Consider the following 225672-nt stretch of genomic DNA (forward strand, 5'->3'; position numbering starts at 1 on the left):
TTTCATCACTGTGAATATTTCTTGCCACTCCCTTCTGGCCTGCAAAGTTTCTTTTGAGAAATCAGCTGACAGCCTTATGGGAACTCCCTTGTAGGTAACTAGCTGCTTTTCCCTTGCTGCTTTTAAGATTCTCTCTTTGTCTTGAACCTTTTGTATTTTGATGATGGTGTGTCTTGGTGTGGACCTCTTGGGGTTCATCTTGTTTGGGACTCTGTGCTTCCTGGACTGGTATGTCTGTTTCCTTCACCAAATTAGGAAAGTTTTCTGCCATTATTGTTTCAAAGAGGTTTTCAATTTCTTCTCTCTCTTCTCCTTCCGGCACCCCCAAGATGCGAATGTTGGTACGCTTGAAGTTGTCCCACAGGCTCCTTACACTATCCTCATTTTTTTGGATTCCTTTTTCTCTTTGCTGTTCTGATTGGGCATTTTTTGCTTCCTTATATTCCAAATCAATGGTTTGCTTCTTGGATTTACATACTCTACTATTGAATCTTTGTAAATTATTCTTTATTTCAGTTAAAGCCTCCTTCGTTTCTAACTGTGCCTCCATCATTTCTGACTGGTCCTTTTTTATGCTCTTGAGGCCCTCACTAAGTTCACTGAGCATCCTTATAAGCAGTATTTTGAACTCAGCATCTGTTAGGTTGCTTATTTCCATTTCGCTTAGTTCTTTTCTTGAGGTTTTGTTCTGTTCTTTCCTTTGGGACCTGTTTCTTTGTCTCCTCATTTTGGCTGCCTCCCTGTGTTTGTTTCTGTGTATTATTTAATGAGAGGTATGGAGCTAGCTGAGACCAAATACTGCTTGTTTGAATGAATTTAGGAACACCTGAAGCAGAATCTAAGACAGGCCAAAGCTATGGTGAAGCAACTGGCAACAGCTTGGGTGGGCCTGAAAGTTGGGTGGGGCGGAGCCTCAGGGAATCACCAGGGTGGAGCTACCAGTGTGAGCCAGGTTGCTGGAGTCCCAGATATGGCGACTGTCTGCCGCCCCAGGGAAGGGCTCACCAAAGGAACAAAGGCCTCTGACAGCACGTTTGTCCGGAGAAAGCCCCCTCTCCAGCTCTCGCTCCAATGCCAAACAGCTCAGTTCTTCCCTGGATGTCTCTGGCGCCCCTCGAGCTGCCTCCCCTCTAAGTTTAGAGGGAGTGAGTCTGATAAGTCTGTGTGCGGGCCCTTTAAGAGGAGTTGCCTGGGGCTCTAGCCGCGTCAGCTTCCCTGAGCCTCAGTTCCCACTGGTTTTTCCAGCCAGGGACTTCTCTTCCTGGCACTGGAACCCTGATCGGGGTGCCTGGTGTGGGACAGGGACCCCTCAGTCCTCAGGGAGGACCTTCCTAGCTGATGTATCCTCCTGATTTTTATCCGCCACACGTGAGTGTGGGCCCAGCCCGTCCCCTCCACCCCTCCTACCAGTCTGGATGTGGCTGCTGCTTTAATTCCGTAGTTGTAGGACTTCCATTCAGCTCGATGTCAGGCAGTTTTGAATAATGGTTGTTCTGTAGTTTAGTTGTAACTTTGATGTGGTTGTGTGAGGACACGATACCACGTTTACCTACGTCGCCATCTTGACCGGAAGTTCTTCAAGAGGGGAGGTATTTGATTGGTGGTTTCAATTTCTCCTTGGGCCGTCCATGTCCCCAGTCATGTGACTCCCCCATCAAGTGACTCCCGGTCATGTGACTCCTCAGAGCCCTCTGACCTTTTGTGTTAGATAGGGGCATCACTTTCTGTCTGGCTGCTTCCTGCTAGGAAGGGGCATCATGGGTCAGGGAGGTTGATGGCCATCGGCTCAGTTGGGAGTGGCATGTAGGGGTGAAGCAACATCTGGTTCACAGCCACTCGAGAAACTTCACGGATGCAGTTCTACAAAAATCTGAGGAAAAGAGGAGCAAACATCAGTAACAGGCAGATAACTAGGAGAGGCCCCAGGATAAGAGCTATCCATGTAAACTCTGGGGACTGCCAGCATCCTGAGAAAGGGTTATCTATAGTCTGTCTCCTGTGGAGTTCATCCTGTAGGCGATCTAAGATGTTGATACTTTCTTCTACTAGGCTGATCTCATTGATGTAGTAACAGCATTGTTCTTGATGGGAGAGGCAGGTTCCGCCTTTGTCAGCTGTCAGTAGGTCCAGTGCCTGTCGGTTTTGGAGTGCCACCTGGGCAATGGAGGAGATCTGGCACTGGAGAGAGACTAGGGAGGTGGCTGATGCCTCAACAGCTATGTGGAATTTTTCTTACAGCTGGGTGGCGGTGGCTATGCTGTGGCCTGTGACACCACTTGCCATGCCTGCAGCAATGAGGGAGGAGGCTAGAGAGAGACCCAGTAGGACCAGGAAGAAAACCACTCTTTTTTCCGGGTGGGCTGGTGAAGACAGCAAGAAAAGGAGCTCTGCTTAGCCATACATCATAAGCTGGTGACCAGAGTGACTGGTAGGCAGGGAAAAGGGGATGAGACATGTATGGATTTGGTTAGAGTTTCATTGCACCAAAAGAATCCTCCAGGTGGTGCATTAAATAAGGCAGTGATAGTGGAGATGCGAGGGAAATTAGATGAGGAGGTAGAAGAGCCTACGTAACAGAGAAGTTTTGGGTGAGGAATTCCTAGAATAGGGGTACCTCTGTCAGTGGAGGAAAGGGTGGGCTGGCTATTATCAGGGTGGGGGTGTTCCAGACTTGAGGGTTGACAACGTCTGGGGAGATAGGGGGTTTGAGAGAAGGAGGGTGGTTGGTGGTGGTGGGAGAGTTTTCAGTGAAGAGGGGTAAGAGAAGATGAGAGGAAGCCGTCCGGAGTGATGTCATTTGGATAGTAGCCCCAAGACTTTGTAATATGTCTCAGCCCAGGAGGGGCACGGGGCAAGGGGCCATAACTAGGAAGGAGTGTGAAAAGGAGTATCCGTCTAACTGCATGACAGAGGTTGTGTGCAAAGGGGACAGGAGAGTGTCCCATCAATTCCCACAGCCGACACCTGAGAAGGGACTAGAGGCCCGGAGTGAGATGGCAGAACAGAGAAGGCAGCCCCCGTGTCCACCAGGAATGAGATGGACTTACCCGCTATCTGCAGCTTTACCCTGGGCTCGGCAGGGGTGATTGGGGTCCTCGAGTCCGGGTTGCGTCAGTCGTCCATGAGGCCGAGGAGGCGCCGAGGATGAGCCCGTCACCTGGAGAGGGCAATCGCTCTGCCAGTGACCAGGCTGTTTACAGTCTGGGCATGGTTTTGTAGGTGGCCATGGACATGGGCATTGACGGGTTCAATGGCCTTCGTTGCCACATTTGAAGCAGGCCCCTGGTGGGGTTCCCTCTGGCGGCCCAGAGATGTTATGTCCCTTAGGTGGGGTACCCCCTGTACCCTGCCCGTGCTGGGCTGCCAGCCTCAGGGCTGCCACTGGAGCCTGGGTTTGGGGGTTCACCTTCTGCTGCATTCAGGCCTGAGAGTGGCCTCAGCCTTGTCCTCCGGGCACCAAAGACTTCGAATGCCCTGTTCAACAGGTCTCGGGTAGGGCTCTGAGGGCCTCTTCTGCCTTTTTAAGTTTCTTTCTAATATCTGGAACTGACTGGGAGATAAAATGAGCAGCTAAGACTGTAGCCCCCGCTACTGAGGCAGGGTCCAGGCGGGTGTGGAGAGCCACAGTCTCAGTCAGGTGGTTTAGGTACAGAGCTGGACTCTCATCAGGTTCCTGAGTGACTTCTCTTAGTCTGTCGTAGTTAACTGCCTTTCGGGCTGCATTCTGCACGCCTGCCAAGAGGCATCGGACCATCCGGTCTCGCCTCCGTCTACTGTCCTGCCCTGCTTGATGAGTCCAATTGCGTTCTGCCTCGAGGACTGCCTGAGTCCCAGTGGGCATCTGGTCATCTATAAGATGCACCAGGCCAGCATGGGCTCGTACCGCTGTTCAGATCTGATCACGTTCATTGGGGATGAGGGTAGAGGACATAATGACAGAGATCATGCCAGGTAAGGTCATAGCCTGAGTGAGATATCTGAACTCTTTGATAAAGGCTGTGAGATTGGTAGAATAAGATCCTAAACGCTTTTCAATAGTGGATAAATCTGAGAGAGAAAAGGGGACATGGACCCGCACAAGTCCCTCTGCTCCCGCTACCCCACAGAGAGGGCAGAGGAGGTTGGCTCCTTTCCGTGGGTCATGATGTGACTGCATGTGGGTGCTGACAGGGTCGAGATAAAGGGCGGAGGAGGGTTAGAGGCGGATGGGTCAGGGTGGAGGAGAGTTAAGAGGGGGTCAGGCCGAATGAGAGGCAGGGACAGTTGGGGGGGGGGCAGCAAACGAGGAGAGGTCAGGAGCAGAGGGTCAGGAGGGGCTGTCTTTGGCTAGGAGGACCTGTGCCATGGAACAGGAGGCACAGAGGTTAGGACAGGATAGCAAATACCTAAAAGCCTGAATATATAGGATTTCCAACCATTTACCATTTCTTTGGCAAAAGTTTCCTAAGTCAGTGAGTATGGTAAATTCGAAAGTCCCTTCAGGAGGCCATCTGGACTGGTTGTCCAGTGGGTATTGTGGCCAGGCCACAGTGGAGAATAGTTTCTTCTTCTTTAGAGAGAGATCTATTTTTGAGAGGTTTAGTATGAGACACCCTAGAGGTGTTTTTGGATCCGGTCGAGATTCCTGATTGCCCATGGTCGGCCCCAGCCCCGGAGTGATCAGAGATGAGAATTGACTTCCGGCAACTCAATCTCTGGTCACCGGAGGCTCGGATAGAGTGGGGCAGGGGGGGCGGCCGGGATGTCTCTGAGGAACCCCACGCACTCAGAATGGATAGGGGGTCCCTGATGCAGCTCCGATTAGGGACAGGGAGCCTGGGAGGTGGAGGGAACTGAGGAGCGGCCAGAGGCAGGGGGACTCACCACACTGTGCACCGAACGGGGTGGAAGGTCAGTGGTCCCTGGTCTTTCTCAGGAGGGAGGGAGAGGAGCAGCCTGGGCAGGCTCAAGCTCCTCGATCTGGGGTTTGGGCACCAGATGTAAGGTATCTCGCCGAGGAAGAAAGAGAAACGGAGCTGCAAAAGCGGGCATAAAGTTTTACTGCAGCGTTCCCGAACGAGGTAGAGGTTCGCTGGTCCACGTGGCGGGGCCCGGGAAGGTGCGCTGTTACCGCTGCCCAGGAAAGTGTTATAGGGGAGGTGGAGGAACAAAGAGGGGAGGTACTTGATTCTGCATAGCGAAGAGGGGAGGTATTTGATTGGGGTTTCAATTTCTCTTTGGGCCATCCATTTCCCCGGTCATGTGACTCCCTAGTCATGTGACTCCCCAGAGCCCGCCAACCTTACAATTACTAAATTTAACTGTCTGATTATGACACTAAATAAATGTGAATGTGTCTTTTAAAAAAACAGATTGTACCCAGCGGTGTGGCTCAGTGGTTGAACGTCAGCCCATGCACCAAGAGATCGCTGGTTCGATTCCGGTCAGGGCACATGCCCAGGGTGTGGGCCCAATCCCCAGTGGGGGCATGTGGGGACGGCCAGTCAATGTTCTCTCTCAGTGTTTCTCTCTCTCTCTCCCCCTCCCTCTTCAGTCCTCTCTCTCTAAAATCAATAAAGAAAAAAATAATAATAATAAAAATCAATTTAAAAACAAACAAAACAGTTGCCCTGACTGGTTTGGCTCAGCGGTTATATCGTCGGACCGCGGACAAATGAGTCTCAGGTTCAATTCCCAGAGCCTGTTGCTAGCAAACCCTCTAATCATAAGGTTAGTGCCCCTTGTTCTGATTTTCTGCTCACCAAGCAATCTTCTGATAATCTTATTCCATCTGGTCTCCTCACAGGGAGGGAGTGCTCTGGCCATGCCTATCTTTCCTGCCTGTGCTGTGACCTTGACGCAGGCCTTCACTGGGACTCTGGACACGAGCAATAAAAAGCCATTCTGAGCCCTGACTGGTTTGGCTCAGCGGTTGGAGTGTTGGCCCACAGACCAGAGAGTTTCAGGTTCAGCTCCTGCTAAGGGCATGTACCTCGGTTGCAGTTTGTCCCCGGCCCTGGTTGGGGTCGTGTGGGTGCCAGCCAGTCGATGTGTCCCTTTCACGTCGATGTTTCTTTCTCTCTTCCTCCCTCTCCCTCTCGCTCTATCTGAAGATAAATGCAAAAAGCCATTCTGAAATAGGTTAGACAAAAGAAGAATTCATTGAAAGGCTACAAAGGTGTGTCACACATTTAAACCCTGGAAGGGTCAGAGGAGCAGCTGGGACTTAGGAAAACTCCAACCAAGGACTTGAAAACCACCAGAATGCTCACCATCTTGTTCTCTTTTTTGGTCTGTGTATCCATTTCATTCTCTTATTCTATACATGCACCCGAAACAGGTCAACTCTGCCCACTCTGAAATTCAAAACTCCTGGGAAAGGTGCTGCTGATTGGTTGGCCATTTGGATCAGGTTCCATTCCAGTTCAGTCGACTGTGGCCGGAATGACCCCACACGGTTGGAGCCTTTTGTAAAAGAGGAAGGTCACTGATCCCAGAAGAAGGTGCAGATGCTGGGCAAATACACAGCAGGCATCCTCCCCACACCAACCCACTGCAGGCTCAGACCAGCACAGGGGTCATCTGGGTCCTGCAGGGCAAGCTGCAGCTAAGTAACATCGGGTTAGGTGAAAGGACAAGTAAGTTTCAGGAGAAATCTCAAGAAGTTGGCTGCCTGGCCCAGTAAAGGATTCTGCTGAGTGAAAAGTCTATGTATGAAATTTTTTTTCACCAATATATTTGAACACTTGCAATAAATTAACAGCTACATAAAAGACTTTAATTTGATTTATATAAGTTATTTTTCTTCCTTTTACTAGGGCATGTTTTAGACTTTTATTTGGGGCCACAGGGTGAGACAGCGGGGGGATTTGGGCAAGCAGAGAATGCAGTTGAGTCTAAGATTATACGCTCACCCCACGACCAGGTGTTAGGGCAAGGAAAGCAACGTGATTCAGAAAGACTGCTGGCCTAGAAGATGGCGAACCAGCACCCTAAAGAACCATCTCAAGAACATACAAGATTCAGGCTTCTCTTATATCAAGAAAAGGGAGAGGTGGAAAGCACAAGAGGTTGACTATCACAGATATCTGGGTGCCATTAGGGGTCCAAGAAAGCTTTGTTTTTATTTTCTTGACTCTAGTTGATATGAGTCTAATCAAGAGGTTAAACAATACATACTTTCCTTATCTCCTCAGGAGGTGCTGGTTTTGTAAAACTCAAGCTGCAAGAAGAATTCCTCTAACACTGCATGTAAGACTAAGCAGAAGCTATTGACTCAAAGGCCAGGGGAGCAAAGGAGTCTTGAACAACTGGAGTCAGAGGCTGAGTGTTTCACTCTGCTGCAAGAGAAGCCAGCTAGACCCTCCACTGCCAACCTCTATGGCCTAGGTCTTCGTTTTCTTTCTTTTTTTTTTTTTGTATGTGCCCCTAGCAGGAACCAAACCCAAAACTTTCTGGTCCGCAGGTCGATGCTCCAACCACTGAGCCAAATCAGCCAGGGCTAGGTCTTCGTTTTCTAAGCCCCTAGGCGGTCCATATTCCTGCCATTCCTCACCTCTGTCCATGTGGTGATAAGCATGGAGACAAGAAGAAAGACTACTCTTGAATACTGGCCCCTGAATCCTTCTAATGATGTGAAACCTTTCTCCAGGTTTCAACCTCTCTGCCAACATCATACCAAAGAAGAGCAGAACCAATATCTACAAGTGCACATACTGAACAGCTGAGCCGAACTCCAGGCAAATGGGAAGAGAAGTTTCCATGCTCACAAGGAGGCATGCTTGAAATTTGTTCAACCCCACATTCTCTTCCTTCTCCTCTAAATTGTAGCGGTTAAATAGATTTTTAAAGAAATTTCCCTATATTCTCTGTGAAAGTACAAACTGCAAAATCAGAGACTGATGCAAATTATGAAAATTAGGAACAAATAGACAAAGGCGGCACAGGACAGATGGTGCATTAAGTTTTATTTGATGGAAATTGCATATCTGCAAAAGCTGGTATGCAAATTGACACCAATACCACCCCAGTGCCTTAGAGTAAATGAGACAAAAAAATGAGATGCAGGAAGAAAAATTAAAAGAATCCTGTGAGCCCTGGCTGGTTTGGCTCAGCGGTTGGAGCGTCGGCCCACGGACTGGAGAGTCCCGGGTTCAGTTCACACTAAGGGCAGTTGCCTCGGTTGTAGTTTGTCCCCGCCATGGTTGGAGTCGTGCAGGTGGCAACCAGTCGATGTGTCTCTCTCACGTCAACGTTTCTCTCTCTCTCTTCCTCCCTCTCTCCCTCTTTTTTTTTTTTTTTTTTTATCCTCATCCGAGGACATTTTTCCATTTTCTGTACAGACAGAGTGGGAGGGAGAGAGAGGAAGAGAGAGAGAGGGAAACATCGACGTGAAAGGGACACATCGAGTGGCTACCACCCGCACGACCAACCAGGGCCGGGGACAAACTGCAACCGAGGTACGTGCCCTTAGCGGGTACCGAACCCGGGTCTCTCTGGACCGCAGGCCGACGCTCTAACCGCTGTGCCAAACTGGCCAGGGCTCTCCCTCTTGCTATCTGAAGATAAATGCAAAAATGTCCTTGGGTGAGGAAATACATAATAAATAAATAAATAAATAAATAAATAAATAAATAAATAAATAAATAAATAAATAAATCAATCCTGTGAATCATTGGTGGTAGCTCAACAGCTCATTCCAAAAACAAAAAACAAAAAAAAAAAACTGAGTGCTGCACCAATCTTCCACAAGATGGCGCGCTTGCTTTTCTAAAATATTTTATCTTCCATGAGCACCACCCATGATCTTTAACAGGAAAAAAAAAAAAAGCAAAACAAAAACCAGGCAAATATACAGAAAAGTCGCAGAACATTTAAAAAATAACTTTCTTGTTGGGGTGGGAGACTTTGGCTTGACATCCTGAGCTACTCATCAACTCATAGGAAAGTGAACACAGAGCATTAGCACATTTACCATGAAAACGATCAAGTTGTATTTGGCTGCATTCAATGAGAAGGGAAAGGAATCTTTGGACTCTCCAGACAACACACTGTAATTGGAGTAGGTTATTACTTCAGCAGCATCAGTATCAAACTTTATCAAAACCTGTCATTCTATGCTCTCTGCTAGGTTCTTGTCTTCCTTCTCCGACAGTCTTCCTTCCAAGGGGATAAAACAGGAGAATATATTTTGCTGTAACATATAACACCTGATTTCACATATCATTTAGACATTCAACATTGGGACAAAAAAGTATTAATAACTCCTTTATGGTTTGCAAAACGTTATACAAGCTCTCCCCAACCACAAAATTCTGTGATACAAAGAGAATTAAAGAAATGTCATTTCAAATAATAAAAATTTGGAACTAACTTGAATGTCCCGTGGAAATGGATAAGTACATTGTGCTATGGTTGTACAATGGAATGCTAGGCAGCTGCTAAAGTGATGAAAAAATCAAATCAAGTTCCAGGTGTTGCTGGTTGCCAGACTGCTGTCTTAGTCCCACTCCCTCCTGTGCAGACCTGCCCGGTTCCCCTTTGCTGTTAGGCTGTGCAGGGGTGGAGGAGCAGAGGGCATGCTGTCCTGTCAATGTCCCCAGTCAGAGCCTCAACCCAGCAGCCGTCGGTACCAGTCTCCAGTTTGTTGTTGTTAATGTTTGGCACTGCCAGAGCCAACTCATTGTCCTCCTGCAAACCCGCACCAACTGGCAGCACCCTCCCTGAGCAGGACAGGCCTCTCCTCTGAGCTTGTAGATTCTGACACGCCCACTCCTCCTGTGCCCCTGGCAGGTACTTTCTCTTCATCACCTCGGTGTCCCTTTTGCCCTTTCAGTTCTCTAATGCCTGCTTAACCAACTCCATGTATTAAACTTTCTCTGTGAAGCACTTACGTAGACCCTGACTAATACAATGACCAGATGCCAGGAACTATAGGTACACAATATAGATGAAGAGATGATAGACAGCTAGACAGATGCACACACACACTCATTAGAGTATATGTACACATACACATGTATGTATAGGTGCATATGCACATACAAGTACATATATACACTTTTGTACATATATATACATACCTTGCATATAAAATTTCAGCTAATTCTCGCAACAAATGCTGTTATACAGAAGAAGACACTGAGTGTCTGGGAGCTTAGATAATAAATTCCACAATATTACATAGCTGATAAGTGATGAAGCTGAGATTTGAGTTCAAATACCACTGGGCACCACAATGTGTCTTTTTCCCACTGTGCCCAAAGTCCCCAGTAGTGTTCTACATCATAGTCCAATCCCTAGGCTAGCCCACAAATGTTTTCACTCCATAATATAAGTAAACTATAACTGTTCTAACACTACTAGAGAATATAACCACCATATATAAGACTGCTTCTGTGACTGAAGTTACAGGGAGTTTGAGAAAACTATAGGAAACGCATGGACATTCCTAACTCCAGGTACTTGCCATCCATTTAATCAGCTAATACGATTTAGGGCCTTGTCTGTGCCTGCCAGTGCGTTGGGCTCAGAGTGGTCAGCAAAGGAAACCTAGCCCCTCCCTCAAAAATTTTACAATCCAGGGAGAGTGACCATTTTGAATTAAATAATCGTAGGTAGGAGAGGCACCTGAGTGTTTTATGCAGGGATTGTAGACAGGCTGCATGGCTGTAGGGCAGTTCCCAATGCTAAACTACACTCCCCCAACACACACACACTTAAGAGCTTAACCTCTGCCCCTCTCCTGTCTGGGATGGCAAGTCCACTCTGCTTTGTTGTCCAGGAACTTGTCAGTCCTCAGTGCAAAGGGATCAGAGGGAGACATCACAGCAGTAGAGCAGTTGTGTAATGTTTCCTAAAAACCTGCTCTCCTCCTGTCAGGAGTCAATCAATGTTTCCATGGCAGCAGCCAAGCCCAGACACTCCCTGTAGTCTAAATGCAACCAGTAACACATGCGTGGATGGATCAATAGACAAGTGGCCAGTATGCTTTCTGGGGACAGACTTCTAGATGCGCAAACACAAACCTAACCAAACCAGAAACTCCTGCTGTAATCAAGGTCAGGAATCTCTGTCACCCTACCACACAGCTAAATATCTGAACTCCCTTTTGGGATGCATTTTATTAGTCAAGAAATAGGTCAGCCCTGGTCAGTTTGGCTCAGCAGTTAGAGCATCGGCCTGCAGACCAGAGAGACATGGGTTTGGTTCCCACTAAGGGCACATACTTTGATTGCAGTTTGTCCCTTGCCCCGGTTGAGGTTGTGCAGGTGGCAACCAGTCGATATGTCTCTCTCACATTGATGTTTCTCTTTCTCTTACTCCCTCTCTCCCTCCCGCTCTGTCTGAAGATAAATGCAAAAATGTCCTCGGGTGAGGATAAAAAAAAGAAAAAGAAATAAATAGTTCAACAGTTAACTATGCAGCAAAGGAAAAGAAAGAGACCTTTGAGCAGACAAGGTCACTGTGGATGTTAAAATTAGTGGGAGCAACTTTAGAGAAACAGGGTATTTGCATAGCCTCAGAGTACCTTCCTCCCAAAAACCTACTACTTACTCTAATGGTTTGAACAGATGTCCACAATTCCTTGACAACCCTCCCTCCACTTTAATTGAACTCTTTTCCTTTGTGTGTGGCTGGACTTGATGACTGTCTCCTAAGGAATAGTGTAGGGAAAGGGAAACTGTGACTGCACAGTGGAGACAACCCTTCACCGAGTGATCAAGGCTGGTATGTCACCATGCACAGTGGAGGCAACCCTTCACCGAGTGATCAAGGCTGGTATGTCACCATGCACAGTCACCATGCACAGGGGAGAAAACCCTTCCACGGAGTAATCACAAGGCTGATATGTCACCAAGAGATCAAGGCTGGTATGTCACCACGCAGTGGAGACAACCCCTTCACCGAGTGATCAAGGCTGGTATGTCACCATGCACAGTGGAGACAACCCTTCACCGAGTGATCAAGGCTGGTATGTCACCATGCACAGTGGAGACAACCCCTTCACTTAGTGATCAAGGCTATGTCACCCATAAGAAGGTGTGTTGTATCATGTCCACCCCGGCAGGACATGGAGGGGGGGCATTTTCTCTCTGGGTTTCTTTTCCCAAATTCATACCCCAGTCTACTCATGGGAAAACAGCAGACAAATGCAAATGGAGAGACATTCCACAAAATACCTGAGCAGTACTTTCCTAGAGTATATTCCCATGAAAAGCAAGTAAAGACTAAGAAAGAACCAAAGATTGGAGGAGACTAAGATGTAAAGAGTAGCCCGGCTGATGTGGCCCAGTGGTTGAGCATTGACCCCTGCACCAAGAGGTCACCAGTTCGATTCCAGGTCGGGGCACATGCCCAGGTTGTGGGCCTGATCCCCAGTGGAGGGTGTGCAGGAGGCGGCCAATCAATGTTCTTTCTCATCGATGTTTCTGTGCCTCTCTCCTTCTCCCTTCCTCTCTAACATCAATAAAGAAAAACAAAACAGTAAATGCCACCCTGGCCTGTGTTGCTTAGTGGTTAGAACATTGGCCCATGAACCAAAGGGTCTCAGGTCCAACTCACAATCTAGGGCATGTACTTGGGTTGCAGGTTCAATCTCCAGCTCCGGTCTGGGCATGTTCAGGAGACAACCAATCAATGTGTCTCTCTCACATCTATGTTTCTCTCTCTTTCGCTCTCTCTCTCTCTCTCTCTGCCCCCTCCCCCTCCCTTCCTTCCTTCCTTTCACTCTCTCTTAAAAAAAAAAAAATTAAAAAATTAAATGGAAAAAAACATCCCCAGGTGAGGATTAACAACAACAAAAAGAGTAAATGCCATGTGAGATCCTGGAACAGAAAAGTACATTACTGGAAAAAGCAGGTACATATCAGTCTGCAGTTCCGTTAAAAGTACTGTACCAATGTTAACTTCTTAGTTTTGCTAATATACCACAGTAACATAAGATGCTGACATTAGAGGAAACTGGGTGAAAGCCACACAGGAAATCTATGTATTATCTTAATAACTCTTCTGCAAATTTGAAATTATTTCAAAGTAAAACAATTTTAAAAGAAAAGGGGACAAAGCCACCGTAAACCGGGACCCGACTGCGTGCATGCGGCATCTGTGCTGTTTACAGCACGAGGAACGTTCCTTTATGTCAGCAGAGCCCCTGTGGAGGAGAGGTCAGACCTGTAAGATTTGGTCCCAACTCTTCAGCCGCCAGAACACAGGATTCAGGGAAGGCTCTTCTGGGTCCAGATGAGCCAAGTCTGAAGGAGGGGTGGGAATAGCAGGGCGAGGGAACACTGTGGGCAAAGCAGCACAGCCAGGACCTGGGGAACCCTGTGCTGAGGTTCAAGAAGAAAGGAAGCCATGAGGGTTGGGGGAGATGAGTGAGGGACAAACCTAGAACAAGTCTGAGGAGATGGGGCTGGGGAGACAGGCAGCAAGGCTGCAGGGCCTTTGAAGCTGGGGCTGCATTCAAATCATTCAAGTGTGTCCAGCAGGTTTGATTTCCTAGGAGCTCACTCTGACCTTGGTGTGGAGTCAAAGAGAACACCAGAAAGAACAAATCGGGCCCTGGCCGGTTTGGCTCAGCGGTTGGAGCGTTGGCCTGCAGACCAGAGACCCGGGTTTGGTTCCTGCTAAGGGCATGTACCTCGGTTGCAGTTTGTCACTGGCCCTGGTTGGGGTTGTATGGGTGGCAACCAGTCGATGTGTCTCTCTCATATCAATGTTTCTCTCTCTTCCTCCTCTCTCCCTCCCACTCTATCTGAAGATAAATGCAAAAATGTCCTTGGGTGAGGATTAAAAAAAAAAGAAAGAACAAATCAGCATCTGAGCCAAGATTTTTTCTCTGTTGCCCCTGCTTAGAACAGTGCCTGGCACAAAGAAGGTCATCCATGTGTGTTTGCTAGGGGAGTGACTGAGGAAGAAAGGGATTTGTAGGCCTTTTGGAGGAGAGCACTCAGTGTGGAGAGAGCAGCAGGAATCCGGTGAGGAAGAACAGGACTCACAGGACAGGCTCTGGGCCATTAGCCTCAGTGACGCCTCTACTTCTCCATGCAGTTCTCCATTTCCCTCTTCCCTCACCTGCCCACATTCCTGCCCCCCTTCTACGCTCCTCTCCCTCCTCTGAGCCCATCCTTAAAGAAAGGAGACTTGGAACTTTCCCTGGCTCATTTGTTCCTAAAGCAAGACACAGCCCTCTGAGGTTCTTGAAGATCATTTTTATTGTCAGTAGAAATGAATAACATGATTTTGTGTGTGTGTGTGTGTGTGTGTGTGTGTGTGTGTGTTTCAGTCTATCCCACCCACAATTCTGACATATTCAAATACTCATGTGCCCTGCCTGGGAATCAAACCCGGACCTCTCATTCTGTAGGATGACACTCAATCCACTGAGTCACACTGGCCAGGCTGCACTTATTTTTAAATTTATCTTTATTGTTGAAAGTATTACAAATGTCCCCATTTTTTCCCCATTGACTTCCTCCTCCCCATTCCTGCCTCCCACCACCACCACATTACTGTCTATGTCCATTGGATATACATATATGCAGATAAGTTCTTTGGCTTATCTCTTCCTACCCTGTCTCTGTGCTTTTAATGATATTAATTACTACCAGGCATTGTCTTCTCAAAAATGATTATAAAAGTGTCACGTTTTGCCCTGGCCGGTTTGGCTCAGCGGTTAGAGCGTCGGCCTGCGGTCCAGAGAGACCCGGGTTCGATTCCCGCTAAGGGCATGTACCTCGGTTGCAGTTTGTCCCTGGCCCTGGTTGGTTGTGCGGGTGGCAGCCACTTGATGTGTCCCTTTCACATCGATGTTTCTCTCTCTCTCTCTCTCCCTCCTGCTCTACCTGAACAAAGAATGAAAAAGTGTCCTCGGGTGAGGATAAAAAAAAAAAAAAAGTGTCACGTTTTTGTAGAACTGTGGAAAATACAACAGCAACTGCTGCTGCTAACATTTTGCTCCCAATTTTCCCCCATGCATCTTCATATAAAAAACAAAATGTAGTCCGGCCAGGGTGGCTCAGTGGTTGTGTCAACCCATGCACCATGAGGTCACTGGTTCGATTCCCGGTCAAGGCACATGCCCAGGTTGTGGGCCAAATCCCCAGTGGGGGGCGTGATGGAGGCAGCCAATCGATGTTCTCTCTCATCGATGTTTCTATCTCTCTTTCCCTCTCACTTTCTCTCTCTCTAAAATTACTAAAGGAAAAAAAAAAATAAAAATTAAAAAGGAAAAATAAAATGTAGCATTAAATTCTGTTTATACATTTTTACTGTAATTGCTGATCTAGTTGGTTGTAACATTCTCATCTCTTATGTGTTTTCCTTTTTTTTTTTTTATCCTCACCCGAGGACATTTTACCACTTTTTTTTTGTTCAGATAGAGTGGGAGGGAGGGAGGGAGAGAGAGAGAGAGAGAGAGAGAGAGAGAAACATCAACGTGGAAGGGACACATGGAGTGGCTGCCACCCGCACAACTAACCAGGGCCGGGGACAAACTGCAACGGAGGTACGCGCCCTTAGCGGGAACCGAACCCAGGTCTCTCTGGACCACAGGCTGACGCTCTAACTGCTGAGCCAAACCAGCCAGGGCTCTTATGTGTTTATGTGTTTTCTGTTTTCAATCCTATTTTGTTGCTTTTTCCCTTTCATTTCCTACTTTCCATTGGACTGAAGAAGTTTTCTCTATTTTCTTGACTGCTACATGGTTTCCATAAAGCCTATTTAATGGTTTCATAGCTGCCTCTAGTTGCCCTTATTTTACCCCAGCTCTCAGTTCAGAATGAGAACTTAAAATGGCATTTTGAAGTTTCTGGCTGGTGGTAACAGTGGGGACACCACAGATCTAGTCACCAGGCCAGCAGGCAGCTTGGTTTACTTCCAGTTCAGAGAGCTTCTGTGTGTCCTCCAGTCTCTGCTAAAAGCCATATTCGAGGGGTTGAACAGTACAATTTTTTTCTGTTTCATTTGTTGGAGCCTGGGTTGGATGGAGGTTTGAGCCTCAATTTGTCTGTCAGCTTTTTTTTTTTTTTTTTTTAACATGTACTATTGCTATGTTTTTTGGAGCCGAGTGGGTGCATCCAAGTTGATCTGAAAGCTCTATGGCTTCATTATAACCTCCACTGCCATACAGTCATCCCTTGTTTATCACGGTTAATCAGTTCCAGACTAACTCTACTGCGATTAATGAATTTCCGTGAAGTAGGATTCTTTATTTCTAAATCAAATATTTTCACAGTTAGAGCATAGAAAACCTGTTTACAACCTTCTAAATACGTTTTTTTAACATTATTCGAGCCCTCTACACATGAAATAACACCCTTTAGTCACCATTACACTCGTATTACCCAATATATTAGACAAAATAAGAGTAAATAAGACATATTAGACATTACAAATATACTATTATTATTGTACATTTAATTACACACATACACAGTTCTTACACACAACCACTAACCTATGAAAATAGTGCAACTTGTTCGATGATGAAGATGAAGATGGAGAGATGTACTGCAGAGCAAAGGAGCAAGGTCACTGCTCCTCTGCAGGCACGACCTCAGTAGGAGAGTCTTCAGGTGGTGCGGTATCTTCAGCAGGTGCGTCGTCGCCTTCTGCTGAAGGAGCACTGGGAGCAGGCAGTGGGTGTCTGGGTGCGCGGCTGAAGAACATCGTGATAGGCAGTTGCTGGCGCTGTCTTTTCATATGTGTGAGGAGGCTTTTGTGGGGTTCTATCGCTCCATCAAGTGCATTCCAGAACCGCGATGCACACATCATTTGTGGGTCCCATTCGCCAATCATGTCCTGTACTACCTTCATAGTTCTCATGACTTGCAAGAGACACTCAAGTGTAAGGCTAACTTCCTCCTCCTGACCCCCAGGAACCTCTGGCTGCTCTTCCTCCTCCTCACTCGCAGACTCACTCATCTCCACCAGATCCTCATCAGTTAAGGACACCTGTTCTGGATGAAACTCGCCCTCCTCCAGGATCTTCTGGAACGTGCTGTTCACGTAGTCCTCTGCTGCAGGCTGGTCAGCAGAGGCAGCTTCTCCATGGAGAATGACACTCTTCAGATGATACCTCTTCTGGAACTTCTCGAACTGACCCTTGCTCGCCGTGAAATCCACGAACATTGCAGAAGAAGGTCCTGGTTGAGGTCTGTCCCCCGTAAAGTGCTGGTAGAGCTGCCTCGCCTTCTCCCGGATGACCAGGGAATCCAACGGAATGTTTTTCTTGCGCTGTCGCTGATCCAAACGGCTAGGGCAGACTCCGTTTTTGCTATGAACTTATTACGACTTGTCACGATGCGCTTTGCTTCCTTGTTGAAAGATACAGTAGCTGTTGAATAGATGTTCTTTTCATCTTTATGGATGGAGCGAAAGGTAGACTCATTCAAGTCGTAATGGCGGGCAACCTCCATGATTTTCTTGCCATCTTTGATCATATCCAAGAGTTTCACCTTCTCCTGGATGGTAAGCATCTTCCCGTTAGTTTCATCGTCAGAAGGCTTAGAAGCAGCAGCACGTTTAGGAGCCATTGTGGGGCTTAGATAAAAGTTCTCAGAAATCGCAAACACAAGGGCAAAGATGCTTCCGATGCGTAGCGATGTAGAAGCGTGTATGAGAGAAACAGACTTGCATGAGGCTGAGCCAATCAGTGGCCAGGATAGGATAGCCAACCAGTGAACAGCACGTTCTGATTAGCTTGGTTTCACCACACCCAATTTTTTTGAAAAATGTTATTGCCCACACGGTTGCACCTGGCATTGAAGGATTTGCGGGGGTGCTCGAATACATAGGCCTACAGTCCATATGTACAGTAATTTTATTTTCAATTGTAATTCAGGGGTGCATAATTCACTCAGACAACTGAGTGTGTACTGTATCATTTTCACTGTCTTGATCAACTTTTTAATGAATATATTTGAAAAAAAACCACAATACAGTGAAGCCGTGAAAGTCGAAGCATGAAGTGGCGAGGAATGACTGTACTCCAGCTCAGGCCAACATCACAATAAGCCTTTGTTGTCTTAAGCCATGCAGTTTGTGGTACTTTGTTATGGCAGCTCTAGGAAACTAATAGATGTGATCAAGAAAGACTTCTGGAGGACATGGAATTTGTGCTGAGCTGTAGAGATGGCAGGAGGGGGAAAGGCTTTGAGTTATGGTCTTCTATGACAGCAATCCACATTTCACGTGAAAGCCTAACTCTCTTAAGCAGGATCTCTCAAAAACAAGCTGAATTTGATTCACTTTAATGCCTCAAAGCTACTGTTAACTTTGACACCAACATGACTTTCAAGTTATAAACTCTGGAAGAACAAAATATTTTACACACACTTTAGTATTTATAACACTAGAAGTATTATTTGCTTTTATAACCTTTATATCATACTATAAAAGGGGAAAGTGTGTTTCATAGACACCTTGTAATCCACCCCTCTATTCTTTTTTTTTTTTTTTTTTTGACAGAGAGAGAAAGGGAGGAAAGAGAGATAAAAACATAGATGAGAGAGAACATCAATTGGCTTCCCGCATGCCCCCCACTGGTGATCGGGCCCACAACCTGGGTATGTGCCCTGACTGGGCATCGAACTGGTGACCTCTTGGTGCATGGGTCAGTGCTCAACCACTGAACTACACTGGCCGGGAAGCCCCTCTATCCTTTTAATATTGGTTCTGTTAAAGGTGTTTTTACAAAAGATAAATTTATATGTTAACTAATATGTAACCTGTGGATAAGCTGCATATTTGTGTAAGAGTTCCAGGAACCAGCTTTTGGGGAGGGAGGCTGACTCCAGCCACCAGACGTTCTGGCTCTGGGAGACTTGCTGATGACTCTCAACCACAAAAACCTGACCTTTGCTGCCCTGGCTGGGTAATTCGGTTGGAGTGTCATCCCACGCACCAAGGGTTTGTGGGTTCAATTCTCAGTCAGGGCACATACCAGGTTGTGGATTCCATCCCCAGTCAGGGTCCATATGGGAGGTAGCCAATGTTTTTCTCATATTGATGTTTCTCTCTTTCTCCCTTCCTCTTTTTAAAATCAATTAAAAAAAATATCCTCAAGCCCTGGCCAATTGGGCTCACTAGTTAGTGTCGGCCCATGGACCAAGGGGTCACGGGCTCAATTCCTGGTCAGGGGCACATGCCCTGGTTGTAGGTTGGATCCCTAACCCTGACTGGGACTATACAGGAAGCAACCAATCGTTGTGTTTCTCTCATATGGATATTTCTCTCTTTCCCCCTCCCTCTCTTCCACTCTATCTGAGAATTAATGGAAAAATATCCTCAGGTGAGGATTAACAAACAAACAAAAAATACCCTTGGGTAAGAATAAAAAAAAAAAAAGTAAAAGAAAACAGACCTATGCTTGACCAATTGCCAGATAATCATTGGAATGGACTATGCTGACTTAACATTGAGAACTTTCAAACCCTCTCCCCCTGATTTCTTTGTTCTGCTTTCCCTCTCCCTCCTAATAAAAAATCCCTTCACTGAGATGTCAAGACAGGCTTTGGGAGGAGAGTCCCCCACATTCTCAGTTTGCAGACACTGGAATAAACCATTTTCCTTTTCCCCAGCACCTGTGAGGTGGCAAGCAACTGAATCTACTTTCAGTTATAGTTTTATTGAGCAGCGCTAACTAAAATCTCAGTCTAACCAAAAGAGATGTGACAGTATCAGAAAATGCAGTTCAGAATTACTTGTATTATGACATCTTCACAGTGCTGTTTTTAGGTTCTATTATGATTTCAAGCATCATTTAACAGAATACTCCAGTTGTAACTAAATTCTGGAAACATCAGTAGTCCCCTGGGGGTCAGGGAGAAGAAGGCTGCTGCTCCTGTTCTCACAACTCAGTCTTCAGTTTGTGTTTCACATCAAAATAGGCTCTCCAGGCTTCCATCCTAATCACAGACCCCTGGTTCCACCCTCCAACAGTGGAGGGGTTAGGCCCCAAAAGCAGAACAAATGATTTCAAAGTTCAGGGTTTTGTTTTGTTTTTGTTAATCCTCATCAAAGGATATTTTTCCATTAATTTTTACATAGAGTGGGAGGAAGAGAGAGGGGGTGAGAGAGAGAGACATCATGGTGTCCACTGGTTGCCTGCCCCACACCGGGGGCCCACGACAGGGACCTCACCTACCACCCAGGTGGGCCCTCGACCAGCATCCGAGCGGCGACCCTTCCCCGGGCCCACGGCGACGGCCGGGCCGGCCGCAGGCCTCCGCGGCGGGCGCGTTCCGGGTTCTCCATCGGGGGACACAGCCACCTCCCCGGAGGCTCTCGCACACGCACTGGGCGAGCACGGCCCGCCCGTGGGAAATGGGCCCCAGCACAGCAGCTTGTACCGAGGAGGTCCACCAGCAGCCCCGAGCCCGGGGGAGCTTTTCGCCCCCGCGCTTCCGGCAGCTCCCTCCCTCCTTCCCTTCCGCCCCGCCCGCCCCGCCGCGCCGCCTCCGGCCGCCCCTCCCCCCGGCGCCACCCGCCGAGGCCCCGTCCCCAGCGCGGCCCCCCTCCGGGCCACGGCAGCCCCGCCCAAGGGGAGGCGACGGCCGGCGCGGGGGCGGGGCCGCGGGCGAGCCGCCGTCGAGCCCGGCGCCGCCTCCCGGACCCGGCGCTGCTCTAGCCGCCGAGCTGCCGCCGCCCCGGAACATGGCGCCGGGCGGGTGCTGGCGCGGCTGCCAGCGCGCCGTGGGCTGGGTGCCGGTGCTGTTCATCGCCTTCGTGGCGGCCTGGTCCTACTACGCGTACGTGGTGGAGCTGTGCGTGTGTGAGTACCGGCGGCCGGCCCGCGCCCGGCCGGGAGCGGCTGCGGAAGTGCGCGGCCGCGGGGGCGGCGTGCGTCCCGGGCGGCGAGGGGCGGCCTCGGGCGGCGGCCGCAGACCCGCCTCCGCCGGGAGAAGTTCGCGCTTTCAGGTCCGACCCGGGACCCGCCCTCGGGCCGCCCTGACACAAAGGAGGGAGACGACGATGGGCTCCGCGGTGCTCTGCCGGCGGCTCCCGGCCGTCCTGCCGCGCACACGCCGCCGTGGCCCTCGTCGGCGCCCGGTTCGCGGGAGGGCCGCCGGCGGCAGGGCGCCGGGGCGGGCAGGCTGTCCGCTCTGGGGTCCTGGCCGGGTGATTGAGCACCTCGAGGGAACAGTCCTGGGGCGCCGTGCGCTGCTTCAGGGGCACCCCGGCCTGTGGGCCGCTCCGTGCCCCCCTGCGCGCGCTCTTCGTGGGAGCGTGGGGCCACGCGGAAGGGGTGTTTCCCCAGCGGCCCGTGGCATCCCTCGCCGTGGGTCCGCACTGCCGTTCCCAGAAGGACCGATTATACGCTTGGAAAAGCCACGCGAGACGGATGGGGACTGTGGGAGTGGGAGCGGCCGCCGCGGCTTCCCGGTCGCTGCTGTTTCTGCAGCGCTCCAGTGCGTGCTGGCGGGAGCCCAGCCTGCGCGCGGAAGGCCGTGCTTTGGCCCGGAGAGTTTGAGGACCGGGCTTTAAATGAAAATATCCACCTTTAAGCAAGTTATTTTGTACTAGACAGTATTTAATTCCGAGGAAAACTACCCCTGCAGACAGGCCCGGAATAAATTAGTTGTGGAATACATTTCCAAATAATAGTAATCTGTTGAATATTGGTGTTTAGTCCCATCCTTTTGGATACCAGGTTTGCCAACAATGATGTTTGAATTAATTAAAATGAGCTAGAGTTAGGTATTTCTTGAGGCTACTTCCAGAAGGTGATAGTGATTGTAGGATTCCCATCAGCTTATGATGATACTTTATTTTATTTACTCTTAAAGGGCATTTATTACAAAAGTTGTACCTATCTTATTTAATTCAGTCAGAAGATTATCCCCACCCTATTTTAATTCCACAGTGGTTTTGAAGTAAAGCTTCTGAAGGAACACTAAAAATGTGTATTTATGTTGAAATTGCACATGTAATCTATCCAAAGATGACATCAAACATAAAGAAAGGAAATTGAACATGAATTGAGAAGTGCTGTGTGCTAGTGGGGATGGAGGAGGCATTTCATTATTCTCCCCGCAATATGCCACAGATGTTAAGAAATGGGACTGTGGTTAAATCACAGTTGTTGAGTGGCAGTTTATTAGAAAGTGACCCACATTTTTCTATTCCACATATAACTTTTAGTGAGCCATGAAGATATTTTAAAATACTGATGGTGAGAGGTCTTACATAGACCCTGCATTTAATACTTCTAAGTTACCGAGTTGAAGTAGGGAGCATTTGGGAGGTCTGCAGCATCACTGGACTAAGAGAGTTGAGCATAAAAGCTCTTTAAGTCTCATGTCAAAACTTTTCTTTCAACTACTTATGTATATTTATGTTTTCATAAGCACGGACCCTCCCACTGAAATGCATCAATATATAACTTTATAGGAACTTTAAATTGAGAGAAGTGTGTGTTTTACTTAATGTGCTGTTTTAATCATTTTTATAAAATTTACACAGCTTCTGGTATTCTTTATCAAACTAGATGGGAGATGATGATAGTAATTGTCTTGACATGTGTTAATTTATTTAATATTTATAATAACCACCATAAAGGAGGTCCTGGCCTGGTAGCTCACTTGATTAGAGCATCTTCCCAGTATGCCAAGGTTGCAGGTTCGATCCCTGGTCAGGGCACATACCAGAAGCATCCAGTGAATGTACAAATAAGTGGAACAACAAATCGATGTTTCTCTCTCTCCCTTCCTTTCTGTCTGTAAAATCAATTTTAAAAGTAATAATAATCTTCATGAAGTTAAATAATTTGTCCAGGGTCATACAACTAGTACATGGCATAATCAGAATTGGAACTCAAATAGTTTTGCTCTAGAGCCCATTCTTTTAAATAAATTAACTACTGTGAGGCTGTGGCTGGTTAGCTTAGTTGGTTAGAGCATCCCCCATGTGCCCAAGGTTGTGGGTTCAGTCTCTGGTCAGGGTACATACAGTGAGTCAACCAGTGAGTGAATAAATAAGTGGTACAAAAAATTGATGTTTTACTCTCCACCCACACCCTTCCTCTCTCCCTAAAATCAATTTAAAAAAAAAATTTAACTACTATGCAAGACTTAGTCTACTTGTTTTTCCAGACCTGGATACTCAGGGCAGATTTCAGTATTATTTATGATCTGTTTGTATAAAGCAGAGATTTTCAACTAGTGTGCCGCACACTGGTGTGCTGCAAGAATTGTTAAAACATGCAGTATTTGACTATTTAGTCACGGGCATCGACCTCTTTTCCCTTAGATAAAAAAATATCAACAGCCAACAATAATAGCCATCTGGTGTGAATGAATCAAAATTATACCTATTTTTTTGTCAGATGGGCAAAAAGTATAATATTTTTTGGTGTGCCACAGAATTGTAATAATTTATCTGTGCCGTGAGATGAAAAAGGTTGACAGTCACCGGTATAAGGTAATTTTTTTCCTAAAAGGTGGCAGCAGAAGGTTCCTAAATATCTCAGATAATAAAAATGCCTACAGTAGGACATTTGAACAGATAAATTGTTTCTGAGAGGCCCCCATTCCATCCCAGCTTCTCACACATACACACACACACCATATATGTATATTTATTTTCAGGAACTCCTATTACTGGAAGAAGTAAGATTGAGGACAAAATTGAGTAAGAAGTAATGCATCTAAGATGGGCATCTCACAGGGGTAATAAGCAGATTAGTAATACTGGTTTTTGATTTTGAAGGAAACTGAAATTCTTTGATTTTCCCCAAGGCTAACATTTAAACATACAAATTTAGTCATGGGTGGATTGACCAACTTTTCCCCAGATTACTAGAGTTCTATCAGAACATCTTGTTCAGGTCATTTGTAGCCTCTCATTTGGCATGTAGAGAATCTAAAAGAGTTTAAAGAGATTTTAGAGATTATTTTATTTAATCCCTTTATTTTACTTCAAAGAAAACTGTTGTTTGGAAGAGCTATGTGGTTTGTTCAGGGATTGAATGCCTTTTATATTTTTCAGAGAAATATATATAGATTAGATCTGTAACCTCTGAGTCTATATGTCTGATACTTCTTGTGTTTCCTTCATAATTTCTTTAAATTTAGAACGAGACAAGATAAACAGTTTAAACATCAACATTGCGCATACTGTCTTTTTTTATTTTTTATTCCTCACCCAAGAACATTTTTGCATTTATCTTCAGATAGAGCAGGAGGGAGAGAGGGAGGAAGAGAGAGAGAGAAACATTGATGTGAGAGAGACACGTCGACTGGTCGCTACCCACATGACCCCGACAGGTGCCGGGGAAGAACTGCAGCCAAGGTGCATGCCCTTGGCAGGAACCGAACCACCCAGACTCCCTGGTCCACAGGCTGACGCTTTAACCACCGAGCCAAACCGGCCAAGGCAAGCACACTGTCTTGACAGAGTTGACTCCAGCATGTATTATTGATTTCAAAAGAACTAGCTTTTGATTTGATTTTCTCTGTTGTTTTTCTGGTTTTGGTTTTATCAATTTCTAATGTGATATTTATTATTCCCTTTTTTCTTTTACTTAGGGATTAATTTGCTTTTTTCCCCTAGTTTTCTAATGTGGAAACTGAAGTTATTGAGTCCTTCTCTTTAGTCTTATAAACTTATCCCTAAATACTACTTTATGTGCATCACACCAATTTTGTTATGTTGTGCTCAATTCAAATTAATTTCCAGTTTCACTTCTGATTTCATCTTTGACCCATGGGTTATTTTAGAAGTATGCTGTGTAGTTTGGAGTTATTTGGGGATTTTCCTGGTATCTTTTTGTTACCGATTTCAAATTTGATTCCATGTGGTCAGAAAACATGCATTGTGTGACTTGAGTCTGGGCCACATTATTGCCCAGAATGTGGTCTGTCATAGAAGTATTTCATGTGTATTAGAGAAAAACATATTCTATTTTCAGAAGTATATTTTACTTTTTATTGTTTGGTAGAGTATCCGATTATATCATCATGTTCCCTAAATGTCAAGGAAAGTTGGTAATGTTCAAATCTTCTGTGTTCTTGTTGATTTTCTGTTGTGTCAATTATTTATTGAGAGAGGTATGGCTATAATTGTGGATTTGCCTATTTCTACTAGTTCTATCAGTTTTCGCTTCATGTATTTTGCAGCATTGTAATTAGGTTCATAAAATGTTTAGGATGTTGTGTCCTCTTGATGAGTTGACCCTTTATCATTGTGAAATGACCTTCTTATTTCTGGTGATATTGTTTACTTTGAAATCTACTTTGGCAAATATTAAGATGGCCACTGATTTTTCTTTTAATTAGTATTAGATGCTATGTCTTTCTCCTTTTACTTGAACCTGTTTATATTTTTATATTTAAAATGAATTTTTATAAGCAGCATTTAATTAGGTCTTGTTTTTAATCCAATCTGAAAATCTCTGCCTTTAAAAAAATTGACATGTAATATATTAGTTTCATTTCTACAACATAATATTCATATGCATCTGTATTGAAAAAATGATCACCACAATATATCTGGTTAACATTCATTACCACAAATAGTTACAAATTTTTTTCCTTGTGGAGAGAACTTCTAAGATTTACTCTCTTAGCAAGTTTAAATATACAGTATAGTATTATTAACTATAATTGCCAATCTCTCCCGTTTTAATTGCGGTGGTTTTTTTTGTTTGTTTTTTTATCCTCACCTGAGGACATTTTTTCTATTATTTTTTGTTGTTGTTCAGATAGAGTGGAGAGGGAGAGAGAGAGAGAGAGAGGAGAAACATCGACGTGAAAGGGACACATCGAGTGGTTGCCACCCGCACGACCCAACCAGGGCCGGGGACAAACTGCAACCAAGGTACGTGCCCTTAGCGGAACTGAACCCAGGTCTCTCTGGACCGCAGGCCGACGCTCTAACCGCTGAGCCAAACCGGCCAGGGCTAATTGCGGTGTTTTGATCATTTACATTTAATGTGATTATTGATATGGTTAAGTTTAAGCCTTATCATTTGCTATTTTTTTCTTCTTCAGATAGAGCAGGAGGGAGAGAGGGAGGAAGAAAGAGAGAAACATCAATGTGAGAGAGACACATCAAATGGTTGCCACCCACATGACCCCAACCAGGACCAGGGACAAACTGCATCCAAGGTACGTGCCCTTAGTAGGAACCGAACCCAGGACTTTCCAGTCCGCAGGCCGACGCCAAACCAGCCAGGGCTCATTTGTTTTTTTTTATCCTTACCCAAGGACATTTTTCCATTTTTCCATATTTTGTTCAGAGTGGGAGGGAGAGAGAGGGAGAGAGAGAGAGAGAGAGAAACATCGATGCGAAAGGAACACATCGAGTGGCCGCCACCCGCACGACCAACCAGGGCCGGGGACAAACTGCAACCGAGGTACACGCCCTTAGCGGGAACCGAACCCAGGTCTCTCTGGACTGCAGGCTGACGCTCTGACCACTGAGCCAAACTGGCCAGGGCTCATTTGCTATTTTTTAATCTATCCTACCTGTTCTTTGTTCCCTTTTCCTCCTTCTGATTTCTTTTGAATTAATCAACTTTTGAATGTTTAAAAATTTTTAAATTATTTTTATGATGATTTCCTCTAATTTGTTGGCTTATTAGCTGTAACTCTGTTATTTCAGTGATTGTTTTAGGAGTTACAGCGTACGTCTTTTAACTTACCATGACCTACCTTCAAGTGATATAAAAGCATTCCTTGATTTCTTTCCTCCTAGCCTTTATGCTATTGTTGTCATGCATTTTATATGTTGTAAATCTCACCCTAAGAGAACAAATGTTATATTTTTACTCACAAGTTACCATTTCTAGTACTCTTAGTCCTTTTTATTTACATATTTATTTGACAGAGAGATAGAGAGAAAAACATTGATTTATTGTTCTACTTACTTATATGTTCATGGGTTGATTTTGTATGTGCCCTGACCAGGAAACGAACCTGCAACCTTGGCAAACTGGGACAATACTCTAAAACTGAGCTACCTGACCAGGGCTCTTCATTATTTTATTTATTTTATGTTTATATGTTTTTATTGATATTTTTAGAGGAAGGGGGAGAGAGATAGAGACATCGATGTGAGAGAGAAACATCAATCCGCTGCCTTCTGCATGCCCCCTACTGGGGATCAAGCCCACAACCTGGGCATGTGCCCTGACTGGAAATCCATCTAGGACCTCTCAGTCCATGGGACAACGCTCAATCCACTGAGCCACACCAGCTGGGCAACAATGCAGTGATTTTTAGTAAACTTACCAAGTTGTGCAATTATCATGACCATCCGTTTTTTTAGAACATGTCACCTTAATCAGATCTCTCATGTCCATGTAGGGTTATTCCCATTTACATTGCCAACTCCAGGCAACCACCAATCTATATTCTGTCTCTGCCTGCCTTTTTTGGACATCTCATGTCAATGGAGTTATACAATTAAGTGGTCCTTGTGGCTGCTTATACTGTTCTTGAGGCTCATCTGTGTTGTAGCATGTATTAGTATTTCTCCTCTATTCTCTACTTCACATTCTAATTTGAATTTTTCTGTTTTTACAGTTTTATTTAACAATGTATTCTAGTAAGCCTCCACAAACCACTTAGTATTTTATATCATTTAAGTATTTTAAAAATCTTGCCTCCAAGATGTATAGTATGAGTGTGTCCTATTTATCTTTGTATCCACTAAGAGTCTAGCTACTAGTAGACTTTCAGTTAATATGTGTTGAATTGAATACAGTCATGCCCTTATAATCTCGCTTGAGTCATGTTTGAAAATATTAGAAAAAACATCCACAATAAAATACTAATTAAATTATAATTAGCCCCCTGGCAGTTTGCTCAGTGGTTAGAGCGTCGGCCCATAGACCAACGAGTTATGGTTGCAGTTCATCCCCAGCCCTGGTCCCGATTTGTGGGAGGCAACCAGTCTATGTTTCCCTCTCACATCGATATTTCTCTCTCCCTCTCTCTTCCTCCCACTCTATCTGAAGATAAGTAGGGGGAAAAAATTATAATTAGCAAACATATATTTCAACAGTCTTTGGGGTTAAAAGACTATATGATAATTGTTTATTGGTTCTGTAGTCTTTTATTGGATTATGAAATAATGATTCTTTGAAATTATGCTGATATTAAAAAATAAATGGCTTTCTAAATCTCAACCTACTGATTGATGTAATTATAGGAAAAATTAAAACATGATTTAGAATGTTTTAAAACCTTTTTACTACTTTTGTTACTTCCTGTTTTCACAGCTGGAGTACAGTAATTTTCTACATAACTTGCTTTTTGAAAGCTGTGGTACCCTGTCTCCTTCTGTTTTTAAGGAACAAATTTTTTTCTTATGACTGCTGGTGATTTAATCTGTCATGTTGATACCAGAAAGTAAACTGGTGGGAGAGAGCTCTATAAATATATGCCCAAAAAACCCAAACCCAAATGAACAGAAATACCTTTATATTTTTTTCTGTATAAATTTCTTCTCTGGGCCTGTACTACTCTCTTGTAAGACAAGAAATATGGAAGGCAAAGGTGCTGGATGACTGAGAACCAGGTCTGACTACATGGAAGAAGAGCGTTGTTCTTTCTCTTCTGGCCACTTGCACTTTGTAGCAAAGAAGCATAGCATGTGCAATTCCATACTCTGATATCTGTCTACTTGACATTTCTGCTTTGATATCTCAGACTTAACATGTCCAAAATAAAACTTGAGTTGTTGGTTTTTTCCTCTCTGTCCTGAACCTAGTCCTCCTATCCCACATTAGTAAATGAATTTGATCATTCCAGTTTCTTGGTTGAAAAATCACTCCACATCCAGTTGATCAGCAAATTCTGTCATCAAAAGTACCCAAATCTGGCTGTTTGTCACCACTACTGCTGCAGCTATATTCATTCACTCCTCCATGATCTCTGTCTTGTGTACTAGATTGAAAAACATGGCCACAATAATTTGCACCCTCTCCCATCAAGAGGTGGTGTCCATTTACCCACCCAGTGAATCTGGACTGGCCTTGTACTTGCTTTGACCAGTAGAATGTGGTGGAAGTGATGTGTGAGATCTGGAATCTAGGCCTCAAGACAGCATGTATCTTTACCTTGGCTCCTTTGGAATGTTCTGGTCACCATGTAAGGGAGTCCAGGCTAGCCCATATGGAGAGAGTGGTCCAGCCAGGATGAGCTAAGCACCAAAGCTCCTGATATGAATGAAGCCATCTTAGACATTCCCGCCCCAATCAAGCTGCCAGTTGACCGAAGCTAGTAGAAAAACAGTTGAGCTGATTATGATCCATACTGCTGACCCACACAATTGTAGGCAGTAATAAATGGTGGTTGTTTAACGTCACTGAGTTTTGTGGGGTTTGGTTATGCAACATTATCGCCTGTTTCATTGTGGTGCCCTTATATCTTGCCTCTCTCCTTACTCCATCCCCATCCCTACCCTGTGCCCTTCTATTCTCCATGAAGCAGCTAGAATGATCCCTTTAAAATTGATACTAGATTTGTCACTCCTCTTCTGAAACGTTGGCTAGCTTCCTGTCTTGTTCAGTGGAACACCTAAAGTCCTTACTTACCATGGTTTCTTCCCCTCATTACTTCTCTGCATAATTTCCTTTCCACTCTTACTTATTTTATGGCTGCCATGCTGGTCTTCTTGCTATACTTCAGTACTTGTTAAATGAGCTTAGTAAATTATTTAACCTCTCTGAACTTATTCCCATGTTATGAAATTAGATAACACTTGTTTTACAAAATAATGTAAAATTCTTTGCAGAGTAGATTGGGGTGGGAAGAAGATTTAAATAGCCACTAGCATACTTTCTCTTGCCTTCCCTTTTTCAACAGGTTTTTGTGTGTGTGTGTTTTTTCATTCTTAGACTTGTGTGGTTCCCTTCCCCACTACCCCCATACACTCTTTAGTAAGTGAAAGAGTGCCTTCTCACACAGTTTTAAAATGTATATATTCTAAAAAAAACACACAAAAGAAATAAAAACATATATATACACATATATGTTGTTTTTTAAATTATTAGAAAGTCATATTGCAGAAACATGTGCCTGTTTTTCTGTGAGCTGCTGTAGTGTCAGAGTATGTTGTCTAAGGGGGTGGAGCCCACCACATGGGACTTTAAGATTAATACCTGACATTATTCTTTTTTTTTTTTTTTTATCCTCACCTGAGGACATTTTTTTCCATTTTTTGTTCAGATAGAGTGGGAGGGAGAGAGAGAGAGAGAGAGAAACATCGTCATGAAAGGGACACATTGAGTGGCTGCCACCGGCACAACCCAACCAGGGCCGGGGACAAACTGCAACCCAGGTACGTGCTCTTAGCGGAAACCGAACCCGGGTCTCTCTGGACTGCAGGCCGACGCTCTAACCGCTGAGCCAAACCGGCCAGGGCATATTCTTGTTAGCATATAAGCTACACAGATTTTGTTACTGCTGAAATATGCAGTACATCTTCTTTTTTTTTTTTTTATCCTCACCCGAGGACATTTTTCCATTTTTTTGTTCAGGTAGAGTGGGAGGGAGAGAGAGGAACAGAGAGAGAGAGAGAAACATCGATGTGAAAGGGACACATCGAGTGGCTGCCACCCGCACAACCGACCAGGGCCGGGGACAAACTGCAACCGAGGTACGCGCCCTTAGCGGGAACCGAACCCGGGTCTCTCAGGACCGCAGGCCGACGCTCTAACCGCTGAGCCAAACTGGCCAGGGCACAGTACATCTTCTTGAGCAGATGGCACATACACTTAAGCAACAGAAACAATAGGTCACAGATAATGGTGATTATGGCTTTATAGAGTATAGATCTCTCTAAGATAGAGATCCATAAGTCTTGAAGATAAAAGATTTTTTAAATTCTGTTTTAAAAACATTTCTGTTTTCTATGTTCTTTCAACTCCTCCCAATGCTTTGTTATGCTTTGTTGTACTGTGTGAACCTTGGCCTACCCAGTTGGAATCACAGGAGTAACTTTTATTAACATACTAAGTGAACACATGGAAAGACAAACATGCACTTAGTAAATATGAAAGTATATTATCTTCACCTGAAGGAACTACCAGTGCACCAAAATGTTAATAGTGTACGTCACTGCTATGAAATTATACTGATATTTTTTCCTCTTGATACTCTGGTTCCCATTTTTCTATGGATAACTGGTATACTTTTTATAAGTATGAAAAAGGAGGAGTGGGGGTAACCAATCTCATGTACACATATACAGTAGCCTCCTAACAATATGTTCTTCCCACTCCACCCTCCAGAAAGCCATAGTGGATTTTTTAAAACCCATCAGGGCCCTGGCCGGTTTGGCTCAGCGGTTAGAGCGTCGGCCTGCGGTCCGGAGAGACCCGGGTTCAGTTCTCGCTAAGGGCACGTACCTCGGTTGCAGTTTGTCCCCGGCCCTGGTTGGTCGTGCGGGTGGCAGCCACTCAATGTGTCCCTTCACGTCGATGTTTCTGTCTCTCTCTCCCTTCCTTCCTCTCTTCCTCCCTCCCACTGTATATGTACAAAAAGTGGAAAAATATCCTCGGGTGAGGATAAAAAAATTAAAAATAATAATAATAATAAAACCCATCAGGGTTATTACTCTCCTGCTCAGCATTCTCCAATGGCTTTCAGCTTTGTTCATAATGAAATCGAGTAAGTCAAGAGTTCTCTGTACAGTCTGTAAGGCTGTAAGTGCTCGGCCTCCACTATTGCTGACTTGTCTTCCTTTGCTGCTTCTGCTTCAGCACACAGGCCCCTTCGCTTTTCATGTCAGGCTGTGCATCGTCCCACCTGAGGACCATTGTGCTTTCTGCTTCTCCTTCATCCATTTCCACAAGGCTAGCTAGCTAGCTCTCTCGCTTCATCCAGATTTCTGTCGGGGTGTTCTCCCAGCAGAGAAGCTTTCCTACTACCCTATCTCGTGAGTACTTCCTCTTTCACTTTCTCCTCACCTTGCTTTGTTTTTCTTCATAACACTTACTATGACTTGACATAGTTATTTGTGCTTTTCTCCTGAGTACTATGTTCACTGCTTTATATCCAGAACCTAAAACAAGTCCTGCATAATATGTACTCAGATATTTGTTGAATGAGTGGATTAATTTTATGCTGCCAGTTCCCATGCTAGTGGAAGAGGGAGAATTGGGATGTATTCACATAGTAGTAACCCATAATTTCAAATACAGATACTGCCCTGACCTTAAAAACATCTCTGTTAATTCAGTCATTCATCAAACGCTGAGTGCTTATGGTGTCCCAGGTACTGTATTTAACACTGGAATTCAAACATATGTAAATGTACATGGTCAAATGCATTTGGACTTTATATATCTTTAATATCATAGTGCTCATTTGCATATTACAAGTTTTAGGAAGCCCTGCTATAACTAAATATGTGACTTTGTTTAACAGTATTTTTCTAAATATTTTTGACATCGAATTCTTTTTTTTTTTTTTTTTTTTTTTAATAAAACATCTATTTATCTCCTATTAGATCTAGACAATGTTGACCAATAATGGTGATGGGGATAGAGGGGCAGGGCATAACAGAAAAGGATCAAAGCAACTGTGTCTCTGAAAAAAGTGGTATTATCAGTAACTAGGAGGGGTAATAACTTCTTTTGTTATTAAATTCATCATATTAATACATTTAGGAAGAAACACATTTCTATAGATGCCAAAAGACATTTGAAAAGGCCAACCATCCATTCCTGATTTTTTTTTTTTTAATTTAATAGGAATACATGGATATTTGTCAAAACAAATTGTGCACACAGGAACTACTTGATCAGTTTCTACTAAAAGTAGCAATAAAGTAAGACACTTGTAACTATGGCTATTGCTGTGATACACTGTATTGACAAAATTAATCGCCACATTCATTTAAGAAAAAATAGAAGCATAAAACATTGGAAAGAAGAGGAAAAGCTGTTTTTGTGTGCAGATGATGTGATAGTGTGTGTTGAAAAGCCGAGAGAATCAGCCCTGGCTGAGTAGCTCATTTAGAGCATCATCCTGATACGCCAAGGTTGTGGGTTCCATCCCTGGTCAAGGCACAGACAAGAATCAACCAATGGTCCACCGATGTGGCTCAGACTAGAGAGGTCCCAGTTCAATTCCAGGTCAGGCCACAAGCCCTGGTTGTGGGCTGGGTCCCCAGTGTGGAGCGTGCAGGAGGCAGTAATCACATCTATGTTTCTATTTCTCCCTTCCTTTCTCTCTAAAAATTCAATAAAGACATTTTTAAAAAATCAACCAATGAATGCCTGTAAGTGGAACAACAAATGGATTTTTTTCTCTCTATAAAATCAATCAATAAAAAAAAGAAAGAAAGCTAAGCGAATCAATAACAGAACATCTCTACAAAAGATTAAGTGAAATAGCAGGATATAAAATTAGCAAACATAAACCAATACCTTCTATGTATACGTACATAATGAAAGAAATGGATAATTGAAAATATGGTGGAAGAGGAGCCTCCATTTCCAATAACATCAAAAAGATAAAATATTTAAGAAATATGCCAACACTATAAGAAAAAAATTCCTGTAAAAGAGAAATAGACAAACAAATGGAAAGACATTTCCTATTTTATGTTTATGGATAGAATAATAACATTACAAAGATTTCATGTATTTCCAACTTGATGTAAAGGGAATTCCAGTTCTAATACAGTTTTTTTCTTGTTCTGTCACTACACAAGTTGATTCTAAAGGTTATTTGGAAAAATAAACAAGAACAACCAGGAAATTCCTGTAAAATAAGAGTGATAAAGAGTCCAAACCCCACCAGATTTTAAACCACGAAGCCTCTCTAATTAAAACTGTGAGGCAGGGGGCTGTGTGAGGATTCTCTCTGCTTTCTGTTCAGTCTTGCTATAAATTTAAAACTTTTCTGAAAAATAAGGTCTGTTATAAAACAATTGCATGCTATGATGTATGGACAGACATTGGCCAATGGAACAGAATAAAGTGTCCAGAAATTATAGAAATTTAAAATCTGATCAAAGTAGCATCTCAAACCATAGAGGTATAGAGATGGGACAACTGGATAGATGTTTGGTAAGAGGTAAAAATCGGCCACAAACCCTACACTGTAATACAAGATAAACTAAAAATAAATAAAATCTTATTTTTTCTTCTATTTTAAACTATATATAGTAAAATAATTTCAGCCCTGGCCGGTTTGGCTCAGCGGTTGGAGCGTCGGCCTGCGGTCTGGAGAGACCCGGGTTCGGTTCCCGCTAAGGGCACGTACCTTGGTTGCAGTTTGTCCCCGGCCCTGGTCGGTTGTGCGGGTGGCAGCCACTCGATGTGTCCCTTTCACATCGATGTTTCTCTCTCTCTCTCTCTCTGTTCCTCTCTCCCTCCCACTCTACCTGAACAAAAAAATGGAAAAATGTCCTTGGGTGAGGATAAAAAATAAAATAACTTCAGACTTGTGAAAAAAAGTACAAAAAATTTTCATATATCCTTCACTCAGATTCCCTAGATGTTATTTGCCACATGTGCTTTGTCATTCATTCATTCTCCCTTTGAAACACTTGCAGGTAAGTTGCAGATATAATGCCCCTTTATCTATAAAATACCTCAGTGTTGCCCTGGCCGGTTTGGCTCAGCGATTAGAGCGTTTGCCTGTGGTCCAGAGAGACCCAGGTTCGGTTCCAGCTAAGGGGACATACCTCAGTTGCAGTTTGTCCCCATCCCTGGTTGGGTTGTGCAGGTGGCAACCACTCGATGTGTTCCTTTCACGTCGATGTTTCTCTCTCTCTCCCTCCCACTCTCTCTGAACAAAAATGAAAAAATGTCCTCGGGTAAGGAAAAAAAGATACCTCAGTGTTATTTCCTAAGAATAAGAATGTCTTAGTCTGTTGCTAGGGACGAACCGCAACTGAGGTACGTGCCCTTAGCGGGAACTGAACCCGAGACTCTGGTCCACGGTCCAGTGCTCTAACTGCTGAGCCAAACGGGCCAGGGCTATTATTATTATTAATATTGATTTTTAGAGAGAGGAAGGGAGAGAGAGATGGCAACATCAATGAGAGAGAACATCAATTGGCTGCCTCCTGCATGCCCCCCATTCGGTTTTGGCCTACAACCTGGGCATGTGCCCTGACCAGGAATCGAACCTGCAACCTCTTGGTGCATGGGTTGATGCTCAACCAGTGAGCCACACCAGCCAGACTTGAGAGAATTATTACTGTGCTGGTTGCCAAATGGTGATTTTTCTAATTCAATGATTTCTTCTGTATTTAATATTAGAATTCTGTAAGGAAGAGGTTTCCCTCCTTCCCATTTTTTCTTTTTAGTTATTCGTTTATATCCTCGTGCTCTCATAGATTATTATTTTATGGATTGTAATCTTATCATTTAATTTGTTGCTCATATTATCCCAGATTTGGCCAGTAGGATCTGTTTCAATTTGGTTCCTCTGTCCTTTTGATATGTTCCCATCATTTGTTTCTTCCTTACTTTCTAGTACCATGTGATTTTTCAGGCTTATCTGGAATCTGCCAGTTCACAGTGGACCAAACCTGAATTTTAAAACATTCAGTTACTTTAAGAAAACATGAGTGGATGATCTTATAATCAAGGAGTAGAAAGCCCAATTAAAAAAAATGGATAAGTGACATAAACAGATAGTTCAGAGTAAAAAAAGTGAAAATGGTTCATAAACTTATGAAAAGATGCTTACTCTCACTTCTAAGAGAAATGCAAAGTAAACTTACCCTGCAGTACCAAAAGTTTTGAAGACACTTTTTGGGTAGATTGTAGAGAAACAGGCAAGCTCATGCATTGCTCTAGGACTGTAAAATGGTTCAACCCCTATAATAGGGATTTGAGGGATAAGTGGACAGATTTACTTTGGTACGGTAATCCTGCTATTAGGAATCTACACTGAAAATAAACTTCCACAAATAACACATGCATAAAATTATTCATTGCCACTTTGTTGTAGCAGAAGATTGGAGACAACCCAAATGTCTGTTAATAGAGACCCGATCATATTGCTGGCACCCCACACACAATGGAGTACTATGCATTGTTTTACAGACAAGCCATGATTGTGGCCATGTACTCATGTGTAGTGATGAAAAGAGCAAGGCGTGGAATGGTTTATAAATGGAGACATTGGAAGGTTAGACAAATGGAGGTTAGATAAAAGTAGGTTTTATATAAAGATACTATAGCTACACACAGGAAATAATTATTTCAAGTGATTTTTGAACATAGTACTAGTGGGATATAGTTTAAAGCCTGCACAAAATAAAATTTAAAAGCTGTAAAGAAATCTTAAACTAGTATACAGTTTTTAAACTCTTTTATGTATATTTCAGTATAAACCAAGTAAGTAAATTAATTAGGAACTAAGATTTTCATTGTAAAAGCAAAGAGATACAAAATACGATGCCAAAGAAATTAAGGAAAAACTCTGTAGAGGTATGTCATTGACTAATTAAGTAACTATGAGTGCCAGAGTCCTATTCATTCTCTAGGTTGCATTAAGGAAAGAGCCAAAGAAACGTCACACTATAAACATATGGATACACTTAAAATGAACAAAGATCTGGAAAAAATGCAGTGTTAATGATAAAAAAGAATTTTAATTTTAGCATTGTAATGTTTTTAGGGTTTTTTGAGTGTGCAATTCTGAAGTTGCATTAGTGTTTACATTCTTATAATTAAACTTTATTTTTATGAAGGCGATATTAAGATGAATAATCAACCTGTGATAAAATTTATGTACAAAATGTTTAAAGTATATTTATTTACTGTTTTTTCTTCTCTTCTAGTTACTCTTTCTGAAAATGGAGAAAATGGTAAGATACTTTTAGTCTCAATTTAAGTAGGCTACTTATGGTATCATAATTGCAACCCATGTATTTTGTATTTAGTGATGACTATTTGTGTTTTTATTTTCAAAAAGACAATATATATATATGTTTTTTTTTTAAGTTTAACTGAAATGAGAGGTAATACTGGGTTTATTTCTATACATTCAGTATATTCTCATTTGCATTATTTATAAATTATTTTGTAAGGCACCTAGTACCCAAGCTTCTTTGATATATTTAAATACGTATTTCTTCCTTGTATGTTCTTCAGAACTCTCTAGTAATAGTTAATATAGTTCTATATTAACTATAGTCCTAAAATAGTTAATATAGGGTAGAGGAAGGGATTTTATTTTCTCTTGTTTATGCATTTGTTAAAAAGTAGCATTTTACTACTCACAGACATTTAGCTAAGTAGCCATATTGTAAAATTGTAAGTTGTATTACTAGTTCGTTTTGAAAGAAAATTAAAGTTTTTATAATGACTAAAGACAGTACCTAGAGGGAAACATATTTGCTCAGAATTCACTAAGATAAAATTTTAGGTCTATTGAGATCAAATTTCAAAAATCCAGAGGATTTCTAGAACAGTTGAACAGTTAGAAATTAATATTTATTATTACTGGAAATAATTAGGCATTAATTATGTAAATCTCAGATTGCCTTTGCATCTGGTTTCTCACTAACAGAACAGACATAGACTCAATATTGGTAGGCATGTTTTCTTCCTTTAAATCAAAACTGTTTCCCATATGTTGAATGTGCATATACAGAAAGCAGAGAATTTCTGAAGTTCTTACAAAAGAACTTTTAACTTGTGTCATTATTTCTTGGGGCTCTTTTCCCCATGCCTTCCAAAGAGTGTTTTGATGACGTTTTTTTTTGTTTACTTATTGGTTTGACTTTAATTCAGTTATAGTTGATAACTGACTTTTTGTTTTATAGGTTCATTTTTTTCTTTCAGCTTTGTTTTAATTTGCTTAGTTAACATTTACTTTATGTATTTCTCTTAGCATATATTCAAACTTATTTAGAAGTTATATTTGCTATTATTCTCTACATCATAATTTTGATACAGGAGGGACAAGTCCCTAGTAGTGACTCAAGCCCTGAGCCAAGAGGGTTTTAGGCTTCAAGCAGGAAAGAATTCAAGACTAGAACCACACAAGAGATTAAAGTGAAAAAGGTTTTATTGAGCAGAGGGGACAAGCAAGAAAAACCACTCCATAGAGAGTGGACTCTCTTCACCGAAGAAGGAAGATAGACCCCAACCATCTCTAGAGGTTGAGCTTATATCTGTTTGTAGTTTCTGTGGAAAATTGTTGGTATGGGGAAAGTGGGAAAGGTTGAGATTAACTCTGACTGTTACAAGGTATATTTGTGGCCTTGTGTTTTTCCTTTATGATATGATAAGGCATGGATGAGTAGCTTAATACATCTTTGTCCAGATGATCTTCTGGCATCTCTGGTCAGCTGAGCTCCATGTCAGGTAGCATGGAGCAGGCCCCTGGCTTAACTTTGACTTTAGTTCATTTGTATGGTTCTCATGCCCCTCTCCTACAGTAATTTGATGAGGATAATAATAATCTGTTAAGTACTTACTATATTCCTGGCATTATGCTGAGATTTATTTTTCCTGTTTTGTAACTCAGGGTTACAATTTTTTAAAGCAAAAGCCATTTTGTTTCTGTTCTTATGGAGAGCAGAAATATTCTAAAAATGTGTTAAATGTTTTAAAAATATTTTTAGAGTATATTGTTTTATATTCTAACCTTAGTTGTAACTAAATGATCAAGAAGTTTAAAGTAAGTCTAGGTTACCATTTATTTCAAGGCTATAAGATAGTATATAGATAAGGATCGACAAGCTTGACTGAATATCAGGCCAGGCAAACATATACATAAATGAAGTAAGATAGGTGAAGATGACAGTGGTGTAACAGTAGGAGACTGAGGTCCAGAATGCTTTTCCAAAGGAAAAACAAATAAAGGAATGATATTCAATCTACTGGGTAGACCATGGGGTTCAACCTGGAGGAAGTGTAAATGATACAAAATGCTGATTTTGAGAAACTAGGATTTTCAGTGAGGATCACAATCAGTTTTAGTGGAAGTGAAAAGAAAGCAAATTTGAACATAAGAGGAGGTTGTAGATAGGATTTATCTTGGCATCAGATGTTGGCTTTGAAGTAAGCTGTGTAGACCAGTCTGAAATAGGTTCTTGTTAAGTTGCAGGAAATGAATTTCTGGGACTCCTGCATAGGATTTTAACAATAATGGCAAGATTCATGGAAGGGTGGGCCAGGTATAAATGCCCCTGAAACCAGACAACAAATGGCCGCAGGCTGCTCGTCACTACTTGAGCCAATGAAGTAGAGAGACGAGGCTGAATTGTGTATGAGCATTTACTCCAGTACTGCCAGCCAGCAGTATGGGAGAGCAGTGGGTCATCCTGCAAAAACCTGCTCTGCACTCCCTCCAGCCGGGCAGGTTGCTTATGTTGAGTATTACATGGGGAAGGAGGCAGAAGGGAACATCAGTGGGTAAAATGGTTGGGGAAGTAGGCAAAGGAAATAGCAATGGGTAAAACAGTTACAGATCACAGGCGTGGGGAAGTAATGGGAGCTGGGGATTGTGAGCTGTCTCCAGTGCACCATCTTCAAGACTCCAAGGTTGTTAGTCTTTCATGATGGTGGGGAGGGGGACAGTTCTCTGGTGAGGAGAATGGACAGCATTCCTGAGGTAAACTCCTGGGCTGTACAGCTCCCAGCCAGGTCAGAATGGGCTTTCTTTAATCAGAAAAAAGCAGTCACAATTAAGAGAACAAAGATATTCAACATTTCTTACAACTGACTAGCACCTTACTATGATCAATTCTCCATGATTCTCTCCTGCACCTTTCTAAGGAGCTGCCACACTGCCTCATCCTTGACCAGATGGCTCAGCTTGGTCTTGCTTTGGAAGAAGTCTAGCCTCTGGTGCTGCAAGCTTGCATTTGTCCCCACCAAACCCAGGAGGGGGCCAGGACCCAAAGCTGCCATGCCTTTAGCTAGCATCGCAGCTCCAGGAATCCAGCACATGTCTGTTCCTTCCCACCCACGATTGGCACTGTGCTTTTCAGCCCGCAGTGCTGCTGACGAGACAGGTGAAGGACCTTTGTTAGGTTTTGACTATATTTCCTTAGGTTTGGGAAGGGGTAAGCTTTCTTTCAATATCCAGTCTCTTCTTGGATCTTTCTGGGGCTACGTTGGTGCCTTCCCTATCCATTCCTTTTTCTATATTTTTCTCCTCCCATTTATGGTCACCGTTTTTGCCCCCACTATGCCTGCAGTCACAGTGAAAGGGCACCCCTGCTCCCTCTTAGCTTCTACTTCACATGCCTCAACCGAGGAATTCCCCCTTTACTGTTTAAACCACCCCCGACCCCCATCCAGGCAAAGAACTGACAGAATTCATGGGCTGTTCCCCTGAGGAGATTGGAAAGCCAGTCTTTCCTGCCTGTTTGGTAATTAACACCCCCCCTTTGGGGGAGGCTGTGACTGTCCCCTGGGGTGTCTGTGAAGCTGTAGCTTACAGACTCAATCAGGTTTAGCTAGTTTTGCTTCCTTCTCTTTTGATAATACTTAACTAGCTACCTAAGCTAACACTAAGATGATGGTGTAAGAAGTGGAGGAAAATATAACTTGAGATATGACATAGTGAAAGAACCTTGGATTTTTATCTAGAAGATATGGGTTTGAATTCTGGGTTTCTCATTTACCAGCTAAGTGAATTGGGTAAGATATTAAATTCCCTGAGCCTGTTTTTACATTTGTAAACTAAAAGAATACCTTACCAGACAGTTGTGAAGGTTATATCCAAATAAGGTCTACCTCATATATCTTCTCTTAGTCTTTCAGTGGGCTGAGGTGGTGATTTCAATAACTATAGTCGGATATAGTTCCACACTAGGAAGTCCCAGAGTTTTAGAATGCATTTAATAGTCATGTAGATGGAGTTACTTCCCAGGAATTTCACTACTAGAGGATGGGGTGGGGTGGGAGACTGAGCAACACATATTACACTGCCCACTGGGATGTGCTGGAAGCAAGAGAGCCTAGAATAGCTGGCATTTGCATTAATCCAAGTGAGACAAGCAATAATTGTGAACTGTTGCACTGGCAGTGAAAATGAGGAGTTTACTTTGAAAGAGATTTTAGGAGCTGGAATTTATTTTACTGATTAGCTGTGTGATGGAGTCATTGAGCCCTGGCTTCCTGTGTGCTTTCTTCCTGTCTCTTGGTCCAGGTGTGGACCAGGATAATTGTAAAACAAAATGTTGGGGTCAAAGCAGTTGTCAATTTTTTATTGCTATTTTATTTAAAAAGAACCATTTTTCAAACCAAAAACAAGGAAAAATAACCTAAGACCAAAGGAAGAGCAGTGTTTTGAACTGAATATGTTAGCATTATAAAAACGTTGTTCATAATGTTTCTCATTTCACTGCAGATCAGTGAAAACTTTTATCAGTCCTTCACCTTGGGAACTGACATGGGAAATGTACAAAAAGAACCAGCTTTTGAAAATAAATGAAGATGCCTGGATAGTAATAATAGCCCATATTTATTGAGGATTTACTATGTGCCACGCATTGTCCTAAGTGTTTTGTATTTATTAGCTCATCACTGTTAAGCAATTAACTTTAATAAATCAAGTTAAGTGGTTTAATTGAAGCCTGAGCAAATTATTCGGGGCGTAGAGTATTAGGGGGTAATCATTTCTGAAGGTAATGGAGAAGGCTTTTGTGGAAGAAGGGGTATTTGATCTGAACTTCAGAATGAGTAGAATTTCAAACTTTTATCCTTGTCTGTGCTTTGTGTTTTTTAGTGGGTTTGTGGTGTTGAGTTTCAAACTCAGAATTTAAGACCTGGTTGATAGCTCTTGCTTCTTGTAGAAACCAGTCTCACTTCCTCCAAATAGAAAAACTACAGAATCCAACAGAAAGCTTTAAGTTATATCAGTGAGCTAATATTTGGAGATAAAGATGTTGGAGTCTTACACTAATCCACTTGGGAAACAGTTATGGCAGAAATTCAAAGTGGCTAAAAATTTTTGGTTGTTATCAGAGAAATGTGTGGATAATCTTTCTCCATTGCTAGTGGGATGAGTGGGGTTCTTGGGGTACCACCGAAATAAGCATTTCTGGAGGCCACCACGGGAGGATAAGATGTGGTACAAAGCTTTATTTTCATGGAATTACATCCCTATGTTTGCTAAGTCCCATTTCCCTTAATCCAGTTCTGGAAGATGTGCAGCTGGGGATTTGGTAGAGCTAGAAGCAAAGCCAGTGTCCAGAATTTCCATTCTATGTTGGAACTGAGTCCAGTACAGCATCAAGCTAGTTGCAGTCCATTAGTCCATTGTGTGGGGTCCACATAGCCGTGAGTCGTCTGGGCAAATGCAGGAGCCTGAGAGCCCCGCAAGCCAGGAGTCAAGAGAGCAAGAGAACAGGACTTACAAATGACCAAGAGACATATAAATAAATGCTCAACATCATTAATCATCAGAGAGATACAACTTAAAACAACGATGAGGTCTCACTTCACACCTGCCAGAATGGCTGCCATCAACAAATCATCAGACAAGTGTTGGGGCGGGTGTGGAGAAAAGGGGACTCTAGTACACTGCTGGTGGGAATGCAGACTGTGCAGCCACTATGGAAAACACTATGGTGTTTCCTCAAAAAATTAAAAATTGAACTGCCATTTGACCCAGCGATCCCACTTCTAGGACTATATCCTAAGAAGCCTGAAACACCAATCAGAAAGAATATATGTACCCCCATGTTCATAGCAGCACTATTTACAACTGCTAAGATCTGGAAACAGCCCAAGTGTCCATCAGTAGATGAGTGGAGAAAAAAGCAGTGGTACATATATACAATGGAATACTATGTAGCTGTAAGAAAGAAAGATCTCTTATCCTTTGAGATAACATAGAAGGACCTTGAGAGTATTATGCTAAGCTAAATAAGCCAGTCAGAGAAAGACAACTACCACATGATCTCATTTATTTGTGGAATATAAGAATAAGGTGGGCTGATGAACGAAATAGACCCAGAGACATAGAAAGGATTATGGTTCAGACTGGCAAACCTCAGAGTAGAGGGGCAGGGGGATGGATGAGATGAACCAAAGAACTTGTATGCATAACCAGTGGACATAGACAACAATGCTAGGGGGGTGGTGGTTGGGGAAGGATGGGGAGGAGGGAGTCTAAGGGGAGAAAAGGAGAAACATCTGTAACAAAAATAAGTTAATAAAAATCAGAGGGGAAGAAAAAGAGCAAGAGAGCAAAAGCACAAGAGAGTGAGGGAACTCCTTTGTTTAGGAGATTAAATATCTCAAATGTTTCCTCACTTGCAGTGGCCATGCCTACTCTGGCCAATGACCTGTTTCCAGGTGTGACTGACAGGCAAGTACCTTCCCTGTGTCGCCCAGACTTGCCTGGGCATGCATCTGTTCTTCCCCTATCCAGTCCCTTCCCCAGCAGTCTTCGGGGAGTGGACCGGTGGCTTCCTGGAGAGTGTTAACTGAAGCTTCCTGGCAAAGGTGCACAATTGGCATGCCTATAATATTTGACCTTTCCTTTGCTCCTTTCCAGTTATTCATAACTAGGTTCGTTACAATATCAGTTACCTTTTGTTGAAAGGAGAGTGAAATTTATGATTCCTTTTCTGAACAATCCAGGAATTGAGTTTTCTAATGTACTGATTATTTGCTGTGATAGGGACTTCCTTTATTTATTTTCAGTTCATATTTCATTGGATTTAATATTCATAGTAATAGAATCTGCTTTAAGTCATTTAAAGTCTAACTTTTAGGAAAATGCAACCTGTGAAAGAAGTGTTTCAACTTAAATCTTCATCAACTCAATAAAATAAAATCTCATCTCATACTAATCTTATAGTACCTATAAACCAGGATGTTAACCCTTAGATACAGAATGCTCGCTCCTTCATATCTGTAATGTTACATCGTGTAGATACAGGACTTATATACTTGATGTCTTTAGTATGTTTTAATTATTTTTTATTAGATTAACCTCTGCCCCTAAATATTGTTTTAATGTAATGCTTTTTCCTGTTTTCACCAGGATTCAATGACATGTTATTTGTTTTTATTTACCAGGAAAGGCCGTTGTTTACCTTGTGGCATTTCATCTGTTCTTTGTTATGTTTGTATGGTCCTATTGGATGACAATTTTCACCTCTCCCGCTTCCCCCTCCAAAGAGGTAAATTTAGTGTTGGTAAATTGCCAAATGCTGTAACTAATTATGTAATTATTTACTTTTGTTAAAACTTTATTATATAATGCATTTGTTCTATTTCCATTCATGAAAGTGTTTTGTAATTCTGCACTGTGGCTGTGATTCATCAGCCTATTCACAGATGATAACCCCACTGACACAGCACAATTAACGATTAATGATGTGTTAAAGTTTAGCTGTACTAACATTCTTCTGCCATGTTATATTTTCTTAAAGACACACTTTATATTAGAGGATATAATGAAGTTAGAAAAGTAGGGTTTATTTTTAGAAATTTTTTTTTTTTTTTTTTTGGTTAATCCTCACCCGAGGATATTTTTCTGTTGATTTTTAGAGAGAGCGGAAGGGATGGAGGGAGGGAGAGAAGCATTGATATGAGAGAGACACATTGATTGGTTTCCTCCTGCATGACACTGACCTGGGCCAGGGATAGAACCTGAAACCCAGGTACATGCCCTTGACCAGGAATTACACCCATGACCCTTCCGTCTGAGGGCCAATAGTCTAACCACTGAGCCAAACCAGCCAGGGCAATTTTTAGAACCCTTTTAACATTTATATTTTCTCAGGCCTAAATGAATATGCTGCATCTAAAGACAGTGATTTGATACTGGGATACACTGTTTAGGCTGTTGCTTGCTACACCTTCACCTGGTTAGTGTTTCTTCTAGTTGAAGGTTCTACCTGGAAAATAATGTGAGTGAGTGTTTTCATGGAGTAAGTTTCAAGACCAGTGTGTCTCTCTTGCCTTGACATCGCCTGAATTTGCCTTTACCTAGAATTTAGTATAGCTAGATGTTTAAGAATAGAGTCCTTAGAGTTAGGATCGTCTGACTTTGGTTTTTCTGCTATAACACATTACTTAATGAATCTGAGCCTTAGTTTCTCAGTGGAAAATGAAGTTAATTATAGTGCCTGTCTCTGTAGGATGTTTTTGTGAGAATTAAGTGAGATTCACTTACATAAAGTTTTTTTTTTTAAATTATTTTAATTCATTTTTTAAATCTTTATTGTTGAATGTATTACAGATGTTCCTAATTTTTTCCCCATTGACCCCCCTCCTCCCCACTCCCGACCCCCCTCCTGCCTTTTCCCACACTGTTGTCTGTGTCCATTGGTTATGCATATATGCATATAAGTTCTTTGGTTTATTTCTTCCCACCCCCCAAGCCCCCCTTCCCTTTGAGGTTTGTCAGTCTAGCAACCAATTTGTTCTTCTTAATCCCTTCACCTTTTTCACCCATTCCCCCAACCCCCCTCCCATCTGGCAACCAACAAAATGTTCTCTGTATCTATGAGAATGTTTCTGTTCTGCCTGTTCATTTTGTTTCTAGATTCCATTGTCGGTAGATGTGTATTCATTGCCATTTTGTTTGTTCATATATTTTATCTTTTTCTTCAAAAAGACCCTTCAACATTTCATATAATAACGATTTGGTGGTGACGATCTCCTTTAACTTTTTCTTGTCTGGGAAACTCTTTATATGACCATTGATTCTAAATGACAGCTTTGCAGGATAGAGTAATCTTGGTTGTAGGTTCTTGCTTTTCATCACTCTGAATATTTCTTGCCACTCCCTTCTGGCCTGCAAAGTATCTTTTGAGAAATCAGCTGACAGTCTCTTGTACGTAACTAACTGCTTTTCTCTTGCTGCTTTTAAGATTATCTCTTTGTCTTGAACCTTTTGCATTTTGATGATGATGTGTCTTGATGTGGGCCTCTTGGGGATCATTTTGTTTGGGACTCTCTGTGCTTCCTGGACCTGTATGTCTGTTTCCTTCCCCAAGTTAGGGAAGTTTTCTGCCATTATTGTTTCAAATAGGTTTTCGATTTCTTGTTCTCTCTCTTCTTCTGTCACCCCCAAAATGCGAATGTTGGCACGTTTGAAGTTGTCCCAGAGGCTCCTTTCGCTCTCCTCATTTTTTTGGATTCCTTTTCTTTTTGCTGTTCTGATTGGGTGTTTTTTTGCTTCCTTATATTCCAAATTGATGGTTTGCTTCTTGGATTTACGTACTCTACTATTGAATCTGTGTAAATTATTTTTTATTTCAGTTAGTGCCTCCTTCATTTCTGACTGGTCCTTTTTTTTTTTTGTATCCTCACCTGAGGACATTTTTTTCATTTTTTCTTCAGATAGAATGAGAGGGAGAGAGAGGAAGAGAGAGAGAAGAGAGAAACATCGACGTGAAAGGGACACATCGAGTGGCTGCCACCCACACGACCAACCAGGGCCCAGGACAAACTGGAACCAAGGTATGCGCCCCTAGCAAGAACCGAACCCGGGTCTCTCTGGACTGCAAGCCAATGCTCCAACCGCTGAACCAAACCAGCCAGGGCTGACTGGTCCTTTTTTTAGGCTCTTGAGGCCCTCACTAAGTTCCCTGAGGTTCTCACTAAGTTAATTGAGCATCCTTATAAGCAGTATTTTGAACTCAGCATCTGTTAGGTTGCTTATCTCCATTTCACTTAGTTCTTTTCCTGGGGTTTTGTTCTGTTCATGCGTTTGGAACATGTTTCTTTGTCTCCTCATTTTGGTCCCCTCCCTGTGTTTGTTTCTATGTTACTTAACGAGAGGTATGGGGCTAGCTGAGACCAGATGCTGCTTGTTTGAAAGAATTTAGGAAAAACCTGAAACAGGATCCAAGACAGACCAATCCTGTGGTTAAGCCACTGGCAACAGTTTGGGTGGGCCTGAAAGTTGGGTGGGGCGGGGCGGGGCCTTAGGAAGTCACCAGGGCGGGGCTACCAGTGTGAGCCAGATTGCTGGAGTCCCAGATATGGCGACTGTCTGCCACCCCAGGGAAGGGCTCACCAAAGGAACAAAGGCCTCTGACAGCATGTCTGTCCCAGAGAAAGCCCCCTCTCCAGCTCTTGCTCCAGTGCCAAACAGCTCAGTTCTTCCCTGTATGTCTCTGGGGCTCCTCGAGCTGCCTCCCCTCCAAGCTTAGAGGAAGTGAGTTCGGTAAGTCCGTGGGCGGGCCCTTTAAGGAGATGCCTGAGGCTCCAGCCGCCTTAGCCTCCCTGAGCCTCAGTTCCCACTGGTTTTTCTAGCCAGAAGTTATGGGGATTCTCTTCCTGGCACTGGAACCCTGAGCTGGGTGCCTGGTGTGGACGGGGACCCCTCAGTCCTCAGGAAGGACCTTCCCAGTGGAGGTGTCCCCCTGATTTGTATCTACCACACGTGGATGTGGGACCAGCCTGTCTCCCTCCGCCCCTCCTACCAGTCTGGATGTAGCTGCTGCTTTAATTACGTAGTTGTAGGACTTCCATTCAGCTTGATTGCAGGCGGTTTTGAATGACGGTTGTTCTGTAGTTTAGTTGTAACTTTGATGTGGTTGTGGGAGGACGCGATACCGCGTTTACCTACCCGCCATCCTGACCGGAAGTCCCTCTATGTAAAGCTTTTATTATATTACCTGCTACATGGTTAGCACTCAGATATTAGCTGATGATGATAATGTAATTATTTCTCTTCATTATAAATTCATTAAAAATTATAGACCAGATGTTTAAAATTAACAACTTTCATTTAACTTTTTGTAGAATAACATATAGGCAGTAAAGTATATGTATCATAAGTGTACACTTGATGAATTTTCACAAACTGAGTGCTCTTGAGTGACCATCACCCAGGTAAGAGGTGGAACGTTAGCACCTTCCTATAGCCTCACATTCCGTTGCACGAAGCCACTCCAGTAGCACCAATTTTGCCTGGTTTTATACTTCATATAAATGGAGTCATACAGGACATATATTCGTGTTTGTGGCTTCTTTCATTAACATCTTATTACTAAAATTTGTTCATGCTGTATACAGATGTGGGTCTTTCGTTCTCATTATTCAGTATTTAGTTGTGGTCTATAGCATCGTTTATATACCTGGTCAGCTGTTGATGAGCATGGACATTTGGGTAGCTTTCAGGGTAAGGTTACTACACATAAGGCTGCTGTGAACATTCTAGCGCGTGGACAAATGCACATACACACATGCGTATGTGCGTGCATATGTAGTTCTTTTGGGTGGATGCCAAAGAGTAGAATAGCTGGATCATAAGCTGTATATACATTCAGCATTAATAGATAATGCCAAACTTTTTTGCCCATTTTTCTTATTGTGTGCTTTTGTTTTAAGGTGTATTATAAACATTAATAAAACAATGTTTCTTCACATATATTCTTGAGACATTTGGTAATAGTTAACCCTTAAAGTTATACCATCCATATCTTAATCTCTAAATTGAAAAGGAACCTGATTTTATCTAATCTATCACTAATTGTGATGGCTTTTGAAAACACAACATGCAGCCCTGGTCGGTTTGGCTCAGCAGTTGGAGCATCGGCCTGCGGACCAGAGAGTCCTGGGTTTGGTTCCTGCTAGGGGCACTTACCAAAAAAAAAAAGAAAATACAACCTGCATGAGCGTTTAGTTCTCATCACAGGAAACAAAAAATAGAATAAGAAAAGCACTTAGTAATACTTTTTGTTGTTGTTGTTGTTGTTATCCTCACCCGAGGACATTTTTCCATTTTTTGTTCAGATAGAGTGGGAGGGAGAGAGAGAGAGAAACATTGACGTCAGAGGGACACATTGAGTGGCTGCCACCCACACAGCCAACCAGGGCCGGGCACAAACTGCAACCAAGTCACGCGCCCTTAGCGGGAACCGAACCCAGATCTCTCTGGACCGCAGGCCAACGCTCCAACTGCTGAACCAAACTGGCCAGGGCTACACTTGGTAATACTTTTAACAAGCAGTATAGTATAGAGGTTAAGAAGTCAAATTAGCTCCAGACTGCGGGTTCAACTCTTATCTGTACCACGGAACAGTTGTGTGATGGCGGAGACTTTGCTTAGCTGTCTTCAGCTCAGACCTCTTCACTGTTGAATGAGTATGACAGTAGTACATAACTATGGGATTGTTGGAAGGGTTGAATCAGTTAATATATGTGATTAATAAATGTGTAGTATGTAATTAATACGATATGTACAGTGCTTCAAAGAATGCCTAGCACAATAAGTGTCATCTAAATGTCTTTGTCTTTTGTGGTGGCTGTTTTTGGCACATTGCACCCATTTCGCCTTCTGCCCAAGGCTTAAGCCTTTACATCCACTGCTTCTCTCTTTCAATACGTTTAGCTGCCTGTCTATTTATGCATCCGATGGCCCTACTCCACACATCCTGCCTTCCTTGTCGTGGCTCTAGTGTCGTAATCATGTGTTTTACTTGTGTGTATCACCCTATTAAACTTTCAGCTTTTTGAGGGCAAGGATCATTTCTGTCATATTCTCCGCTGTTTTCCTCTCTCCACTTTTTACCACATAGTGGGTGTTCAGTAATTACTGAGTGAGTGAATTATTAAATCATTAAGGATCAGCTAAGCTAAACTGCCTTGACAGCTGAGGACAGGAATTTAAGGTTCTCTTTCTAAATAAGAGTACAGTGTGCTGACTTAGATATTCTCTATAAGTAATTACAAAGTTGTGTGATAAATACTAATGTAACTGTGTTCAAAGGACTTTGTAAGCTCAGAGGTTAGAGCAATAATTGGGGATCTGAATCTAAAGGAATTGATTGGGTCTAAAAGCAAAAACTATTTTTAGGAAAGTTATAAGTATGGGTATTTTTTTCAGTCTTTCAGTAAGCAAGTACTAACTGTTTACTGTTTGTCAGAGTGGTAGGCTATGGGAATAAAAAAAAGACAGATAGGGTCTTTATATTTAAAGGGAAAGACAGGTGATAAGTAAACAAATAATTATAATTTGTGATAAATTTGAGAAAAGGAACATGATATGATTGAGCATAGTAGTAAAAGCCATTAGGAAAAAAAGCTCCTTTGGATAGAATGGTTAAAGAAGTCTTCTCTGAAGAAGTGGCACTTAAGCAGAGACCTTTATGAGTATCTTTTTCACTAAAGTATAAGCCTTTTTTTTTTTTTAATCCTCACCCAAGGACATTCTTCCTATTTTTTGTTCAGATAGAGTGGGAGGGAGAGCGAGGAATAGAGAGAGAGAGAGAGAAACATTGACGTGAAAGGGACACATCAAGTGGTTGCCACCCGCACAGCCCAACCAGGGCCAGGGACAAACCGCAACCAAGGTACATGCCCTTAGCGGGAACTGAATCTGGGTCTCTCTGGACACAGGCCATGCTCTAACCGCTGAGCCAAACCTGCCAGGGCAAGTATAAGCTTTTTGAAGGAAGATTCTTTGTTGTTTATTTTACTGTGTCCTCATTACTTAGAATCATACCTAGTGTATAATGGACAGATTGCTAAGTACTTGAATGGATGAATGAATCAATGAATGAATGGTGAGGAGGAAGCAGCATATGAAGAGCTGATAGGTGCCCTGGCCGGTGTTGCTCAGTGGTTAGAGCATTGACCTGCATACCGAAGGGTCTCAAGTAGATTCCCAGTCAAGGTCATGTTACCTGGGTTGTAGGTTTGATCCCCGCCCCACTCCAGGCACATGTGGGCGGCAACCAATCGATGAGTCTCTCTCACATTGGTGTTTCTCTCTTTCTCTTTTCCTCCCTCTCTCCCTTCAACTCAACGGAAAAAATATCCTGGGGCGAGAATTAACCAAAAATAAATAAATAAATAAACTGGCAGGCATATTCCATCACTAAATGTTAGTTTTCTAAAAAGAAAATATGTTCCTATCACTTCTCTGGCAACCTTTCAGAGGTTGTCAAGTCAGCTACAAAATGAAGGTCCTGCTCATTTACATGGAACACAAGATGCTCCATGAACAAAAATCTTACCAAGTTCATCTCCATTGTTTCTTCCTGAAACTCTGCTCAAGTAATGTATTCCCCTGAACACACAGTTTTCACGTCTTTGTTTTCTCATACCCTGTTCTTTTTGCCAAGATCCTCTCTCTCTTCGTGAGAGATTCCTGTGTATGTTTTAAAAGTCAGCTTTAGATACCACTTTTTCCAGGGACTTTCATTGATAGCTCCCACCCAAAGAGGAGTTTTTTCTTACCTTGTGAAGTTACTGTTGTATTTGTTATGCTGATTTGTCATTTGCAATTTTTTTGTTTACGTGGCTAACATTTCTACTAAACTTTATGAATGTACTTTTGAAGGCAAGGTGTATATTTTTAGTCTTTGAATCCCTGATAACTGGGACAATGCCATGCTCTTAATTAGTATTTAATGTATATTTAAATTACATACTGAACTTAAAATGACATTTCATAGTTTGAAGTATGTTTGGTAGTTTTTAATGGAAAATAGACTTCAAGTAATCATTTAAAAACTCTAATCTGTTTTAAATTCTGTTTCATTCCATTCCTCATCTAAAATTTGGGCATCTTTTGAGTTTTTCATTTGGTTTCAGGTTTTCATAATTTATAACCTTGGTTCTTAAGGAAAAGTAATGATGTCGAGGCCTGGAATTCTACAGTAGGCTGCAAATAGGACAGCCCAGGGATATTTATTCAGATTTTACAAGGAAACTAAAATTTGGTTAGAACATCTCCTATCCAGATATATATTTAATATCATGTTACCGGTATTGGGGTTCTTGGGTTCTCTAAGATAGAAATCAAGAGAAAACCCAAGAGAAATTTCCAGGCAGATTTTTTTCCCAATCCACTCAAGGACATTTGTTTTCATTTCTCTTCAAATAGAGTGAGAGGAAAGGAGGGAGAGAGAGAAACATTGATGTGAGAGGGACACATCTACTGGTTGCCTCCTATAGGACCCTGACCAGGGCCGAGGATGAACCGCAACCAAGGTAGGTGCCCTTGACTGGAATCGCACCTGCGACTCTTTGGTCCACAGGCCACTAACCGCTAAGCCAAACCGGCCAGGGCTCCAGACAGATTTTTTTAAATAATTTTTTTATTTTTAGGTTATAGTGGATGTACGCTATCATATTAGTTTAAGGTGTACAGCCCCAGGATTAGACATTTATATAACTTATGAAATGATTACCCTGATAAATCTAGTACCCACCTGGCACCATGCATAGTTATTAGAATATTATTGACTATCTTCCCTATGCTGTACTTGACATACCCGTGACTGTTCTGTAACTACCAATGTGTACTTCTTAATTCCTTCACGTTTTCACCCAGTCCCCCAACCAGCATCAAACTGGCCAGGGCTCTTTTGCTGCTTTTAAGGTTCTTTCTTTGTATTTAACCTTTGGCATTTTAATTATGATGTGTCTTGGTGTGGGCCTCTTTGGGTTCATCTTGTTTGAGAGACATTCGGAAAGTCTGAAGCATGAGCCAAGATAGGATGTCTTTATGAAAAAGCCACTGGAAATGGCTTGGGTGGGCCCACAATTTAGGTTGGGCAGAGCCTCAGGGAATCAGCAGGGAGGGGCCAACACTGTCAGCCAGGTTGATGGAGACTAAGGTATGGTACCCACCTGCTGGCTCTGTTGGGGAGGGCTCAGCAAAGGAAGGGATGGCCTCTGCTGGCACTGCTGCCTGGGAAAAAGCTGCTCCTCCAGTCCTCACCCTGAAGCCACACTACTTAGTCCCTCCCTGTATGTTCCCATATGGCTCCTTTCAAGCTGCTGCCCCAGCTTTGGAGCCCAAAAAGAGTGAGTTTTTCAGCATGTTGTGCACGGATCCTCTAAGAAGAGCACTGGCTGGGACACCAGGAGCCCTCTGTCTCAGCCACAATCCCCACTGGTTTTCACAGCCCAAAGTTATGAGGACTGCTCTTCTTGGCACTGGAACCCTGTTTTAGGGGGCATAGTGTGGGGCTGGAACCCCTTACTCCTCAGGAGGGATCTCCACAGCCCAGATATCCTTTCCGATTTTTCTTATTTTAAATGGTTTTTTTTAGAGAGAAAACATTGATTGGCTGCCTCCTGCACCCCCCATCCCCATTCCGGGATCGAGCCCACAACCCAGACATGTGCCCTGACTGAGAACCACACCAGGACCGCTCAGTCCATGGACCGATGCTCAATCCATTGAGCCACACTGGCCAGGCTCCTTTCCGATTTTTAACAAACTGGGACCATTCTGTTCCTATCTTCACCTTTTTTATCAGTCTTGTAGTGGCTTCTTCATCATATTCTTAGTTGTAAGACTCTGGCAGTTCTGAATGATAGTTCTATATTTTAGTTTAGTTGTAACTTTGATGTGGTTGTGGGAGGAGGCAAGTACAGCATTTACCTACTCTGCCATCTTGACCAGAAGCCCTTCAGACAGATTTTGTTAAGCGTATGCTTGAGCACAAGGGAGGCAATACAGGAAAGGAAGGTCCTTCGAACTGGCTCTGCTTCGCTGTTTTTATGAGCTGGGGACAGAGTGTGGGCTGGTGTAAAAAGACAGCCTTTTTGAAAAAGGTGGGCTTGCAAAACTCCATTTCAGGGTCTGTCTACTTCCTCCTGTCAGGTTGCTTGACAACTGTCTTCACCCCTGGGCTATGACGGCCAAGATGTCGGACTGTTCGTTTCTGCCTCCCTAGGAAGGTCACATGGCAGTCAAACCTTATCAACTGTGTATGTGGGTCAGTAGTTTAAGCATGTGCAGTTAGAAGGGATATAAAATCAGCTAGCTCTGCATTTTGGAGTAGGGAGTAGAGGGGTGGTGACATGTCTGCTGTCTGGATTTTCTCTGGCCACCTAATGTCTTTGGGGCCCAGGCCCAGGTCTCTCTACTGTCTCAGTCATACGATAAGATTTTGATTCTCTACTTATGAATGTTTCAGAGACATGGCCTTTCAGGGAAGAACTTCCTAACACGTTAGAATTCTTTTTTTTTAAAAAAGAACGGACCGTCTTGCAAAGTAGGTAAATATTTCTGTACATGAAGGTTTCAGGAGGTGGGTGGATCTTGGAAATGTGGCCTGAAGATCCCTCCCTGCCTGAGATCAGTGACCTGAGTCTCACTGTAAGATCACAGGAATCTTTCCTACTTCTTTCTGTCCTGTTTGTTTGTCTGTGTTACTTCTTGTTTTTTATAAGTAATTTGGGATTTCTTGTACCATCAAGATTGGATTGTGGGAGCCAAGCCAAGTCATCTAAATAGACTCTTCCTCTTTCTACACTGTAGGGTTTTGGTCAGGTTATAGTAACAGTCTATTAAAAAAAAAAAAACTAAAAAAAAAAACAAGATGTATTTTATATCAGCAGTACCAAGGGAAACATGCTAGAATACAACTCAAAAGACTTGTATTTAGTATCAGCTCTGCCAATAATTATATAGTCTAAGACAGTTCCCTGAGCTGCTTGGGCTCAGCTTCCTCAGCCACAGCTCCCTCTTCTAGGCCAGAGTATAACTTCATGTGTAACAGAGGACGTTCCACTGGCAGGCTGCACTGTCACTCACAGTGAAGCCTCCGGAGTATGGGGAGTTTTGGTATTTGAGTTAATAGGCAGACCAAACTATGTAAATATGAAAGGATAAAATTCCAGTCATGATTCCTTAGGCCTTTATGAGCAAAACTGTGTAAGTAAATAAAAATTGAGGAACAGTATTTTTTTGTTGTTGTTGTTGTTATTAATTTTAGAGAGAGGAAATGAGAGGGAGAGATAGAAACATCGATGAGAGAGAACATGGATTGGCCGCCTCCTGCACGCCCCCCACTGGGGATGGGGCCCACAACCTGGGCATGTGCCCGGACTGGGAATCGAACTGGCAACCTCTTGGTCCATGGGTCGATGCTCCCTCCACCACTGGGCCACACCAGCCAGGCAGGAACAGTACTAAAATATAAAACGTGATTTAGAGCAAGTTTCAAGCCATTTTGAATTTTAAAAACCTGTGAAATAAAGACTGATAGATACATAAAGCTCCTGGTTATATGGAATAGAAGCATAAATGGGCCCATTGAGATGCTGGATGGCATCAAAAGAAGAGCAGCAAGGTCTTTTGTAGGGAAAATACTCTTTAAGAGATGAGCTAGTGGCAGATTACAACATGGGAATAAAAATTTAGGAAATGAATACTAGAAACATCTCCATAAAGGAGTCTGCTTGAGAAAAGGAGACTGTGGTTGGCTTGACCGTCCTTAATAATTCTGGAGAAAATACTCCTATTGGTTAGCCTTCTAAACACTAAAACAAAGTAGTAAAAGAATGACTTTTTGCCCTGGCCAGTTTGGCTCAGCATGGACCAAAGAGTCACAGATTTGATTCCGGTCAAGGGCATGTACTTCAGTCGTGGTTCTGTTCCTGGCCCTGGTTGGGGTCATGCGGGAGGCAACCAGTCGATGTGTCTCTCTCACATCAATGTTTCTCTCTTTCTATGTCTCTCTCCCTCCTACTCTATCTGAAGATAAATAGAAAAATATCCTCAGGTGAGGATTTAAAAAAAAAAAAAGAATGAATTGTTAACCTCATTGAGATATTTGGCCAGAAAATAGTAGGACCCCAAGGTTTGTGATTTAGCCTTTTACGCAAAGCAAATGAATCTTGGACATTTTTCTAAAAATGAAAAATCTCAATTTTCAAACACCAGAATTTTTACTAGTAACTACCTTTATTTATTTATTTATTTTTAATCCTCACCTGAGGATATTTTTCCATTTATCTTCAGAAAGAGTGTGGGGGGGCAGAGAGAGAGAGAGAAACAAACATCGACGTGAGAGGGACACATCGACTAGTTGCCTTCTGCACGAGCCCAACCAGGGCCGGGGACAAACCGCAACCAAGGTACGTGCCCTTGGCTGGAATGGAACCCACGACTCAATGGTCTGCAGGCCATCGCTCTAACTGCTGAGTCAAACTGACCAGGGCAGCACCTGCCTTTTTTAAAAAAAATTTTTTTCAGAAAGGGCTTCTGTCATGAGTGTCACACGTAGAGCAGCCTTATTGCTCTACATGTGGAATCGACATCAAGAGATTCCAGAAGCATAATTTTCTGGTACTTGGGCAGCTGCTGATCATAGGTCCTGGCGCCCACACACACAAAAAAATTTTTTTTCTTCATTGATTTTAGAGAGAGGAAGGGAGAGGGAGAGAGAGATAGAAACATCAATGAGTGAGAACATCTATTAGCCGCCTCCTGCATGTCCCCCACTGGGGATCGGGCTCACAACCTGGGCATGTGCTCTGACCAGGAATCGAACAGGTGACCTTCTGGTGCATGGGTTAGTGCTCAACCACTGAGGCACACTGACCGGGCAGTACCTTTCTTTTTGATGGAGAATTTAATTTTCTCTCTAAAAAACAAAGACGTAAAAATATTCAGTTCAGCCCTGGCTGGTTTGGCTCAGCGGTTAGAGCATTGGCCTGCAGTCCAGAGAGACCCAGGTTCAGTTCCTGCTAAGGGTGCGTGCCTCGGTTGCAGTTTGTCCCCAGCCCTGGTTGGGCATGTGGGTGGCAGCCACTCAATGTGTCCCTTTCACGTTAATGTTTCTTTCTCTCTCTCTCTCTCTCTCTCTCTCTCTATCTATCTATCTATCTCTCTCTCCCACTCTAAACAAAATATCAAAAAATGTCCTTGTGTGAGGATTAAAAAAAAAAAAGAAATTTGAAGACAAATTTTGTCTTCATAGAAGAACATTTTATGGTATTTTTTTTCTGTTCTGGGTAAAACTTTGTTTTTCTGTGCATGACAGTTAATAATCATGGGATTAAAAAGATTTAATAGTTATTTCTACTTTTATAGTTCTACTTGTCCAGTTCTGAAAGGGAACGTTATGAAAAAGAATTCAGCCAAGAACGACAACAAGAAATTTTGAGAAGAACAGCAAGGGACTTACCGATCTACACCACATCAGGCTCAAGAAGTAAGAAAACAAGTCTTAAGCTTTTCTATTCAAATAATTTTTTTTTGGTAGGGGCCCTAATGGGAACTGAACCCCGGACTCTCTGGTCCGCAGGCCGATGCTCCAACTGCTGAGCCAAACCGGCCAGGGCTACTCAAAGAATTTTTAAAATATGGTCATTCCTGCCAAGATATATTTGCATGATTTGACTGTTAAATGAATATTGTGATTGCACAAATAACATGGGCAAGAACAAGAAAGTATCTTATGTGGTATTTCAGATAAGATATGTACATATATTGATACAGATTTTTTTTTTAATGTTTTTAATTGATTTTTTTTTTTACAGAGAGAGGAGAGGGGACAGAGAGAGAGAGGAACATCTATGTGAGAGAGAGACATTGATCGGCTGCCTCCTGTACACCCTGCACAGGGGATCGAGCCCACAACCGTGGCATATGCCCTGACTGGAAATTGATCTGGGACCTCTCAATCTATGGGGCAACACTCAATCCACTGAGCCACACTGGCTAGGCTGATAGAGACTTTTTTTTTATTGTTGAAAGTATTACAGATGTCCCCATTTTCCCCCATTAACCCCCTCCTCCTCCCTGCTCCTGCCCCCTCCTGCTTCCTCCAACCTAATTTCTGTGTCCATTGGTTGTATTTTTGTTTTAATGTTTCTATTTGTTTTTTTTTGATCCTCATTCGAGGATGTTTTCTCATTGTTTTCCAGAAAGAATGGGAGGTAGGGGGAGAGAGGGGGGGGGACATCAATACACAAGAGACACATTGACTGGTTGCCTCCTGCACAACCCTGACCAGGGCCGGGGACCGAATCGCAACCCAGGTACATGCCCCAGACCGGAATGAAACCCGTGACACTTTGGTCCACGGGCCAATGTTCTAACTGCTGAGCCAAACCATTCAGGGCTGATACTAATTTTTGTAATAGGCTCACTTTAATATGAGTCTCTTCTCTGTATATTCTTTTTTTTTCCAACTTCACCTTTACGGCTAAAAGTTTCAGTTATTATTATTATTAGTAAACTATCATTTAGAAATTCTGGTTTAAATTAAAATATTATGTATCATTACTGAATAATTTTTTTTTAAATTAAGAATGTGCTAAATTAGAAGGGAGAGAAGTAAAAGACACAGGGGAAAACGTGTTCAGGGTTATAAAACATATGTAGAGAGCCAGAGTTTGGACTCGGCTTGTGTGGTTCCCGAGCTGCTGGTGGCCCACTGCCCACTGCCTCCACTGAGAGATGCGGCTGCAGCAGCCTCCTGTTCTCCAGGACAAAGACTTGCGCCGGTGAAGCCAGGAGTGGCCGAACTGTACATTTAAATACAGGAAATTGTTTTAAATTATGTATTATGTAACTCATTGATTCATTTAAATACCAGATCATAGTAATAGCTAGCAATTATTCTAAGTGTGTTGCACCTATGAACTCATTTAAACTTCATAACAATCCTGTGAGGGTGATACTATCGTCTCCACTTTACAGATTAGGACATTGAGACACAGAGGGCTTGAATATCTTTTTCAAGGTCAGACAGATATATGTGAAAAAACGGGTTTAAATCTGAGTACTCTGGCTTCAGAACCCACGATTCTTCTCAACTCCAAGGGGAAATAACAGGACTTTCCCTTTGTATAGTTACGTAGAGATTGTGAGTTAAGAACGTATAAAGTTTGCACAGATTTTTAAAGGGGATATTTGACCAAGTATTTATGCATTTAATGCTTTCCTTCTTATATAACTTAGTATATTACTGTATGGAATGAAAATACGGATTTCAGATCAAACCCTAGCTTTTCTATTATTAGTACAATGAGAGTCACTTATACTTTCTGGGCCCTTATTACCTTATTTTAAAATGAGGATAATATCTACATCTCTTTGTTAGTGGAAATATTAAATGAGATATATAAATGAGATAGACACTTAGTATAGATCTTTGTACATAGTAAATTTTCAGTATATGATGGCTAATTTAAAATAATAAAAAATTTTGCCCTGGCCGGTTTGGCTCAGCGGTTAGAGTGTTGGCCTGCGGTCCGGAGAGACCCGGGTTCGGTTCCCGCTAAGGGCGCGTACCTCAGTTGCAGTTTGTCCTCGGCCCTGGTTGGTCGTGCGGGTGGCAGCCACTCGATGTGTCCCTTTCACATCGATGTTTCTCTCTCTCTCTCTCTTCCTCTCTCTCCCTCCCACTCTATCTGTACAAAAAATGGAAAAATGTCCTCGGGTGAGGATAAAAAATAAAATAAAATAAAATAATAAAAATTTTTATTGCTTTTTAGAGAGAGGAAGTGAGAGGGAGAGAGAAACAGCAATGTGAGAACAAAGCATAGACCAGCTGCCTCCTGCAGGTACCTACCGGGGATCGAGCCCACAGCCTGGGCACGTGCCCTGACCAGAGGTCAAACCAGCGCCCTTTCAGTGCTCGGACACGGCCCAGCCAGCTGAGCCACACTGCCAAGGCAGTCTCTTCTTATATTTAAGTATGAAAGGTCTGCTTAACAATCATTGTTAGTAGATTTAGTTCTGCAGATTAGGTGTTTTTAACCCAAAGTCCAAGATTTCAGAGAATTTATGAAGTCTTGAGATTATACACACAATTTCAAGTAGCTTATTCATAGCAAGATTATCTGATTTTCAGAGCAGTACATGTGCCCCAGAGAGTTGAGAGCCACAGTGTAAAATCTGTACTCCTTTTTTTAAAAAAAAAATTTTGATTTTCCACAGTGTAAAATCTGTACTCCTTTTTTAAAAAAAAAATTTTGATTTTTAGAGAGAGAGGAAGGGAGAAGGAGAGAGAGAAACATCTATGAGAGAGAAAAGCATGCCTCCTTGTGTGCCCCTACAAGGGGTCGAGCCCCAATCCAGGCATGAGCTCTGACTGGGAATCCAACCCACGACCTTTTGGTGCATGGGATGACACCCAGCCAACTGAGCCACACCTGCCAGGGCTAAAATCTTTACTCTTTTTTTTGAAATATGTTTTTGATATTTTAGAGAGGGAGGGAGAGAGAGAAAGAGAGAGAGAGAGAGAGAGAAACATCGATATGAGACAGAAATATCAATGGGCTGTGTCCTGCCCTCCCCACACTAGGGATAGAGCTCACACCTGGGCATGTGCCCTGACTGGGAATCGAACCCGGACCTTTCAGTCCATGGGACGATGCTCAATCCACTGAGCCACACCAGCTAGGCTAAAATCTTTACTCTTAAAGAAGCTTTACTAATTTCCATTATTTATAATGGCTATTCTCTAATCTGAACAGTACCCTTTATTTATTGACTACTACACCAGGATCAGGCCAAGTACTTTATTGGTGATTGTTTAATCCTCAGAACAACTCTGAGATGGGTTCTGCACTTGTCCCCATTTTAAATATGTTTTTATTGATTTTAGAGAGAAAAGAAGGGAGAGGGAGAGAGAAAAACATCATTCAGCTGCCTCCTGCATGCTCCCCCACTGGGGATCGAGCCCGAAACCTGGGCATGTGCCCTGACTGGGAATCGAACATGTGACCTTTTAGTGCTTGAGTCAGTGGCCAGGTCTGGGACTTGTTGTGCCTTATCTTTTGGCTGCTCTGGGGAACCATTTTATACTGCATTTCTACTGCTTAGAATCCCAAATGCTGGGGCTTTTTCTTTTCTTACTAAAGAAGCAATACCCATTTATCTTGAAGGAACAGAGTTACAGAATAGGTGTTACAGAAAGCCGACCTTCCTTAGACCAGAGATCATTGAAAGTAGTGGAGCTGCCCTGGCCAGTTTGGCTCAGCGGTTAGAGCGTCAGCCCGCAGACCGGAGAGTCCCGGGTTTGGTATCCACTAAGGGCACGTACCTCGGTTGCAGTTTGTCCCCGGCCCTGGTTGGGGTCATGTGGGTGGCAGCCAGTCGATGTGTCTCTCACATTGATGTTTCTCTCTCTCTCTCTTCCCCCCTCTCTCTCTTCTGCTCTATCTGAAGATAAAAGCAAAGATGTCCTCGGGTGAGGATAAAAAACAAAAAAAAATAAAGTAGTGGAGCTGCCTTTACAGAGGGGAGTTAGGGGGTTGGGCACCAGAGTGGGGACTTCTCACTGAATTCCTCTTTGTGCTCTTTCCAGCCATGTGGACATACTATTATCTATTTGGGAAACAAACGAGTCTTTCTAACCCTTCTTCCCTCCAGTCTCAATCCAGCCAGCAGTTATCTCTAGCTTTGTCCCACACGGTTCCTTGTGCTGGCTCTGCTAACACATTGTGCCCTTCCCCACCATTTTTTTTCTTTCTCTCTGCCTGGAATGATTATTTTCTCCTCTCTAAATTCAGTTTAAAGTTTTAATTCACTGTCCACCTCTTTTCAGCTTCTATTCACTTTAACAAGGAGTGATTTAGAGTCTTCTTAGAACATCTCAATTTTTTACACGTAGACTATAAGTCCTGTTTTATTTATTAATGTCCCTCCCACCTTACTGACTTGATCTGAGCCTCTGGCAGCCAAGGGTCTACCACACTGTCTCATGCAGTGTTTCGGGAAATGTCTGTGTGGTGAATCTGGTCCTGGCTATTCTCCCCATGGCTGTTTGTACACTTTTTATTTTACTTATTTTGTTTGTTTGTTTGCATACCATTTATTTCCCTGGTTTTCTTTCCCTAATTTTTCTCATCATAGAGTCTGATTTTATCTTTTATTAGAAATAATAATTTTATTATAACTGCTTTATTGAGAATCTGATATGTTCTAGAAGGTTTTATTTTAATCTGCAAAATAGTTCATTACACTTGGTATTATTTACATTTTCAGAAGAGGAAACTGAAGCTCTTAGAATGTGAGTTACTGGCCCAAGGTCACCAGCTAGTCAGTGGGAGAACTAGTATCAAACCTGATGACAGAGTTATTACTTGTCAATTTCCCCAAAGTTATTTATACAAGAAATGAAAGTAAATTTTATAGTAAAATTAACTAAACTTGTACATCCTTCAACACCTTTTAATTCTTAAATATAGCCATCAGATATTGTGAAAGATGTCAGTTGATTAAACCTGACCGTGCGCACCACTGCTCAGCATGTGACATGTAAGTGTTACCCACATTTGCTTTTCTTTAACCCCAGTATTGGAGATTGGTGACAGGAGAACAGAAGGGGAAGGAGCATTTTATAAAATGCTTTATACTTTAGCAAAAACATTGCCTCCTTTCCCATTATTTGCTACAAATGTGGGTTAGCATAAATATTTCCATAAGCTAGAATATACTTTGGAGTAATTTTTAATAACAGTTCCTGTACTGGTTGATAAAATTTTCTTTCTTTTTAATCCTCACCTGAGGCTATATGTTTTTAGAGAGAGGAAGGAGAGAAATATCTATCAGTTGCCTCCCATATGTACCTCAACTGGGGATTGAACCCACAACCTAAGTATGTGCCCTGACCAGGAATCGAACCCACAACTTTTTGGTGTATGGGATGATATTTCAACCAACTGAGCCACCGAACCAGGGCTAATGGAGTTTTATTTAAATATATTTTCTATGTTTATGCTTAATATAATATTGATGAGCAAGTAAGTAATAACTTCCTTAAGAATAACTTTATTTCCTGGATTAAAATGGTAATTTTCTTGTTTCTTACTATAAATGTTGATATTAAAACCTAACAAACCACACACAAAAATATTTTTTCAATTTTCATCTGTAACATTATTCCCAGAAAAACTTGAAAGATTTAATTCCTTGTGTACTCAGGAAGAGGTGATGTGTGGAAGGGAAGATCCCCAGTTTGGGAATCCCAGTTAACTCTTGAGCTTGATTAGACAAGCGGTTTAACCTTCCGGGTTTTACTTTACTCGTGTATTATGCTATTTGAGATTATCTGTGGTCTGACTCTACAAATATATACATTCCATATACTGGCAGGGAGGCAAATTTGGTTTTTTTCCCCTGATTATAAAAGTATAGTAGTGCTTATTCATGGTATAGAATTTTATAAAATGTGTGGAAAAATAACCATGTTTAAGTCCATCAGTGTTAATATTTTAACATAGTTGCTTCTAAGGTTTTATTTTTATGACTTGCACAGATTTAAAAGAGGGGTTGTCTGTCTTTCACTCCGTTCCCCGTAGCTGATGGTTGCTGGACTGCCAGCGGGCCAAGTGCCCTTGCCCCGCGGCTGCGTGTGAGCACGTCTCCGTGTGGGCCAAGGCGGAATACCCTTGCCTCGCCTACAGACGTGTGGTGCGAGTACGGAGTTTCTCTAAAGTTTGCTGGGTTGGTTTTTCTCTAAGATGTATTTGTAAAGGGAAAATTTTAAGGAAAAAAATTATCAGCAATTAGAATTATGCTTATTTGTTTTTTAGGTGTATTCTTAAGATGGATCATCACTGTCCTTGGTATGTATAAAAATATAAGAAGTCACATATAGGGGTGGAGAGGTGGGAAGGAGAGAAAATTTTTAAGGTCAGTTTAATTATACACAGCAAGATTGATCTTATTAGATACAGATGTCGATATGTATGTATATATGTACATGTTTATGTTAAATGTTTTTCTTTAAAAATATATTTTGATATTATTAATCTAAATAATTATATATTAAGAATTAACATTAAAATTCCAAATTTCTTGCAGAATTTTTTAAAACTACATATTAACAATTCAGATATTGCTCCCTACTTCCCAAATGACCCATTTCCAAGTAATAAGTTTTTCGAAATGTTTTATTTATTATTATTGTTATTATGTTAAAAAGAACATACAGTTTACCATCTTAACTATTTCTGAGTTCAGTTTAGTAGTGTTAAGGATGTTCACATTGTGCAACCAGTCTTCAGAACTTTTTCATCTTGCAAAACTGAAACTCTATACCCATTAAACAACTTCTCATTTCCCTTCCCCAAGCCCTTGGCAAACATTCTAGCTTTTGTTTCTCTGAGTTTGATTTGTCTTATTTTTACAGTGTGACTTTCTTTGTTCTTCTAGGGTGAATAACTGTGTGGGATTTTCTAATTACAAATTCTTCCTGCTGTTTTTATTGTATTCCCTGTTATATTGCCTTTTTGTGTCTACAACAGTTTTACAGTACTTTATAAAATTTTGGACGGTAAGTCTTTTTTTATCTTAAAACACATATTTAAGACTTTTTAAGATGCTCTCTTCATAAAGAATTTATTCTTTATTACAAGTAGAGATGCTTTGTTTTAATTTTACTGGTTAGATTTTACAAAGGATCAGAGAGCAAACAAGGATAATGTTTACCCTTATTTACATGTTTATTTGTAAGTAAATGAATATTAAACAGGATATAACGAGCTTGTTTTTTTAAATATGTTTTTATTGAAACTTTAGAGAGAGGTAGAAACATCAATGAGAGAGAACATCGATTGGCTGCCTCCTGCATGCCCCCTACTGGGGATTGAACCCGCAACCTGGACATATGCCCTGATCAAGAATTGAACGGGGACCTCTCAGTCCACTGAGCCACACCGATCGGGCAGTATAATGAGTTTCTTTTTAGTGATCCAAACTGTTTTCAGCCACACTCTAATAATAGACATACCAATTTTAGGGAAGTAATTGCTTTTATTTGAGTTAATGAAACTTATTGCAGTTTCACAGTAATGAAAGTGATATTTCTAGGCCTAGGTAATCACTAATGTCTTTCCTGTCTCTATAGACATTAATCCTGTTTCTGTATGAGTTGCAAATGTTTTTTTCATATTTTCATTTTATATCTTATAACCCTGTTTATCAAATCAAAGTTTTATACTTTAAAGCAATACTTTTTCTACTTCTGATTGTATGGTTTTTTGAAATGTATTGATTTTTTTTTCTTTTTTCTTTTTTTTAGAAGAAGGGAGAGGGAGAGAAAGAGAAACATTTATGAAAGAACATTGATTGGCTGCCTTCTGCTGCCCTCTACTGGGGGTCAAGCCCACAACCCAGGCATATGCCCTAACTGGGAATTGAACAGGTGACCTCTTGGTGCATGGGAAGATGTTCAATCCACTGAGCCACACTAGCTGGGCTGGTATTTTAAATTTAAAAGCAATACTTTTTATGTTTGATTTCTGGCTTTAGTTTGTTTGCTATAAATTTATGCAAATATTTACCTATGTTTTCTATTGGAATTTCTGTTGTTTCTGTTTTCACATTTAAACCTTTGATTTCGAAGGGGGGATTATTGTGGTTAAAAAGTACTTTTCTGTTTACTCTTCCTAAAAACCCTATGAAGGTGTTTTATTTTTATTTATTTATTTTTTTATCCTCACCTGAGGACATTTTTCCATTTTTTTGTTCAGATAGAGTGGGAGGGAGAGAGCGAGAGAGAGAAACATCGATGTGAAAGGGACACATCGAGTGGCTGCCACCTGCACAAACCAACCAGGGCCGAGGACAAACTGCAACTGAGGTACATGCCCTTAGCGGGAACCGAACCCGGGTCTCTCCAGACCGCAGGCCGATGCTCTAACCGCTGAGCCAAACCAACCAGGGCAAAACCCAATGAAGGTGTTTTAAAGTGTAGGTTTTATTGTTATTCAGGTAATAGTGAAGCCAACAGATGAGGAAATAATTACCATTGAAGAGATATTTGTCACTCACAGTTCCCAACTGAGGAGACATGCCTTACCATGCTTTGCCACATGGAGGAGCACTGGGGTCATCCAGAAAGCAGAAGGGGCAAGCCCAGAGCCTTTAATGTGGTTTCTGTATGAAAGGCAAGGCCAGGCAGCGTAAGCAGATTTAGGATTAGCTAGTTTGAATAATTCGGTAGTCTCTGGGCATACAGGCTGTTCCTGGTTGTCTGGTACTTAACTCTGGAATGATTAGGGCAGTGGAATATTGCCTCCTGGAGTGTAAGAATCAGGCAGAGGGTTTGGTTTGGAATTTGGGCTCTGAATTGGTAATAGTTTGTATATGAGAAATATACATTCCTTGCTGTCTCTTAAGAATTGGGTAGCCCTGGAAGGGGCAGTCTCTTCCGAGTCATCAAGGCCCCAGAACACATCAAGAACACAGAAAATAAGAAAGTATAGTTATTCCAATTTTTAGAGTTGGAAAATGAGGATGGAGAAGTTGAGTAACTATCTAAGGTCACATATTAAATAGTGTCAGAAGCCAGAATTTTAACTGAGATCTGTCTATTCCAACATTCAGATACTCACCACTATGATTTGCTTAGTTATAGTTGGGAAGAACATAATTAAAGCCTCAAGCCATAAAACACAATTATGTTTTCAGGAAATATCTAATCCATTTTGGAAGGAGTTTATTTAAAACATCATTAGTTCCTGGCTGGTGTGGCTCAGTGGATTGACAGTCATCTCTTGGACTGGGAGGTCCTGGGTTGGGGCGTATGCCCAGGTTTCAGGATCAATCCCAGTGGGGGGGGTACAGGAGGCAGCCAGTAGATGTTTGTCTCTCACATCAATGTTTCTATCTCATTCTTCCTTCTCTTCTCTCTAAAAAAATCAATAAAAACATATTTTTAAAAAAACATCATTATATCTATCTATATCTATATATATATACACACACACACACATATATACATATAAATTTTTTTTTTTTAATCCTCACCTGAGGATATTTTTACATTTATCTCCAGACAGAGTGAGAGGGGGAGAGAGAGAGAAACATCGATGTGAGAGAGACACATTGACTGGTTGCCACCTGCATAACCCCAACCTGGGCCAGGGACGAACCACAACTGAGGTACATGCCATTGGCCGGAATTGATCCTGGGACTCTCTGGTCCTCAGGCTGACACTCTAACTGCTGAGCCAAACCGGCCAAGGCAACATCATTAGATTTTTAAAGTTTGGGTATTTAAAACCAGGGGATGCTGGCATTGCCTTTGTGCATGTTAGAAAAGAGCACCCCATTTCTGTGTGGTCTTAGCCTAATGAATTTTGGCCTCTATTGTTGCCTGACCTTGGTATCTTTGTTCAGTTTACAACCTACTTAACCACACCCAGTGGCCCTATTTAAAGGAAGAGGATTCAGTGCCAGATGAATGAAATTCAAATGATAGAATTTCACATTTCTTTATTAGAAACTTCACTGTTTGCATGTAATGACTTATTAATTAAAGAATCACTATTTATTAACTTTTTTAGATTAATCATGGTAAGGAAAGATTAGTAAACTTCAATCTACCTTTTCCTTCACTTATTCAACAAATATTTATTCAGCATCTGTAGTGTGCCAGTCATTATTCTAGGTACTTGGGATATATCAGTGAACAAAACAAAGACTTGTGTTTTTGAAATTTACTTTCGAGAAGAGGGAGTCAAACAATAAGCATAATAAATAAATAAATTATGTTATATATTTGAAAGTAAATGCTGTGAAAGAAAACAAAGCTAGTGTAAGGGGTTTGGTAAGTGTGAGAGAGCAGATTAGGCGCAGCTGCAGCACTGAACAGTGGGCAGGTAGGCCTCACTAAGAAGCTGTGAGCAAAGACAGAAGTTAGTGGGTAGCTGAAAAAACATTTATGCACCTAGCACAGGAACACCTAAATAGATAAAGCAAATATTAACAGGCTTAAATGGAGAGATAGCCCTAGGTAGTGTGGCTTAGTTGGTTGGGCATCATCCCATGCACCAAAGGGTCACTGGTTCGATTCCTGGTTGGCATATACTCGGATTGCTGGCTCGATCCCCAGTAGGGGGGCATGCAGGATACAGCCAATCAATGTTTCTCTCACATTGATATTTCTCTCTCTCTTCTCCCTTCCTCTCTCTCTAAAAAATCAGTAAAAAACCACATTAAAAAGAATAAATAAATAAAAAGGAGTTATAGACAGCAATACAATAATAGTAGGGTACTTTAATACCCCATTTTCATCAGTGGATATAGGTCATCCAAACAAAAAAAATCAATAAAGAAACATCTGCCTCAAATGACACATTAGTCCAAATGTACTTAACAGACATGTACTGAACACCACATCAGAAAGCCACAAAATACACATTCTTCTTAAGCACACATGGAACATTCTTATTTCAGGATAGATATCTGGTTAGTCTACTAAATAAGTCTCAGTAAATTTAAGAAGACTTAAGTCTCAATAAATTTAATAAGATTTAAATCATGCAAAGCATTTTTTCCAACCACAGTGGTAAGAAACTAGAAGTCATTTACTAGAAAAAAAAAACAGAAAAATTCACAAATGTGGACATAACATGGTAGTAAACAACCAATGGCATTAAGAACATATCAAAAAATATCTTGGGACAAATGAAAATGGAAGTACAAACACCAAAACTTATGGAACTCAGCAAAAGCAGTTCATAGAGGGAAGTTCTTAGCAGTAAATGCCTATGTTAAGAAATAAGAAAGATCTCAAGCAACCCAACTTCATACCTCAAAGAACTAGAAAAAGAACATGAAGCCTAAAGTCAGCCGGAGGAAGGAAATAACAAAGATCAGAGCAGAAATAAAGGAAATAGGCTTAAAAAGACAACAGAAAAGCCCTGCGGTGTGGCTCAGTGGTTGAGCATCCACCCTTGCACTAAGAGGTTTGATTGCCAGTCAGGGCACATGCCCAGGTTTTGGGCCCGATCCCCAGTGGGGGGCATGCAAGAGGTGGCCAATCGATGTTCTCTCTTGTCGATGTTTATATCTCTCTCCCTTCCTCTCTCTCTAAAGTCAATAAAGAAAGGGGAAAAAAAGATAATAGAAAAGATAAGTGATCAAGAACTGTTTTTTTTGTAAAGAGAAACAAAATAGACAAACCTTTAGACTCACCAAGAATAAAAGGGAGGACTCAAATAAATAAAATAAAAAATGAAAGAGGAGCACTGGCTGATTTGGCTCAGCAGTTAGTGTCGGCCTGCATATCGAAGGGTCGTGGGTTTGATTCTGATCAAGAGCACATACCTGGGTTGCAGGTTCGATCCTCAGCAGGAATCAACCAGTGGATGTGTCTCACATCAGTCTCTCTCTCCACCCCCTCCCCCTCTCCCCTCTCTCTCTCCCTTAATGAAAAAATATCCTCAGGTGAGGATTAACAAAAAAAGAAAGAAAGAAACTATTATGAACAATTATATGCCAAGAATTAGACAACCTAACCAAAAAAAAAATATATATATATATATATGTATATGTATATATATATAAAAGAAACTATTATGAAGAATTATATGCCAAGAATTAGACAGCCTAGAAAAATAGATAAATTCTTAGAAATGCACAGCCTTCCAACATTGAATCATGATGAAATAGAAAATCAGAACAGACTAGTTACTAGTAAGGTGATTAAAATGGTCACCAAAAACCTCCCAACACTAAAATCCAGGACTAGATGGCTTCAGCCAGTGGTCCTTCTCAAACTTTGCCAATAAATGAAATAAGAGGAAACAGTTCCAAACTCACTTTATGAGGCCAGCATTACCCTAACAGAAACCAGACAAGGTCATTACAAGAAAATAAGATTACATGCTAAAATCCTTGGTGAACATAGATACAAAAATCCTGAACAGAATAATTGCAAACTGAATAAAAGACTCATACACCATGATCAAGTGGGATTTATTCCAGGGATGCAAGGATGTTTCACCATCTACAAGTTGATCATTATGATACACAACATTAACAAAATGAAGGATAAAAATCATATGTTCATCTCAGTAGATTCAGAAAAAGCATTTGACAAAATTCAACATCTGTGTATAAAACTCTCAAAAAAGTGGGTATAGAGGGAACATATCACACCATAATAAAAGCCATATATGTCAAGTGCATGGCTAACATCCTCACCTGTTAAAAGCTGAGAGCTTTTTCTCTAAGAACAAGACAAGGATGCTCACTCTTTTATTCAACGTAATATTGGAAGTCCTAGCCAGATCTGTTAGGCAAGATAAAGAAATAAAGACATTGATATTAGAAAGGAAAAAGTAAAACTATCTATTTGCAGATGACATGGTATTATATATAGAAAGCACTAAAGACTCTACCAAAAAACTTAAAATTAACAAATTCAGTAAAGTTGTAGGATACAAAAATCAATACAGAAAAAGCAGTTGTTTTAAAAAAAATGTTGTTATGGATTTTTTAGAGAGGAAGGAAGGGAGAGAGAGAGAGAGAAACATCTATCGGCTGCCTCCTGCACACCCCCTACTGGGGATCAAGCCAGCAACCCAGATGTGTGCCCTGACCAGGAATGGAACCAGGACCTCTCAGTCCATGGGACGATGCTCAGTCCACTGAGCCACACCGACTGGGCTCAGTTGCATTTCTGTATATTAATAAATGATCAGAAAGAGAACTTAAGAAAACATTCCCATTTACAATTGTATCACAAAGAATAAAATACCTAGGAATAAATTTAACCAAGGAGGTAAAAGACCTGTTACTCTGAAAACTATGAAACATTGATGACAGCATTTGAAGAAGACACAAATAAATGGAAAGATAGTGAGTGCTCATGGATAGGAAGAATTAATATTGTTAATATGTTCATACTACCAAACATAATCTACAGATTCAGTCCCTCTCAGAGTGCCAATGGCATTTTCCACAGAAATAACCCCGAAATTTGTGTGGGGTGGGGGTTGGGGACAGTAGAAGGAGACTTGCCTTGGGGTGGTGAATACAATACAACATACAGTATTATAGGATTGTACACCTGAAATATATAATTTTATTAACCACTGTCACCCCCAATGAATTCAATAAAAAAGAAAACAAAATAGAGCTACCATACAGCCCAGCAATTCCACTTCTGGAAATATAGTCAAAGGAAACAAAATAGCATCTCAGAGAGGTATCTGTACCTCCACGTTCACAACAGCATTATTTACAACAGCCCAAACATGGAAACAACCCCAGTGTCTGTCAACAGATGAATGGATAAATAAGGTGTAGTATCTGTTTACAGTGGAATATTAATTCAGCCATAAAAAGGGCAATCCTGCCATTTGGGACAACATGGATGGACCTTGAAGTTATTTGTGTAAGTGAAATAAGTAAAGAAAAAGACAAATGCTGTATGATCTCACATGTAAATATTAAAACAGCTCATAGATTGGTGGCTGTCAGATGTAGGGGTTGGGGAATGGGTGAAATGGGTGAAGGTAGTAAAAGTAAAATCCTGGAGATAAAATGTACACCATTGTTACTACAGTTAATAAGGATGTTTGAAAGCTGCTAACATTAGATCTTAAAAGTGCTCATCACAAGAAAAATAATTGTGATCACGTGAGGTGACAGATGTTAACTATACTTTCTGTGGTGATCATTTCACAGTATATACAAAATCAAATCGTTATGTCGTGCATCTGACACCAATAAAATGTTATGTCAGTTATATCTCAACTAAGGAAAAGAAAAGTGATCAGACCTAAGTAAGAAGGTGATGTTTGAGCAAAGACTTGAAGGGAGTTTAGGGATATCTGAAAGAACATTTCAGATAGAGGAAAAGATCCAAAATTAGGAGTGTCCCTGCCAGGTTTGAGCAGCAGTAAGGAGGCTGGAGGGGATGAGCAAGAGTGAGACTAATGGGAAGTCCTGGATGGGCCCCCAAAATAAAGAGCCTTGGAAAGTGTTTTGAGAATTGTAGCTTCTACTCAGTGAAATGGGAACAGAGCAGTGAGGTGATCTGACTTGTAAAGGATCACTCTGCTATGCGGACACTAGACCAGATGAGCAAGTGACAGCCTCCTAAAAGGCTATTGGAGGTGATAAAAAATAGATCTGGATTTTATAAACTACTAATCAGAAGTTTCTTTAAAAGCTATTTGTTAAGTTTTTAAAATTTTATTCTACCCGAGATACAAATCTCTTTTAAAAACTGAGTGGAAAAGTGTGTAAAGTGTACCTGAAGTGTGATTGAAGAGATAAATGTTCTTGTGTGTTTTGTGGCTTTTGAGATGTTGATGACTTTAGAGAGCATCATCTTAGTGTTCCTCAAAACAAAAGATTTATAAAATTAATATTCAGGAAAATTTTATATAAAAATTGGTTTCTTAACATTGTCTCTATTTGTACAAGCTTTGCCACAGGAATTCTACAGAGAGTTGTCCAGAGGTAAAATACATTACTGCCATGACATTTTTGTCATCTCTTTTATGATGTCTATAGTGAATATATATAATATATGTATATTATATATATGTAACACTCATTTGCTTCACAAGATGGGGAGATAGGAGAATCACTTGATGTTTTTATTTTTGTAGCTAATTTGAGAGAGAGAGAGATAGACATCAATTTGTTTCACTTATTTATGCATTCATTGGTTCTTGTATGTGTTCTGACTGGGGATTGAATGCGTATCAGTACAATACTCTAACCAACTGAGCTACCTGGCCAGGGCCACTTGATGTATTTAAAAGGTATTGTGGCCCTGACTGGTTTGGCTCAGCAGTTAGAGCACCCATGGACCAAAGGGTCCCAGCTTCGATTCCAAGAGGTCAAAGGCACATACCTGGATTGCAGGTTCAATCCTGGGCCCCAGTCAGGGTTGTGCAGGGGCAGCCAATCGATGTGTCTCTCTCCCAAAGATGTTTCTCTCTCTCCCCCCATCACCCTCCCTCCCTTCCCCCTCTCTTCCTTCCACTCTATCTACATGTTAATGGGAAAATATCCTGGGGTGAGGATTAGCAAGAGAAAAGATTGTGGTTGCCCTGGTTTGTGTGACTTAGTTGGTTGGAGTGTTGTCCCCTACACCAAAAGGTGGGGAGTTCTGTTCCCAGTGGGGCACATTCGGGAGGCAACCTATTCATGTTTCTCTCTTCCCCCTCCCCCCTCCCTCTTTCTAAAATCAGTAAAAATAAAAGGATAAAAAGGTATTATTGTTACTCTAGGAGAGAAGAGAAAAAGATGAATAACAGAATTATATAGTGCTTAAAACCTTCCTTTTTTAGCCTGTAAGCTTTTTATCAAGCAGGACCACTTATGTTTTAGTAGCTTCCCTGATTTCCCTATATGGATTCATTTTAAGAGCTAACACTTTTAAAAGCTTTATTCTTTGCCCAGTCGGTGTGGCTCAGTGGATTGAGCGTGTCATCCCATGGACTGAGAGGTCCCAGTTTGATTCCTGATCAGGGCATGTGCCCCAGTTTTGGGCTCGATACCCTGTAGGGGGCGCGCAGGAGGCAGCTGATCAATGTTTCTCTCACACATCAATGTTTCTCTCCCTTACTCTGTCTCTAAAAAATCAATAAAAACATTTTTTTAAAAAGAACCTATTTTAAAAGCTTTCTTCTCCTACCAATAGATACTAATTTCTTCTAGGTTAAGACTTTGCATCTATTAAAATGAATATAGCCATAAGAATGGGTAATTGAGGTACATATATTCTTTCCGATTGGTGTTTCAGGCTTCTTAGAGTATATTCCTAGAAGTGGGATCACTGGGTCAAATGGCAGTTCGATTTTTAATTTTTTGAGGAAACACCATAGTGTTTTCCATAGTGGCTGTACCAGTCTGCATTCCCACCAGCAGTGTACTAGAGTCCCCTTTTCTCCACACCCTCGCCAACACTTGTTTGATGATTTGTTGATGGTGGCCATTCTGACAGGTGTGAGGTGATACCTCATTGTTGTTTTAATTTGCATCTCTCTGGTGATTAGTGACAGTGAACATTTTTTTCATATGTCTTTTGGCCATTTGTATGTCCTGTTTGGAGAGGTGTCTAGCTCCTCTGTCCATTTTTTAGTTGGATTCTTTGTCTTCCTTTTGTTAAGTTGTATGAGTACTCTATATATTTTGGAAATTAGCCGCTTATCTGATGTATCATTGGCAGTTATGCTCTCCTATAGTGTGGGTTGCCTTTCCATTTTGATGTTTGTATATTTTGCTGTGCAGAAGCTTTTTAATTTGATCCCTATGTACATAGCAGCACTATTTACAATTGCTAAGATCTGGAAACAGCCCAAGTGTCTATCAATAGATGAGTGGATAAAAAAACTGTGGTGCATGTACACAATGGAGTACTATGCAGCTGTAAGAAAGAAAGATCTTTTACCCTTTGAGAAAACGTAGAGGGACCTTAAGAGTATTATGCTTAGTGAAATAAGCTAGTCAGAGAAAGACAACTATCACATGATCTTATTTATTTGTGGAATATAAGAATAAGGTGGGCTGATGAATGAAATAGACCCAGAGACATGGAAGTGGGGTACAGACTGACAAACCTCAGAAGAGGTGGATATGGGGGAGGGAAGAGATAAACCACAGAACTTACACGCATGTATGTGTAAACAAGGACATAGACAATAATACTGGGGGGTGGTGTGGGTTTGGGAGGAGGATGTCAATGGGGAAAAAAAGGAGAAATGTCTGTAACAAAAATAAAAAAAGAAAAGAATGGGTAATTGAGAAACTGTATTTACTCATACCTTGTGTTAAATTCATTTAGCAAAATTGCTATTTACTCGAAAAGGTACTTTAGGAATTGAGCAAGGATTTAAAAGGTAGGAATGGAAGCAGCTGAGAGGATGGGCATATTTGTAGTGTTGTTCCAGGAATAGAAATTAGAGAAATACAAAATCTGTCAAAAATAATTTCTGGTAAGCAGCATGTGTAATTAAAACAAACATATACTGTAGCACTGATGGGGAAATGCTCCTATATCCTGGATGTTGAGGGTGAAAGTTTATACATAATGCTGAAAGTACAAAAGAAAAATGTTGGGTAAAGAGTCCATCTTTTGCCCGGCCAGTGTGGCTCTGTGGTTGAGTGTCGACCCACGCACCAAGAGGTCACAGGTTCAGTTCCCAGTCAGGGCACATGCCCAGGTTGTGGGCCCAATTCCCAGTAGGGGGCACGCAGGAGGCAGCCAATTGATGTTCTCTCTCATTGATGTTTCTGTCTCTTCCTCTCTCTCTAAAAAGCAATAAAGAAAAATTTTATTACTGAAAGTATTGCTAAAATTTGTAAATGTTTAATAGCTTTTTTTTTAAATATGTTTTTATTTATTTTTTTAGAGAGAGAAGAAAGAAAAGGAGAGTTAGAAACATTGATCAGCTGCCTCCTGCGCATCTCCTACTGGGGATCAAGCCTGCAACCCTAGCCTGTGTCCTAACCAGGAATTGAACCAGTGACCTCTTGGGGCATGGGTCAGTGCTCAATCCACTAATCTATACTGACTGGGCTAAGAGAAAATTTTTTTTTATCTTAGCCCAGCCAGTATAGATTAGTTTTTTGTTCAGGTACAGTGGGAGGGGGAGAGAGAGAGAGAGAGAGAGAGAGAGAGAGAGAGAGAGAGAGAGAGAGAGAGAGAGAAACATCGATGTGAAAGGGACACATCGAGTGGCTGCCACCCACACGACCAACCAGGGCTGGGGACAAAATGCAACCGAGGCACGCATCCTTAGCGGGAACCGAACCCGGGTCTCTCGGAACTGCAGGCCGATGCTCTAACCGCTGAGCCAAACTGGCCAGGGCTAAGAGCAATTTTTAAATTTGCTCTGATTATATGTAAGCATGCTCCTTTGATGATACCAATTTTCTGTTTCCAAAAATGTTTTTGGACACAATATCTAATTTATTTTATTACTCGTCATATCTGGCAAATTTTTGGTGGATTCAACAATCTTTAGGAAAACCAAATAATAAAGAGTACATTCTAGAGGCTGACTGTCTTCAAAATTAACACTTCTTTTTCTTTCCTCAGAACGAACTCACAGATACACGTGCCAAATTCCACGTGCTTTTTCTTTTTTTTGTATCTACAATGTTCTTCGTCAGCGTCCTGTCACTGTTTAGCTATCACTGCTGGCTAGTTGGGAAAAATAAAACAACAATAGGTAAGTAGATCAAAATAATTTATATTTGCACTGGCCAGTTTGGCTCAGTGGTTAGAGCGTCAATCGGCCACCAAAGAGTCTAGGACACATACCTGGGTTGCAGGTTTGATTCCTCGGCCCTGTTGGGGTTGTGCGGAAGGCAACTAGTCGATGTGTCTCTCACATAGGTGTTTCTCTCCCTCTCTCCTTCTCTCCCTCCCTTCCACTCTTATCTAAAAAAAGTCATACAGTGATACCTCGGTTCTCGAACATAATTCGTTCCAGGAGGACGGTCGAGAACCAAATTGTTCGAGAACCGAAGCAATGAAACCCAATAGGAAATAATGGAAACTGGATTAATTCGTTCCAAGCCCCAGAAAATGCCTATTTACTGGCCTAATTTGTATATAATATGTAGAAAAACATAAGTCTCAACAAGAAATAAAAGTGTACAGTATGTCTAAGGGTTAAATTCAGTGTAAAGCGTGACTCTCTCCACAAAGCGTGACTCTCTCTCTGCACTCACACTGATGACGCGAGCAAGGCGCGCTGGGCCGAATGAACGCCATTCGGCTCAACTCGGCTCATCTCGGAAGTTCGAGTTCCAAATATTTGTTCGGATTCCAAGACAAAAGTTTCTCGAATCTCCTGGTCGAATACCGATTTGGTCGAAAGTCAAGGCGTTCGAGAACTGTGGTATCACTGTATTTAGTTAGGAAAATGACTACAAATGAATATGAAATCTAGAGAATGACATTAGATGATTAAAAAAGATGTAAAATAATTGTATGTGAAAATTCACTGTGATTGGACAGGAACAATGGTATATGTACATGTGAAGGTTCATTATTTTAAAGGTTGAAGAGGTAAGATGGAGTTTTTTATGTTTTTTAGTTGTGTATTGTATATAAAAGTAGAAAACCATATTTTATAATTGTTAAAGCCGTTTCCTGCATTTACAGTGTCTTCAAAAATTTATGAATGATGAATAGTAGATTTTCATGTTAATAAGGCAGTTTATTCTCAGATTGCTACACAATTTTCAAAATCCTTAATCACTTATTGTTTAGCTAAAACATAAGTTCTTTACTTTTTCCCCACAGTATTTCATGATTAAGGCTAAGCAGTAGTGTTTTTGACATGGTGAATTATTTCCATCTTTGTGTCAGTTGTTGAACCTAATGTATTGTATCACTAATATCAGCATTGCTCTTTTTTTTTTTTTTTTTATCCTCACCTGAGGACATTTTTTTCATTTTTTGTTCAGATAGAGTGGGGGAGAGAGAGAGAGAGAGAAACATCAACGTGAAAGGGACACATCGAGTGGCCACCTCTTGCATGACCCAACCAGGGTCGGGGACAAACTGCAACCAAGGTACGTACCCTTAGCGGGAACCCAACCCGGGTCTCTCTGGACCACGGGCCGACACACTAACCGCTGAGCCAAATCTGCCAGAGCAACATTGCTCATTTTTAAAAGTGAAACTATAGGGGAAGAATTCAGTAAGGTATTCAAATAATTGGACAAACATTTCAAAAATGAGGTGAGCGTTGGCATGTAAGCAGCACCACTGTGCTATAATTGAAATATTTAATTGTACCAAAATATAAAATAGGGATTTATTGCAATATTTCATAAGAAAGTTAAAGCCTTCCCTGCCGTGTGTCTGCTAGGTATATTAGAACAGATTTTAATAGAGAATGATGAAGGCATTTTAGGGAGACTTTTAGATACTTTGTTTTGGGTCATTTTAAACTTGTGTCCACCTGAGCCATGTAAGGAATGATGGGCTTCCAGAATGAAGGGCTCTGCGCGTTCCGCCTCAGCTCCCTCTTCACTGGTGGTCTCCTCAGCTGTGTTGTGCCTTCATCCCTTTTTTGTGTAAATTAACTCCTTTATATCCATTAATTGATGTATCCTCTTCATAGAATCTCCTGCCATTTTAATCAGAGATGACAAAGTGCAGCCTGCAGCCCAGCCAGTGTGGCTCAGTAGATTGAGCATCGTCCTATGGACTGAGAGGTCACTGGTTTTGTTCCTGGTCAGGACACATGCCCAGGTTGTGGGCTCCATCCCCGGTAGGGGGCGTGCAGGAGGCAGCCAATTGATATTTCTCCCTCACATGGATGTTTCTCTCTCTCCCTTCCTCTCTAAAAAATCAATAAAACAGCCCTGCCGGTTTGGCTCAGCGGTTAGAGCGTCAGCTTGCGGTCCAGAGAGACCCGGGTTTGGTTCCCCCTAAGGGCACATACCTCGGTTGCAGTTTGTCCCTGGCCCTGGTTGGGTCATGCGGGTGGCAGCCACTCAGTGTGTCCCTTTCATGTCGATGTTTCTCTCTCTCTCTCTTCCTCCTGCTCTATCTGAACAAAAAAAATGAAAAAATGTCCTCGGGTGAGGATTAAAAAAAAACAAAAAACCATCAATAAAATATATTTTTAAAAAATGTTTTAAAAAGGTGCAGCCTATATGCAAAGTCTAGCCCTTAAGATCTCCCACAATAGCTAAAAACACTTAGAGATTTTACACAGAAAAGTAGATTTTTTCTTTTCAAAACTGATGCATCTGGTATTGTGGGCCCCTTTTTCTACCTGGCCTCATTTAGTCAGAGCTAAGTAGTAACTGACTGCTTGAAGTGGGGTGTGAACACTAGTGTCCCCCAGTTCCCACCCATCCCAGGTTGTTCATTTCCCACCCAACCTGTCTGGGTATTTGAGAGGCCACTGTTTCCTAGGAAACTTATTGTTCCCTTTAAACAATCTTTTCCAAACTTATTTTTGGCCAGTGATTATAGTAAGAAATGCATCATTTTCTGTAATCTATGTGAGTAAAATAAGCAAAAATTTCACAAAATATTATTCAGCTCTACGCTGTGCAGTGTATGCTAATATTTTCTGTTCTAGTTCCTTAAATAATTCCGTGGTTACAAACCATTGAATTAATTTTACAGCCTATTTAGGTATTTTATCCTGAACTTTGAAAAAACATTACCCTAGCACAGTACTCCCTTCCAGCCTCACCATCCACTCCCCTGGGCATTGGCTGGTTCTCCACTGCTTCTTCAAAATTGTCTTTCTATCCTTAGAAGATATCTTAGTCTGTCCTTTGGGGTATCACCTTTACCCTTCTTCATAACTGTCATCTACATACCTTGAGATTATTTCTCCACCTTAAGAGTTTCTGTAGTCAAACTACTATCATCCCAAACAGGCAGGCTAGTCCCTTTGATTGTGGTAGCCAGTCATTCCCATAACTAAACACTGAACCTTTATGTCACTTGGAACTGAAGAGCCCTTTAAATATTCAACTTAAATTTCCATTCTTTGGCCATAGTCTTTGTCGTTCTAGCTCTCCCTTTGTTGGACTCCCAGTTTCTCGTTTAGATGGCTGAGTCCTCTGTTTCCCAGCACTTTTCTTCCATGTGCTTCTGTCCCTTCTGTTTCACTTTCACTTCCCACTCTTTTCTGTTCTAAATCCTATAGTAAATGATTTTCTTCTTTTTTTTGTTGTTTAATCCTCACCCGAGGATATTTTTTTCCCTTGAAGTGGAAAAAGGGGGAGGGGTACATCAATGTGAGAAAGACACATTGATTGGTTTTCTCCCACATGTGCCCAACCTGGATGGGGATTGAACCTGCCACCCTCAAACCACTGAGCCACACCAGCCAGGGCGTCTTGAACAATTCTTGACTGCATCCTCACTTTACACCTGTCCCTAGGCTTTCTCCCATAATGCATTTGCTAATCCAGGAACTGGATTACTCCAGTTGTCCGTTTTATTTACGTGTGAATCAGAGTTGTAGAAATATGAAGGCAGTCTCACTCCCATGGAGATGGTTACAACTGCAGATTCACAGTCTCAGCCCTCACCTAGGCCCTCGCCTCTGTTTGGGAGCAATGTGTATTTCTGATGGGATTAGTCACCTTGTATCACCTACAACAGTTATTCCAGATTTCCACCATTCTCCCTCATTTTCTTACCCATTTGTGAGTCCTTCATAGAAGAAGTATAAGTTGTCATAAGTAAATCCTTATCTTCCCACCCTTATAACCTCACACAAACATTTCTACTCTCAAACCATTGCTGCTGCCTTCCTCTAACGTCTGGACAAGATATGTCTTTTCTGGTACCTAAAGCTAATGTTTAGAACGCTTCGAGAAGCCATCCCATTTCTTCTAGAGATTTTTCCATCCATTTTCCCATGACTTTTTTATATTACGTACCAACCTTTTCTAATCAGTCTCTCCCTGGCTTCTTATAGTTAGCTTATAAAACATACTAAAATGCAGTCTTTTTTAAATTTAAAAATAATAAATTTATTTGTTGAAACTTATGTCTTTCTCTAACCCTCACTCTATATCACTTTGCAACCAAGTATAAAAGAATGGCCTTTGGCCCTGGCCAGTGTGGCTCATTTGGTTGAGCGGCCTTCCATGCACTGAGAAGTCACAGGTTCAATTCCTACTCAGGACACATGCCCATATTAGGCAGCCAATTGATGTTTCTCCCTATTTCTTCCTCTCTCTCGAAAATCAATAAAAACCTGCTTTTTTAAAAAAGAAAAGAATGGTCTTTAATCACTATCTGTTTTCTCACCTGTTATTCCTTCCTTAGATCATTCTCAAGTATCACCTCCATATTTCACCTCCCTCCACTTCCACTCTCAACGCACAATCTCTATCACACTGTAATTTTGTTAGGCTTTGGATTCTTTGGTAAGAGTTTCATCTCATTTATCTTTGGATCCTAAACACTTGGTAATGTGCCATCAAGCACATGGTCAAAAGTTTATAAATAACGAATGAGCAAAGCTGAAAAAGTAAAAATATTTTTTTTAAAAAAGGGAGCATTTACCCTGGCCGATTTGGTTCAGCGGTTAGAGCGTCGGCCCGCGGACCAGAGAGTCCCTGGTTCGGTTCCTGCTAAGGGCACGTACCTTGGTTGTGGTTTGTCCCTGGCCCTGGTTGGGGTCGTATGGGTGGCAGCCACTCGATGTGTTTCTGTCACATCAATGTTTCTCTCTCTCTTCCTCCCACCCGCTCTATCTAAAGATAATTGCAAAAAAATGTCCTCGGGTAAGGATTAAAAAAAAAGGGAGCATTTTGAGATCTTGGTTCTTGCATATCACCAGTTTGGTTTAAATAAACTCTTATTAAAAAATTAAAAAGTAGCCCAGCCGCTGTGGCTTGGTGGTTAAGTGTCGACCCATGTACCAAGAGGTCATCGGTTCAATTCCTGGTCAGTGCATGTGCCCAGGTTGTGGGCCAAATCCCCAGTGGGGGGCATGCAGGAGGCAGCCAATTGACATTCACTCTCATCGATGTTTCTCTCTCTCTCTCCCTTCGTCTGTCTCTAAAATCAATCGATAAATAAAAAATTTTAAATAAATAGTCCAGCTGGTGTGGTTCGTTGGATTGAGCATCGTCCCTTGGATTGAGAGGTCCCAGTTTGATTTCCAGTCAGGGCACATGACTGGGTTTTGGGCTCAATCCCCGGTAGATGGCGTGCAGGAGGCAGCTGATCAATGTTTCTCTCTCACATGAATGTTTCTATCTCTCTCTCCCTCTCTCTAAAAAATCAATAAAAACATATTTTAAAAAATAGATAGAAAAAATAAAAGTAAGATATGTTAAACACTAATAGATTTTCAGTAAAATTTATTATTTGACGTTTTTATTTTATAAGGGTGATGAAATATTCAGATGTGATATTTTTCTGAAATACATTTCAGAAATTTATCTTTTAATTGTTATAAATATATTATTTATTTTAATTAGCTTTTTAAAGATTTTTAAATAATTTTTTTCTTCATTAAATTTTATTGATTTTTTGCCCTGGCCAGTTTGGCTCGGCGGTTAGAGCGTCGGCCTGCGGTCCGGAGAGACCCGGGTTCGGTTCCCGCTAAGGGCACGTACTTCAGTTGCAGTTTGTCCCCGGCCCTGGTTGGTCGTGCGGGTGGCAGCCACTCGATGTGTCCCTTCACGTCGATGTTTCTCACTCTCTCTCCCTTCCTCTCTCTCCCTCCCATTCTATCTGTACAAAAAATGGAAAAATATCCTCGGGGGAGGATTTAAAAAAAAAAAAAAAATTTTATTGATTTTTAGAGAGCGGAAGGGAGAAAAACATCAATGTGAGAGAGAAACATTGATGAGTTGCCTCCCCCACACAGCCCAACCCAGCATCGAACCCACCAGCTTTTGGTGCACGGGTCGATGCTCCAACCAGCTGAGCCACACCAGCCAGGGCTATTTATGGCTTTTTATATCAAAAATATAAAACAAGAAAATTGGTACTTTCATTCTTTTTATAATTTTAAATAGATTAACTCATTTTTTTATGTATATCTATAACAGAATCATTTCGTGCACCCACATTTTCATATGGACCTGATGGAAATGGTTTCTCTCTTGGATTCAGTAAAAATTGGAGACAAGTCTTTGGTGATGAAAAGAAATACTGGCTGCTTCCAATATTTTCAAGGTAATTTATAAAATGCAGGTCTCAGAAATTATGGAAATTATAGTTAAATGTCTTAAGATTCAAAGACTATAGTATATAATGACATTCTTAGACTTAAGAATGAAAACCCAGAATAACTTGATTATATACAATATTTTCCTTTTTTTTTTTTTTTTTTTTTTTTTTGACAGAGGGTAATGGAGAGTTTGGGCATATATTTGAATGGAAAGTTGAAAAAAATTCATAAAAAATAAGAATTCCTCTTTATTTCTTCAAGATGAAAATAAGTTGTTTGAAGTAGAGAATCATAGGAATTTATACTTATTAGCTATATCTTCAAAAATCCCACCACATATTTTATATTCTGTTTTATCTTAAAGAAGACCTAATACATAGTGTAATTTTTACTCAACTGTAAATGAGAATATGTGCTTGAGATGTTAGTTTCCTTTTCCAAATTCACAGCCATCCTAGGCTACCTATATGTAAAAGTAATTATAGAAGAGGAAAAAATATTTGATGTTCAAGTGACATATTTGTGAGTGTTGTAGGGGTTTTTTCCTTTAACTAAATTGCCTATTTCTGTGTGAAAATGTCTATTTTGCCTTCATTTTTGAAAGACATTTTTGCTTGGTATAGAATTCTACATGTTGTTTCACTATCTTTGGCTGGCTGTTTTTCTTATAAGTTTACAGTCACTGTTCTCTTTTTCACTGTATCTGTAACATGTCTTTTTTCTCCCACTGCTTTTAAGATTTTCTGTTTGTAACTAGTTTCATGAAATTTGATTTTGTTGTGCCTTGGTATAGTTTTCTTTGTGTTCTTCTGTTTAGAATTGGTTGAGCTTCCCGGATCTTTGATTTTATGACTTTCATCAGATTTGGAAATTATTTCAGTTGTTTTTTCTTCAACTCTTTCTTCTGTCATCCTCCTCTCATTACTGCAGGGACTCCAATTACATGTATCCACTCGAAGTTCTAACGACAGCTTACTGATGCACTGTCCATTTTTTTAACTTTATTGTTGAAAATATTACAGATGTCCCCCCTTTTTTTCCCTCATTGAGCCCTCCTCCACAATCCCATCCCCCTCCAGCCTTTCCCACACTATTATCTGTGTCATTGGTTATGCATATATGTATATAAATTCTTTTGATTTATCTCATCCTGCCCTCCCTCCCCCCTTCCCTATGAGGTTTATCAAACAACCAATTTGTGCTTAATTCCTTCATCTTTTTCACCCATACCCTCAGCCCCTCCCATCTAGCAAACAACACAAAGTTCTCTGTATCTGTGAGTCTGTTTCTGTTCTGCTTGCTCATTTTGTTTGTAAATTCAGTTGTTAATAGATATGTATTTATTTTCATTTTATTGTTCATATTTTTGTTGTTCTCCTTTAAGAAGTCCCTTTAACATTCCATATCATACTGGTTTGGTGGTGATGAACTCCGTTCGTTTTTTCTTGTCTGGGAAACTCTTTATATGTCCATTAATTCTAAATGATAGTTTTGCAAGATAGAGTAGGTCCTTGCTTTTCTTCATTTTATATATTTCTTGCCACTCCCTTCTGGCCTGCAAAGACTCTTTTGAGAAATTGGCTGACAATTATGGGAGCTACTATGTTGGTAACGAACTGCTTTTCTTTTCTCTGGCTGCTTTTGAGATTCTCTCTTTGTCTTTAACCTTTTGCATTTTGATGATGATGTGTCTTGGTGTGGACTTCTTTGGGTTCGTCTTGTTTGGGACTCTCTCTGCTTCCTGGACTTGTATGACTATTTCCTTCACCAAGATAGGGAAGTTTCTGCCATTATTTTTCCAAATAGGGTTTCAATTTCTTGCGCTCTCTCTTTTCCTTCTGGCACCCCCATGATGCAAATGTTGGCATGCTTGAAGTTGTCCCAGGGGCTCCTTACACTGTCCTCATTTTGGGGGGATTTCTGTTTTTTTGTTTTGTTTTGTTTTGCTATTCTGATTGAGTGCTTTTTGCTTCCTTGTATTCTAAATCGATGGTTTGCCCCTTGGCTTTACCTGCTCTACTATTGATTCTCTGTAAGTTATTCTTTATTTCAATTAGTGCATCCTTCATTTCTCAGTGGTCCTTTTTTATGTTATTGATGTTCTCACTAAGTTCTTTGGAGTTCTCCTTAAGTGTCTTGAAGTTCTCACTAAGTTCCCTGAGCAACCTTATAACCAGTGTTCTGAACTCTGCATCTGATTGATTGCGTGTCTCCATTTTGTTTAGTTCTTTTCCCAGAGTTTTGTTCTTTTCTTTCATTTGGAACATGTTTGTCCCCTCATTTTTGCTGCTTCACTGTGATTGTTTCTATATATTAGGTAGAGTTGCTGTGTCTCCTAGGCTTCGTAGGGTGGCCTATTGTAGTAGGTGTCCTGTAGGATTCAGTGACACAGCCTCCCTGGTCTCCCAGCTGGGCCCTCGAGGTGCACCCCTAGTGTGGACTGTCCACCCTCTGTTGTAATTGAGTTTTGATTGCTGTTGGCACATCAATGGGAGGGATTTACTCAGGCTGATCAGCTGTAAGGACTGGCTGTGCCCACTGACCACAGGCCTCTGACTCCTTTGGAGGATCAGCTATGCTGGGGCCCAACACACAGAGCAACACTTACTTCAGCAGGGCTCTGATACCCACTAACTCCACTCATTGAGTGTGTCACTTACGGAGGTGGTTGTGTGGTGGTGTTTCATTGTGGTCTGAAGCTGTCCCCTGGGTGTGCTGGCTCTGGGGCAAGATTAGCAACTGCCTGTGTTCTACCTGGGGCCACCAGGCATAAGCTACAAAGCAAACTGCCGGTGACTGCTTCTTGTGCTGGGCTTAGAGGTACCCAGGAAAAGCCAAGTTGTGAACCAAGCCTGGCGGCTTCTAGTGCCAGTCCTGGGGCCACTCAACGAGAGGTATTAGGCTCGCTGAGACCAGGAGCTGCTTGTTTGAGAGATTTTAGGAAAACCTGAAGCAAGATCCAAGACAGGCCATTCCTGTGGTAAAGCCTTTGGAATCAGCTTGAGTGGGCCCAAGTGTAGGGTGGGTCAGGTTGTCAGGGAATCACCAGGCCGGGGCAAACAGTGTGAGCCAGGTTGCTGGAGTCCCAGATATGGCTGCTGTCTGCTGCCCCAGGGAAGGGCTCACCAAAAGAACAATGGTTTGCCACAGCAAGTCCGTCCAGGAGAAAGCTGCCCCTCCAGCTCTCGCCCCAATGCCAAACAATTCAGTTCTTCATCATATGTCTCTGGTGCCTTTCAAGCTGCCCCCCTAACCCTGGAGCCCAGGAGTGAGTCCAAATAGGTCTGTGGTCGGGCCCTTTAAGAGCAACTACCTGGGACTCTAGTAGCCCCAGCCTCCCTCAGCCTCAGTTCCTGCTGGTTTTTACAGCTAGAAGTTATGGAGACTTCTCTTCCTGGCACTGGAACCCTGAGTTTGAGCCTAGTGTGAGACAGGGACCCCTCACTCCTCAGGGAGGACCTTCAAAGCCAAGGTGTCCCTCCTGTTTTTTATCCACCACACATGGGTGTAGGACCAGCCTGTCCACCTCCACCCCTCCTACCAGTCTCCACGTGGCTTTTGTTTAATTCCGTAGTTGTAGGACTTCCATTCAGCTCTATTTCAGGCAGTTCTGAATGATGGTTGTTCTGTAGTTTAGTTGTAACTTTGTTGTGGTTGTGGGAGGAGGTGATACCGCATTGACCTACAACTCCATCTTGACTGGAAATCTCCCATTTTGTTTTTGTTTAGTCTTTTTTCTGTGTGTCATTCTATTATTGCTACATCTTCAAGAGCCACTCTCTTCTTTATTGCAAGGTTTTTCCACTCTGGTTGTAACACAGACTTATTTTTAAATGTTATTTTCTCTGAACAGAGATTTCAGTACTAAGATTTTTTTCTTCACTTTAAAAATGTGGTTTCACCTGCCTAATGGGGCTAAGTGGATGAGCATTGACCCATGCATGAAGAGGTTCCTGGTTCAATTTCTGGTCAGGGGACATGACTGGGTTGTGGGCCAGATGCCCATTGGGGGCATGCCGGAGGCGGCCAATCGATGTTCTCTCTCATCGATGTTTCTATCTTTCTCTCCCTCTCCCATCCTTTCTCTAAAATCAGTAAAGAAAAAAAAAAATTTAATGTGGTTCTATGGCCCTGCCTAGTAGCTCAGTTGGTTAGAGCATCATCCTAATACGTATACCTAAGGTTATAGGTTTGATCCCCAGTCAAGGCACATATAAGAATCAACCAACGAATGCATAAATAAGTGGAACAATATATTGCTGTTTCTCTCTCCACCCACTCCTCTAAAAAAATTTTTTTTTACAATATTTATTAATTTATTTTTGTTATAGGTGTTTCTTCTTTTCTTCCCATTAAAACCATCATTCCAATTCCACCTACCCCTTCCCCCCAGCATTGTTGTCTAAGTCCATTGGTTATGCATACATGCATATAAGTTCTTTTTGCTTTTTTGGTTTTGTTGATTTAGAAAGAGGGAGGATGGGAGAGGAAGAGAGAGATAGAAACATCGATGAGAGAGAACATCAATTGGCCGCCTCCTGCATACCCCTTACTGGGTGTTTGGCCCACAACCTGGGCATGTACCCTGACCAGGAATCGAACTAGAGACCTCTTGGTGCATAGGTTGATGCTCCACCACTGAGCCACACCGGCCAGGCATCATATAAGTTCTTTGGTTTATCTCATTCATGCCCCCTGTTTCCTTCCTCTGAGATGTGTCAGTCTGAACCGTACTCTTTTTGTGTCTCTGGGTCTATTTTGTTCATCAGCTTATTTTGTTCATTATACTTCACAAATAAGTGAGATCATGTGGTATTTGTCTTTCTCTGATTGGCTTATTTTACTTAGCATAATGTTCTCCAGGTCCCACCATGTCATCTCAAAGGATAAAAGATCTCTCTTTCTTACAGCTGCATAGTATTCCATTGTTTATATATACCACGGCTTTTTTATCCACTCATCCTTTGATGGATACTTGGGCTGTTTCTAGATATTAGCAATTGTAAATAGTACTGCTGTGAACACAGGGGCACATATATCTTTCTGATTGGTGTTTCAGGCTTCTTTGGATATATTCTTAGAAGTAGGATCATTGGATAAAATGGCAGATCAATTTTTAATTTTTTGAGGAAACACCATATTGTTTTTTACAGTGGCTGCACCTGTCTGCATTCCCACCAGCAGTGTATTAGACTCCCGTTTTCTCCACACCCCCGCCAGCACTTGGTGTTTGATGATTTCTTAATGGCAGGCATTCTGACAGGTGTGAGGTGATACCTCATTGTTGTTTTAATTTGCATCTCTCTGATGATGAGTGACATTGAACATTTCTTCATATGTCTATTGGCCATTTGTATGTCCTTTTGGAGAGGTGTCTATTTAGCTCCTCTGCTCATTTTTTTTTTTTTATTCTCACCTGAAGACATTTTTACATTTTTTGTTCCGATAGAGTGGGAGGGAGAGAGAGGGACAGAGAGAGAGAGAGAGAGAGAGAGAGTCATCAACGTGAAAGAGACACATCGAGTGGCTGCCACCCGCACGACCAACCTGGGCCGGGGACAAACTGCAACCGAGGTACGTGCCCTTAGCGGGAACCAAACCTGGGTCTCTGGACCACAGGCCGACGCTCTAACTGCTGAGCCAAACCGGCCAGGGCTCCTCTGCTCATTTTTTAATAGAATTCTTTGTCTTCCTTTTGTTGTGTCATATGAGCATTCTATGCATGTTGGAAATTAGCCCCTTATCTGATGCATCATTGGCAGTTTGCTCTCCCATAGAGTGGGTTGCCTTTCCATTTTGATGGTTGTTTCTTTTGCTGTGCAGAAGCTTTTTAGTTTGATGTAGTCTCATGTGTTCATTTTCTCCTTTGTTTCTGACTTAGGTGATGTATCAGTAAAAATTCTGCTGCGTATGATGTCCAAAATTTTGTTGCCTACATTTTTTTCTAGGATTTTTATGTATTCATGAGTCACACTTACGTGTTTTATCCATTTTGAGTTTATTCTTGTGTATGGTGTAAGTTGGTGGTCTAGTTTCATTTTTTTGCATGTAGCTGTCCAGTTTTTCCAACACCATTTTTTAAAGAGGCTGTCTTTGCTCCATTGTATGCTCTTGCCACCTTTGTTGAATGTTAATTGAGCATAATGTTTTGGGTCCATTTCTGAGTAATCTGTTCTATTCCATTGATCTGTGTGCCTGTTTTTGTGCCAGTACCAGGCTGTTTGGATTATAGTAGCTTTGTAGTATAACCTGGTATCCAGTATTGTGATCCCGCTTACTTTGTTCTCCTTTTTCAAGATTGCTGTGGCTTTTTGGGGTCTTTTTTGGTTCCATGTGAACTTTTGAAGTATTTGCTCTAGTTCTGTGAAGTACATCGTTGGTATTTTGATGGGGATTGCATTGAATCTATAGATTGCTTTGGGTAATATAGACATTTTAATGATGTTAATTATTCCAATCCATGAACAAGGTATGTGCTTCCACTTTTTTATATCTTCCTCTATTTCTTTTTTCAATATCCTGTATTTTTCTGCAAATAGGTCCTTTACTTCTTTGGTTAAGTTTGTTCTTAGGTACCTTAATTTTTTTGCTGCGATGGAAATTTTTTTAGTTTCTCTTTCTGTGAATTCATCATTGGTGTATAAGAATGCTGTTGATTTCTTGAGATTAATTTTGTATCCTGCTACTTCGCTAAATTCATTTATTAAGTCTAGTAGATTTTTAATGGAGTCTTTAGGGTTTTCTGCGTATAGTATCATGTCATCTGCAAATGACAGTTTCACTTCCTCCTTTCCAGTTTGGATCCCTTTTATTTTTTCTTCATGTTTGATTGCTGTGGCAATAAATAAGTGTTAAATCAGAATGGCAAAACTGGGCATCTGTCTTATTCCTGTTCTTAAGGAAAATGCTGTTAGTGTTTGTCCATTGAGTATGATGTTGGCTGTAGGTCTTTCATATATGGCCTTGATTATGTCGAGATATGATCCCTCTATTCCCAAATTGCTGAGTGTTTTTATCAGAAGTGGGTGCTGGAGCCCTGGCTGGTTTGGCTCGGCGGTTGTAGCATCAGCCTGCGGACCAGAGAGGCCTGGGTTCGGTTCCCGCTAGGGGCATGTACCAAAAAAAATGACATGCTGGATTATGTCAAATGCATTTTCAGCATCTATTGATATAATCATATTATTTTTATCTTTCATTTTGTTTATATGGTGTATCACATTTATTGATTTGTGAATATTGTACCAGCCTTGTATCCCTGGGATGAATCCCATTTAGTCATGGTGAATAATTTTCTTGATGTATTGCTGGATCTTATTTGCTAGAATTTTTATTCAGGATTTTGGGATCGATGTTCATCGGGGATTTTGGCCTGTAGTAATGTCTTTTTCTGGTTTTGGAATTAGAATTATGCTGGCCTCATAAAACGAGTTTGGAAGTCTTCCTTCTTCTTGAATTTTTGAAAATAGTTTGAGGAGAATGAGTGTTAGTTCTTCTTTGAATGCTCGCTAAAACTCCCTCATGAAGCCATCCGGGCCAGAGTTTTTGTTTGCTGGGAATCTTAACTACATCTTCAATTTCCGTCGTTGTTAATGGTCTGTTCAAGTTTTCTATCTCTTCTCGGGTCAGTTTTGGGAGACTATGGGTTCCTAGAAATTTGTCCATTTTGCTTCGATTGTGGAATTTGTTGCTGTATAATTTGTTAACAATTTCTTGCATTTATGTGGTGTCAGTTATTTCTCCTCTTTCATTTCTGATTTTGTGTATTTGGGTTCTCTCTCTTTCTTTCTTGGTGAGTCTACCTAAGGGTCCATCAATTTTGTTTATGTTTTCAAAAAACCAGCTCTTTGCCCTGGCCGGTTTGGCTCAGCGGTTAGAACGTCGGCCTGTGGTCCCAAGAGACCCGGGTTCGGTTCCCGCTAAGGGCACGTACCTCGGTTGCAGTTTGTCCCCGGCCCTGGTTGGTCGTGCAGGTGGCAGCCACTCGATGTGTCCCTTCACGTCGATGTTTCTCTCTCTCTCTCTTCCTCTCTCTCCCTCCCTCTCTATCTGAACAAAAAATGTCCTCGGGTGAGGATAAAAAAAAAAAAAAAAACCAGCTCTTTGTTTCATTGATTCTTTGAATTGGTTTTTTTTTAATCTCCATGTCATTTATTTCTGCTCTGATCTTTACTATTTCCTTTCTTCTACTTGCTCTGGGATTTTCTTTTTGTTTACTTTCTAGTTCTTTAAGTTGTGAGGTTAAGCAGTCAATTAGAAATTTTTCTTGTTTCTTGAGATGGGCCTGTAGTGCTATGAACTTCCCTCTCAGAACTGCTTTTGCTGCATCCCATAGATTTTGTGTTGTTGTGTGTTCATTTTGATTGGTTTCCAGGAAGTTTTTCATTTCTTCCTTGATCTCCATGTTAACCCATTCATTGTTCAATAACATGCTATTTAGCCTTCATGTTTTCAAATGTCTTTGCATGTTCGTGTTGCAGTTGGTTTTTAGTTTCATGCCATTGTGATCTGAGAAGATGCTTGATATGATTTCAGTCTTCTTGAACTTGTAGAGACTTAGTTTGTGCCCTAACATGTGGTCTATTTTTGAGAATGTCCCATGTGCACTTGAGAAGAACGTGAATTCTGCAGTTTTGCGATGTAATTCTCTGTAGATATACGTATATGAAACCTATTTGATCTAGCGCTTCATTTAGAGTCTGTGTTTCCTTGTTAGTTTTTTGTCTAGAGGATCTATCCAGTGATGTCATCGGGGTGTTGAAGTCCCCTGCTATGATTGTATTTCTGTCGATTTCTCCTTCGAAGTCCTCCAGAAGATTTTTAATATATGTTGGTGGTCCTGTATTGGGTTCATATATGTTTACCAATATTATATCTTCCTGTTGGATAGATCCTTTCAATATTATGTAGTGGCCTTCTTTTTTCTTTAGTTATGACCTTCATTTTGAAATCTAATTTAGCAGATATGAGTATTGCTACCCCAACTTTTTTTCCTTTCCTTTTGCTTTAGAGATTTTTTTCCATCCCTTCACTTTCAATCTATGTGAGTCTTTTGTTGTGAGGTGGGTCTCTTGTAAACAACATATATGTGAGTCATGCTTTCTTATCCAGTCAGCCACTCTGTCTTTTTATCGGAACATTCAAGCCATTTACATTTATTGATATGTACTTATTTATTGCCATTTTTGTTCAGTGTGGTTCTGTTTTTATTCCTATTTTTTCTATTAATTATAGTAGTTCTTTTAACATTTCTTGCAGTGCTGGTTTGGTGCTGATATATTCCCTTAGCCTTTTTTTTTTTTTTTTTTGTCTGAGAAGCTCTTTATTTGACCTTCTGTTTCGTTTTGTTTTTTTTTATCCTCACCCGAGGATATTTTTTCCATTTTTTGTACAGATAGAGTGGGAGGGAGAGAGAGGAAGGGAGAGAGAGTGAGAAACATCGATGTGAAGGGACACATCGAGTGGCTGCCACCCGCACGACCAACCAGGGCCGGGAACAAACTGCAACCGAAGTACATGCCCTTAGCGGGAACGGAACCCGGGTCTCTCCGGACCGCAGGCCGACGCTCTAACCACTGAGCCAAACTGGCCAGGGCTGACTTTCTGTTTTGAATGATAGCCTTGCTGCGTAGAGTAGTCTTGGATTCAGATCCTTGTTTGTCATGACCTTGATGACTTCATGCTGTTCCCTTCTGGCCTGTAGTGTTTCTGTTGAGAATTCAGCGTTATGGGGGTTCCTTTGTAGGTAACCTGTTGCTTATCTCTGGCTGCCTTTAGGATTCTCTCTTTGTCTTTAAATTTTGGCATTTTAATTACTATGTGTCTTGGTGTGGGCCTGTTTGAGTTCTTTTTACTTGGGGCTCTCTGTGCTTCTTGAACTTGAATGCTTTTTACCTTCACCAAGTTAGGGAGTTTTCTGTCACTATTTCTTCAAATATATTCTCTAACTCTTACTCATTTTCTTCTTTATTTAGAACTCCTATGATGCATATGTTGTTACTTGTTTTTGTTGTTCTACAGTTCTCTTAAGCTGTCTTCCTGTTTTTTAATTGTTTTTTCTCCTTGGTTTTCTGATTGGGTGATTTTTTTCACCCTGTCATCTAATGCACTCATCTCCTCAGCTTCCTCTACTCTGCTGGTTATTCCTTCCAATGTGTTCTTTATTTCTGCTATGTCATTCTTCATTTTCAGTTGGTTGGTTTTCAGTGGTTCTATGTATTTACTCATGCTTTTGAGCTTTCTCATTATAATCGCTCTGAACTCTACCTCTGATTACTTGATTAACTGTATTTCATTTATCTTTTCTTCTGTCGAGTGGTCTTGTTCTTTCATTCAGAATTTGTTTCTTTGTTTCATTATTTTGGCTGTCTCAGTTGGTTTTGGAGCCTGCCAAATTTTCCCTGTGGTGTTGGTGTTCCCTCTGTTGGGTTTGGATGAGTTTGGGAGGACCCACGTTAAATACCACTGCCAAGTCTTACTTTCCTGGGTAGATTTGCAAGCCAAGGAAGGGTTCAGTTATCCTCTAGGTTTTTTACTGGAGCTTAGTGGACTCGGTTACTTGATGAGCCTTGGGTTGTAGCCTGAGGTGAATGAAAAAAAAATTCCTCAGGTGTTCAAGATAAAAGGATTTTCTAAGGGTGGGGCAGATGCTTGCTGGCTGTTAATGAGCCTCAGTTTGCATTTCTCTGGCCTGGCCTGGTGGTGTTAAGTTTCTGAGGGAGGGGCTGTTGCTTCTCTCATGGGCTCTGGGAAGGGGCTCTTTGAGTAGATGGCTACTGTCCTGTGAGGGAGTGATTCAGCACAAAACTCCCATTCCCCTCTCAGCTCTCCAATCTTTGAAGTCTCCACACAGTTCTTTCCAGTCTGCCCTTCCTCTGCCAGAGCCCAAGGTGAGTGACTGCATCTAATTTAGTGCTGCGTCCCAGCCCTGTGTGCTGTGGAGTAGGGAGCTGCTTATAGCTAAAACAGCTGCTTTCCATGGGCTCCCTGCCCTCCCTCTCGTGCCTCTGCAGTTCCTGCCAGGCTCGATGTAGTGTTCTTTTTCTGTCCCTGGTTATACAGGTCCTCTCCAGCTCCTTTTTTGTTGCTTTTTTCTGACGATTTTTCTTTAGTTTAGATGTAATTTTATTTTGTTCCTGGGAGATGGTCTGAGTAGCTTCCATTCACTGTGCTGCCATTTTCCAGAATTAAAAAATTTTGTATTCACCCCAGGACATTTTTGCATGTATCTTCAGATAGAGCGGGAGGGAAAGAGGGAGGAAGAGAGAGAGAAAAACATTGATGTGAGAGTTACACATCGAGTGGCTGCCACCTACACGACCGCAACCGGGGGTCAGGGACAAACTGCAGCCGATGTACATGCCCTTAGTGGGAATCAAATCTGGGGCTCTCTGGTCTGCCAGCTGATGGTGTAACCACTGAGCCAAACTGGCCAGGGCAAAAAAGAAATTTTTAATGTGGTTCTATTATCTTCTGGCTTGTGACAAAAAATGAGCCCCCCATTCTTATCTTTATTGTACTGTTAGTAAATTGTCCTCTGTTTTGAAGATTTTAGCTTTATGGCTGGTTTTAGGCCTTTTGATGATAACCTTCTTTGGGATGGTTTTCTTTGTGTTTGTCCTGTCTGGAATTTATTAGGCATCTTAAATATAACTTTACAGTTTTCATCACATTTGAATAATTTTCATTATCTATTTTAGTTGTGTTTGCTGCCTGCTCCTCCTTTTCCATGCCTTTTACCGATACCGATAACTGATAAATAGACGTACTTCAATTTTCTGATTGTGACTCATGGGCCATTGCTATTCTGTCCTTCCTTCTCTTTCCCTCCCCCATCTTTTTTCTTTGCTTTATTTTGGATAGTTCCTATTGCTGTGTTTATAATCTTCAGTCATGTTCACTCTACTGTTAAGCTAATCCAGTGAATTTTTCATCTCAGATATTATATTTTTCAGTTCTAGAAGTTCAGTTTGGTTCCTTTTTATATCTTACATTTGTCTTATTCTATTTACTTTTTCTTGTTAATTCAGAGGTATTTATAATCACTGTTTCAAAGTCCTTGTTTCAAATTCTTTTTTTTTTTTTTTATCCTCACCTGAGGACATTTTTCCATTTTTTGCACAGACACAGTGGGAGGGAGAGAGAGGAAGAGAGAGAGAGGGAAACATCGATGTGAAAGGGACACATCGAGCGGCTGCCACCAGCATGACCAACCAGGGCCGGGGACAAACTGCAACCGAGGTACATGCCCTTAGCGGGAACTGAACCCGGGCCTCTCCGGACCGCAGGCCGACACGCTCTAACCGCTGAGCCAAACCGGCCAGGGCCTAATTCTTTTCTATCAACATTTTTTTCTTAATTGTGTATCAGATTTTCCTGCTACTTTTCACACTAGTATTTTTTCTTATTGGGCGGTGGACATTTTGAATTCTGAGTGTTTAGATTTTGTCTTCCTTAAAAGAATGTCAAATTCTGTTGTGGCAGACATTTTTTGTTTTTTAGCTTTTGCATATCTCCCTCTTCCTCAGCTGTGTCTTGTTGATTCAAGCTGCCTTAACTTCTAGAAATTTCTATCTCTGTCGCTTCAGTTCAGTGAGACCACCTTGCTCTGTGTCCCCTCTTGGCCTGGCAAAGTCTGAAACTCACTTGGTCGGTTCTCTTCTGTCACAGACCACAGTTCTGTGCTGCTTTGAAAAATGTATTGTATACTCTTGTTTTCTGGTTATTTAAAACTAAGGGTCAGATTTCGTAGTTCATCCTTCTTGGCTGGAAGTGAAAGTTCTTGTTGTATAAAAGTTGATGTTTTTATGGTATGAAAGTAAGCAGACCTATACCTTTTAGATTGTAAATGTTTTGAGGGCAGAGATTTCTTTCTTTCTTGTTAACTGCCAGATTCTTAGCACTTAAAATAGTACCTGGAATATCATAGGCATTCAGTAAATAATTGTTTAATAAATGTTGTGAAGTGTATATGTGTGAAACTTACATCTTGAATTTCAGTTTGAGCCTTTATGATATCTTAAATGACTGTGAGGGTCAGGTCAGTTACCCAGATATTTGAATACTTATGTTTGAAGTGTCCTCATCTTCACAGGCATCATAATCTTAGAGTCATGGAACGTAATTTTTTTTTTATTATAGTTGGCATACAATATTATAGAAGATGCTGTTTTTAAATATATGTACATTGTAAAAGAAAATGCTTTTTTTCCTCCCATGGAAGCTATTCACCCTCTTAATTAGAAATGTACGGAAATTTTCTCTGACATGACATTTTGATAATTTCCTTATACCATGTCTCTAAAAAATGGGAGTTAAATTTGACGTTTATTTAACTTAATATGATTTAAATTATTACTGACATTTTTTATTATGCAGTTTGGGTGATGGTTGCAGTTTTCCAACTCGCCTTGTGGGAATGGATCCAGAACAAGCTTCTGTAACAAACCAAAGTGAATATGCCAGAAGGTGTGCTTCTCATCATTACGTTTTTCAGTATTCATTATAAAAAAACTGTATGTATGTGATACGTACATATCTTGTCAATATGTACAGTCCTAATTTAGTAAGCCAGTATGCATAGCAAAAGAGAAATTCTGTTTACATTATTTTTAATGCCCTGGCCAGTTTTGCTCAGTGGTTAGAACTTTAGTGTGTGGACCAATGAGTTGCGGATTCGATTCTGGTCAAGGGGCGTGTACCTCGGTTGTGATTCGCCCCGGCCCAGGTCAGGGTTGTGTGGGAGACAACCAATCGATGTGCCTCTTTCATATCAGTGTTTTCTTTCTTTCATCGCTTGCTCTCTCTCTCTCTCTCTCTTTCTCTCTCTCAGTCTGTCCCTCCCTCCCTCCCACTCTATCAGAAGATAAACAGAAAAATATCTTTGGGTGAAGATTTTAAAAAACATTATTTTTAATATATTTTTAAAAATTATTGTTGTTATATTTTTAATTGTCACCTGCAGATTTATTATTGATTTTAGAGAGGAGGGAGAGGAGAGAGGGAAAGAGAGAGACAAAAATATCAGTGTGAGAGAGAGACAGATTGGTTGCCTCCCATACACGCCCTGATGGGATCGAACTTACAACCTGAGTATGTACACAGACCAGGAATTGAACCTGAGACTTTTCGGTGAATGGGACAACACTCTAACCAACTGAGCCACACCAGCCAGGGCTAAATTTTTTTAAACCGAAGGTTAATAATATATGTCTACTTATATATTATATTGTGATAAAATATATATGTACAGATAATAAGCATATATACTTAATATGCTTAGGATAACCATACTTTTTATCATCCAAACCAGAGCCCTTTTCAGAGTAGGAATGAGAATGCTTGCTCTTACTGGTTGAACCAGAACAATCACATGAAACTGGAAATGTCTGGGCAAATTAGGAAGGAAGGCTGCCGTAAATACATTGCATTTTCCTAGAAACAGACACTTTCAAATTTGATTAAATTGGTATATATACTTTTTTTTCCCAAAGAAATTAGTCGTTCTATTCACCATTTTATTTTGACAGATTTTAACTGTAGTGTGAAAATAATACTGAGAATTCCAAAATACAAATACAGAATTTTCTCTCATTTGTTCATCTTTTAGAGGATATTTTCTCAATATTTGCATGGCAAGCAATCTGATTCACACATTCAGAGTAGTTCATTTTAAATGAGATTTTAAAGAAGATGGAGATACTTCTGGCCCTGATGGGTAGCTCAATTTTTTTTTTTTTTTTTATCCTCACCTGAGGATATTTTTCCATTTTTTGTACAGATAGAGTGGGAGGGAGAGAGAGGAAGGAGAGAGAGAGAAACATCGACGTGAAGGGACACATCGAGTGGCCGCCACCCGCACGACCAACCAGGGCCGGGGACAAACTGCAACCGAAGTACGTGCCCTTAGCGGGAACCGAACCCGGGTCTCTCCGGACCGCAGGCCAACGCTCTAACCGCTGAGCCAAACTGGCCAGGGCTGGGTAGCTCAATTTTTTAGAGCGTCATCATGATAGCCAGAATTGTGGGTTCCATCTCTAGTCTGGGCACATACAAGAAACAGCCAATGAATGCATAAATAAGTGGAACTGTTAACAAATCAATATTTATCTCTCTCTCCGTCTTTGCATTCCTCTCTCTCCCTAAAATCAGGTATTTATTTATTTATTTATTTATTTATTTATTTATTTATTTATTTATTTTTAATCCTCACCTGAGGACATTTTCCCATTTTTTATTCAGATAGAGTGGGAGGGGGGGGGGAGAGAGAGAGAGAGAGAGAGAGAGAGAGAGAGAGAGAGAGAGAGAGAGATGTGACAGGGACACATCGAATGGCTGCCTCCCAAATGACCCAACCAGGGCCGGGGACAAACTGCAACCGAGGTACATGCCCTTAGCGGGAACCGAACCCAGGTCTCTCTGTACCGCAGGCCAACGCTCTAACCGTTGAGCCAAACCGGCCAGGGCTCCCTTCCTCTCTCTTTAAAAATCAACAGAGAGCCCTGGCCGGTTTGGCTCAGCGGTTAGAGCATCGGCCTGCGGTCCGGAGAGACCTCGGTTCGGTTCCCGCTAAGGGCACGTACTTCGGTTGCAGTTTGTCCCCAGCCCTGGTTGGTCGTGCCGTGGCAGCCACTCGATGTGTCCCTTTCACATCGATGTTTCTCTCTCTCTGTCTCTTCCTCTCTCTCCCTCCCACTCTATCTGTACAAAAAATGGAAAAATGTCCTCGGGTGAGGATAAAAAAAAAAAATAAATAAATAAAATCAGTTTTTTAGAAAAAGATAGGTACTTCTGTCAAAGTGAAACAGTTGGAACTTACTACAGAAATTAATTGTGGGGGAGAAGGGATTTTTAATTATAAGTTTGCATATCAATATCAGAAGCATGTAGGGCTTAGAATCGAAGGTCTTAGCTAAGACCTTAGAGCTCCAACATTTATTGTGGATCTACACAAATCAAACTATCTGAGCCTCAGTTTCCAGCTGTAGACCTACCTCCAAAGTTTTCTGCAAAGGTTGAAATAATGTGTATACAGCACCTGGCATAGGTGTCTGGCCCATAGTAGGTACACAACAAACAGCAGTTCCCTTTCCCTCCCCGTTTCGCACCGGTTTCCTCCCTCCATGATCTGTTAGCTAGAAAAATGAGTTTGCGCTAAATCACTTAATCATTTTTTCCCCTTAGATCTAAACTGCAGAGGTAGAAAGCAGAAAACTTGAGAAATGACAGGTAATTTTTTTGTCCTGGCCACAGACATAGATCCTCACCTGTCCTTACGCTACCTTATGGCCCTTGATTAACACACGTTAAAGATGTTTCAGGCTGGCCTCTGAAGCTTTTTCTTTTGCTTAATTAGTTTTATTAGCAGTGCTGGAATATAGATTCTTCAGTCTAGAGAAGCCATTTAATAAGGGGTTGGGGCATATATTTCTTTTGAAGATAGAGTTTTTTCAGAGTGCTGAGATCTTATTATTTACCCTTACATGTTTAGGAGAAGAAATACTAATTTGCTGCTTATTAATTAAGTATTCTTAATTGAGCACTAAACTGTTTACTAAATTATTTGCTCTTCTTTTCAGTATTGGCTCAAATCAACCCTTTCCTATCAAACCACTTAGTGAATCAAAAAACCGATTGCTGGACAGTGACTCTCAATGGCCAGAGAATGGATCTGAAGAAGGCACTGTCAGATCAGGTAATACTTGTCATCTGAAAACATTGCTTCATCTGGTTAAAATAAAACTCACCAGATTGGATTAATGTATAAAAATCAAAATAATGTGTATTTTAAAATACTAAAATATGTGAAACTTTAAAGTAAATGTCAGCCCTGGCCAGTTTGGCTCAGTGGTTAGAACGTCGGCCTACGGTCCAGAGAGACCCAGGTTCGGTTCCCACTAAAGGCATGTACCTCGGTTGCAGTTTGTCCCCAGCCCTGGTTGGGTCGTGCGGGTGGCAGCGACTCGATGTGTCCCTTTCACATCAATGTTTCTCTCTCTCTCTCCCTCCTACTCTATCTGAACAAAAATATGGAAAAATGTCCTCGGATGAGGATTAAAAAAAATAAAATAAAATGTCATACATAGATATGAGGGGTTAGTGTTTACTGGTAGAGTTTATGGAGAAAGGGATTGAGTGAGGAAGTGTAATGGCTGCTGCTGTATCTTGTTCTCTTCATAGAAAGGTTCTTTTTGGTGGTTACCGAGCCATGTATTTCTGTACCTCAGACAGAGAAAGTTCTTTAGGTATAATATTCTGAATAAAACTTAAACAAGGTGAGTTTTGGTCAAGATGTAAACGTGGTACTCAGAATCTCCCACAAACACATTAAAATTACAATGAAAATACAAAATAACCATCATTCAGAATGCCTGAAATCCAGCTGAACAGAAGTCCTACAACTAAAGATATACAGAAGAAGCTACATCAAGACTGATAGGCAGGGTGGGAACACGGAATGGGCTGGTCCCACACCCACAGGTGGCAGTTAAAAATTGGGAAGGATAATTCGGCTGCAGAGGTCCCACCTAAGGAACAATGATGGTTCCAGCCCCACATCAGAACCCCCAGCCCAGGGTTCCAGTGCCAGGAAGAGTACTCCCCATAACTTCTAGCTGTGAAAACCAGTGGGAATTATGGGTAAGTAGGTAAGTGAGGCTGAGGGCTCCTGGTGTCCCAGGCATTCCTTTTAAAGGGCCCATGCACAGACTTACTCTTACTCACTCCCTCTGAGCTCCAGTGCTGGGGTAGCAGCTCGAAAGGAGACATATAAGAAGGGACTGAATTGTCTAGCACCCAGTGAATAGCACCATGCCACCTCTTATTACAACTCAACCATCTCTACAAGTGACATACTCAAGGGGTAGAGTTGGCAGGCACCAAAGCCCCACTGAAGCAAGTCCTGCTCTATGAGATCAGCCCTCTACTCAGCAGCTTTTCCAATGGTGTCGAAGCCAGTCCTCTCAGCTGATCAGCCTGGAGGTCAGTCCCTCCCAGTGACTTACCAACAGTAATCAAGAATCAACTACAAAAGGACAGTGTGCACAGCACTCCAATACTGGAGTGCCCAGCTCAGGTGACTGGGGAGGCTGTGCCAGCGGCCTTCAGGACACCTACTACATAAGGCCACTCTACCAACTCTGGGAGATGTAGCAGCTCTACCTAACACACAGAAACAAGCACAGGGAAGTGGCCAAAATGAGGAGACAAACAGGTCCCAAATGAAAAAGTAGGAGCAGTCTCTAGAAAAATAACTAAATGAAATGGAGGCAATCTACCAGCTATAGAGTTTAAAATAATGATTATAAGAGTATTTAAGGAACTGAGCAGCGAGAATTTTAACAGCATAAAAAAGAAAATGGAAATTATAAAAAACCAGTCAGGAATGAAGAATACAGTAGCTGAAATGAAAAATAATTTACAGGAGAGTAGATGAAGCAGAGGATCAAATCAGCGATTTGGAAGATAAGGAAGTAGAAAATTGCTTTCAGAACTATAGAAAGGAAGAAGAGTGCAAAAAGAGAATAGTTTAGCCCTGGCCAGTTTGGCTCAGCGGTTAGAGCGTCGGCCTGTGGTCCAGAGAGACCTGGGTTCGGTTTCCGCTAAGAGCACGTACCTCGGTTGTGGTTTGTCCCCGGCCCTGGTTGGGTTGTGCGGGTGGCAACCACTCGATGTGTCCCTTTCAAGTCAATGTTTCTCTCTCTCTCTCTCTCTCTCTCTCTCTCTCTCTCTCTCTCTCTCTCTTTTCCTTTCTCTCCCTCCCACTCTATCTGAACAAAAAAATGGAAAAATGTCCTCGGGTAAGGATAAAAAAAAAATGTAGTTTAAGGAGCCTCTGGGACAACTTCAAGCATACCAACATGCCATCATGGTGGTGCCAGAAGGAGAAGAGAGCAAGGAACTGAACATCTATTTGAGCCCAGCTGGTATGGCTCAGTGGATTGAGCGTCCTCCCATTGATTGCGAGGTCCCGGTTTGATTCCCAGTCAGGGCACCGGCCCGAGTTGTGGGCTCAATACTGGGGGCATGCAGGAGAAGCCAATCGATGTTTCTCTCCCTCTCTCCCTTCCTTTCTCTCTAAAAAAAATATATATATTTGAAAAAATAATGCCCTGACCAGTTTGGCTCAGTGGTTGTAGCATCAGCCTTTGGACTGGAGAGTCCTGGGCTCGGTTCCCACTAGGGGCACGTACCAAAAAGAATAAAGGAAAAAAAAAAGGAAAAAATGATAAACCCGGCCGGTGTGACTCAGTGGAGAGAGCATCCTCCCATGGACTGAGATGTCCCAGTTTCATTTCCAATCAGGGCACATGCCTGGGTTTTGGGCTCCATCCCCAGTGGGGGAGGCGTGCAGGAGGCAGCTGATTGATATATCTCTCTCACATCGATGTTTCTGTCTCACTCTAAAATACAAAACAAAACAATGAAAACATTTTTTTTTTTTTTTATCCTCACCCGAGGATATTTTTCCATTTTTTGTACAGATAGAGTGGGAGGGAGAGAGAGGAAGGGAGAGAGAGAGAGAAACATCGACGTGAAGGGGCACATCGAGTGGCTGCCACCCGCATGACCAACCAGGGCCGGGGACAAACTGCAACCGAAGTACGTGCCCTTAGCGGGAACCGAACCCGGGTCTCTCCAGACCGCAGGCCAATGCTCTAACCGCTGAGCCAAACTGGCCAGGGCTGAAAACATATTTTTAAAAAATAATAAATTACAAAAGAAATAATGATGGAAAACTTTCCTAACATGGTGAAGGAAATAGACATACAAGTCCAGGAAGTGCAGAGAGTCCCAAACAAGATGAATCTAAAGAGGCCCACACCAAGACACGTTATAATTAAAATGCCAAAGGTTAAAGACAAAGAGAAAATGTTTTTGTTGTCGTTTTAGTCCTCACTAAAGGATATTTTTTTTCATTTATTTAAAAAAAAATTTTTTTTTATCCTCGCCCGAGGACATTTTTTTCCATTTTTTTTGTTCAGATAGAGTGGGAGGGAGAGAGAGGAAGAGCGAGAGAGAGAGAAACATCGATGTGAAAGGGGCACATCGAGTGGCTGCCACCCACACGACCAACCAGGGCTGGGGACAAACTGCAACCGAGGTACGTGCACTTAGCGGGAACCGAAACCGGGTCTCTCTGGACCGCAGGCCGACACTCTAACCGCTGAGCCAAACCGGCCAGGGCTTTTCATTTATTTTTAGACAGGGAGGGAGGGATGGAAGAAGGGGAGAGAGAAAGAGAGTAAAACATCAATTGGTTACCTCCCACATGGCCCCAACCCGGGCCAGGGGTCGAACCTGCAACCCAGGTATGTGCCCTTGACTAGAAATTGAACCCGAGATCCTTTCATCTGCTGACCAGTCCTCTGACTGCTGAGCCGAACCGGCCAGGGCATATTTTAACCTTTTCATGATGACTTAATCACTTCATCAATTATGGGTACATTATAGAATAGTTGATAAGATAGACATGGGCTGTTGAATCAGGCTTGGGTCTGAAATGTATGTAGTCTGGCCATTTACGAGTGTTACAGCCTAAAAAACTGTGGTAGTTTTTAATAATAATAGTAATAACATTGTCATCATATTCACTGTAGAAAAATAATTTTTACATTCATATCAATTTGTACTAACTCCAGAAAATACCCTGATACTTCAGAACTTGTCAGATTTTTGTCTTCTTGGATTTTCACAGCATTTGAATTATTCTCTAAAATTTGTATCATTGGGATCATTAGATCCCTTGTATAAGATAAAGGGAAAGGTTCATATTGTAAACTTCTTAGTTATTGCTGCTGAAGATCTTTAAGCCAATGGCCATTTTCACAAAAATAAGCATGAAACCAGACTTAGCTCTTAGCAGTGCTTGACTTCTCTGTTCCACCAGAAGACAAATGGTTAGTACCATATGCCTCTTTAGTACTTAAGAGTTGCTTTTTTTTTAAATCCTCACCCGAGGACATTTTTCCATTTTTTTTTAGTTCAGATAGAGTGGGAGGGAGAGAGAGGAAGAGAGAGAGAGAAACATCAACGTGAAAGGTACACATCGAGTGGTTGCCACCCACACGACCCAACCAGGGCCGGGGACAAACTGCAACCGAGATACGTGTTCTTTACGGGAACCGAACCCAGGTCACTCTAACTGCTGAGCCAAACCGGCCAGGGGAAGTTGCTTTTACTTTCAATATCAATTTTGCTATTTAGCCAGCAACTTAATCTTTTTTTTTTTTTTTTTGGTCATGTCATATGTAATTATGTGCTTACAGGGACAAATAACCATGTTACAGTGACAGTAGAAAATTGAGTACCACTTGTTCATAACTAACCAATTGAATAAGAACAAGGTAAGACCATTAAAAGGTAATTTCCTTGAATAAATGCAGTTTACTTGCATATTTCATGGGTCTCAAAACAATTTGAAATTCAGTTTTTTACTCTTTCAGTTATATCAGCAAAATTTGGTAGTGCAGGAAGGATTGGAAGATACCTGCCTAAATCCCATTTTCCTTACAATCCTAGCACAACTTTCATGAATATATTGGTAGATTAATGAAGAAACTAGTAACGATTGTTTAGCATTGGTTCATAGACAGCTGACCTTTTTAGTAAATAGTACTCTATTAATTAGTTTAAGGGAAAAGGTGACTTTTGCCCACCATTGAAGAAATTTGATTCAGAGAAGAGTGACTAACATTAAAAGCTGAAAAAAAGACTTAAGAGGTTCATTGATGCTACTTACTTTGTAAAAGAAGAGTAATTTACTACAGGCGAGTACATGGATGAGCTAGCCTTTACTGCGTGTCCAGAGACAGAGCCAGGAAAGACATTCCAGGTGGATCAGCAGTATGAGCAGTGAGAGTAAAGGCTGACCTTAAGCTGAACTGCAGGGATGTAGTCAAGTCTCTCCTGATGCTAACGTCAAGGATACAGCTGTGTGCAGTCAATCAGGAGCTGAGCTCAGTGCTCAGTAGCATCTTGTGAAGGTGTTCAATTTTTTTTTTTTTTTTTTATCCTCACATGAGGACATTTTTCCATTTTTTGTACAGATAGAGTGGGAGGGAGAGGAAGAGAGAGAGAAAAACATCAACGTGAAAGGGACACACCGAATGGCCGCCACCCGCACAACCAACCAGGTCTGGGGACAAACTGCAACCAAAGTACGTGCCCTTAGCGGGAACCGAACCCGGTCTCTCCAGACCGCAGGCCGACGCTCTAACTGCTGAGCCAAACCGGCCAGGGCAAGGTGTTCAATGTTCGTTAAACTTACCTAAGAGTGTTACCTACTGCTACGTAACAGATGCCCACAAGCTTGGTTTTTTTATTTTTGTTTTTTTTTCCTCACCCGAGGACATTTTTGCATCTATCTTCAGATAGAGAAGGAGAGAGAGAGGGAGGAAGAGAGAAACATTGATGTGAGAGAGACACATCAAGTGGCTGCCACACAACTCCAACTGGGGCCGGGGACAAACCACAACTGAGGTACGTGCCCTTGGAGAGAACCAAACCCGGGACTCTCTGGTCCACGGGCCGACACTCTAACCGCTGAGCCAAACTGGTCAGGGCAGTTTTTTATTTTTTTAATGTTTTGATTGATTGATTGATTGGTTTTAGAGAGAGGGAGAGAGAGAGAGATAGAAACATCGATGAGAGAGGACATCGATTGGCTGCCTCCTGCATGCCTTCCATTGGAGATCTGGCCCACAACCTGGGCATGTCCCCTGACAGGGAATTGAACCAGCAACCTCTTGGTGCATGGGTTAACGCTCAACCACTGAGCCACACTGGCCGGGCTTATTTTATATTTTAAAATATATTTGTATTGATTTTTAGAGCGAGAGATAAAAACATCAATCGGCTGCCTCCTGCACGCCCCCTACTGGGAGTTAAGCCCACAACCCAAGCATGCATTCTGACTGGGAATCAAACCAGCAACCTCCTGGTGCATGGGGCAGTGTCTAACCAAGCCACACCAGCGGGGCATGAACTCATTTTTTCAAAAAGGTTGTCATCTGCAGTGTTAGGGAAGCCTGTGCTTGATTCCTTGCATGGCATATGTCGTGAACATTCAGTTCTATGCCAAGGACCTAGACCCCGGTCCAGAGTTACACCGGAGCCTGAGACCCAATAGGATCAGAACACAGGCACTCAGGCTGGACTCTGAAGACGAGCAGCAGGAGTGCATGTGGTGGTCACAGTCCTAGTCAGTGCCACTGAGAACTGGTACAGCAGTTGGGCCTCAATCCTCGCTTGATTTCTTCTTACTACTGGCTGCTGCCTGTGGTGGTTGAGAATCCCCAGCTGAAGTTCCTAGAACTGTCACTGTTAATCTTCCCTATGCCCCACAACAGTCTTAGAAAGGTGTGGATAAGATGTCTCTTCAGCTTATGTTCAAGTTAACAGTAAGGGAGTACCCTGAGAATCTGCCTGCTTTAAAATGCTTTCTTGATGCTTCAGGAGAAGATCATTATTATTATTACAGTATAACAGTATTAAAATATTTCTTTTCTATCTTGTTATAGTAGTAGCTTTATACCTAAGCCCACAAAACCACTTAATAAATCGTTTTCAGAAATATAAAATCAAGTGTTTACCAATAAATCATTTTTTTCTGGTTTTATAGGTTTATGAAAACATATTATGGACTGATATTTTCAGTATTATTTGCAAGAAAATTATCAATGGGATGAAATAAGTGAAGTATAACAGAAGATATATTTTTTCAATAAGGAAGCCTTTGTACAGATCGCTGGATCCACAGAAGCGCTACTACAGAGCAGGAAGATGCCTTAATCTTAAATAAATCCAGCATTGACTCACAGCTACAAAAGTGACTTAATTTTACTTTGCAGATAACACTTACCTGTTATGAGATGCTGTAATATGTCAGATCACATGTTAACACGGCATATGTATTTTTTTGATACCTGAGTTATATTACCAGAGTTGTTTCTTAGTGTCCATATGAATTTTTACTGCAGAAACAGAAGCTAAAAACTTAAGTACTTCTAGGGCAGTATGGTGGTTAAAACTGAATAACAATATCCAGATCACTGGCCTGTAGTAGGTAAGGAAAATAAGAAAACTGCTTTTTAAAAATTGGGTGTTTGATAATTTATAATTACTGTTTTATACATTTTCAACATTTTTAATAAAGATTTTCTATTGTTGGCTATATAATAACACTCAGAAAGATTAAGATATCTAAATATAATGATGTAAAACATGGAGCACATTTGTGTAATGCATTGAAGGCTTAGTTCTAAGCATTAATGCAACAATGTTGCATTAATAGTGTGCCCAAGGCTTAAAGGAAACTTAAGAAATACTTTTCTTTCTCTGATTTAAAATTACCTTTTTGTTGAATTTTTATTAGTATACATGCAGGAAAACACAAAGGTACATGTGCTATTGAAATATTGGACAAAGTAGGAATAGGTAGAAGTGGCTTGAAGAAAAGTAAAGAGGAAAATAGGCAGGCTGTTGTAAGCTGTTAAAAAAATTTTCAGTCCTAAGGTATGTAGAATGCAACATGCTATTAGGTTGACTTTCAAATTTCAATTTAGGTAATGATGAAAAATTATTCTGACACTTTTTATAGTAACCCTATAACAGCTTAAACAGTGACTTAAAATGCAATTTGAGTTATGGTGAAACTGTTTAGCATAAGACTGCTCTCAGGAAAGAAAGTTTTTTGTGTGTGTGATACCTGCCCCTAGCAGGAACCAAACCCGGGACTCTCTGGTCTGCAGGCCGATGCTCAACCGCCGAGCCAAACTGGCCAGGGCTCAGGAAAGAAATTTTAACCTGATTTCCACTCTTAAGTGCAAAATACGAAATCTGTCCTAACAGCAACATCTTTCTGCCTAGACTCATAACCTATTTTCTTTTTGAAAAATCCAGTCTAAGTGGCAAGAATTGTTGCATTAATTATAAAGAAAAATATAGTATCTTATAAAGGAGAAAGAGTGTAGGATAACCACTGTTAATGCTTGTTTATACTGTTCATTCAGATATACATACACAAACCAAAATAATTGATTGCTTCTAGTAGTGGATAGATAAATCTTAACTGGAATCTATAATTATCTAGGGTTATAGTTTTTTTTTATCTGTAACATAGGTTTGAAAGGAGGGGGTGTTTCCAATGAGTTGGACTGGATGACCTCTAACATTCTTCCATTTCGGATTTTTGCAAAATAAACTTACTTTTCATTCATCCAACAGATACTTTTGCAATACCTTCTATACCTCAAACACTATACAAAGGATAGGGCTATAATTTCCTAATGTTACATACATATTAGTTTTTTCACATAAGTTTTATAGTCAACTGTTTGAGGTTTACAGTTTATAGGATTTGTCTAATTCCATTGGCTAATGCTAGTATTAGATTTTCAAAGGAAGTAACTTTTCCACTTTTGAACTGAAGGAATGCATTAGCTTTGAAAATATAATTTGGAATACTATAATATGGATTCTTCTACCTTTATTTCAACTCTGTAGCCTTAATAATCTTGGGTCTAGAAAACTAAGTAAGAGTCAAGTGAGTGATAATCAGTTATCAACCAAAATCATCCTTGGTTTTGGCAATTTATATATCCTAAGAAAATAGTAAATGATTTAAACTTAATACTTTCAAAAGTGATCTGGCACTGTTTACTAGTGTTTCTACATTTAGATCAAAGGATTTGCATGCACCTGATTAACAACTGAGGAAAGAATTTTCCCCTTTAACGTATTCAGGCACTTTTGTGGTGTAATCTTTCTCAGTTCTTTTAAGTTCTGTTATATAACATCATCTTTAATAGCGTAATAAACACTTTTTCAGAAATTTTCAGTTAAGACCTTTTAATTACCTTTGGTTTAATTCATGACCAACATTTTGCCACATTCTGAATAACATTTGGCTGAGTTTTTTCATACACATTAACAACCCTTCAGCAAGGACCTGTTGGTGTGGGAATCAGGGAATGGCTGCCTCTTTGGTATTTCATCTGGTATTGATTAGTGCTGTCACTCTTTGGGGAGAAAGGTCAGAATGAAGCCTTGTGAAAATTTATTAGTACTGTCTTTGGTCCTTCAAGCACTTGATTAAATGTGATGACATTTAAGGAAAAAGTAGACACAAGACTTGGTTTTACCTGGGTACAAACTTACTTGAATATTTAGTCCCCGAGGCATCTGACCAGTATCATTTTGCCAAACCAAAGAGCAGCTGCAGTAGAGTAGTTAATAAGCAGGGATATGTTTACAGAGTTTAATTTCATCTTTCCATATGGATAATTTTTTTAAAATACTTTTACATATTTAATGGTTGTTAATTCTGTATGCCATAAGTTAATTTGACTGTAAGATTAGTTTAAATCAAATATGCAATGTTTACTTGAATTTTATTTCTGTTAGCAGATTTTGACTTTGTTTACAGGAGTGTTTAAATTGAAGATTATCAGATGTAATTTCCATTCAGTAAACATTAAAGTAAATGTATATTAAGGGCTGGGTGTTAGGATTTGCATATTTGAGGCACTGAATAGACAGTGATAAATATGTTTAACTTACATTTTGTTCTGAGACTAACACTGTTATCAATGGAAAATATTTTTAATCCGTTACTAAGAAATTAATCATATTTTTGCATTTCAGCCAACATAAAGACCATATGTAATAATATGTAAGATACAGCTAATACTGTAAACCCGAAATCTCTGTGTTTCATATAATCTGAACTATATTTTCCAATTTAATTTTAAGATGAAGTATAGATTCAGAAAGGTCCATATTTTTCTAACGAGTTCGCTTTGAATTATTTTGTTGGGTTGCATAAAGAAGCAAGGATTTGTATTTATTTTGCAAGCTTGAGAAAGCTATTAGTCAAGTTTATTATATTTGTACATGATTGCAGGTGAGTCTATGTCCATTTAAAAGGTGGACATTATTTTAAAGTGATCTTTTAATGTTTTTATTTAAACAGATTTGAAATACAGTTTAGTTTAGTTGTCTTTACTTACCGAGTCCAAGAAGCCTTGCATTTGTTTCTCATGAGTATAACCCTGGACCATGACCTAATGTTAATTCTTTGCTTTGTCTTTTGGATAGTCTTACCACGTTAACATGATGGCTGAACATTTTAAACTTTTCTCAAAAATCATAACTTTATTAATAAAAAATAAAGTTCTGTATTTGAAAAGTTTGTTGTTATTATAAAGTGGCATTTACCAAATGAGAGAATAACTATTATTTTGGTAAAAAATCTGGTAAAATAGTGTTTATTAGAAAAAAGAGATTTAGCTCATAATTTGGGGTAACCACCTCTGAGACAGTTACTATTTGAATGTAACAGTATTGTAAGTTTACCTAGGCCAGAGGTATAGATTGCTTTATTCTAAAAGGTTTTAACTTAGCTTACTGAACATAATTTTCAATTCATAAGTAACTTTTGGGTCATAAGTACTTTAGAAACACTAGAAGTTGTTGAATTGTGGTTGTCAGAATGCTGAGTAGATTTTACTTTGTGTAGAATTCTTTTGTGGCATCTGTGTTCCAGTTCCCTTTCAAAGGGGCAGTTAATAGTTGGGGCTGCTGAATGGAACAAGAAGAATCTGAGACAGAACTGATTCTCAGGAATGGGCAGAGGTCAGTAGACATGAAGCAACCTTTGGCCAGGGGATGGAGGGAATGTGTGCTAATTAGCACTGTTTGGGGTAGGAAGGAGGATTAACAACTAAATGGCCAAAATGGACAATCTGACTCTTGAAAGAGGAGAACTAATGACATTACCTTGGCCTTTTCTCCTTTCTCATAAGCTAGTTTTTTGTTTGTTTGTTTGTTTGTTTTAGACCTCACCTGAGGATATTTTTTCCTATTTATCTTCAGATAGAGAGAAAGGGGGAGAGAGAGAAACATCCATGTGAGAGGGACGCATCGACTGGTTGCCTTCCGCACGACCATGACCAGGGCCGAACTGCAACTGAGGTATGTGCCCTTGGACAGAATCGAACACGTGACTCTGGTCCGCTGGCTGACACTCTACTGCTGAGCCAAACCGGCCAGGGCTAAGCTAGTTTTTTGGAACCACTCTGGGAAAGTTGAGTGATGTTGGCCTCTTACACTTTTTTTGCTCACTCGTGTGTTCCAGAATCTAGAGAGATGAGAACTGACATTTAGTTTCTTCTGTGTAACAGCCTTTTTTTTTTTTAGAAGTGAGCTTAACAATCCTGTGCGTTACTGTCATTGTCTTTAACTCTTCAGTGCCTTCCATTAATAAAGAGGGTTGCCGTGCTGTTTCTGCTCCTTAATTCAGGTCATCTTGTTTTTCAACCAACAATGTGTCTTCCCCACCCATTTTCCTCGTAATGTAATTCTTTTAATCCAGGCTTTCTAACTCCACTATCATTCTTCCATAACACTGTCCATGGCCTCTAAATCAAGTTAACGTTTCTGTGCTGCCTGGCCATGTATTGGTTATAAATACTTGCAAGTCAACTCACTAGATGATAAATTCTTTTTTATCCTCACCTGAGGCTTTTTTTTCTTTAAGTTCAAATAGAGCGGGAAGGAAAGAGGGAGGAAGAGAGAGAGAGAGAAACATTGACATGAGAGAGACACATTGAGGGCACCCACACAACCCCAACCAGGGCCAGCAACAAACTGCAACCGAGGTATGTGCCCTTAGTGGGAACCGAACCTGGGACTCTGGTCTGCAGGCCGACACTAAACTCTGAGCCAAACTGGCCAGGACTAGATGATAAATTCTTGAGGACGTTTTCTTTATACTGACTACCCACAAAATGAACCCAAATTCAGAAAGGAATTGTAGTGAATTTAATGTCCATTACATTTGTTAACTGTTGTGCTGCCTAAGTTCTCAAGAAAATAGCACCAGAACCAGTAAAATTATCCTAACCTCGAAAAATATTAGTCAATCTTTCACACAATTTAGTGGAAGTATAAATTTAGGGTGCAGTATTTTTGGAGAGCAGTTTGACAAAGCAGGTTTTCAAATGCCCATATTCTTTGACCTGTCAGGTTCTACTTTTTGGAGTTATAGATTTGCTTATACATCATGAGCAATAATTATAAGGATATCTGTTTGAAGCAACAAGAGACTAGAAACAAATGTCCACATACATTGACAGGTATGCAGAATATCGGATAGGAGACACAATGAACTATTGAGGTTGCCTCCAGAGGAAAATGAGGAGTCAGAGATAGGTTCCAGTTCACTGTGTGCCCTTTTATGATATTTTCATTTACATACCATGTGCATATATTACTTGTAAAAAAACAAAAACGGTGTCTTAGATGGTCGATAGCTCGGGGAAATGAGGTTATTTGACATGATGCTGGACCAATATGCTAGCCATTTGGAGAAAGGTGAAGATGTTTCTACTGTTCACCTCTCACAGGTACTGAAGAAAAAGATGGCTAAAGGATTTTATAATGGGAGAGGGAAGGTATTTCTAAGCATGCATATTGCTCTTGATCATAAAAACGTGAGTACATGAAAATTTAAAAAGAAAACTAGCACTAGTAGGAAAAAATGGAGATAAGACAAGAAATTCACAAAAGATGCCCTGGCCCATGTGGCTTGGTTGGGCGGCAGCCCATACACTGAAAGATTGTCAGTTCAATTCCTGATCGGGGCACATGCCGTGGTTTCAGGCCCGAGCCCCAGTAGAGGCTATGTGGAAGGCAGCTGGTCGATGTTTCACTCTCACATCAATGTTTCCCTCCCTCCCTCTCTAGAAATAAAAATTTTAAAATTAAAAATAAGGAAAAGGATTGATTGGTTACAGCATGGAAAAAGATGCTCAGCTTCATTAAAAATGCAAGTGAGCCCAGCCAGTGTAGCTCAGAGGATTGAGCATCGTCCCTTGGACTGAGAGGTCCCGGTTCCATGCCGGGTCAGGGCACGTGTCCGGGTTGCAGGCTTAATCCCCCGGAGGGGGTGTGCAGGAAGCCTCCAATTAATGTTTCTCACATGGATGTTTCCATTTCTCTCCCCCTTCCTTTCTCTAAAAAAACAATAAAAACATTTTTTAAAATGCAAGTGAAGTCAGCAATAAGATGATTTTGCCTAAGATAGTGTTGCTGAGGATGTAGGCAAAGAAGCATTTTTGATGGGGAGTATAAAATGGCTTAACTGTAAAAAAAAAAAAAGTATGTTGGCAATATGTGTCTAAGTTTCATTGCATAATCTCTCTATGGTTCATTCTTAAGTATGAACTCTTAAGAATTTATGCTGAGATATATGTATAGGTGTGAGATAATAGAAAAAATATGTATTGGTCTCTGCCCCAGTTCCTGGCATAGAGCTCCTGAAACCCTTGTAATATCCTAAGAGCACTCGAAGCATCTTTTGTTCTAATGAGGTGATTGAGTGGACTCCTGGATGGGGGCTGGTCACCAGAAAGACTAGAAAAAGAATCTTGGAATTTCCAGCCCTACCCGTCAGAAAGCCTCGGTAAAATCCCAATCATAGAGGGTTGGGAGAACTTCCAGGCTGGTACCCTAACTTCATGGGGACTAAAGTGCATGTGCTTAGGACCCTCCCAGACCTCACTCTATGCATCTCTTCATCTGGCTGTTCATCTGTGTCCTTTATCATAATTCTTCAATAAAGCGCTGTAGCCCTGGCCAGTTTGGCTCAGCGGTTAGAGCGTTGGCCTGCGGTCCAGAGAGACCCGGGTTCGATTCCCACTAAGGGCACGTACCTCGGTTGCAATTTGTCCCTGGCCCTGGTTGGTCGTGTGGGTGGCAGCCACTCGATGTGTCCCTTTCACGTCAATGTTTCTCTCTCTCTTCCTCTCCCTCCCTCCCAACTCTATCTGAACAAAAAAATGAAAAAATGTCCTCGGGTGAGGATAAAAAAATAAAATAAAGTGCTGAAGTGTTCCCGAGTTCTGTGAGCTGAACTTGGGGAACCTTTGATTTGTAGCCAAGTTGAACAGCAGTTGTGGGTAACCTGGGGACCTACTACTTGCAAGGGACATCTGAAGCAGGCTGGCTAACAGTTTTGTGGGACTGAGTCCTTAACCTGTGGGATCTGATCTATGTCCAGGTAGATAGCGTCAGAATTAAATTCTAGGACACTCAGCTGGTGTTGCAAAGCATTGCTGGGGTGGGGGGGTCATCTGGTGACCCTAAATGTTTTGTGAGTAGTAAAGGAGATACTGGAAACACAGAAGTGAGGAACTGGGTTCTTCCCTACATAGGAAGAAAAATAGCTTTCCTACACAAGATAAAATATATTTTAAAATAAATAAAAGCAGTAAATAAGGAAAACCAATGTCCAGTAGAAAATTGGCTAAATTATGTTACTGTGTGAGACTACAATGAAGCCATTTAAAGACTTTGTATTTTTATATTCATAAAAATTGAAGAAACTCCATAGGAAAGATCTTAAAGACCTTAAAGAAAAAAATTGCAGAAATCTGTATATAGAGTATGATCCCACTGAGTCTATGTCCGTACCTAGGTGGACTCATGTTCACGTTCGTTTCCAGAGTTTGGAGTAAGGTGGGGAGAAGGTAGTGAAAAAAGTTTTCTATACATTTTGAGTACTTATTAAACACATAGTTAAGATTTGTGGATTATACAGCAATTCAAATCCAAGTCACTGATATTACTTGGGAACGTAATTTTGGAGCTCCTTAAATGTTTCCTCACTGGTAAAATTGTCCCAAGTGCTAGTTACTCGACTCCTGTGTTGCCGGTACCTCTCATGGCCTCCAGGTTCTTGACACGTGCAGGAAAAAGTTCAAGACAGATTGCAGGTGAAAGTGAGAGTAAATTTATTGAAGCTTGGGACAGTGAAGCAAAGGAAGGGCCCCTGGAGACAGGACCAGGAGGTAAGCCTGCTGCTGCTGCCCATTGCTCCCTTGATCTCCTCCCAGCCCTTAGAGCTTAGAAGCAAAATACTTGCCTGAGGAAAGTAGGGCACACCCTGGTCCTAAAGGTTTTATGTTTTCTAGAGGTGGGAATTTTAAAGGTGGTCCCAGGGGAGGATCTCAACACTATTCATTAGACTTCTGACTGTGTCATTTAGTGTGCTGACGTATTACAATAAGAGTATAATGAAATTTGGGGTCATTTTTTGGTTAATTTTACCTCTATCTTGGATTAGTCTGGCTCAAATTTTTATTTTTTTGACCTCCCTAAGGTGATTTAAACCACCTACCTGCTCTTAGTTATTTTGGGTTTTGGAGGGGTAGGTTTAAACCACCTGCTCTTAGCTGTCTTTGGTTAGGGAGGATAGAATTTTGTGATTTACCAGCTGGCTGTTAATTGTTCAGCAATTCCAGCTATTCGTCTGTTTCTTCATTCCACTTTCCAGGCAATTGTCCTCCTTTCTTACTTGCCTCAACAGGATTACTGTGTCTGGTGATACGTATAAAGTACTTGAAAGGTTATTTGAAAGCAAACATCTACAACTGATGAATTGTGCAAATTTTATCCCAATAAAGTTTTTAAAAAATACCTTCATGTGGCAGTTTTGATTAAAAAAATTTTTTACTTCAATTAAATATCCACTGTGGTGGCAAATCCCAGAAGAAAATGCTATTTTTAGCAATATGTTTGACAAAGCTTATTGTTTGCATTTACGTTTAGGTAACTATTCTTGAGAGAAGGTAAGCAAATTCACCTCCATCGACTGTCACATACACAGACCTCAAACCATAGTTTGCAGTTTTATCGCAGGTTCACCCAAAATACATCTTACATCACCGACCCCAGTGGAGAAACAAACACAACAGCAAGGACGCTGGAGATTGAAGCGCCCATGTTCCCAACGCTCTGCTCACGACTCCGGTCCAAGGGTCACATTCTTTTTCGATCGAATTTATTGGGGAGGCACTGGTTAATAAAATTGCACAGGTTTCAGGTATACAATTCCACAACACATTATCCGTATGTTGGGCGGTGTTTACCACCCCCAGCCGAGTGTCCTCGTAGGTCCCATTCCTCTGGTGGTGCCGGTTCCCGGGGAGGCGGCGGCAGCCCGGGCTAGGACCACTTCTTGGTGACGTCGAGGTGGCCGAGCTGGTCGGCCAGCAGCCGGTGCTGCGGGAACCTGGCCTCGCGGGCGGCCTTGATGGCCTGGAAGGCGGCCGCCCTGCGCGCCGCGGCGTGGCCGAACTCCTGCGCGGCGCTGAGCCAGGGCGCGCTCAGCCAGTAGTGGTTCTCCGCCTCCGTCTCCAGGCGGCGGACCACGCTGCGCTTGGCGTGGAAGGACACGGTGCGCGGCCGCCGGTGCTTCCCGATCCACTGCCGGCCGGGGATGCGGTTGCGGCGCAGGAGCGCGGTCAGGAACATGGCGCCCGCTGCGGACAGAGACCGGGGCGCCAGGAGGGTCGTCTCCGGGGAAGCGGGCACCTACCCAGGGTCCCCCAGTGGCCACGGGCCACAGCGCACTCACCAGTCCCGCGCCTCGGGAACGCGGCTCCCTCCGCAGGCCGCCGGACACGCCGCCGGAAGTGCGTGCGTCCCCGGGCAGGCCGCCTTCTCGCGAGACGGCTCGTGCGAGACTTCGGCTCCCGCGAGACAGAGTTCGCGCGCCGGCCGCCGGAGATTCAAACGCGCGGAGGGCGCCATGGACCCGATCCGGAGCGTCTTTGCGAAGCTGCGGTCTCTGGCGGTGACCGTGGACGGCGAGACGGCGCGGCTGCAGCGGGCGCTCGCGGGGGAAGAAAGCGGTGAGGGGCGGGCGGCGGCGGCGAGAGGGCGCTCGTCCCAGCGCCGCGTGTCGCGGGTGGGAATGCGGGTGGGAATGCGGGCGCCTCCCTGACTCCCCCGCCGCCCCCGGGAAGGGAAAGCGCTGTTCCTGCGCAGCCGGAGTGCCGAGCTCAGGCCCCGCGCCTGGTGCACTCGGCGTGTTTGCCGGTCGCAGGGAACTGTGCTTATCAGTGATGACACAGTGGGGACAGCGTCGGCTCCCTTCGCAGGCAGCTGTTCAGCTTGTCCTCCACCTGTGTGGCGACCTTTTCTCACCCAGGTGGTCCACGGTTGCAGTAAACGTCTACTTTTCCCAACAAACCCGGTTCCCAACACAAACACCAGGACTCAGTACTGCTTCCCTCCCCCCCTTTTTTTGCAAAGTAAAGCTAAATTCTTCAGCACTAACCTTCCTAGGAGGGATTTTTAATTTATTTAAACATTTTTTAAAATTGATTTTAGAGAGAGAGAGACAGAAACGCCCATGAGAGGGACCATCAATTGGCAGCCTCCTGCATGCCCTCCCCTGGGGATCAGGTCCACAACCTGGGCATGTGCCCTGACCACAATGAACCGGTGACCTCTTGGTGCCTGGGTCAACACTGAGCCACACCGTTCAGCCACAGGGGCCAGGCAGTATGAGGGATTTTTTAAAGTTGAAAAAGTGTTCAGACTTCATAAATGTCATAATTGTAATGTACCTTAAAATATTGCACCCTGTGCCTGGCCGGTGTGGCTCGGTGGTTGAGTGTCGACCCATGCATCAAGAGGTTGCTGGTTCGATTCCCCGTCAGGACACAGGCCCAGGTTGTGGGCCTGATCCCCAGTGGGTGGCATTGCAGGAGGCGGCCAGTCGATGTTTTTGTCTCTCCTTTTCCCTTCCTCTCTAAAATCAATAAAGAAAAAAAAATTTCACTGTGTAGATAGAGAGTCCTTTTACTTCAGTTATTTTATGAATGGTTATGCAGCCATGACTAGAAACTTTCTGTGTAATGTGCATGGCGAGATTTTGAGATATGGAGAAATAGAAAAAATAAATATCCTGTAACTGCACCATCAGAAGAAATCACTCAGTGTTTTAGTAGCTTTTCTACTGTTCTTATTTTTAGAATTGCTTTGTTTTTCTTTGATTTTTTAAAAACATGTTTTTATTGATTTTTTTAGAGAGCGAGTAAGGGAGAGAGAGATAGAAACACCAGTGTGAGAAACATCAGTCTGCTGCCTCCTGCATGTCCCCCTCAGGATCAAGCCTGTAACCTGGGCATGTGCCCTGACCTGGAATTAAACTGGGACCTCTCAGTTCATGGGACGATGCTCAATCTACTGAGCAACACTGGCCGGGCTGTTTTTGATTTTGTTTACATAGTTGAGATAATGCTATAAGACAGAAAGTTGTACTAGCATTTTTAAAAAATTTATTGATTGATTTTAGAGACAGAGAGAAACATTATCTGCTGTTCCACTTACTTCTGCATGCATTAGTTGATTCTTGTATGTGCCCTGATGGGGGACTGAACCTGAAACCTTGGTATATTGGGAGGACACTAACTAATTTAGCTAACCGGGCCAGAGTCTAATTTTTCATTCTTGATATGTAGCTGAATTTCTTTCCACAAAGCTTGTACAAATTTACCTTCTTACTAACATATTACCTGTGTGCACAAATTCTGCGTTTTCATTTGGTTTTATAAGAAAAGATAATTTTCTTTTTTTTAATCCTCACCTGAAGACATTTTTCCATTTTTGTTGAGGTAGAGTGGGAGGGAGAGGGAAAAGGAGAGAAACATCAACGTAAAAGAGACACATCGAGTGGCTGCCTCCTGCACGACCCCAACCAGGCCTGGGGACGAATCGCACCCAAGGTACATGTCCTTGACCATAATCAAACCCGCGAGTCATTCATTGGTCCTTGGGTAGACACTCTAACCCCTGAGCCAAACTGGTCAGGGCAAGAATAATTTTTTAAATCCAGTTCTGTATGTATTACAGAAGATAGGGAATTGTGAACCTCAGGTAAAAAATGTTTACCTTTTATGATAACAGCCATGAGTTGATAAGTTGATTGACCTTTAAACAGTTTTTATTGAAATGTAATTCACATATCATAAAATTGGCCCTTTAAAGGATGCAGTTCAGTGGCTTTTAGTATATTCACAGAGTTGTACAACCATCATTACAATAAGTTTAGATTTTCATCATCCCCAAAAGAAACCCCTGTGATTGTTAGCAGCCCAACCTCCACCTACCAACTAGCCTAATGCAAACACTAATCTACCTTCTTTCTCTAGATAGCCTATTCTGGACATTTTCATATAAGTGAAATCATACACTGTGTGATCTTTCGTGGTGACTTATTTCACTTAGCATCATGTTGCAAGAGTCATTCATGTCTGTGTGTATCAGTAATCCATTTTAAGTACAAGTTTTTCTGTGAATGTAATGTTTTCAGTTCTCTTTGGTATATATTTGGAAGTGAATTGCTAGGTAAGCCTGTGTCTGACTTTTTCCCAAAAGTAGATGTCCCATTGTATAGTTCCACCAGCATTGAATGGAATTTGCAATTTCTTCACATCCTCATCAACATTTTAAATGGTCTTTTTTGTTGTTGATAATCTTCACCCAAGGATATTTTTCCATTGAATTTTCGAGAAGAGTGGAAGGAGGGAGGGAAAAAGACAGACAGACACACATTGATGTGAGAGAGACACGTCAGTTGTTTGCCTTCCGCACAACCCTGTCCAGGGCTGGGGATGGAACCAGCAACCCAGGTATATACCCTTGACCTGAATCAAACTCGAGACCCTTCAGTCTAAGAGTTGACCCTTTAACTGCTGAGCCAAACTGCCCAGAGCATTATCTGTGTTTTTTGTTTGTTTGTTTTTTCTTTATTGATCTGGAAAGAGGAAGGGGGAGAGAGAGAGAAACATCAATGAGAGAGAACATTGGCTGCCTCCTGCATGCCCCCCACTGGGGATTGGACCCATAACCTGGGCATGTGCCCTGTCCAGAAATCAAACTGGTGACCTCTTGGTGCATCGGTCAACACTCAGTCACTGAGCCACACTGGCTGGGCTAGGGCTGTCTTTTGTTGTCGACATCCTCGTGTGTATAAAGTAGAAAATCACTGTGGTGTAGATTTGCATTTCCTAATGAAAATTGATTGACTTTTAACAGGTGGAAGAAGACCTTCAAAGGAGACATGTTTCAGAAAAGAGAAATATAATTAGTTTCTTATTGTTAATTCTCACCTGAGGATATTTTTTCCGTTGAATTTTTTTAGAGAAGGTGGAAGGGAGGGAGAAAGGAGGAGAGAGGGGAAAAGAGGAACATTGATGTGAGAGAGACATATCAATTGATTGCCTTCCTCATTGGTGGAAGATCAGAGATTGAACCTGCAACCCAGTACATGCTCTTGACCGGGAATTGAACCTGTGACCCTTCGGTTAGAGGGCTGACTCTATCCACTGAGCCACACCAGCCAGGACGAGAAATAGAATTCTTTTCAAAACTGCTTTTATTTATTTTGTTTGTTTTTTGTTAATCCTCACTGATAATATTTTTCTGTTGGTTTTTAGAGAGAGTGGGGGTGGTGGGAAGAGACACATCAATTGGTTGCCTCCCAAATGACCCTGCGCCAGGGATTGAACCTGCAACCCAGGTACATCCCCTTGACCAGAATCAGCCTTCGACCCTTCTGTTCAAAGGCAGACACTCTGACCGCTGAGCCAAACCGACCAGGGTGCTTTTATTTTATATGTATGACCACCTGATCAATGAGAAACGTGCCATACAGTGGGGAAAGGGTGTCTTTTCAGTAATGGTGCCAGGTTAATTGTACACTCATGGAAAAGAACAGGTCTTGATCCTTACCTCATTCCATACACAAAGTCAGTTCCAGGTGGACTTTATCTCTGAATGCAAAGGGAAGCAATGAAGCGTTTAAAATGTTGGAAGAAGATTTTAAAAATAGAAATCAGAAAGTGCTCACCATAAAGGAAAGATTTGCTCAGTTGGACCATGTTCCCACTTCCTCCTCTTCCTTCCTCTCTCCCTCATCTGGTATTTAATTTGTATACTTAGGACTTCATTACTCTTCTGTATGTATGTTACAGTAATAATAATTTTAAAGAAAGGCCTTAACACTTTCTTTGTGATTAATAGAATATAAATTATAAATAAATATCTACAAGGATTTTATAATTCTAAAAAAATATACTAAATTAAATTTCTTGTGTTTTTCCTTTCTTTTCCTTATTGCATTTTTTCCTTTTGACATTCATATTGAAGACTTTGAGGATTATGCAATGAGAATTTTACATGACCTTCATTCAGAAGCTCGGACTCTAAAGGTATCACTCCTACAAATTAACTTGTCATTTTTATGTGGTAATTTTAAAAATCTAAATAAATGTAGTCAAAAGCTAGAGAAACTATAATGTACTTTCTTTCCTCCTAAAAGGGTGATATCAGTATTCTTCTTGATAAAGCAAGTTTGGAAAGTCAAGAAAGCATTGGTTTCATAAAGGCAACAAAAGTACTGATGAAAAAAAACTCAGAGGATATCATAAAAATAAGAGAGTTTTTCCAGAAGTATGGATATAATCCATGTGCCAAGAAAAATCCAGGTGTGAATAACTTGCATTTTCTAGCATTTGTTTCAGTGTTGGGGATAAAAGGCAGCGTCAATAAGTAAGAGTATTTTTGGCTGTGCCATGGTTTCTAGCTCTGGTAAAACTAGACCATATGCGACCATTGTCTGGCCGTTTGTCCAGCAGCCTCTGCTGGGTGCAGACAGTTCTTGCTGTCCTTTCCCACATGCTGGACAAGAACTGACAGTGCTTGATGAAGGGACAGGACAAGGCGTGTAGGTGGTGCTTCAGCCTCGTTGGTTTCTGGTTGGCTCTGCTAATAACTGAGAGACCGGCCTTCAGGCATGTTGTTTTATTTCTCTTACTCTTAAGTTCCTCTTCTGTACAATGAGAAACATTTGCCTATATAGTGATGAAATCCTTTTCAGGTATAAAATTATAACGAAGAGTAGTATAGCATAGTAATTTTAAATTCAGAGCCAAACTGCTGGAGTTCAAATCTGTGATTCCATCACATACCAGATGCACTGTCTTTGACTAGCTGCTTAACCTTGTACCTAAAAAATCAATAGAAATATACTTTTAAAAAACAGAACTCATTTGTAAGTGGAGGTGTTTAATGGTCTCTACCCCTCAGATTGTATTAGGATTAAATAAGATAAAATTTACTTAGAACAGTACCTGGCATGTTAATTGCCAGATGTTAACTATTGTTATTGTTGTGCACATGCCTTTGGTTGACCAATTTAAGTGAACTTCAGTGTCTTCATTTCCATCATTGTACATGAATAGAATATTAAGTTCAACAGATATGTAGTGAAGATGTGTATGGAAGGTATATTAAACAGTCCACATGGTATAATGGTAACAATTCAGTTGACTTTGGTGTGCACAAGCCATAGGTTCAGATACTGGCTCTGCATCTGCACACACTACCACATGCGTGACTGGACAGTTTCTCTGCATTGCTCTCCCACTTGTGAAGTGGGGATTATCGGGGTGGTGATTTTGTTTTACTAATTTTGTCAATGACAGCCTTGCAGTAAGTGCAACAAGAGGTTTTTGGTAGTTGTAACATTTCTCAGATTTGATATAAAGCACAGTGTCAAAACAGCTCAGTGCCCAGCTGTGTGGCTCACTGGATTGAGCGTTGTCCCATGGACTGAGCTCCCAGTTCGATTCCCGGTCTGGGCACATGCTCAGGTTGCAGGCTCAATCCCCAGTGGGGGCTTGCAGGAGGCAGCCAATCTGTGTGTCTCTCTCTCATCGATGTTTCTCTTTCTATTCCTTTTTCCCAAAAAAAATCAATAGAAATATATATTAGAACTCAGTGAATCAGCAGCCAGCTCTACCAAGGGCCAAAAGCCATGCAATCAAAGTTTATTATAATTTTTATTTTTGATGGTGCACCCTGCAGATTTAATGTGTCCTGGTTTATGCACAGAAATAGTACCCTATCCTGGTTTCTTTCCAGTTGCTGATCAAAACAAGGATGATTATACCTTCAAAGAAAAAGTGTGCACCTCTGTACTCCGTCCAAACTGTTGGATCTCTTAGCTGGTCAAGTAAATATACAGATTAAATTTATCGCTTTTCTCTTCCCTTGGACCCAGATGAGTCTGACAAGGCTCTCCACCAGTATCTGACAGACCCAATTTCAAGCATAGACATTCCTTTAAAAGATGGAATAAATAGCCCTGGCCGGTTTGGCTCAGTGGTTAGAGCGTCAGCCTGCGGTCCTGAGAGACCCGGGTTCGGTTCCCGCTAAGGGCATGTACCTCGGTTGCAGTTTGTCCCCAGCCCTGGTAGGTTGTGCGGGTGGCAGCCACTCGATGTGTCCCTTTCACGTCGATGTTTCTCTCTCTCTCTCTCTGTTCCTCTCTCTCCCTCCCACTCTACCTGAACAAAAAATGGGAAAATGTCCTCGGGTGAGGATAAAAAAAAAAAAAAAAAGATGGAATAAATAGAAACAGAAAAGGACTTGGCATCAAAGGTGCTGTCCTGGATCTTTTAGCAACCTCAGTTCCACACCAAATTCATTCACCAGTGGTGTACCAGGAAATGACAAAGGACTGAGGGTAAAAGTAGATTTGTTATTCAGTTGTTCAGTCTGACGTGCACAGTGTAGTGGTTAAGCATTGGGGTGTAGAGCCAGATACAACCCTAATGAAGGTTGAGGAATTGTGTATCTTTCTAATGTTGTCCTGTTATTTCTCTCACTAGGCTTTTGATACTTGTGTTCTAGGCTGACAGGATAAAAATTTATTTTTGCATAACAGTCTTTCCTTTTAAGACATCTGTAATTAAATATCTAAACTAATATTTTTATACTTAATGTTGAATCTAGATTGTAGTTAATTCCAGACTGTAATTACTGTCATTAAATGAATTAGTTTTATAATATATTAAGAACAACTAGTAGATTACATCAGCTGGGGAAGTAAGGAAATTTGACTTATGTTTATGGATATTAATTTTTCGTCTTTTAATATGTTGTTAATTAATTTTTAAGAGGGAGAGAGAAACACTGACAAGAGAGAACATCGATTGGCTGCCCCCTGCACGTCCCCCACCAGGGGTTTTGCTCACAACCTGGGCACGTGCCCTGACCAGGAATTAAACTGGCAACCTCTTGGTGCATGGGTTGACACTCAGCCACTGAGCCACACCAGCCAGGCAGTGAAATAAAATTTTAGAGACTGAGAACAGAATCAGGACTTTTGCTCTTTTGGGACATTTCAGATGAAACTGTTTTATGTAGTTTCAGTCCTTGAGATTTTCTTATTTGATGTTTGAATACAATATGACCTTTTTTCCTCCCAGTGGATGAGCAAGAAGTTGTTGATTCTAAACCAGAGTCCACTAAAGATGAAATGCTTCAAAAGCCTGATGTGAAGAATGGCATGTCTGACCCTGCTGCTCTGAGCAGCTCTGCTTCTGAGAAGATGCCATGTAGTCCACAACTTTCAGACTTTGGGCTTGAGCGGTACTTGATATATCAAGTTCCACCAATCCCTCCACAGGCAATAAACCAAAAGAAAGAGCCAGAAACATTAACTCCAACTTCCAAACAATCACTAGTTCAAGTATTAAAAACTCCAAAATGTGCACTGAATATGGATGACTTTGAGTGTGTGACTCCTAAATTAGAGCACTTCGGTATCTCTGAATACACGATGTGTTTGAATGAGGATTACACAATGGGACTTAAAAATAGGAAGAACAAAAGGTAAGCAGCTTTCTTAAAGGTCACATTTTATCTAACTTTCTATATCTTTTGTATTTATTGATTTTTCCCAGAAGAAATAAGATGTTGCAGACTACGAGGTTTTCAGAATCTTATTTCAAACTTCCCTGAAGCATCAATTCTTCAGTAAAGTGTGGGGTATTTTTCCAGGTTCAGTGCTATAAAAGGAGTGACACAGGCCTGGAAAAATAAAAAGGTATTTGGTAAGATAGAGAAGCAGGGATAAAATGAGTAATAATTGTGAGAATTAGGAAGGAAATGGGGTCTGGAGTCAATTCCAGTTTCTGGTTGCGCGGGGCGGCCTGCGTAAGAACTGAGGAGGACGGCAGCTTGCAGGCACAGGTGGCTCGTCCCGTGTGGAGCGTGTGGTGCTTATAGTGGTGCTCTTAAATTTGAGTATCTTAATATGAATTTGAAATCCAGTGATTAATTTAATGCTAAGGAGATTGGGAGTGTGAAAATGGTAATTAAAGAGTTACATTAAAAATGAAAGTACCATGGCCCTGGCTGGTTTAACTCAGCGGTTAGGGCATCAGCCCACGGTCCAGAGAGTCCCGGGTTCATTTCCCGATAAGGGCATATACCTCGGTTGCCGTTTATTCCCAGCCCTGGTTGGGGTCCTGCGGGAGGTGGCCACTCGATGTGTCCCTTTCATGTCGATGTTTTTCTCTCCTCTCTTCCTCCCACTCTGTGTGAACAAAAGTGGGAATATGTCCTCGAGTAAGGATTTAAAAAAAAAAAAAACTATGATTATTAAAGGATGAAAATGAACATTCAACTCAAGGAGTCAGGGAAAAAAACCCATGATAACTGGAGAAAAAAAGAAGGGAATCAACACTAAAGCTGAAGTAAAATGTTATTACAAAAGATTTTTAGCCCTGGCCGGTCTGGCTCAGCAGTTAGAGTGTGTCGGCCCGCGGACTAATGAGACCTGGGTTCGATTCCGGCCAAGGGCACATACCTCAGTTGTGGTTTGTCCCCGGTAGCATGGAGGTAGCCAGTCGATGTGACACATCAATATTTCTGTCTTTCTCTCTCCCTCCCTCCCACTCTGTCTAAAGATAAACGGAAAAATATCCTCGGGTTAGGATTAAAAAAATAAAAAAGATTTTTAGAAGGGTAGAATTTATAAATTTAAGAACTGATTCTTAAACATAAATGCAACTGACACATTTAGGAACTAAAGGCTATTTTTTTTAAGCTATTAAAAAAATTAAAAGGTAGCCCTGGCCGGTTTAGCTCAGTGGTTAGAGTGTTGACCTGCAGATCAGAGAGTCCCGGGTTCGATTCCCGCTAAAGGCACCTACCTCGGTTGCAGTTTGTCCCCAGCTCCGGTTGGAGTCGTATGGGTGGCAGCCAATCGATGTGTCTCTCTCATATCAATGTTTCTCTCCCTCCCTCTCTCCCTCCTGCTCTATCTAAAGATAAATGCAAGTGTCCTCGGGTGAGGATAAAAAATAATAATAGTAATAAAAGGTATAGTATTGGGTAATTGGAGAAGTTCAGATACATGAAAAATAACCATTTAAAATAATATGCTTTCCTATATTTTATTAATAACTAGTAGGTAAGTATAGTGGGAAAAACCCATGCAAATTTGCAACCAAAAATTAAAATACCCATGCCATTTGTAGGTGAAAGGCCCATATGATTAAAACTTTAGCCCTGGCCGGTTTGGCTCAGCGGTTAGAGTGTCGGCCTGCGGTCCTGAGAGACCCGGGTTCGGTTCCCGCTAGGGGCACGTACCTCGGTTGCGGTTTGTCCCCGGCCCTGGTCGGTTGTGCGGGTGGCAGCCACTCGATGTGTTCCTTTTGCATCGATGTTTCTCTCTCTCTCTCTGTTCCTCTCTCTCCCTCCCACTCTACCTGAACAAAAAATGGAAAAATGTCCTCTGGTGAGGATAAAAAAAAAACAAAACAAAACTTAAAAGCATTTCTGAGTTATCTAAAGGGAAAATAAGGATGAACAGAGATATTTTATTCCTGAATCAAATGACAATATTATTATGTTTAATCATATCAAATTAATTTATTGGTGTCATGCAATTACAATAGAGTCTCCATAGGATGATTTTTAAGGTGGAGAAAAAGGGATATTTGACAAAAGGATTCTAAAATTTATTTGGAAGAATGAACAGGATGGTTAAGAAAATAATGAAAACACAATGAGGGGACTTGATTTAGTAGATGTTAAAGATGTAAAGCTATAGTGAGCACAACAGGACAAAACTCACAGAGTGGACTGGACTGGAACAAAGTTACGTAAAACAGAGTAATTTATATAGTAAATTGTATTTATTGTGGCTTTCCTTTATGTCAGAGATTCTTAATCTACTTCTAAGTCAAAACTATCGATACAAAACAGTTAACTTTTTTTGAACCACGTTTATACATTTTTAAAAAATAACTCTTTTAGCTCTGGCCGGTTTGGCTCAGCAGTTAGAGCATCCGCCCATGGACCAATGAATCATGGGTTTGATTCTGGTCAAAGGCATGTACCTCTGTTGCAGGTCGACCCTGGCCCTGGTTGGAGTCATGTAGGAGGCAACTGGTCTATGTCTCTCACATCAATGTTTCTCTCTCTCTTTCCCTTCCACTCTAATGATAAATGGAAAAATAGCCTCAGGTGAGGATAAATAAATAAACAATTATTTTAGAGAAAGAGAAACACTGATCACCCCAACCAGAGATCAAACTCACAACCTGGGTATGTGCCTTGACTGGGAATCAAACCCACGACCTTTTGGTGTACAGGACACTTGAACCAACTGAGTCATACTGGCCAAGGCCTTTTTGTTTGTTTTGTTTTAATATGTTTTTACTGATTTTTTTAGAGAGAGAGAGGAAGGGAGAGAGATTGAAACATCAATGTGAGCCCTGGCTGGTTTGGCTCAGCAGTTAGAGCATCGGCCTGTGGTCCAGAGAGACCTGGGTTCAGTTTCCGCTAAGGACACATACCTCAGTTGCTGTTTGTCCCCGGCCCTGGTTGGGTCGTGTGGATGGCGACCACTTGATGTGTCCCTTTCAGGTCAATGTTTCTCTCTCTCTCCTTCCTACTCTATCTGAACAAAATAGCAGATTTTTTTTCAATAAATACCCCTTTCTGTTAAAAAAAAGAGAGAGAAAGAAACATCAGTGTGAGAGAGAAACAGGTCAGCTGCCTCCTGCACGGCCCCCCCTACCTGGGATCGAGCCTGAAACCCAGGCATGTGCCCTGACTGGGAATGTAACTGGGACCTCTCAGTCCATGGGATGACCCTCAATCTACTGAGCCACACTGGCCGGGCTTAGGGTTTTTTTTTAATCCTCACTGGATATTTTTTCCTTTTTTTTTTTTTAGAGTGGAAGGCAGGGGGAGAGAAACATCAATGTGAGAGACGCATCAGTTGGTTTCCTCCCGCATGTGCCCCAACTAGATTGGAGGATTGGACCTGCAAACCCAGTTACATGCCCTTGACTAGGAATCGAACCTAAGACCCTTCTGTGCACAGGCTGACTCTCACCACGGAGCCGTGCCAGCCAGGGCTAAAAAATTGTCCCATGGGCCTTCTGTTCCATAAAATAGAACTAAACATCCAGACTTGACGATTTATAGAAAGATTACATTTTTCCAGAGGTTTAATATTAATTTTTTTTACCTTGTAATTTCTTTATTAATCATGCCAGTGCGGAAGCTGTAGAAACAGAACCAGAGTCCAGTAATAGCGCCACCATTGGCCTCACAAACCAGCAATTGGAAAAAAATGGTAAGTGTAAAAGTCAAGTTACTTCTCAGCTAGCCCCTTCCAGATGATCTTTGTACAAGAATGACTCATTATACATATTCTTTTTTTTATCCTCACCTGAGGACAGTTTTCCATTTTTTGTTCAGATAGAGTGGGAAGGAGAGAGAGGAAGAGAGAGAGAGAAACATTGATGTGAAAGGAACACATCAAGAGGCTGCCTCCCACACGACCCAACCAGGGCTGGGGACAAACTGCAACCGAAGTACATGCCCTTAGCGGAAACCGAACCCGGGTCTCTCTGGACCACAGTCCGACACTCTAACCGCTGAGTTAAACCGGCCAGGGCACCATACATATTCTAATAGCCTTCTACATCTTCTCAGTTGGTGACATCAAGTTCTACACAAGTCCCATTTCATTCACTAATGTTTGATGTAGAGCCAATAGCACCTTTTGTAGTTGAGCTTCAGCCTATTGATTGAGTTCTGCATTATCTTTCTTAAACTATACCTAGAAACACATCAGCTACCATTCTTTTGTTTTTTTAGTGTACAAAAACTTAAAATTTTCATGTAGTTTTTTTCATATTTATCCCAGCAAACATTAAAACACTGATTTTCTTGACAATATAAAATAAAATAAAAATCCTAGAGTTTTACGATGTCTTTGAATAATTATAAATGATCTATACCAAATGTATTAGCAAATCTTCTATTTTTTTAATTTAAATAAATTTTTTTATTCCACACTGGAGGATATTTTTCTATTTATCATCAGATAGAGGGAGAGAGAGAGAGACAGAGAGAAACATTGATGTGATAGAACCACACTGACTGGTTGCCTCCCGCATGACTTGACCAGGGCCAGGGATGAACTGCAACCGAGGTACGTGCCCTTGACAAGAATCGAACCCAAGACTCATTGGTCAGTGGCTGACACTCTAACCACTGAGCCAGACCGGCCAGAGCATTGGCAAATCTTTTAAAGTAACTTGTCTTTCTTTATCAGGTCTTTCCAAAGTTTTGGACATTATTTTCAAAAATATCTCTTTGTACTAATTTCACTGACTTGTTATTAAATTAACAAGTACTTTTGGCATAAACAGGTGTAAAAAAAAGCCACTCAGTAAGTTTAGAGCTCAACTTACCGGAAAAAACATGACTATTAAAGAGTAGCCTATTTTTTAAAAAAAGGAGAGAGCCCTGGCTGGTTTGGCTGAGCCATTAGAGCGTCGGTCTGCAGACCAGAGTCCTGGGTTTGATTCCGGCCAAGGGCATATACCTCAGTTGTGGTTGATCCCCAACCTTGGTTGGGGTCTTGTGGGTGGCAACCACTCAATGTGTCTCTCACATAGATGTTTCTCTCTGTCTCTCTCTCTCCCTTCCTCCCTCCCACTCTGTCTAAAGATAAATGTAAAAATATCCTAGGGTGAAGATTTTTTTAAAAAGGAGAGAGATTGGACCACCACTTCCCACTATACTCAGAAATCACTTCCCTGTGGACCACAATAAGGAAGACAATCTTTTATGATTTCCTGACTGAAATCCTTCAGCATGCCGTTGGCAATATCTTTTATGGAAAGCATCGAAAGCTTATGTTTATCCATTAGTAATTTGGTTAAGTGGAGGCTTGTTAAGAGTTTCTATTGTATTTTTGTTTGACCCTATTTCTATGCCACAAAAGTTATTATTAAATTTTTTATAGTCTGTACAGTCAGTCCTCATTTATCACCATGAATTAGTTCCAGACTCTACCACGATAAAAGAATTTCCACAAAGTAGGATTCTGTATACAGTAGTCCCTGCCACTTCAACCTTCGCGGCTTCACTCTGTCGTGATGTTTTCAAATACTATACTGTTCTGCAATGTACTATACTATACTATACACTATACTATACTATACTATACTATACTATACTATACTACACTATACTACACTACACTACACTATACTATACGCTATACTATACTATACACTATACTATACTATACTATACTACACTACACTATACTACACTCTACTACACTACACTATACTATACTATACTACACTATACTGGAAAAAAGCGCAATAGATTGAAGCCACAAAAGTCGAAGTGCGAAGTGGCGAGGGACGACTGTCCTTATTAAAATTTAGTAATTTTTTCACCGTTTTTTTGTGTTTGCCATTGCTTCTTATAGTTCAGTCATTCCTTCTGGGTTTAGTTTCTAGTTAAAGTACAGCCTTTAGCTGTTCTCTCAGAGATGTTACTTCTATACTGTGTGAAGTAATCTTTAGTTTGGTGTGACTGAGAATGTTTATTTACACTCATTTTTGAATGATAATTTAGCTTGATATAGGAGATTAGATTGACATCTGTCTTTCTTCAGTATTTTAAAGAAATTATTCCATTATGACTTGATATCTGATGAACAGAGGTCTATTGACCTGATTAGCTTTTCTTTGTAGAATATCTGTCTTTCCTTTTGGTAGCCTATATGATTTTTATTTCATCTTTTATATTCTTCATTTCTCTATAGTATGTTTGTTTTCATTTATTATGTTGAGAATTTGGTATGATTTTTTTTTTCTTCCTTTTTTTTTAGAGAGGAAGGGAGAGAGAGAGAGAGAAAGAGAAACATCGACTGGCCACCTCCTGCATGCCCCCACTGGGGATCGGGCCCACAACCTGGGAATGTGCCCTGACTGGGAATCAAACGGGCAACCTGATTTTGTTTTTTTTTATCCTCACCCGAGGACATTTTTCCGTTTTTTGTTCAGATAGAGTGGGAGGCAGAGACAGGAAGAGAGAGAGAGAGAAACATCAACATGAAAGGGACACAACGAATAGCTGCCACCCGCATGACCAACCAGGGCCGGGGTCAAACTGCAACCGAGGTACATGCCCTCAGCGGGAACCAAACCCGGGTTTCTCTCAACCGCAGGCCAACGCTCTAACCACTGAGCAAAACGGGCCAGGGCAAAACAGGCAACCTCTTGGTGCATGGGTCAACGTTCAACCACTGAGCCACAACAACTGGGCAGTATAATGTTTTAAATAAGGACTCATCATCTAATCTGGAAAATACTCTGACATTATCTCTATTTTTGTTTTTTAATTAGCAATAATCATACCTCGGATAAACCTCATTGGCTACAATACTGACATTGTGCAAAGCTCTAACATTATCTCTTCAATAATATTACTTTTGGCCCTGGCCAGTTTGGCTCAGCGGTTGGAGCGTGGACCAATGAGTTGTGGGTTCGATTCTGGTCAAGGGCACATACCTCGGTTGCGATTCGTCCCCAGTCCTGGTTGGGGTAGTGCAGGAGGCAGCCACTCGATGTCTCCCTTTCATGTCAGTAATTCTCTCTGTCTCTCTCCCTCCCGCTCTGTCTGAACAAGAATGGAAAAATGTCCTCTGGTGAGGATAAAAATATATATATTACTTTTGCCCTAATTCCTCAAATTTTTTTCCTGAAATCCTTGTAAGATATATTTTAGAAATTTACCCTTTGACCTTCCCAGTTTAACTTCCATTTGATAGCTTCCTTCCCTTTCTCTGTGCTTCTTTGTGCTTTAGAGCTTCCTTTTCATTGCTATTTTCTCTTACACCAAGTCTAATTTATTATGTTAATGTATCACTTGAATTTTTACTACAATGTCTTCATTTTTTGTTTTGTAAGTATTCTTTTTTTCCTTCTGTATCATTCTTTCCCTTTTGATTTCTGTGCCTATTTAGGGGGTTAATATTCAGGATATGTAAAGAACTCCTACAGCCTGGCCAGTGTGGCTCAGTTGGTTGAGCATCATCCCATGTACCAGAACGTCACTGATTCAGCTTCAGGTCAGGGCATTTGCTTGGGTTGCAGGCTTAATCCCCAGTAGGGGGCGTACACGAGGCAACTAATTAATATATCACTTTCACACCAATGTTTCTCTCTCCCTCTTTCTCTAAAAATCAGTTTTTTAAAAATCTTAAAAAATAAAGTTATACCATCCTGGCTGGATTGGCTCAGCAGTTAGAACGTCAGCCTGCAGACCAAAGAGTCGCGGGTTCAGTGTCTGCTAAAGGCATATACCTTGGTTGCAATTTGTCTCTGGCCCCGATTGGGGTCGTGTGGGTGGCAACCAGTTGATGTGTCTCTCTCACGTCGATGTTTCTCTCTTTCTTCCTCCTTCTCTCCCTCCTGTTCTATCTGAAGATGAATGCAAAGATGTCCTCGGTTGACGATAAAAAAATTAAAAGTTGCCCTGGCCAGTTTGGCTCAGCGGTTAGAGTGTCGGCCTGCGGTCCCGAGAGACCCGGGTTCGGTTCCCGCTAAGGGCATGTACTTCGGTTGCAGTTTGTCCCCGGCCCTGGTTGGTCGTGCGGGTGGCAGCCACTCGATGTGTCCCTTCACGTCGATGTTTCTCACTCTCTCTCCCTTCTTCTCTCTCCCTCCCATTCTATCTGTACAAAAAATGGAAAAATATCCTCGGGTGAGGATAAAAAAAAAAAAAACAATTAAAAGTTATACCTAAAGCTAAATCCCCAGCCCCACTCTATTATCTTTCTTCCTTTCCTCCCCAAAGTAATGATTAATTAAAGCATAACTTAATTGTGTTCTAAAATTTCACATAAGTGGCAACACCCAATTTGTATTCTTTTCCCATTTGCTTTTCTCACTTCACGGTATGTTTTTTTTTTTTTCCTTCATTGATGTAAGAGAAGAGGAAGGGATAGAGAGAGAGAGAAACATCTATGAGAGAGAAAATCAATTGGCCGCCTCCTGCATGCCCTCCGCTGGGGATCAGGCCCGTGCCCTGACTGTAAATCAAACCAGCAACCTCTTTGTGCATGGGTCAACCCTCAACCACTGAGCCACGCTCGCTGGACCTCGGTATGTTTATTTATTTATTTTTCTTTTTTTCTTTTTCATCTTTATTGAATGTATTACAGATGTTCCTCATTTTTTCCCCCATTGACCCCCTCCTTCCCACTCCCGCCCCCCTCCTGCCTTTTCCCAAGAGTTGTCTGTGTCCCAGTTGTCTGTGTCCATTGGTTATGCGTATAGTTCTTTGATTTATTTCTTCCCACCCCCAACCCCCTTCTCTTTGAGGTTTGTCAGTCTAGCACCTAAATTGTTCTTAATCCCCTCACCTTTTTCACCCATTCCCCCAACCCCGCTCCCATCTGGCAACCAACAAAATGTTCTCTGTATCTATGAGAATGTATCTGTTCTGCCTGTTCATTTTGTTTGTAGATTCCATTGTCGATAGCTATGTATTTATTGCCATTTTGTTTGTTCATATATTTTATCTTTTTCTTGAAAAAGACCCCTCGACATTTCATATAACAGTTTGGTGGTGATGAACTCCTTTAACTTTTTCTTGTCTGGGAAATTCTTTATATGGCCATCGATTCTAAATGACAGCTTTGCAGGATAGAGTAATCTTGGTTGCAGGTTCTTGCTTTTCATCTGTGAATATTTCTTGCCACTCCCTTCTGGCCTGCAAAGTTTCTTTTGAGAAATCAGCTGACAGCCTTATGGGAACTCCCTTGTAGGTAACTAACTGCTTTTCTCTTGCTGCTTTTTTGAGTTTCTCTCTTTGTCTTGAACCTTTTGCATTTTGATGATGATGTGTCTTGGTGTGGGCCTCTTGGGGTTCATCTTGTTTGGGACTCTCTCTGCTTCCTGGACTTGTATGTCTGTTTCCTTCCCCAAGTTAGGGAAGTTTCCTGCCATTATTGTTTCAAATAGGTTTTCGATTTCTTGTTCTCGCTCTTCTCCTTCTGGCACCCCCAAGATGCGAATGTTGGCATGCTTGAAGTTGTCCCAGAGGCTCCTTCCACTATCCTCATTTTTTTGGATTCTTTTTTCTTTTTGCTGTTCTGATTGGGCGTTTTTTGCTTCCTTATATTCCAAATCGATGGTTTGCTTCTTGGATTTACGTACTCTACTATTGAATCTGTGTAAATTATTCTTTATTTCAGTTAGTGCCTTCTTCATTTCTGACATGTCCTTTTTTATGCTCTTGAGGCCCTCACTAAGTTCACTGAGCATCCTTATAAGCAGTATTTTGAACTCAGCATCTGTTAGGTTGCTTATCTCCATTTCACTTAGTTCTTTTCCTGGAGATTTTTTTCTGTTCTTTCATTTGGGACCTGTATCTTTGTTTCCTCATTTTGGCTGCCTCCCTGTGTTTGTTTCTATGTATTACTTAACGAGAGGGATGGGGCTGGCTGAGACCAGATGCTGCTTGTTTGAAAGAATTCAGGAATTGCCCTGGCCAGTTTGGCTCAGCGGTTGGAGCGTCGGCCTGCGGTCCAGAGAGACCCGGGTTCGGTTCTCACTAAGTACCTCAGTTTTGGTTTGTCCCAGGACCTGGTTGGGTTGTGTGGGTGGCAACCTCTCCATGTGTCCCTTTCACATCGATGTTTCTCCCGCTCTATCTGAACAAAAAATGGAAAAAAAAAAAAAAGAATTCAGGAAAACCTGAAGCAGGAGCCAAGACAGGCCAATCCTATGGTAGAGCAACTGGCAACAGCTTGGGTGGACCTGAAAGTCAGGTGGGGCGGGGCCTCAGGGAATCACCAGTGCAGGACAACCAGTGTGAGCCAGGTTGCTGGAGTCCCAGGTATGGCGGCTGTCTGCCGCCCCAAGGAAGGGCTCATCAAAGGAACAAAGGCCTCTGACAGCATGTCTGTCCACGAGAAAGACTCCTCTCCAACCCTTGCTCTAATGCCAAACAGCTCAGTTCTTCCCTGTATGTCTCTGGGGCCCCTCGAGCTGCCTCCCCTCCAAGCTTAGAGGGAGTGAGTCCGGTAAGTCTGTGCGCAGGCGCCTTAAGAGGATCTGCCTGGGGCTCCAGCCGCCTCAGCCTTCCTGAGCCTCAGTTCCTGCTGGTTTTTCCAGCCAGAAGTTATGGGGATTCTCTTCCTGGCACTGGGACCCTGAGCGGGGTGCCTGGTGTGGGACAGGGACCCCTCAGTCCTCAGAGAGGACCTTCCCAGCTGAGGTATCCTGATTTTTATCCGACACACGTGGGTGTGGGACCAGCCCGTCTGCCTCCGCCCCTCCTGCCAGTCTCCATGTGGCTGCTGCTTTAATTCCGTAGTTGTAGGACTTCCATTCAGCTTGATTTCAGGCGGTTTTGAATGATGGTTGTTCTGTAGTTTAATTGTAACTTTGATGTGGTTGTTGTTTTTTAATCCTCACCTGAGGGTACTTCTCCTTTTATCATCAGATAGAGTGAGAGGAAGAGAGAGAGGGAGGGAAAGAGAGAAACATGGACTTGGTTGCCTCCAGCAGGACCCAACCAGGGCTGGGCCAAACTGCAACCAAGGTACATGCCCTTGACCAGAATCGAACCCGTGACTCTCTGGTCCATAGGCCAATGCTCTAACCACTGAGCCAAACCGGCCAGGGCTCTACATTGCTTTTTAATTATTATAAGTTTAGAGTTTGCTTTAATAGTTTGGACAACAAGTGACTCCTGGCCCTCATCCTCCTTTTTATTTTTCAGAAATTTGATTTTCTCCATAAAGATCTTAAACAGTTGTTAATAGATTTATATGTGGGTATCTTGCTCTAATTTTGTTGCTATTGTGAAAAATATCTTACTTCAAATTATATTTTTGTTTCTTGCACCTATGCTAGCACTATTCATTTTTGTGTATGGCATTTGTACCTTGCTGGATTTCTATTAGTGCTAATATTAATTAGATATATCAAGATGACCGTTTTGATTTTTCCTGCCCAACTAAGCACACATTAGTTATAATTTAAGTTATTAAAAATGGCCTGGCCAGTGTGGCTCAGCACTTCAGCATCAACCCATGCACCAAGAGGTCACTGGTTCAATTCCTGGTCAGGGCACATGCCCATGTTGTGGGCCAGATCCCCAGTTGGGGGCATGCAGGAGGTGGCCAGTCAGTGTTCTCTCTCATTGATCTCATTGGTGTGTCTCTCTCCCTCCCTAAAAATCAATAAAGAAAAAAAAATTTTTTTTTAGGTTATTAAAAAAATTTTTTTTAAGTTATTAAAGAAAGAATATACAAATGATATTGACAAGGATTGTAAATTAAGAGTTGAAATCTGTATTTCGACTTTATTTTTAAATATTTATTTTAATGTGATTGTATATGTCTTTCAGATGCTGAATATACAAAGTCTCCCTTGGCACCTACATTCTGTACTCCTGGTTTGAAAATTCCTTCCACAAAGAACAGAACAGCTTTGGTAAATTTTCATAAAATTGAAAACTAATTTTGTTACTAATGATTCAGATACAACTATTTCCAAACTCATACAGTTTGTTTAAAAACTTAGAATAATTCGATCTTTAGTTGTATATTTACCATGTACTTCTGGAGGGTAATTTAGTATATATCAAGAGCTTTAAATTTTTTTATACCTTTTTATCATGTCTCAGAATTTATTCTAAGGCTTACTGGGACAAATTTATTACAGCAAGGATGTTATTTTGAAGAGCAAAACATGGAAACAATGTTAATGTCAAATGGTAGAGGAGAAGATAATAAGGTATGTCTATGAGGTTCAGTGTTACATAATTATCATGTTTTATATAACTGTCATGTTTTTGTAAAACATAACTTACAAAAAAACATTTTTAAGAAATATATAACAATAAGGAAAACAACATGCATGTGTATGTGCACATCCACACACACAGTTGTCCTCTCTTAGCCATGGTTTCACCTTTTTTGGTTTCAGTTACCTGTGATCAACAGCAGTCTGAAAATATTAAATGGAAAATTCCAGAAGTAAACAAGTCATAAGTTTTCAGTTATGCTCCTTTAAGTAGAGTGATAAAGTCATCCTTCCATAAAATCCCATCTAAGACATGAGTCATCCCTTTGTCTGCTGTGTCCACACTGTAGACACTACCCTCATATTAGTCACTTAGTAGTTGTCTCAGTTATCACATCAGCTGTCAAGGTGTCACAGTACTTGTGTTCAAGTCACAGAATTTGTATTACCATATATTGTTATAATTGCTCTGTTTTTTTATTAGTTACTGTTGATCTCTTATTGTGCCTCACTTACGAATTAAACTTTATTATAGGTATGTATGTATAAGAAAAAACATAGTACAAAAGGGTTTAGTACTATCTAGGGTTTCAGGCATTCACTGGGGGTCTTGGTACGTATCTCCTGTGGATAAGTGGGGACTACTATATTTTATTTTATTTATTTAATATATTTTTATTGATTTTATTTTATTTTATTATTTTTTGTTTTTTTAAATGTGTTTTATTGGTTTTTTTAAAGTGAGAAAAAGGGAGAGGGAGATAGAAACATCATTGAGAAAGAATAGCATCAACCTCTATCAACTGCCTCCTGCATGTGCCCTACCAGGGATCCAGCCTGCAACCCGGGCATGTGCTTTGACTAGAACTTGAACCAATAACCTCTTGGTGCATGGGTCAATGTACTGATCCACACCAACGGGGCTATTTTTATTGATTTTCTTTTTAGAGAGAGAAAGGGAAAGAGATAAAAATATCAATGTGATAGACAAACATCAATCTGCTGCCTCCTGCACACTCCCCACTAGGGATGGAGCCCACAACCCAGGCATGTGCCGTGACCAGGAATGTAACTGGGACCTCTCAGTCCTTGGGATGACGCTCAATCCACTAAGCCTCGCTGACTGGGTGGGACTACTATATTTTAAGGAAAAAGAAGTAATAGAAACACACCAAAATGTGGCTATTTATGGGTGATTTTTATGCCTTTTTTTTTTATTTTTGAATTTTTCCCAGTGAACAAATTTACTATTAACATCCCCTTTTAAAGTTGGTATGACTACTTAAGACAACCCATATGGTAAACCAGGCTGTCCAGAACTGTCTACAGTGATAGAAATGTACTGTGTTCTGTGCTGTCGGGTATGGTAGCTCCTAGTCACAGCCAGCTGCTGAGCATATAAAGTGTGGCCAGTGCATCTACAGAACTAGTTTTTATATTATGGTTTTATTCAGTTCAAACAGCCCCAGGTGGTTGTGCCCCTGTGTTGGGCACGGTAGCTGTAGAGAAACAAAATGCTGGGCCTTCCTCAGATCTGCTTGTTTCCTCTGGTACCTGGCGCACTTGTCTGTGCTCTGCCTCTCCTCTGCTCATTGTTGTTGCCCAGGACGAAGGTGGAGGTGAACTGTCTAAATCAGGGGTTCGGTCCATTTTTTCATACTAAGCTCTAACTCAGCCTTTATTGGTAATGAAGATGGTACTTTGTCCTCCATATGCCATTTCTTTGTTGATTTTATTTAGTACTCGATCAGGGAAGAGGGAGGGAGGGGGTCATTTCTGGCCTATTTAGAGACCCCAACAGAACTAACAATTTTTATTTACTACATTTTATATCACCATAATTTAATGATTTATTTTTATTCGTTAGGTATTATCAGAGTATCCATTATCAAAAACAAATAGTTCGTCAAATGATTTAGAAATGGAAGATTGTACATCGTTAGTTTTGAATTCAGACAAGTGCTTTGAGAATTGTGCAGCTCCCTCTTCCCCTGTGATTTCTTCTCACGAGAATCTTCTCAGAACACCTACACCTCCAAAAGTAACTGCAATTCCAGAAGACGTTCTCCAGGTTACTTTTTTCCCTCTGATACATTTTTTCAAAATTAGGCTATTATATAATCTGTGATGTGAACTATTATTTATCATTGGTCTCTGTGCTGGTTTGGGTATTGAGAAAAGCTAAATTCTGGGCTGCTGGGTCTACTGCCTGGTTAAGGTTCTTCTGAGTTGAGCAAAAGCTACTGACATCATCATACTTTTATACCCTTGGGCATTTTCTCTTTAACTTTAAGTTCAGCAGTGTACTCTTTTTTTTATTTTTTATTTTTAAATTTATTTTTATTGTTGAATGTATTACAGATGTCCCTGCTTTTCCCCCTCCTTGACCCCCTCCTCTCCACTCTCAACCCCTCCTGATTTCCTGGAAATTATTCTTTATTTCAGTTAGTGCATCCTTCATTTTTGACTGGTCCTTTATTATTCTCTTGAGGTCCTCACTAAGTGCCTTGATGTTCTCACGAAGTTCCTTGAAATTCTCACTAAGTTCATAGAGCGTCCTTCTAAGCAGTGTTTTCAACTCTGCATCTGATTAGTTGCTTATCTCCATTTCGTTTAGTTCTTTTCCTATAGTTTTGTTCTGTTCTTTCATTTGGGACATGTTTCTTTGTCTCCTCATTTTGGCTGCTTCCCTGTGTTTGTTTCTATGTATTAGGTAGAGTTGCTATGTCTCCTAAGCTTTGTAGGGTGGCCTATTATTGTAGGTGTCCTGTAGGGTCCAGTGGCACAGTCTCCTTGATCGCCCCAGCTGGGCCCTCGAGGTGTACCCCTAAGTGTGGACTGTACACCCTTCTGTTGTAATTGAGTCTTGATTGCTGTTGGCACATCAATGGGAGGGATTTACCTAGGCTGATCAGTTGCAAGGACTGGCTGTGCTCACAGACCACAGACCTCTGACTACCTTGGAAGATCAGCTGTGCAGGGCCCACCACACAGAGCAAGACTTAACTTCAGCAGGGCTCTGGTACCCACGGAGTCCACTGAGTGTGTCCCTTGTGGAGGTGGTTGGGTGGTGGTGGTTCGATGTGGTCTGAAACTGTCCACTGGGTGTGCTGGCTCTGGGGCAAGGTCAGCCACTGCCTGTGTTCTACCTGGGGCCACCAGGCATAAGCTACAAAGTGGTTTGCCAAAGCCTGCTTCTAGTGCTGGGCTTGGAGGTGCCCAGGAAAAGGCAAGTTGTGAACCAAGGCTGGTTGCTCCTAGTGTTAGCCTGGGTCCACTTAACGAGAGGTATGGGGCTCACTGAGACCAGATGCTGCTTGTTTGAGAGAATTTAGGAAAATCTGATGCAGGAACCAAAACAGACCAATCCTGTGGTAAAGCCACTGGGAACAGCTTGGGTGGGCCCTAAAGTTGGGTGGGGCAGGGCCTCAGGGAGTCAGCAGGGCGGGGCTACCAGTGTGAGCCAGGTTGCTGGAGTCCCAGGTATGGCGGCTGTCTGCCGCCCCAGGGAAGGGCTCACCAAAGGAACAAAGGCCTCTGACAGCACGTTTGTCCAGGAGAAAGCCCCCTCTCCAGCCCTCGCCCCAGTGCCAAACAACTCACTTCTTCCCTGTATGTCTCTGGTGCCTTTCAAACTGCCTCTCCTGCACTGGAGCTCAGAGGGAACGGGTCCGACTAACTCCTGTGGGTGCCCTTTAAGGATCTGCCTGGGGCTCCAGCAGCCTCAGCCTCCCTGAGCCTCAGTTCCCGCTGGTTTCACAGCCAGAAGTGATGGGGATTCTCTTCCTGGCACTGGAACCCTGAGCTGGGCGCCTGGTGTGGGACGGGGATCCCTCAGTCTTCAGGGAGGACCTTCCCAGCCAGTGTCCCTCCTGATTTTTAGCTGCTACACGTGGGTGTGGGACCAGCCAGTTGGCCTCCGCCCCTCCTACCAGTCTGGATGTGGCTGCTGCCTTAATTCCGTAGTTGTAGGACTTCCATTCAGCTCTGTGTCAGGTGGTTCTGAATGATGGTGGTTCTATAGTTTAATTGTAAATTTGATGTGGTCGTGGGAGGAGGCGACACCACATTTACCTACGCTGCCATCCTGACCGGAAGTCAGCCATGTACTCTTATAATATTTTCTAATAGTTGTTCAACTGTGATGGCCATGTTGACCACTGTTCCCATGAGAGGTGTTGCTGGCCATGTCAGGAATGTCATTTATCCTATAGTTCTTCAGAGGCAGGTAACGTGAATAACTTACATCAGTATATCTTTATTTATATATATATATATATATATATCAAAATCTTACCTGCATCTTATCTGAGGGAATTTTATGTGGCTTCCTAGAATTGTTTCCCCAAGAATTTTTCATTCTAACCCAGTGGTAACACTAGCTACCGTTGCTCAGTTTAAAGCATCCTTGACCATGCAGGTAGTATTTTTTTTTTTTAATCTTCAGATAGAACGGGAGGGAGGGAAGGAAGGAAGGAGAGACAGAGAGAGAGAGAGAAGAAGGAAGGAAGAAAGAGATGTGAGTGGAACACATTGATTGACCGCTTCCTGCATGACCCTGACCAGGGCCGGGGACAAACTGCAACCAAGGTACCTGCCCTTGACCAGAATTGAACCCGTGATTCATTGGTCTGCAGGCTGACGCTCTGACTGCTGAGCCAACATGCAGGTGGTATTCATATTCAATCACCAGTGTAGTCTGAAGGCAAGCCGTTGTTGCCAATTATCTCAGGATATAAAATTTTCTATTTATTTTTTTATCAGTGTTTTTTACATTTCAGATGTCTTGGACCTCAGTTTGAGAAACACTGATTAAAATAGAATATTGCCCTGGCCGGTTTGGCTCAGTGGTTAGAGTGTCGGCCTGCGGTCCGGAGAGACCCAGGTTCGTCTCCCACTAAGGGCACGTACCTCGGTTGCAGTTTGTCCCCAGCTCTGGTTGGGTCCTGCGGGTGGCAACCTCTCGATGTGTCCCTTTCACGTCGATGTTTCTGTCTCTCTTCCTCTCTCTCCCTCCCACTCTGTCTGAACAAAAAAGGGAAAAATGTCCTCGGGTGAGGATAAAAATATATATATATATTAGAATCTCCAGTTCTTTAGTACACCATCATTTACTACTAGTCACCTGATTTATAACAACTGCCAAATCTACTCAATAACCACCAGTCTGATATCAAGCACCCAGCCAGTAGGAGTTGTAGTGTTTGACAATTATAATAACCATTCTAGCAACCTTCCCAGCTTATGGAGAGCTATGAGAATGCTACAGCTACTTGGGAAAATATGTAAACGCCATTAGAACTCATCCTAAGATATCAGTAAAGGGTTCATTATCCTCTTTTCTCTGTCTTTTCTGTTTTGTCCGTGTATTATAATAAATTGAGAGAGGAAGGAGAGCAGTTTCTGTCTATAAGCATTTTAGAGAGTTCCACTTTCCTTTTTATTTCTATATTAAAAGAGGAAAACCTTGTATTTAATGTGTCACTTCTCTATGTCTGAAAACAATCATAGCTGATATTTCAGACTACTTATAATCTATATAACTGAGGACCTTCTGAGTATTTATTTAGCCTCTTTCCTATATATATTTCCCCTAACATTTTTGTAAAGGCTTAATTTGTTACAGGGACATACTGCTGCTTGTTTCCATTATCCTTAGTGTACATTTTAGAAGGCTTTAGGAAGCAAGCCTCTACACCCAAGTTAAAGTTCTAACGTTGCCATCACTTCTGTTGAGCATCCATCTGTGCTGCTGAAAAATTAGTGCTGTTTTAAGCAACCCATGCTTTCAAATTTTCCTTGGGTTTCTTGAATGTTTTATAACACCTCCAAATTTATGTTGTTCATATGACTTAATAAAAAGGAATTTGCTTATTTTTAGGTTTTATTAAAATATAACCCAAACCTAGCAGCTACTCCGGTAGCAGTTCGGGCATGCCACCCAGCAGAGCATCCGTTACCAGACGCACAGGCCCGCATGTCTGAGATGTCGGCAACAGCAACACTGGTGAAAGTGAGTAGTTACCATTCTAAAGGAAGTACATGTGTCGTTTGAGGAGGACATTTGAAAACTAACACTTGAATGGTAGTAAAAAATATTTAATTGACATTTAGTAGCTTGGGTTAGCAGCTTAAATCTCTCGAGATAGAACTTACGATCCCTAAATCTGACTTCCACAGTAGCAAGTTTGATAATATCATTGGAAATTTACTCCCAACTAGTTTATTTTTTTATCCTCACCCGAGGATATTTTTATATTTATCTTCAGATAGAGCAAGAGGGAGAGGGGGAGGAAGAGAGAGAGAGAGAGACATATTAATTGGCTGCCACCCGCATGACCCTGACCTGGGCCAGGGACGAGCTGCAACCGAGGTACGTGCCCTTGGCCAGAATCGAACCCAGGACTCTTTGGGCATTGGGCCACGCTATAACCACTGAGCCAAACCGGCCAGGGCCCCAACTATGTTAAAATATATATAACCACAATGTTGTATCATTTGTTTTGCTGATTGTTATTAATTATACCTAGCTGATATTTCTTATTTATATCTTTTTACAGAAATTCTAGTGGGTTCATCTGAACAGAATGAGATGGAAGCAAAACTGGATTTTGTTTTTCACATTCCTATGTCTTTGTCTTTCTAAAAACCAACCCATATCAAAGATGAGCATGGACACTAATGTCACAATTTGCTTATTAAGTTTTGATTTAGTTTATAAGTTTTTTTTCCTTTATTGATTTTAGAGAGAGAGGAAGTGAGAGAGAGAGAAACATCGATGTTAGCGGGACATATTGATTGGTTGCTTCCTCCACGGCCCTAATCAGATGAACTACAACTGAGGTATGTGCCATTGACCGGAATTGAACCTGTGACTCATTGGTCTGCAGGCTGACGCTCTAACCGCAGAGCCAAACTGGCCAGGGTGCTCAGTTACTGTTTTTAAATAGCATAACTATTTCACTGATCTCAAATTTACCGTACCTTATCTAGTCATAGATTAAGTAATAGTAGGAAGCAGGATCAACCTTTTTTTCTTTATTGATTTTAGAGAGAGAAGAAAGGAAAGGGAGAGACAGAAACATCAGTGAGAACCTCCTGCACATCCCCCACTGGGGATTTGGCCCACAATTCGGGCATGTGCCCTGACTGGGAATTGAACCAGCAACCTCTTAGTGCATGGGTCAACGCTCAATCACTGAGCCACACCAGCCAGGCAGGATGTTATTTAAAAAATTAAATGTTACTGGTCTCTGAGCTGGATAGTTACTGCTGTCTGCAGGAGGGGGCATCTTTCTTAATCCCAGCTCTGCCCTCCTCCTGTCTCCTCCATGACTGTCCCAAAGTTTCTCATACCTTATTTCACATTGCTCTTTTAAAACACAGTTGTTTACAAACAACTGCTTAATTTAGGAAAAGAATTTACAGGCCAGGATAACTACACTGTATTAGATTTCAGATGTTGGAATCGGACTTCCCTGCTGTAAGAATGTGTTTTTTTTCTTTTTTGCTCCCAACTTTTTACTTGGTGTAAGTTTTCATTCTCTCAACTCAGGTCTTTCCAGCATATGGCTGCTGACCTCTCCGTTCCCCTCAGTGGCTGCCCACAGAGCCTGAGGCCTTACTCTCTCTCTGGAAGATTCTGATGACCCTTCCTGGGCCAGGCGCCCTTCTCTGGACTGTCAGCTGTGATCACAGGACCGGCAGAATGGGTCTAGAGGTTTCTGATAGCTTCACACTACCTTGCCCATCAAGCTTGAGATCCTTCCAATTAAGTATGACTGGACAGTAATTTTATCTAATTAAGTTCATAAAAGTACTTTGGCAAACATTTCAGCTTATGGCCAGTGAGAAAATAAGGACCTAGTGTATTGTGAAGATCAGCCCAGAATCTGAGAAGGTACGATTGACAAGTATGACAGGAGCTTCACAGGCTGCCCTGTGGGGAATCGGAGCCTTGAAAGTGAAATGTCAAGTCTTGCTATCTTCATTTTGTCAGATAATTCATTAACAGAAAACGTGATTTATTGTGTTCTAGGAATTACTGTGTAGTTGTAATTTTTGTTAATATGTAAAATAAATTATTTTCAAGATACTTAGTTTTATTTCAAGGTAAAGCGCTAGTCACCTTATATATGTGATGACTCCCACATTTCTGCCAGCCTTGCATTAACCACTAGCACAGCTCGTGGACAGAATGCACAAGACGGGTGGACTGCTGAGGAGGAAGAGAGGTGGTGTCCAGTGTACTAGGACTGAAGCCTGGAAATTTTTTTTTAAATGATGGTTGTATTTTATTTTGTTACAGTGATCTCTGATTACTGATCATGAGCTTCAGAGTATGTATTTATTTTTCTTCATTGATTTTTTTTTTTTTTTAGGGAGAGAGAGAGAGAGATAGAAACATCGAAAAGAGAGAACATCAATTGGCCGCCTCCTGCATGCCCCGGACTGGGGATTCAGCCCACAACCTGGGCATGTGCCCTGACCAGGAACTGAACCAAACCGGCGACCTCTTGGTGCATGGGTCGACGCCCAACCACTGAGCCACACTGGCCACGCTGAAGCCTGGGACTTGTACATTAGAGGATTGAGAAGAGGCCATTAGCAGGAAGGATTTCACAGGGAGTGACTGATCCTGTCAGCAGTGCTGAGAGTTCAAGTGAAAAGGAGACAAATTGCCCATTAGACTGGGTGCAGAATGGATGACGTTGTCAGCACTGATGAATTTGATGGCATGCTGGGGACTGAAGAGGAAACAGGGTGAGGCAGCAAAGCGGTGGCCTGGTGAAAAGTGGTGCAGCATTAAGGGGCATACAGAGAAAAACAAGGTGTTTTAAGATGTAAATAATGATTCATTAAGCATTTCTCATGCCTGTTGGGTGTCTCCACTTGTTTTGTAATGGCCTCTCAAATTCAATTTGTCTGTTTCTCTTTCCCTGACCACTTTTCTCCTGTGATCCTAGTTTCTGTTCCTTAGAACTATGAGTCCAGCTTACTAAGCTTCAGATTTGAGGGTCTTTCAAGCATGTCTGTTGAAAATCCTGTCTTCCATTGCTGTGAAAATGAAACTCAAGACCCTTGATACAGCCCTTGACCTTGTAGTTCACCCTGGGTCACTTCTCCCTCCTGGAAGTGTGCTGCCTGCCCAAATGCTCTCCCTGCCCGCTAGGCTTAACTAACTCCCTCTCCTCTTTATGCTATAGATACTTGACATTTTCACCTGCCCACTATTACTGCTTCTTTATTTTTACTTTTTAACCCTCAACCAAGGATATTTTTCCATTGATTTTGGGGGTGGGGGGAATAGAGTGGGAGAGGAGAGAAACATTGATGTGAGAGAGACAGATTGGTTGCCTCCCACATGTCCCCAACCAGGGCCAGGGATGGAACCTGCAACCCAGGTACGTCCCCTTGACTGGGAATCAAACCCAAGACATTTCTCGTCCACAGGCGAGTGCTCTGACCACTGAGCAATACTGACGAGGGCTATTAATTGCCTTTTTTTTTTTATCCTCACTCGAGGACATTTTTCCATTTTTTGTTCAGATAGAATGGGAGGGAGAGAAAGGAACAGAAAGAGAGAGCGAAACATCGACATGAAAGGGACACATCGAGTGGCTGCCACCCACACGACCAACCAGGGCCGGGGACAAATTGCAACCGAGGTACGTGCCCTTAGCGGGAACCAAACCCAGGATCTCTGGACCGCAGGCCGACGCTCTAACCACTGAGCAAAACCGGCCAGGACTATTATTGCCTCTTTAAAGGAAAACAATATTCTGATTTTTGTTGAAGAACTCAACCAGCCCAGCTCCAAACTCAACCAGCTAGCTTTCCAGTCCCTGACAGCACCAGTCAGTGATAGGCATGGGCCACTGTCAGGTTGTGAGAGCCAGTTCTGGACTTTGGGGACTCTGGGAAAGGGCAGCACTTTTCTGGATATGCAGACATCCTGGGAGCTGCTGGCCGCTGTCGTCATACCAAAGGGAGAGCCCGAGAATGGATGGAGCCAGCGCAGAATCCCAGGCAGAATGTACTTGGGAGCTGAGGTCTGAGAGCTTTGAGCCCAGAGTGTTCCAGCTGGGCCTGACACCAGAACTCTACCCCTGTGCTTCAGCTAGCTGGAGTGCTTGTTACCGGTACACCTTGGAGACACTGTGGGTTCAGTTACAGATCACCCTAATAAAGCAAGATGTAATCTTGTCCATGGAGGACCTTGCCTCCAATTTGTAAATAAAGTGACATCTGTGAAGCTCACTGAATGTGTGCCTGGATCTGAAATCGTGGCTTGTCAGCTTCAGGCCTCAGATTAAATGTTATTTATCAAAGACACCTGTTTTCCAAGGCTAAAAGATGGCCTCCCTCCCCCATAGTTCCTTCTCAGCACCCTATTCTCATCTTTTCATAATCCGTGGTAGAAATTGATTTTGTTTTTCCAGTTTTTTTTTAACCCTATGTTTTCCATTGCTTTTTAGAGAGTGGGAGGGAGGGGGGGAGTGGGAAACATCGATTGGTTGCCTCCCGCATGCACTCCTACTGGGATTGGGAATTGAACCTGCAACCCAGGTATGTGCCATTGACTAGAAAACCACAACCCTTTGGGACACCAGCTGATGCTCTAACCGCTGAGCCACACCAGCCAGGACTAAAACTTTTTCAATTATAGTTTTTATTCAGTGTTATTTTGTGTTAGTTTCAGGTGTATGTAGTAAGATATTTGAGCCTGGCCAGTGTGGCTCAGCGGTTGAGCATCAACCCATCCACCAAGAGGCCACCAGTTAGAGTCCTAGTCAGGGCACATGCCCAGGTTGTGGGCTGGATCACCAGTGGGGGTCATGCAAGAGGTGGCCAGTTGATGTTCTCTTTCATCGATGTTTCTCTCTCCCCCTTCCTCTCTAAAATCAATACAGAAAAAAAAAGTGAGTATTTGAGTGCATGTCTGTCTAATATTTGTCTCCCCTGCTGGACCATACATTCAGTGAGGGCAAGGACCTTGTTTTATTCATTACGCTAGTACCTAGCAATTTTAAGTATTTACTGAATTAGTGATAACAGTCAACAGTTATGCTGGGTATGGCCCTAAATAGTAACCTATTTAATTCTTAGATTAACTGAAGTAGGTGCTGTCCTGTTTTTCAGATGAGGAAATTGTGGCTTTAATGACTGCCTTCCTTTTCCATGTCCCGTTCATTGTCTACCCCAAATCTTGTTGATGGCCTCCAGCGTCTCTGGGATGTGTCCTCTCTTCTTTATCCTGAATTCAGCCAAAAAGTACAAAAGTATTACATTGATGGTGCAAACTCTGTCACTCCACTTGTACACCTCTGTTCAGGCTACACCCTTTAACAGAAGAGGAACTCCAACCCTTAGGAGCTGGACAAGTTCAAGTGCCATCTGCAGTAGCAACTTCTTTCTCGTCACTTTTTTTTTTCCCCCTTTATTTTAAGGCGGGGAAGGCATCGATGAGAGAGAACATCAATTGGCCGCCTCCTGCATGTCCCCCACTGGGGGATTTGGCCCATCACTTGGGCATGTGCCCTGACCAGGATCAAACTGGCAACCTCTTGGTGCATGGGTCGATGTTTAACCACTGAGCCACACCGGCCGGGCTCTTGTCACTTTTATCCCCTTTCATTACAAGACTGTAAGACTTTGAGGAAGGATCTGTACCTGTGTCATATTTATGTTTCTCCAGGCCCACAGAATCTGGTATGTAATAAATGCTTTATTCCCTAGCAAAGTGCTGCAACGTATGAGGTAATCAGGAACACTACAAATTCTGATAATTTCCAATAATTACTCTAGAATTTATACAATTTTGAAAATGCCTTAGGTTTACTTTGTTCATAATTTAAATTGCTTTAATTTCATCAATCCTATCTGAAAATTTCTTAGGAAATGGTTATGACTGGGCTGACCAGCCTGGGTAGGGTAGGAAATTCTGAACCAAAGGCACAAGTGAGCGGGCTGCAGATGCCTTACTTTCTTTTCTAAGAGCTATTCATTGACCATTGACTACCTACCAGGCACTCCTCAGCACCATCCCATGGGTTCCCCCAGTGCTGAGGTGGGCATGTAGTAACACCCCACGTAATAATGCAGCCCAACCCAGGCTGATGGTTTCTACTTACTGAAAGTTTTTAATATTTAGTATTAAAGTTGCCATTTAGGTTTTAACTTATTCCTCCTAGGAATTATGGGCCAAGGAGAGTCCATGACTTTGTCTTCATAGAATAGCTGCCTAGCTTCCTAACAGAATAAACATTATTCCTTCAAGCTTGTTCCACTGCAGACTCAAAGAAATTACAGCTATTGGCAAAACTACCTATATCTAAGCAATAAAATACGAGCGCACAGACCTCATTTGACTGCTCCAACGGGGAACCATATTTCTTTGAGAGACATTCTGGTTTGTATAGAAACTGAAACAGGTCCACAACTCCAGGTGACTGTCCCTTGGTCAAAATTTAGTATGCGGAGGATAACTTCCCTGCAGGAGCAGTATCAATCACTACAGTGTGTGGAAACCAGGGTGCAGTGAGTTGAGGATCAAAGAAACTGAAAGAACACTATTTTTGGAAACGGTTTCAACTAACTCATTGTTAGCTGCCTAAGTTCATCCACCCCCACCTATGACCTGTTAGTAAAAGCAGGTCTCACTTTCATCTGCAGGTGGAAACTGGTCATTGTAGCTCAATTAAGGTAAATGAAGATTTTAACCTTAGCCTAACAGTTTAATAGCGCTCTCTTCCCTCACACCTGTGTTTCACAGGCACCCGCGCGCACACACACAAATTAACATCTGAAACATCACCCGAGCCAGTGCTTACTCTGTATAAAATCCGTTATAATTGTAAGACTTAAGTATAAACTTAACATTAAGACACCCTATGGAGGATCTGGTCGATAACTGAAAATACCAAGTTCATGTACACACTGAGAAAACAAGGTATTGTAGACAACTGATGTGCTAGAACGCAACACTCCAAAGGGAAAAGAAATTCCAAAATACCTTAGGAGCAAGTAAAGCAGCCAGGAGACTAAAGCACTGAGCATGGTGCACTCATGGTGACCATTTCCTACTTTATATTTGAGGAAATAGTTCAGCTCAAAGCCATGCTTACCAAAGCCAGAGATAAATAAGGACTAAGTATAAGTCTTTCAATTCTTCGCATAGTCAATATGTTCACTAGGTACTTTTGGTAGAAGATTGGAAATATTTTTTAAAATATGTTTTTATTGATTTTTTGAGAAACATCCATCCACTGCCTCCTGCACACCCCCTACTGGGGACCAAGCCCACAGCCAGGGCATGGGCCCTGACCAGGAATGGAACTTGAACCTCTCAGTCCATGGAACAATGCTCAAATCTACTGAGCCACACCAGCTGAGTGAAGACTGAAACCTTTATTTATTTTTTATTTTATTTTTTTTGTTCAGGTAGAACGGGAGGGAGAGAGAGGAACAGAGAGAGAGAGAGAGAAACATCGATGTGAAAGGGACACATCGAGTGGCTGCCACCTGCAGGACCAACCAGGGCCGGGGACAAACTGCAACCGAGGTACGCGCCCTTAGCGGGAACCGAACCAGGGTCTCTCAGGACCGCAGGCTGAGGCTCTAACCGCTGAGCCAAACCGGCCAGGGCAAGACTGAAACCTTTAAAGGAGAAATTCCTTATTAAAACCAAGGAAATAACCCACATTAGTCTTAAGTTAGTTAGTGCGAGTAACTGAGAATTACAGGAGAGCCCTTACTGTAGGAGTTTACACCATTATGAAAATCTGGCCTGCAAAGTTCTTTCCGTTCCCGCCTTGATCTGCACAGTAAATCCGTTTCTTCCCCACAAACAGGGAGGCAGACAATCACAGCTCCTCTTCTCCAAAAAACGAGGTTTAAATTAACTCAAAGTATTTAAATCTATCAAGTCTGAATGAATAAAGGAATCAGGGTTTGGGATAAATTAGCGTAGAAGAGACACTAGGTCTAATCCAGGCTTACCCCTGCCACCTGTTGACTTACTTTGCAACAGGGACACCAATTCCACAGAAGGACGAGATTTTAAAGGCTGCCCTTTGTCCAGCATATCCATCCTGTTTCTGCTCCCTGCCTGTCCGTTACTTTCTCAGCTACTGAATTGACTGTTCCAGTGCCCGTGTTCAAGACACCGTTAGTTTACTTAATGATGCCACAGTCACATAACTTTATTACAGTACATTGTTAGAAAGGTTATAAATTAAATTTGATCACAGTTATGAATGTACAGGAAAAGACAGTATACATAGAGTTCAGTAATATCCTCTATTTCAAGTACCCACTGGGAGCCTTGCAAAGCGTCCCCAACACAGAAAGGGGACAACTGTATTCACTTACTAGCACTTAACAGGATGTGTGAATACTCACTTGCCCAACTTGACTTCATTGCTGGCTCTTCTCCCTGGGCCTTGATTCCTCTTCCATCTCTCCCTCCCTCCCTCCATTTTCAGATGATCTTCAAGGTAAACCTTTCCACCCTTACCCTAAGTACTAACCCTTTATACTGCTGTTTCCTCTATACTGCTTCCTGTCCTCCCCATCTTTAAAACATAAAGAACCCTCACTGTGGGAGCACCCATCCTCCTTTTCTCTAACTTTTTGAAGAGCTGTATTTTGATTGTACCGTGATTCAGGCAGGCCAGTTTTTTCTATCACAAGTTCTACAAGTTGCCTCAGCTAAAACTTCCAAAATGCTTCTGCCACCACGCTCAGTCACACAGGTCCTTTCTCCAACTCCACACCATTGTCTAGGCCAGACTCATGGCTCTCTTGTTCCGCCCTACTTGGCGCTGAACACACTACCCTCCACTACCCAGTACAAATCCCAAATACTCAAACCCAGTTCCCATGCCTCCATTAACTTTCACACTCAGGTTGATTGCACACGTATATTTAACAAGTTTTACATAGACTGCTAAGAGCACTTCATATTTTACAGGACTTGAAACATGGACTTTCTATTAATCTTCATACCATAGCAGAGCCAAACCTAACTCCTAAATAAATGCATTACAATTTGTTTAGAGTTTAAAGGCTTAATGGCAATAATGGGGTAGGGGGGAGAGCATAAAAATCTTTTACATAACTGAATGAAAAATAAACGAAGAAATAGTAAATAAAATTTAATATGGCCTCATGCGCCCCGAAGGAGGTGGTGCCCGATTCGGAGGGGTGATTGCTATGTCCAGATAATCTCCTATCTGAAACTTCTGCGACTGCAGGGTCATGGAATCATCAGTCCCCTTTCTCCCGGACATGGTGCTGCCAATCTCCTTGACCCTACAGGAAGGAAACTGACTGTTAATGCATCACGAATCCTGCAGCTCCACCCAGACTGCACAGTAAACATGGAACTGGATCTGCTGCTCCATTACCTTGCAGCACAGTAAACCAGGTATTATGATAATTCAAATCTGTATTCCCCCCACTAAAGGGGTTACCCCTTATCAGTTAAAACATATCAAAACCAAAAGGACATTATAGGAACTAACAAGTTACCTACCGATAGCCAGGTCTTTTAATATCCGTAAAAACAATTGCAAAATTGAAGTGTGTGCCCTTCTTTCTAGCTTCTGGGTAGACTTCTTTTACTAAACTAGTCAGTTCTTTCAAGGTTGCATCCATCCTGAATTAAAAATAAATAAATAAATAAATAAAAATATTTGATTAATTAGCAATAATATAACAAGGGTATGGACATACAAAGAGTTAATTACATGTGTCTGAATTATGGTATGTCAGAAACTGTCAATTTTATACTTCAGTTAATTTTAAACATCTAATAATACTATTTGCCACCCCAAAAAACTTCCCTTACCAGCCTCAATGTTTGAAATTGATTAATTAAAGGAAGATTGTTAGTGCTGACAGAGACTTCAGAATTATATACGCGATCTTTTGTTGCTATGTAACACCTTTTTGGCTTAGTGATTTACCTCTTTAAAGGTAACTACTTCAAATTAATCCAAACATTTAAAAGAATCATGTTTTATTATTTCTAAGACACATCCTTCCCCACATTTAGCATCTCTGGAATTGGAATGCACCTTGGAATGAACATGACAGGGAAGCATTTCCATAAAGATGTGCAGTATCTTTCCTAAGAAGGAATCTCAGGGTAAGTTCTACAACAGGAAATTCAACAGAAAATGAAACATGAAAATTTCTCGACAAAGCAAAGGCTCCTTTCACAATGTATATTTTTGCCCTGCACATATTTATCTGAAACTCAGAACTTAATGTCTTTTGAGTTACATGGCACAATCTGGAAAAATCTTTTAAAATATAAGCATCTTGGAAACAGTAACAAATCAGTATAAATTTTTATAATTGTTCTCTTTAATGACAACTGGGAAAATGAAACAGATGACCTGGAACTTTTGGAAACAACATTGCCTGCAGGGCCTATAAGATGACACAGGATACCAGGCCCAATGTAGAATAAGAATTTAAAAATACATTATCAAGCAGGGAGTCAAATGCCCAAGAGGTCACTTAGTTTCAACTTTGCACCCTATTTACAAATCTCCACACTACATCATACTCAAGTAAACCATGGCTTTATCCACATGGAGAGTGAAAACATCCAGGATGACTACATCATCTTCCATTCCGAACTGCGGCCAAATCTTTCTCATATGCCCGTAACAGAACAAAACAGTATTCCCTGCAAGACATGCCCCTCCCTCTCAGATTACCATAAAAATACCATTAACCACTTAGTTGCCCAGGTAATAAACTTAAGCACTGTTCAATTCTTCCCACCTCTATCCTGTTGTTTCTACCTCCTACAAATAGGTCAAATCTATTTTTTTCCTCCATGCCCATCATTACTGCTTTCAGGATATCACCCCCCTCCATGGTTTGCAGGTTGCCAAGAAAGTATGAACAACACTTTGCATACACAAAAAGACAAGCAAGATCAGCTTCAATAAGAGTGCATTTGGGCCCCCACTGCCAACAGGTCTCACCTTGCAGCCGATGCAGAGAGGTGTTCTGCATGCATGCCTCTTGTGCTGCTGGTGGAAGATCCTGGATATAGCAGTGGGGTTGGTCAGGTGCCATACGAGGCTTAAGCAGAACAAAGAACACATCAAGCCCAGAACAGGAAAAGAGACTCCCAAAGAGATATGCCCAGCACAGGCTGTGAGGGTTTTACATCTCCTTGCAAGGAGATATTCTGAGCCCAAAGCCACTCTTCTACAGCCTCAGCAAAGAGTGAGAAGCTGGGCAAGATTGCCTTTCCCAACTTGATAATGTTCATTATTTAAAAGAGAGAAAGCCATATGCAAGAATGCAATAAATTATATCCCAAACCTAACTAGCCAGAATAGCCAGTGGATTAACATCACTACGGGCATCTTTTTATGCAGACATACAATGCTACAGAAAAGGATTTCTTTTATTCTTTTTTGTTGTTGTTAACCCTCACCAGAGGATGTTTTTCCATTGATTTTTAGATAGAGTAGGAGTGAGGGAGGGAGAGAAACATCGATGTGAGAGAGACAGACACATCATTGAACCTGCAACCCAGGTGTGCCCTTGACTGAAAAATCGAACCCATGACCCTTCAGTTTGCAGGCCAACGTTCCAACCGCTGAGCCAAACCGGCCAGGGCCAGAAAAGTAATTTCTTAATATTATCAAGCATATTATATATGCTGAGACTATAATACAAATATAGGACTCTTCAAATATTTTATTTTTAAACAAATTAAGTTTTCTTTAACTTGAAATTAATAGAAGAAAACAACTGAAGTCAAATAGGAGAAATTGTAAAACTTCAGAGAAAGTTCTGTTACTCTTCCTCTCACCTTATACTTTTGAAGCTTATTTTTACTTTGTCAGCGTTCATATTCTATCTGCAACCCTGGTTATTTTAACTTTGTCCCCAGTGATCTCCCATGTTGGCATGAAGTCTGAGGCCAGAGTGATTTTTTTTTCTTTAGAAGAGTGGGGCGGGGGGACAAAGATGTGAGAGAAACACATCTATTGGTTGCCTCCCTGCATGACCCCAACCAGGGCCCAGGATCAAACCTGCAACCCAGGTACATGCCCTTGACTGGGAATTGAACCCAAGACCCTTTGGTCTGAAGGCCTATGCTCTAACTGCTGAGTCAAATCAGCCAGGATCAGAGTGATTTTTTTTTCTAGCTGTCTTGGAGGTATCTGATGCTGTTTATTATAATCAGTTACTCTCTAGTACACAGCATATACTTAAGTGTACCAGAAAGGATTGTGTCTTCTTTTCTAAGAACATTTTTCTTATTGTTCTTATCTTGCTCATAAAGAAGTTGAGGGATCTGGTTCACACCTTTTATGAGTTCTAATAGTGTGAGTCCTCCACAAGCTTCCCCAGACCAATAGCTGGAGTGCCAAGTGTTGCTTTCTGACCACTAGTCTAAAGCTTGAGTACAAAAGAAAAGAAAAAAAAAGAACAAGCGAAAAAAGACAAAGATACAAAAAACTATTAAAAATAAAAACCACAATTTAAAAACAATAACAAAATAAAGCTTGAATACAGGAGTGAAAAATGCAAGAGCCCCCTTGGAGCTGAAGTCTATGCTGGCTGACTGTGATGGTCACTTTTATGTCAATCTGGTGAAGGTGAAGCTCCGTTATTCAATCAAACACTAATGATGGTGTTGTATAAGGTAGAGACAGTCCCAGACATCCCAGACATGATCACAAGAGTAAACAACCAGCCCAGCCAGTGTGGCTAGGTGGTTGAATGTTGACCCATACAGCAAGAGGTTGTTGGTTCGATTCCCGGTCAGGGCACATGCCCAGGTTGAGGGTCTAATCCCCAGTGGGGGGCATGCAGGAGGGGGCCAATCGATGTTCTCTCTTGTTGATCTCTCTCTCTCCCTCTCCCTTTCCCTTTCTCTCTTAAATCAATTTTTAAAAAGAGGGTAAACAACCAATATTTTATTTTGTAGATGGGCTTAAAGCGCATCATTACACTTTAAAGAGATTATTCCAGATAATCTGAGTACACCTGACTCAATCAGTTGGAAGGGCCTTATCAGGCTGGGATCACAACTTTAGCTCATGTTTGAAAGTTCCAGCTGGCCCTTCCTGATAGCCTGCCCAAAGGCTTAGGGATTTGGATGTCTAGGCACCACAACTGTGTAAGCTAATTTGCAGTAAGTCTCTTTATAACTCCTACTGGTTCTGTTTTCCTGGCTGAACCCAATACAATGACGTATCTCATTCACTTCCAGTGACCTGTTTGATGACCTCCCAAGTATAAGAGAGATGTCACTCCTGTGGTGTCTAGCTTGTTCCCCCAACTCCATGGAGTGCCTTGGGTCCCTCTGGGTTTCCACTCCTTTTCTTTAACTTGTCTTAGTGCTGCCTACAATACAGCTCTTCAGTCCACTCCTAGAAGTTGAGAATTCCCAAGCTTTGCTTCTGGGAGTGAGGGCAAGCTCTGCTACCCCAATACCAACCATCCAGTCTTTCAGAATGTCTTCTCTGGGCACCATTTTGAGGCACAGAATAAGGTTGTCTTTCCTTGTTTGGTTACATTTTATGAACAGGACAGTTTAGGACAGGATTTTCTTGTAATCCTTTTTCTTGATTGGGAGTAGACCTCTGTTAAACAATTTCACCCTTAATTTCACTTAGTATTTATCTGCTCTAGTAAGCTCACTAGATTGAGCTTACTACATGTAGACCGAGTTTCCTTACTTACTACACTTTCTTTAATTTATACCCTCAAGGTCAAAGCACAGTACCTGGCAAATAGAAAATCTTATTTGTTGGAGGAAATATCCACTTTAATCTCTGAACAGAGGTTTTCATCAACCCATTAGTAACAGTGCTTCCCTAAAATAAGTTAAATTAACCTTCCTAGAACTTTATTCTGGAATGATACTGAATTGCAATACTACAAAAATTGAACCACCACCTTGAAAAAAGACAAATAAGGCCCCAATCTTCAAAGAACTGAGTTCTAGTACACAGGGCTTACAGTTGGGGAATGTAAAATACTATGCCAAAAAGTTTGACCGTTCCTCAAAATGTTAAATACAGAATGATTATATGATTCAGCAATCCCATTTCTGGGTATATACCTAAAAAAGCTGAAAGCAGGGGCTCAAGCAGAAAGACTTGTCATACCCGTTTATAGCAGCAGCATTCACAGTAGCTGAAAGGTAGAAACAACTTCAAAATGCCCATCAATAGATAAACAAAATGTGGTATATCCGTACCATCATGAAATATTACTCAGAAATAAAAAGGAATGAAGTTCTGTTATATTCTACAACATGAATAAACGCTGAAAACAATACGGTAAGTGAAATAAGCCAGACACAAAAGGACAAATATTGTAAAGTCCATTTATCTGAAATGCCTGGAATAGGCAAGTTGATATACATACAGTAAACTAGTGTCTACCAGGGACTGGGGGAAGGGAGGGTAGGAAGGTATTGTTTACTGGGTCCAAAATTCCTGATGGAGGGAATGAGAAAGTTTTGGAAATGTAATGATAATGGTTGCATAATGTGACTTTGTACCCTTAAAAACAGTTAAAGTGGCAAATGTTAGCACAACACAGGAATTCTATATAATCATACACCTTTTAATGTTACTAAAAAGCCATTATGACGTCAAATCAAGGAATTCCACCGTCCGCAGCATGTGACGTTGCTAGTCAGACTTGGAGGAGGTGAGGTCCAGAGAAACATTCAGGGGCGCGCCTTCACCGAACACACGTCCGAGCAGAAATCACTCGGGGTCTTGGTGGTGTTTTGGATGCTACCGCAGCCGAGATTCAACAGCACGCGGCCAGTGCTCTTGAGGAGAGCAGACGTCCCCGCACAGCACTGCTCCCGGGAGCCTGTTACCCCGTCACCCCGGCACCAGGAGCCCCTCCACGGCGCCTACCGCGTGCTAACGGTCTACAAACCATCTTGCTACCGAACAACCACACTGCTTGACAAGGCAACGGGCTCCCGGCGAAACGCAGACGCGCTCCAAGGCCGGCCAGTCCTCTCACCCAGCAACTGCAGCCCGCAGTGCGAGGCGGGCGCCCGCGGCCCAACCCGCCGCCGCCCCGCCGCCCGCTCACCAGGTGTAGATCTGCAGCTCGCTGGACGGCACGTTCCCGCGGGAGAACTCGTCCATGCGGTGGTGGCGCCCGTTGTTGGTGGTGAAGACGCGCAGCAGCAGCGGGCACGTCTGCGGGTAGAAGGAAAGGCGAGGGCTGAAGTAGTCGGGCCCGCGCGGGGTTCCTGCCTCCCGCGGGCCCGCTCGGCGCCCCGCCAGCCTTCCGCCACCTCGGCCCGACCCCTCACCTTCTCCCGGTCGATTGGTTTCTCCGGCTCCTTCTTAATTTCCTCCTGGGTGACGCGCGACTCCACCGCCATCTTCCTCCACTGGCCCGGGAGAGGCTCGCTCTGACCTCCAACCCCGGCAGCGAGCATGCGAACGAAGCGTCTCGCGAGACGCTCGAGGCTTTAGAGCGAGCGGGGCAAGGGGCTGGGTGGGGAGGGGCGGGGCTTCCTTGGCGCTGGCTGGCTTCGTGGCGCGATGCGCAAGCGCGGGCCCGCCGCGCCTGCGCGCTGCGTCGTCTTGAAGGAAGCGGATCCTGGCGTCCTCGCAGCGGGACCTGTGAGGGACGACGGCGGATCATAACGGCTAAGGTATTTATGCATTTCCTGAAATGTTCATAGGCCAAGTAAGCTCGCAGGGGCGTTTTCACACGAAATAATGAAAACCTTAACGCAAAACGCTTAAGGACAATACAGGAGATACTGTTGAATACGCAAAAACATGCCTGTATTAGCAAAGTATGGAACTCTTCTGTTTGGTGGAGGATGGATAGCATGTTGAGAAATGGCCCGAACGAGGACAGGGGGTCACGACCAGGGAGGCGTTCAAAGCTGAGGGAACGGTGAGTAATCTGTACTGAAGGAAGAAAAGGCTTCCCACCCCATCGACTTGAGCGCGAAACGCAAAACTAGGACTTTATGGAAATAACACAGACCGTCTTCATGATCAGTGAATGGATAGGGATACGTGACATAAAAACCACTAACCAGAAAGATTAACATATTTGACTACATTGAAGTTGTTAAAAAAACAAAAAACAAAAAACCTGATCTTCAAAATTATAAAGATAGAAAAACATAAACCATCGAGTGGAAGGCGGTATCATGGATGCATAGGACTAACAGTAGTGTCCAGGATATGTAAGAACTAAAGCAAAAGACGGACATCCCAACAGAAAAGTAGGTAAAACTATTGAACTGCTTTTTAATTTTTACTAATTACAAGAGAAAGTTTATTTAGAAAGTTACAGAGGTGGTAGAAGTGAGCCAGCTGGGCTTTGTAGGCTCAGGGAACAACTTATAGAAGCTAAAGAAGGGCCCTTGGAGCTGAAGGAGAGAGAAAGGTGAAGGTGAAGGTAACGCACCTAGGGGTGAGCAGAGGGGGAAGGGAAAGGCTCTAGCGTGCTCCCGGGGAGAACAGGCCCTGAAAGGTTGCTTTTAAACTGGAGAGATCCACATGGCCAATAAATATATAAGGTGTTCAAGCTCATTGCTAATAAGGAAATGCATTAACACCGCAGTGTTTGGCTTTCGTTGATTGGTTTTAAACAAACTACACGCAGTAACTGGGCAAAAATTAGAAATTCTAACAGTTATTGGTAGAATAATGGGAATATTCTAATGGGGTGGTAAGAATGTCAACTGGTATGCCACTTTGGAAAGTAGTTTAGGATTATTTAATAAAGTCAAAGATACACTTTAACAACAATTTCACTCCTTGGTATTTACCCCAGAGAAAATCTTGCTCATCTGTATCCAGAGACATTACAAGAATGTTCTTAGTATTGTTTATCAGAACAACAAGCTGGAACAACCAAGTGTCTGTCAACATTACAGTAGTTCAAAGAACTGTGTCCATACAGCAACAAAACTATCAAACAGCAATGAAAAATGGAACATTATTATACAGCAACAACAATGAACAAACTACAGCTACATGAAGCTACAACTATGTGAAACAACATGACTTGCACAAGCATAATGGTGGGTGTAACAATCCAAAGACCAAAGAGTGTATACTAGTCCTGGCGGTTTGGCTCAGCCATTAGAATGTTGGCCTGAGGACCGAAGGGTTATGGGTTCAATTCCCTGTCAAGGGCATGTGATAGAGGTTCTATCCCTGGCCCCATTCAGGATCATGAGGGTGGCAGCCAATCGATGTGCCTCACATCAATGTTTCTCTCTCTCTCTCTCTCTCTCACACACACACACACACACTCCCACTCTCTAAAAAAAAAGGGAAAAATATCCTCGGGTGAGAATTAACAACAACCAAAAAAAAAGATTGCCTGTGGATAGCTGGTTCTGTGAAAACTTTGTGAAAAAAAATAGCATTGCTGTCATAACCACTTAATTGTAAGTCTTTGTCAAATCCTTATCATGCACATTCAAATAAAGATGTACTAATCTTCAATCACTGCAAAGAGTTAAAAGGGCTTCTGTTGTGAGCGGCACACTCTATAGAGCAGTTTGATTGCTCTACGTGTGGAATCGACATCAACAGATTTCAGGAGCATACTTTTTTGGTACTTCGGCAGCAGGTGATCATTGGTCTTGGTGCCCGAAAAAAAAAAATTCACTGCAAAGAGCTGTTATGGGAATTGGTTAAGTATTTAATCATCAAGTCTGTGTGGGGTACTTTTTTGGGAGACTTGGGGGTGGTTCTTCTGGCCCCGATTCTAAGGTTGCACATGAAGAAAGATCTCCAATAATTTTATTAGTTCTTTGGGTTTAGGAAGTGTATGTCAATAGATGTCTTTGTGGTATTCATGTCCACCATGGCATGAAAGAATGTAAGGCCCTGCTTTATATATACCTGACACTAAATATGTAAGTGATTAACATTTTACAGTGCTTAGAAACAATCTCAGTGACATATTCTCAGATTTACATAGTAATAATAATGAATTAATATTTATTGATTGGTGTTTGGTTATCTTTCCATTGCTGCATAACAAACACCTGAAAACAGAGAAGCTTAAAACTTTTATTTCGGCTGGGCTCAACTCTGCAGTTCTTCTAGCCTGCTGGCTTACCTTCTGCATCTGTAGTTATCTAGAAGTTCAGTTTGGGGTTTGAGAGTTAAATGGTCTAAGATAACTTCACCTGCCTATCTAGTGATGTTGCTGGCTCTTGACTGGGTGATGTGTCTTTAACAGGCTAACCCAGGCTTCTTCAAATTGTCTCAGAATTCCAATAGAGTGAGAGAAGAAACTGCAAGGTGTCTTAAGGACATGGCTCATTAGCTATACAACTTCACTTTTGCCACTTTTGATTGGTCAAAACAAGTCAGAAGGCTATGCCAAGAATCAAGAAAGTGAAGATATAGGCTTCAGTTTTGGTGAGAGTTTAAGGCACACTACAAAAGGCATGCACATGGATGGGAGAAATTTGTGGCCTTTTTTCTTCAATCTACATGCCAGGCACTTTACTACATTATGTCATTTAATTTTCACAAGTATCCTGAGATGTGTATGTTATGTGACCTGTTACACAAATGAGAAAATGGAAACACAGAGATGTTATGACATTTCTAACTAGGGAAATGTTTGTTAAAAGTTCTTAATAAGGCCCTGGCTGGTTTGGCTCAGAGGTTAGAGCATTGGCCCACAGACCAGAGAGTCCTGGGTTTGATTCCAGCCAAGGGCACATACCTCTGTTGCAGTTCGTCCCTGACCCCGGTTGGGGTCTTATGGGTGGCAACCTGTCAATGTGACTCTCTCACATTGATGTTTTTCTCTCTCTTCCTCCCTCCCGCTCTATCTGAAGATAAATGGAAAAATATCCTCGGGTAAGGATTTAAAAAAAAAAGAGTTCTTGCCCTGGCCGGTTTGGCTCAGCGGTTAGAGCGTCGGCCTGTGATCCAGAGAGGCCTGGGTTCGGTTCCTGCTAAGGGCCCGTATCTCGGTTGCAGTTTGTCCCCGGCCCTGGTTGGTTGTGCGGGTGGTAGCCACTCGATGTGTCCCTTTCACATCGATGTTTCTCTCTCTCTCTTTCTCTCTCTCTCTCCCTCTCCCTCTCCCCCTCCCCCTCTCTCTCCCTCCCACTCTATCTGAACAAAAAATGGAAAAATGTCTTCGGGTGAGGATAAAAAAAAAAAAGTTCTTAATAAGCTCTGGCCAGTTTGGCTCAGCAGTTTGAACGTTGACCCGCGGACCAAGGAGTCGTGGGTTTGATTCCAGTCAAGGGCACATACCTGGGTTGTGGTTTGGTCCCTGGTCATGTAGGAGGCAGTCAGTGTGTCCCTCTCACATCAGTGTTTTTTTCTAACTCTCACTTTCTATTCCCACTCTGAAAGTGAATGGAAAAATATTCTCGGGTGAGGATTTTTTTTTTCCTTTATTGATTTTAGAGAGAGAGGAAGGAAGAGGGAGAGACAGAAACATCAATGAGAGAGAACATTTATCTGCATATCCCCCACTGGGGATTGGGCCCATAACCTGGGCATGTGCCCTGACCAGGAATCGAACTGATGACCTCTTGGTGCATGGGTTGACGCTCAACCACTGAGCGGCACTGGCCGAACTCGGAAGAGGATTAAAAAAAAAAAAAAGCTTAATAAGCAAAACTATGCTAATAGACTATTAAATTTAAAAAGAAGGATAAAATGGCCCTGGCCAGTTTGGCTCAGAGGTTAGAGTGACGGCCTCCGGTCCAGAGAGACCAGGGTTCAGTTCCCGCTAAGGGCGCGTACCTTGGTTGCAGTTTGTCCCCGGCCCTGGTTGGTCGTGCAGCCACTCAATGTGTCTCTTTTACGTTGATGTTTCTCTCTCTCTCTCCTCCTCTTCCTCCCACTCTATCTGAACAAAAAATGGAAAAATGTCCTCGGGTGAGGATAAAAAAAAAAGAAGGATAAAATGTAAAATTATTGAATTATGGGATCAAAATATGCACACAATGTTCTCTCTGGCAGTACATGTACTAAAATTGGAATGATACAAAGATCAGCATGGCCCCTGTGCAAGGATGACATGCAAATTTATGAAATGTTCCATATTTTTAAAAAAGATGTACACACATACACAAGAACATCCTGGAAGGAAATATTCAAGTATATTAACAAATTCCTCTGTTGGAATATGTTGGATCATTGTGATTTACATCTCTTTTGTATTTTCTACAGTTTTCATTATTATGTGTTTATTTTTAGAAATTAAAAAGTAAAAGTAATGTTTAAAAAGTAAATTTCTAGGGTGTTGTCCCAATACGCCAAGGTTGCAGGTTCAAGCCCCTGTCAGGGTACATACAAGAATCAACTAATGATTGCATGAATAAGTGGAACAGTAAATCGCTGTTTCTCTCAAAAAAATTAGCCCTGATCAGTTTGGCTCAGCAGTTATAGTGTCAGACCAAAGGGTCTTGGGTTCGATTCCCAGTCAAGGGCATGTACCTGGGTTGCAGGTTTAATTCCCACCCTAGTCAGAGTTGTGCAGGAGGCAACCTATCAATGTGTCTCTCTCACATTGATGTTTATCTCCCTTCCTCCCTCCCTCCCTCCCTCTCTTCTAGAAATCCCTTCCTATCTAGAAATCAATGGAAAAATATCCTTGGGTTAGGATTAACAAAAAAGGGGAAAAATTAGCCCTGGCCGGTTTGGCTCAGCGGTTAGAGCGTTGGCCTGCGGTCCTGAGAGACCCGGGTTCGGTTCCCGCTAAGGGCATGTACCTCGGTTGCAGTTTGTCCCCAGCCCTGGTCGGTCGTGCGGGTGGCAGCCACTCGATGTGTTCCTTTCACGTCAATGTTTCTCTCTGTCTCTGTTCCTCTCTCTCCCTCCCACTCTACCTGAACAAAAAATGGAAAAATGTCCTCAGGTGAGGATAAAAAAAAAGGGAGGGTTGGAAAATTAAAAAGTAAATCTCTACGGGCAGGGGTGGGGGGGTAAGGGGTGTGGTTCAAGATGCTGGTGGAGTAGGTGGTTCTTTTTTTTTGGTATGTGCCCCTAGCGGGAATTGAACCCGGGACTCTCTGGTCTGCAGGCCAACGCTCCAACCACTGAGCCAAACTGGCCAGGGTGAGTAGGTGGTTCTTTCTCACACATCCTAAAACAAACTGGAAATAAAACTAAATTGGGGAATATTTACTCTAAATTACCAACTGAAGACTAACTGAAGATAAGACCTTTTTTCCATTTTTTTGTTCAAATAGAGTGGGAGGGAGAGAGAGACAGAGAGAAACATCGACGTGAAAGGAATACCACCCGCATGACCCAACCAGGGCCAGGGACAAACTGCAACTAAGGTACGCACCCTTAGCGGGAACCGAACCCGGGTCTCTCTGGACCGCAGGCCGATGCTCTAACTGCTGAGCCAAACTGGCCAGGGCAAGACTTTTTTAAATCTTCACTCGAGGATATGTTTCATTGATTTTAGGGGAAGGGAGAGAGAGAGAGAAACACCAATGTATGAGAAAAATATCGACTGGTTGCCTCCCACAGGTACCCCCACTGGGGACTGAACCTGCAACCTAAGTTTATGCCCTGACCAGGAATTGAACCAGCAACACTTCAGTCCAGGGGATGCTTAGGTGCGTAGGAGGATGCTCCAACCAACTGAGTAACCCCAGCCGAGCTGAAGATGAGACTTTTAAACTAGAAAGGGCATAAAACACCCAGAGAGGTGTAGGAAGGGCAGGATAGTGAGGGTGCTGGCCCTGCCCCCAAGGGCGGCAGGCTGAGGGTGCAGAGGGAACAGTGGGATAGCTCAGCTAGTGGGGAGATGTGGATGTTCCCCTGAGATTAGTGAGGCCTGGACCCCAGGCTGGGCTCCCCAACCCAGAGCTGAGAGCCAGGAACAGCTACCCACGTAGCATCTAGTGACAAAAGGTGGCAAGGATTCTATCCACCAGGGAAAGATGGAGCTTAGCAGAGAAAAGCCACTTTGTTTTTTGAAGGCCAGAGCACAGGATTTCTGTTCACACCCTCTCACCCTGGGCTTTGACAAAGGAAAGGAGATGCAAGCTGGAGTCAACCAAGGAAGGTCTGAGTTGGGAGCGCTGGGGAGAGATGGTAAAGCAGCTGCCGAATGCCTGTGCAAGGTTATCCCTCCATGCCACAGCAGTCATTTTTCATGAGGAGCAAGCCCCTCCCAGCAGCAGCATCCCGGGGAAAGGCAATTACCCCACTCTCTGGTTACAGCTTGCCCTATCCTCTGGAATCCCACTCTCCCCACCCTACATCTTGGCCCCTACTTAGGAGGCAGCAGCAGAGGCCAAGCCTACAGGTCTGGGCAGTCTCAGGCATCAGTAACTGTCTTTGGGACAGGTCCACCCACCCACCCCCACTTTCCTGGAAACCTGACTAGCACTTACCCTCATGGGAGAGCTGATAGAAACTCCTGGCTTCCAAGCAGATCCCATCAGCTTTCCTATGAGGGGCTCCGCCCTGCCAAGGTCAGGGAAATATTCTGGAACAGACTCAGAGGTGTGGCTTGGAAAGAGGAACACACCCACCATCTTCCTTGAAGTCTGAATGGTACCTCCCCCTCACAGGAGATCCAGAGATCCCATCCTTGTCATTCTACCAAAGCCCTTTCTGAAACAGCCTTTTCATCCACTAAGTATGACAGCAGACCCTCAGGGGCTGGGGAGGTGGATCCCAAGGTGCCTTGAGACATTTACTGACCTACACTTGGGCCCCATGCTGCTAAAATGCCAGTCTTAGAGTAAAGTTTGGCCCCTCCCATGCATAGCTAAGCCCAGCAGAGGCAGCCAAAAACTGGATAGCTTGAAGCTTTGAGCAGGTTGCTGAGAGCCAAATGTGGACAGCTTTGGACATTGGCAAGCACGAGAGTACCTCCTGGGAGGCCTGAAAGTGGCATATAAAACAGCTTCAGACAACAAAAGAGCAGGATCCAAAGGGAGATCCAGCAGATGACATCCTATTGTACATAGAAAACTCTAAAGACTCCACCAGAAAACTAGATCTAATAAATGAATTCAGCAAAGTAGCAGGATACAAAAGTAATATCCAGAAATTGGTGACATTTTTATATACCAATAACAAAGTCTCAGAAAGAGAAACTTAAGAAAACATAACTATTTACTATTGCAACAACAACAACAACAACAAAAATAAGGTACCTAGGAATAAACTTAACCAAGGAGGGACAAGACCTGTATTTGGAAAACTATAGGACACTGAAGAAAGAAATAGAGTAAGAGGCTAACAAGTGGAAGCATACACCATGTTCATGAATTGGAAGAATTAGCATCATTAGATTGTTCATACTACCCAAAGGGATCTGTAGATTCAATGCAATTCCTATTAAAATGCCAATGGCATATTTCACAGATCTAGAACAAATATTCCAAAAATTTATAGAGAACCAAGAAAGACCCCCAAATAGCATCAGCAATCTTGAGAAAGAACAAAGTTGGAGAGATTACATTACTGGATATTAAACTATAGTACAAACCCACTGTAATCAAAACAGCCTGGTACTGGCACAAGAACGGTCAAACAGATCAATAGAACAGAACACAGAGCCCAGACATTAACCCACAAGTTTATGGTGAATTAATATTTGACAAAAGAGACTGGCCAGTGTGGCTCAGTGATTGAGCATCAACCCACGCACCAATAGGTCACTGGTTCAATTCCTGCTAGCACATGCCCAGGTTGTGGGCCTGATCCCCAGTGGGGAGCATGCAGGAGGTGGTCAATCCATGTTCTCTCTCTTCGATGTTTCTATCTTTCCTCTCTTCCTCTCTCTAATATCAATAAAGAAAAGAAATTTGACAAGCCCTGGCCAGTTTGCTCAGTGGTTAGAGTGTCAGCCTGCGGACCAATGAGTTGCGGGTTTAATTCCGTTCAAGGGCACCTACCTCAGTTGCAGTTCATCCCTGGCCCTGGTCGGGGTCGTGTGGGAGGCAACCTGTCATGGCTCTGTCACATTGATCTATCTATCTCTCTCTCTCTCTCTCTCTCTCTCTCTCTCTCTCTCTCCCCCCCCCTCCCTCTCCCTTCCCTTCCCTCCCACTCTATCTGAAGATAAATAGAAAAATATCCTCCAGTAAGGATTAAAAAAAAAAAAGAGCCCTGGCTGGTTTTATTCAGCGGTTAGAGCATCAGCCAGCAGACCAATAAGACCTGGGTTCAGTTCCGGCCAAGGGCATGCACTTTGGTTGTGGTTCATCCCCTGCCCTGGTTGGGGTCGCATAGGAGGCAACCAATTCATGTGTCTCTCACATCGATGTTTCTCTCTCTCTTCCTCTCTCCCTCCCTCCTAATCTATCTAAAGATGAATGGAAAAATGTCCTTGGGTGAGGATTAAAAAAAAAATTGACAAAAGAGTCGAGCATACAATAGAGTAAGAACAGTTTCTTCAATAAATGATGTTGGTAAATTGGACAGGTACATGCAAAAAAATGCAACTAGACCTCCAACTTGTGCCATATACGAGAAACTGAAAATGTATGAAAAACTTAAATGTAAGTTGTGAAACCATAAAATTCCTAAAAGAAAGCAAACGCAGTAAATCTTAAGCACAAGTACCCATCTACTACCATACAGTTATTGCAATATTATTGACTATATTCCGTATGCTGTACTTTATATCCCCATGACTATTCTATAACTACCAATTTGTACCTCTTAATCCCTTTACCTTGTTTTCACTGGTGCCCGCCCCCTGGCCCCACCCTCCCATCTGGCAACAGTCAAAATATTTTCTGTATCTATGAATCTGTTTCTGTTCTGCTTGTTCATTTATTTGGTTTTTAATTCTACATATAAGTGAATTCGTATGGCATTTGTCTTTCTCTGTCTGACTTAGTTCACTCAGCACATTCCCTCTAGGCTAGGCTCATCCATGTTGCAGATGACAAGGTTTCATTCTTTTTTATGGCTAAGTCACATTTCATTGTATATATGTACCACTTCTTTATCCATTCATCTATTGGTGGACACTTATGTTGCTTCCATATCTTGGCTATTGTAAATAATACTACATTGAACATGTGGATACATCTTTTCAATTTAGTGTTTTGTGTTTCTTTGGGTAAATACCCAGACGTGAAATTGCTGGATCCTTCTTTGTTTCTTGTTATAGCCTTTGTTTTAAAGTCTATTTTGTCTGGTGTAAGTATTGCTACTCCATCTTTTTTTTTTTTTTTTAATTTTCATGTTCATAAATATATTTTTCTGTCTCTTTACTTTCACTCTGTGTGTGTCTTTTGATCTGAAGGAGTCTCTTGTAGACAGCATATGCAAAGGTCTTGTTTTCTTATCTCTTCAGCCACTGTATATCTTATGATTGGAGCATTTAATCCATCCACATTTAAAGTAATTATTGAGGAAAGGCAGGAGGGGCGTGGGAGCAGGGAGGAGAGGGTTAGTAGGGAGAAAAAGAGGGACATTTGTAATACATTCAACAATAAAGATGTTAAAAAATAAAATAATTGTTGATAAGTATTTATTGCCATTTTATTATTCATATTTTTATTTCTGCTCCTTCCTTAAGAAGACCCTTTAACATTTCTTGTAATCCTGGTTTGTTGATAATGAACTCCTTTAGCTTTTTCTTGATTCAGAAATTCTTTATCTGTCCTTCAATTCTAAATGATAGCTTTGCTGAGTAGAATAATCTTGGTTATAGATCCTTACTTTTCATCACTTTGAATATTTTGTGCCATTTTTTTCTGGCCTGCAAAGTTTCTGTTGAGAAATCAGCTGACAGTTTTATGGGAGCTCCCCTGTAGTAAATAACTGCTTGTCTTTGCTGCTTTTAAGATTATTTGTCTTGCCTGGCTAGTGTGGCTCAGTGGTTGAGTATCAACCCATGCACCAAGAGTTCACCAGTTTGATTCCTGGTCAGGGCACATGCTCAGGTTGTGGGTCTGATCCCCAGTGAGGGTTGTGCAGGAAGCGGCCAATTGATGTTCTCTCTCTTCGATGTCTCCATCTCTCTCCCTCTCCCTCTAAAGTCAATAAAGAAATTTTTTTAGAAGAGTATTTAAAAAGAAAAGATTGCCCTGGCCAGTTTGGCTCGCGGTTAGAGTGTCGGCCTGCAGTCCAGAGAGACCCGGGTTCGGTTCCTGCTAAGGGCACTACCTCGGTTGCAGTTTGTCCCCGGCTCTGGTTGGTCGTGTGGGTGGCAGCCACTCGATGTGTCCCTTTCACATCGATGTTTCTCTCTCTCTCTCTTCCTCTCTCGCCCTCCCACTCTCTCTGAACAAAAAATGTAAAAATGTCCTCAGGTGAGGATAAAAAAAAAAGAAAGAAAGAAAAGATTATTTGTCTTTAACCTTTGGCATTTTAATTATGATGTGTCTTGGTGTGGGACCTCTTTGGATTCATCTTGTTTGGGACTCTCTGTGCTTCCTGGACTTATGTGTATCCTTCACCAGGTTAGGGAAGTTTTCCATGATTATTTTTTCAATTTCTTGCTCTCTGTCTTCTTCTGACACTCCCATGAAGCAGGTGTTGGTACACTTGAAGTTGTCCCAGAAGCTCCTTAAACTATCCTCATTTTTCTTAATTCTTTTATATTTTTGCTGTTCCCTTTTTTAAAAAAATTTTTAATTCTCACCCAAGGATATGTTTTTATTGATTTGAGAGAGAAAGAGAGAGAGAGAAAGAGAAACATCAATCCATTGCCTCCTATATATGCCTCAACTGGGGATTGAACCCTCAACCTGGGTATATGCCCTGGCCAGGAATCGAACCTGCAACCTTTCAGTGCATAGGATGATGTTCCAACCATTCAAACCACCTGGCTAGGGCTTTGCTTTTCTGATTGGCTGTTTTTTCTTTTTTATCTTTCAAATCACTGATTTGATCCTCTGCTTCATCTACTCTCCTGTTGTTTCCCTATAATATATTCTTCATTTTGGTCATTGTATTCTTAATTTTAACTGGCACTGTTTTAAGTTTTCTATCTTCATTTTTGTGTTTCCCATCTCTTTGTTAAAGTTCTTGCTAAGTTCATCTACTCCCTCTCTATGTTCATTGGACATCCTTATAACCAGTGTTTTGAACTCTACATCTGGTAGCTTGCTTGTCTCTATTTTGTTTATTTCTTTTTCTTGAATTTGGTCCTCTTCTTTCATTTGAGGCCTGTTTCTTTGTCTCATTTTGACTGCCTCCCTGTGTTTGTTTTTATGCATTAGGCAGAGCTGCTATGTCTCCTGGTCTTGGTAGGGTGGCCTCATATGGTAGGTATCTGGAAGGACCCAGTGGCACAGCTTTCTGAGTCACCAGATTTGGGTGCTCAGGTGTGCCCCCATGTGGGCTGTGTGCACCCTCTATTGTAGTTGAGCCTTGATTGTTGTTGGCACATCAATGGGAAGCATTTACCCCAGGCCAGTAGGATGCGAGAACTTCCCATGATCACAGTGAAGAATTTGCTGTGCAGGGATCTACCCCACAGAGTAGGGCTTGCTTCAACAGGGTTGTGATATCTGATGAATCTTCCCCTTGAGTGTGTTGATCCTGGAGGTGGTTGAGTGATACTCCAGCATGGTCTAGATCCTCCAGGGAGATGCAGGCCAAGGTCAGCCACCACCTGTATTCTTTCCAGGGATACCAACAGGAGCTACAGTCTGAACTGCAAATGGCTGCTACTTGTGCTGGGCTCAGAGGTGCCCAGGAGAAGCCAAGCTTCAAACCAAGGCCAGTTGCCACTAGGGCCTCGCCTCGGGCCAGTTAGTGAGAGATACGGGGCACACTGAGGCCAGATACTGTTTGTTTGGGGTCTGTGAACCTTTGAGACTTTAAAGTCTGCAGCGTGAGCCCTGGCTGGTTTGGCTCAGCAGTTGAGCGTTGGCCCGTGGACCAGAGAGTCCCAGGCTCAGTTCCTGTGAAGTGCACATACCTCAGTTGCGGTTTGTCTTCAGCCCAGTTGGGGTCCTGTGGGTGGCAACCACTCAATGTGTGTCTCTCTCTCGTGGATATTTCTCTCTTCCTCTCCTTCCCCCTCCCCCTTTCCCTCTACCTTCTTCCCCCTGTATCTGAAGATAAATGCAAAAATGTCCTCAGACGAGGATAAAAAAAAATGTCCTCAGGTGAGGATTAAAATAAAAAGTCTGCAGCTTAAGCCAAGATAGTCTGTTTGTATGGAAAAGCCACTGGAAATGGGTTGGGTGGGCCTGCAAATTGGGTGTGGTGGGGTCTCAGGGAATCACCAGGGCAAGGCCAAAGGTGTTAACCAGATTGATGGAGACTCAGGTATGGTGCCCGCCTGGGTGCTCTGTGGGGGGAGGGCTCAGCAAAGGAACAATGGCCTCTGCCAGCACTTCTGTCTGGGAGAAAGCTGCCCCTCCAGCCCTCACCCTGAAGTCAGACAATTCAGTCCCTCCCTGTATATCCCATATTGGTACCTTTTGAGTTGCTGCCCCAGCACTGGAGCTCAGAGGGAGTGAGTCCGAGTAAGTCTGTGTGCCGGCCTTTTGAGAGGAACGCCCAGGACCAGCCAATGTGGCTCAGTGGTTGAGCATCAACCCAAGCCCCAAGGGGTCGCCGGTTCAATTCCCAGTCAGGACACATGCTCAGGTTGTGGGCCAAATCCCCAGTGAGGGGCATTCAGGAGGTGGCCAATCAGAGTCCTCTCTCATTGATGTTTCTCTCTCTCCCTGTCCCTTCCTCCCTCTCTCCAAAGTAAAGAAAAGAAGAGGAACACCTGGGACTCCAGAAGCCCTCTGTCTCCCTCAGCCTAAATCTCCACTTGTTTTTACAGCCAGAAGATATGGAGACATCTCTTCCAGTACTGGAACCCTAGGCTGAGTGTTCTGATGTAGGGCCGAGACCTATTGCTCCTTAGGAGGAACTCTGCATCCAAGATATCTCTCCTGATTTTCAACCATCACACTTTAGAACTGTCCCCTGTCCCTGCCCCTACCGTCTCAAGGCAGCAGCTTCTATATATCCTTGGTTATAGGACTTCTGTTCAGGTAGATTTCAGGTGGTCTTAATGATGGTGGTTCTGTAGTTTAATTGTTATTTAGATGTGGTTGTGGGATAATTTGAGTACTGCATTTACCTATTCTGCCATCTTGTCTGGAATCCCCAAATGTGCTTTTACTTCTTGGCTACTGTAAGACATGTTGCTGTTAACATAGGTATACAAATATATCTTTGGGATCCTGCTTTCAGTTTTTTTTACATATATACCTAGAAGTTGAATTGCTGGGTCTTAAGGTAATTCTGTTTTTAATTTTTTTGACAAATCACCACACTGTTTTCCATAGTGTCTGCACCATTTTACATTCCCAGCAATGGTGTACAAGGGTTTGAATTTCTCCAGATCTATGCCAACACCTGTTATTTTTTGTTGACTTTTTTTTTTTTTTTGGTGTGTGTTTGTTTTGGAAATGGTTGGATTTTGTATCTTCGTGTGTGTGTGTGTGTTAATACATACATATTAATTGAACATTACTACTTTACCAAGTAATTCTGGGCATTATTATTATTTACCTTTTGATCCCCCTTTACCCATTTCTTACCTCTGGCAACAACCAATCTAGATTGTTCTCTGTTTCTATGAGCTTGTTTTTTTTTTTTTTTAATTCCTTAGATTCCACATATAAGAGGGATCATATAATATTTTGTCATTTTCTGTATGTCTTATTTCAATTAGCACTGCCTTCAAGGTCCCATTCATGTTATTGAAAATAGGAAAATTTTATTAATTTTTAATAGCTGAGTAATATTTCATTATATTTATATTCTACACTTTCTTTATATGCTCATCCACTGATGGACATGTAGGTTGCTTTCATAACTTCACTATTGTAAATAATGCTGCAAAGAACATGAAGGTACAGATATCTTTTCAAATTAGTGGTTTTGTTTTCTTTGTATAAATACCCAGAAGAGTATTTATATAAATACTCTTATGATATGATAACTTTATTCTTAGTTTTTTGAGGACTTTCCCTACCATTTTCCTTGGTGGCTGTGCAAATTCAAATTCTAACCAATAGTGCACAAGGCTTACCTTATCACCACAACCTCTCCAACACTTGTTATTTCATATCTTTTTAATAGCCATTCTGACACATGTGAGGTGATATCATTGTGGTTTAATTTGCATTTCCCTTATAACTAGTGATGTTGAGTATTATTTTATGTACCTGTTCGTCATCTGTATATCTTTGGAAAAGTACCTATTCAGATATTCAGCCCATTTTTTAGTTTGTTTGGATTTTTTGCTATTGAGTTGTATGAATTTTTTTATATATTTTGGTCAAATATCAGTGTTTTCTGAGTTCTTTCTGTCCCTATTGTAAGGCCATATTCTCAGACACATCCACATCCCTCCCATGCTGCCATTTGCAGGACTGCATGAGACTGTCCTTAGGCCTTCTTCTCAGGAGCCTTATCTAGCCAGGCTACTCACTATCTCTGGTGCCTTGCAGGGCTCAGGACTCCTTAGAGGGCCTTTGGTCTCCTTGAGCTGTGGATTACCTCACTCTTTTCCAAACTGAGCCAGGTTGGTTTTCAGAGATACCATCAAACTATCTAACTCTATGGCTCTCATCTCTGTCTCCCTGAAGTTCTTCATCCTTCCCAGTGACCTTGAGGCTCCTCTTGAGTAGAACAGCATGCTCTTATACCATCATGAAATTTTCCTGAGTCAATTGTTTATGGTATAAATTTTGAGTGTTTGGCATTCAAACTAGGTTTTGGTAACTCAAAAAGTTTTTTCTCTCAAAGCTTCTGTTTCTGTCATGAGCATCACAAATCTATTTTTATGATTCATTTTTCACTCTATGTTGTGGCCCTCTCAAAGGCAGTAAGCATGCCTCATGGCCCAGATTTAATGTTGGAAAGAATGTGGGATAAAAAAAGGGATTGATAAGAATGAGTTTACATGTCAAAATGCTATCCTGTGTATACACACACACAACAAACACACATCTTCACAGTAACTTGGGGTTGTAGCATAGCAATTCCATTTCTAGGAATTTCTCCTGTAGATATGTTTTACAGAATTTTTAAAAATAGCAAAAAACAGAAACCACCTTAATTTCCATTAATAGGGACTGGTTAAAAATGTTATACCCATAAAATGGAATTTTGTACAGTTGTTAAAAAGAATGAGATAACTTTAACTGCAGTAGAAAAGTATTCATACATTGCTAAGTCAAAAGAGAAAGTTGCAAACAGGAATGTCTAAAAATTTATGAGACCAGAAAATTCCTATGAAAAATACACAAGAAAGAGGAATTGAGAGAGGAGGGATGTGTGCTTGACTCTCCTCTGTATTATTTGAGTTTCTTTTTATAATGGACATATAAGAACTTTATAATACCTTTAACTGAATTACAAGTTACATTTATGAGCTGATTTTATTATGTACCAAAAATACTAACTTACCTGCATTTCAGTTATCTCTAATTTTTAAAAAACATTTAAAACTATATTGAATAAATAAGTGCTCTTTTACCTATTTAATACTTAAATAGTGGTTTTTAGGAAGTTTTTATTATAGGCTCAACTGGTGTGGCTCAGTGGTTGATCGTCGACCCATGCTTCAAGAGGTCATCGATTCCACACCTGGTCAGGGCATATGCCCAGGTTGTAGGCCCAGTCCGCAGTGGGGGACAGGCAGGAGGCAGCCAGTTGATGTTCTCCCTCATCAATGTTTCTCTCTCTCTCTCTCTCCCTCTTACTTCCTCTCTCTCTAAAATCAAAAAAGAAAAAAATTATTTTTTGAAATGCCCAGCTGGTGTGGCTCAGTGTTGCCCCAGGGACTTAGAGGTCCAGATTTAATTCCGGGTCAGGGCACATGCCTGGGGTTTTGGACTTGATCCCTAGTGAGGGGTGTGCAGGAGGCAGCTGATCAATGTTTATCACATTGATGTTTCTACCTCTCTCTCCCTTAGTCTCTCTCAAAAAAACAAATCAAGAAAAACATACTTATGCCCTAGCCGGTTTGGTTCAGCAGTTAGAGCGTCGGCCCGCAGACCAATGAGTTGTGGGTTTGATTCCAGTCAAGGGCACATACCTCAGTTTTAGTTCATCCCTGGCCCTGGTCAGGGTTGTGTAGGAGGCAACCAGTCAGTGTGTCTCTGTCTCCCTCCCTCCCACTCTATCTGATGATAAATGGGAAAATATCCTCAGGTGAGGATAAAAAAATAATATAATAAAAACATTGTTTTTCTTTTAAAAAAGAAAGTTTTCATTATGGAAGTGTTTCCTGTATATGCAAAAGTAGAGAGAATAGTACTACAACCCTCCAGAATCATATCCAACTCAACAGTGATCAACTGGGAATACATCTTACTCTGTGTGGGCCCTAGTCTTCCATCCCAGATGGTTTTGAAGCAAATCTGAGAAATAATATCATTTAGTCCATATATTTTTTTCATTATTCCTAAAAGATAAGTTTTGTTTTGTTTTTTAATATAACCACAGCCCTGGCTGGGTAGCTCAGTTGATTAGAGTGTCGTCCTGATTTGCCAAGGTTATAGGTTCAATCTCTGGTCAGGACACATATAAGAAGCAACCAATGAATACACAAATAAGTGAAACAACAAATCTCTCTCTCTCTCTAAAAAATCAATTGAAGAAATTTAAAATATAACCACAATATCATTATTATACCTACCTATTTAAAATCATTAATGTCTTAATGTTATCAAATGGGTAGTCGGTGTTCAAATTTCCAACTGTATCATAAAACATTCATTTTTTTGTTCATCTGTTTTTTGTTTTTGTTTTTTGACTAATCAGGATCTATCGGTCTCCTGGTTAGTATGTATCTTAATTAGTTTTTTTTTTTTTAATAAAATTTTTTTTATTATTCCTCACCGAAGGATATTTTTACATTGATTTTTAGATAAAGTGGAAGGGAGGGGGAGGTAATGAGGTAAGGAGAGAGAGAGAAACATTGATGTGAAAGAGACATGTTGAGGGGATTTCAAAATGGCAATGGGGTGAATGGAAGCTACACAGACCATCTCCCAGGACCAAACTGGAATTACAACTAAAATAAAGACAAATCATTGGGAAAAAGCAACAGAAAAAAAGCTTGTGAAGACCATATAACCAGGGACACTGAATCTATCCTGGCAGGATTGTGGAGGCAGGAGAGGGGGGCTGGGAGTCCACGGAGAGCAGCGGTCTTAGCTGTGAGCAGTGCCCTCATGGTTAAACTGCCAAGACCGCTCCACAGCGCAGAGCTGGGACAGGTGCTAAAATAGCCACAGCCCTTTACTTTGGGCTCCAGCAAAGGGAGGGCAGTTTGGACTGGAACTGTGTAGGGACAATCGGGATTTGAGGGCGCTCAGACCTTTTGCTGATTTGCGGCCATGCAGAACGGTGGCCATCGTCTTCCCAGGACTCTGTGGAAAGGTGGTGGCCCCTCCCTCGGATTCAACCCTATCCGGTGGGCCATTGAAATGCAAATTGAGGCTCATTAACAATCAGCATCTGCCCCACCCTCAGGAAATCCCCTTACGCTGACCACCTAAGGGAGGTTTTCATTCAGCTGAGAACCCAAGGCTCTTCAATAACCATGACTAATAGCCACCAGACAAAAAGCTAGAGGATAACTGAACCATTCCTGGGCTTGCAACTCTACCCAGGGAAGTACGACTTGACAGTGGTGTTTAATGTGGGTCCTCCGATGCTCATCTAAATCCAGTAGAGGGAGCCACAAACAGCAGAACACCAACACCCACAGGGAAAATTTGGCAGGCTCCAAAACCCACTGAGATAGCCAAAATGGTGAAACAAAGAAATCCCAAGTGAAAGAACACAAGACCTCTACCAAAGATGAGATAAATGAAATGCAGTTAAGCATGTTAACAGACCTAGAACTCAGAGACATGATCTTGAGGAAGCTCAACAGCATCAGTAAGGACATCAACACAATGAGTGAAGACATAGAAACATTGAAAATCAACCAATTGAAAATTAAAAACCACCAAGAAGAAATGAAGAATGGCATAGCAGAAGTAAAGAACACATTGGAAGGACTAAACAGCAGAGTAGAGGTAGCTGAGGACTGGATCAGTGAATTAAAAGGTGTGGTAGAAAAAAATCAATCAGAAAACCAAAAGGAAAAAAAATTACAAAACAGGAAGACAGCCCTGGCCGGTTTGGCTCAGCGGTTAGAGCATCAGCCTGCGGTCCAGAGAGACCCAGGTTTGGTTCCCACTAGGGGCACGTACCTTGGTTGACGTTTTGTCTCTGGCCCTGGTTGGTAGTGCAGGTGGCAGCCACTCAATGTGTCCCTTTCACATCGATGTTTCTCTCTCTCTCTTCCTCTCTCTCCCTCCCACTCTGTCTGAACAAAAAAATGGAAAAATGTCCTCGGGTGAGGATTAAAAACAAACAAACAAAACCAGGAAGATAGCTTAAGAGGACTGTGGGACAACTGGAAACGTAATAATATTCACATCATAGGAGTCCCCGAAGAAGAAGAAAAGGAGCAAGGGTTAGAGAATATATTTGAAGAAATATTGACAGAAAACTTCCCTAATTTGGTGAAGGAAGAAGGCATTCAAGTTCAAGAAGCACAGAGAGCCCCAAGTAAGAAGAACCCAAACAGGCCCACTCCAAGATACATAGTAATTAAAATGCCAAAAATTAGAGACAAAGAGAGAATCCTACAGGAGCAAGAGATAAGCAACTGGTTACCTACAAAGGAACCCCCATAAGGCTATCAGCTGACTTCTCAACAAAAACACTACAGGCCAGAAGGGAATGGAATGAAGTAATCAAGGTCATGAAAAACAAGGATCTGAATCCAAGACTACCCAGCAAGGCTATCATTCAAAATAGAAAGTCAAATGAAGAGCTTCCCAGACAAAAAAAAAAGACTAAGAGAATACATTAGCACCAAACCATCACTGCAAAAAATGTCAAAAGGACTGCTGTAATTAGCAGGAGAAGTAGGAAGAAAAATAGAACCACATTAAATAAAAATGGTAATAAATAAGTACATATCATTAATCACCTTAAATGTAAATGGATTGAATGTTTCGATAAAAAGACACAGACTAGCTGATTCGATAAGAAAGCATGACTCATGTATATGTTGTTTACAAGAGACCCACCTCACAACAAAAGACTCACATAGGTTGAAAGTGAAGGGATGGAAAAAAATCTTCCAAGCAAACAAAGGAAAAAAAAGCTGGGGTAGCAGTACTCATATCTGATAAAAATAGATTTCAAAATGAAGGCCATAAGTAGAGATAAAGAAGGCCACTACATAGTATTGAAGGGATCTATCCAACAAGAAGGTATAACATTGGTAAACATATATGTACTCAATATAGGAGCAACAACATATATTAAAAATCTTCTGGAGGACGTCAAAGGAGAAATCAACAACAATACAATCATAGCAGGGGACTCCAACACCCTGCTGACATCCCTGGATAGATTCTCTAGACAAAAAATTAGTAAAGAAACAAAGGCTCTAAATGAAGCACTGACCAAATGGATTTAATAGATATCTACAGAGAATTACACCCCAAAACTGCAGAATTCACATTCTTCTCAAGTGCACTTGGGACATTCTCAAAGATAGACCACATGTTAGGACACAAACTAAGTCTCTACAAGTTCAAGAAGATTGAAATCATATCATACATCTTCTCAGATCACAGTGGCATGAAACTAGAAATCAATTGCAACAAGAACATGCAAAGACATTTGAAAACATGGAGGCTAATTAGCATGTTATTAAACAATGAATGGGTTATCAAGGAGATCAAGGAAGAAATTAAAAACTTCCTGGAAACCAATGAAAATGAACACACAACAACACAAAATCTATGGGATGCAGCAAAAGTAGTTCTGAGAGGGAAGTTCAAAGCACTACAGGCCTACCTCAAGAAACAAGAAAAATTTCTATTTGACTGTCAACCTCACAACTTAAAGAACTAGAAAGCAAACAAAAAGAAAACTCAAGAGCAACTAGAAGGAAGGAAATAGTAAAGATCAGAGCAGAAACAAGTGACATAGAGACCAAAAAAAACAATTCAAAGGATCAAGGAAACAAAGAGCTGGTTTTTTCAAAAAAGATAAACAAGATTGATGGACCCTTAGCTAAACTCATTAAGAAACAGAGAGAGAACCCAAATACACAAAATTACAAATGAAAGAGAAGTAACAACTGACACCACAGAAATACAAAGGATTGTTAACAAATACTATGAACAATTATATAGCAACAAATCTGACAATCTAAGCGAAATGGACAAATTTCTAGAAACACATAGTTTCCCAAAACTGGACGGGGAAGAGATAGAAAACTTGAACAGACCGCCCTGGCCGGTTTGGCTCAGCGGTTAGAGCATCAGCCTGCGGTCTGGAGAGACCCAGGTTCGGTTCCCACTAAGGGCACGTACCTTGGTTGCAGTTTGTCCCCAGCCCTGGTTGGGTCATGTGGGTGGCGACCACTCGATGTGTCGCTTTCACGTCGATGTTTCTCTCTCTCTCTCTCTCTCCCCCCCCCCCTCTATCTGAACAAAATATCAAAAAATGTCCTGGGGTGAGGATAAAAAACAAAAACAAAAAAAAAAACTTGAACAGACCAATAACAAGTAAGGAAATTGAAGAGGTAATAAAGACTCTCTCAGCAAACAAAAGCCAAGGCCTGGATGGCTTCACGGGGAAGTTTTACCCAACATTCAAAGAAGAACTAACACCCATTCTCCTCAAACTATTTCAGAAAATTCAAGAAGAAGGAAGACTTCCAAATTCATTTTATGAGGCCAGCATAATTCTAATTCCAAAACCAGAAAAATACACTACAAATGAAGAAAACTACAGACCAATATCCCTGGTGAACATAGATGCCAAATTCCTGAACAAAATATTAGCAAATCAGATCCAGCAATACATCAAGAAAAGTATTCACCATGACCAAGTGGGATTTATCCCAGGGATGCAAGGCTGGTACAATATTCGCACATCAATAAATGTGATATACTACATAAACAATGAAGAATAAAAACCACATGATCATATCAGTAGATGCTGAAAAAGCATTCGACAAAATCCAACACCCATTTCTCATGAAAACGCTCAGCAATGTGGGAATAGAGGGATCATATCTTGACATAATAAAGGCCATATATGAAAGACCTATAGCCAACATACTCAATGGGCGAAAACTAAAAGTATTTTCCTTAAGAACAGGAACAAGACAGGGATGCCCACTTTCACCACTCTTATTTAACATGGTACTGGAAGTCTTAGCTGTTTAGAAATAGTAAAGTATTAAGAGTGTCCCCTTGTCCAGCCGGTGTAGCTCAGTGGTTGAGCATCAACCCATGCACCAAGAAGTTGCCAGTTTGATTCCCGATCAGGGCACATGTCCAGGTTGTGGGCCCGATCCCCAATGGAGGGCATGCAAGAGGTGGCCAATTGATGTTCTCTCTCATCGGTGTTTCTATCTCTCCCTCTCTCTCTCTAAAATCAATAAATTTTTTAAAAAGTGTCCCCTCCACTAAACGCATTATCACATCCAGTGTGTTTGTGAACATTGTAGGCATCTCACCTGGATTGCTGCAAGAGCCTCTTGGCACATCACAGGGCCTTCCACAGCCTCTCCAGTCTCATCCACAGGCAGCTGGGACCCCTTGGTTCCTTTCTCACCCTCCAGTGACACCCCATCAGACATAGAGTGTTGCCTCACCTGCCTCTCTTCCACTCCTCTGTTCTTCCTGGCCAGGAGCCTCTTGCTCTTCCTGCGCACACTGGGCAGGTATTCTTCTCAGATATTCACAGGACTCATCCTCTCCTTTCATTTATGTTTCTTCCTTCAAGTATTATCTCCTCGGAAAAACCTTTCCCAGCCTGCTGAGCTAAACCCCAATGCCCTTATCGGGCCACTTGCTCCCTGGCCTGCTTCATTCTGGTCCCAGCCTTTACCTCTTCCGGGTTTCACTGCTCGCCTAGTGCGAGGCGAGGGCCCTGTCTGCCCCTCCTACCCCACATGAGCACAGCCTCCTGGATCAGTGATAGTGTCCTGACACGTAAATGAATGGAGACAGGAACACATTTCTAGTCACAGATAGCGTCACTGGTAACATTGCTTTTTCTCCCTTGTACCATTTTCATTTTCTGAAATGTTTTACAATGGACATACAATACCACTACAATAAAATGATTAAAGAAAGCTTGTTTAGAACAAAGCGTGGCTTAGTTTCCTAAGGCTGCAGTAACAAAGCACCATCATCACAGTCTGCGTGACTTTAACAGCAGAAATGTCTTGTCTCCTAGTCCTGTGGGCTGGAAGTCTGAGATGAAGGTGTCCATGGGGTGGTTCCTTCCGAGGTGATAAGGAGAATCTTGCCAAGCTTGTGGTGGTTTCTGGCAATCTTTGATGTTCCTTTCTTGTAACAGCATCACCCCAATCTCTGTCTTCCTGTTCACATGACATTCTCCGTATGTGCGTGTCTATGTCCAGACTTCCTCTTTTGTAGGGAACATCAGTCATGTTGGATTAGGGCCCACCCTAATGGTCTCATTGTAACTACCCACTCTGGAAAGACCCTGTTCTCTCTTTTGTTTTCATTCTCACCTGAGGATAAGTTTTTATTTATTTTTAATATGCTTTTATTGATTTTTTAGGGAGAGAGAAATAGGAACATCGATGTGAGAGAGAAACATCAATAAGCCACTTCCTGCATGCCCACCACTGGGGATCAAACTCACAACCTGGACCTGTGCCCTGACCGGGAATTGAATGAGGACCTCTCAGTTCATGGGACGATGCTTAGTCCACTGAGCCACACTGGCCGGACTTAATTGATTTTTAAAGAGAAAACATTGATGTGAGAAAGAAACATTGATGGGTTGCTTCCCATACGCACTCTGACCAAGGATCGAACCCACAACCTAGATATGTGCCCTGACGGGAAATCAAACCTGCAACCTTTTTTTTTTTTTTTTTTTTAATCCTCACCTGAGGACATTTTTCAATATTTTGTTCAGAGAGAGTGGGAGGGAGAAAGAGAGAGAGAGAAACATTGACGTGAAAGGTACACATCAAGTGACTGCCACCCACACAACCCAACCAGGGCTGAGGACAAACTGCAACCGAGGTACGTGCCCTTAGTGGGAACCGAACCCGGTCTCTCTGGACCGCAGGCTGACGCTCTAACCGCTGAGCCAAACCGGCCAGGGCCAAACCTGCAACCTTTTGGTATACAGGATGACACTCCAACCGACTGAGCCACCCAGCCAGGGCAAGACCCTGTTTTCTTATTTAGTGACATTCTGAGGTGCTAGGGGTTCAGTCTCCAATAGATCTTTTTGGAGAGATAAAGTAACCCATAACAAAAGCATTTTTTTTAATGAAGAAAAAATTATGGATTTCAGAAATATAAATGTCAGAAGTTTGTGGGATTTTAACCCCCCTCTCCTGTGATGATGTCCCACAAACAGAGTCTACCTCAGCCACCACCTCCCAGTACTGCAGGAGGAGGGTCTCTCTTTGGAAGTGTTCTTGGCTTCACTAAGTGCTGTTGGGGCATCTTTTTTTATGTCCTGTTGTTAAATGAAATGCAACCTCCCCCTGGGCAGAGTGGAAGGAATAATTTTTCATCGGAAAAGCTAGAATTTCGCTGGCAATCATGCAGTGATCAACAAGGCTTAGTCCCTGTCACACCGTTCTCTCTCACGCTTTTCATGCTTGCTTTGTGCTGAGCTAATTCCACGTCGTGGGTTCCTGCGAGGTGTACCTTGGGCTTCACCAGATTCCACACTGGGAGAAGAGGGGGTCTCCTAGTCCTCTGCCCAGCACTGTTGACCACACTGCCTGCCAGATGGCTCAGTGCTGCCTATCATCATTGGGGCCCTCTGCCCATTGTCTGCAACTCTGATCTACAGGCAAAGCCTGCCCAGGAGAGGGGTGGGGGACACAAAACAGAATGAAAAGGGAGAGAAGCCAAGCATGGGGTGGGTGCCAGTGCCTGCTGGGGAGCTTTGCAGAGTGAGCGAGGCTTGCTGGGAGGGACCCAGAGATGTGGGTGGGAAATTCTGGGCACAGACTGAGGTGCAGGTACCTGCTCACACACTCCCCTCACTCCTGGCAGTCCTCTTTCCAGACTTCTCAGTGGTGTTCATCGTTCACTGATGGCAGTTTCTGCAGCAGCAGCAGCACTGCTCATCACAACCGCATTTCCTCTGAGCAGGTGGCACACTCAGCACTCTGCATAAGTGAGTTCACGACATGTGTGTCAACACCTTACAAAGTACATGCCACTGTTTCACGGGAGGACGCAGAGAGCAGGGCCTGGCAGTGTGTCCAGGACACACCTCCTGTCGGAATCCTTGCAGACACTGCCAGGCAAGCCGTGCTCAGCAGCTTGGAGGATGGTCCAGCGCGGGCTCCCACCCAGCCCTGAAGCAGTCTCTCCCCCGGCACCAGGGCTCTCCCCGCCAGGCCGCAGGTGGGACCCTGAGCAAGAAAAGTCTTGCCCACCTGAAGGTGTGTGCATCAGACTCTTGCCAGAGCCCTAGGGGCTGCCTTGGAACACACTTTTTTCTTATGCCTGTAGAAGACACTTTCATTTCTAGAAAATATACTCTGGATGTTACTGAACTCCAGTTCGTGTGCCCAATACTTCAGAAAGCCAAAACTCAAAACAGAGTTTGGAGTAAGGAAAGGTTTATCAATCAAGAAGTTACCAACCAAGAAGATGGGAGACTTAGTGGTGCCTCAAACCCATCTTGCTCGCTGGACCGGGCCAAGGGTTTACAGGGTTTAGGGGACACTGTGGAAGCGCTGGGGGACAGGCTCTAACTGGAGGACCTTGGAACTTGGCCACGTATGGTAAAGGGGCGTCAGTACCAGATCTTTCTGGACAACAGACCCTTGGCTTCTGCAAGGGTTCTGGCATTCAAGTTCCGGTCATGTCCTTGTGCTTTGGTTCCGTAGGGTGCGGGTGAGACTGGTTCCCTGTGCAGCAGGAGGTCAAAAGTTCTCTCCAAAGCACACTCTTCTGCAGCGTGACTTGTGGTTTTGGTCCATTGTCTGAAAAGCAACTCAGTATTTCCTCAAACAAGACAGGACCATTTAGAGCTGGTTCTGGCCCTGGCCAATTTGGCTCAGCGGTTAGAGCGTCGGCCTGCGGTCTGGAGAGACCCAGGTTCGGTTCCCGCTAAGGGCACGTACCTCGGTTGCGGATTGTCCCCGGCCCTGGTTGGTCGTGCGGGTGGCAGCCACTCTATGTGTTCCTTTCACATCGATGTTTCTCTCTCTCTCTCTGTTCCTCTCTCTCCCTCCCACTCTACCTGAACAAAAAAAAAGGAAAAATGTCCTCGGGTAAGGATTAAAAAAAAAAAAAATAGAGCTGGTTCTGTGGATACATACACACTCAAATGTCTCTCAGGAAATCACCCATGCCTGCGCATTAACATTGTCTGTCTTAGAGAAAACAGGGTCTGGGCACAGATCTACTTTTTTGGGTCACCACCCAGGCCTCAGATCTGCATGGGGCCATGTAATACTCCAGGCACCCTTGGGTTTTGATGTCAGACAAACTGGAGCTGGAGGTAGCCCCTCACTCCCCCAAGCCCCTTAGCCCCTGCAGCCTAATGGCTACAGCCCAACTTGGGGCCTCAGAACCACCCTCACAGGTTACAGCATTGAGATGCAAAGTGTCTGACCTCTAGTTAGTGCCCAGTGGACAGAGGCTCTTCCAGCCTGGAAGAGGGCCTGACAAATTCAGCTTTTCCATTCACAGTGATTATGCTTGTGTACTGAGCACACATGGTGTTCATTTATACCCAAATGAGAAAGCCTGGATTTAAAAAAAAAAACTACCAACTGCCATGGACACTGTGGCTCAGTCAGTTGGAGCATCATCCCATGTACCTAAGGGTTGTGGGTTCAATTTCTGGTCAGGGCACATCCCAGATTTCAAGTTCGATCCCCAGTCACGGCACATATGGGAGGCAACTGATCTATGTTTCTCTCTTTCATCAGCCCCCCCCTCCTTTTCCTCTCTCTAAAAATTAATGGCCGTGTCCTCAGTTGAGAATTTTTAAAAAGAAAAGAAAAAACTGCCAAATGTCATCTTTTTCTAAGACCTCATGTATAGAATGAAGTGATTACTAGTTGGACTAGTAATCCAATTAGTGATGATGTTGCCTTAATTTTGTTCTTATTAAAATAGCACATATTGCAGAAAAAAAATATCAGGGTGAGAGGAGAAAAACATTTTTTTAATGTTTTTTGTTTGTTTTTATTCCTCACCTGAGGATATTTTTTTACTTATTATCAGATAGAGTGGGAGGGAGGCAGAGAGGCAGAGAAAAACATCGATGTGATAGAGCCATATCAACTGGTTGTCTCCTGCATGAGCTGATTAGGGCCAGGGACAAACCATATCCACAACCGAGGGGCGTGTCCTTGACCAGGATCGAACCTGTGACTTATTCGTCTGCGGGTCGATGCTCTAACTGCTGAGGCAAACTGGCCAGGGAAAGAGAACATTTTTAAATGATCTATAACCCTATCAGCAGTGATCACCACTGAATTTGGATGTTTTTCATTCATTTTATGTGGCTACATATAAATATATGTAATGTCACTATAACATCTGTTTGGTAATCTCCTTTCTAAAAACTTTCATTAGCCCAGCTGGTGTGGCTCAGTGGTTGGGCGTCGACCCATGCACCAAAAGGTCACTAGTTCAATTCCCAGTGAGGGCACATGTCCAGGTTGTGGGCCCAATCCCCAGTAGGGGCATATAGGAGGCAGCCAATCAATGTTCTCTTTCATTGATGTTTCTATCTCTCCCTCTCCCTTCCTCTTCTCTCTAAAATCAATAAAGAAAAAAATTTTTTTAACTTTTCATCATATATAACACACTACAGAAAAATGCACAAATCTAGTAACCTCCTTTGTGCTGTATGTAACAAGTGACCTAATGTAACATCAAGTCTTCTATAGTGTAATTCATAATTCTGCAGTGTCCCACTTGTGAATATAACTCTGCTCTGGGACAGCCTGAGCTCACATACCATTCACGTGGATTTCTGATGGGCTCTTATTTCAGGTCCTGCATATTCTTCCAGGCCATCTGTGGAAACTTGAGCTATAGAACCACCTGTATCAGCATTTTGAGACTGACAAAAATCCTTGAGTTCCCACCTCAGTCTTCCTGAATAAGTTTCAGGATTTGGGGACCCAGGTATCTTCATTTAAAATAATTCCATCTGCCCTGGGCGATTTGGCTCAGCGGTTATAGCATCGGTCCACGGTCCAGAGAGACCCGGGTTTGGTTCCCACTAAGGGCACGTACCTTGATTGCAGTTTGTCCCCGGCTCCAGTTGGAGTTGTGCAGGAGGCAACCACTCACTGTGTCCCTTTCACGTTGATGTTTCTCCCTCCCACTCTATCTGAACAAAAATGGAAAAATGTCCTCAGTGAGGATAAAATAAATAAAATAAAATAATCCCATCTGGTCTTTTATCATTTTAATGTAAGCATTCCTCCCTGGGAGTCATTGTTAGGTGTGACAGGATCCTCACTGACAGGGACATTGTTGGGTCTCTGCTTCCTGGGAGGTCATGTGGGGATGAGATGCCTTAGGGGAGAAAGGCCAGGCTGTCACCTCCTCAGTGAGGATTGCTGGGCAAGCCACTTTCACCTCGAAGAGCCCTCATTGTCTCACTTCAGAGTGATGGTGGAAATGACAATCTCATGGTGCTGCTGCAGGGTCACCTGAGACGATGTCTGTGGGTGTCTTTGCACATCAGAACCTGCTCTAACGTACAGTTGTTATTATCATCATCATCATCATCCATTGCTCAACTCTTTCCCCTCTCAGCCACAGCATCCTAGTTAATGGTTACTTCCACACCTATATGGATGACAAAGGGGCCACTTACTAAACCTGACAAGCTCAGAGGAGGCCTGCATAGCAGCCTTACAAACTCAGAGACCTAGAGTAACCACACAGAATGTTCTGAAATGAAAACTTTCTAACTAAAAGCAGTTCATGGAGGTTAGTCATGTCCTAGGGTGGTATTTTTCCCTAACAAAGGTCAATCTTCACCTGCGTCTGCATCTAAGATCACATACCCATTAACACTTCTGTGGAATATCAAAGTCACTTTGTTTATTCCCCACCCTTCAAAGCACAACCATTGCAAAAGAGCAGAAACCACATGTTGTTATCATGTTAGTTGTTAACATCCTATACCCAAGAATGTAAAAAACATGTCTATTCATTTTCTTTTTTATCCAATCCCAAAGATCCCCCCACTGTTTTCTCCAGCCTCCCTAATCTGTCACCAATGAATTTCATTTAGCCCCCTTACATCTCCCCCTTTGATTCTGATATATAAAATAAATGATGAAACTGCCACTTTCCAGAGTACTTGCTCAGTCTCTTGAGATTTTGCTTCCTGACAGGTATCATTAGTTTGGCTCAAATAAACGCATAAAAATTCATAGAGTTTTGGACGATGTTTACATTGGCACCCATGATGTCCAACATAGTAGCCACTGACCACATGGATGGATGGATGGATGGATGGATGGATGGATGGATGGATGGATGATAAATTAATGTAGCAAAATATTAATGGTAGGACCAAGGTCTGGGGTTGTTTTTTGTTTTTATTTATTTCAGAGAGGAGAAAGGAGAGGGAGAGAGAGAAACATTGATGTAAGAGAGAAACATTAATAGGCCACCTCTTACACGCCCCACCACTGGGGATTGAGCCCACAACCCGGGCATGTACCCTGACTGGGAATTGAACCTGAGACCTCTTGGAGCATGGGTCGATGCTCAACCACTGAGCCACACAGGCAGGCAAGGTATGGTTTTAAAGTGACGTACATAAACCAGCAGCATCAGCACCACATAGAGACTTTTTAGAAATGCATATTTTCAGGCCACCTCTGCCAGACACCTAGAATCAGAAAGTATGAGAGTGAAGCCTATCCACACGTGTTTGAACAAGCCCTAGAGGGGATTCTCATGCAGAAATTTGGAGCCATTGATGGAGATTGTGGTATATGGGTGTTCATTTTACAATTCTCTCAGGTTTTCTGTACGTTTGAACATTTTCGTAATAAAATGTTGCAGCGGAGAGGAGAATGTATAAGTCCAGGAGTGGTTAACAAGCATTACTAGTGCTGGTCCTCCTACTATCCATGTGTCTATCAACAACCTAGCCTTTTCTAGTAAGAATACTAGCTGTTGGAAAGGGGTTTTTATTGATAAAAGTAGTGGTTTGTTATTTAGCATGATAAATGCCTCAAATGGGCTCCTGTTGGTAAAATTAAAGGTACTCAAGTATGGATTGGTAAAAACAGTTTAGACCAGCGGTTCTCAACCTGTGGGTCGCGACCCCTTTGGGAGTCGAACGACCCTTTTACAGGGGTCGCCTAAGACATAGCAGTAGCAAAATTACAGTTATGAAGTAGCAACGAAAATAATTTTATGGTTGGGGATAGCCACAACATGAGGAACTGTGTTAAAGGGTTGCGGCATTAGGAAAGTTGAGAACCACTGATTTAGACAGTTTCCACCCTTGCAAGAGCAAGGTATAAAAATTTGGAGAACTCTAGCCTATGACCTTAGGGTTGGACCTGAGGTTTGATGGTCTCTCAGCCCCTCCTGGCCTTGGCATCTCAGGAATGTTGCATCCATGGTGTCTGGGCAGAGAGGTGGAACTTCTTTGAGCATCCAGAATGGTTGTATGAACTGTTTTGTGCTTGCTCTGTAATAAATGTCTAATAAATGCCTGTGTGTATTTGAGTTTAGTTTGGGGTTCACTTCCATTATAGCCCAGTGGTGAGACGTGGGAAGGTAGCTAACCCTAATCAGTTTCAAATTCTGTGGCAGCTACCATTACCTACCCACGTCAGCTGAAGATGTGCATGATCAAATTAAGGTCACTTACACAGTTGGAGACCGAGTATTGAATATCTAGCTTGTTCAGGGAGATTCATGAGGTTGCCTCCCCAGAAGTCCAGCTGTTTGCCACCAGGACTTTACAATCCCTCCATTATTCAGTGCAGAATGCATAGCTTCTGGACCTCCTTTGGTTTCTGGCTAGAACTCCTTCCGCCTTTATTTGTTAGACTTCTTTTTCCCAAAATTTGAAAATATGTACTGACTGAAAAATATTGACTAACTACTCCAGAAAGTTTATTCCATATGGAAGGGAATCTAATGATGTGATGCATTTAATTGTACACTAACCCTTTCACCAGGCTGCCTTTGTGGAGGGAATACTAGTCCAGGAGACTCAGAGATCCCCACAAAAGAATGTGGATAGAACTCAAGGGGCTTGTGAACTTGGATAGGGAAAGTTACCCCTTTACTTTCTCTAACTGCTAACTGACATGATCATTTCCTTTCATTTTGAACATAGATAGCATCCTGGTAACATAGCAGAACCTATGACTTTGTGTCCAATAGAAATCACATATATTTCCATATCACTCTACAATTGTAGATATTCTTTCAGAAAAAAAAAAATTCCTGTATTGATTTTAGAGAGAGAGGAAGTGGGAGAGAGAGAGAGAGATAGAAACATTGACGAGAGAGAACATTGATTGGCCACCTCCTGCATGCTCCCCACTGGGGATTGGGCCCACAACTTGGGCATGTGCCCTGACCGGGAATCGAACCAGCAACTTTTTAGTGCATGGGTTGATGCTCAACCACTGAGCCACACTGTCCAGACTGTAGTTATTCTTGAAATGGCATTCATGGTTGCCCTACTTCAAAACTGGAGATCCCAGTTTGATTCCTGGTCAGGGCACATGCCCAGATTGCGAGCTTGATGCCCAGTAGGGGGTGTGCAGGAGATAACTGATTGATGTTTCTCTCTCACATCGATGTTTCTATCTCTCTAAAAAAACCAATTACAAAAAAAAAAAAAAAAAGGTTCATGGCTTGAAAATTATTTAAAATTCCTGTTTAGTCAGAGTGAGAGATGTTCCACTGAAATGTATTTCTGAAACTTAGGAGGATTGGGAACCCCACTCCCAGTGGCTGTGCCAGTCAGACTTCAGCAGTTGGTCTGAACTCAGAGCACTTGCTGAGGAAGCAAGCGATGCACGGGGAGGCATCGAGCTGCTAGGCCTTCTCCTGTCTCTTCCCTCCAGTTCCATGTCCTTCCATCTGGGCCTGGGAATTGGCTGGTACTTTGTTGTTACAGTGACAGCCTTTGCTGTTATAAACAATAATCTTCAAATTCCTCACTTTGGTGGGAGCCACAGTGTTTCCAGTGGATTTATTGCAACTGTATCACATAGTTTTTAGTGAAACTCAGCCTTGACCCATTGTATAGAAATGTAGGATAAAGCATTCCTGCTCTGCTGGCTGTTGACCCAGCTGGTAGCTGTTCTGAACACAGATGCACTGTAGTGAGTTTTATAAAAAGAAGGAGGGGGAGGAAGAGAAGGAGGAGAGAGGAGAGAACCCTTTTAACTTTATTGAAAATGTTACTGGAAAGGGGACCTGGCCCTGGGCGGGTCTGCCTAGGGCCAGCCAGTAGTGTGTGGGTTCTTGACTCTGTGCAGGAAAAGTGCACAATACGAGTCCGGGTGAATTTTAGAGGACATTTATTAAAGCTGGGGACAGTGACGCAAAGAAGGGCTTTGTCTCACTAAGAAGTCAGAGAAAAACAGGCCTTGGGGATAGGTTCAGGGGGTTTGTCTGGGATGAACTGCTGCTGCCCTTTGCTGCCCTGGTTGCAAGCCTCCTAGAGTCCCTTAGAGTTTAGGAGATGCATGCGGGGGGGGGCGGGGGGGGGGGGGGGCTGGTGAGCTGGTGAGCTCCTAGAAGAGGATTTGGGATCTTTCTTTGAGAGTTTTATTTATTTATTTATTTCATTTTTAATCCTCACTCAATGATATTTTTTTCCAATGATTTTTAGATAGAGTAGGAGGGAGGAAGGGAGAGAGAGAAAGAAACATAGGTGTTCATTGATTGCCTGCCACATGACCCTGACCAGGGCCAGGAATGGAACTTGCAACCCAGGTACGTGACCTTGACTGGGAATTGAGCCCAGGACGCTTTAGTGTATGGGCCAATGCTCTAACCACTGAGCATCAGCAAGGGTTTTGAGAGTTTTTTAAAGTTTGGGTGTTGCCTGGTCAGTGTGGCTCAGTGGTTGAGCATAGACCCATGCACCAAGAGGTCGTTGATTTGGTTCCCAGTTAGGACACATGCCCAGGTTGTGGGCCAAACTCCCAGTGGGGGGCATGCAGAAGGCAGCCAATCGATGTTCTCTCTCATTCGTGTTTCTGTCTTTCTCTCTCCCTCTCCCTTCCTCTCTAAAAATCTATAAAGAAAAAAAAATTTTTTTTAAAAACCCACTCCTGCCTTTTATTTTTTTTTATTATTATTTTTTTTAATCCTCACCTGAGGACATTTTTCCATTTTTCGTTCGGATAGAGTGGGAGGGAAAGAGAGAAAGAGAGAGAGAGAGAAACATCGACGTGAAAGGGACACATCGAGTGGCTGCCACCCGCACGACCGACCAGGGCCGGGGACAAACTGCAACCAAGGTACGTGCCCTTAGCGGGAACCGAACCCGGGTCTCTCTGGACCGCAGGCCAACACTCCAACCTCTGAGCCAAACCGGCCAGGGCCACTGCTGCCTTTAAAAAAAATAATAATAAAGCCCTGGCCGGTTTGGCTCAGTGGTTAGAGCGTCAGCCCACGGAACAGAGAGACCCGAGTTCGGTTCCCACTAAGGGCATGTACCTTGGTTGCAGTTTGTCCCCGGCTCTGGTTGGGGTCTTGTGGGTGGCAGACACTCGATGTGTCTCTCTCACATCGATGTTTCTCTCTCACTCTTCCTCCCTCTCTCCTTCCCTCTCTATCTGAAGATAAATGCAAAAGTGTCCTCAGATGAAGATTAAATAAATAAATAAAGTTTGAGTATTGCCTGGTTGGTGTGGCTCAATGGATTGAGCATCATCCCATGAACTGAGAGGTCCCAGTTCAATTCTCAGTCAGAGCACATGCCTGGGTTGTAGGCTCGATCCCCAGTAGGGGGTGTGCAGGAGACAGCTGATTGATGTTTCTCTCACATCAGTGTTTCCATCTCTCTCTCCCTTCCTCTTTCTCTAAAACAAAAACAATGAATAAAGCACCCTGGACCATTTGGCTCAGCGATTAGAGCGTCAGCCCATGGACCAATGAGTGGTGGGTTTGATTCCAGTCAAGGGCACGTACCTCAGTTGCCGTTCGTCCCCCAGCCAGTCGATGTGTCCCTCTCACGTTGAAGTTTCTCTCTCTCTCCCTCCCTCTTCCTCCCTCTCACTCTATCTGAAGATAAATAGAAAAATATCCTCGGGTGAGGATTAAAAACTAACAACCACAACAACAACAACAAAAAGAATCTCCATACCTCATGCCTTCTGTTACCAAAATCATATCATTTCTTTCCAACTTAATTAGAATTTCTAACTTTTAGAAACCTCAATTTTCAATGAAACCAAAAAAGTAAGTAACCAGTTTCCCTAGATTGACTATTATGAACATATTTCATAACCTTTGGAAATATGATTTCCTCTGTTGGCAAACACACCTTTAAGAAACACACCTCAGCCCTGGCTAGTTTGGCTCAGCGGTTGGAGTGTCAACCCACAGACCAAAGGGATGAGGTTTGAAACCTATAGTGTACCTCAGTTGCAGGTTTGATCCCTGGCCCTGGTGGGGGTTATGTGGGAGACAACCAATTGATGTGTCTCTCTCACGTCGATGTCTGTCTGTCTCTCTCTCTCTCTCTCTCCCCCTCCCTACCTTTCACTGTATCTGAAAATCAATGGAAAAATATCTTTGGGTGAGGAGTAACCAAAAAAAAAAAGGAAACACACCTAACCAAGCACTAGCAGTTTGTTCACAGCCCACAGGTGCTCTACAGCCTCTGCAACAAGAGCCCAGGCAGGTGAACCCAAGGCCTGTCTAGCAGTCAGTGTTCCAGTATTTTATGTTACTTCAAAATATCTAGATATTCACTCACTCTTATCAAATTTACTAATTCAGAAAGGAATAGCTGAAATGAGTTAAGTTGATTTGTTTAGATGGCTAAGGTTTTTTCTCCTTTCAATAAGGATTACCTCCCAGAAACTTGCATTTTATTTATTTATTTATTTTTTGGTACATGCCCCTAGCAGGAACCAAACCCGGGACTCTCTGGTCCACAGGCTGATGCTCCAACCGCTGAGCCAAACCGGCCAGGGCTGAAACTTGCATTTTAAAAGATGGCCCAGATAAGATCTGGTGGCTTTAACTTGTTTCTGGAGCCACATCTCTGGTCCTGTGAAGACTGCCTTGTAAAACAAGGAGAGTACTTTGTTATTTATTCATAAATTTATTTATTTAAATACCTCAACAAATGGGTGACAAATCCATTCATCCATTTTGAAATGTTTCTTCCCATTTGGGTGAGTCATTCCAGTTTGCAGGCAGCAAGCACATAGGTTAGGGTCACCTCTGAGAGCCATAAAGGCTTGGAAGGATATTTGGCACCTTTGTCTACTTCCCTTGGGAATGGTAAAACAGGTCTAGCTATAGCATTAGCTATATAACTTTCATTTGCTTCCCTGGTGGCAGCTTTAGAATGTTCTGGAATTTTTTTTTAATCCTCACCTGGGGATATTTTTCTATTTATCTTCAGACAGAGTGGGAGGGAGAAAAAGAAACATCCATGTGAGAGGGACACATTGACTGGTTGCCTCCCACACAACCCTGACTAGGGCCAGGGACAAACCACAACAAAGGTACGTGCCCTTGACCAGAATCAAACCCGGGACTCTGTGGTCTGCGGGTCAACGCTCTACCGCTGAGTCAAACCAGCCTGGGCCAATTATTTTTTGTGTGACATCTAATAATTCTGCAACCTATTTTCCATTCTTTTTTTTCTTAATGTGTTTTTATTTATTTATTTTTTGAGAGAGAGGAAGGGAGAAGGAGAGAGAGATAGAAACATTGATGAGAGAGAACATTGATTGGCCACTTCCTGCATGCCCTCCACTATGGATCAAGCTTGCAACCCAGGCAAGTGCCCTGACCAGGAATCGAACCAATGACCTCTCAGTCCATAGGACAATGTTCAATCCACTGAGCTATACAGGCTGGGCCTTATTTTCCATTCTTTATGGGCTGCTTTAGAAGATTAAGAAGTCTTGCCTAGCTGGTGTCTTGTTACATACCCAGGTTGTGGGCCCAATCCCCAGTGTGTGTGGGAGAGGCATGCAGGAAGTGGCCAATTGATGCTCTCTCTCATCAGTGTTTCTCTCTTCCTCTCCTTTCCTCTCTCTCTCTAAAATCAATAAAGAAAAAAAAAAATTAAAACAAAGAAAGAAAGAAAATTAAGAAGCCTCACTAGCTTCCACCACATTCTAAAGCTGTGAGCTACACCAAAGGCTTAGTTACTATTAGTGTAAATACTGGCTGTTTGATCTTTGGCCAATTGACAAGCCCAAATTACAATAATTAGGTTTGTTGGGCAGATTTTATTCAGGTAAATAAGAGCCTTTAATTATATCCCTTTATAGCTCGCTGTTTTAATATGTATATTGTGTCCTTTAGGGAGTTCAGTAATTTCTAGAGCATAAAACTAAATCACCCACATTTAAGATTAGAGTAGAATATCTAGGGAATTTAACTTCATTTCAATCAGCTTTTAGTCTCCAAGACAATACGTGGGACTTCTCCCTGGGCATTACTGTCTGAGTAAACTTGTAATCTACCCAGGAATGCTGAAAAAGACAATACATAAATCTTACTGAAAAATACTGGCAGTCACAGGAATGGCTGATAATAAGGTGTGTGGATTTGGAACCACAAATGTCGGGGAATAACTAGTTTCTTTATAACTCCAAGATTCTGTAAAATCTCCATCTTTTTTCATTTGGTTTCTTTACTGGAAGAATTACAGGTCTCATACATGGAATTATAAGCTCCCCCTTTTTATGGTAATTTTAATTTCTTCTAAACTATTAATAAGGAGAAGGAAAAACATCTCATAGTCCTCAGAGCAACCCTAGGCTTGTTTCTGGTTTTTTGTTTTTCTAAATCCCATTTCCAGTTTCCTATTATCCTTAAAGCGGAGAGGCTGCTGTACAGAAGTTGTCTTATGAACTTTTGTACTTCTGTTGCTTTTGTTCCCAGAAACCATTCGGTATATTAATTGGAATAGGCTGGAGTAGCCAAGATTACATGTTCTAACAGTTAAATTTCTTGGTGAACCCATCAGGGTCCCAGATAAAATCCGGGACAATTGCTGCTTCCTCTCTGGCTGAGACTGAAACTGGACAATGAATGGGTCTGGGCTGCCTGTCACTACTTGAGCCAATTAAGCAGAGACAAGGTTGGATTGTATATATTTATTCCGATATTGCCAGCAGTATGGGAGAGCAGGGGTCATCCCATAAGATCCGCTCTGGACTCCCTCCATAGCCAGTCGCTTGTATGGGGTAGCTATGTGGAGAAGGACAGGTAGGCAAAAAGGAGTAACAATGGGTAAAACCATTGCAGATTCCAGGCCTAGGGAAGTGATGGGGGCTGGGGCAAGAAGGGTGCTCTCCAGGGCAGTCTCCAGGGCTCCAAGCTTGCAGTCTTCTCTTGTGCTCAGATAAGGAGAATGGACAGATTCCCGACCTAAACTCCGTGGTGTACAGCTCCCAGCCAGGTCAGAATCGGCTTTCTATAATCAGAACAAAGCAATCATGATGAAGAAAGCAAGGATATTTAACATTGGTTTTCTTTTTCTTTTCTTATTTTTTTTGAGAGAGAGATTGCCTCCTGCATGACCCTGACTAGGGCCAGGACCAAACTGTAACCAAGGTATGTGCCCTTGACTAGAATCGAACCCGAGACTCTCTGGTCCGCAGGCAGATGCTCTAACTGCTGAGCCAAACTGGCCAGGGTAACATTTCTTATAACTATGGCTAGTACTCCACTATAATTAGTTCTCTATTATTCTCTCACGCCCCTTTCAAGATGAGCTTTTCTCCAAAGGGGGCTGTTAGAATTCCTATTCTCCTTTCCCCTGAGTAGGTAGGGGCAGGAGTGTGGGAGACGGAAGGGGAGGGAGGAGGAGGGGAGGGCCCGTCTGCACCAGGAAGCTCAGGATGCAGTGGAGGAGGACAGAGGGGGAGGAATGGGTGTGGGCATTTATTAGCTTCAGAGGAGTTCAGAGAGTCTCTAAAATGTCTTCTTTCTTTAAGAATTTATCTGTGCTTCTCCTAATAAGCTTCTAATTTCCAAACCAAGAGATGCTTTCCATTCCTTTATTCAGCTTGATTTTAGAGCTGGCATTTTTCTAATTTTTGCATGCAAAAAAATTAGGCACCAAGCAAACTGCATTTTGGCCACTTAAAGTTGATATCATTTCTAGTTAAATCTTCCCATTTCTGCAAATCACTTCCAAGTACAGGCTTCCTATCAGGAGTATTAATGAGGGCTGGGGTCTGGGGGTCCCCAGCCTTGATGGCACAATTTCCCATGTCAATTTTTGTTTTTGTTTTATATCTGCAGAGTGAGCAAATTTTCTAGAGATGTTATGTAGTGGGTCAAAGTGTGATGCTTATGGGTTGAAATTCACAAGGCTCTCACCCCTCAAGTCATATTCAACCCCCTTATGTGCCTCAGTTTCTCTCCTGGCATCTAAAACAACCAAAAGGGCTCGGGGTGCAGGTTGAACAAACCTTATGGACGGTCCCCCAAGTGAGCCAGTCAGTGAACTACAGCTGAGCTGGAAATCGTTACGGGGCTCCTGCTCGTCATGAGGAAGGACCTCTGACACCTCCACAAAGATTCTGAGCCGCCTAGAACACCCGAGATTCGATATTCGGGCTGGAAGGAGAGCTTGCCCCTTATTTTCAGAGTTGAATGAGTTCAGCTCTCATTTATACAGCGAAGGTTTTTTGCTCAGATTCTCAGAAAGCAATTCGAATTGAAAAGCCAAAATCAAAACCAGCCACCCATTTTTCCTCCTGTCTCACCTTCGCCTGGGTTCTGTGACCCATTAACCTTGAGGATTTAAAATACAGCTCAACAGAATTTTCACTGATACATCACCTAAGGCAACAGAAATAAAGGAGAAAATGAACACATGGGACTACATCAAACTAAAAAGCTTCTGCACAGCAAAAGAAACAATCATCAAAATGGAAAGGCAACCCACTGTATGGGAGAACATCATTGCCAATGATGTATCAGATAAGGGGTTAATTTTCAATATATATAGAGTGCTCATACAACTCCATAAAAGGAAGACAAAGAACCCAATTAAAAAATGGGCAGAGGAGCTGAATAGACACCTCTCCAAACAGGACATACAAATGGCCAAAAGACATATGAAGAAATAAATGCTCAACATCACTAATCATCAGAGAGATGCAAATTAAAACAACAATGAGGTATCACCTCACACCTGTCAGAATGGCCGCCATCAACAAATCATCAAACAAGTGTTGGCGAGGGTGTGGAGAAAAGGGGACTCTAATACACTGCTGGTGGGAATGCAGACTGGTGCAGCCGCTATGGAAAACAATATGGATGGTGCTACCTCAAAAAATTAAAAGTTGAACTTCCATTTGACCCAGTGATCCCACTGCTGGGAATATACCCTAAGAAGCCTGAAACACCAATCAGGAAGAATATATGTACCCCCATGTTCATAGCAGCACTATTTACAATAGCTAAGATCTGGAAACAGCCCAAGTGTCCACCAGTAGACGAATGGATAAAAAAGCTGTGGTACATATACACAATGGAGTACTATGCAGTGGTAAGAAAGAAAGATCTCTCATCCTTTGAGACGACATGGAGGGACCTGGAGAGTATTATCCTGAGTGAAAGAAGCCAAGCAGAAAAAGACAAATACCACATGATCTCACTTATATACGGAATATAATGAACATAACAGTCTGAGGAATACAGTAGACCCAGAAACATGGAAGTAGGGCACAGACTGACATCCCTCAGAAAAGGGGGTGGGGGGTGGGGGGGTGGGGGGGTGGGAAGAGATAAACCACAGAACTTATATGCATGTATGCATGACCAATGGACATGGACAACTAAGCCGGGGATGGGGCGGAGGTGGGGTGGGGTGGGGTGGGGGGTGCCAATGGGGTAAAAAGGTAAAATATCTGTAACAAAAATAAATAAATAAATAATTCATAAAAAAAAGAAAGAAAGAAAGAAAACAGTCCCATTTACCATTGCAACAAAAAAATTAAGATACCTAGGAATAAACTTAACCAAAGAAATGAAGGACCTATTTGCAGAAAACTACAGGACATTGAAAATAAATAGAGGAAGATATAAAAAAGTGGAAGCACATACCTTGTTCACGGATTGGAAGAATTAACATCATTAAAATGTCCATTCTGCCCAAAGCAATCAATAGATTCAATGCAATCTCCATCAAAATACCAACATTTTCACAGAACTAGAACAAATACTTCAAAAGTTCATATTGAACCAAAAAAGACCCCGAATAGCTACAGCAATCTTGAAAAAGAAGGAAAGTAGGTGAGATAACATTACCAGATTTCAGGTTATACTACAAAGCGACTGTAATCAAAACAGCCTGGCACTGGCACAAGAACAGGCATATAGACCAGTGGAACAGAACAGAAAACCCAGAAATGGACGCAAGGCAATATACTCAATTAATATTTGACAAAGGTGGCAAGAGCATACAGTGAAGTAAAGACAGCCTCTTTAATAAATGGTGTTGGGAAAATTGGACAGCTACATGCAGAAAAATGAAACTAGACCATCAACTTACACCCTACACAAGAATAAACCCAAAATCGATAAAAGACTTAAATGTGACTCGTAAATCCATAAAAATCCTAGAAGAAACTGTTGGCAACAAAATTTCAAACATCATATGCAGCAGAATTTTCACTCTCACATCACCTAAGGCAATAGAAACAAGGGAGAAAATGAACACATGGGACTACATGAAACTCAAAAGCTTCTGCACAGGAAAAGATACAATCATTAAAATGGAAAGGCTACCCACTGTATGGGAGAGCATAATTGCCAAATGATATATCAGATAAGGGGTCAATTTCCAATATATAGAGAGTGCTCATACAACTCAACAAAAGGAAGACAAATAACCCAATTTAAAAATGAGAAGAGGAACTAAATAGACACCTCTCCAGACACCTCTCCAAACAAGACATACAAATGGCTAAGAGACATATGAAGAAATGTTCAACATCACTAATTATCAGAGAGATTCAAATTAAAACAATAATGAGGTATCACCTCACACATGTCAGATTGGCCGCCATCAACAAATCATCAAACAACAAGTGCTGGTGAGGGTGTGGAGAAAAGGGGACTCTAGTACACTGCTGGTAGGAATGCAGACTGGTGCAGCCACTATAAAAAACAATATGGTGTTATCTCAAAAAATTAAAAATTGAACTTCCATTTGACCCAGTGATCCCACTTTTAGGAATATACCCTAAGAAGCCTGAAACACCAGTCAGGAAAAATATATGTACCCCTATGTTTGTAGCAGCACTATTTACAATAGCTAAGATCTGGAAACAGCCCAAATGTCCATCAGTAGACGAATAGATAAAAAACCAGTGGTACATATACACAATGGAATCCTATGCAGCTGTAAGAAAGAAAGATCTCTTATCCTTTGAAACGACATGGAGGGACCTGGAAAGTGTCATCCTAAGTGAAACAAGCCAATCAGAAAAAGACAAGTATCATGATCTCACTTATTTGTGGAATATAATGAACATAACAGTCTGAGGAATGGCATAGCCCCACAGATGTGGAAGTGGGGTACAGACTGACTATCCCCAGAAGAGGGGGTGGGGTGAAGATAAACCAAAGAACTTATATGCATGTATGCATGAACAACGAACATAGAAAAAGAGCTGGGGAGAGGGCAGGGAGGGAGAGGGAGGGGGGAATCAGTGGGGGGAAAAAGAGAAATATCTGTAACAAAAATAAACAAATTAATTTAAATAATAAAAATGAAAATAAAATACAGCTCAAATAAAGTCAGACCCTCTACCACAAGCAAGGGAAGGTCTTGGATCTAAGACAACTCACTCAAGTTCACCTAGTGGGCAGGGAGCCGGCGGGTTCAATGGGCCCTTTGCTGGATCCTAGCACTGGTTCTGGTCCACAGGTTGGTCCTGGGTGAACTGCTTTGGAATCCTGCCACCCTAGCCAAGTAAATGTCAACATAAACATTCAAACCTGTGAAGAATTTTTGTGAATTTATTTGAGCCGAAACTATTGACAGTTGTCAGGAAGCAAAATCTCAAATCTCAACGGTTTGAGATTTTGCTCTAGAGAATGGCAGTTTTGCACCTTATTTTATACATTACAATCAAAAGAGTAGATGTAAATGAGATCCATTGGTGATTGATCAGGGAGGCAGAAGAAAGAAAAGAGGGGAAACCTCTGAGATTGGATGAAAAGTAAATTGACAGACACATACATCTTTTCTTTATTTTTTAAAACTTATCTTTATTGTTGAATGTATTACAGATGCCCCCCCCCCTTTTCCCCTATTGACCCCCTCCTGCCTTCCCCACACTATTGTCTGTGTCCATTGGTTACGCATATATGCACACACGTTCTTTGGTTTATCTCTTCCTCCCTTGCCACCACCCCCCCTTCCCTTTCAGGTTTCCTCAGTCTAACAACCATTTGTACTTCTCAATCCCTTCACCTTTTTAAAAAAAATTTTTTTTCTTTATTGATTTTAGAGAGAGAGGAAAGGTGAGAGAGAGGTAGAAACATCGATTGGCCGCCTCCTGCATGCCCCCCACGGGAGATCGGGCCCACAACCCCAGCCTGTGCCCTGACCGCAGGGATCAAACCAGGACCTCTTGGTGCAGCAGTTGACACTCAACCAGTGAGCCTCACTGGCTGGCCTGGGCAATCCCTTCACCTTTTCCCCCCCTCCCCCCAAACCCCACCCATCTGGCAACACTTATCTGTATTTATGAGCCTGTTTCTCTTCTGCTTCTTCATTTTGTTTGTAGATTCAATTGTTGATAAATATGTATTTATTGCTTTTTATTGTTCATATATTTGTTTTCTTTTTCTTCAAGAAGACCCTTTAACATTTCATATAATACTGGCCGGTTTGGCTCAGCGGTTAGAGTGTCAGCCCATGGACCAGAGAGTCCTGGGTTTGGTTCCTGCTAAGGGCACGTACCTCAGTTGCAGTTTGTCCCCAGCCCTGGTTGGGGTTGGGGTTGTGTGGGTGGCAACCAGTTGATGTCTCTCTCTCACATCAATGTTTCTCTCTCTTTCTTCCTTCCTCTCTCCCTCCCACTCTATCTGAAGATAAATGCAAAAATTTCCTTGGGTGAGGATAAAAAAATATATACTAGTCTGGTGGTGATGAACTTACCTTTTTCTTGGCTGGGAAAATGTTTGTATGTCCATCAATTCTAAATTATAGCTTTGCCGGATAGAGTAATCTTGGTTGTAGGTTCTTGCTTTTCTTGCCACTCCCTTCTGGCCTGCAAAGTTTCTCTTTGAGAAATCAGCTGACATTGGTATGGGAGCGCCCTTGTAGGTAACTAACTGCTTTTCTCTTGTTGCTTTTAAGATTCTCTTTGTGGCCCTGGCTAGTTTGGCTCAGTGGTTGGAGTGTCGGCCCACAGACCAGAGAGTCATGGGCTCGGTTCCCGCTAAGGGCATGTAACTCCATTGCAGTTTGTCTCCGGCCCTGGTTGGGGTCGTGTGGGTGGCAATCACTCAATGTGTCTCTCTCACATTAATGTTTCTCTCTCTCTCTTCCTCCCTCTCTCCCACTAAAAATATATATATATATATATATATATATTTTTTTTTTTTTTTTTTTTTTTTTTTTTTTTTTTTTTCTTTGTGCCTGGCCACTGTGGCTCAGTGGTTGAGCATCAACCCGTGCACCAGAGGTCACCGGTTTGATTCCCGGTCAGGGCACACGCCCAGGTTGTGGACAAATCCTCAGTTGGGGGACATGCAGGAGGTGGCCAGTTAATGTTCTCTCTCATTGATGTTTCTACCTCTCTCTCCTTCTCACTTCCTCTTTGTCTCAAATCAATAAAGAAAAAAAAAGATTCTCTTTGTCTTTAACCTTTTGCATTTTAATGATGATGTGTCTTGGTGTGGACCTTTTTGGGTTCATCTTGTCAGGGACTCTCTGTGCTTCCTGGGCTGTATGTGTGTTTCCTTCACCAAGTAGGGAAGATGTCTGTCATTATTTTTTCAAATCGGTTTTTAATTTCTTGTTCTCTCTTCTTCTCCTAGCACCTTCGTGATGTGAATGTTGGTACACTTGAAGTTGTCCCAGAGGCTCCTTAAACTATCCTCATTTTTTTGTAGTCATTTTTCTTTTTGCTGTTCTGATTGGGTGTTTTTAGCTTCCTTATATTCCAAATCAATGGTTTGTTTCTTGTTCTTACCTACTGTACTATTGATTCCCTGTAAGTTATCTTTTATTTCATTTAGTGCCTCCTTCATTTCTGACTGCCCCTTTTTTATGCTCTTGAGGTCCTCCCTAAGTTCATTGAGCATCCTTTTTTTTTTTATCCTCACCCGAGGACATTTTTCCATTTTTCGTTCAGGTAGAGTGGGAGGGAGAGAGAGAGAAAGAAACATCGACGTGAAAGGGACACATCGAGTGGCCGCCACCCACACAATCAACCAGGGCCAGGGACAAACCGCAACCGAGGTACACGCCCTTAGCAGGAACCGAACCCAGGTCTCTCTGGACCGCAGGCCAATGCTCTAACCGCTGAGCCAAACTGGCCAGGGCTCATTGAGCATCCTTATAACCAGTGTTTTGAGCTCTGCATCTGTTAGATTGCTTATCTCCATTTTGTTTAGTTCTTTTCCTGGAGTTTTGTTCTGTTCTTTCATTTGGGACATGTTTCTGTGTCTCCTCATTTTGGCTTCCTCCCAGTTTTTGTTTCTATGCATTATGTAGAGTTTCTATGTCTCCTAGGCCTTGTAGGATGGCCTATTGTTTTAGGTGTCCTGAAGGGTCCAGTGGCACAGCCTCTCTAATCACCCCAGCTATGCCCTCGAGGTGCACCCGTTTAGTGGACACCCTTCTGTTGTAATTGAGTCCTGATTGCTGTTGGCACATCAATGGGAGGGATTTGCTCAGGCTGATCAGCTGCAAGGACTGGCTGTGCCCACTGACCACTGGCCTCTGACCACCTTGGAGGATCAGCTGTGCAGAGCCCACCACACAGAGCAAGACTTACTTCATCAGGGCTCTGGTACCCACTGAGTCCACTCCTTGAATGTGTCGTTGTGGTGGTGGTTGGTGTTGGAAATACTCTCTGGTGGTATCGTTGAGAAGGAAACAGAAACATGAAAATGGCTCAGCAAGGCAAACTTTACTTCTGCAGAAGGGTGTGTGACCAAACAAAAGGAAGCACGCCACTGAGCCGGAAGTCCACTCTGTTTTTATCCCTGATGTGTTACTGCACCTGACTCCGATTGGTTGGAGCTTGGTTTCACAGTCTGGCATGACTGACCCATTCAAGTGGAGTGGTGTGGTTGGGAAGACGTTGGTATTTGTGGTTTTTCAGAGTAGTGGGATTGAAAATCTCCCAAAATGATGATTTACTTTGGAATGGAGTAGTTTCAGTCACACCTAACTATTTGGTAGAAAAGATTACATATTTTTTACAGTTGGGTCGTGATGCTTCGCCTTGGTCTGAAGCTGTCCTGTCCACTGGCAGTGCTGGCTCTGGGGCAAGGTCAGCCTCTGCCTGTGTTCTACCTGGGGCCACCAGGCATAAGCTGCAAAGTGATCTGCAGATGGCTGCTTCTTGTGGTTGGCTTGGTGAAGCCCAGCTGTGAACCAAGGCTGGCTGCTTCTAGTGTCAGGCATGGGGCCACTTAGCAAGAAGGGCTCACTGAGGCCAGATGCTACTTGTTTGAGAGAATTTAGGAAAATCTGAAGCAGGATCCAAGACAAGTCAATCCTATGGTAAAGCCACTGGGAACAGCTTGGGTGGGCCCGAAAGTTGGCAGAGGGATGCAGAGGAGGTTTTGGCGCTGACACCCAAGGTAAAGAAAGCTCACAGAGCCGACATCAGGAGGGACCAGCAGCAGCAGCAGCAGACTTATTCCGTCCCTCTGACAGCTCTTACAGACTCGTGCAGCGGGATGACCTACACGGGGCGCCAGTCGATGTGTCTCTCACATTGATGCTTCCTTCTCTCTCTTCCTCTCTCTCTCCCTCCCACTGTATCTGCAGATAAATGCAAAAATGTCCTCAGTTAAGTATAAAAACAAAACAAAAATTTTTTTTAAAAAGAGGAGCTGCCTGGGCTCCAGCAGCCTCAGCCTTTCTCAACCTCAGTTCCTGCTGGTTTTCCAGCCAGAAGTGATGGGGATTCGCTTCCTGGCACTGGAACCCTGAGCTGGGCACCTAGTGTGGGATGGGGACCCCTCACTCCTCAGGGAGGACCCTCACAGCCGGTGTCCCTCTTGATTTTTATCCACCACATGTGGGTGTGGGACCAGCTCGTCTGCTTCTGACCTCCTACCAGTCTCCATGTGGCTGCTTTAATTTTGTAGTTGTAGGACTTCCGTTCAGCTCAATGTAAGGCAGTTCTGAATGATGGTTGTTCTGTAGTTGTGATTTGGATGTGGTTGTGGGAGGAGGCGATACTGAGTTTACCTACTTACCATCTTGACCAGAAGTCCACATATGTCTTTATGTAGGTGGGGGCAGGATAGTTAACAGTCAGCAATTAACTTTATAACAATGAGGGGATTTGTGGTCTCTGCAGAATGGTGCCTGTGCTTTGAAGGGTCCAGAAAAAGGAAAATTACGTAGACATTCTAAAGATATCTTATCATAGATGCAAAAAGACAATAGGCTCAGTTAGGGTAAAGATTCACCTTTGTGCCCTCGCCGGTTTGGCCTAGCAGATGGGCAGCAAACGTGAAATGTGTTTCTAGCTGAGCAGACGACGACTTGTTTTTTCACACAGATGAAACCCCAGACATCAGGGTTTTGCCAGTTGTGCTTTTTTGTGTGAAATGTACATGGAATGACTTCACTGCAATGGACATGCAGCCCTGCCTGAGAACTTCAGGGCTGAGTCCCCTGTACTGTCATCTGTCCTCAGTCTATCCTGGTCTGTCCTTGGTTGGCCCACTTGGCTCTTGAGACAATGCCCATCAGATAGGAGAACGGTTTCTTGGAAGTGAGAGAGCAGATCCCTGCGAGCACTCCTCATGGTGTGGGAGTGGCTTCTCTCAGGAAGATATTGAAGTCACATGACCATCTCTTCACTCAAATTTTTTTTTATCCTCACTTGACATTTTTCCATTCTTTGTTCAGATACAGTGGGAGGGAGAGAGAGAGAGAGAGAAACATCGATGTGAAAGGGACACATCGAGTGGCTGCCACCCGCAGGACCCAACCAGGGCCGGGAACAAACTGCAACCGAGGTACATGCCCTTAGCGGGAACCAAACCCGGGACTCTCTGGTCTTCGGGCTGATGCTCTAACCACTGAGCCAAACCGGCCAGGGCTTCACTCATAGTCTTGATTTCCTGACATTCTGAGGGCTGTTCAGTGACAGATTCCTCTGGGTGTGTGAACTGACCAAACAGGGTGTGGCCTCAGGATGTGCTGTGGGGAGTTGCCCAACTGAGTGGCTCTCCTTCTTGATTCCAGTGGGGATGAGGCCCTCCTGTGAGTGCCTGTGTCAGTGTGCATGTGTGTGCACATGTGTGTGTGTGTTGTTTGTAAGTTTGTTTTTGTGAAAGAGGAGAGGGCTGACTTGGACCGGTTCAGCTGAGTACGCAGTGAATGTAAAGCAGCCTCCAGAAGCAGCGACATGGTCCCGAGTGTCAGGGGAAGACCAAGGCCGCAGTCCTCCTCTGCATTGCTTCCTTTTTTCTTTCTTTTTTGGTGCTAGAACTATTTTAATATAATTATACATATTGCCAGATTCAGGAAGAAAAGGTTTATGCATGTGTAACTTTTCCAGTTAACATCTGCAAGCATAAACAACAATGATCTCAGTTTATAAATTCATCAGGGTCAGAGCACTTGACCAATGTCTCTTACTGCTCTGTTTACCAACAGTAAATTGCAGGTGGATTAGTGTCATTTGGTTTCTCTTCTCTCATTCTCCTTGTCCAGAGACATTTTGTTGTAAAGTTTCAGTGCAGCTCTCCTCCAGCCAAAGGTAATCTTTTTAGTTAAGTACTTAGTTGCTCTGAATTTTGCCTTTTAATTATAACCTATTTAATCACAGAAGGACCTCTGCAGAGGTGGAGTTCAAGATTGCATACAATAACAGGAGATCAGTTTTGAAGTCTAGCACAGATTAAAAACCACAGATGTGCCATTTATATAAGACACACACTGATTGTCTCCTAAACTACATATCGACTCCTTATGAACATTATTTTTTAAATAAAGTAGTGCATCTGGGAAAATCAGTCACACAATTCACACAGCCCTGAAAAGGTTTTCAGTGCCAACAACACTTGGTCATGAAACGTGAGTGAGCTTGAGACACTGTCCATTCCTAAGATTCAACCAAGGATTGGCTAAAACATTGGAAAACCTCACAATTTAGTTTTGTTTCTTTTTGGTGGTGTTTGGTTGCACATGGTTAGAATGCTTTTGGTCATTTTGAGAATCAGGAAAACCACTAATCTAAAACTATGACAGGATCTTAAGTAGATTGGTTTGTCCATTTCAGGTTGCTGGTTGGTGGGCCCCTCTAAGGACCTTCATTTTTCCTTCTATCACTCCTGAAACATTGATCAGAAGATAAGTCTGAGCATCATCCCATCTAACTCTTTTAACCAATGCTTGGCTAAAACTGGAGTGTCCAGCCCAGTATATTTAAAAATCACCCAAAAAAAGAGGTCTATAGGTCTTCACAAAACCTGGAATTTCCACGAGGATGTCTGATCTTTATAATCCAAGCAGTCAGCATTGAAGTTAAGCTTCCAGGAGGCAGTTTGGTCCTTATAATCCAAGCAGTCAGTGGTTCAGTTAAAACCCAAACTTGAAGCTCCATATCCCTGGGTGGAAAGAGAAGCTGGGACTGACTGAGAGGGCTGGTAACTGCACTGGTACCCATAGGGCTGAGTGTGGCCCTGGTCCGGGAAGCTGCTGATGCACAGGGGTCAAATAAGATCCGCAGTCCAGTCGGCCTGCGGTCCGGAGAGACCTGGGCTCGGTTCTCGCTAGGGGCGCGTACCTTGGTTGCAGTTTGTCCCCGGCCCTGGTAGGTCGTGTGGGTGGCAGCCACTTGATGTGTCCCTTTCACGTCGATGTTTCTCTCTCTCTATCTTCCTCTCACTCTACCTGAACAAAAAAGTGGAAGAATGTCCTCAGGTAAGGATTAAAAAAAAAAAGATCCGCAGTCCATGCCCCCAAAGTAGGAAGTTGAGCCAGCATATCCTTGACTCTAACTTGAAGCCTGAGTATAGGTCACGGGATAGGCCCTCTGCATGCAGGAAGAGGAGGTGGACAGGGATCTGACCGTGGGGGGATGGAAGCTGGGCTCCAGATAGACACAGGAGCACTGCTGCTGGAAATGGCTGGGACCGAGGTGCTGGAGCGGGGAGTGAATTTGGCCACTTGTTCCACTCTCTGAACTCACTTCTCGAGCTGGAGATGTCTTCTTTTTGGCAGGTCTCACTTTGTTTTGACCTCCATTCTGTTGTTATGCTGCTGTTGGCAGCACTTCCAGGGAGAGGGAGGTACAAATGGATTAGCAGTGAGGGCGGGAAGAAAGGAGGGTCTCACCTCACTGCTGTCAACAGTGCTGACAGGGCTGTGTGAGCCTCGTTCAAGCCTCGCTCCTAGAACGGACGGCTCGAAGGAAGAGACCGCAATGCGCCTAGCCACTGCGGCTCAGTGGTGGAGCGTCATCCCAATACACCAAGATCACAGGTTCTATCCCCAGGCACAGCACATCCAAGAACCAACCAATGCATGTAGAACAAATCATTGCTTCTCTCTCTCTGTCTCTCTCTCAAATCAATAAAAAAGAAAAGAAAAGAAAGTGATCACAAGATGTGACAGAAGACTGAAACCGACTGCTTTCTAAGATTATGCTTTCAGGTGCCCAGGAATGCTGTAGTGTGCTGTATTTCTATTTATTTCCCATAAGATTTTATCCTTAATACTTTCCCCATTCTTTGCTCTGAATGCTCCCATTGGTCTAATGTTAAAACAGCTCCTCATTCTGCCACCACCTCCATGAAGCCTCCCCTGATCCTGGACAGCCAGCATATGATCTCTGGAGGCAGCTCAGTGTACTAGAAAGACCCAGCCTTTGGAGCCAACATATCTGGTTAGGTGTGAGATCATGACCAAGTTTCTTAAAGCATTTCAGAGTCCTGGTTTTCCCATTAATAAAGCAGGGATTCATATCTGTCTTGTAGTGTCATGAGGATCAAATGCAATCATGAATGTGAAGTTCCTGGTAAGCAGTTGGTATTTGTTGAATAAATAAGCCTTCTATCCAAGGAAACATTTTGAAGAGCTGGGCTTACCCAACATCAAAAGAATGAACTGAACATCTGCAAGGGAGGATAAAGCCAGTCATCTTTCTGTGCGTTCTGTCTAGTGAAACAAATTAATGCCAAATACACTTCTACAGAAGGTAACCATAGCTGTACATTCTTAGGACTTGGAACAGAAAATCAAAAGAGGAATTTATGCTCTGGCTGGTCTGACCCAGCAGTTAGAGCATCAGCACATTGACCAAAGGGTCTCTGGTTCGATTCCTGATCAAGGGCACATACCTGGGTTGCAGGTTCAATCCCAACCCTAGTCGGGGTCGAATGGGAGGCAACCAATCACTGTGTCTTTCTCACATCGATGTTTCTCTCTCTTTCTTTCTCTCGCCCTTCCACTCTAGCTAAGAATCAATGGAAAAATACCCTTTGGTGAGGATTGACAATATTTATGATGATTCCTACGTAAGGCATTGTTATGACCAGCATCCTATGAATGTTGAATTGCTTTTTATAAAAGTATTTAGCTATATTAAATTACATATGCTGTACATGTTTAAAACACTAAAAAGAGTATGGGGACTTGGTGTGGAATTTCCCTAGCCTTCGAAAGGAATGCCATGGCCAGACATCATGACTGCCAACTGCAGGTTAATGCGCAGCCTCTTTAAGGCCTGACAAGTATTTGGTTTGGTGAGGTAGAGCCATGTGTTGTGGAGGATCTCTGAAATTCAGGGCTTGGGTTCAGGGATAATCCTAGTTTTCCTTTAATGCTGTTACACAAAGAGAAGAAACAGGATTTTCAGGTTAGAAAATAGGAAACAAAGCTCTTTCTAAGTTAATGGTGGAGCGTGGAGGAGCTGCCGCGGTCGAAGCAGTAAACCAGCACCTCTGCTTGTTTGCTTTGCCCTTAGTTTCACACTTCAAGCCCACCTACCAAGGACCCTGAATCTGTCCACTCCCAGCGAAGCAAGATCTTCCGGATGGGTCCCCTTGATCTGGGCTGACTTTGTGCCTCCCAACAACCTTGGCATGATGCCTTATCTTAAGCAACCACCTTACGCAGTCAATGGGTTGAGTCTGACCACTTCGGACATGGACTTGCTGCCCCCCTCGGTGGGCTACCTGGGGCCCTGGGCTTCTAGTCCCGCAGCCAGCTCCCGGAAACATTGGGAGAGGACGACGTTCCCCTCCGGGCACAGCTAGAGGTGCTGGAAGCCCTGTTTGCTAAGACCCAGACATCTTCATGAGGGAGGAGGTGACACTGCAAATCAACTTGCCTGAGTCCAGGGTGTAGGTATGGTTTAAGAATTGGAGATGGTTTAAGAGCTGGAGATGTCTTCTTTAATAATCTTAGAAAGCAGTCGGTTTCAGTCTTCTGTCACATCTTGTGATCACTTTCTTTTCTTTTCTTTTTTATTGATTTGAGAGAGAGACAGAGAGAGAGAAGCAATGATTTGTTCTACATGCATTGGTTGGTTCTTGGATGTGCTGTGCCTGGGGATAGAACCTGTGATCTTGGTGTATTGGGATGACGCTCCACCACTGAGCCGCAGTGGCTAGGCGCATTGCGGTCTCTTCCTTCGAGCCGTCCGTTCTAGGAGCGAGGCTTGAACGAGGCTCACACAGCCCTGTCAGCACTGTTGACAGCAGTGAGGTGAGACCCTCCTTTCTTCCTGCCCTCACTGCTAATTCATTTGTACCTCCCTCTCCCTGGAAACTCAACTTCCCGGGGACAAGACTCACGCCTGGGCAGGTTCTGGCCAGTGGAAGACCCTGGGCAGCAGAGTTGTGTGTGGGTGTCAGTGCCAGCAGAGCGTCTGCCTGAGCCTAAGTCCCAGCTCAGGTGAGTGGGAGGCACTAACTATCTGGCAGAGGGAGGTCCAGGGCGGTTGTTGGAAAGTAGCCCACTTACATCTGCACGACCGAAGTCCTATTTGTCTGAGCTTTTGTTCGGAGTCTGGCAGCAGTCTTGACCTCAGGCCTTCTTCCCACACCTGCACCTGCCATCTCACTCCATCTAGGTGCAGGCCAGCCTCCACGCTGGCTCCATACTGGAGAGAAAGGGCCACTCAGGCCTCTCTCCCTAGGGTCGCACAGGCCAGGGTGCATGAAGGCTCAGTCCCAGGACAGAGGCAGAAGCAAGCCTGGGAGCAAGGGGGATAAGTGGGGATGGTGAAAGGGAGCTGCCAGGTAAGTGTTGAGAGCCTTCTGGAGAGAAAAACAGTGGGGCACCTGGTGTTGTTGGACCCAGAGGTGGACAAGAACTGGGGTTTCACTGACTGGGCCTCCATCTTTCTCCCTGTAAGCCTGACTGGCCTCCACACATCAGCCTCCTAAGCTACTGGGAGTCATGAACTAGCTAGTCAGCCTGAATTTGATTTCCAGGTTTGTGTTGTTTAACCAGCAAAGTGTTTTCACAAATATGACTTTGCTAACTTGTATGCAAGGCATGCTTTCCTTCCCAGGCCCTGGTGATCTTTACTTCTTACAGGGTCCAGATACAGGTTCATCTTACTCACTTCGTTGGTCCTCATAGGCATTTGCACATCCTGGACTTTATGGTAATATTGGAGGGTGGGCCACAAAAGCAGGGGTCATTGACGTCTCCCTCTTTTCCGGCCCTCATCTAACCCAGTGCCCTACTCTGTTGAGCCTGCTTTCTAACAGCTGTTATCCATCCAGTTTTTCCACACTTGTGGCTCTGTGGCTGCGGTTCAAGAGTAAATGTTGGTACCCTGTGCCCTGGCTGGTGTGGCTCAGTTGGTTGGAGCATCGTCTGTACACCAAAAGGTGGTGAGTTCGATTCCCGGTCAGGACACATACCAGGTTGTGGGTTTAATCCTTGGTCAGGGTGAGTGTGGGAAGCAACTAATCGATGTTTCTCTCTCCTATCAATGTTATTTTCTCTCTCTCTCCCTAAAATGAAAAAAAAGAAACAACTAATAAAGAAAAGAAAATTAAACTCCACTTAAAAAAAAAAACAGAGTGAGTGTTTGCAAACTTTCCCTATAAAGAGCCAGAGAGCAAACATTTAGGCTCTGTAGGCCATGCAGACTGTCTCAGCCACTTAGCTCTGAGATAGGGCAAGGCCATCCTCAATGTGGCCAGAGAAGGAGGGAGCTGTGTTCCAATAAAGCTTTATTCATAGAAACTGATATGTAGATGCATATGACTCTCATGAGTCATAATATACTATTCTTTTACTGATTTTCCCCCCAACCATTTAAAAATGTAAACATCATTTGTAGTTCACAGACCATGTAAAAACAGGTGGTGGGCTAGATGTGGCTCATGGGCCATGGTTTGCTGACTCCTTGCTATTGGTTGAGTTATGTTCATGTGCTGGAATCTTTTTTTTTTAACTTAACTTCATTGTGAAACGTATTACGGATGTTCCCATTTTGGCCCCCACTGACTCTCTCCTCCCTGCCCCCACCCCTTTCCTGCCTTCCCCACACTATTGTCTGTGTCCATTGTTTATGCATAGAAGTTCTTTGGTGTATCCCTTCCCCCACCCTCCCCCCTTCTCTTTGAGGTTCATCAGTCTAACAACCAATTTGTACTTCTTAATTCCTTCATCTTTATCACCCATTCGCCCAGCCCCTGCCCATCTGGCAACCAACAAAAAGTTCTCTGTATCTATGAGTCTGTTTCTGTTCTGCTTGCTCATTTTGTTTGTAGATTCAATTGTTGATAGATATGTATTTATTTCCATTTTATTGTTCTTTTCCTTCAAGAAGACCCTTCAACATTTCATATAATACTGGTGATGAACTCCATTAGCTATTTCTTATCTAGGAAACTCTGTATATGTCCATTGATTCTAAATGACAGCTTTGCAGGATAGTTTAATCTTGGTTATAGGTCCATATACTGGAATCTTAACCCCTAGCACCTCAGAATGTGACCTGACTTGGAGATGGGATCTCTGCAGAGGGAATCAAGTTGAAATGAGGTCATCAGGTTGGGTCCTAACCCGATATGATTATGTTTCCTTATAAAAAGGGGACATTGAACAACGGCGTGGACAGAAGAAGATGGTGCAAAGACACAGGGGGAAGACGGTCACCAAGAAATCAAGGAATACCTGAGGCTACCAGAAGCGAGGACAAAAGCCTGGAACAGAATCTCCCTTAGGTCCTTCAGAGGGAACCAACCCTGCTGACCTTGATCTTGGATCTCTACCTCCAGAACTGTAAGACAGCAGATCTCTGCTTGTGGTGCTTTGTCAGATGGCCCCAGCAAACTAACCCTCCCTGCCCTGATGAAGCTTCGTCACCTCGTCGGCTTGAGGGCCTATCAACTGACTCCTTACACCACTGTCTCCGGCCCTTTCCCACCAGCCTGCATCCACTCCCCACAGAGGGGCCAGAGTGCTCCTTTTAAAATGAGGTCCCTTCCAAGCTTAGACCTTCTCAGTGACTTCCCACTGAGCTCAGTGCTAAGTCCCAGCACTCCTCCCTCGAGCCTTGCTGCCACCTGCAGTGCCCAGGGCTGGACCGTGACTGTTGCCTTCACAGGCCCTTCATACATAAAAATTAACATATTTATGACTGTGTATGAAGGCAAATATAATTCAGGCTGGGTTAAATATGTATTCCTTGTTATTACATTTACCTTTTTTCCCTGATTTTAAACGAAGGTACAATTACTCTGTTTTTGTGGGTCCTATTTCAAGATGAGACTGGAGGGGACAAGAGAAGGACTTACGTCAGCAGTGAGTCCTTCGCCAATACAAGTAAACATACAACCCAGGTTAAACAGTGCTGCTGGCTCCGCTAAAGCGGTCTGGGGATAAGTCCCCACCTCTCCTCCAACCTGATAATGGCCCAGGTCGTTTGTAACAATGCCACCAAGAAGGCGGTTGTTCAGTTAAAAAAATGGGGGTCAGTCCAGCAAGGGTAAACAGGCTCCAACCTTTACACTCCTACCCCGTACTGCCACCTGGGCCACGCTGCCTGGCTCCCATCCCCTGCCCGTCAGCACTCAGTGCCGTTCTCAGCAGAAGGCCAGTCCTGGCCGCCTCTTGTGCCCAGGGTTACAGGAGTGAGATTTGTGTCACTTAATACTGTTTCAAATTACACATTTGTTTCTATAATGATATGATTGACATCACCTCTTCCTCCAGGCTATACGTTATATGATGATGGGTCCTGTCTGAGTTTGCTCACCACTACAATCCCCCTGCCTAGCACTGTGCCTGGAACTCAAGATGCATGTAGTGAATGGATGAATAAAAAATATTTATAATTTCTGAAATTCTACCTGAAGAGGTTCAGTCTTTTGAATCTTTTTTTTTTAATCTTTATTGTTGAATGTAAAATGTATTACAGATGTTCCACATTTTTCCTCCATTGACCCCCTCCTCCCCAATTCCGCTCCCCTCCCGCCTTTTCCCACACTATTGTCTGTGTCCATTGGTTATGCATATAAGTTCTTTGGTTTATTTCTTCCCACCCCCCCAACCCGTTTCCCTTTGAGGTTTGTCAGTCTAGCAATGAATTTGTACTTCTTGGGTTGTTGGGTTTTTTTTTATCCTCACCCGAGGACATTTTTCCATTTTTTTGTTCAGGTAGAGTGGGAGGGAGAGAGAGGAACAGAGAGAGAGAGAGAAACATCGATGTGAAAGGAACACATCGAGTGGCTGCCACCCGCACAACCGACCAGGCCTGGGGACAAACTGCAACCGAGGTACACGCCCTTAGCAGGAACCAAACCCGGGTCTCTCAGGACCGCAGGCCGATGCTCTAACCGCTGAACCAAACTGGCCAGGGCTGAATTTGTACTTCTTAATCCCTTCACCTTTTTCACCTATTCCCCCAAGCCCCCTCCCATCTGGCAACCAACAAAATGTTCTCTGTATCTATGAGAATGTTTCTGTTCTACCTGTTCACTTTGTTTGTAGATTCCATTGTTGATAGATATGTATTCATTGCCATTTTGTTTGTTCATATATTTCATCTTTTCAAAAAGACCCTTCATCATTTCATATAAAAACGGTTTGGTGGTGATGAACTCCTTTAACTTTTTCTTGTCTGGGAAAGTCTTTATATGGCCATCGATTCTAAATGACAGCTTTGCAGGATAGAGTACTCTTGGTTGTAGGTTCTTGCTTTTCATCCTTTGTAGGTAACTAGCTACCTTTCTCTTGCTGCTTTTAAGATTCTCTCTTTGTCTTGAACCTTTTGCATTTTGACGATGATGTATCTTGGTGTGGGCCTCTTGGGGTTCATCTTGTTTGGGACTCACTGTGCTTCCTGGACTTGTATGTCTGTTTCCTTCACCAAGTTAGGAAAGTTTTCTGCCATTATTATTTCAAACAGGTTTTTGATTTCTTGTTCTCGCTCTTCTCCTTCTGGCACCCCCAAGATGCGAATGTTGGCACGCTTGAAGTTGTCCCAGAGGCTCCTTCCACTATCCTCATTTTTTTGGATTCTTTTTTCTTTTTGCTGTTCTGATTGGGCGTTTTTGCTTCCTTATATTCCACATTGATGGTTTGCTTCTTGGATTCACGTACTCTACTATTGAATCTGTGTAAATTATTCTTTATTTCAGTTAATGCCTCCTTTAATTCTGACTGTGCATCCATAATTTCTGACTGATCCTTTTTTGTGCTCTTGAGGCCCTCACTAAGTTCATTGAGCATCCTTATAAGCAGTATTTTGAACTCAGCATCTGTTAGGTTGCTTATCTCCATTTCGCTTAGTTCTTTTCTTGGGGTTTTGTTCTGTTCTTTCATTTGGTACCTGTTTCTTTGTCTCTTCATTTTGGCTGCCTCCCTGTGTTTGTTTCTGTGTATTACTTAACGAGAGGTATGGGGCTAGCTGAGACCAGATGCTGCTTGTTTGAAAGAATTTAGGAAAAACCTGAAGCAGGATCCAAGACAGGCAATCCTATGGTTAAGCAAGTGGCAACAGCTTGGGTGGGCTTGAAAGTTGGGTGGGGTGCCCTGGCCGGTTTGGCTCAGTGGTTAGAGCGTCGGCCTGCGGTCCGGAGAGACCCGGGTTCAGTTCCCGCTAAGGCACGTACCTTGGTTGCAGTTTGTCCCCGGCCCTGGTTGGGTCATGTGGGTGGCAACCACTCGATGTGTCGCTTTCACGTCGATGTTTCTCTCTCTCTCTCTCCCTCCCACTCTATCTGAACAAAATATCGAAAAATGTCCTCGGGTGAGGATAAAAAAAAAAAAAAGAAAGTTGGGCGGGGTGGGGCGGGGCCTCAGGGAGTCAGCAGGGCGGGGCTACCAGTGTGAGCCAGGTTGCTGGTGTCCCAGGTACGGCGACTGTCTGCCGCCCCAGGGAAGGGCTCACCAAAGGAACAAAGGCCTCTGACAGCACGTTTTTCCCGGAGAAAGCCCCCTCTCCAGCCCTCGCTCCAGTGCCAAACAGCTCAGTTCTTCCCTGTATGTCTCTGGTGCCCCTCGAGCTGCCTCCCCTCCGAGCTTAGAGGGAGAGAGTCCGATAAATTCGTGCGCTGGCCCTTTAAGGAGCTGCCTGGGGCTCCAGCCGCTTCAGCTTCCCTGAGCCTCAGTTTCCCCTGGTTTTTCCAGCCAGAAGTTATGGAGATTCTCTTCCTGGCACTGGAACCCTGAGCGGGGCACCTGGTGTGGGGCGGGGACCCCCTCAGTCCTCAGGAAGGACCTTCCCAGCCGAGGTGTCCTCCTGATTTTTATCCGCCACACGTGGGTGTGGGACCAGCCCGTCTCGCCACCGGCCCTCGCGCCTCCGCCCCTCCTACCAGTCTGGATGTGGCTGCTGCTTTAATTCCATAGTTGTAGGACTTCCATTCAGCTTGATTGCAGGTGGTTTTGAATGATGGTTGTTCTGTAGTTTAGTTGTAACTTTGATGTGGTTGTGGGAGGACGTGATACCGCGTTTACCTACTCATCATCTTGACTGGAAGTCCAGTCTTTTGAATCTTAAAGGCTTTCCATCTCTTGGGTTCCCTTTAAAATACAAATACCTAGCCAACCGGTGTGGCTCATTGGACTGAGCATCGTCACACAGACTGAGAGGTCCCGATTTGATTCCCGGTCAGGGCACACGCCCGGGTTGCAGGCTTAATCCCCAGGAGGCAGCCAATCGATGTTTCTACCTCTCTCTCTAAAAAAAAATCCATAAAAACATATTTAAAAAAACACACAAATACCCAGTGGTTATTAGTTAACAGAGGAAATGCAGTCAGAACGGGCTCAGACATGGCTTCTGGGACCAGTGAGCACACCTGCGACCAGTCCTGGACTCATATGTGATAACATGAGAATTAGGCCAGGACTTCAAAGAGTGTCTCAGCCCTGGCTGGTTGGGCTCAGCGGTTGGAGCATTAGCCTCTGGACCAGAGAGACCCGGGTTCAGTTCCTGTTAGGGGCACGTACCAAAAGAAAAAAAAAACCCATTGTTTTCACAGACTCTCCTTTTATATTTGACCTCTTCATAGGGCCCACTAATACAAAGGATCCCGGCCTGGGAGCTTATACTATTTTTATTATATTTAGTAATCAAAAATTAATCTGGGCAAGAAAATGGAGAAATCTGCCAAGAACAGTACTGCAGTCACAGAATTGGGTCCCACAGTCAGACAGCCCTGTCGCAGTAACACCAGTGTTCACTGATGGTTCCGGGTGAGAGTGGCCCCGCACGGCCTGCTCTCCCAGGTGCCCCTTCGCTGAGCCTCTGCTCCACTTGCACCCCTCGGCCCTGTCCTCTATGTTCCTGCCACCATTGTCTTCCTTGCCAGATTTTACCTAAAATTTTACCAGATTTCTGTAGTTAACCACATTCGACATTTGAGTAGTTGCACATTCATTAGAAAGACTTTCAACTCATATTCTTTGTCATACTGGAAGGGAATCATGAAAGATTAGGAACCAGCAAGAGTCTGAGGAAAACAAAATCCATCATTCTGATCTCAGTATAAAATTAATTCATTAGTTCAACTCCAAGCTGTGATTTTTAGTGTAGTTTCAACTGTATAAAATACATTTTCCTTTTGTCTTGACTTCTTAAATTTCTAGTTTTGGGATCAATAAAATTCATGCATCTATCGCCCTGGCCGGTTTGGCTCAGCGGTTAGAGCGTTGTTGGCCTGCAGTTCAGAGAGATCCGGTTTCGGTTCCCGCTAAGGGCATGTACCTTGGTTGCAGTTTGTCCCCGGCCCTGGTTGGTCGTGCTGGTGGCAGCCACTTGATGTGTCTCTTTCACGTTGTGTTTCTCTCTCTCTCTCCCTCTCTTTCCCACCCACTCTATCTGAACAAAAAATGGAAAAATGTCCTTGGGTGAGGATAAAAAAAAAAAAGAAATTCACACATCTATCATCAGGGGAGTAATGATGTCTAGAATCTGAATCTTGCTTGTTGCTTTCACACTGGTTATTTGAACACTGGAGCTTTATGCCCCTAAATTTTTTCAAAACAATTTTTCTTTACTGATTTTAGGGAGAAAAGAAAGGAGAGGGAGAGAGATAGAAACATTGATGAGAGAGAATATCGATTGGCCCCCTCCTGCATGCCCGCCACTGGGGATCGGGCCCACAACCTGGGCATGTGCCCTGACCGGGAGTCGAACTGGTGACCTCTTGATGCATGGGTGGATGCTCAAGTTATTCATAACACCTCCATTCACTCCACTCTGTTTCGAAGGCTACCTCCAAAAACAAGTTTGTGATCTCAGTCCAGTGGAGAGCACCCTCATGCACCCGTTGTAGAATAGAAACCACCCCTTCTCTCTTGGTCCATACGCCAGCCCATCGCTGGGATCAGAAAGTTTACCACTGTTTTTTTCTCCATTTTATCTTTTTCCCATGTCTGCTACTACCATCCCAGCTCAAGGGGCATCTCCTCTCTCCTCAGCTATTACAGTGTTCTGGTCACCATCTTTCCTGCCTTCCTCTCAGCTCCTACTCATTCTCCACATAGCAGCCCAAGTGGTCTTTGAAAACAAATCGGATCATGTCATTTCTCTACTTATGACCCTTTCTTGACACCCCATTGTTCTGAGTAGAAAGACTAAAATACTTACAGTGAACAGGAGGCCTTCTCCATCCTCATCTCCTGTCTCTCACCCTCTTCTCCATTCCAATCACAATGGTCTCTTTTAGTGTCTGAAATGCTACATCCGACGCCTGCCCCCAAGGGCCTTTGGACCTGGCTTCTCATTCTTGGAGTGCTCCCATTCTTCATCTTGTTTATTTCTTTTCATCGTTTGCATCTTGGCTAAAGTGCTTCCTGATTTCTGAGACTGGGTCACATCCCCTCCATTATAAGCCTTCACGGGAAGTTGTCTTTCCTTATACTGTTAATTACAATCCAAAATTTCCATTGGATTGCAACAGGATCTGATTCTTGTTTACCTCTCCCACTAGCTCCATTTCCACTGTGTTGTTCCCGGTGCCCAGCACATCTGGGTGCCAGCATATGGAACAAAGTGGGCACTGCTGGAGAGGCTGACCTGCCTGGCACACTATAAGTGCTCAATAGATATTTATTGCGTGACTATATTTCCATTTTGACTTTGAAAGATTGTCAAGATACAAAAGAAAAGATGTAGAACAATTGGTTGGAAGTGTGGAAATCAAAATGCAAAATGAGATTTTGTGACGCAATTTATAACTTTCATTCCCCATGAACACACCAAAAATTCCTGTTTATGCAAAATACCAGACAGAGAGGGTAAGCTGACAAAAGCAAACTCAAGATTTTGTTTTTCTTTGAAGTCTCCTTTCAGTGTAGACACAGCCCTGCCCCGTTCCGCTGTGTGGCCACTGGCCCCTGAGATGCTTCCCACGGGGCACGGCCTCCTATCTCCGTCTCTCTTTACTGGAGCTCGGGTCAATTTTCTCTCACTTCTGTGATAGCTCTCAAAAAGTTCTTAGCTCCTCTCTTCTGCCGAGCATTAATGGGACAATACACAATCCCAGAACTATGCTATCTGATCTCCCCGACTTCTGTTTACCCATGTGCCTGTTTCTCTAACATTCTCTCTGCATGCCTTACATACCAGGCTTCCCCATGACTTGTTTCTGCCCTTTCCCCTGCCAAGTATCTGTACCTCAAGCTGCAGTTCCTCCTCTCACCGCGTCTCTCTGAAGGATATTAGCTCTGAGGCATTTTTTGAGTTCCAACCCCAAACCCAGAAACTCTTCTTGTCCTGGGGTTACTCGCTCTCAGATACAGTCTGCGCGACTGATTCCTGACATTACAGATTTCCCTTTGCTCTTTGAAGCTTGGCAGCCTGTCTGCCACTGGCCTCCTTCCACGTCCACAGTGAAGTCGCCCTGTCGTGATCTCATCAGTATTTCCTTATCGAAGCCCGTTTATCAAACATCTGAAGATAACACTCAGTTTCTCTTTTCAGATCTAGTTGATAAAATACATGGTCTGAAAAGCAACTGTGCAGTAACAATCAAAATAGCATCTAGTCATTGATTTTAAATTAAGAATTAAAAATAGCCCTGGCCGGTTTGGCTCAGCAGTTAGAGCATCGGCCTGTGGTCCAGAGAGACCCGGGTTCGGTTCCCACTAAGGGCACGTACCTCGGTGGCAGTTTGTCCCCGGTCCTGGTGCGGGTGGCAGCCACTCGATGTGTCCCTTTCAAGTCGATGTTTCTCTCTCTCTCTCCCTCCCACTCTACCTGAACAAAAAATGGAAAAATGTCCTTGGGTGAGGATAAAAAATAAAAAAAAATTAAAAATAGACCACGAAAATGTTCCTTTACAATTACACAATTAAATATTTATTGTCAATTTAGATGAGCTCAAATGGTTCCTTTTGGAAATTTTCATTTTGTTATAGAAATTAATTTTGTTGAGACAGAGTTTGAGCCTTAACTTTATGTTCTTCACAAAACAAGTTTTACCAGTGTCAACTGCAAAACATTAGATTAAAATTTTGAATAGGAGGTTTAGGGCATATAGGAGCATATAGACCTTTTTGGTGAAAATTTTATTTCAGTTACAGACACAATTTATTTTGATTCTGCTCATGTCTGCAAATGAGATAGAAGTCACAGCCAAATATGAACATAAAGAGAAATAAGTAGCCCTGGCCGGTTTGGCTCAGCGGTTAGAGCGTCGGCCTGTGGTCCTGAGACCCGGGTTCGGTTTCCGCTAGGGGCGCGTACCTCAGTTGCAGTTTGTCCCCGGCCCTGGTCAGTTGTGTGGGTGGCAGCCACTTGATGTGTCCCTTTCACATCGATGTTTCTCTCTCTCTGTTCCTCTCTCTCCCTCCCATTCTACCTGAACAAAAAATGGAAAAATGTTCAAGTGAGAATAAAAAAATAAAAAAAAAAGAGAAATAAGTAAATAGTAGGTGTTGTTGTCATAGCTCACGCAGCTCAAAAAAATAAGTGAACAGAGTATGTGGTAAGAAAAGAAAATTTGTTTTTAGCAATTTGTCTCTTTTTTTTTTTTAAGGGAGAGAGAAATAGAAACATTGATGTGAGGGAGAAACATCGATTGGCTGCCTCCTGGCACGTCCCCTATTGGAGGTCGAGCCTGCAACCCGGGCACATGCCCCGACTGGGAATTGAACCAGGACCTCTCAGTCCAGGGAACCATGCTCAATCCACTGAGCCATGCCAGCCAGGCAGCAATTTGTCTCTCAGTGACATAAAGTGTCAACATAAAATTCTTTAAACACAGAATGCAGTTTTTATCCTGACAGGGTCTCTGGCATCTTCTGAGAACATACCTTCTTACATTGTCGAGCAGTTCTGGCTCATGCAGTCACTACTTCACTACTCATCTCAGAGCAGAGCGGCAATCCGAGGAATGGAGCTGCCCTGTGTGTGCGAGGCGGCTGGAAATGTAGGAGATGGGCAGGGTGGCCACCCCAGAGGGCTGGCTAGGACCTGAGCCTCCCCCTAAATAGGCACCAGAGGTTCTTTCTTTCTTATTTATTTATATTTATTTTTGTTAATCCTCACCAAGGATAATTTTCCATTGATTTTTAGATAGAGGGGAAGGGAGGGAAGGAAGGAAGGAGAGAGACAAGGAGATTGATTGCCTCCCCACAGGACCCCACCTGGCCAGGGACCAAATCTCCAACTCAGAATTGAACCTGAGGCCCTTTGGTTCAATTTGGTTTGGAGCAGCTGATGCTCCAACTGCTGAGCCAAACTGGCCAGGGCTGCACCAGGGGTTTTTGTTCGTTTGTTTTTAATCCCTACCTGAGGATTTTTCCATTTATCATTAGATTGAGTGAGAAGGAGGGAGAGAGAGAGAAAGAGAGAGAAATATCGATGTGAGAGAGACTCTCAACTGGCTGCCTCCCACATGACCCCCTTGAGCCAGGGCCGGACCACAGCCAGGTACCTGCCCTTGGCTGGAATCAAACCCATGATTCCTTGGTCCGCAGGCTGACGCTCTAACCACTGAGAAAAACTGGACAGGACTGCACTAGAGGTTTTTACCAAAGTTTCCAGGAAGTTCTGTTTTCCAAATGGCTAAAAGTAAAGCAATTAAAAATGAATTAAAATCAGAGAAAAGTTTATTCTCTCATGATTTTAATATTAAAAAACATACACGTGCCCTGTCCGGTTTGGCTCAGCGGTTAGAGTGTCGGCCTGGGGTCCAGAGAGACCTGGGTTCGGTTCCCGCTAAGGGCACGTACCTCGGTTGCAGTTTGTCCCCAGCCCTGGTTGGTTGTGCGGATGGCAGCCACTCGATGTATCCCTTTCACGTCGATGTTTCTCTCTCTCTCTCTCTTTCTTCCTCTCTTTCCCTCCCACTCAATCTGAACAAAAAATGGAAATATGTCCTCGGGTGAGGATAAAAAAAAAAAAATACACGTAAGAATTGAAATTTAATACTGGGGATCTTTTCTCCCTGGTATCAAGATTGTTTTTGTTATTTTTAAAAACTCAGTGTTTGTACACTTAACAATGGTTAAGGTGGGAATTTTATGTATATTTTCCAATTAAAACATAAAATATATATATTTTTATTTTAGAGAGAAGAAAGGAGACCTCTGGCTTCTTGCACAGTGGTTAGAGCATTGGCCCTTGGACCAAAGAGTTGAGGGTTTGATTCCGGCCAAGGGCATGGACCTCCGTTGCAGTTCGTCCCTGGCCAGGTCATGTGGGAGGCAATCAATCAATAATTGATGTCTCTCTCTCTCTTCTTCCCTCTCTCCTCCCACTCTATTTGAAGATAAATGGGAAAATATCTTCAGGTGAAGATTAAGAAAATAAAATAAAAAAAGAAAGGAGATAGAGATTGAGAAACATTAATGTGATGAGAGAAACATCGATCAGTTGTCTCCTGCATGCACCCAGATGAGAGACAATGGGTTCCCTGACCAGGAATTGAATTTGCTCTTTCAGTGGACAATGCTCCAACGGAGCCACACTGGCCAGGGCTAAAATGATTTTTAAAAGAATTTTAGTGGTGGCCCTGGCCGGTTTGGCTCAGTGGTTAGTGTGTCGGCCTGCAGTCCAGAGAGACCCGGGTTCGGTTTCCGCTAAGGGCATGTGCCTCAGTTACAGTTTGTCCTTGGCCCTGGTTGGGTCGTGTGGGTGGTGACCACTTGATGTGTCCCTTTTACATCGATGTTTCTCTCTCTCTCTCTCTTCCTCTTTCTCCCTCCCACTCTATCTGAACAAAAAAAAATAAAAAAATGCCCTCAGGTGAGGATTAAAAAAAAGAATTCTAGTGCTGGAAGCTATTAAATAAAGGCTTAAAAAATATATACGATAGAAGTCACCGACAAAAACAAAAACATGTCCTGGCCAGGTAGCTGAATTAGTTAGAGTGTCATCTAGATATGCTAAAGTTGCAGGTTCCATCCCTGGTCAGGGCACATACGCGAATCCATCAATGAATGCATGAATGGGTGGAACAACAAATCGAGTTTTCTCTCCCTCCCCTCCTCGCTCTCTCTCTCAAATCAATAAAAATGAAAACAAAAAGAAAACAGAAAAAAAATGCGAGATAGAAAACATTTGTTTATTCATCTCCTGCCTATTAATTTATTACTTTCTGAAAAATAACAGTAATCCATTTTTTCGTAAGTCTGACTTCTAATAATATAACCCTTTTGGGAAATGTCCAGAAACTGAAGAAGCAAAGGGTGCATTAATGGCTGGAATGGCCCTCACTGCTGAGTGGGGCCTCCGAGCCTGCAGCCCCGCCTCCCCGCTCTGACTGCTGCAGTCTTTGAGCTGCCCTCTTCCTCACTCCCCAAAACCACTCCTTTTCCCTCAAAGTATGAAGGGGTCATTTGGTTCCAGTTTCCTTATTTGTAAGTACACCGCAATCCACACTTTTTTGAGATTCCCTTTAAAGAGCCTATAATTCAGTGTTTCCAGGCTCTGGAGTTATATCTATAGAGGTTCAAATCCCAGCTCTTTGATCTGGGGCAAGTTCCTTGGGCTGTCTGCAGGTTAGGGTCCTCCTCTATAAAATGGTATTAATTACATTGGTCTAGAGGGTTGACTGAGATAATACACAAGTTTAAGGCAACACCTGGGATAAAGTAGGACACACACATACACACAGATAGACACTACCTTAATCAATTGATACACTGCAACTTTGCCACTACGGTAAGCCTTGTACTCTCCTGGCCTTGTGTTCTCTTTTTTCCTCTTCTCAGCTGGATGCATTATGTGGATGTGCTTACCTACCTGATTATTTAACTTAAACATAACATTTGTTAACTATCCTATAGTAGAAGTATCAGGAATTATAGGACAAAAATCACTGAGTGTTGCCCTGGCCAGTTTGGCTCAACAGTTAAGAGCATCGGCTCGTGGACCAGAGAGTCCCGGGTTTGGTTCCCACTAAGGGCATGTACCTTGGTTGCGGTTTGTCCCCAGCCCTGGTTGGAGTCATGTAGGTGGAAGCCAGTCGATGTGTCTCTCTCACAGACACATCGATGTTTCTCTCTCTCTCTTACCCCCTCTCTCCCTCCCACTCTATTTGAAGATAAATGCAAAAATGTCCTCAGGCGAGGATTAAAAAAAAAAAAATCATCGAGAATCACTATACCCCTTTTAACATTTGGCCACATCCTTTTCTGGAATATATATATATTTACGCTATTTCACAAAATTAGGTATTGTCACTTGCTTTTCTTTCTTGAGCAGACTACAGACTACGTATCACCAGGCAATAGACCATGTGTCTTTGCTCACCATGGTTCCCCAGTGCCTGGTTGGTCCATGCTCGTAGCAGGTACTCACAAAATTAGAAAAAAACAACAACCCTGCCTTGGCCAATTTGGCTCAGCAGTTACAGCATCGGCCCAAGGACCAATGAGTCTTGGGTTCAATTTCGGTCAAGGGCATGTTCCTCGGTTGTGGTTCATCCCCAACCCTGGCCAGGGGCCTGCAGGAGGCAACCAACCAATGTGTCTCTCTCACATCAATGTTTCTCTCTCTCCCTCCCTCCCACTCTATCTGAAGATAAATGGAAAAATATACATCGGCTGGTTGCCTCCTGCACAACCCTGACCGGGGCCAGGGTCCGAACTGCAACCGAGGTACATGCTTTGACCAGAATCTAACCCACAACTCTTTGATTTGCAGGCTGATACTCTAGCCACTGAGCCAAACCAGCCAGGGCTCAGGTGAAAATTTAAAAAGGAAAAAAAAAAAGCCAAAGGAAGGAATGACATCATGTCAATAAACACTTTTTCACAGAATCAGTAATCATAATAATTTCCTATATAGGAGTGTCACAGTTTCCCCAAGCAAGCCTCTACACTTTTTTTCAATTTTTTCATACATATATTTGAAACATTTTAAAGATGCTTTTTTAAAAGGCACACAAAAAAAAAACAGCACACATTATTAAACCCAATCATACAAAATTGACAAATTTTAAGATTTTGACAGTTTTGCTTCACTTTTTTTGGATAAAAGAAATAAAGTATTGCAGATAATGTTGAAGTCTGCATTTTTCTCTCAGTCTAATTTCCTTTCATCTTGCATGGTAAACAGCTGTTATGGATTTGGTGCGTACTCTGTCAGTCTATGCTGATGCTTACAGAAAGTGTGTGATTAGTATGGGTTTTGTGGGATTTTATTTATAAATATGGTATCATAGTGTATATCTAGTTCTGCAACTTGCTTTTTTTCCACTCTGCAATGATTCTAAGTTTTATGTTTCATCATTTGAATAACCACCTTTCATTTTCTCCTATTCTGGACATTAAGGTTCGTGTCTTTTTTACTATTGCAAGCAAACCTACAATGCTGTCATTACATTTTATTAAGTGTTTTGCACATACATTTTAAAGTCCATTAAATTCCTTTTATTTACAATATTTCATTTGACAAATTTTTAAATAAATATGTTTTTATTTATTTTTTTTACAGAGAGGGGAAGGGCGAGAGAGATAGAAACATAGATGTGAAAGAGAAACATCGATCTCTGCCCCTGTCATGCACCCTAACTCAGTCCGAGGGAGGACACTCAATCCACTGAGCCACACCGACTGGCATATTTGACAATTTTTTAAAAAATTATGTTTACAACTCTGAAGACAGAGCATGGGCAGGACCTGTAAACAAACACAGGAGAAGATTGGCAGCCTGTTTTGTGGCTTGGGGAGGGGCGGGCGGGGAGAGCAGGCTCAGTGTGTGAGTGGGAGGTACATCAGGTAAGTGCAAGGGGGCCTGTTCTACTCCCAGTACCGTGCAGGACACCTGGGTCAGGGCAGGGTAAGACTGAAAAATGAAATCGGATTATAAACTGCACAATGATGATCTAATAATCGGAGCTCAAAGAAGAGAGGAAACTGGAAGGAGCTGCGCGGAGGTTCTCTGGAAGAGCAAAGGTAGAGGCAAGGCTGAAAGTCGAGACGGGGTTTCGGGAGGAAGAAAGACAAGATGGACCACCAGGGACTGGAGAGGTGGTTAAAGCCGTCCATAGATAGTGCCCTTCCTCACTGTCTCTTCCGAGATGAACATTTAAACATTTCACAAAGTTCATGAAAATGGACACTGAGTCGGCTTTTAAAATGACAGCAGTACTCATCGTCAAGGTCCCCAGTGTGGTGCCAGGTGGAGGACTCGGCGTCCAGTGTCTGTCGCTCCCGGCCCTGCACGCGTCCTGGCACCGGCTCCACTGTCCCCGTGCGGCGGCCGAGGCGCTTGCTGGAATATCGCTACCCTGCTGTGTGGAGAAGACGACACTTCTCGTACACAAAGTGCGAAGGCACCGGGGAGAGGAAATTAAGCCGCCTGAATTGGGGCATTTATCTGACGTCCTCTGCGACTCGATACCCTGGCCTGGGAGCTGCGTGTCCCCCTCTGCGCTCACTTTCGGTGGCTGACACCGCCTTGGTGCCCCCAGGCCTGCGGACTTCCTGTCCGAACCGAGGCGGGGGACCGCGCGGGCCGTGGCCGCGGGGACGGCGAGCGACTGGGACAGAGCGCGGCGGGCGGGACAGCGCCGGGCCG

At 42.5% G+C, this 225672-nt stretch overlaps 4 protein-coding genes, 4 non-coding genes and 1 pseudogene across 14 annotated transcripts; 5 read left to right on the top strand and 4 right to left on the bottom strand.

The window, feature by feature from the left end:
- Positions 1–20637: 20637 nt before the first annotated feature.
- Positions 20638–105704, top strand: ZDHHC20 (zinc finger DHHC-type palmitoyltransferase 20). Of its 7 annotated transcripts, none has more exons than XM_036250907.1 (13): positions 20638–20755; positions 36742–36768; positions 43952–44055; positions 56676–56796; positions 61787–61856; positions 63134–63166; positions 63756–63876; positions 71769–71804; positions 75397–75529; positions 81861–81987; positions 95357–95446; positions 98557–98672; positions 103246–103298. In XM_036250907.1, exons 1-13 carry the CDS (start codon positions 20638–20640, stop codon positions 103281–103283), a joined length of 1134 nt encoding a protein of 377 aa, XP_036106800.1. In that variant the 3' UTR covers positions 103284–103298. The 7 variants fall into 7 exon arrangements, with proteins under 7 accessions (XP_036106800.1, XP_036106802.1, XP_036106799.1 ...); XM_036250912.1 differs by lacking the exon at positions 20638–20755 and adding an exon at positions 53457–53571 and having other exon boundaries at positions 36752–36768; XM_036250909.1 differs by lacking the exon at positions 71769–71804.
- On the top strand, positions 55834–55967 carry LOC118624883. Its single transcript, XR_004958543.1, has one exon. It is a non-coding gene; the product is annotated as a U11 spliceosomal RNA (small nuclear RNA).
- Positions 105705–113665: 7961 nt separating the features above from the next.
- Positions 113666–115456, bottom strand: MRPL57 (mitochondrial ribosomal protein L57). Its single transcript, XM_036252160.1, has 2 exons — positions 115398–115456; positions 113666–115302 (listed from the first exon to the last, which is right to left on the bottom strand). The coding sequence occupies exon 2, from the start codon at positions 115292–115294 to the stop codon at positions 114986–114988; it is 309 nt and encodes a 102-aa protein (XP_036108053.1). The 5' UTR covers positions 115295–115302; positions 115398–115456; the 3' UTR covers positions 113666–114985.
- A 4523-nt stretch (positions 115457–119979) lies between these two features.
- SKA3 (spindle and kinetochore associated complex subunit 3) lies at positions 119980–143365 on the top strand. Its single transcript, XM_036251774.1, has 9 exons — positions 119980–120042; positions 120153–120318; positions 123106–123511; positions 127195–127274; positions 135374–135459; positions 135691–135762; positions 137639–137842; positions 141653–141784; positions 143327–143365. Exons 1-9 carry the CDS (start codon positions 119998–120000, stop codon positions 143348–143350), a joined length of 1215 nt encoding a protein of 404 aa, XP_036107667.1. The 5' UTR covers positions 119980–119997; the 3' UTR covers positions 143351–143365.
- Positions 130267–130413, bottom strand: LOC118624934. The gene has a single exon (XR_004958573.1). It is a non-coding gene; the product is annotated as a U4 spliceosomal RNA (small nuclear RNA).
- Positions 143366–150681: 7316 nt separating the features above from the next.
- SAP18 (Sin3A associated protein 18) lies at positions 150682–157275 on the bottom strand. The gene is made up of 4 exons (XM_036251775.1): positions 157109–157275; positions 156883–156992; positions 151310–151432; positions 150682–151086 (listed from the first exon to the last, which is right to left on the bottom strand). The coding sequence occupies exons 1-4, from the start codon at positions 157235–157237 to the stop codon at positions 150930–150932; spliced, it is 519 nt and encodes a 172-aa protein (XP_036107668.1). The 5' UTR covers positions 157238–157275; the 3' UTR covers positions 150682–150929.
- A 2017-nt stretch (positions 157276–159292) lies between these two features.
- On the top strand, positions 159293–159429 carry LOC118624885. The gene has a single exon (XR_004958545.1). It is a non-coding gene; the product is annotated as a U11 spliceosomal RNA (small nuclear RNA).
- Positions 159430–161763: 2334 nt separating this feature from the next.
- LOC118624787 lies at positions 161764–161865 on the top strand. Its single transcript, XR_004958458.1, has one exon. It is a non-coding gene; the product is annotated as a U6 spliceosomal RNA (small nuclear RNA).
- Positions 161866–205678: 43813 nt separating this feature from the next.
- Positions 205679–208305, bottom strand: LOC118623854 (annotated as a pseudogene).
- Positions 208306–225672: the final 17367 nt, after the last annotated feature.

This window comes from Molossus molossus, unplaced genomic scaffold, assembly GCF_014108415.1.
Source record: "Molossus molossus isolate mMolMol1 unplaced genomic scaffold, mMolMol1.p scaffold_m16_p_10, whole genome shotgun sequence".
NCBI classification, from domain to species: Eukaryota; Metazoa; Chordata; class Mammalia; order Chiroptera; family Molossidae; genus Molossus; species Molossus molossus.

What these genes read in the sequence shown, in the direction of transcription:
- MRPL57 (XM_036252160.1), bottom strand. Translation starts at nt 115,294, where the DNA reads ATGTTCCTGACCGCGCTCCTGCGCCGCAACCGCATCCCCGGCCGGCAG.
- ZDHHC20 (XM_036250907.1), top strand. Translation starts at nt 20,638, where the DNA reads ATGGCGCCGGGCGGGTGCTGGCGCGGCTGCCAGCGCGCCGTGGGCTGG. An exon ending in CTACAGAGAGTTGTCCAGAG is followed by an intron (nt 71,805 to 75,396) that starts GTAAAATACATT and finishes TTCTTTCCTCAG; the next exon opens with AACGAACTCACAGATACACG. An exon ending in CAAAGTGAATATGCCAGAAG is followed by an intron (nt 95,447 to 98,556) that starts GTGTGCTTCTCA and finishes TCTTCTTTTCAG; the next exon opens with TATTGGCTCAAATCAACCCT.
- SAP18 (XM_036251775.1), bottom strand. Translation starts at nt 157,237, where the DNA reads ATGCTCGCTGCCGGGGTTGGAGGTCAGAGCGAGCCTCTCCCGGGCCAG. An exon ending in GAGCTGCAGATCTACACCTG is followed by an intron (nt 151,433 to 156,882) that starts GTGAGCGGGCGG and finishes TTTTTAATTCAG; the next exon opens with GATGGATGCAACCTTGAAAG. An exon ending in ATTAAAAGACCTGGCTATCG is followed by an intron (nt 151,087 to 151,309) that starts GTAGGTAACTTG and finishes TCCTTCCTGTAG; the next exon opens with GGTCAAGGAGATTGGCAGCA.
- SKA3 (XM_036251774.1), top strand. Translation starts at nt 119,998, where the DNA reads ATGAGAATTTTACATGACCTTCATTCAGAAGCTCGGACTCTAAAG. An exon ending in CCAGCAATTGGAAAAAAATG is followed by an intron (nt 127,275 to 135,373) that starts GTAAGTGTAAAA and finishes TATGTCTTTCAG; the next exon opens with ATGCTGAATATACAAAGTCT. An exon ending in CAACAGCAACACTGGTGAAA is followed by an intron (nt 141,785 to 143,326) that starts GTGAGTAGTTAC and finishes CTCTCAACTCAG; the next exon opens with GTCTTTCCAGCATATGGCTG.